The sequence below is a fragment of the Cavia porcellus genome, unplaced genomic scaffold (assembly GCF_034190915.1).
Source record: "Cavia porcellus strain 051 isolate PalLab524CR breed Dunkin Hartley unplaced genomic scaffold, mCavPor4.1 scaffold_22, whole genome shotgun sequence".
In the NCBI taxonomy this organism is placed as follows: Eukaryota; Metazoa; Chordata; class Mammalia; order Rodentia; family Caviidae; genus Cavia; species Cavia porcellus.
In genome coordinates this window covers 9,696,419-9,978,392 of record NW_026947505.1, presented here as the reverse complement: position 1 = coordinate 9,978,392, position 281,974 = coordinate 9,696,419, and the positions used below count along the sequence as shown (strand labels likewise).

General features: G+C 39.9%; 1 protein-coding gene across 4 annotated transcripts; it reads left to right on the top strand.

Moving 5' to 3' along the window:
• The first annotated feature begins 61,912 nt into the window (after nt 1-61,912).
• Nucleotides 61,913-245,744, top strand: Hivep2 (HIVEP zinc finger 2). 4 transcript variants are annotated; one of them, XM_063233397.1, is made up of 10 exons: nt 61,913-62,271; nt 166,559-166,671; nt 215,962-216,056; nt 220,379-220,423; nt 221,165-226,732; nt 227,689-227,843; nt 231,362-231,537; nt 236,476-236,577; nt 237,260-238,155; nt 243,273-245,744. In XM_063233397.1, exons 5-10 carry the CDS (start codon nt 221,546-221,548, stop codon nt 244,098-244,100), a joined length of 7,344 nt encoding a protein of 2,447 aa, XP_063089467.1. In that variant the 5' UTR covers nt 61,913-62,271; nt 166,559-166,671; nt 215,962-216,056; nt 220,379-220,423; nt 221,165-221,545; the 3' UTR covers nt 244,101-245,744. The 4 variants fall into 4 exon arrangements, with proteins under 4 accessions (XP_063089467.1, XP_063089468.1, XP_063089469.1 ...); XM_063233398.1 differs by lacking the exon at nt 61,913-62,271 and adding an exon at nt 62,596-62,733; XM_063233399.1 differs by lacking the exon at nt 61,913-62,271 and adding an exon at nt 62,964-63,101.
• Nucleotides 245,745-281,974: the final 36,230 nt, after the last annotated feature.

The window sequence follows — 281,974 nt, the reverse complement described above, 5'->3', positions numbered from 1 at the left end:
GAAAAGCCTGGGACGGATTCCACAGAAGCAGAGGTGTGGGCAGGTGTAACCTGCGAGACTTCCCATGGCAAAAGCGGTCACTGCAGCACAGTGTAGCTGCCTGCTGAGTTCATCATCTTTGGTGATTCTAATTTAACTTCAGCCCTACTGGGATGGAGCTAGAGGAGACTCCTTCCATCTCTACTTAAAAACAAAGCAAAATAAAACCACAGCAACCCTAAAATAGTTCAGTAACAAAGAACAAAGAGAAAAGATAGAGATTCATAAATGGATACAGCGTAACCTCAAAATTGTCGGAGCTCATTCTCTTTCTATCTCTCTGTCTCTGTCTCTCTGTCTCTCTGTCTCTCTCTCTCTCTCTGTCTCTCTCTCTCTCTCTCTCTCTCTCTCTCTCTCTCTCTCTCTCTCTCTCTCTCTCTCTCTCTCTCTCTCTCTCTGTTTTACTCTTCCCCTCCCTCTCTCGCCTGGGTAGGAAAATGAAGCAGTGTATTCTTTGCTGGTTTTATTTTCATAAAAGCCAGAAATTAGACCTAAGTAGCCATGTGGACCACTCTTCTAGAGTTATCATCCCAGTTACATATATTCATCATCTTTATTTTCATTCTTCTATAGAACAGATATGAAATGAAGTTTGAAGATTGGTTTAAAATTTAGGATAGTTATTTGAAAACCTGAGTTTGCCAAATGAAATTGCTGGCGTGATAGTCAGGTGTCTGGATTGCGCCTGGGTGTCTTGGTTTCCGGAAACCACAGTGGACCCTGTCCTCCGGTGTCTTCGGCCCTGCTCCAGTGTGGAGGAGATGCAGCTGCTCTTCTGCATTCCCCAGGGAGAGGAGGACCGACTGCAGCCAGGCCCAGCCCATCTTCAGTGAGGTTTCCCCAGCGTCACCAGGCTCTGAGCAGCCCTCTCGCTGGCCCGCACGCTTCGCTTCATTTTTGCCATGCAGCGAGCCCAGAATTTTCTGACTCAAATACTAGCTTCACGGTTCTGCTCATGATCTGTGTCTGAGTCATACCCACCAAGAGCAGCCCCACCAAGATCTCCCATGTCCGGTCTCACTCCTTCCCGGTCTGGCAACCCTTTCTGGTTCCAGTATTTGTTTGTAGGGTATGAAACACCAATGCGTGGCTGGTAAAACTGAAAGCCAACAATAAATTTTATTTTAAATCCAAAGTCTTGCTGAAAAAATAAGCTTCTATGTATCTGTTCCCAGTTTTCTACTACCAACTAGCACTCATCCAGTTTTCCAGGGTGATATTTTTGGATTGACTGAAAGAAGTAAAAAATAACTCATTTCATTTTCATTAACAAAGCATTGAACTATTTTCTAATAAAAGAAAATAGAGCTATATAGAGAAGTGCTTGGTTCTAAGACTGGGACAAAAACAGTACAGGATAAGTCCGGAATATTTGATGAAAATAAAGAGGTACTGAAAAAGATATTTCAGAAGAAATTTAGGGTCAATCTGAAAAGATTACTCATGGAAAAATTGAGATAATATGACTGAAAAATAAGTGAATAATGGTTACATTAGGTTAAAACACTTGAACAAAATAAGAAGCCACAAACTCATTCTAACATAAATAGATATTTGAGGAAACAAATGGAGGGGATTGACAGCCATTTCTCGCAGTAGAATTCCAGCTAACAAATATGGAAGGAAGAATAAAAATAAAAAGTCATCACTTGGCAAACAGCACAGTAATAATTGTTTTAGGCAAGAGTCATCAGTGGATGCTAAAATTACTGGGTGAAAATATTAGAAATGGGTTTCACATGCACTCAAAATATCTCTCAACAAATCATTTTTTGATTACAATAGGAAAATTGTAGCTTTACTGGGAAGGATGCTGGAAAACACTATCTTTATCATATACACAGAGAATTGAAGCTGACCTCACTAGGAACCAGACAAACAAGTTGCATGTGACTCCCGGGGAACACCCTTGAAAGGGCACAAGATCACTTCTGGGAACTCCAAAATAAATAACCTTAATGTAATCATTAAAATGTATCAGATTATCATAAATGTAGGACTATTTCCTGTAAGTTAATGACTAGTACTCTTCAAAAAAATGCTGAAGATACTGGGTGTGGTAGCATGATTTGTAATCCCAGAACTCTGGGAAGCTGAGGCAGGAGGACTGCAAGTTTGAGGTCAACTTGGGCTATTTAGCAACTTAGTGACACTGTATGAAAATAAAAGGAATCAAAAGATGGAGAGAGAGGGGCGGAAAGGAATGAAAAAAGGAGTTAAGATGTGGTATGTTCATGTACCTACTTCACATAAGGGATGCAGACATTATGGACTGTCAACATGTACTGATAAAATAAAATAAAATAAAATAGTCTGGGGATACAGCTCAATATGAAGGCCCTGGGCTCAGTCCCCAGGACTAAATGCAACAAAAAAATGTAAAAGACAAAAAGAGATTTGGGCCAGGCATGTTGGCCCAAACATATAATCTCAGCACTGGGGAGGCTGAAGCAAGAAGATCACCCTGAACTCAAGGCCAGACTGAGCACCACAGTGATTTCCAGGCCAGCCCGAGTTACACAGTAAGACCCTCTTCCCCCAAAATGTGAGAAGGATTGGGGAACTTCTCCAGACTAAGGATAAAAGAGACTGACGATAAATACAATATATTATCAAAATGACACGAGAAGGATAATTGAAAAACATTTGAGTGAGTTTTGATAACTTTACCAAGTCATTATTCTTTTCTGGATTCTGATAGTTTGGTTATGTGAGATGTTACTTTGGGGGCATGTAAGTGAAAGTATGCATATAGGTTCCTTATGCAACAAGTCTGAGATTATTATGAAAATGTAAAGTTAAAAAAAGTAAACATGTTGAAATGAGTAGAAAATTAATTTTCCATTTCACGTAGAACTTGGAGCATCTTTGGTGCAATAATCTTGCCAGACAGAAGCCTCATTTTTCAGATGAAGAAACAGACTAAGAAAGTCGAAGTCACTTGCTATGCGAGAGTTAGTAGATGCTGACCTCACTGCTGCTGATGGTCCAAATGTTTGCTTATCCCCAATATCCCAAATCTACACTCCAAAAAGATGGATTTAGGAGAGGAGATTTGAGAGGCAGGTTAGGTCCTGAAAGTGAAGCCCTCATGGTTGGGACTGCAGAGCATTCTCGAAGGAACTTGGGTGCACCTTCTACCATGAGCGGGCCAGAAGAAAGAGGCCATCTCTAAACCAGAGAGCAGGCCCTGACTGCAGCTTCCTGACCTGGACCTCCCGTCCTCCAGAACCGTGAGAGGTCCATTTATGCTGCTTACAAACTGCCCGCTTGTATAATTTTATTATGACACACTGAATGGACCGAGACAAGGTACTTAAGATTCTGAACACTTCAAAGAAAAGTGTCCTTTAGAATTCACTCATGTCAGTGAGGAACCCATGATTACTTTAAAAATCATCTTTCTTGAAAAGTAATTCACGTACGATAAAATGTTCAAGGATAAAGCTTGATGAAGTCTGATACAGCAAACCGCATCACAATCTGGATAGGCAGTAAGCTTTAGTTCTTAAAGTCTGTGCCCTCCCAGTCAGTTGCTTAGTCATACACCCTTACTCAACACCCACACAAGGAAGCAGAGGTTTATTTTGTTACACAGATTTGAATCCATAGTCAGCGGGCTCCAAGGTGGGGTGGTATGGGAGAGGAGAAAGTGCTCCTGGCATCATGGCAGGAAACAGAGAGAGATCAAAGGTGGAGGGAAGGAGATAGATTCTTCCAGGCCACTCCTGCGGTCACCACCTCCCCTGACCAGGCCTCGCCTTCCAGAACCATATTTAGGATCAAGTTCTCAGCAGACAAATCCACAGATGAGTACCACGATCCCATGACCTAGTTACCTCCCAAAATCACCGCCTATGAGAGCATGAGGATTTGGGGGACATCTAGGTATAAATCAAAAGGCCTTCCTTCTTTCAGCCCCAAGAACTCATGACTTGTTTTTGTCATTTGGATTAAATTTTCATTTTTAAAGTTCTCATATGATGGAATCATTTATGGTAACTTCTTCTGTTACTGGCTTCTCTTGCTCCAGATAACGTTTTTGAGATTTCTTCTTGTTGCATGTGTAATAGCTTGTTGCTTTTTATTATAGCTTTCCTTTGTATGTATTACCACAACATACCACAATTTTTGCATCCACTTACTTTCTGACAGGCACTTGATTTATTTATAATTTGGGCCATTATTAATAAAACTAAGTACTATAATTATAAACATTCATGTACAACTTTTTTGTAGACATGTGTTTTCATTTCTTTTGTGTAAATACTTTGGAATAGGATTGCTTTGTTGTATGGCAAGTGTGTGATAACTTAATAACTGTCCAATTGTTTTCCACAAAGATGTGCTACTTTACATTCCAACAGCATTGAGTGATTTCCAGTTACTCCACATTCTCACCCTCATGGAATTTAATCTATCTGGATACATATTTCATGTGTTTTCAGAAGAATCCTCATTCTGAAGTTTTTGCATGCAGTGGTCTATAAATGTATCAGGTTTGTTACTCTGTTGATCTGAATGATTTTTATTTAGTTTTCTTGTTACTCAGATGGATACTGATGTTTCCAACTATGTAATGGTGAAATCATTTATTTCTGGGTTTTTCTTTCGGTGTGAGTGTGTGTGAATTTTGCTTCTTATGTTTGGAAGCTCTGTTGTACATACACATTTAAGGTTTGCTTTAGTTGCTTTACTTTCATTGCTGAGATTTAAGAGAAGAAAGGAAAAGTTTATTTAGCTCACTGTTTGTGGAGGTTTCAGTCCATTATCAGTTGGCTCCAAGGGAGGGTGGCATGGCACCGGGACTACAGTTCAGGGAGGCAGAAGACAGAACGAGCACAATTGGAGGAAGAAGCCTCATTTTCTTGATTATACTGTAAGCAGGTTACCACCATCTAGGGCTTGTGTGACACTCACACCATCTCCCTGACCTCCTGTGGCAAAGGATGAGAATGTTTACAAAGTGAGGACCCTGGCTCTCTGCTGAGTGACTTCTCAAATGAACGCACTGTATCATCCATTACAAGTTGTTAAGGCATTTGGTAAATTGACCACTTGAGCCTTAGGAAATGCCCTTTTTATTCTTGGAGATGTTCCTTGCTTTAAACTATTTTTTATCTAATATTAAAAGAGACATTTTAGTTTTCTTATGTTTGGGGTTAGCATATCTTTATTGCTCCTGTGTTTTTATTCTTTTTTAAAAATACACTAAAGTAAATGTATTATTGACAGTTTATGATCAGGTCATATTTTAAAATTAGTCTTACAGTCTCTTCCTTTCATTGACTGTTTGACAGATCATTTGTGTTTAATGTAATAGCCAATATGGTGTGATTATACTTTGACATCTTATAATTCATGTTCTCCTTGACTTTGTGTCCCCCACTTTTCTCTTTCCCTGATTTCTTTTCTTTTTTTCTTTATCAGAAGTCAGACATGTGAAACTTATTGCCAAATTTTAAACCAGTTGTTCAGTGTCCTAGTTTTTTTGTGGTAAGAAGGTAAATTTGGGTGCTATTTCTCCATGTAGTTTAGGTATAACTGTCTACTATGTTTTGGACTGCTAAATTCAATGAAGTCTCACAAAGCTGCTCTTACCTAAACCTGTTTTGCCCCAGACAGACCTGAGTTTCAGGTCTGCTTCACTTTTATGATTCAGTTCTTTAGAAAAAGGGCCTAAATGGGAACTGAAAGTACACCAAACTAATACAATGAATAATAAATCAAACACGGAGGTGCTCTCACAGGCAAAGTGGTACTAAGGAAACATAAAGATACGCTGCATTTTGTTGCTCAGTAACCGAATTCTGTGCAGAAGGGAATGCTTGCTTATTGTCAAGTACATTTTATGACAGTATTGCACCCTTGGCAATAAAGGGAAAGAATTAACTAAACAAGAAATGACTCTGGACCACTTTTGGTTGTTAAGATTTCTAACATTAATAAAGTTATGTATAAAGGTAACAATAGCCAAGTTAAATAAACAACATAGTAATATTTTGTGCAAAAATGAGTACTTAATATTATGAGCCAGGTGTGGTGGCATCTGCCTTTAACCTCAGGTATGCAAGAGGTTGAGGCAGGAGGAGCACAAATTTGAGGCCAAACTGAAAGATGTAATGAGGCCTTGTCCTAAAATAAGAATAAAAAATTAAAAAGGACTAGAGATGTAGCTCAGAGGTAAAGTATTTCAGGGTTCAACCACTAGTACTTGCGTGTGTGTGCTTATTTCAATTTTGTACTTGAAACTTTAAAGATCTCCAGTATCTTGAAGATGATGACTGGTACACAGACCAGTCGTGTGCCAAGTGGCTGCATCCTACTTTTGGAGATGTGTCTTTGGACTTACCTGTGTTACATTTCTCCTCTCCTGCCACTTGGTAGGGCCATCTTCCTCCCTCCCCCGTGGGCTCCTACAGTTTTAATTACCCCACTCCTCCGGGAAGCTTTTCTTGATCCATTCAAACATAGTTTCTTTCTTCCTTCTCAGTACTTCCACAACAGTTAGCACTTCTAGTTATTGTTTGTGTAGTGAGGATCTCTCAGTGAAGGCTGGACATTTCACCTATTCATATCCTTATACCTGGATTGCAGGAACACAGTTGATGGATTCTGGTTAGATAATGAAAGTTTGCTGGTAATAGAAATGAATTAATGGATGAGAAGATTAACACAAAACAACTTAATAAAGAGACATGGAAGTCCACCCTTGGAATAAAATTTGAGGATTTGCCACATATAAATCTGCATGAAAAAAGAGCAGAATCAGTGTTGCCCTGTCAATCCTACATGTTTTTGAAAGAGATTTGTGGAATCAAATAATAATAGGAAGGTATAAAGAAAGGAAAGGTGTCAACGGAGGGAGGGAGCATTTATGTATGTCCTGGCCCTGCGTGGAATTACCTGGCAAACTAATAAATGTAGTATTTAAAAAATCAGGAATCCTTTCTGTGAAGGAAACCTGAGGAAAACATGGAAGTAAAGAACTTTGCCTTTATTATTACAGCAATAAAAAGTTAGTTAGACAAACTGTATGTAAACAAAGCAGAAGTTACAGTACAATAATTCTTTTGAAATTGCAATATTTAAGAACACTTACTATATATGGCATGACATGATCTAATAGGTGACATTCTTACACTTGAAAGCCCTGGTTTTACAAGTGATCTCTCTAGCACGTGGAGTCTCAGAAGATGCAACTCACAGAAGCAGAGAGTAGACTCATGGTTATCAGGGTCTGAGTGGAAGTTGAGGTGGGGGGAATTGGTGAAATGCTCATCACAGGATACAAAGTTTTAGTTAGGAGGAATAAAGAGATTTATTATACAATATGTTGACTGGGGCAAAAACAATGTATTGCATTCCTAAAAAAATCACTAAAAGAATAGATTTTAAGTGCTTTCAGCACACAAAAATGATAAGTATGTGAAGTGATGCTTATGTTCAGCCAGCTACATTTAATTATTTCCCAATGCATATGGGTATCAAAACATCATACATGTATGATAAAAATATACAATGTTTGTCAATTTAAAAATTAAATTAATGGAAAAGCAGAGAAGAGATTGTGAAAAATTAGGGCTACTTTGTACAAAAAAATATTGGTTTCCAAAGCAATGTTTTCTTACTCTATTCATATCCGTAGTTATTTCTCCTGTAAGCTGCCCACAGCTCAAAGGATAAAATTGCTATGCAGAAGTATAATAAAAGGCATTCTCAGGACACTAAGAAAGGCTCAAACTTCAATAAAAAAATCTCTATTCACCTATGTACTTAATGGCTATATGAGGATCCAATAGGCCTGGGAAAAAAAAGCCTAGTACCAGACAAAAGAAAGGAAGAAACATAAAATAAACACTTATAATAAGTGAGTTGAAAAAAAATTAATTCTTCAAGAGGAAATAGGAAGTATGGAACAAGCAGGGCTTTTGTTTTGTTTGTTTGTTTGTTTGTTTTTTTCCTTGGTGCAGGAGAAATTTTAGGCAGGTACCAGTGTTCTGCCTACACAGAAAAAAGATCTATTTCTACACTTTTAATGCCGAAGTATTCAGATATTTCCTAAAATATGAAAAAGGATGTTCATGACGGTTTTTGTTGTTGTTGAGACAGGATCTTGCTAAGTAGTCCAGCCTGGCCTTGAACTCACTATGTAACCCAGGCTGGCCTTGAACTCTCAGAGACTCTCCTCTTTAGCCTCCTGAGGCTAGGATTACAGGTGTGCGGCGCCATGCCCAACCGTAATGATTTAACTACTGTACGCTTTTAATTAATTTGCTGAACATACATGCCAAACCTTAAAGTCTATTAAACTTTATCAGAAAGTCTTAAATTATTGTATATACTTTTCTACCATGTCTAGAGTTTTACTCCCAACTCAAATATCATTTCATAGTTTCTAAGCAGATATACAAATATTTCCTAAAGTTACTTAAAATTACAGATATGGTAGAAAAAAATAAAGATCCTCATTCTTTTTTTTTTTTTTTTTTGTCTTTTTCATTTTTATCGGTACTGGGGATCGAACTCACAACTGCCTGCTTGCAAGGCAGGCGCTTATGCTGCTGAGCTAAAGCCCCAGCCCCTAAGATCCTCATTCTAATGACCTTGATATTGTAACTCACGTGCCAAGTTTTGTTTGTCTTTTTTAACATTTATAGATAGGAAGAAACTCGGTTATGGTACGAATATTTGTATCTGTATATGAGTGGATGACAGATTTACATTTCTGATTATAGAGATGGAGCTCAGTATCATGCAATTTTGCATTAAAAGCACTTAGGAAAATTTGCTATTCCTTAACCATTGATTGCCACACTTGTCGCATCGCCCAAAGTGAGGAGATGTATTTTGCTCTGAATGATGGTGTAAGATAGTGTTTCAGAATGTAATAGGACTTTGCTTGTGATGTTTTTGTTGTCACAGGGCAGCAGAGAAAAAGTGACAAGTCAAGGAAAGAGCCCTGGGAAGGAAAGGAAGCCACCTCTTGTGAAATAGAAAACATCTCACAGAAGCCTCATAGCCACAAAGTAGCTTGTGCACTACTCGGGGCAATTTACTTAATCCCTCTGATCTTCAAATCCAGTGTGTAAAATGCATGAGAGCCCTTTAGTGCTGAGATAACCACCCTCCAAAATATTACAGTTTCCATACTCTGAAGACAAGCACCTCTCAAGTGTGGAAGAACTGTACAATTCTCAAGTGTGTCCCAATGGTTGTTCCTCTGTTCACAAGAGAGTTCAATGGGATTAGCATGAAGGCACTGGGGTTATGAGGAATTTCAAGATGAATAAGAATAATATGAAATATTTATTAAGTACTTCTTTTATTCTGGACTACATTACTTTACATTCTTATGGCAACCCGATGTGTATATCACAATCATTATATGATTGTGTGCAGTCAGTTAAAAAGACAAGGTCACACCTGTGTGCCCGCAGTAGGTTACAAAGCAGCTTCTCTGGGCCTACTGCCGCAGAGCTGCAGCAGGTCTTTTCTCAAGGATTGGTAGACTTTGAGACTGAAAGAGTGAGGCCTAATGGGCTCCTCCGGCAAAATGCTCAGGAGTCTATGGGAAAGAAGGGAAGACTTCCTTGCTTAAGTAATATTTACTTTCATGTGGAAAGATATTATCAGAATAGTCTTACATCAAAATGTTTGAGTCAAAATAGTGTCTTCCATCTGAGTCATGGAATGCCTTGGTCCCTTTTCAGTCCTGGGACTTAGTACCCACACCCACAACTTAAAGGTGGACAGATTTTTGTTACTGTTCATGTGCGGCTCTCATTTCCAGACATCTCCGTCCGTGGCAGGCTGGCTCCAGAATGGATGTGGTGGAAGAGTCTAACGAGGAAAGCTGATTACATCATGACAGCCAGGAGGAAGAGCAGGAGAGGCACTTGGAAGAGAAATCTGCCTTTGCAGGTCGTGTCCCGGGCCCTGCCTCATAACGGCAAGCTGGGCTGCTCAGCTTATAGCTGGATAAATCCAATGGTGAGTCTAGCAACCCATGATCCAAATACCTTCCCCTCATGTGAAAATTTGAAGGAACATTTTAGATCTAAACCCTAACATGAAGGGAAACCAGATCAGACAGAATGAGAGACAATCTCTACAGAAAATAAGTTCAGTGTCTGAGACAAGAATTTGAGGACAGGATACAAAATCTTAGATGTTATGATTAACCACAAATCTTAGGTCTAGAAGGGAAATGTTTCTAAATGTCATTTAATAGACAAGTACAGAGCTGTTTGGCATCTTCTAGATAGTCAGCTGTACCTCTTTGTCTTTTAAAATGTTTTTTATTTAGAATACCTCTTCTCCTTACAGCAATTAATCTGTAATTAATATTCCATTTGTATGTTAATCCTGCCCACTCAATGTGTAACATGCTTGCTCCATGGAATTTTTCCTAACCTAACTTTACCAAGTCTTCCATGTTTCATTTTGGAAATACTTTTCAATGGAAAAAGATAATTTTAGATTTTAGGAAAATTTGAGAGACATTACTGAGAATCACTGTGAATTCTTTACTCAGCCTCTTTCAAGGTTAATATCTTAAATAACAGTGACATTGTTGAAACTAAGAAATTAACAATGGCACAATGCCTTTAAATAAATTAAAAATTTCATTTGAATTTAGCCAGTATTTTCCACTAATATCTTTTTCTGTGCCAGGATCCAATCCAAGATAACACACTGAAATTAATAACCATATGTTTAAGATTATATACTGATTTGTGGCTTATGTATCACCTTTCATCTTGCATTTGAATAATTTGTATGTATCTGTTTAATACTCTGTATTCCTCTTGAAGGTTGAATTCATGTTAAGTCTGATTTGTCTGGCTACTTTAAAGTGCCTTGCACTGACTGGAATACTTGGTGCATGTTCATTTAAATCATCATATACAAAATTAGTGATTGAAGAACTTCATTTCTTCATTCTCTCAACTTTTTTTTATCTCATTGCTCTTACATTGGCTAATTGCTAATGTAATTTGGTTCTGCATGTTTGAGGCCTGAGCTCAGTGTCTGGGACCCTTCTTTTTTCTTCTATGCTATAGGGAAGAGCACCATACCCATCTTGAGACATTAGATACCTCCAACATGTTAATGATTCTATAATTGTATCAGTAGCCCCAATCTCTGGTCTTATGTAATAACTATCATCATAACATGGAAACTCGTATGCCTATTAGCTTCTCAAAATCAACCGGAAACAAACAGCCTCTGATCTCCCCACCATTTCCCCAACTCAATAATACATCTGTTTTCCCAGGTCCAACAAGGTCTGCTTATCACTCTTCTACATCTCCCGTCTGGCCTCTCAGGAAGCCATAGCTCAGAGGAGTTTTAATGTGTTCAATGATTTCCCTGAAACCCACGGAATGGCAGAAGAACAGACTCAAATCATGGCTCCCCCACCCACCCATCGTCCCACAGCTGCCTTGGGCTTTAGAGGCCGCAGCACAAAATGAAACTGCTACACCTGAGTGCAGGTAAGACTCTCAGGGGGGGGGGCAGCTGCAGGTCTGTGCAAGTAGATGAACCAAGGCAAGAGGGCCGCGACACCACAAGGTGGGGGCAAGACAGGAGCCCACAGCCCCAGGCAAATATTTAAGCTACTTAAACTGGCAGGTCATGAAAAGCAGAGAACTGGTAACAGATAATCAAAAGGCACTGTGAGTAGAAATCTCAGTCAGGCTCTTTTCTTTACAGGACTTCCCTTAGCCACAGGGATGTGTTTCAAGGACCCCTGTCCATGCCAGAAACCATGACCACATTGAACTTTGTTCATACTGTGTCTTTCCCATACATACATACATACCTGTGATAAAATCTCAACTTACAAATTAGGCACAGCAAGACAAATACTCACAATTGTCTTTAGGGGTTATCAGGGATTGAATATACAATAGTAATTAATGATAAAATAGAACAATTATAATAACATATTTACTGCAATCAAAGTTTTGTAAGTGGTGTGACTCTCTCTGCCTCTCTTTTTCCTTCTCTCTCCCTCCCTTCTTCCTTCCCCCCACCAAGATACCTTATTGCACTGTACTCTCCCTTCTTGAGCTAATGTGAGATGATTCAGTGCTTACGTTATAGTACAGAAGGAAATGAATGATATAGACATTGGATTGTACTAGTAGGCAGTTATACAACTTCTTGGATCTCAGCAGCAAGGTAGCAATTAAGTGACTAAGGCACAGGTATTATACACCTGGTGGATACTCTGAAAAGTTTGATTCACATCCCAGGTAGAATGGAGCAGGAGCAGGATGAGGTAGGTTTTCATCACACTATTCAAAATGGCGTGCAGGCTAGGGATGCAGCTCAGTGGTAGAGCACTTGCCTGGCATGCACAAGGTCCTGGGTTCAACCTCCAATACTGAGAAAGAGAGAAAGGGGAAAGGGAAGGGGAAAAAAAGTAAAGAAAGAATGCCAAGTGGCAGTTTAGAACTTATAAATTATTTCTGGAATTTTCCATTTAATTTGTAGGATTGGAACTGACAGTACGTAACCGAAATCATAGGTGACAAAAATCCCACTGTGCCATGAGTGCCCTGAGACCACAGCAACAGAAGAGGAGAAGAGGTTCATGCTTTCGTTACTTGTACTTTGGAGCAACTGTAGATAAACAGCAGAGAAGTAAGCAAAGTCAAAAGAATTTTTCAAATGAAGATAAGTGCAATGAGGAAACTAGAAACATGAGGTAATAGAGACCAAGAAGACGAGAGGAGGTTGCTCTGAAGAGACACCATGTAAGTCGGGCCAGGAAGATTGATGGGATCACTTTCCCAATAGAATGGACAGCAGTGCAAACATAAAATGAAACAAAATGACTTGGAATAAAGCAGAAAACGGGCAAGAGCTGTGTGGCCAGAGGGCAGGGGCACAGTCTGGGAGGGGGTGGACTCAGAGGTGGGCAGGGCCAGATTTAGAAAGCATCCTATGCACTGGAAGGTGTCTGGGTCTTGTTCCGAGGCCGTGGGAACCGTGGGCCGTGAGGACAGGCAGGGCTGTATCTCACCACAGGGATACCTCGCACCTGGTACTCAACAGCTAATAGGAGTGGCGAACTGAGTGGGTGAGACAAACCTTAACACCAAATACTGACCAGAACAAAACTTTTAAATTTTATTTCAACAAAAGATGAATTGCCATTAATTTCTCTTAAAATACCATCCCGCCCCTTGCTTCAAACACATGTACCCACTCTCAGAAGCAGCTCTGGAAGTCTCTTCTATGTCTTTCCATGGCTGCCTTGATTCCCTGAGTCGATGCAAGATGTTTATCTTTCATGGTCATCTGACTTTGAGCAAAATCCAGCAGATTCACAGCACCAGATCTGATGGTAAGGGGGATGAGCACACACTGTGATGTTTTCATTCGACAGAACGGCTGTCGACATTTAGAATCTATTCAGGACATCAAGGCAGCCAGGGTGGCACAACTATAATTATTATTATTTAAATTTTTATTAGTGCAAGTTTTCATTACTTAATGATCACATGTATTGTGGGGAGTTGATGGATGTGTCAAGTACGTCTTGATTCTCTTTTTTAACCTCTTTCCCTCTCCTCCCACATCACTCCCACAATCTCTGGGTCTCTTTTCATTTTGCAAAATGTCTCTCTCCCTATTTCCTATTATCTGTCTCTTTTTTGCCTTTCAATTCATTTATATTTTGGGTTTCTCAGACAAAAGAAATCATGCTATTTTATTTTGGTTTGGTTTGTGCATCAGATTTATCTCATTTAACATTATTTTACCAGGAAAAGAATTATAAATGATAACCAATCATAGTCCTACCTCCCTTACCAAGGAAGCACTGAGTCTCAGCAGAGTTTCATCTTAATCTTTGTCTCAGTACAAAGGATCAGAACCTAAGAATGGCACTCTTTAGCTGTGGTGTTACCATCACTAATAATATTACTGCATGGCAGTAGTGTTACACACCTAAAATTGCACTCATTCAGGAGGCTGAGGCAGGAAAATTGCAAGTCCAAGGTTAGCCTGGACAATTTAATAAGATCCTGTCTTGATGTGTAGGTCAGTGCTCCCTGGGTTCAATCTCCAGTAACAGAAACACACACACACACACACACACACACACACACACACACACAAACACACACACACACACACACACACACACACACACAAAACACACACATACAGAGACGGAGAGACAGAGACAGAGAGAGAGAGAGAGAGAGAGAGAGAGAGAGAGACAGGGGAGATTGCTGTATGAGGCTAGTATTATTAGCTTTGTACATTTTGGTATATAAATAATCAACACATAATTCTTAAATGTATACACGAACGTAGCCAGCTAGCCTCAGGAAAAGAAACCCCACATCCCCTCTTCTACTAAGGAGTCTGAGCTCACTGTGGGAGCTACAGCATTCTAAAATAGCTACTTAGCTTCTCTTCCTCCCCAAGAGCTGCTCTCCACTAATGGCTTAGCCAATGTTAAAAGTTAAATCTATGCAGCTTAAATGCTAACCTGTGCATGTCACAGATTTGAATTCTTGGAGAAAAGAAATCTCCAAGGCAAATTCACACAGCAGAATTATTTTGCTGTCACTTTAAAAATGCTACTTCAGATTACTCAGATGTCAACGTCCCAGTTTTCTCTTTGGTTCGTAATTACCACTGGAATTGCATTGATAACAGAGCTTTAGCCAATTATGCCACTGAATGTTGTATTTTAAAAAATATTACAGTTGGCAATCTACTTGGCAAATCTCTTCTATAAAAATAAAGGAATTCTTTACATTGATTTGCCGGTCAGTCGGACAAAGAAAGCAAAGGCAATTTGGGTTTATTTCTTATTTAGCATTGGTCAGTTTCACACAAGAAGCTGGCAACAGAAGCCGGAACTTTCCCTTTTCCGAAGGTTGCCAAGTTGAGTTGCATTTATTTCCAGATAACCTTGAAAACATTTTATAATTTCCACCTGATAGGGTTTTCCTGAAAAATTTCGCCCTTAACTGCAGCCTTTCACTTATATAGTGTTCTCGATTCCGTTTTAGTAAAGGTTGGTCTCTTTCAACTCAGTGATGTTAATTTCAGCTTCTCTCATGGATCAGCATCTGCAGAGTCACCCAATTCTATAAAGCCTGTGACTCAGCAGAAGCATCACAATGGGACAGGCTTGTTTGGAATGTCCATTTAAAATGTGGCCCTCACTGCTCTAAGTTTTCTTCTAGAAACTTATGGCTCCTTCCCGAAGCTGTTCTTCAAAGGCCTGCCAAAGAGGAAGTGGATTTGTTTCCAGTGAGAGGGAGATATGTCTTCGGCACCAGCACCCTGGTCCTGCAGGAGTTGGGGGTAGAGTTCATCCTCGACTACGTGAAAACAATGCTTTGTTGAAAGTTGAGTCTGTATGAGTGCCCATGTGTGTACACACGTTACTATGAGGGCAGGCAAACGCTTTGATTTCATGCATTTACCAAAACTCAGTCATACAGTAGAGTGGGCTATAAGAAAATACCATTTATTGATCGTCCAAAGTTCTCCTAATGAAGCATCTTTGAAACAATAGGAAGATTGTTTCAGCAAACCCATTACTGACTGATTGGTCATTTTCAGGGCCAGCACTAATCTTTTTATTGAAGCCTGTTTAAAACAACTTATATGTCAATCTGCACATCTTAAATTTAATAATCTAAACAATCGCAGGTATTCCTTGCCCCTTAGCATCACATTCCACACTGCGGTGGTCACAGTAGATGCCTCCAACCACGTCTTCTGTGCTGTGTAAAGGTTACATGTCAGATTGATGTTTCTAGCAAAACATCAGAAAATCTTAAATCAATACCAAAAACATCATTGATTTTTAAAAAGCCAAACTAAAGTTTGTGGGAGAAAAATAAGTCAGCGTTTAATGGCTGGAACAGAGAGTGGAAACATCTGACAGAACAGTAGGAAACTTGGTTCTGTTTTGCACGCCTTGCCCTACTCCTGCCATCTGTCATGCATTTCTCATGAAATAAACAATTTTCAGAAATGCGCTGTCCAGGGAAAAGGCGTTTCACATTTTCTTAGTCTATCCATCCTAGGTGGGCTAAAGGTGCTGGCATTTAAGAGAATCATTTTTGCAGGTGATACTTTCATTCTCCTCGCTGGGGAGACACAGTCATTTGAATGTATTTATGGAGGACACGAGGTGGGGTGCACATTACCACAGAAGATGGAAGGGGAAATGGGGAGGGGGGTGAAGGGAAAGGAAGTGCTTGCCAAGAGCAAACACTGAATGTCCTGCCCTTTCGATTCCCCGAAATCAGAGTGGCTGAGAAGGGGGGGGGGGCGACTCCTCTCCACAGGGTCTCCTTCATACATTTTGAACTATCGCCACAATCTGGCAGTATTTTGATGCCAGAGGAAAGATGCCGCTCTCCTCATTATTTACAGTTGTCACACTATGTCTCGTTTGATTATACAAGCCCTTTCCAGCTCTTCCTTGTGTGAAAGTCAGCTTTTCTTAGTTATCTGTTCCTTGATAAGTCAAGAAATGTTTCCCAGAGCAGCCCAATGCCACCTGTGAATGTCACCACTGGGACTTGGTGTAATGTTTGCAGCATCAGATTTCCATTTCCATTTGATTTTGCTTTTCCTATTTGATGACTCTCCTTTAGGGTTTTTCCTTATTCTTTCTATCCTACAAATGCTATTTTTCTCATATTGAGGCGAAGTATTTTGTGACTTCAGCTGCCAAATACAGTCACAGTTCTAGTGTCTCTGTGTTCTTGGGCAGGTGACTACTCCTGTCTCTTCAAATCACACATTTGCTCCTCAATGTTGTGGCAAAGATTGAACGAGATACTATATTTACAGCAGCTGGTTCATATTAGGAAGTAATGTTTATTCCCACCCCACACTCCTATTCTCATTGTTCCTAGTCCTTTCTCCCTGGGCTTCTCCTCCTCCCCTATGTTCTCGGTCCTGCCTTTGTCCCTTGAATGGCTGGAACCAACAACTGACAAGACACAGGCACCATGGGTTAGGAGGACACCACTCTTCATCTATTTTTTTTCTTTTTTTTGTTCTTTTGAGACAGTGTTTCATTATATTTCGGGCTGGTCTTGAACTCACTATGTAAGTTACATAGTGCTCCTCCTGCTTCAGCCTCCTGGATGCATGCTGTACCACATCAGGCCATGGAAAGCAATTTTAACACTTCACAAAGTATATTTCATAGAGCAATGAAAATTAGCAGGAATTAAATTATCAGAATTATTTTGCCTTGTACTTGTGTTTTTTGAAATTGCGTTTTTTCTTGCTTACTTCCTTCATACTTCCCCAACTTCTCCCTTTGTAGTTTCTAGATCCCTTTCTACCTCTCTTAACAATTTTTCTTTCCTCCAAGTTATCTTTTAACCAGATAACCACTGAGATGATCAGGCAAAGCTGGAGATCTTGTGCTATGGTTTGGATTTTGAATGTCACCCAAAAGTCCATGAAAGGTTTGGCCCCCAAGTAATGCCATGAGAGGTGGTGAGCCTTTAGGAGGTGGTACTTTGTGGAAGTCCCAAGGTCACTGGGGTTGTGCCTTGATGGGGACTGTGAGGCTCTGGTCTTTTCCTTCTCACTCACTTGCCTGGCTGAGAAGGGATCAGTGATTTTCCTCATGAGTTTCTGCATGGCATGCTGTCTTTTCAGAGACCCAAAGTAAGGCAGCCACTTGGTTATGAACTGAAACCTCCAAAATCGTGAGCCGAAATAAACTTTCTCCTTGTAAGAGGGTGATTACCTCAGCTATTCTGCTATAGTAACAGGAAGCTAATAGTTCGTGTGTGTCTGACTGTTCTCCACCTTTGCTGGGGCTAACACTAGTCACCTGTTCTGTGGCAGTAGCTCTTTCATCCCAGTTCCACTAGCTTGGGGCCATGGTGTCTCAACCTACAGTGTCCTCTTAAATGTCATCATACTTGTTACTGCTGTTCAAGAATTTGCTGCTCAGTTGTTTTTAAAGCTAGTGTTGAAACAGTTTCAAGGCTTCCCTTACTGTAGAGCACTGTAATTTTCTCGTTCTCTGTCCTTTCTCTGGGACTCAGAAAATAATTCTGTAGTGGATCCATTATTTTGGATTCTCCTTGGCCAGTGGCAAAACGGGGGAAGCATGCGTAGATTTATCTGGAACTATAAAAGAGAAATTGGAGAAAATAGATTTGCTTGTGTCTTTGCCAATTTATAAGACACCAATGTGCCTAGCTCTCTATGACTTCAATTAGCTTTTGTCAAAATCATTATATTGTTTAAGGCTATTTGAGAGTGTCAATGTTGTTAGCTATTTTTTCACAAAAAGCAAGATAAACCATTTGCTAGCCAAGTGACAACACCCAAGTCAAGAACTCAAAGCAATGTTTCTCACCAGCTCTTTCATGAACACTGTCTAATGGTTTCCATGTTGCTTGCTGTGACTATCACAAGGTTTGGTGAGTTATTTGTTCACATTCCTAACAGGTGCGAATGCCTATGTTGACGTCTGTCTTAGTTTGGCATGATCCCCAGAGCTTCTGCACTAGGACAGGCTACTTGACCCATTTCTGACTAGCTTTCCAATGCCTTCTTCATAATGTGTTTGGTCAGGTTGCTCTCCCTGTAATTAGTCCTGCAAAATTTTAGTCTATTCCACAAGTCATGGAAAGACTTGATTTCCTAAAGCAGAGTTTGATGTCCTGCTCCAAAACTTGAACACTCTGTTTTCAGGATCAATGGCAAGACTTTCAATGGGAGCAACATGAGCCAATGAAAGAGCATGCTAGCCACAGAGCAGTGGCTAGATGGGGGCCCTACAGTCACCTGGCTTTGTGTCCACAGTTCCAGGCAAGGCTTATGCTTTATAATCACAGCATCTTTGTCCTCTCTTTTTTCAAGGGCTCTTTCTAATTCAAATGATCTACTTTCCTCTCATCTTTCTCCCTAATCTCAGAGTCCTAGATTACTGAAACCCTACCTATCGTTTTAAAAATTCATAAAATTTCCCTATCCCATAAAGCCTTCAAGGCTGTGTGTGTGTGTGTGTGTGTGTGTGTGTGTGTTACTTACTGGTGATTGAGCCTACAGGCTTGTGCGTGCTACGTAAGAACTGTGACTCTGAACTACATTTTCAGCCCCTCAAAACATCTCTTAAAAATGATTTATTTCTTTATTTGTAATTATTTTTTAATTTATGTTATAGGTGGAAGATTCTTTAAAGCTTTTCATGTGCCAGTACCAGGGAAGTTAATATGTTATCTTGCAGTTAAAATATTTTCTCATTATTTCCAGGGTCCCTGTCAATTATAAACTCCTTGCTTCCTTATCTGTAGGGCTTGTTTCATTTTCTCCTAATACCCTGATCAGGATATCCTGACATGGCCATTAAAATTGTGCTTAAGTAGATTGAAGTATTGGGTTCACCTTGGGCAGGTGAGACGTGGGAGTAGAACGCAGGACATGGTAAGTGAGAAATGTGTGATAACTGAATGAATATGTTAAAATGATACAATTCAGTCTTGTTACCTTGTTCTATTCTCCACTTTCTCACTAGCATGACCATTCACGGGTCACACTACTCCCTTTGACGGTCTTACCCCTGCTCCTAAGTATGGAGATCTTGAAGGGGCTTGTTTAGGTTCCTCTTTGCCTCTGTGACCTTCCTCCTACCCTTTTCACACTAAGCTTCTTTCTCCCTTTGAAGATGCCTTACCTTGTCTGGATCTTTCTAAATGCTGTGGCCTCTGCAGGAAGTAATGTTCTGCCCTTCTGCCACTAGCATCGCCCAGCGAATGCCACCTTGTCCTTCAAATCGCAGCTTGTTCTGGGAAGCACTCCTGATCACCCAAGATGGAGCGGATGCCCTTCCAAGAGTCTTTCTCCTGTATGAGTCTGCTGTTGCTCATTTATCAGCATGAGTCCTGACTAGCTTAGCTCTGGGTGACAGCACTGTGTCTGTCTAATACACCAATTGCATCCTGGCATATTCCAGGTCATTAAAATTTTATTTTATGCAAATGAGTGAATACATCTACTTTGGTAGGTCAGTACCTATCAGTCATACATGAATGTATGGGATATAGATTTCATATATGTGACATATATGTATATGCAGTGTTGGCTCCAGTGGTACCTAACCGCTGATTTTTAACCTCAACATGTGTCCTCAACTAAGTTAGCTGGAAGCTCATCTCATTTATATTCTGTCTTGGGAAAACTTTACTTATCTGTGTCTAATATGTTCCTGGTTCCTTTCTGAATTCCTCCTTCAGAATTATTTTTCATACTGTTCTCTTCCACATGCAGTTCCTCACTGTGATGCGGTGCACTATACTTTGGGCGCAGGGCCTCCATTTTGTATGTTATCTCAAGCAAATCTTGCTTTTGAATATGTTATGATTTAAAATAAACTATGAAATCAAGTTCCAGTTGTGTTGGTATTTTACTTTGATAAATTGTCTGGGGAGGTCTGGGGAATCGCTAACATCCTCAGAAGCAAGAAACATGGGGAAACTTGACCTTGGTTACCACAGCTTTGTTCTAGATCAGTGGTCTTGGTAGATCTGTGAAGGAAGATTTTCTATTGTCAGCATATATACAATAAAATAAAAGCAGCACAAAGTATCTTAAAATGGAAATAAGTATTTACTTGTGGCAATGCCCAATGCTTCCCTCTGTCTTTTTAAGCTATGTCGATGGCAGAGAAACCTAAGGAAGCCTCATGTATTAACTGCTTTATCTTTCAGCTGCTGGATGACACCTTTAAAAAATGCTCGGACAAGCATCTGGTGTTCAGGACAAGCCTGCAGCTCTAGGATCTGGCCCACATATTAGTGAGATGTGGTGCCCGAAATGTTTCCATATTCTTTAACATACTCATGGTCCGATGTATGACTTGGTCATCTACCTGCTAACCACTGCGCCACCCTGCTGTTCTCGGTGCCCCTGCTCAGCTGGCTGCCTGCCGATAGTTCTTCTATAGGCTCCTGGCATGTCTCCGGTCAGCTAGGGTGATAAACTAGAAAAGACAGTAAGATTATTTGCTCTTTATTGGATGAAGGATCCTTTCTTAGAAGAGTTCTTCTGAATCTGCATAGTTTCCCTGGCTCTTGCTCCAGAAGGACCAGTTTGGGCTGCTATTAGAATTATGATTTCTGTCATCAAGAGAACAGTGGGATGTTAAAAAGTTGGGCCAGTATCATTATTCCACCATTGAAAACAGGCGGTGGTTGAACTCACCCTACGTCACTTGAGAGATGCACCCTGCCAGATATCTGTGAAACCTTATGATCCTCTAGATGAGTCCTCTACTTGTCACATCCTCTTTTTAAAATAAATACTCTATAATCCTCCCTTATGATCCTGAAATAAAAGTGATGAGGAATATTATCTACATACACATATAATGCACAAACAAAGTTAAAGAGAAATAAGAGGAAAATTACTTATAAGGGCTTAGGATGAATCTCACCATACAAATGTTTAAGAATTAGTATTCCAGAAGACATAGGAGGGTAGTCAGATGGTTGTACCTATGCAACAAACCAACTTGTGACAATTACAGAGCCAGATGGTTGGAGATGTGTTTTTATTTGGAGGCTCAAATAGCATAAGTGGCGCTGCTGTCAGAATGTGATTTTCAAAACAAGTGTTTAAGTCTAAACAAAATGAAGTACGGTCTTAAACAGAAAGGTTGGGACGTGCAGTGTTGCTGTATAAGATGAAAGTTGCTTCTTAGGCCCAAGTAATATAAAGAGGTTTGTAACTTACGAGACCATCCCATGGGATGTCGAAAAGTTATATGGAATGCAAGCGAGTTCTTTATTGTCTGGCAGTGTCTTATGTTTTGCAGGACATCTGGCATTCCTGGAGCCAGTGCAGGGATCTAATCAAAGCCAGTGGTTTCTTTATCACAGAGACAATTAAAATATGTCCCCTTTCAATTTTTAAAAGCCACCAAGGGATGGTAGAGCTCTTATTGGGGACCACTGCCAGAATTATTCACCTGCTAAGAAATGTGGACAGGGAGAAAGAAGTAGTGAAGGTGGGGGTGGGTGTGAACGGGCACTTCTGGGTGCCTACCCCATTGCACTGTTCAAGAAGGGATTCTATGTGCTTTTTAACTTTGGCTCCACAGTTGACCCTACAGATAGGCAAGTTAGAGAGGTTGAATAACTCACTGAAGGTCAGATAGCTAGGAGGTGGGAAGATGAGGGACCTTGAGTGTGTAGCTAGTAGCATTCTTGGCTCTCGTGCTGTACAGAAAATTAGGAAATGGTCAATACGGCACAACAGCAGAGAGGCCCCTTCGTGGAAATTTCAAGGGGTTCCCAGCTGAGCCATGCCAAATGCATGAAAACCCAGGCCCAGCGGAGCATGCCAATCAGGCTATTCATAGGCTCCGGCTGAGGGAGGTCCCGTCCACTGCGGAGAAGCAGAGTCTGAGTCTTGGCCCAAGATCCAGCCTTGGAACAATGCAACTTTATGAGATTTTTCTTTCTTTCTTTGTTTCCAAAAAATCCCTCCCTTTCATTGTTTCCTCTTTTTGTAATAGAAATAATAGATGTGTATTGTAAAAGGGTCTTACAATGTAGAAATATATAAAACAAGAAATGAAAATTCTGCAGTCCCATCCCTTGAAAAATATAATTGCTGCTTATATCCTTTTGGACTTTTTCCTGAGTATAAACATACTAATTTTAAATGGGATCATGTTATAAATATGGTTTTTGACTTGCTGCTTTTATTTAGCAATATATTATAATTTCTTATCTGTGTCAGTATACAGAAAACTGTCTCTTATTTTTAATGGCTCTATTATGTAGACTTATTTGTCTGTTTTTGCACTAGGCTGATAAGGAAACAGACCACTGAAACATTTTTAAAAATAATTTTGCCATCATAAACGACACTATGACCACTGGGCATCTATCACTGAGCAGTGATACACATACATATGTGATATAAATTCCTAAATCCAATTTGCCAAATTCCCCTGTCAAGACTCTACTGTTCTACATTTGTACCAAGAGTACTTGGAAATGTCAACCCCTCACACCTCAGCAAACTAGTTATTAACTATTCTTTCTTTTCTGTTGGTTTGGGGAAATAATTCATGTTAATTATTTTTAAAATACAGGTACAGTACATGAAAAGATAATAATCTCTTGAAATCACACCCTTCAAAATTTTCCACTGAAATATTTGCCGCAGCACCACAGTGTGGCAGATAATGCTCCCACAAAAGACAGGTCCTCTGGGAGTTCATAAATGAGACTTACCAAAAGGATTTGGGCAAATTAATTTAATGGCATCATCTTGGATAGTAGTGGGCTCTAAATCCAATGGAATTTGGGACAAGGTGACAAGACACAGAGAAGAGGGTGGCATGAAAAAAAGGCACAGACAAGACGATGCAGCTACAACAAGCAACACCAGGGATGGTCAGGAGCCTTTAGAAGCCAGGACAGATGTGTGGACCGAGTTCTCTGAGCCTCCACAGGGAACCAGCCCTTCCGATACCTTAAGTGTCACAACTAAGCAACTGTGACCAAGTATATAAGAGATGTACTGTATTTCCTTAAATTCAAATTAGACTCCGTGGTCTAGTTCTGCTGGTGGTGGGGAATGATTAAATTAGAGTCTTGTGCTTCAAAAGTTCATGGGTTGGAAATTTAATCTCACGTGCTGATAAAGTTTGGAGCTGGAACCTTCAGCAGGTAACTGGGATTAGATGAATTTATGCTAGTGAGACCCACATGGCAGCATTAGGGAGAGAAAGAGGAAGACAGTCCCAAGCTACACACTTGCCTGGTTTAACCATGTGGTATATCCTCTGCTGTGTTATGATGCAATATGAGGGGGCCCTCGTTGGATGGTGGCCTGCTGTTGGACTTCCCACCCTCCAGAATTATAAATCAAATAAACTTGCATTCTTTATACAGTACCTAGCCTCAGGCATTTTGTTACAGCAAAAGAAAATGAAAGAAGATGCCCTATTAGGAGATACGATAAAACTTCTCTCCTACTGCAAGTCAAGCCATTTAGGGTTCCCAAGGGTTCTTAAAAATAGGGAAGTAGGGATATCCCTTCCACTTCTGTCCACAAGGGTACCATGCAGAGCATATTTTCAAGTCCTTTGGATTCTGATGACTACACTATTTCCAGGTTACACTTGGGAATTTTTTAAGAGCTGCAAACCTGGAGGTGGGGTTGAGTGTCTAGGGTGCTGTTGCAGAGCAGTGTAAGTTCCTGCTGGCCTTACAACCTCTTGAGCTTAAGATTTCTTCTTCTCCTGTGTAAATCAGGTCCTGTTTCTCTTTTCTGTCTCTCTTTCCACCACTTCCCACCTCTTTATGAAGTCATACATGATCATGCCTATCAATCTAGTTATACAGAAATGATAGGAACAGTCAGAGAGATTTTCCATGCCAAGCCTGGAATAATAAGAAAGAAACCAAAAGGTTTAAGTTGAAATAAAACTTAAAGTTACAGGAAAATCACATAAATTAATTGCTATAATTATTTCTTTTCAATTTGATTGATGGTTGATAAACTTGCTCTTTTTTATTCATCTGATATACATAAAGAGGCTTTTATCTTTTCTCATGGTCGATTGAGATATTTGTTACCTTCTACATTGATTATAAATATTTTTATTTAATTTTATTTGTCTTTTTCTTTTTTATCGGTACCAGGGATCGAACTCGCGACAGCCTGCTTGCAAGGCAGGTGCTTATGCTGCTGAGCTAAATCCCCAGCCCGATTGTAAATATTTTTAATCTTTGTGTATCTAATAGGTATTGGATTAATTTCCATGTTTTTTGTTTAACTATATTGATTAATTTCACATTATTAATATTCATCATTAAATCTATTTTCTGCATGACCTTTTCATTTTCTTTATCCATTTCCCAAGGAGTGCTTGATTTTTTATTACTGATGTGTCAGTTCTCTTCATATAAAAATATTAATCCTTTAAATGTATCACAAGTATTTTCTCTTAGTCTATTATTTACAGGCCAAGTTTTCTATAGTTCCTTAACTTTCTAATTTTTGCAATCCACTGTCAATATTCTGTTTTTTAATGTTTCTGTCTTTTAATGCTTAGGCCTTTTCCCTACAAATAAATATCTTCCTAATTTTATTTTAGTGCTGACTTACTTTATTCTTTGTAGTATTACGTATTTGAACTAGATACTTTGTGAATATGTGTATTTGCTTCGTGTGAGGAAAGAACATAATTTTTTCCCATACTGGCTATGGAGTTCTCTCAACACAATTTTTTAGTCAATGCATTGGTGGTCTGCTGGTTTGAATTGCTGCCTGTCTTAGTAACTGTCTCATTGCTGAGACAAAATACCTATTTCCCAAAGTTAGAGAAAGTAACATTCATTTAGTTCACAGTGTGTAGAGGTTTCAATCCATAGCTGGCTGTCTCCAAGGCAGGTGGCACATGGCAGAGGGGCAACAGTTCATGGCAGCACAAGACAGCAAAAGCCATCAAGGGCAGGAGGAAAAGGGCAGGCCTCTTCCTGTCCCTAACACTGTATGCAGAATACTCGCCCTAACGTGCCCACATACATAGAAATCACAGTCCTACCCCTAGCATTGGACAATGAATTAGTCACAAACTCTAGATTCAGCCTCCTCTGAAAATCTCACCCCCTCACGACTGCTTTGGAGGCTTTCGGAGTCATGTAAACACAAAGCATAAAACTGCTTATTTTACTCTAATTTATGTTCTAATTAATATTGTTGATGTATATAATTAGCTGTAGTGTTTCGTTTATTTCTAGCTATCTTATTGAACTTAAATAGTAGCAAATTATCAGTCATTTCTATTAATTTCATATATGTGTGTGTGTGTGTGTGTGTGTGTGTGTGTGTGAATAAGAGATTTGCAGCACGTGTTATAGTTTGTATCTGAAATGTCCCCTAAAGTCCAGGTGCTAAAGAAGGGTATATTGGCACCTTGGAACCTCTGTCTCTACTTTGTCCTCTCTCTCCCTCCTGGTCACTGTGAAATGAATTGCTTTGTTCACCATGTGCTCCCCACCAGGACATTCTGCTTTGCCACAAGACCAAAGCAACAGAGCCAAACAACCATGGTCTGAAATCTTTGAAATGAACCAGAAAATAATAGTTATTCTTTTCTGTTAATTATCTCAGGTATTATATCACAGCGATGGAAAAGCCCTTCTATGAACTTCAGTTCCATTTTATGTTTTTCTCTTCATGTGGGTTTTATATAGTATTAAATTCTGAATAGATATTTTGTAGTTCTTACTTTTGGGAGTAGAACAGACGGGTCAGAGTCAGTCTGTTTGTCACACTGCATGAGCAGGAGCTCTTGTTTATGTTTTCAGTGTTTTTGCTAAGCCATCCTCCCCCCTTTTAAAACATTTTGGAGTGAGTGCACATTTAAAATATTTACGAGAATTGTTGAGCTGCCCTCCTTAAACTTTAACCGATTTATATTTGTGCAAGAATATATGAGTGCTATTCCCTATACCCCACTGGAAAAGGATCACAACACATCAGAATTCAACTGAGCACAAACATAGATTCTGAAAGTAAATCAGATCGCCCTGGCAGGAGGTTGGCCTATTTTTCCCCGAGTGCCTTGTCTTGCTTTCTCTGTGCACCAACTATGGTCTTAAATTAGTGGTTATGCTGCTGGCACTTTCTCCACCTCCTATTGGGCCTCAGGCTTGGCTCTATCCTAGCCATTCCTCTTTTGTGTTTGATTTCCTAACTCACCGCCCTACTTGTGGGAGATGGGTCTTGCTGGGTCAATCAGATACTGACAAAGTGGAATAGAATATGCCAAGGATACGGTTGCCCAGGGACCAGAGTTGGAAGTCAAAGTCCACAGTTTGAAGTAGAAAATATGCTTGTATACATAATAGGAAGCCCAAGAAAAACCCTTGATCCAAGCCTTAAAACCCAGACACAGCCAGCTCACTCTTGAGATTGTCAGTGTGTCTCTGACTTGCACGCAAGAACAAGTCTAGATTTGACATAGTGGCTTTGGTCTCTGCAGTCTTCGGTATCCACGCTCCTTGTCTTTACAGCTGTCCACACCAAGAACCAAGATGAAAGGTCAGTCATTCTACTCAGCGGCTGGAAGCAGAGGCAAAAGCCTCTGATAGCTGCCTCTGGTGGCAGTTAGGTTTCTAGAAAACCTTACCAGTCCTCGTTCTTGGGGATTAAGAGCTGCAAATGAAAATATTTTTGAAACTATGACTATAATCTATTTTTACCAATAAATCGTATTTAACTTTATACAAAGCAAATGAATAAATTCAATGAATTGCAATAATTTGAGAATCATGCTCTAAAAAGTTACATGCAACTCTGCATATTTAGCAAAAGTAATATTTACACACATTACTTGTAATGTGCAAGTTGACACTTGTTCTTCTCAACAGTTGATCAAAGTTCAAGGAACTTGGTTTATACATATTTCTGGCATCTACACTTTTCAGCTGATACTTAGGGCTCATCAAGGCCCAGAGTCACCTGTATTCTTTTTATGTTTTAAGATTAGAACAAGGAACAACTGCCCTGCACAATCTAAATTGTGTTTGCTCATAATAAGCAAGAATTATATGGTATTTTTGTTTCCTCCTTTGTCTAGTCATGTGTTTACCAATCAGCAGGGCTCTGCAAGCAGTTTTCATGCTCCATGAACACAGCAGCATTCTTGATACCAAGTGCACAGTGGCAACCAGAAGTCACTGGCTCTCCTTAAGCAATGAGTCTTCTTGGGAAAAGTGTTATGTCTAGAGGCTGCCTCTAACCAAAAAGAGAGGAAGTTGAAAGTTAAAGGACTAAAACATCTATGACCCACAGATATGAACCTTGGCCTCCCAACAAATTCTGTAGAATTATTTCACTATTTTCAGGTGGATATGGGCTAACTTTCTCGAAATGCAATCTCCCAAACAGGAAATAAAACATTTATTCACACTTTAGTTGCTTAATTGTTTCTACGGTTTACACCTGGCTGAGATCAGCAGGTTTGAAATATTGTAAGTTTGACTGAAAGGAAGGCTGGGGGAAAAGTTGCTGATGCTTCTGAAATAGAGACTCTTGTGAGGAGATAAGGTAGAGCACTCAACTGAGCCACTGCCACGGTTTGGGTTTTGAATGCCCGCAGAAGACCCATACATTACAGGTTGGTCCCCGTTCTATAGTTCTACTGAGAGGGTTTGGAAATTTTAAGAGATGGGTCTAGCAGAGGAGGTTGGTCATTAGGGGTGAGCTGGCCAGTGGGATACTCAGATCCCAGCTCCTTCCTTCTCAGTCTTTTGCCTCTCTGCCTTCATGAGGTGAGTAGCTTCTTTCATCAAGCAATGGATCCAATGGATCATGGACTGTAACCTCCAAAATTTAACCCAAAATAAATCTTTCCTTTTTTAAAGCTGATTTATCTCAGGTAATATTACAGTAACAGAAAGTGTACTGAGTCTGTTGAGGGTATGAAGCCATCAGACTCCTCAGGGAATGGAGTTGAGGGATGAGGGTGAGGGAGGTCTGGGTGAGCACGAGGAAACGGTCAGGAGCACAAAGTCCGTGAGAGCCGAGACAGTGAGAGGAAATTATGGTCAGCAAAGAAAACTTTTATTTGCATCCTGTTTCTACCACCAGTTATCTTTTCTATTGTGAACTGATGAGTTACTTTACTTGTTTTGATTTAACTATCAACTGCCAAGGATTGGACTGGGAACTCTGAGCGGGAGGGAAGGGAAGGCTTGATCCCACCCAACAACTCTAGGCTAAGGTGATGGAGAAGACAATGAGGAAGGGTCCAATCAAAAAGTCCCACATTAATTAAGAAACTGTGTTAGTAGAGAGATGAATCATCAGACTTCTGCTGTGGAAATCATTGCTACTGTCTTCAGCTACTGGAGAGGAGTTTTTCTCTCATTCGATTTTTTCATTTGGCTAAATTTAAATTAAAATGCTATGTGTGTACACATATGCATATCTATATATATTTGTATTCAGTAATAAAATTGAATTGTACAATTACTTTTAACTTGATGGTAACCAGTTAGCAAGCAGTAGCTTGTCCCAGGTATTTTTGTATTTGTGACTGTGGTTGTGTTAGTACTTGGATTTTGGACATGTTTTCCACAGAAGGGGAGGCATTAGAAAAACTGATACTCAAGGGCCCGGGGATTTAGCCCAGTGGCAGAAGCGTTTGCCTGGTAAGCGCAAGGTCATGAGTTCAATCCCCAGTACCAAAAAAGAAAAAAAAAAAAAAAAAAAGGAAAAACTGATACTCAGTTATCTTCAATATCTTTTTTTATTGTCCTTGGTGTATATTTGCCAATACACAGTGCTTACGTTCATTGTGGAGAGTTGGTACATATCCATAACACATCTTAATTCTTTTTTCATCCCTCCCAATCTCCTCCTAGTTCACATCCTTCATCTCTCAGTCTCCTCCCTTTTACAAAAGCTCTATTTCCCTATTTTGTACTTTTATTTTGCTCTTCATCTAGATCTTAAGAGTTGTGATTTTTTTGGGGACTGAATGATAAGTCAAATTAAAAGAGCATTTTGACCTTTCAATCTTCACCACTATTCCCCACCCCATGAGAGGGATTAGCATGAGTCCTGCAGCAGAAGGAATGAGGCTCGGAGAGGTCAGTGATCAGGTTTCCCAATCTCCACTGCGGTGCCAACCTCTGGACTAAAAGTCTAGGCCTTTGCAAGAGGAGAGCTTTCTGCTGCACTCTCAGATCTCTGTCTTCCCATGCAACTTCCTCAGCACCCTCCTTGTGACTCTGATTGGGCTACCTGTCCACTGCTGTGACAGGGACCTCAGGGGCAGGCAGGCAGGCACCTAGTAGAGAAATCAAGGTGAACGTCCCAAAGAAGGCCACCGGGTTTCTAAGCTTCATTAACAGAACTGCTGATTTGAGAGGGCTAAGATAGAGCACCGGAGTCCTCAAGACTTGGCTGTTCACATATTCACCACGGCTTGGGCTGGCTCTTAGGTATGTTTGTTTGGGGAAAATACTGGTTTGCTTGTTTGTTTGGTCCCAGTACTGAGGACTGAAGCCAAGGCCTTTTCACTGAGCTCTATCTTCTCCCCACCACCCTCGTCTTTTGTTAAAATTTTGAGTAAAGGTCTTTCTAAGATTGAGCGAGGCTGAGCTCAAACTTGTCACTTTCCCGTCATCATCTCCTAAAGGGTTGGGATTACAGGCAGGCTGGCTCCATACCTCTCCTTTATAGCTTCTGTTTTGCTTCGAAGATGTATTAGACACACAAGCTTAATTATCACATGGTTTTCCCTATATGAAAAACCCAAAATATAAAGAGCAAAATAAAACACAGATAATGGGAAGTAGAGGTTTTTTTTTTTTTTCAAGTGAAAAGGGGATCAAGAGATGGAAGAGTAAGGAAAGGGGATGAAAAAAGAATAGAGATGTGTTATATACATGTGCCAACTCCCAACCAGGAATATAACCATTATGTGATGTAAATATGTACTAATACAAAATAAAAACTGTAAAAAAAATTTACAGAGCGCACACACACACACACAGAATCAAATGAAGTAAAATGTATGACCAAGGAGAACAGGAAAAAATGGATGAACTCAGTGTTACACATTGAAAACTAACGAGGATCTATGATATTTCTGCACTGTTACTTTTCTTATGCTTCTCAGGGTATGCTAAATTTTTGCAAAAAGTCAGGAGGTTTAGAAACCACACAGAGAAACATTCTTTGGAAAGGGGAACTCTTCAATGGTCTAAGATTACAGATCCTTGAAATGGAATGGTATGCAGTTGAGTTTTCCATTCACAGTTCCAGGAAAAAAATGGGATTTTTTTCCCATTAAGAATACTGTTATTTAGTTATTTTGAAGTATACGGTACATATGTGCTTTCCCCCCTCTAAAACCACTAGCTTTTTAAAGTAGTTCACATTTGAGTATTTCAAACCTTTATTGATTTTAGGTCAGACCTGGAGCTCAACTATGAAAAAAATTTCATTTCCAATACAGAACATAAGCGGAAGCATTCATCATATGGCTCATAAAATACTTAAATTTACTGTTTATTTCTTCAGTGACTCAGCAATTCATATTTAAAATAATAAAATCCACACAACAACTGCCAATAAATATTGGAAAGGCTGGACATTCTAGACCCAGTGAGGGAATTATTCTATCCTGGCAAAACTTTTTATAATATAAAATCTTTTTAGAAAAGGTAGAACTTTAAAACTTACAATCTTAATTAAAGAAAATGTAATTTAAAGCATTGTGTGTTGTCAATTTTCCTTTCTTTTTGCCCAAGTAAGTATGCCTGTTTGTTTTCCTATAAAATAAAGGAGATAATCACAGCCAAACCAAAAGTGGAGGCCTACTTTTGGTTGCAAATGAAAAATTTCCAAGTCAAATGACAAAAGGCAAAAACCAGAATATACTGACTCACGTAGGAAAAAGCCCACGGGCAGCCCGGCATCAGTGGGCTCTGGTTAAACAGTGTCATCAGGACTTACTGTAGTCACTGGCTAGCCTCAGTCCTGCTTGCTTCAGTTAGCTCCTTGTTCTGGAAGCTTCTTCTGTCAGGGCGGGATGGCCTTGATCAACTCCAGGCTTCCGTCCAAGTAGCTTCGGAAAGAGGCGGTCTATTTCTCAGCCATTAGAACAGCAGTGCAGTAATTGATTGGCAATGACTCCGATGAGCATGACTTGGACTTTGTGTTTATCTCCGAACCACAGCTGGCATGTGTTTCGTTGGCCAGGTCTGGGCAGTATGTCCACTCTATAAATTGGAGCTGGAATCGAGTTAGCTTTACCCACACAGTAGGAATTTGAGACTAAGTAGGGGCAATAGCTCCCCGTAGAAAATTCTCCATAGAAAATCTAGGTACTATTATAAAAAAAAGAAGGTTATATTATATACAATATGCATATATATATATATATATATATATATATATATACTCATGCTAATCAAATAAGAAAAAAATATATATATATGGTATTGTGTAAATATAAAGAATTTTCTTTTTGCCAGAGATTTGGAGTACTTCTTGAGAGATTACCATTCAATAATGATATTATTTTGTAACTTGACATGGTTGAGTTACATGTCTCTGGGAAGTCTACATTCTACTTTACCACAAAGCTTCCACTGTAGTCACAGCAGCGAATTTTTATGATGCTAGTGGCAAAAGAAAGGAGCTACTAAGTATTGTCTTCAGCAGAAGAGCCTGAATTCCTCTCAAAGAATTAAGTAAATCTTCCAAATAAGGAAGTTCTTTAAGTTCCTTAAGTAAAGCATCCAAATAACAAATTTCCTGAAGTGAGTAGAAAGAATGGTACAGTATTGGTTTGTAATTACAGTTTGTAATAAATGATCCTACTCTGAACAGCAAGACTGCATGAGAACATGAATATTGACTGTTTTTGTTGTGCATTTATTATTTATGTGCCTACCTGAAAACTAGCTCTCTGGTTTTCAAATGCTGTGGACTTTCTAGATGGCAAATAATCCTAAATTCTATTTTGGGGCTCAAATAGAACCTATATTTACCAGTCCCTTTGCACTGGGGTGAAATCACATGACTCTGGTCAATCAATGGACTGCGGGCAGAGGCGGTGTAAGCCAGTCCTAAGTCTGACCCTCAAAATACCTTGGTTGTTTCTTCAGCCCCATCCTCTAATATCGCACCTTCTGTCCTATCATCAAATGTGATGTTCTGCCTCTAAGATAGCAGTAAGACCGCAAGGGCATCAATCTCTGAGATAATAGGAAATCTATCCAAAGAAACAACCAGGCCCACTTGCAAATGTTACAAAAGCCAGAAGAATTTTATTGTACTGAGTCTCAGATTTTAGAGTTGTGTATTAAGTTCTGCCTGCTTATTAAAATAAATGAGTTTGAAAAAATAGTTTCACTGATAACAGTATGTCTCCATATTTTAAGGAATCTACAGAGAAATGCATGAATTGAAAATTGATTAGGGCTAGGGATTTAGCTGAACAGCATAAGTGCTTGCCTTGTAAGCATGGGATTGTGAGTTCCATCCCTGGTACCAAAAAAAAAAAGAAAGAAAGAAAATTGATTCAGCCCTCTCTAAACTTGAGAGGCAGCTCCTCTTATCTTTTCTGACCTCAGGGAATTAGTTGACAAATAATTAACAAATTTGAGGACATTCATGGACTATGGTGAATGAGAACTTGAAGTTAACAAGCAGCTAAGACCTCCTGTAAGTCGGCATCATGCGCAAGCTGACGGGAGAGAGCCAGATGCCAGCCCCTTCTGGTGTGCAGGCAGGGAGACAAGAAGAAGTGACGTCCCCCCACCCTACTCCCATAGGTGACTAGCTGATTCAGAGAAATGCAGGCTGTAATGATAGCTAATAAGGTTTAAAAAAAGCACAACTTAATGCTTGTAGTGTTTAGTGTTTCTCTGATTTGTCTTAAAGCCTGTAGTCTAATCATCTATTAAGAGGATAACAATATGCAATGTAGCATATATGGGGGAATCTCCTGAATGTGGTAGCCATTGTTAATTCCCTATTATCTTATTTCAAAATACTGTATCATTCTCATTGTTTAATTTGGTTGAGTTTTATTCTGTTTTATCTTGTTTGATTTTATTATATCTGTTGGCATGGACAGCTGTTTCAAAGATAACAAGATACATTATGCTAGCCATTTTGGATTTACTATTATTTTGCTCTGAAATCTTGTAGTGCTTTCATTGTTTTTTTTAATTGGTTCTATTCTGTTCTGTTTTGTTTGATTTTACTATATCTGAAGGTATAGGCAGCTATGTTGAAGATAGCAAGAGGCATTATGGTAACGATTGTGGATTTCCTATTATCTTGTTTTGAGATCTTGAGTCACTTACACTGTCTTGTTTCAATTGGATTTATCCTGATTTATTTTACTTGATTTTATTCTCTTTAAAATAAAAATTCTAGGGGGCTGGGGATTTAGTTAGCGGCATAAGCGCCTGCCTTGCAAGTGTGTGGTCGTGAGTTCGATCCCTGGTACCGATAAAAAAGAAAAAAGACAAAAAAAAAATTTTTAAAAATTCGCTTTTTAATTTATTCATTTTACTTATTTCATATAATTATTATATAAAAAGCTTATGTCCAAAGCTTACTATGTTCCTATATCCCTCAAGCACAACATATCCAAAATGAATCTGTCTTTCCCAACACAGCCCCTAATCTTCAGCTTCAATTCCCTGTTCCAAAGAGAATGTTACCATCTATGCTGTTAAAAGACCCCTTGTGATCAGATCCTTCGTTCCTGTTCCAGCTTGCCCCCCTTGAATTGCCCCCCAAAGCATAGAACCCAACCAATTATTTCTATGAATAAGCCTTATGTACCAGATCTATCCAAGGTGGTATTTTTGTTCAATTCTCAGGCCATGGAACATTAAAAGTAAGTTACATCTCCCTATCTAATGCTTCCCAGTTCTATCCCCTCTGCCAGACTAGTGACGGTTGAAAGGCCTAAGAAAAACATAAATAACATACCATATATGTTATAGATCGTTAAGTAAGTATGTTCCATCCCTCCATCTTACCAAATACAGTCACACTGAGCAGAAGTCAGACTTGAATTCTGATCCTCAGGTTTATAGCTACTTTGGAGAAGGGTAATAATGTGAGACGTGGCTCTCAGCAGCCTGTCTCTTGAGTCAGTCTATGTCCTTTTAAACAGCGGCCCTTAGCCTTTCCTCATCCCCAAAAGCACACAATTCACATGATCTGCACTTGGAAAAACAAATCCAGGCCATAGCTGCTTCATTTGGACAGGGGAGTCTCATTTTCTTGGAATTCACAATCTAGAAGCAGGGACTGCAGGCTTTGGGGGAGAAAATCCTCTGATGTGGAGAGGTTGTGTCCCAGGAAGTCTCTTGCCCAGATTAAATTCAATGTCTGTCCCTAACCAGGGCAATCACTATCCTGATTCATATTAATAATCTCTTTCCCTTTTTGTTTTTGTAGTTTATTTCATATCCCCCCAGTCCAAGGAATCCATCATTTAATTTTAATGCTTTGAACTTTATAAAAGTGATATCATGCTGAAAAAATTCTTTGGGAATTTATTTACTATGTCATTATGATTTATTTTTTTGTTTTGACTCTCTGTATTCCCAGTAGCCATCAATATTGTGGAATAAAACTGAAAAACATTCATCCTCAACAGCATATGATATTTTACTGTTCACATCATATAAGTTTAGGTAAGCATTTTCTTGACAGTGGACATTTACATTGTTCCTAAGTTTTTGCTATTTTTTAAAGCATCATTTTTGTAAGTATCCTTATATATTTCCCAGGCAAACATAAGTAAGGCCTTCCTTGGGGGGATTTTGTTATCTCATAAGTTACAGGCATGTTTTTATAGTCTAATTTTGTGGAGGACTTATCTTTCTTGTATTAACTTTTAATTTAGTTCTGGTTAGAGAATGTAACCTACGATTTGTGTAATACCTATTGAGAAATTACTGGGGCAAATTTATTTCTAGCAGTTCCAAAGGCTATGAATTCTATGTGTCTTCACATGAAGGAAAGGATAAAAGGGCAAGAAAGGCCTAAGCTAGTTCTCTCCAGTGCTTTTACAAGGCACTTGTTCATTAATGAGTCCAGAGTCCTCAGGATTTAATCACTTCCCCAAAGAGCTCACTTCTTAATACCACCACCATAGGGATTATGTTTCCATAGGAATCTTGGAGGGGGCACATTAAACCATAATGTACATGTTATCTAATTATTGTATGCAAACCTCTACACATGTCCATTAGTTGACAGTTCTTATGGTGTCATTGAGATTCTCTTTGTCCTTGCTCAGAATGATGGATTATTTTTAAAAATCATACACAAAACACTTCATTGTGATAGTAGAATTTAATTTATTTCATTTATATATTTTGAGGCTACTAAACTAGGTGGATCATATGTAGAATTATTATAACTTGTTGATCAATGGATTGGTGGAGATCCTTTCAGACTCTAACGATGCTTTTCATCTTAAAATCTGTTTTATCTGACACATTTAGTCAAACAAGATTTCTTTCGGTTATCATCTGTCTCATTTTGTTCCATGCTATTATTTTCAGTACAGTGTGACACATTTCATTACTATTACCAATTTTCACCCTCCCTTGTACCTTACAGCCAGCCCTTGTAATATGAGTTGGTTTAGTCAGTAGAATGTTGATGGGGAGGATGCATACAGTGGCTGTAGAACATGCTTTAGAAGTTAGAAATAGAGCACCCAACTATATGAGGCAAATATTAATAGACATGAAAAATCAAATAACCAATGACATAATTGTAATGGGGAACTTTAACATCCCTTTGTTCTGAAGAGATAGATCAACTAGGCAAAAATATCAACAAAGAAATAACAGAACTGAACCAAGCTTCTGAACAAATGGACTTAGTAGATATTCACAGTGTTCCAACCAGCATCAAAATACACATTCTTCTCAGCTGTACATGGGATGTTTTCTAAAATAGACCATACACCAGCCCACGGAACCTGCTTAAGTAAATGCAAAGGAATTGAAATTACCCCACGCATATTATCTGATCATAGTGTAGTGAAACTGGAAACTAATGACAAAAAACTTCAAAAACTCCATGAACACATGAAAATTAAGTAACACTCTCCTGAATAATCAATGGGTGCCAGATGAAATTTAAGAAGAAATTAAACAACACCTACAATCAAACAAAAATGCAAGTATAACTCACAGGAACCTGTGAGACTCAGTGAAATCAGTCCTCAGAGGGAAATTTATAGCAGTGAATTCTCACATCAGGAACACAGAACAAGCACAAATAAACAACCTGGTGCTGCACCTGAGGCTGCTAGAGAAAGAGGAGCAAGCCACGCCGCAGGCCCAAAGAAGGGAGAAAATGATAAAGATCAGAGCAGACGTTACCACAACTGAGACTAACAAAACAATACAAGGAATTAATGAATTGAAGAATCAGTGTTTTAAAAGATTAAATAAATTGATAAGCCCCTAGGCAACCATATCAAAAAACGGAAATAAAAAACTCAAATTCATGCAATAAGGAATAAAAAGAGTGAAATCACTACAGAGCCTGTGAAAATTCGGAAGATCATCAATAACTACTTGAAAATCTTTACTCTCATAGGATGGAAAGGAAGGATTTCTAGAAACATGTGAATCACCAAAGCTGGAGCAAGAAGATAGAAAACTTCTGAATAACCCAATACCAGTTAATGAAATTGAAAACATAATCAAAAACTTAACAACAAAGAAAAGCTCAGGCTCTAATAGATTTGTGGCTGAATTCTACAAGAAATTTAGAGAAGATTTAATGCCACTACTCTTCAAACTCTTTAATGAAATTGAAATGGAAGCAATTCTCCTTAACGCATTTCTGGAGGCATGTATTATCCTGATACCAAAGCTTAAGAACGTCTCAACCAAAAGGAAAACTAGAGATCCACTGTCTAATGAACATAAATGCAAAAATTCACAATAAAACATCACCAAACAGAATGCAGCAAATCATCAAGAAGTTGTATATCATGACTAAGTGGAACTCATTCCAGGAATGCAGGGAAGTTCAACATATGCAAATCGATAAATGTAATACACCATTTCAACAGAGCCAAAGACAAAAATCACATGATCAACTCCATAGATGCAGAAAAAGCTTTTGATAAAATCCAACACTTATTCCTGTACAAAAACAACAAACTCACCAAGAAAGAAATTAGGGAAACCACATCTTTCACAATAATATCCAAAATAAAAAAGGGATACTTTAAATAAATCTAACAAAGAAAGTAAAAGATCCATACATTAAAAATTACAGTGCTCTGAAAGAAGAAATCAAAGAGGCGCTCAGAAAATTGAAACGTTATTCCTTGTTTATGGATCGGAAGAACCTGCATCGTGAAAATGGCCATACTCCTGAAACTATTATACAGATTTAATGTAATCCTGATCAAAATACCTTTAGCATACCTCACATATCTGGAAAAAATTCCTAAAATTCATCTGGAACCAGAAGAGACCTAGAATAACAAAGACTATCCTGGGCAACAAAAGCAAGGAAGGAAGCATTACAATCTCTGGCTTTAAATTATACTACAAAGCTACTGTGATAAAATCAGCACGGTACTGGAAGAAAAACAGACCTGAGGAGCAATGGAACAGAATAAAAGATGCAAACATAGCTGCAAACAATACTCAGCCATCTTATCATTGACAAAGGGGCCAAAAGTTCACTGGAAGAAAGATAGCCTCTTTAATAAAACTGCTGGAAAAACTGGCTTCCCACATGCTGAAGACTAAAATCGGACCCACTGTAAGTCAAAATGGAGCAAAGATCTGAATGTTAAAACAGAAACACTAAATCTACTGGAAGATAAAGTAGTAGAAATCTTGAAGACATAGGGGTAGGCAGTGTTCATGAACAAAACCCAAACTGAACAGGAAATACTTCAAAGAATCAACTGGGATCTCATCTTATTAAAAAGATTTTGGATATCAAAAGAGATCACCAACAGATTGAAAAGAAAACCCATGAATTGCTAAAAACTTTTGGCCAATTCTCCTAAAGGACTGCTATCTAGAACATATAAAGAATTTTTTAAAAAGTAGGCCCCCTAAATTTAAAGACCCAATCCAAAAATGGGCATCTGAGATAAATAAATACTGCTCAATAAAGAAATACAAACAGGAAATAAATACATGAAAAAATGTCCAACATCATTGGGCATTCGAGAAATACAAATTAAAACACCATTGATATTCCGCCTCACCCCAGAAAGAATGGCTATCATCAAAATATCATCCAATAACAAATGCTGGCAGGCCTGTGGAGAAAAAGGAGTTCTCCACTGTTGGTGGGAGTGTATACCAGGCAAACGCTGTAGAAATTAGTGTGGATATTCCTCAAAAAAATAAGGATTTCAAGTCCCATTTGATGAGGCTGGGGATTTAGCCCAGGGGCACAAACACCTGCCTGGCAAGTTGAGGTCCCCAGTACCAAAAAAAAAAAAAAAAAAAAAAGGAAAAATAAAGAAAAGAAAAAAGAAGTTCCATTCAGCACAGCCATTCCCCTTCTGAGTATTTTTCCAGAAAAGCTGAAAACATCATACCACAATAATGTATGTGTACCCATTTTAATAGCAGCACAATTTGTAATAGTTAAATCTTGGAAACAACTCAAATGCCCATCAACCAAAGAATGGATAAAAAAGATATGATGTTTTTATGCAATGGAGCACTACTTAGCTATAAGGACAGATAAACTTGTGGCTATTATAGGTAAATGGATGCAACTAGAGATCATACTCATTAGCAAAATAAATTAGACTTGCATATATTAACACTGCATTGTCTCCCTAGTGTAAGAAACTGAAGGAGTAAATAAGATCCAAAAGGTACAACAGATATTGTGAAAGGGAAAGAAACTGCCCAAAAGGAAAGAGATGAAGGAAAGGAGAAAAGAAGAAAGGGGAAAGAAAAAAAAAAAATATATATATATACACACACAAGAAAGCTAAGATAAGCATGCTACTTATTCTATTAGTTCACTGAAATGAACAGTTAATGCTTATACTGTTTGATCATTCTTGCATGCCTATATCTGGTAATCTGAGAAACTATTTTGAAGATAGCAATATGCAAATTTAGCATTTGTTAACTTCCTGTCATCTTGTTTTGAAATTCTGTATTGCTTTTTTAAAATAAAATTTTAAAAAAGGTTGGAAATATTTTCCTGTGTTTCTGACTTTTGTTATAACAACAATAAAAAACCTGCCAGGGACAGCCACTGGCTCAAGGAAGACAGGAGACATCTGGAGCAGATCCAGGCTGAACTTACATTTTGGAGCAAGGCCCAGAGAGGCAAAATCCATTGTTCCAGAGCTGACCCACAGATACAAGAGCAAGGAGCGATTGCTGCCCGCAGCTGAGGTGATGTGGCTATTGTGCGGTAAAAGTAGATTTTCTTTTTATGAAAACTGTATCCCTGGATTTTAAACAGTTTCATCCGAAAGTCTGGTGGCTTTAAATTCACTTAGACTTATTGGCATTACTGGTATATTTTTATATATTGGTATCCACCAATAAATATCACAGAAATAAACAGAATATTATATTACTTTGGATTTTACCTCAAGCAATCCCTGAAATACGGACTTGATGAAAGTTGGGTACATGGATGATTTTATAGGAGAGGAGGAATTAACAAAGTGAAGCTGGAAAAAAAGTAAAGCTAAAGAATAAAATAGCAAAACGTAAAATATTTGTGTGGCCACTACTTCAGATAAAAACAACTTGCTCTGGATCATCCTTCTTAATGGAGATGTAAAAGGTACTTGCCATGTATATTGTTGCACATCAAGTGTCAGCAGCTGTATTAACCTGTTTTGGGAAAGGTACCACATACAATATAGCAGTTATGATTCAGACTATCACTGTTACATTTTCAGTGATCCAATGTACCATGCTCCACTTTTATCTGATAGACTGGAGGATGCCCTAAATAGCGGTAGGAGGGGAAATAATCATCCTGTAAGTCTGAGGACATTGCTAATATCGACCTACCACCAGAGTATGGTGCTGCTTCCAAGTGGCTGTTTTGGCTAGTGTGAGAGAAGACAGCAGCTTTCAGGGGCTTCCACTGTCTCACAGGCCTGGAAACCAGTAAGGGGTTCTGCCCGAAGGTAAGTGTATATGTCTTGGATCCATATTCACAGGCTGAGATAATTATTTAGGTTGAATCTGTGGATAGTTTTCAATAAGTGGTGCTAAAACAATTGGATGTTCATATGACAAAAAAGTGAATTTGGACTCAAATCTTAAATCTTATTGTATCGTAGACTATCATAAGTGGAAATATCTATAGCCTTGGATGAGACAAAGATTTCCTAAATGATACCTGAAACATTATTCATAAAAAAAGAATATATTAGACTTCATTTAAATTTAAAACTTTTTAAAAAGAGAAAGACATAAACTTCATCATATATCTGGTGCATAAGTTCTAGCAATAATATAAAAAGAACTCTCAAAACTCAAAAAAATGAAATAATTTTTGAAAAATGTTTAAAATCTCAGCAGACACTTCATTGGAGAATTATATGAATAGCAAAAAAGTATATGAAGTTTCTAAATTTCATTAATTAGAAAAATGCAAGTAAATACAAGGATGTAATTCTATTGCATGCCTATTTTATATATATAATATAAATTTTATTTTAAAGAGAATAGAATAAAATGAAACAGAACAAAGCAGATCAGAACAAAACAATGCAAGCAACACAGGATTTCAAAACAAGACCACAGGAAATCATCAGTGGCTACTGCAATGTCTCCTTTTCTCCCCGAAATAGTTGTCCATATCTTTATACACACAATGAATTCAAACAAAACGGTATAAAACTGATCAAAACAAAAGAATGAAAGCATTACCAGCCTTTAAAACCAAACAATAGGGAAATAAGCAACGGTCACCATAATGTCTCTTGTTCTCTTCAAGAAAGCTGCTCATACTTTCACACATACTGAAATCAAATAATAGAAAAGAGACTAAAACCAGTCAAAACAAAGAATAAAAGCATTATTGGACTGCAGAACAAGGTGACAGAGAATCAGCAATGGCTACCATATTATCTCATTTTCTTAAAAGTAGCTGTTTGTGCCCTTACACGTAATAAAACCAATTCTTGTAAATTCTTCAGGAGAAGTTCTAGGTGCCTATTTTAATGGAAAGTAAAAGGCTGACATTAGCAAGTGTTGACAAGTATGTGGTGGAATAGGAATTCTCATAAATTGCTGATAGAAATGTTGAGAAAACATTTAAGCTGTTCCTTAAAAAGTTAAACATACACGAACCATGTAATCCAGCCATTTCATTTCTATCTATTTACCCAAGAATAGTAAAAACCTATCTACTCATAAGCATGCATCTGAATGTTCATGGTGACTTTATTTGTAATAGTCAAAATTACAAGCAAATGTTATCAACAGGCCACTGGAAAAAATATAATTAACAACATAAAAGGTGAACTATTGATGCATGAATGTCACCAGGCTCCATAGAAAAGGCTTTACAACTTGCTAATATTCTACCTTTTCTAATGTATGGATTGTATCATTTCATGGCAAAGTGATTATCATTATGTGATAATTATACAGTCCACACCAGGACATGGCAATCTTTTAATGTCAGGGGCCAGATGGCAAATATTTTAGGCTTTGTAGGCCATATTGTCTTAGTCATAAAGTATAAAACTACGAACTTGTAGTACAAAAGCAATTATTGACAGTACGTAAATAAATGGATATAGCAGTGTTTCAACAAAACTTTATTTACAAAAACAGAATGCTTGGATTTGGCACACAGACCATTAAATCTGGGACCTTTTAGCTGCCTACCTAGTTCACTGATCTTGGGTTTCAAAGAAAACAACAATTTCTGTCACTGTCTCTGTAGTATCTAGTTGTTTCACTATTTATAGCTATCCAAGAATCTTCCAATGTCTGTGAGCAAGCTTCTTTATCTAACAGAATGCAAAAAACATCTATGAGAGGCATAATGTGTTGGATATAACTGCAAATTCTTTGTCATCTCCCCCTCTTCCTCTTTCATGCAAAAGTGAAATTTATTTCTTCTCCCCTTGAATCTGGGCTGAAACTTTAACTGGTAGGATACTGTGGAAGTGACATTGAAACTGTGTGGGACCTAAACCTTAAGAAGGACAAGGTAGCTCCTGATTTTGTGCTTTCATGTTTTCTGAGCCAGAAATCACATAACCCCCACAAGTGAACAGTGAGAGGTCTCGAGGCTGGATGGAGAGAAGCCTAGCGGGCCAGTGTCATGGCTTAATCTAGATGTCCTCCAGGAGCCTCCTTTGCCAGAGGTGGAGCGTGTGGAAGGTGCCTGGGTGATGGGAACACTACAGCTGACTTCCTGTGGGCAGGTGGGACTTGGGTAGAAGAGGTGTGTCACGAGGGCCATGACCTAGCAGGATGTACTGCAACCCCTGCCTCTTGTTTTATTTCTGCTTCCTGGCAGTCAGCATAAGGGCTTTACTTCTCCGGACCCTACCACCACACCTGCTAGCCTTGGAGCCACCTGTCCCTCCAACACAGCTTGAGCTGAAGACAGGAGCCAAACTTCTCTACCTCTAAGTTGTGGGCGGTGGGTAGTTTGTTCCAGGGCAAGGAACATGGTGGTGCACTTGAACGGCTGAGGCAGCTGGGAGTTAGAAGCCAGCCTAACCGGCATAGCTGAGTTCAAGAACAGCATAGGCTACATGGTGAGACTGTCAAACAATGAAATGAAGAACAAGAAAGAGAAAAGAAGAAAAAGAAAGAGGAGAAGGAGGAGAAAGAAAGAAAAGGAGTAGGAGAAGGAGGAGGAGGAGAAGGGAGGAACAGGAAGAGGAAGAGGAGGGAACAGGAGAAGGTACAGCGCGGTGAAAGTGAAGAGAGAAGCCAGAGGAAGCACCTGCTAAAAGGCCTTCCAGGGATGTGACCGAGTCACACACTCAAGGAACAGGATGTCACTCTGCATGGCTACCTCAGAGGATGATAGTGGGTGTTATGGCTTGTATCTAGATATCCCCACAAAGTGTCACGGGTTTAGAGGTGAGGCTTTTCAGAGGCAGCTGAATCTAGGGTGTATTCGTGTGGATTAAGGGTGTGGATAATTGAAGTAACTCCACCAGCGGGGAAGAAGTACAGACGGAGGAAAAGCTGATCCTCACAGAACTGCAGTTCATCAGCCACTTTCATGCTGTGCAACAATTCCAGGATCAGTGCTGCAGAGGGTACAGGAAGAAAGGAACTACATTGTTGGTGTGGACATAAACTAGTAAAGCCACTATAAAGATTCCTAAAACAAACTGAAATAGAAATGCTGTTTGATCCTGCTCCTGGGTATACTCCTGAAAGAATGAAAGATAACCTGCATTTTAGTTAATATCTCATTGCTGGAACAAATATCCAACACACCTACACATTAAAGGGGACAGGTTTGTTTGCATTCACCGTTTGTATAAGTTTCAGCGGTTCAGCCCATAGTCTGCTAGTTCCAAGGCAGGTATTAGGGCAGAGGAGGAGCTGTCCATGCCATGGCAGCAGGGAGCCACTTTTCTTTTTCCTTTTTATTATACACAAGCTATAAGCCTATTAGATGGTGCCGCCTACACCCAGGATGAGTCTTCCCTCCAGTAAGCCAGCCCATGAGCCATACCCAGAATGATGCTAAACCAATCAGTGGGCTAATTCAGTGTCACACCCCATGGTCCAGTCCCTCCCCGAAGTCCCACCTTGGAGAGCGTGAGGCTTTGGGGTGGCAGCTAGATGCACGCCATACCAGCCTGCTAAAGAGATACATGCATACATATGCTTACAGCAATTCAAGTCACAATAGCTAAACTATGAGAAAGGTCTAGATGTCAGTCAGCAGATAAATGGATAAAGAAAACTTCGAATGTATGCACAACGGAATATTATTCAGCTGTGAAGAAGTGTGAAATAATTTCATTTGGAGGAAAATGAATGAGATTGGAGACCATTGTGTTAATCAAAATATACCAGTCAGAAAATTATAGGAGAAAAACAACAAATAAATCAGTGAAATAAAGGTGAGATGACAGGAAAGCAGAAGGCAGAGTTTTAGAGATGGTAAGAAGACTAGAGGAGGGAAGGAGCAGTGGATATAGATGACCAAGATGTGTCGTACACCACCACCGCTTTCCCAAAACAAAGCTCACTGTTCTGCGTTACTAATACGCACTAAAAGAATTGCACATTTTAGTCTTGGGTTTTCCTTGCAGAGGAGATATTTTAAATCCAAATGCCACGCTTGTAGTAATGTTAAACGTGCATCTAACCTATGACAAAGCAAGTCTATTTTCAGGTATTTATTCAAGAGAAATAAAAACACATGTCCACACAAAGGCTTACACAAGAATGTTCAACGTAGCCTTATCCATAATCTTTCCAACTGGAAGGAACCCAAATGTCCATCAATAGGAGAAGGAATAAACAATTTGGGGTATGTTTATACAACGAAATTGCACACAGTGGTAAAAACAGAATAAACTACGAATATACAGAGCAACATGGTTGACCTTTGAAATCACGCTGCATAAAATAAGACAAAAGATTACTTACTGTATGATTCCACTTATATGAAGAACAGGCAAAATGTTTTATGGTGAAAAAGTCAGAAAATGGTTGTCCTGGGTTGGAGGAGAGGGTAAGGACAGAGAGGTGACAATGTCCTCTATTCCATTTAGGGAATGGCTACACGGGGTTATTCACACTTCAAACTCACACGTGGTATGTGCGCATTTTATTGAATGGGAACCTTTGGATTTTCAAAACTGTTAACAGGATATATTTTGCAGAACTCTAAAGCTAACAACATATTTGGTCTCCCTTCCCATCTCTTTTAAAGCTCTTCAATTCTTAAAACATTGTAAAAGGCAGTTGATCAACTATAAAATATCTTTTCAAAGGCATGGAAGAGAAACACAAATAAGACATTAAAAAGTTTATTCAAAATACTTTGAATAAATACTTCATTTTAACTGCAATTTGGCTAGAGAGAACTTTTCATATAAAAAGATGAGAAACTAATGATTGACTCTTCATTTGGATATATACAAACTAGCTCTTTAACCACCTACAAATACATTTATTAAAGAACTGAGAGGAAATACAGAAAAAAATTATGGAACATCAAAGAAAACTGGATGAGAAACTCAATTAGAAATTATTCTGACATCAAGAAATAAATTGTAACAGAAATATTTTTCAGATTATACAAAGAGTAAGCATGCATAAAGAAGAGCTAACTACCGAAGAAGGTCTTATTCTTTGATAACTCAATTAGTGAAGAAACGTGACAAGAACTCATTGGAAAAAAATTGATACGCAATTTTGACATTGGCAGAGATTAGAAATCAAACAATATGCTGTTAAAACAAGAGCAACAAGACTGATTGCAATGTCAAGCTGGCTAGTGAATAACATCACTTCAAAGAGTTTTTAAAATTATTCACAAAGAAATTTGCAGTGTTGTGAAATAATACAGCTACCTCACATATGAGAGAAAAATTCATTGCAATTTTCTGTATTTGACAAAAATCCTGAAAACTTACTTCTTATAACTGTGAATAAATTGGCAGACCAAAAACAAATTTTAAACAATTTGGCCAGAGAAATGGCTGGATTATCACTTTGCCTTCACAGGAAAATAATTAACAAAATTCTTGTAACACAGTCAACTGTATGCAACCAAAATGTAAGGAAGAATAGAATTAGAGATGTGGCTCAAACAATTGATTAATAGAAATATAGTCTACTCCTGATTTTTGCGATGTTTCTAGCATTAGTCAGAATTTTAAGACTGGTAAGTTGTGATTACTTTTCTCTCTGGAGTAAATATTTACTATCATTCTTAATTTTATCTTTGTTTTCTTAAAATACATCTTTAAAATTATATTAATGTAAGCCTTCATCTGAACCTTTCTTTAGGTTGTGTCTTGCTTATACAGTTGACAGGGGCTAGGATGATTTTTTTCTCTGGATCTGACAAAAAGTAGGAGCTTAAAAGTATACATGCAAAAAAAAAAAAGTATACATGCAATCACATTTAATGGGGGCAGGTGGCCTGGTGTATGGGAACAGAGAGAAATTCAGATATATACGAGTTACAAAATAGATTTTCTCCAAGTGAGAAATGTTAACTCTTGGAATATTGGTCTGGAAGATTTCAATTTTTAATAAGATTTATCCAATCCCTGCCTTTTATGGCTTCCATTCCCACTGGATACAGGTACCATTCAGCTAAACTTAAAAATTTTAAATTCTCTACATTCAAAATAAAAATCAAATGTAGTATACTATCAATAACATTCTTAAAATGACATCAAGTCAGGTTTTCTACTTTTATAACAAATAGGGGCGGGGATATTAAAATGAATAAGTAAGACTGGAACTTTTCTTGCATATTCAAGTACACCCTGAATGCAGTCATCTACCTTTCCTCAGCAAATAACAACAAAAGTAGTTCTATAATGCAATGAAAATTAGAAAATACTACAGTTCTCCGTTTGCCGTATGATCTGAAGTTGTTATTCTTCAAAATTCGAGACAGAAATGGGAGCAATCATAGGTCATAGGTTTGCTTACGACACGGCCTGTTTAGGCCTCACGGCCATTATCCCATCCAAACAGATGTGATCCTATTTTTAAAGACTTCTGGGAAAGGGAGATTCCCTAACCTCTCATAGCAACCAGTTCCGATGTTTAACAACACTTGCTGTCAGGGATTTGGGCTCTCTGAGCCTGGCTGGAGTGTTTCTACATGTTTTTACGTAATGATGTTTTTCTGAGTCCTCTTTTAATATTCAGTGTATTCCCTTGCTTTTCTTTTATTTTTTCCAGTTAATTTTTGCAGATTTTATTTTTTGCAAGTAAAAAATAGAATTTAATGTTTTCAAAAACTAAGCATAACATGTAGAATATTCTTTTACCTATAACACATATCCAAGACAGAAATGAATTTTAACTTGAATTTTATACAGTACACAGGCCTTTGACACTCTGTCCCTGCATCCATGTTTATTAGACATTTGTGAACTTGTGTGACTTGAGGATTTCTATTATTTTATTGAAATACATTATGCTGGGAGCATTAAACATACGATTTTGCTCTAGTCTATTCTTTTCTGATAGCTCTTCAAGTTGTCTACACTTTTCTTAAGGTGACAAATTCTGCGATAAGAAATTCTAAGAGATCTAAGCACTGCTGACTATTCAGAGCACACGCCTCTGTCTTTTCTGCCTTGATAATGTCTCTTAATTCATCTGTTTACCTAGGAAGCTGAACAATAATGCTTAAACATCTATCTGGGTACATCTGATATGAGAGGTGTGATTTGGTGGGCTCCAAGAAAATGTTTTTTGAAATAGTTCTTATTATTATGTGACTACCTAAAATCCCATCAATAGTGGTTCGTATAACTTGACCGACTTCTCTGTGAGCACCTTTGAAATAGACAAAGTTTCCAGGTATTCTACTTCCATCACTGAACTCTAAGAAACTGGCCCAAAATTTCCCATGTAAAGCATGGAGTACCTGGTTAAACACCCGGAAATGGAGATGTGAAGGGAGAAGATTGACCGTATTTCCCAGCTGGCCCTGGCATGTACTGCTTCAATTGTCCAAATATTTGTTTATAGCTTCTGCTTTCATTCTCAAATATATGGTCATCTTAGCAGTGTCCACTGAGGGGAGGGCAGGATTACATGGTGAAGCTATGGAGACCCCGGGGAATTGCTTTGGACCCTTAGGTCACTTGCACCTGTTAGCTGGGTGACCAGAGATGGATATTTAGCTTCACCCACTCTCAGCTGCCCACCACCAAGCATGGACTTATTTGTAGCTATCTTTTCAATGCACCTTGTAACGATGTAACAGTTATTGTTGATAACGCCTGTTTTGCCCAGGAGTGGCATACCTCCACTATTCAAGTACAAGTCCCAGATATTTTTCTATTCTAGAGTCATTTTCTGTTTCGTTATCTGCATTTATTTCTTCTTGTTTTCCTAAGGTTCATCTTTTTATGTTTTCTTTGATTCTTATTGTCTTACTGTTTAAAAATGTACCATAAGTTGGGTATCTTATGAACAACAGAGATTTATTTCTTACAGAAAGCTGGGTGGAAGGCCAAAATCAGGGTACCAATATTGATGGATTAGAGTGGGAGCTTTCTTCCAGATTGCAGGTGTATGTGTGTGTGTGTTTGTTAACGTGTGTGTGTGTTGAACCCAAGGCCTCACACTGAGCTCCTTCCCTACCTCTTTTTTATTTGTATTTTGAGACAGGGTGTCACTAAGCCCCTAACTTTCTCAGGGTGAACTTGAGTCTCTGGTCCTCCTTTTTCAGCCTCCCTGAGTGCTAGGAATTTAGGCAGGAGCCCCTGTGCCAGGCAGAGTGCTGCATTCTTGCTGAGTCCTCACACGGTGGAAAGGCACCCAGCTTGTAAAGAGTGAATCCCATTCCTGAGAAGACAACCCTCACGCCTAATTACTTTCTGAAGACTCCACTTTCAAATAACACTCCAGTGTATTGATGGTTTGGTTTCTTGCTAAGAATGTATCAGTATATGCCTGTGATATATAATCATTGCATCCATTTGGGGGAATTCCTGCATATATACTGTATCTTGATTAATTCTGACCTTTTCTCCTCCCTCCACCTCCCGCCCTCCCGCCTCCCAGGCCCATGCATGATTTTGGGAGGCACATTCAGTGCAGCACATCTGCCGAGAAAACTGACCAAACTTATAACCTGAACTGTTCTGCTTATCACTTGATTTTTCACCTTCATCTATGTTGCGGTTGACATTCTATGTGTATAAACCCAACCTCCCTCATGTATTATGAGTTTTCAGAAGAAAGCTCCTTTTTCTTTTTTCTTCTTCTTTTTGTGTGTGTGTGTGTGTGTGTGTGTGTGTGTGTGTGTCTTTTTCCTTTTTATCAGTACCAGGGATCGAACTCACGACTGCCTGCTTGCAAGGCAGGCACTTATGCCGCTGAGCTAAACCCCCAGCCCCCCTCCTTTTTTTTTTTCTAAAACCTAGCAAAAAATGGGAAATGTCAAGAGTTGCAAAGTAGATGTTGCTTCCTTAAGTTAAAACTTCAGCCCTCCATATCACCCTCAGCTTCATTCTCAAATTAATTTACCTGAAGCTGAAGGGTGCTAAAATTATTGCCACCTTATGATTGTGTGAAATGATTTAAAAGTGAGCCAAATATTCTTGAAAAGTGTAGGGATTGCATCCTGTAGGATTGAGACACAAAAATAACCTTGCTAGTGACCATTTTCTAGGAGTGCAAGCTAAGAAAATGAACCAGAAACTTCTGTCGGACTGAAGCCACATCTCCATGGTTCATCTGGTGCTTAGCCTTCTCACTGGGCCTGCCCATCAAGACCATCAGGAGAGTGTCTTTTGCCATCTACACTCTGAGTGAGGCCGACAGCGCCAGGGCAGTACAGAGGCCAAAGACCAGATGGTAATAATACATTTCAACTACTAAAAGTTAGGATCAGAAAGCTAAAGGTGAAAGTCTTATCTCATTTGTCAAATGATGTAAGTCATTATTAAATCAGGACAATCCAGTTATTTTTGGTTGCTATTTATAACGCACTCACCAGTTCATTTGACTTGGCTGGCTTATTTCATTGTGTGCTGCATTTCACATTTGTTAAAAGCATAGAGGGAGGGAAGGAAGGAGAGAGAGAGAAAGAGAGAGCGAGCTAGGAAATGACCTACACAATTGCAGTTCCAAGTAAATAAAAGAGTTCTTCATGTGCCAATTAAATGTTACCATGTTGGAGTTACCTGATGAAATTTTGTATCATTTAAAATAATTTGAAACAGGAGACTATGGGAAACTCTCCAGGTAACTTAATGAGCCTTGACAACATGTGTGGGATTTGGGACTTGTACTTTAGAATGAAAGTGAACACACATAAAAAAGAGAGGGTGGTGTCACTTCCTTTCTTCCTCCCTCCCTCCCTCCCTCCCTCCCTCCCTTCCTTCCTTCCTTCCTTCCTTTCCTCCTTTTTCAGTACTAAGGATTGAAGCCAGAGCGCTCTTCCTGAACTATCTATACCTCCAAAACTTTTTGTTCTTTACTTTTTACTTTTGAGGCAGGGTCTCACTAAGTTGCTAAATTGCACTAGTGGACTAGAACTTGCCGTTTTCCTGCCTTAGCCTTTCAGAGTGCTGGGATTATAGGTGTGTGACATCATACCTTGCTGAATTGATAACTCTCTTAAAACACTGATAGTAAAAGAGAAAATATTAGCAGACAAAGGCATCTTTACTGGGAAATCATAATGTATTTCTTACTGAGAGATACTGAGTTTAGTCTTGAAGGACATTCAAGGGATATAATCTTGATAACTCTAATACAGGATCTAGAAAGGGAGAAGGCCCAGTCAGTTTGAGACTGAGAACTGACCACATCATCAGCATGTGGGACCATCATCATCTTATTTGCCTTCATCACCATCATCACTGCCAACACTTCCTGTTGCCAGGCTCTGTTCTAAGAGTTTCTGCCAGTCTTAGTTCATTTTATTCTCTCAGAAATTCTACAAAATATGTACTCTTATGTTTTAAAGATGAGTTATGTTTACAATCATGTAGATAATAAGAATTATAGAACATCTGAGGAGTTGGCAAGAAACTTATAACTCACCTTGTCCCACTTTCAATTTATAGATGAGAATATTGTCGGGGCACATCATGGCGAAAGGGTGTGGCAGAGCAAAGCTGCTTGGTCCCTGGTGGCTGGGAAGCAGAGGACGAGACAGCACCCGAGAGGAAGGGAGACTAGGGACCGGGGAGATACCCAAATTCTCTCCTTCCCCACGAATCACCCACAGAAACACAGAAGGGTATTCTACTACTCCCCTGGGCAGCTCCTGAGCCAATCAAGTTGATAATCCACCTTCATTATGGAATTTAGTATTTCTAATCATATATTAATTTACTAGTATTTTTATAACAACATAATGGCTCACTTATGAAAGGGCAACTTCTAAAGGCACCCCTATTTGTTTGTAGTGTATCTTTCAATATATGTGGTGTAGTCAAAATATAGGATGAATATTTAAATTTAAAAATTGGCTACAGTGAAAGACCCATTGCTATTATGCCACTTAAAATGCCCTGGCTCATTTTGAACACACATCCCACCATGCTTGCTGCTTTCTGAAGCAGTTGCAGAAAGGGTGATCACAAATACAGTGACTGCTACAGCCAAGTGTCATCCAGTGGAGGGGCAGGGATATACACTGGCTTGGCCCTGGGACATTTCTGGCTCTTCCCCAAAATCAAAATGGCCATGAAAGTTAAATGCTTTGAATCAGTTCAGAACATGGAGGCAGCCTCAACTGCACAACTAAAGATGCAGAAAAGGGCTTCCAGAATTGCTCCAGAAAGAACTGCAAGAATAAAGGGGTGAGTGGGCTGGAAAGGAGGAGGGGTATTTGAAGGCAGTGCACGGCAATATGCCACACTGTGCTAAATCTTTCTAATTTAAGCATCCAGTGTATTATTTTATCTCACCTCACAAAAGATTGGGAATAACTTTCAAAATGAGAACCGTGCACAATATTTACTGAAAAAAAAAAAGATGTAGGCAAATATAGACAGAGATGAGATCCTACATTATCATTAATTTTTTCTAGTTAAATGTATGTGAAGCTGTTAGTGCTTTGATGAAGTCACCCAGTCAAATATCACATTTTTGGTGTAAAAGGGGAAAGGGAGACATTTAAGAACAAAGTAAATCTGGGAGTTGTTTCATTTATGTGAAGATGTGATTTGAACTTGCACGTACCTGGAAGAGAAAGGTACTGTTTATAGATATTCAGGAGGCTATTATTTTTACTCAGCTACTTTGATAATAAAATGGATGTTCCAAGACAAGCCTGGGGTGGTAACGGAGGGCTTCATTTATCTGAAATTAGCGGTGCCCATAGTGGGTTGGCAGGGCTGTAGGCAGCATTGTGTAGTTCCCAGATCTCCCTAATTAGCCACAGAAAAATGTGAAGAATAGCACCCACACTCTCCAAATCCTCCTCAGGATTTGCTACCTTAAAAACTGTTTTCTTTTGGTTGCACTTAAGATGTGTAATTATGCCTTCAGGAAGCTGTCTGCATCCTGGTCCCCTCCTCGCTGACCCGCCACCCAGTTGCCAGTCACATCCAGCAGTCACTACTTATTAAAGCACCAAAGGTCATTTCTGGGAAAAGTGCTTTATAAATTAGTTAGTGGAATACATCAGATATGGTACGTTTTGTTCCTCATGTCTGTCTCCTTCTACGAAAATGACCGGGTCCATGAAGGGATTCCTTGTGGCTCCCCACTCGCTCTGAGTCTTCCATCAGCTCTCAGAACCTTCTCCTCCTGTTCCTGCCTCCCCAGCCCAGCCACACAGCCTTTCAGTTCCTCCTCGCCATGAGCTGGCTTCTTCTCTTGGGCCTTTTGCACTTTCAGTTCTCTCTTTCTGGGGGCCTCTTTGCTGGCTTTTCATCAGTCAGTTCTTACCTAAATCAGCAGGGTAGTGTTAGCTCTACTCAGCCTTACTGATTTATTGCTTATTTTTTTCTTACCATTTGTCACAATTTGCAATTGCCTTATTGGTTAACTTGTCTGCTCTTGATTCCTTGTGGAGCCCAGAGGCCTCATCTGCCCTGTTTGACAATATAGTTCTTGCCCCTGGGCAGTTCTTAGTACATGGCACTCTCTCCATTGTTTACAAATACATAAATATATACATATGTCTTTATTTGAGAGCAGTCTATGGAGATAGAAAGTGGAATGCTGATTAGCTCGGCAGTGTGTTAACTGGGAAAGGCCAAAAGGAAGCTTTTGGAGTGTTAAAAACATTCTCCACCTTCATCAAATTAATGCTTACATGAATGCACATGTGAAAAAATGAATTAGTTGTGCACTTGTGTTTTATATACTGTGTATATGTAAATTTTTAAAAAACACTATGTTTTGGTTCATTAAGAGGTAATCCCCATACATGACATTTGGTGAGCTTTGTGCCCTGGTGCTTGGAGCAGGCATCTCTAGATGCTTGTAGGGGAAAATAAGCAATTTTGATTTTTGGAAAATAATATGACCCTGAGGGACAGATGTAAGATCAAGAATACAACACCTACACCCCCAAGTCCACATGTTGTTCTTTTAACTGAGGCCTATCTTAACGGTGGGCCCAAATTTGTCATTATGTAAGACTTTATTTAGGTAGGGGAGTCTCATACATTTTAGTGCCATACATCCCAGAAAAAATAAGAAGCCTAGAATAAAATATTAACTTAAAACTCAAGGGCATTTATTCAAAACAATATGACAGTCTCTTCTCATTCGTATTCAGGAGAAATGACTATCATTGTTTTATAACAATGATAGATAAAATCGGTGAGCATTAGGGAGCCATAGAACTTATCTACTCCCTGGAAAAGGTTTTGACATTCGTCAATATATGCAAGAGTGTTGATGAGAAATAAGATTCTAAGTAGTTCTTATATTAAAATCTTGTCTTAAAGGTACAAAGCAATTAACTTCCTAATATTGCTCCTTTCTGAGCTCCTCTATATCTAATATTTTCTAGTACCAGCTAAATTCTATCTGATGTAATAATGCTTTTAATCTGCATAAAATTTCTTCTCTTTTCTTTTTTGTTTTCAGTCCTGAGGATTGAACTCATGGACCTCACTCTTGCCAGGCAGAGGCTTGTGCCACTAAGCTAAATCCCTGGCCCTATTTTACATAAAATTTATAACTAAGTACATGAACTACAGTCCAAATTTAGTAATAACTATTTGATTTTGATTAGTTTTCTTCTCTTAGCTCAAAGTTCAAAGCTGTATAGAAAGGGTCAGGTCTACCAGCGATCAGACCATTAGGAGGGTGTCAATTCATTGTTCTCAGAAATCTCAAACGTATAGAGACTTAAATACTAATAAAGGACTTCCTTGGTAAGACAAGACAACTGTATTTCCCCCCAAAATGTCTTAAGACTGAGAAACAACTCTCATTTTTGACAATATAACATATCAAATTTATTTTTCAAAATTTGGAAAGGTATTTCTAGCTTCTACCCTTATCTAGTGCTATCTCTGGGTCTGTGTACAGATTTCTTTGATGCTAGATATTGATGTTTTGCCCTAATAAGAACTTGGAGGAATTTGATTTGCCCTTTTTATGTTCATTTCTTTCTCCTTCTTTTAGTGTCTCTGTTGTGACTTTAGTATTTCATATTTTATGACTGGATAGGAACTTCCTTGTTTGGAGATTCACAAAGGGTCCCCAGGCTAACTCAGGGTCAGAGCTGATGCTGTGTCCTTGGCTGACAGAGCAGCCACTTGCTCCTGCCTAAGAATCTTATGTCCAGGCTCTGGTCAGAGACATCCTCTGTGGCCAAAGATGTTGCTCCAGGGTTTGTCCCTCTGTCATAACATCTTTCTTTGCATGTTAGCTTCTAGTCAAAGCTTTGGCCCTCTCCATATCATCTCCCTGCAGTCTGCCCTGCAGATGTATCATCTCCATCTTATGGTTTGTTATGATAAATCACTTTAGTTCTAAATTGGCTGTCATTTTGGAGGAGCAACCTAATAATCTCAGATAGAAAATAATGACTAAGAGTATAGGCATCCAGCTCACAACTTAGTAGCTAATCGGGGGCAATTTCTGCTGGTAGAAAGCCTAAATTCACTCAGGGGAAGAAGTTCAGCTACACCTGACTCTGGAGTTAGAAGAGGGTGATGAAATAGAGTAAAATGGGGTGTGGTTCATAGGATGTCCCTAAATTCTTAATGTCATATCGTGTCAAGATTTTCCTATAACTAAAGTAGCATTGTAGAGATTAGTACTCCTAGGAAGAATCTTATTCCTACTTGTTGTTTCTTAATTGGATATTTGTTTGTTTGTTTGTCTGAGGCAGGGTTTCACCATATAGTTCAGACTGGTCTTGAACTCACTATGTAACCCAGGCTGGCCTCAAATTTATAGCAGTCCTCCTATCTCAGCCTCTCGAGCATTGGGCCTAGCCTCCTGAGTGCTGGGGCTTATTCTTTATTCTTTAAAGTTAGCCATGAGGGGCTGGGGATTTAGCTCAGCGGCATAAGCACCTGCCTTGGAAGCAGGCAGTCATGAGTTCGATCCCCGGTACCAATAAAAAGGAAAAAGACAAAAAAAAAAAAAAAAAAAAAAAAAGTTAGCCATGAATTATCCCTGAAGCTGCCTTCTTCAGAATAGACCTGATATGGGCACTCCTACAGGGTCGCTAGCAAATGGGAAATTGATTTTATCAGCGTGTCAGACTATGACATGTGCACTATCCTTCCACAAGCAGCGGACAGGAACGGTCTCAGGCTAAACCAGAAAATCATGAAAATTTGTTTGTGTCTGCTCACCCGTCTGCTTACGTCTCTCTCACCTTCCCTTCTCTATGCACCCCTGCATTCTGGGCTCCAGCACACATAATGCCCTTTCCACCTCCCTATTGCTACAGAGGGATCATTTACCAGGGGTTTTCTCTTCTATCATATTTTTGCACAGGTGAAATCCCTGGTCTTAAAAAGAGCTACAAGAAGATCTTTGAAAGAGAAAAAGGGATCAGCATGTCAAATCACATAAAATCAGAGGAAAATGGCAAAAAGTAGAGAGATGGGCTTGAGGAAATGAAGCTCAGTCCTGCAGTGCTTGCCTAGAACGCACAAGGCCCAGGGTTCACTTTCCAGCACTGAAACAAGAAGAAGAAGAAGAAGAAGAAGAAGAAGAAGAAGAAGAAGAAGAAGAGGAGGAGGAGGAGGAGGAGGAGGAGGAGGAGGAGGAGGAGGAGGAGGAGGAGGAGGAGGAGGAGGAAGAGGAAGAGGAAGAGGAAGAGGAAGAAGAAGAAGAAGAAGAAGAAGAAGAAGAAGAAGAAGAAGAAGAAGAAGAAGAAAGAGAGAGCAAAAAAGGAGTTGTCAGGCAACCTGCCAAGCCCAGTCTAATCTTAGGGGCAAAGTTGAAAGCAATGGAACTCCTCTGGAGAGCTTATTTACTTGGGACTTCCCAGTTCTAATTGTAAGAATACTCTTTGTGTGTGTGTGTGTGTGTGTGTGTGTGTGTGTGTGTGTGTGTGTATAGATAGATAGATAGGGATTGCTAAGATAGATAGATAGATGGATGGATAGACATACAGACAGATTTTTTTTTGAGGTTAGGATCTTGCTAAGTTGATAATTTTCCCACCTGACAATTTGTCCAGGCTGAGCTTCTAACGTTTCTATCTGTTCACTTCAGCTCCCCAGAGTGTTAGGATTACAGATATGCACCACTACGTCTGGCTAGGAATTCTGGTTTTATAAATCCAGGGGGCAGTCTAGACTTTTAATTAAGCATTTCCAGCAATGTTTCTCCAAGTGGAAAGATATTTAGGGAAATTCTGGCGTACATGACAATATGTGGCTAGTAAAATCTCCATCTTCTGGAGCCCTGAGGATGAGCACCTTAGCCTTTAATCCTATCAGATATCACCCTGAATCACACTATAGTTAACTGATTGGTCCTTTATTAACACCACCTTTTTTCAGTTCCCAGTCAAAGGCTGTCACAGCAGGACCAAGACACTGGTCTACATTAGATTGTTGTTACTTACAGTTTATCTATAACTCAACAACAGGTAGACTTTTTTCCCTCAAAAGCCTTTTCTTATTCTTCACACCACATGAATCATGACAGGGCTAAACTTTCCTGCATTTACCAATTAAAGCAGAGGAACAGTAAGTGGGTGATCCATCAGACAGGCACTTCTAGGTCATTGCTTTTTTGCTAAGATCTAAAGCTGAATGCCATTTTTTCACCAGAACCCAAAGCTGGTAACCCCTTTAGCATCTTATTTATAGTATTATAAATTTATCCAAGGAAATGGCATGCCAGTTGATTCATTTTGCACAATTTTCTACAGGAATTTATAACAGTGATTTATAGAGAATTTACAGCCATAAGGCATCAAACACATCATCTTAACCAACTCTGTAGTTAAAAAAAATAGGGAAATTGAGGTCAAGAGAGTTAGAGACATAAGATGTACCCCTGGCCCCAAGTGTGCACAACTCTTCTTTTGTATGTTAGCTTTTTGCAGGAGGAATCTTTCTTCCCCTTTCCAGATCCACTGCAGGGACACGATGGGGTTGTTTGAGCTACCTGGGAAGATCTTTTTCTACTGGGGTTGCTCAGGAAAACTGTAGTCTGGGACAGCTGCCCCCCTCCCATAGAATGTCTGAAAGGACAAAGGGAAGCAGAGAGGTAAAGAAAGTGGACAGATGGAGAAAAACATGGCCCCCAGGATCTTGCTGAGTTAGAAGTTAATTCCTGACCTCTGGCTGTTTGATTCATGAAATCCCTATCCCTTAAACTCACTGGGCATTTAGAACTGACTGAAAGAGGTTTCATTAGAACCATGACCATGTTTGTTTCTAGGATGTGCCATTACCTCATCCTTCTGCCTGGGTGTGTCAGTGTTCACACTCTGTGACTGCAGATCTTGAGCCTTAGAATACATGAGCTCCAGCCAAATTATCTGTTGTGAACACAGAGTCCTGCACTTGCTGAGCTTCCTATGTAGCAGGGCTGGCTGGTGAAGGCCCCAAATGTGCTTTTTGGAGAGGCAGTCTTACAGTGGCCTGGGTATTGTGGATTGTTCCCTGGCCGTCTCAATTTATTCTAGCCACACTGTTTGGCTTGAGGCCTACAAACAGTTCTAGGCTTGGAATTTTACCTCAGCTGTTGCTTCTTCCTTTCAAAGTTGGTCCTCCAGCTATGTCCATAGCTAAATCATTTCCTTCAGGACTTGGCAGAAATCTTCCTTCTCAACAATCCTATCCTGGCCTCCCTGTTTAATATGGCAACACAGCTATACTCCCTCACTCATATTTTTTTACCCTGAAAAAATTTTATGCTTCCCTACCCCCCCAACCCTTTATCTTTCCTAGTCCAGTACAACTTACCTGTTACGTGTGCAAGCTAGTCCATTCCTTTCCCTCTCTCCTTGTCCAACTGGAACACAAGCTCTTTGCAAGCAGGGTTCCTCCATCTGCTCTCAGATAGATCTCAAGTATTTTTTGCCTACAGCATACTCTCGATACATTTTGTTTTTGAATGAAAGTGATTTCATTCAAAGTGATTTTTCCAAAAACAGTGAAAAATGTCATACTGTCCTTTAGCCATTAATTATTTCCTTAAACCTTATAACCCAGATTACCAGATTTTCAGTCCCTTGGAAACCAAGAAGTGCTAAGGACACTGGACCTAAGGTTGCTGTTTGGTTGCTGATGTTCCCCATGGGTGTCCAGGCCTAGGGGAGAAGGAGACAGGCCCTGCTCAGACTCACTATCCAGGAGCATGGCCTGCACAATTTTCTATCAATGCCAGGTTTGTCCTTGGGGATTTTTGTGGGAAGGGAAATCTTTCTGCTACTCTTTTGCCTTTACACATAAGCAATGGGAGACTCACTAAGCATGTATGGTACACCTGGGGACAGACACAGAAAATATGTATCATGAGACAGAGACTCTCAGAGGGGAACTGCCTCCCCACCCCTGGAGAGAACTCCAAAACGGCAGGCCAAGAGGCTCCAATTTGGGAAGAAGCAGCTGCAGCAGACAGTGACAGCTGTCACAGTCCCACAGCCACTGGGCTCTGGAATGGCTGGTGTGGAATGGCTGGAATGGCTGCTTTGCTGGGGCAGTGGCGCCATGGCAACTTGAGTGCTTTCACCAAATTAGAGGCAGACAAGAAAGATGTATTTATTTAGTGATAGGGAGTCTTCCCACCTAGTTAAGCACACATTTATAGTTTTGTTTACTTCATCTTCAAACCAGTTCCAGGTCATCTTCTTTAGATCTTGACTGTTTTGAAGCAAAGTAACCACTTAAAAGTGTAAAAGGTTTTTGACTAGAGTTTTTCAGGTGTCTTCTTTGGTGTTGGGATGAGACCTTCAAACCTGATGTGCATTTGCTTAACAACAACAGCAACAACAAAGACAACGACAAAACAGTTTATTTTAGCAATCCAATTACCTGAATGTCATACTAGTCCTATTATACCACCAAATCAGGATTTTAAAGAGGCATTTAAAGTTTCAACTAACATTCATTCTAGTGAAGAAAACTGCTGCCTGCCTGTTTTTGTCCCTTGCTTTCTCTGGGAATTTAAGCAGCTGCTGTAGTACGCGTTGAAGGAAAATTGGATTCGTAAAGAAACTGCTTAATTTTCTCTATTAAGCAATTAAATAAAGTGGGCTCTGGGAGAACGTAGCAGGTGGGCACGAAAGTTAGAAAAAATTTGGAAAATCACATTTCGAGTTTTAAATGAATGTTTAAAATTTTAACCTCATACATGAAAAAGAAAGTGATTTTTCTTCCTATTAAGGGCTGCAAATGATATCAAGAAAGGGTGCAGCTTAAAGTACCTGTGCAATGACAGGAGGAAGACCCTGAATTTAAATGAGATCAATACTAAAAAGGTCATACTGCAACCTGTCCCCAAACATTTTGTTTTTTCTTTTAGGAAAATAAAACTAATAGAAAATGTCTTTCTGTTTTCTTTTGGAGAGTCGTGCTCACAACAAACGTCGCCATTGCACAGGAACCCCCCAAACACACTGATTATAGGTCGAAATGAAAAACAAAACAAAAAACGAAACTAGTGGCGCTGTTCCTGTAGTCACGAAAGGGGCTGTCCTTGCTTTTTAATGTATTCATTTTTAATTTAAAAAGAAGGGAATGTTTTACGTGTCTTGACATTTGTTCCCTTTCCGCGAAATACGAAACTAAAGACGCAAAACATTCCGCATTTATTGGTGAAATACCTGCTTAAAAAGCGAACCACAGCTAATGTCTTTGGCTCCGAATTCCAGAGACTAATTTCCACCCCTCCCACGGAGTCACCTGCTCAGGGGGAACCCCGGCCAGAAAGCCGGGTCGCGCCAGGTCAAATCTTGCGCTTCTCTTGTTTACTCCGCCCCGGGCAGGGCGGCGGCGCGGTCAGGGCGGGGGAGCTGCTGCGGCCCGCGGCGCCCCGGGCGCTCTGCTCGGCTCCCCGGGGCGCGGCTGCTCGGGCCCGGGAGGGGCGGCACGCGGTCCCCGCCCCACTGGGAGACCACCCGGAGGAGGACCTGCGAGGGCCTGGGCGATCTTGCAGCTACTCCTCGCGCTCTGGCACCTTGGCCTCTGGGGAACCTCCCCCCGAGGGTGTGCCAGAGTCCACACTGCAGGGTAACTGCCCGAAGGAGCCCCGGTGTCCCCGGGGTGTCGCCGGGCCGGGGAGGAAGCCGGAACCCCGACCCTGGGATTTTTCCCTCCCCCACGCCTCCCTGTCCGGGGGTGGGTGTGATTACATTCCTGTCCCTGCCGAGGAGACCGGAGCGCGCAGCTGGAGGTGGCAGCTCACCCCCAGGTCCCAGCGCGCCCCACCAGGAAGCCGGCAGCGACTCCCAGCGCGGCTGCCCAAGCCCATTTGAATACCGCGGCGAGCGAGGGCGGGCCGCGTCCTGCCGGCGGGTGCGCCCGGGGCGCCCCGGGGAGTGACCCTGGGCACAGCGCCGGGTGCAGTCAGAGTGCGCGAAAAGTTCGCGCTTCCGCCGGGGCGCCGAAAAAGGCTAGTGAAACACTTTGCAGAGCTCCAAAAGCGCAGCCAGGAGCTATCTGATTTTGTTTTTCTGATTAAAAAAATCTTGAGCTGGGGCGGAGGCGAGGAGAGGCCAAGGACCAGAAAGAACTACCTGGACGAAATTTCAGGACACCACTAATTATGTAATTCTGGTGGGCAGGAAGTCAGGGGAGGATTCTAGGGGAAGATGGGGGTGGGGTGGTAAGGAGGTTTCCACATCCTTAAAGGAAATTCGTAGGCTCTTCGGACGCCTTAGGGTTTCTGCTTGACAAGCAGGGGCCCGCTCCCCGGGGAGTTCCCGGTTCGCAGCGAGAGGAGCGCGGCGGCGGCGGCGGCGGCGAGGTTCCCGCGCCGGGCGGCCACGCCGGGGTCCACCCAGCCCTCGCGGCCGCCTCCCGCCCCGGTGGCCCGGCGCGCCGCACATCCCTCGGCGCTTGCCGGCTCCAGACTGGTTTTTCTGGTTCGGCCTCCCTCCCCGGGACTCGCTGGGGGATCCGATGACGTCGCTGACTGAGTCTCTCCCTCTTCCTCCCGCCCTCTCCCCGCCCGCCCTCGCCGCGCACTCCTCCTGGTAACTTCTGTTCGGGGAGGCGCTGCCAGGAATAACCCGGTGCGTCCACAACCCGGGCGGAGGGAGGCGGTCGCTGCGGCTCCCGCACGCAGACAGCTGCGGCCCTGGCCCCGCGGCTCCCTCATCCCCTGCCCGGGGCCCGTCTCCGCACAGTGTCCGAAAAATAAATAAAGGCGAGAGGAGCCTGGGGCTGGCGGTCGGGATCTCTTCCCTCCCTCCGCGCCCGCCCTCGCTCTGTCCTTAAGGAAATGCTACCAGACCCCCCCAAGCAGACACGCTCAGCCTTGGCGAGGAGCGGCCGCCGCGGCAGCGAGAGCAAGGGCACCGGGGGGGCTTCCTCCCTCCTCCTCTCCCTCCTCTTCCTCCTCCTCCTCCTTCGCAGCGGTGACTTTCCAGGTGAGCGGCCGGCGCGCCCGCGAGGATCCCCCTCGCCCGCTCGGGCTCGCCGCCGCGGCGCGCCCTCCGCCCGCGCGTGTCACCCGGCGGCGGCCGGCGCTGACAGCCGCCTGGGGGGCTCGCGGCCCGGAGGCGGGCGGGCTGCGTGCGGCGGGAGGCGGGCGGGCGGCGAGGGGGTGGAGAGCTGAAGAGCCGGGCGCCGCCGAGCGCTGTCTGTCCCCGGCGGAGGAGGGTCTCCGCGAAAACATCCTCGGTGACTGTGGCACAAGTATTTGCCAAGTTGTGAGTGCTGGCCACTGAAGCTCCCCAGAGCCCGGAGCAACTTGGAGGGTCTCTAGGTTCCCTAACAGTGCTCCTCTACGCCTCGACCCTGGGGTGCGGGGTGCAGCCTGGGGGTGCGCGGAGGGCGCTGCGGCCAGGGGCACGGCACGGCGGCGGGGATCTAGGTCCCTCCTCGGCTCGGTAAGTGGCCTCGGCGCTGTTTCGCCTGCCTGCTTCAGCGCGAGGAGCTTGTTTCACTTTACGCTGAATCGCCGCCGCCGAACTGCCTAGCCCCCTCCCCGGCGCGTGCACCCGACCCCTTCCCTGCGTGCAGAGGGTGAGGGTCGGAGGGGGCGGGGAGGGGAGGCCTCTGGAGGGGGGTCCGGCGCGCGGGGAAATCGGGGAATACCCTGGCCGGGGATCTATGCAGATGAGGGGAGGCTGCTTTGCGTAATGTCCTGGGGGGAGGGGGCCGCGGGAGCGCTGGAAGCAGGAATGCGCCTGGCTGCTAATGAGGGACGTGCACTGGCGCGCACGGCCGGGCCACCGCTGCGGCGGCCCGCGGTCAGGTAGCGGGGGAGGGGGCGCGGGCGGCGCGGGCGCGGGCGCGGGCCAGGAGCGGTGCGGGCGGCGGGCGGCGGCGGACGGCGCGAGGGCCGGGCCGCCGGCCTGCGGCCGAGCGAGCGCAGCGGAGGCGCCGGTGTGGGCATTTCTGTGGCTCCCTTCTCCTTCCGAGCGAGGAAGGAAGGAGGGCAGGAAGGAAGGAAGGAAGACAGGCAGCGGCGCGCGGAAGGAGGCGACTGTCTCGATGGAAGGGTCAGGCGGAGGCGCCCTCGCCTTGCGGGTGCACCGGCCGCACAGCCGCTCCGGCAGCCGCCGGCTGGACCCGGGCGCGCGGAGACGGGTGGGGGCGGCTTGCATGCGTGTTTTTCTGTGCGTCTGGCCGGGCAGCGGGAAGGGGCATGTGTGTTTGGGCTATGCACCGTAGGGAGCTGGGTTTGCGTCTTTATGTCTGTTCCCTGAAGTGGGTGGAACGTTGGCCCGTTCCGGGAATGTTCCATGACGTGGTGCAGCCACAGGAAGGGGGTTAACGAGGGGCTCTCTGCCGCGGCGGCTCTGCCGGCTGCTATCAAAGCAGATGTGCTGCTGCTGCTTCTCTCTCACCTCCCTCTGTCCCCCTCCCCCTTCTGCGCCTCTGGTACTCGTAGGGGTGAGAGGAAAACACTGCTCTGTGTGTATGTGTGTTCCTGTGTGCGTGTGTGTGTGTGCGCGCGCGTGTGTGTGGGGTGATGTGCGTGTGTGGTGTCTGTGGTCTTTAGCGGGGGGACTCCAGATCTGCTCTGCCACCCCAGCTGTTATTACGGAACGGTGCGCTTATACGCATGTGCCTCCCGCGTCCTGTCCCTCTTACATAACACATCCAGTGCAGCAGAGGACGCGAGGAAATGCGACCCCAACCCTCCGAGCCCAAATTGTGCGGGCGGAGAAGATCGGGAAGTGCCCACGGGTGTTGTCCTTCAGGGACGTGGCTCCCGGTGGGAAAAAGGCGGAGGGGAAAGGAGGATTTCATCCAAAGGCTCAGCCTGGCTCTTGACTCTCTTTGCCACTTGAAAGCATCTAACTAAAAAGGACTGCAGCGACTAGTCCGCCCTAACGGGAGAGCTTTTCCACGGGCAGCTGGGGTCCTTAACCTCGAGCTGTAGAGAACGGAGAGGGTCCTTATATAGGCGCTTGGGAGAGATCTGCAGTGCTGCGTGCTTGGTCTGGGGGCTGTTAGGAGAAAGGAGGAATCTGATAGTGGGTTTCGCTGGAAGCCTCAGGACACCTGTAATGGCTTAGAATTCACACAGGAAGCTGTGTGTGCAACTGACATTGCCAAGCCCTTATTCTCTGCACAGTTATGTAGGCCTAAAATGAACATAGAAAAGCTTGTTTCCGGTACTTTCATTATAATGGAAAATTTGAACTGATTTTTCTCCTTTCTTCTGCCATTTTAAAAATAACTTAGTTTATCTTCAAAAAATACTGATACTCTTCCAAATTCACAGGAGAGCTGTGTTTTCTAGCATATTCAGAGCCCTAGTCAAGGGCTATTGATTTTGCTTCTACATACAGTTGTTTCTTTTGCAGTGAATAATCAAGCCCAGAAATTATTTGAAATATTAATAAGATTGATTTTAATTAAATTTGCAAAGATCTGCCTTTCTAGAAGAAGGCCATTTAACTTTATTAGAAACATTTCCTCTGGTGATACAGTAATATTTGGTGACATTTGTCCTTGAGCAGATCAAATTGCTTTGAATATTTGCATAAAAATTCATATATGTGGTATATATTGGAGTATGTAAATGACTGCTTTAAACCTTGCAAGAGTGCCAAAGCAAAATTTTAACCAAGTGGAGTGTATAATGAGTAGACTGGTTTTGATTTTTAGGATATGAGCCAAATAGTTTGTCAAAATAGAGATGCTTTCTTGTGAGCAAAGTGGAGATCATTTTCTTAGAGAAAATTTCTGTGAAACCTTGAGGAGTCATAGTCCCAGATTAACAATGTGCATTTTAAAAATTTTTCAGCTGAAAGATATTTACCACTGTCTTACTTAATGACATTATGCCTCAAGTGTCATAATCCCATTTGACCACTAGGTTTGAAATATGCAATATATTTTTCATGGGCAGGAAAGTATTATATTACCAATGGTGTATGACTTGAAAGTTGTCTGATACAGATTTGCTTTGAGCACAGGTCAAATATAAAACAAAAATTCCTGGGGTTGGGGATTTAGCTCAGTGGCATAAGCGCCTGCCTTGCAAGCAGGCAGTCATGAGTTCAATCCCTGGTAGGGATAAAAACGAAAAAAAGACAAAGAAAAAAAATTAAAAAAAATATTCCTTACAGGTACCCGTGCATCTGTTATGGTGATTGTATCTGATGGGATTGAATTTAGTAGACACTAAAGTATATTTACATATGGGTAAAGATTAAATTGATGTAAGGTTGATTTGGGAACAGTTTGGGGAGTGACAGTATATAGTAATGGTATAGGTTTAAAATTTAGTTGATTCATTTTTAACTGGTTAAATTCTTGTGGAGATATTTGACAAAATACTGTTGAAGTAGATATTTCTGTGTTTCTATAAAACCTGGAATGTGAAAAATGTATTGTGTATAACATATTGCATAAGGAAATAATGCTGTTTGGGTACATGAAGATTAACCAGGAGGATCTTTTGATTGATCAGGCTCCTTTTTCATGAGGTGTGTTTATAGACGGTGTTGTTACTATGAAAACAAAACAGAAGACAGTGTATATGTAGGCGTGCCATGGGGAATAGTGATGCATGTGTATGCTTGAGCTTTTGGCATTTTGACACTGTTCAGAGAACCAGGGTGAATCTTTTGTGCTGATTTGGTTTAAAGTGAAGAATCTCACTAAAAATCTGCCATTTCATTTAAAAAGTGGGGCTGATTTCAGCAGCAACAACAAATAACAAGTATTGGCGTTAGTTTTCGATTTTTGCATTAACATTAGAATTTAGCTGCAGTTAATTTGAAAGCTTCAACATAGGGAAACTAGACTTAAAGACGTATAGAAAATATTGTTTGGCTCAGGTGAACATTTACTCCATTAAGGTGTGAAATACTTGATATGGTACCTTTTATAAGATGGGAAAGGTGCAAAGATCAACAGTTGTGGATTAAACACTGTTGACACTGTCCTGTCTGTTAAAAAGACCAAACCAGTTTTTACATTTTTAGTACCTATTCAACCTCAGTACCTATTTAGACTCTGTTGATCTATATGTTGGTGATGTAGGTGGAGAAATGGTTCACAGTTTAAATCTCCACCTGAAATTATTTGATCTGCTTCTCATTCATGAAATAATATGCAAATTCATCACGTATTTTGGCTAAATCATGGTGTGTAAGTGTTAGAACGTTTGCAGTGATATTATAAAAAGGCACGGAGGAAGTTTGCTAAGTCAACTTAGTGGACTTCATTTCCTAAGGAACTTGAAGCCATCCAGAGTTCCTGTGTTTGCTTTAACCACACAGGCATGTTCTTCACGGGAGTAAATCTGTAGTGAATATTCATGAGAGAGCACGGAGGGGTGAGGGAAAATAGCAGAAAATTCATGAAAAGAAGGTTTTGCTGATTTGAAGGAAATTAAACTGTAATGTTATGTTCTATTTGCTCTTGACATTTTATCACAGGTAAAACATTGCTCCCTATAATGCTATTTGTGGCATTGCTTGCAAAACAGAGCTTGTAAATCAGTATTTGTAGCTATGCAGTGGCTTTAATTTGAGAAAATATTTGAAGACTTCAATATTGTGACAGAAGTCCAAAATATTCATGTGAAAAAGGGCAATGTGTCTTCGCTGCGTTGTGTAATAATGTTTGGTTTTGCCGAGATGAGCCTTGGATACAAGTGGTTCATTGACATGGGCCTATACTGGCTTCACTAGAATGGAATCAGAACTGTTAGATATTTGGGTCAGTATAGTTCTGAACCAAAAATGTGTCAGTCTTAACATATGCTTCCGTGATCCACCATTTGAGGTACATAGGGTGATCAGAAAAATATGGTGAATGCTAAAGCTTTAAAAAAATTTTACAATAAGAGGCACATTTGTTATTAATCACCATCAAAATACTTCTTGTTTTGAACACACTGATCCCATTATTCCTGCTACTTTCTGAAGCAGTTCTGGAAATCTTCTCTTGTGAGTGTCTTTAGCTGAGCCCTCCTGACGTCGCTGCTGTCCTGAATTGATTCAAAATATTTACCTTTTATGATCGTTTTGACTTAGGGGAAGAGCCAGAAGTTGCACAGTGGCAAATCTGATAAATAAGGCAGATCAAGATACACCGTGATGTCTTTATTGGGACAAATTACCTTAAATGTTTGCTCAATGAAGGGCAATCAGAAATCATGAATGTTTAAATAAAAATTTATTTTTATGTATTTATTTATTTTTTTGGTCTTTTTCGTTTTTATTGGTACCAGGGATCGAACTCACGACCACGCACTTGCAAGGAAGGCGCTTATGCCGCTGAACTAAATCCTCAGGCCCTAAATAAAAATTTATTATAGTAAAAGACATTTCATTAATTTCCCTCAACATCCTCCCTCTTCCTTTGATCACACTTATCCCATCATTCTTGGCTTTGTGTCTTTTACTGTAATAAGTTTTTAAAAATTTAAGCATTCATCACGTTTTGATTATGCATTGTATACACTAAGACATGAGATCTGTTGTACAAGTATCCTTTAGATTTCCCATCAGTTTAAAGTTTAGGGTTCAACTATTTAAACCTGTTTAAAGAAAGGAAGAAAAAAAAAAGATGAAAGTGATATTCATGTGCCTGAGAGTGATTCTGGGCAGAAAGCAGGTGGGGGTCTGGCCCAAGGATGGTGGAATGTCCTGTTAGGAGTTAATCCGGGTTGAGTGTGGTGGCGAGTCCTGTAATCCCAGCACTGGAGAAGGTGAGGTGGGAGGATCACTCTGAGTTTAAGGCTAGCCTGGACTACATAGTGAGACCTTGTTTCAGAAAAACAAAAAACCAAAAACCTTAAAAGCCCCAAAGAGTTAATCTAGGTAAGCATCATGGTGCAAGTCTGCAATCCCCAGTGCTCTAGAAGGCTGAGACAGGACGATTGCAAGTTAGAACCCAGCCTGGAGATACAGGTCAGTCAAAGGTCCTGGGTTTAATCCACAGTACCATTAAGAAAAAAGATAATAATACAGTTAACTCAGGTCCACATTTTAGACTTGTCAGTCATACATATGAGTTCTGTTTTCAGAATACTAGGACAAGTATCCTGTCATTTTTGAGTAATACAGTTCATTCATCCAGTCATTCAAGTATCTTCTCTGGGTCATACTTGTCCCTTGTACCTTGTGACACCATGGATATAATGATGACTCAAATCACAAAAGGGGTTTATAATCTACTGGGCTTGACAGATATTACTCACACAGTGGACCATTATGCAATACCACATTTACTTTAAGTGCTATATATATATATCTCACCTATCTGGGAGCCAGGAGTAAAGTAGAAAGAAAGATGGGTAGGGAGGAGGAGAGTGTTGTAGCAACAAGGAGCAATGCAAAAGCCCTGAGGTGGGGGGATGTTTAGTGTTTGCAGGAGCTGAGAGCAGGGCAGCAGGGTTGGAGGGCAGATAACTAGCGAGGTGATTCTAGATAAGGAAGACTGTGTGGACAGGGCCTTGGAGGCAGGCTGACCACATGCACTGATTATCCAGTGTGTCATAAATGAGGAATATCCTGGTCAATCAAGACCTATCATGACCTTACTGTTAGCTGTGTTACAGCCTGATCTTTGGAGAGGGATTTGGAAGCAGGGGTGAGGCCTACAAGTTGGAGGAGGCTTAAGTATAACACATCTCTTCACAGTGCTTTCAAGTCCATTGGTTCTTACCCCATGGAAATTTTTAAAAATGCTGTTTGAGCTAATTTCACTTTGAGGGACTTACCTGAAGCTGTTAGCATTATCCTATATACATACATATATATGGAATATATATGCATATAATTTAAAAATTAAAAAAAAATTTACTTGGGACTTTGGTAGACTGAACTAGCCAGCATCATTGATTTGATGGACAGATATCTTACCCATACAGGGCCGCAGTGTGAAGTAGCCAGCCGATCTCTGGAACCCTGCGGAAGCTGGATCTGAACAACTAATGTCGCTAAACCTTGTGGGTTGCTAAACAACTAATGAGAGAGTGAGGCATTCAGTCCTCCACCTAATTTTTCTTCACAGTGTCAAATATCAAGATCTTTGTAGAAATTTAACATTTTTTTGCTATCCACATGGTTAGCAATCAGGGTAGCACAAAATACTCTTACAGAACACAGGAGAAACAGTTTAATGAAACCAATGCCCCTTTCCTTTATAGCTATATCATTTTATTAATTCAGGCCTGGTCTTATGCTTCATATAATGTAGGGAATTTCAGTGGTACAGCAGAGTCATTTTTAAGTAGGAGCACTAAGCTTGGGCTGTATAACCAGACTAAGTAATTGCAAGATAAAAGGACCATGTTCCCCAACTTCAAGAATGTTACAATCTAGTGAACACATCTACCTTAATGATGTAAACTAAACTTTGTTCCGATTTCAAGTGAGAATAGAGTGTAAGAGGAGGCTGTTTTCCCTCTGGCTGGACAGATGAGAGGGTTGCTATGGGAGAAAGTGATTTAGGATAGGGAGCCTGGAAAGCTGAGAGGAAATGCATTAGACCGAGGGAGGGGAGGGGTTCAGCAGAATGGACAAACCCAGGGATGTTGCCTTCCATGGAAGGGTAGAAGACAGGGACCCTGGAGAGGTACAGGGTTTCAGATCCTGTGAGACTTCAGGCCCCTGCTTAGGAAGCTGGACCTTTACTCAGATTGCTATGGAGTACATGTTGTAAAGAGATTAAGCATAGGGGATAGATATCTTGGTGGCCAGGAGGTGGTCTGCTTGCTGTGACCTCTGAAAGACAAGTAAGGGAAAGTGACTCTATTGCATGACAATATGCATTCTGTGGTCTCTTAATGGATGTTTTAAAAGTATCTGACAATATGAAAACTTCCTAATGTGATTAAAGCATTTTGTTAAGATAGGCAAGTTTGAGGAGCAGTTTAAGTAAAGCCCTTCTTATTTTAACCTACTGTAGTACTTACTACTCCAGATAATATTAAATCAAAGAGTGATAGCTGCTCAGCAAATACTAATGTAAAAACTCTTTCTATTTAAAATTACAGGGTATTTGTATTCTTAGGTGTAAATATATAAGGAACAGAGAAGTGATGCAATGAATAGTTCTTAATTGGTATCCAGTTGTGTCTGCCTGGTGATAGTACTGGCCAGATAGTGGGGTGCAGTATGTGTGAAATTCAGTGCTTTGTTTGGCAAGATTTATTTGGTGGTTTCATTTTCATTATCGAAATTCTTATTTGCATTGTGGCAGACTCACTAGTTTTCAGAAGCCTGGCAGAAAAGTGGGACTTTTGAAAAGTAGGCCATAGGTAAATGTAGACACATCTGCATTTGTATTTGCCCTGGGATCTGGAAGCTTGCTTGTGTGTAGAGGTGTGAATGCTCTCGCACATAAAAAAATCAGTGTGCCATACTTAAAATAATATAGCACACATTCTCATCTAGATAGTTGCAGAAACCATTCCTTTTAAAGTAGAGATTATGTCTGATTCATATAAAGAAAATTATAGGAAAGGTAATTTAAATTGTAAGTAGCTTTGTTCACTAAAATGCTAGATTCATCTGAAACGTGTTTTATTTCTTTTGGAAGCCAGACAACGAGTTAAATAGTGTACATATGAAACGCTAATTTGGCTTGTTAATTGGTGGCAATTAAATTGAGGTTATTTTATACTGCCTAATTGTCTGAAAATTGCATGTGTTGCCATGCCTGTGTAACATGAGGCAGTATCTGGAGGTGCAGTGAGTGGCGTGGGAAGGATGTCGGGCCTAGTCCAGTATTTGCAGCGAACTTTCTGGGAAAACTTGCAAGCAAGTCAGCTAGGCTCTCCGGCCCTCCTTTGGAAATGCAAGAGACTGGAGCAGATGGCTGCTGAAGCCTCTTCCAACTCATATTTTATCAGTTTCTAAATTCCACCTCGTAGTTAAAGTGAGTGCATTGTTGTTTTATTCTGTAATTATGGTATTATCAAGATGAACGAAACACTTATAAAAATCAGAACACTGCCAATTTAGCAAATCCGTTAGAAGGAGGGGAATTGAGGTTTAAAGAGCTGCAGTCCGGAATAGGCACTCTGGAATACCTTAGCTCCTGCAGCCACCCTGAGAGAATGTGGCCTTATCTTATCTTCCTGCTTATACCTAAGGAAACTGAGATTCTGAAAGGTTCCATGGTTTTTGTGAGGACACTGATAGTCACCATGGAGCAGGATTTGAACTTGGGACTGTTTCCCTGAAAGCCATTCTGGGCACCATAAGCAAGTGTAGTATTACAACAAAAGGAAACCAAGGCCAACTATTTTTATCGATTAGTATAATGTTCCCCACAGCAGTCTGTGGAAGTGCACCATTGAATTAAATGCTTAGCCTAGGGGTTAAGAGCTGCAATTTAAAGTCACAACAAGGTGAATTCCTGCTCTAGTTCCAGCCAGAAGGTAGTGTGGGAAAGTCACTTAACCTCGTCAAAGGTTACAAATAAGGGTAATACCTGTTTGAGGGTCACTGTGACATTTTTCTTTCCTTTTCTTTTTCCTTTTGGTACTGAGATCGAACTCACAACCTGGTGCTTGCCAGGCAAGTGCTTATCCCTGGCCCCTCATTGTGAAATTTTTATGAGTTCTGTGTATAGGTCTCAGTGCACACTTGTGGTAAATGCCTAATACGTGACAGCTATGGTTATCATTAAGACAGGATTAGACCAAAAGAAAAACACAAAAGAACTCCAATTGTTGTGACAGTTAAAACATTACTTAAACATTTTCCAATGGTCCATTAAACTCTTGTTTGAAGGGTTGGTTTTTAAAAAAATAATGTCACAATGTGCATGGTTTTCGACTGTTAAGAAATGGAAATACCAATTAAAATCTTGGTATTTTTTATTTCTAGCAGCCGGAGTGCTATACCAATGAAGTGAACTAAATTTTCTGGTTCTGGAGTTTTTGGTCTAAAAATAGCTCTCAGAGCCTGAATTACCCAACTTGAACTTCTGGGTAGGAGTCAGGCCCTGGAGCAGCAGTGTTCACTCCTGGGCCTTCAGCTGACTTCAGAGACACTGCGAGGGTGTTTGTAGACCCACTGGCTTTTAAAAAATGTTATTAAATCAACAGAGATTTCTGGTCTGGGCCAGATGCTGTTTTAGATGCTGGTGATTCATCAGTGGACACACTTTACGTAAAAAGAAGCACACTTACTCTCAAGGAGTTTGCATTCTGGTAGGACAATTTAGAAATGTTTTTTGGCAGTCAGTCACTGCCACTTTTCAGTGTTTTCAGGGCTCCCTACATCGGAAGTACAAAACCTGTACTGAAATGTTTCATATAAATGTGCGTATGTACAGAGTCCACCAAGAAATGTGTGCAAACTTCAAGGAAAGGAAAACCTTGTATAAGTGTTTTAATACTAAAGTTATTGAGACATCATGAGATTCTTACCAGAGGCTTTTGGACTTTGCAGTTGCAAGAGGTGCAGAAAGCTGGGGCTATAGCTCAAGCAGCCTAGTACCTTTGTGGTAAACACAAAGTCGTGAGTTTGATTCCTGGCATGGAAAAAAAGGAGTGCTCAAAGTGGTGACCGTTAACTTCCTGACATTATTTGTATAGTAAACTGCTACTTGGGTACCTGTGGTTATTGAGATTGCTGTACATGTATTTTCTTTCTTTCTTTCTTTCTTTTTTTTTTTTTTTTTGGTCTTTTTCCTTTTTATCGGTACTGGGAATCGAACTCACGACTGCCTGCTTTCAAGGCAGGCGCTTATGCCGCTGAGCTAAACCCCCAGCCCCTTGCATATGTATTTTCAACTTTTTCTCTAAGGGCCAGCAGTGTAGATTCTTACATATATGACATTCTCTAAGGTCCCCAGACCTGGTAACACCATCTGTTGAAAAAAAAAACGTTGTGCTATTTTTTTCCTGAAGTGTGCTTACATTTTTGGGTGCTCACTACTTAAAAAAATTCTTTGCTGTGAATCAGTATTACTACCCTTTGTCCCTATAAAATCTTGTCCTGGCATGGGGAAGGAAAAAAAATGGGTTTGAAAATGACACATTCTTTTATAAAGCCTTGTTATTCACTCTATTCATACGCTTGTTAAAGTTACTACAGATTACATTTGGAATTTGTATTTTTAAACTTTTTAAAGTGAATTCATTTTTTTAATCTGATGACTTTAACAAAATTTCTAGTAGTTTGGGTTGTTTGCCCTTTCACCAAAGTGAGTTGAATACAGTAGGACAGGCAGTGGACACACGGTACATGTATGGTGCATGCTTATATCATCATTTTCACAAAGTTTGCTACACAAATGGTGAGGAAAGTCACTTTGTTGCGCAGTGAGTTGGGCCGGGGTCTTTAGAGCCAAAGGAAGGAAACCCTCATTGGGAAAATCCTGGCTGTTCCTTGCCTCAGGGACCAGAGTCCATCCATATGCTTGCCCTAGAGCATCTTTTAGCATTTTCAATTTCATAAGAAGCCCCGCAGAAAACAAATTTCTCAGTTACACACTTAGCAGTTATAAACATCTCTTACACTGTGATCAAGGAATTCCAGGCCCTAAACTGTGTCTGTGTTCGTGAAGTGAACAGGTGGAGCCCTCCTGAGGCATTCAGTGATTGGAGAGAGACGTCTGTAGTTGAATTGGGGTTCGTGCACATAGCAAGTTTTCTTTGGCTATCTTCTGTTCAGGGCACTTTGAGAAGGAAAGCTGTGTGAAGGGGGCTGTTGCTCATGTGCGGGGTATGAGGATGGGTTATTCTTGGAAGAATTTGGTATCGAAGAGGGAATGTATTCCTTTCTTCCACTTCCACTTGCCCCATGGAGGCAAAGAGGAACAGAGGAGGGAAGACTGGGGGTAAAGTTGCGTCTTGTCACACAAAGCTGATGGTGAAATCCTCTGTCTTTATCATCTGACAGTGCCCCAAGGGTCAGTCATAATGGCTGGTCCAGCAGTTTGTGGATAGGTCATGGGGAGAGTTTAACTTTCAATTATCCATGGAACAATGATCAGATGTTTCTTTTTCTGTTGCCAATATATGGAGTGATTTTGATCTTCTACGTAAGGGGAAAATCCAGAGTTATAATCACTATTTGTTTTCTTGTGATTATTATAAATTAGTATTCATGTTGGGAGAAACACAAATTGTGGATAAAATGAAGATTTCAGATATCTGTCTTGATTTGGTGAGGATGTGCTCATTAAGGGATGTAGAGGCCACCAGAACGGTCAACTCTGAACCTTGACACCACTAGTTTATTGCTTGCCACATTATGGATTTTCAGAATGACTCAGGCCAAGCAACTGTGTCTCTGTTGTATTTCATTGTCTCTTCAAGTGTAAAAGAGAACCATAGCATGCTTTCCCTCCTGGGAACAGATCGGTAACACAAGGGAACAGGAGTGGCTATTTTTAGTGTGTGAAGCAATTCTAAATTTTGAGAATAATTCGGTTGTTGAAAAATCTTTGACACACAGCAATGTATTTGTGACAGGAGTTACTAGGTTACTACTGGTGCTGTTTATTATAGGCATATATAATTGTTTTCAGAGAGATAATGGTCAGCAAATCCACAGCTTGTTGCTTACAACCTGGATGGGTTTATTTTCTGTGCAGATCATTAAAACACATTTGTGATAAAATATCATGATAGTTACACATTATACCCGTAATCAAACACAACGAATCTAAAAAAGTATTCAAAAGACATTTGGTTTTGAATGTGTAATATGTTTATTTGTTCAAATGACCTTAGTAATGTTTGTGAAGAACTTGGTGCTCAAATTTAATCAAGTGTAGCCTTTAAAATGGGCCAAGTGTCTGAGAATATTCTAAGTGACCTTTTAAAATAAATCACCTGACGGTATTGAAAGATAATTGGATGCTAAGAATGGAGATTGGATTTTCTAGTGGATGAACTCCAAATTTGTTTAGTCATCAGTTGATTTTGGGCTGTGTTTGGTGAGAATTTGTTAATGTTAAATCGAACAGTGTCTGAAAAATGGCCACGATAGGTATTTAAAACTGATTTGGACAAAAGTACATTTTAGCAAATAATCCTATGAATTTATAGTAAGAGAAAAGTGTCCTGATCATAGTCTTTCTTATATTCTTATGGGTGGTATAGGATGGGAACAATGTGAAGGAAGCAGAAGACATTTGGAGATTAATAACAAAATTTCAGTGGCTTTCAAGCCTGCTATGATTACCCAAGCCATGTTTACAGCCATAAAAGTAAACATCGCCTCAGTATAAGGTTTGTGGTTGCTTTTGAGCCAACTGGTATTGCCTTAAATTTTATATGAATTTTTTATTATGTGCTTCACAGTTTGTGTGAATGAAACCACTGTTCTTATTGCTTTTCTTTTCTTTTTGTTCTTATTTCTATTTGACATGCAAATATTTCTAAAAACAGAGGCAGGGTGTGGGGGAAGGGTGAGAAGTAGGGTCCTGAGAACCTTTTGGAACATGCAGATGGCCTGCTGCTTTGTTGAGGGTCTTCCCTGGTTCTTTTTTCCAGGTGAGTCTGATCTTGGTTTTGAGCAGGGTGTGATTGTTTGAGCATTTCCTGAGACGTTTTACTTCTTCCTTTCTCTGTGATACAGTTTTGTAGCGCGAAGGCTATGACTTGCTTAGGGTGTCTCTTAAAGCATCTAATTAAAATTATGCTTGGGTGTTGGATCTGATGCATTGACTTCAGTTTGTCAGCTGGTGACAGGACACTTCGTGATGTGAAGTCTTTTTTAGAATTCTAGAATTAGATAAGACCATTGGTGGCATCATTTAATCGCCAACCGTGGGAGAAATCACTCAGGACAAATCACCCAGGACTGCCAGCATTCGTTCTCTACCTAAACACCTCTCTGTTAGGAAGGCCCGGTCCACTTGGACATGTCTGTTTATCAATCATTTAGCTCTCAACAGCTGTCCGCACAAGTTTACTCATCGTCTGGCACAACTTTGCAGTTACTTGGAGATCGCCATAGCATTCATCTTATCTATTTTTTGCCCACGCTAGGTATTCCTACTTCCTTCAATTAGATCTCCTAGGATATAGTGTTCACTTTTGTTTTTATTAATTCTTCAGGGATCAGCTTGTTCATGTCTGACATTTACCCCAGGAGGTTCATTTTATGAATGCTCAAAAATAAATTCTTTACCTGCAGTTACTCCTCAGAAGACAGCTCCTTACCAGCTGGTTAGGAAGTGGCTTAAGGAGAGGTCTGTGTGTGCTTGTTGAGGCTTTGTAGACAGTGTAACTACTGCACAACTGGAATGCATAATGGCACATGCAGCTTTATTTTAACCTTATGATTAGTGAGATTCTGGTATGTGGAAAATATATGGGAACGTAACATACAATGTAAATACAAATGGAAGGCAAAAGATAAAGAGTGTTATACTCTTCTTATCAAAATCTTTATAATTTACTATGACAAGGAAAAGAGTTACGGAAAAGAGCTGTTTAAAAGTGTGGGATGAAGAACCAAGAGGCATATTCAAGGCATAAAAAAAGATGTAAAGCTACTCTCTGGCTGGGGACTCAGGAGAGGATTTTTGGCAGAAGAGCATGGTTTACTAGGTTTGATGTTGCTGTACATAGATGCCATGTGTTTGTATATCAAAGTGTACAAACACACAATTACAGGAGAGTGTCAGGAGTGTTTTTAGGGAAGTGTCTGATTTGAAGGCAGCATGAAATACATGTTGAATGAATATTGATGGAAGAAAATGGAAAGCATTGTTTAAGCACTTGTTTCCCAGCTCATGTATTTTTTACTTTATAAGATGATAAGGTAATGGCAGATATACTGTACCAACATGAAGAGTGTGATCCCTGAATTTGGCAACTCTGTAGCTTTACAAAGCATTAAATGAAGGAAACAGATAAAAAATTTGTACATAAACTTTTTTTTCTTTTTTGAGACAGGGTCTTGCTATGCAGTTGAGGCTGGCCTTGAGCACATTTTATAGCCCAGGCTATTCTGGAATTTGTATTGATCCTCCTGCCTCAGCCTCTTGAGTGCTGGGATTACAGGCATGTGCCCCCACATCCAGCTACGTACATGAAAATTTCAATGCAGAAAATTGAATTGCTAGTATAAACAGCATGATATATAGGACCTGTGGGCTTTGACTTGGCATGTTACTTTTATTGTTTGCAGTGCTAGGGACTGAATCTCAGGAATGTGTGCTAGGCAAACACTTCACCCCCAGCCCTTTCTAAATTTTGAGACAGGGTCTCACTACGTTGCTCAGGTTGGTCTTGAACTTTTGGGATCCTCCTTTTGCCTCAGCCTCTCAGGTAGCTGAAGCTGCAAATGTGTATCTGCATGTCTGTCTGGCATATTGTTATATTACATACTGTGTCATAGAAACTGAACAACCTTAAAGATAGTGATTTAAAAAAAAAAAAGGAGCTGGGGTTTTAGCTCAGTGACATAAGCACCTGCCTGGCAAAGCGAATACTTCCCTGTTAGACATATTGTTCATATGGTGGCCAGTTATAGCTGCCTTTTCCTTCCTAACTTTTTACTGTGTAAATGACCAAACTTAGCTCAAATGATTGTCATTTTAATGTCAAGGAAATTAACATTTTTCAGTATATAATTTACTATTACTTACCAATGGGGAAATAGAATGTTGCAAGGTATTTCCATGCATGTATATTACTTTTAAATCTACAGTGTATTGTATAGTATACCAAGAGTTTCATTCCATCTTATTAACAGCTTTAAAAAATATTCTTGCTTGAGATTGATGTTACTTGTAGCATCTCTGAGAAAACTTTTAATTTGTCTGCATAGATTAGTTATTAGTATACTAATGAATTATCAGGAAGGTCGATATTTAAGCAGGCATCTATGTATAGAATGGGTGGACCTCTATACAGAAGTGATATGTTAGACACAAGCTAAGAGTTAATGATTATGTTACTAAAATAAAAAGTTACCTTTTTCTTAGTAATGTTGGAGTTCTTTTAATCATTACGGAATTTGTCATATTTTAGAGTTAGCTTTAGCTTTTGGGGATGTACACAGGACTTTGTGAGAGAGCAGGAGAGAATAAAATACTGTTTTAATAAAAGAAATTACACAGTTCATTGATTTTCAGTTTTGCTTTTATGCACGTGAAGACTGTGGTGACTCAGTAACCTGTGATTATAGGGCAGCCGAATACTTACTGTCATTTAACTTTTACCTGTTCTGAAATGTGAAGTGCAGATGGAGGTTGAGAGAGGAGGGCCGGTGGTTTTTAGGTGCTGAAGTATTGCATAAACCTGTTACCCTCTGAAGAATATGTTGACTTTCATCTGGAGCCCAAAAGGTCTAAGGTTTTTTTTTTTAGAGGAGAGACAATTCTCAAACCACCTGTAGGTTTTGGCAGCTGAGATCTCAGAAATATACAGCTCTATGTGCTGTGGTAACAATTTGTTGTTACTCTTGTGTTCTAACTACATACAGAAATGAAACCAATACTGCGTTAAACCAGCTAATGGGTTAACTTGGGTAACTTCAAGTCTGAATTTTTTCATTAAATGAAATGGTACTATATATTAGTAGGTTAGAATTATGTGCTGTTGGGCTGGGGATATAGCTCAGTAGCACAGTGCCAGCCTGGCAAGTGAAAGTCCTGAGTTCAATTCCTGGGGGGGGGGGGAGGGAGGGAGCGGAGAATTGTGTGCTCTTATAACATACTAAATCACAAAATTGGAGCATCTTAAGGTTTTTTTGTCTTCCATTTGTGAAGAAAAAGTGTAAAATATATTACTCTATAGAACATTCTTTTTTATTTTTTTGCATAATATAACAGATATTTGGAAATTGCTCCAGGAACCTGAGGAACTCAGTTTAGTGTACTGGTTTATATTTTCACTTTTGTATTTATTCACAAATGTATTTATTTTATTGCTATCATACTGGTCATTGTAGTTTCAGTCTATACTAAATTTATGATGGTACTGATTTCATTTAGCCTGCAGTTAGGATTAGAAAATAGAATAGTTTTTAGCCATCCTTTGTGTCCTTATGTGCCATAATTGGCAGTTAAATACAACTAGAGAGCATGAGCATGGAAGACAGTCTTCACTGAGCTTGGACAGTATTTGAACATTCCCTTGTAGTTTGTGGGATGTTAATCGTATACCATTGACCGATGATTTGAAGTAGTAAGTAAAATTATGCTCTAATGAAAAACAAGGTGCATTGCATAGATTTAATAGATAACAGGGATTAATATTGATGGAGGGACATGGAAGCCAGTAAAACAAGCAACTCAGGACAGACAACCCACTAGAACTGCACACATTGGAATCTCTTTTACAGTAAGAATTCCTCTGATACTATTTGGAAAACTCACAGAACTCACTTAAAATTGCTGTATCCAAGCAAGGAAGTACAGAAGATGGATGGATTATTTCTTAGATTCTTTCCAGAACTCACATGCAGGAACTGGTTATTATGAAGTAAAGGAGTGATTTTAGTTTGGAGTAAGCAGTTTGGGAATGGCTAGGATTTAGGATTCCTTTTCAGCAAGATTGAAAAGAGCTCAGGTTAGGATTTGCAACTCTGATTATCCTAAACTGAGTGGAGATTTCAGTTCTCTGAGCTTATTTCTTGATAAGTGAGGATAAACATAAACGAGAAGTAAATGGTAAGCTTTACTGTGTGAATATAAAACATTAAGTGATGAAATGTGTTTACCTCAAGTGTTTAGGAAATAAGATAACAGGTTATGAATTGGCAGGCTTGTGAATTTGTAGATTACAATGAAATGAACCTTGTAAGTATCAAAGGCCTAAATTTATTTGTAAAAAATAGCTGGGGGGCCAGTTTTACACTCACTGCAAACTGAGCAGGAGATATAATAAACTGTCACATCTAGGCCCTAACCACAGCCTTTCCACCATCAAACTCTTGCACCAGACTGACAAATTGTTAAAACCCAAGAAACTATACTGACTCATACTGATCACCCCAAGTCCGTAGTTTACCTCACATAAAACCATAAACATTTTAATTCATATCCCGTTGTGAAATATTGCTTAGCTTAAATGTTAGGGATGTTGGAACAATTTAACATCTCTGATGTTGGTTCACCATGAGGACAAAATCTATTATTTATCTTGTAATTAACAATCTATCTCCTTAAACTGAAACTGAGCTATTTCTGCTTGTCATAATTATACAACAGCTTGTGGCCTTTTTAAAAGCGCTATTTACTGTAAGTCAACAATTCTGTCGAATTATACATGGTTATAATCAGGTTTATGGTTTGAAACTAATTGGAAGGTCAGAAGTTCAGTATCAAGGAAACTTGAAGAAAAAAAAATCACCATTTAAAAATATGAGGGTATTTTTAAAGGTTTTGGTAAAACATTTTGTTGCTATTAGGATCTTAGGAGACTGTTCCTTTTTCGTTAGTTGAGAAGCGATACCTTTGCGTCCTAATAAAAGAAGTGTTTTAATAATGAAAACATCCTGAATATGCTTTTAGAGTCATCGAAGGGATTTTTTGGGGGGTTGGGGAGCGGGGGCTTGCTTTGACCTGATTGGCCCTATGCAATTTAGACAGCGTGACAGTTACTAAAGGAATCCACAATTGGAGAGGGGAAAACCATTCCAATGGCAGGGCCTGAACGCTGTTCACGTTTGATGATTTCGAAATAATGGTAATGGAAACAGGCCGCGGGAGATCGCGTTCGAAATCCCGCTGAGAAGCTGGCGCAGGGAAAGTGCTTCCTCCGGCCCCAGGAAGCGCGCGTCCTGCCCGGCCGCCCCGGAGGGAGCGGCGGCCGAGCGGGCCCGCGGTCCCGGCAGCTCCGCCCTGCGGCCGGGTGGCCTCAGGTGGCCGCGTCCCGAGTCGGGCGCGGGGAGCCCGGGCCGCGCACCCCAGCCCGCCTGAGCCGCCCTGCCCTGCCCGGCCCGGCCCGCGCCTGGACGTGGCCCCGGCCCTGACACCGCCGGAGAGCGAGTGCAGTGACGTCTCCGCCGGGCTCAGCTGCACAACAGGAAATGCCCTCGCCTCCCCCTTCCTGCCCGGAGAAAGTGGGGCTCGCCTCTCGCGGCGGCCGGCTGAGACCTAGTTTCGGGCCGCGGCGCCCCGGGCACCCGCAGAGCGCCCGGCGGTGCCGGGGCCGGCGTGGGAGGAGCTGGGGACCCGGCGGGGCGGGGCGCGTGGGGGCGCCCCGAGAGCCGGCGGAGTGCTGAATAATGCTGACCTCAGAGGGCCCGGCCGGTTTCTCTTCGCCTCGACACAGTCCATGTCTCTCTGCTCGCAGAGCCCTGACAGGAAGCCTGCCTGCACCCCGCAGCTAACTGCCACCTCCAGACTTTGTTGTGGAAACAGAGCTCTGAGTGCTGAGTGCAAACAACAAACCCGTGCGCCCAGGCGGGCGCGGGGCGCAGCGCTCACATTCACGGCTCCGGTCGTTCTTTAGGTAACATCGGTGACTTCTGTTTTGCGTTTTTTTATCTTTTAAAGCAAGTACTCATCGTTTTTCCAAGCGTAAAGACAGTCTGGCAGCCCTAAATTTATTATCCTGAAATTATAGTGTTTTTTTTTTTTTTTTTTGCTGCCTATTTTTTGTTGTAGGTAGGATTTTTCTTTTTTTCGCAAATTGAACACGAGTTAACCAAAGCATTTGAGTACGTGTTCATGGCTGCATTAATGATATTTCCACTTATGTTTCAGGATCAACGTTTTGTGCGAATAATCTGAAGTTTAGTGGGATGTGAGTCCCGTGTGCCTTCCACACTTGCCTGTGTGACATAGAGGACAGCGTGGGCTCCCAGGCTTCCTCCCTGGCTCTCCCTGGCGTTGTAAGGGTAGATTGTTCTCTGGGCCACGCAGCCAGAATGCCAGAGTTCACCGGGAGGTCTGCGAAAGGTTTCTTATATCAAAGACCAAGACACGGGGCAGACTTTTAACTAGATGAAAATATGATTTCGTCGTTCCTCGTAAACCTAGAAAAGTGTTTCACATTGGAATGTACGTTGTTTATGTGTTTACGCCTAGCTGAGTCATGAAGCAAACCACTGACTTGCGATTTTGTATTGCTTAAGTCTTTTCCTTCAAAAAAAAAAAAAAAAAAACAACTTCCCACATGACTACTCCATGTGTCTATAGTACAGTGTCATTTTTCTTGGGAAACTTCTTGCTGATTTATGTAATACGGAACTTTAAGGTCACTGACTAATTTGGAATAAGAGAAAATAGACTTTGAAATTATGCCTTTAGGGTAGCTTTTTTTTTTCCTTTGTTAAAATATACAATATCTTCTCTCTTTTTTTATGGGAGCCTCAGTTATTGTTATCCTCCCAAGTTATTTGACTATGAAATTCACAAAAGTTTCTGATGGTACAGATATCCTCAATGGCCTATTTAGGGAAATAAAATTGGAATTTACAATTGAGGTCCCCCCCCCCCCCCCCCCATAGGGCCTCATTGAGTTGCCCAGGCTAGGTTCCAACCTGTGATCTTTTTGCCTCAGCCTCCCAGACTGCTGGGGCAAGATTAATTTTATTTATGAAATTCTCTCGCCTTCCTTTCTCCCACTGTAAAATTAGACTGTTATATCTGATGTGGGATGGTTTATTCTTGTGCATATTTGTTCCATCCTTTGAGACTACTTATATGTGAGTCCACTGGGCCCTAGTTTGTCTAAGATTTAAGCGCTTCTAAACTGACCTGGGCCGTGTATAACATCGAACCACAAAACAACCATGTAACCACAAAAATAATTGTTTAGCTGTGTTCCTGTAGGATCGCCTTGTCCATGTTTCTTTTATCAATTATTCCCAGTTCTTGTGCAGCTTCTTGTTGGAGGTGCTTAGTAGGATCCTGAGACATAGTAATTGAAGCTCATAATCACCAGCGGATTAACATGCTGCCATGTAAAAGCCACTGCATGTGGAGACTGCCTGCAACCTGAATTTGTGTAACACCTGACCTAACCTTGTGGTCCCAATGTGTGTTTTGATTCTTGCATGCATTACAGATACACCTCTTTGGGGCTATATCCTACTTTTCATGTTGTAGAAAAATTTTGTGCCTTCCTGCTGACCAGAAGTACAGTTCTGATGAGACTGGGTTGAATAGTATCTTTTACATTTTATCTGAAAAGTTTGTATGTCTTAGAGGGAAATTCCAGAATAAATTGCAAGCCCTCATTCTACTTTGGAATTGTAATTTTGTTTTGGACTTTTTTTGAGACAGGATTTCACAGTGCAGTTCAGGCTGGCCTTAAACTCACTTTGTAGTCCATGCTGGCCTAAAATGCATCGATTCTCCTGCCTCAGCCTCCTTACAGGCTTGTGCCATCAGACCCGGCTGAGATTGTATTTGGAAGTATTTTTAAAAAGAACAAGCTGTTGACTGTCTGCACAAACAAGGGTAGTTTTCACTGGTCCTTGTCCTTCTGAATTTCAGGCCCCCAGAATGGTGGCCTGCTTGAAGCATTTGTTCCAGGCACAGGTACTGAGCAGTTTCTCTCCTGTTCCCAGTGCTGCTTCCTGTTCCTCAGCTGTATTTTGGAAGTCTCTGTTTTGGCAAGTGGTTTAAATTCAGCAAAAGTGAGACTCAATTAGAGTCTTAAAAATTGAAGTGTAAGCATACAGTAGGTGCACAGTAAACATGTATTCAGTTGAAACATTGAAAGAAGCACTTTTTTTTTTTTTTAGCAGTGCTGCAACCTTGAGGCTTTGTTTGCTGTTCTGATGATGTATAGCTCCTGCTTTCGAACTGATGAAAACAAATCATTGACCTATTGATTTACAAAAGAAGACATTTAGGGACACTTAAGAGCAGCCCACTTGAATTTGAATAATTTTAATTTGCACTTTACCTTGAAGCTCTAAGGAGTGGTTTAGGATCTACAGGTTATTTTTTCCTCCTAAAGCACTTTATCATAATGTCCATTGCCTAACAGGATCTTGGTGCGGTATTTGAGCATTTTTGATTTTTTTTCCCTCACAAATCTGGATTGGATCTAATTGAGATGGGTTAAAAGGCACCGACTCCACCCCCAGTGCTAACAGGGGTGCTAAGCTGGACTGCTGGGACTTGCACAGTGGCAGCGCACCAGGATCAGAAGAGCCCTGAGTTTGGCATGGTGCTCTTCTGTCTCTGTCTTGAAATTTCATATTTTTGAATAAGGGGCTTACATTTTTGTTTTGCATTAGGCTCTGCAAATCTTGGTGTTCAACAAATACAAATCTTGGTGTACAACAAATGGTGTTCAACAAAACAAAACGAGTGTTTTGCCTATGGAGCTTAGAAATTTATATTTATCTCCTGAAAGTCTTGATTTAACCGTGAAGTTTCTCTGTCTCAGTGATGTGAAACAGGCTGTTTAGGATCCCTCCGGGGAAGCTTCTCAGTTTGGATATTATTTGGTATTGTATATGAGCAGTCTTAAAAAAGGTGGGAAGGTGGTCTTCGAAAGACAGTCTCTGGGTTGGGTGGAGCTAAATAAAAATGCTCATAGCATGTAGGAGATTGCATGCTCATAGCATGTAGGAGATAACAAACTGGTAATCGTCACAGCTTTAACTTGCTACTTGATTCTTTCCTAATATCCTTAGTTATGCTTTGTTCATGTTTATTCAATCTCTATTAAGTATTTAATTATGAAATATTTCCCCTTGTTGCTACTCGAATTGCTTATAGTCAGTAAATTCGTTACTAATTATTAGTTTATTATTAAGAGACTGTTAGATATTGAGTGGATAAATAGAAAAGCATCTTTGTTTTCTGGAAGATAATATATATTTATGTATTCATGCATGTATGTTTTTTGGAAAAAAAATCTGTCTTTAAGGGTTATAAGTTGCATAAGTCCCATGGAGTTCTGTTGCTTAATCAGGTTTGTGACAAGTAAAGAGTGTGGCCAGGAGAGCGGGTGTCAGAGCTGGCCTGCTGAGGATCGAACGGTGCCTTGGTCACTTTCTGTTTGTGCAGCCTGGGGGCAATTGGTGGTGTTTTTTTTTAGCCTCAGTTTCCTCAGATATCAAAGAGCCATAACTCTTAAAACATTAAGAGGATTACATGAACTCAGGTGCTTGGCCTTTACTAACCACTTAGTAAATTGCTAAGTTGCTTAGCAAAAAGCAACTTAGGCTATTCTGGGTCTTACTATTTAAAAATTTAAAAAGGCAGCTTACCTGTTGTTTCCCTGTGCCATTCGTATTTATCGAACACGGAGAGCATAGCTGCTACCCTCTAAGACACCAGGGTCTAGTGAAGGAGCCCAGTGTAAGTCAGATGAGGATACTGCAGGATCAGAGCAAAAGGAAAGGGAAGCCGAGCATGCGCAGAAGACCTGCGAGGAGAGTGAAGGGAGCATTTCCTCAGGTGCCCCTGCAAGGACCTGGAGTCTTCCAGCCTGGCTGGGTGACACTTGGAAGACTCATGGGGAGTTTGGGACGTTCTGACTAGCACAGTGTGGGTGAAGTTAAGGAACAGGCGATCATGAAAACTGAGGATACAAGCTGGCATGGACTGGTGACACAGAGGGTCACGAAGAGTCACCTTTCAGAAGCCAGCGGAGTCAACAGTTTCCCTAAGGAGGCTGTGAGTATCAGTACTAAACACACCAGGGAGACTTCAGGTAATAAAAAGCACTGAAGGTGACTTAGGAGTGGGGGGTTGGCTTTTATTTTTGTCTGCTCTTTGCTATGTAGTGTAAATGGCTACTTAAATGTGACTCCTGGTAAATGTAGGGGAGGCATTTAAATCAAACTCCAACTTTTCTTGTCACATCAGTATCTGGTATAATTTGTAATTCATAATAGTGATTTTTAAAAATCAAGTACCAGTCACTTTTCTGGAACTTTTGTTTTAATTAATTTATCTTCCTATTCATCTCATAACTCAAGTTCTTTATCTTGTGAGGAAAGATTGTTAGTCACCTTAACATATAGATGAAATGCCTAAAGGTCACAGAGGTTAAATATCTTGCCTAAGGACACACAACTGGTATGTTTCAGGGTTTAAGTTTAAGTTCAGGCAATTGAATTCAAATTCTGGATTTCCCTTTTCCATGACTATGTGTCCTGGTTCCTTATCATAGCTCATTATATATTTGATGGATTTAATTGGTGAATGAAGGGTTGAATTAGGAAAAAAAGATGGCTTAATTATTTTTTAATTCAGGTTTAAAAAATTTTCCTCCTCTTGATGATAGCTCCCCCCCCAAGTTTATTCTTCTGTTACAATAAATAATCTGTCATGTAAAGAAATAAGGTTTGGCGTGTAAGATATATTGGGAATTTATTTCCTGATAGTTGGAGAATTGCCAACTGAGTTCTTCTGTTGTGGGTCATAGGGTGCATTAGTTACTTTCTCATTATTGGAACAAAATATCTGACCCAGCAGCTTAAAGGAGAAGAGGTTGATTTGTTGCAGTGTGTTCAGTCCATGGTGAGCTGGCTTTCAGGCAGGACTGGGGTGGTGTAAGGGCCTGGTGGAGGAAAACTGTTTACCACGTGGCAGCCAGGAAGGAGAGAGAGAAGGGAGCTGCCAGGAACAAGAATGAACCTTGCAGGCCATGACTCCTAACAGTATTGTCAAGTTTGAACTTGATGAATGTAGGGTTTCCTTCCAAAAACCCTATTCCTGAATAGGAGACTTTTGAGGGGCATTTTAGATCTAAGCCAGAAGGTCGGGGCTTGGTTGTTTGTGCGATACTGGAATGATGTACAGAAGGGAACTGCCCTGGAAGTCATTTGCTGGAATAGAATATGTGCAGAACTGGATCAAAATCAGGTCTTAGTGCCACGACCTCTGGAGGTCAAGTCCTGGGAAATACTAAGATAAAGTAACAAATGGGTCACCAATACATCAGAGGAGACATTCATCATACATCTGTGACATTCTTTTTGGTGGTAACTATGTGACCTTATGAGTCAGTTGTGCAAATCAGGGCCACAAGTTTTACCTCTGCAGATGGAATGGTTAAGAAGATGTTTGCTGGACATATAGGAAGATTGAGCTACTCACTTTCCTACTAGAGAAGTGTTTCAGAAAGTTTAAGGAGGTAAAACAGTCCTTAGGAAACTATGTTTTTTACCCATTGTAGAGTGTTTTTTTTTTTTTTTTTTTTTAAATCTCCTGTGGTTACATTGTTTGAGTGATTATTACAGAGATGCCTGTCTCCCTTGCTGGGAGTAGAGTCTACTTTTTATCGTCAGTGACCAATACAGAGTTATTATAGATTTATTTACAGTTTATTTGTATGACTAGAGCACGGTCACTCTGAATGTGTAAGAAACTGAATGATAACCATGACAAGGTATTGTTTTTTAACTAAGTAAACTTAAAAATATTTTAAAATGCTGTTTGCTAGTACTGCATAGTTAATGCAGCTTACGTTTTATTTCCTAAGTTTAAATAGATTTAACCTCTTCTAAACATGAATTTTATTTTAGAGGGCAAATAGGAGGATATTTATAAAACTGGGGGACTGGAATAGAAGGCTGATGAACTGTCCACAATGTGTACTGCTTAGGATGTTTCATGAGTAGCCGTGTGGTTCTGGGGGTTAAAAAGGCTCATACATGAGATTAGACCTAGATTTGTATATTAGATATTTATAGACAGTTCCTGCTTTGAGGTTTTGCTGGTAATATGCATTCTGGACCTACCCACTGAGAATCTAGGAGGATTCATTTTTTAATTTTTATTACACAGTTATGAATCAAATATTAAATGTAAAGCTCTGAAAGAAAACTACTGTTAAAAGAAAGAGATCAGAGATTATCTTATCCATTTCACATAAATAAAGAACATTCTCCAGAAATTTTTTTGGTAATTTTTCTTTTATTACTGTTACTTAGAATTTTGTCTCATGAAGAAAGAGAATTGAGGTGACTTTTTTTAGAAGTCTTTATAATTTTTGAGTGTTCTTTTTGCTTGTGTTTTTATAGACCAAAAATAAAAACACACACCAGAAACATTCTAGAATTAAGAAAGCCAGTCTGAGTGAATGAGAATGTCAATAGCTAGTTGGACTCACAGGATAGATAGATAAACTTGGAATTGATAATGACATTTAAATCAAAGCATGCTTTTAAAATAATCGAAATTGTATGACTTAGAAGTCATCTGTAGAGAATTATATGCTATGAGGAAATGCATGAATAAATTAACAATAAATGTTTATATTTGAAAAAGAATTATAGTAGGAGTGATTTAATCTGAGGCTTCATCACTGTTTTATATCATCACTGTTTTCTAAGTGGTCGGAACCTATGTTGTCACAGAATTTGCTTTGTATAGTTTGGTCGTGGGAAAATACATTTCTGTAATTTAAGCCTCTTTTATTCATTTACTTCACCTTGCATTTGTGTAATTATACAAACATGCTAGTTCTGTAACACTGACAGGCAGTTCTGTTGCGTGTCCATGGGTACGAAGTTGTAAGAGTGCTCTATTTTTACAGCTGTGCTTCGGGGTATCCTGTTCTGAGGAGGTCAGCTGGGCATGACCTCATGGGTGTGGGTCTCCGAGACAATTCTGAAAGAACTAGGGGCCGGCAGAGTTGAAGAGCCCGTGCTGAATGTCTGATGCTGCAGTGGGAGGCACTCAGTCTGTGAATGCTGTCCTCAGTTTCTCTTCTGTATTCAAAATGAATCCACAGATAGGGGACCCGGTAGAGTACGAGGTCCAGGAGGCACAGCTAGAAGGAAGAAGCCACTACATTCACCAAAAACGTCTGGGTGCTGTGGCAGTTTTAACCCTGAGCTTGTGTGGTAATAAAACTAGATTGGAAGATATGGAGGAGGTGGGAGCAAGCAGGCATTGAGAAGCAAAGGCACTGGGGCATTGCATTGCTGACCTTGCTTTGGTTAAAACTATAGGAAAACATGATTTTGAGAGTCTGTGTAAAGTTTATCTGTGATACAGATGTGATTGTTCCAGTATGTTGGTTAGCTTTGCTGTCTTTATTTTGGTCTTCCTTGTACCAAGGTTGGAGATAGCTGTTGAGTACAGATATCTTTAGAAGTTGTTGCAAAGATTCTTATTTAAGAAAGTAAGTTCTAAAATATTAGCATTTCCCCATTTTTTAAAAGAAAAGATGTATTCTTTTCTCTGTCATTGCTATTAAAGAGAATGTGATTTAGTGATTTGGAATTCACATGCATGCAGAGCTGTTAGCTGCTGTGGTGTGTGCAAGTCTTCCCTGGAAAGGCCTCACACATTTTGATTCTGCAGAGGTGGCTCTTGCTGTTCACTGCCAGCCACTGCATTGAGATCTGCACTTAGAAAATTTTCAGCAAAATTTTGTAATTGGACTGAAATGAGTGACTCATTTTTTTTGAGGTAATATTTGTTTTTATTTTTTTCTCTCTGAGCATTTTCTGTTTTTTCTATCAAGTCCTTTGATGATCCCAGAAAAGAATTAGTGATAAAGCTAATGATTGTTACACATGTGGAATTATTATTTAACTTTCATTTACTCATATTTGGACTATTGAGAGTAGAAAAGAAGTTATAAGCTAATCAGATTTGAAATTTTGAGTAAGTGACATAAATTAACAATTGTTTATGGCAGTAGCAATGCCATAGTGGAAGAAATGTATTTAGGTTCAGTTAAGTTACACTGAACTATGTCTTATAACATTTTATCTTATATCCATTGTGCTATAATAGTAACTGTAATGTGGTAATAACTTTTTTCAACACATTGTATATGATGTCGATTGCTATTAACTTATAAATACTTACTGAGTGTTACATGCCACACATTGATCTAACGGTTGGGGATAGAGCAGGAAGAATATAGGTCTGGGACACTCATCTGTAGGGCTCCATAATCACCCAGATACATGAAGTGCTCCAAACCCAGTGGCTGAGCACAACGGCGATCTCATGTCTTAGTGCTGGAGACTTGAAGGCTAAGGTCACAGGTCCCATAGGATTGGTTCCTGCTAAGGGCTGTGATGGAGGATTTGTCCCAAAGCTCCACTCCTCGCGCCTGGAGACAGCCCTCAATCCTTGGTACTCTTTGCCTCGTCATCATTGAATCTGTCACCATCTCACTGTGGCATTGTCACCCTGTGCTCCTGTCTTCCTATAAGGACATCACTCCTTTTGGATTTGGGCCCAGCTTCACTTTAGTGTGACATCATCTTAGCTAATGACAGGTGCTGTGATCTTTTTCTTCAAAATAAGTCACATTCTGAGGTTAGGACTTTTATCTTTTTGAGGGGATACAATTTAGTGCATAAGAGTAAAACTCGAATCGAATCCAGGATGATTTCTGTCTTGTAAAGCCTTCCAGGGGAGTAGAGACAATTGAGACATAATTCTCATTCTTACTTCTTTTTTTTTTTTTTTTTTTTGTCTTTTTGAGGCAGTGTCTCACTATGCATTTCAGGCTGGCCTTGAGCTCACTTTATTGCCTGGGCTGGTCTTGAACTCTCAGTGATCCTCCTGCCTCAGCCTCCTGAGTGCTGGGATTACAGGAGTGCACTACCACACCCGACTTCTTACATGCACTTTTACACCCAGTAGGCAGTATTATTTTTCTGTCTAATGAGGTCAAATCATGTGTTTGTGGTAGTTGAGATTCATTGATTTGAAGGAATGATAAGAAGTCCAAATGGGGGGGAATTACATTTCTTACAGGGGCTAAAATTTGACTTGGATCTTCATGGATGAAGTGGAGAATTTAAATTTGTGGAAAGTGGAAGTAGAGAGGCTGTTAGAGAAAAACTTGCACTGAGTCTTGAGCTGGAAACGTGTTCACAGCCTTTAAAAAAGTACGAATCTGATGTAAGACATTTAACATAAAACAATCATGTGCCTGTGAATTCCTCTTTACGGAAGGCGGGAGATTAGATGTTTGTGTGCGATGGGGAACCTTTAGCTACAGTAAACCTAGGTTGTACACTTAATCAACTTAGTCAGCAATTCACTGAGACCTTACTGTGTACCAGGCACCATGCCAAGGAGGGCTGGGAGTATGTCAGATTTTGAGCATGCATTTAACCTCACTGCCAATACCACTGCATTAAACATCTTTCTTTCATTAATTTCTTTTTTTCTTTGAGACGGGGTCTTATTGTATTTCTGAGGCTGGCCTCAAACTCCTGGAATCAAAAGATTTTCCTGTCTCAGCTTCTTGAGTAGCTGGGACTACAGGCATGAACTACCATTCCCAGTATCAGCCATCATTCTGACACATAATTTATGAGTAAAAATACAAAGATTTTCTTTAATGGCTTCCCATTTTCAGAGTTGTAACTTTGATAGGAGCAACTAGTAATTGAAGAGAGCCAACCCCTGCTCTAAATACTTTACTTAGGGCCAGGGATTTAGCTCAGTGGCACAAGTGCCTGCCTGGCAAGTGTAAAGTTGTGAGTTTGATCCTGGTATCAAACAGAACAAAACAAAACAACCCCAAAACCTAGATACTTTACTTAAATTAATTAATCTTTATCAAAACCCTATGATGTGATTTCCACTATATTTTGTTTTTCAGATGCCATTAGTTGTAATATAGGATTTGTATGCCTCTAAGAAAAAAATGTAGGACTTTCTGTTAATTGAAGAATGCCATTGACATTAAGACACATCCTGATTTTGTAAATGTTAGACTATGAAAAATGTGAAGACTATGCTCAGTTGGCTGAAAGCTTAAATTCAGCAGCATATGGTAACTATAGTTGATAGATCCCAAGGTCTCACATATGCTAGGTAAGCACTGTAGCATTGGGACCCATCCCTAGTCCAGTAATTACCTAGCATATGTGAGACCTTGGGTTCCATCCTTGGCACTGAAAAAAAAAAAAAGTAATATACAGAAGGAGACCCTAAAACTATGAAGGCAAAGAGCTCGCCTAGTGTCTAATTACTTTCTCCTTGCTGGGACATAGTACCCAGCACCCATAAACTAAGGAGCAGGAAGAGAGGGTTATTTTGGCTCACAGTTTATAAAGGTTTCAGTCCATAGTAGGCTGGCAGCATGGCAGGGGGTGCATTGCAGCAAGAAAGTAACTCATGGCAAGGCTGCAGGAATCAGGAGAGATCCAGAGGGCCTGGGAGGAGAGAGACAGACCCTTGCAGGCCACGCCCCCAGTGACCCCCTCCTCCCACCAGGCTTCACCTCCCAGTGTCACATTGGGTAACTATGAACTCATCAGTGGACTAATAATCCCCAATGACTGTCATGCTCCCACGGTCCAGGAACCTCCTCCAAAGTCCCACCGGTGAGCACACAAGGCCTTCAGGGACATCTAGAAGTAAACTATAACGCCTAGGTTCCCACAGTGAGGCATGGATCCACAGTGAAGCCCAGATTTTCATCCAGTGGGCTGGTGCCAGGACCCAGTGGTCCTCCATGGTGTCCGTCACCCATACTGTGACCAGACTGCACACATTTCAGGCCCAGGCTTCTCTTCCACATATCAAGAGCCTGCTATGTTTGGAGTGTGACCGGGTTTTGTGGTTCCAGCATGGTGGAGAAATGTGGTACCAATGTGCAACTTGTGACTGGTTAGAGGTCTGATCTGGGACATAGTAGGATCGGTCTTTTGGTTTGTCATCTGTCATCAATCTAAATCTTAGCCGGGACGGAGGGTCATGATGTTGAGCCGAGGGATGGGGTGAAAATGAGGATGCAACAAGAGTGGGTAACTTTTCTTGTGGAAAATGAAGCGTCTTCAGCCCAGCTTTAGGTTTCACTTCCTCTGGAGTCCACACTCTGCTCCCCACCCCCAAGCTTTATCTTGAATCTTTCAGTTGTCATCAGTACTACTGCTAGGTTTCATTTCCTGTAAAGTTCCCAAAAGTGGCCCTGTAGGTGTCTCTGGCTTCCCAGACTGTGGGAAGTGCTAGACCCTTAATGAAGTATGGGAAAGTGCTTTAACATTGCCCACATAAACAATAAGCCATGATCATCTCTCTCTTCCTGTTTAGTATTTTCCATCGTCATAGGGCCATCTAGTGTGTCTTGATTCATGGGATTTTCCCCTCAATACTATTTAGAAATATCAGCTATTGTTCGTATTTTAGATACTTTGAAACTATTCAAATGAAAACGTGAAGGAAATTTACTTTTTGAGTGGCCTGGAAGCATTTGTCAGAATGAAAACAGAAATTTTTGTTTGGAGGCCGAATCTTGAGATGTGAAAATGCTGTTGTAGCTACTTGAATAAGCATCAGATTGAAAAGTTCATTCTACGCTAAGCAGTCTGGTATCTACAGGTCACAGAGTGCTGATTTTGTCACAATGCGCTGGTGGATGAGGAGTCATTCTTTCTGGTGTCTGCTGTAGTGCAGGTACTAGCCCGTGCTTTTCTGATTTATGTTTACTAAGTGCATTTTTGTACCCAATTGTAAAATAATTTGATTGTTTCCTCCTTCTAAACCTGTAGTGCAAACAATATTTCCATTTAAGCGGTTGTTATAAGAGGAACACGAAACATTATCGTGCCTTAGAGTTTCCTTCTTTCTTCTTGTATGTCTACACTTTTACTCTCTGGGTGTTCCCCTTCATAATGGTTCTGCCTGGTAATCTTTCAATCAAGACTGTGCCCTACATGGGTGAGACTCAGTGTGATGTGGTAGTTTGGGGGGTCTGCGCTCCAGTATGACCCCTCTTACAGAGCTGACGGTAGAGGGAGACGGAGGTGAAGGCAAGATGAGAACACCCGTGGAAAGAAGATTTTTGTGTTAGAAGATGTGAGTTTCTTAGAGGCGCATGGAACAGGAGTTTGATTACTGTTAGCAGGTCTTTAAAACTACTTCTGAAAACAATAGTTACATATATTGGGATCTGTAGTTCTGTTTCTAGAAAGGCACGACATTCCAGTATGTTGTTCTTTAGTTCACTGTCTGCGATGATGGGTAAATCCTGTATCCAAGCTGGCCAGTGTGTGCTCTGGGGCACTTGAGATATAGCCAGGACAACTGCAGAACTTTAAATAGTCATGTGTGGCTATCATATTGGAAAACATAGACAAAACATGCGTGTCGCTATCCCCAGTGCAAAGATTGTAGAGGATTCTCTTGATCACAAATCATAGCGACTTTGATTGACTTACTTTTCAGTATGGTTTTCCATATATGCTTTCATGGAAGCATTCTTTCAAATACCAAAACACAGAAATGATGTACAGTCAGTCAAATTAGTGACTTCTCACCTCATGCATATGTGTATGCACACAAACATACACTTGCACGCACAAATGAACAAACAACCACAAATACACGTGCATTTACACATGCACACTTTTTTCCCCCTTGGCTTTTTGAAACAGATGAGGGGAGACGTGTGATGGGGTACTGTTCTGAAGGACAAGTAATGAAAGATCTCCACACTGGGGGCTGACAGGCCAAGCAAATAACAGTCCCTGGTAGAAGGGAAAAACCACCAGTGCCCCATCGTAAGAACTGGCCAAAGCCCTCACATTGTTTTTAGTCTCTTCATCTATAAACTTGGGATCTGTAACCAGAATAACAATACCTACTCTCTTTCTCTAAAGACAATGCATGTTTTTTAGAAACTTCACGATGTTTTTTCCAAACCAGTATCCATACTTTTTTTTTTTTTTAATAATCCTGCAGGGCATTTCTGTTTTTCTTCTGTGTTGACTGTGGTACCAGGAGACCTGACTATGTACATCCTTCCTTGATCTTATATGTCCTTTGGCAAGCTCCACGTCTTTAAGGCCCACTAGAAAATTTTTCCTTTTCAGTTCTTTTCCGGTGTTGTACTGGACCTCTTGTGTTCTGACGCCGAATGGTGTATTGCTCTGTTTTTGACCCTGCATCTCACTGTGTCTTCCTGTTTAGAGTGGGAGCTTAAAGGGTAGAGATGGGCGCTAGACTTTATTTTTTAGAACTTTAAAAAAATTTTTTACTTTATGCATTGTTTATTCATGAAAAAATACAACAAATTTTCATACCCATGATAACAACAGTTATTACATTGTATATTGTTATCTTTGAAGTAGTTATTCAACACAACACATAAATCAAAACGATTCTTACAAAAGAGAAGCAAATAATAACATAAACTTTCTTTGCAGTGAACTAAGATAAATTATTAATATAGATGAAACAAATTAGGATGTATATCAAAATATTTTTCAAAAAGCAGAGAATGTAATTTGGGAAGTATTTGAACTTCTCCCTACTTCCTATTTGTTGTTTTTCTATTTTGCTGTTTGTTTGTGTCTCTCTGTGTGTTTATATACATATATATATATATATATATATATATATATATATATAATATATATTTTCCTCATTTAAGAAGTAACATTTCATGTAACATTATGTTCTCAGGTTGCATCCATTTACCTATGAATGCCTCAAATTTTTGGGAGCTTTTTAAACTTCATTTTATGCAGTGCTTTGCAGAAAGGGACACTGAATGAACCTTGCACCATGATAGTTAACTTGAGGATGCAGGTCTTCTGGGGTCAGCCTGACATCTTCAGTAAGTGCTGTTTGTATATTTAGATCAGTCGTTTCAAGCTATATCATACACACCAAGCTCCCCGAGTACTTTAGAGAAACTCAGGTCCTGGGGCTCTCTACATGTGATTCAGTGGGTATGAGATGGGGTGCAGTAAACCGGAACTTTCGAAAACAAATTTTAGGTGGTTTTAGTGCAGGTGACCTTAAAGGGCTGCTCTTTGACAAATAGTGGACTGTAATACTAAGATACCATTTCCCACAACTCTGGTTGTTGAAGGCTTTTCTGGCAGTAAGGATATTGCTTTGGAAAAGAAGGCTTAAAAATTTAAAGAAAGGAGTTGTTAGAAGAGGTGGGGAATGTTGTGGGTAAAGTATTTGTTTAAATTAAATTTTTGAATGTATGCTAGAGTCAACAGGATGCTAAAATATGTGCTCTTAATGAGAAAGAAAGATTGGATAATGCCTAAAATTATATACTGCAGTTATATGAAACACTTGTTTAGCCCTCATTCAGAGCTTGTTTGTTGTTATTTAGGCTCAGGCATTTTATTTTATTTTGCATTTCTGTGGACTAAACCCAGACCCTAGCACCTGCTAGATAATGCTGTACTAGTGAGCTACACCCTCAGCCCTAGGTTTGGCTTTAATAACTCGATGACCTAATCATCTGGAAAAGATCAGGATACTGTATGGATTGCTTGTAGAAACAATGTCCTGGAGAAAGCATGGCACATTGGTTGCAAATTAATTGAAGAAGGAAATACTGTAGACAAAGTGCAAAAATCAGAGAAACGGGATCTTAGAAAGCAGAACAAAACTGTAAATGGGGACAGAGGGGCCTGAAGAATGCCGGGATAAGCAGATGCTGGGGACGTTCCCGAGCACATCCTCCTCCAGGTGACAGTAGTGATTTGTGGTTCCCTCTGCTTAGACTCTTTAAGTTCAGCAGGACTGAGACCATGCCTGCTCCATTTGCGGCTGTCCCCAGAGCTAATGCAGTATGAGACAGGAGAGTTTCTGTGAGGTTCTTCCAGTAAGTCAAACAAATAAATGGGTTTGTTGTCACAACCTGTGTTCATGATAATGAGAGGCAAGATTTTTGTTTGTTTTCATTTTAGACGTATGTAATCTCAAGTGATGTTTAGTATGTGAGGGTCTATTTATCGGGCTCAGTACATGGTTCATTCCCAGGTACTCTACTCTCCCCTGCCTTCTTCATTTCTGAGTTGTCTTAAAACCCATGGGTTATATATTAGGTTGTGAATGGCATATATGTGTAGTTACATGCTAATATTTTGAATATCAACCAATATACAGCCTACCAGGCCCATGTAAATAGCATATTTTAAAATCTTCAGAAATCTGTGTATATAAATTTGAAGACATCTCCATATAGCTAATGTTGAATCATATTTTATGTGGCTAATTACCCTTTAATTGACCGTAAGTTTTCCTAAAACATGGCATTTCTATTAAAAATAGGTTTCTTTTTCTTTCTTTCTTTTTTTTTTTTTTTTTTTTTTTTTGAGATGAGGGTCTTATTCTGTAGTTCAGGCTTGCCTTGAATTCACTATATAGCCCAGGTTTGCCTTGAATGCACAGCAATTCCGCCTGCCTCACCCTCCTAAGAAAAACAGATATTTTAACATGCATTCCAATTAAAATACATGTTATGTGCTAGGCAGACACGTGTTTTCCATATAGTAAAAAAAAGAAAAGCCAAAAAACTCTGTTCAGACACCTCTGGAATTACATACCTGCTTTTGAAGTACTTCAGATTTGTGCTTTTTAAACTTGCTATTTAGTAAACTTTTGTTAACAGAAAAAGAAATTTATTTTCATTTTTGTGATGAAGGTGTGTCACTGTGTTGCCCAGCTGGTGCAAATTCTTGGCTGAACTGATCTTCCTGCTCCAGCCTCCAAGATGCTGGGTTTTTAGCTCCTGCTCCGTGCTGGTTGAAAAATTATTTTTAATGCTGTAGTAAACTGTGCTAGATTGTTTTTTACTTTGCTTTACATTTGTGCTTTCAATTAGTTGTGCAGAGCATGGAATTTATTTTTCTCAGGGGAAGGAAGAGATGAGAGGACATATTTTTCCCCCCACAAGTAAAGATTTTGTTAGACAAAACTGTGAAATAGGGTAAAGTATGTCTTGGCAATAATGTGCTACCAATTAGTGTTACCATCAACCCATTGGGCATGAAGGCACCAAATCATCAACATTTAGCTGTCTCAGATTGCTATGTTGCATTTCAGTCAAAACTAAAGCATCAGACTTTTCTAGTTCTTGAGTCATTTGTCTTTCCTTCCCTGTCAGAAACTCCAGCCAACAATGATTTCAGTGGCTGCTTTGATTTTGGCAGTGGGCTAGGAACTGTATAGAAGGGAAGGTCATTCTTCTGCCATTTGTGTTTTTAATCTACCACTGGTAATAATATGCAATCATAGTGAACGCATCATAACAGAAGGCAGAAGATGCACAAAAAAGACATAAACTGAGTATAGTGAAAGTTCAGAGGAAATGGTTAAGGTCAGTTGCAGGGAGAAGGAAACCTTTTAAGAAAGATGAGGGCCTTGAGGAACGGTTAGCATCTTTGGAAGCATAGGTGGGGTTGGGAGATGGCCTTCCTGGTGAAGAAAATGTTACTAATAAAAGTAGGGTCGCCTCCTGTGGCTGTGCAAGGGTTGGTTATTGCTAAAGTATGGAGAGCACCCATCACCAGCTTAGTGATGTCAACATTGCCGTTTTTTTAATGCTGCACAGTGTCAGTGATGAAGGCCAAAGGGTAGAAATGTGTGGGGTATGATCAGAGAATCCCGTGCAGCCCAGCCTGCACTGCTAACTCCAGAACTTGAATGAAAAGAGTGAAGTTACTCTGCCCATTTCACTGGCTTGTTGAATTAAAAGGCCTTATGCCCTGCTGAGTTTGATTTTCTTAATTCCATTGTTAGGAGGAGTTGAGCAAGATGAGTTTGAACAAAGAAGTGACCTGAAATTTCCGAAGATGAATGGCTAGCTAGCAATATTTAGGGTGAAATGAATTGAGAAGTTACTGCATTGCCGTTATTTTCCAGATGGTTCTGATTCTTTAAGGTCTTCCAAGAGAAGTCAGAGTAACACATGGAACCAGCACTCTGTGGGAGTCAGTACACCCTCACTTGGATACCATATTCACTACTTTATACATTCTCATTTTCCTGGTTTTCCGTCTGGCTTTTTATTAATAAGCTTCCAACTTGCTTTCACCATTTCTGTCTTTTCTTGTCCCTTGCCCTGCGCTCTCTGCCTGCATTCATGCAGATGAATCTCTTTGGGTTGATCCTCGGCCCAGGCTCTCCCCAGTGATCTGTCCAGCGGACAGCTTGTTGATCACAGCTTGCTGATTCCAACTCCATAAATCAGCAACCAAAGAAAGAGGCTCGTTAATAGGCCATTGGAGCAGGAGAGGGGTAAAATAATGAGACAAATTACAGGGGCAAACATGCAAGTTAATTAATTATTAATGCATTCAAGGCTTATTGATAGTGCTATTGAGGAACCAGATTATCTTGGTTTCCTTATTCAGTCCTGCTTTTACTGCTTTGATCTTTCTCCTCTCAAATTCTCCAAAACGTTTTAAGATTTCTTCACAACAGCTGATTCTCTCCAGGGGCGACAGCAAGATGTCTGGTGATGTTAGGAAGTGACAACCCTGAGACAGCAGCAGTTGGTTTTATTTTTGGTGTTCGTCAGGTGTTTGTAAGTTGAGAACTGCCTGTATTCAAACAACACGATGTGGTAGTGCATACTGAGCTCCCATAGACATAGGGGAGGTGGTACAGTCAAAAGGATAAAAACTGAAGAGTCTTCTACCGCACCTTCTACAGTAAGGGTTAAAAAACCTGGTCTTGGAATAGTGGTTCAGAGAATGTAGTGTGGTGTGGAGGGCTCATGTGGCATTTGAGTCTTGCTTGAGTTTTGGCCATTGATGAATTCTCCTCCCGTGGACAGTCATCGCTTCATGGTAGGTATAGGGTGATGCACTGGGGAGATTTGTGTCTTGGAGCTGATGAGATTAGGGTAACTCATTTGTTCTTGTTAAGTTTTTAATTTATCACACAAGCAATAGTGTACCACAAATAGAAAAGACATGACTATGCCCTCACCTTCTGCAATGTATCAATTTGTTTTAAAGTTTTACTCTGGTGTTTGGTCAATACAAGTATTTGAAATAATTTATCATGATTTTGATATAATTAATTACTTTCAAAGTCTTCCTGTCATAAACATTTCCGTTTTCCCAATTTCTGTATTTTAATTTTAATGGCTAAATAATTTTGATCCAGTGTAGTGCTAACAATTTTCTAAAAATCCCCTTATTTCTGAATATTCTTTGTTTTCCTGTGGCATTATTTGTCAAAGGGCATGAATATTTTTTGTTATACATGGTCTCTATTTTTAGATTACTTTCCATTTTTTTATCAAAACCACAGCAAAGTAAAAATTTTCACTGTTTTAGTTTGTGTATTTAAAAAATTAGTGTTTGCTGTATTATTTGTTGTTCTGAATTGACTTGTTATATATTTTTAAAATTAATTTACTAACCAGTTTTGAAAGATATTTCGGTGAACTCTATATATCCTAAACATTAATTATTATTACTTATACTTAGTTTCATTTCTCAGTGTGGTTTAAATTTTTGTTTGTGATTTTTAAGTCTAAAAATTTAACTAGTTTCTGATTAGTTTTTCACGAATATCTTCAAAGTACTTAAAAGTTGCTATCATGTAGAGTGGTCTCTGACTATCATTAATAAGCTCCTATAATTATTAGTAGTCTTGTCACTTTTTGGTCTGTTGTCATCTGAATTGGATTCTCTTTGAATGGTATGTTCTGTAATCATGGAAGGTCCAAGCAGCCAAGGAATTGATCGTCAGTTTTTACCTGTAATATTTAGAGACTCTAATCACAGAATATTTAAAGGTTAAATGTAGATTGATAGCCTGAGAGTTTAAATAGTGGATGAAAACTATATTCAAGAACTTCTGAGTACAGTGAATCTCTGTGGTATATTAAAAACTGCATTCAAGCTGGATGTGGTGGCACATGCCTGTAATCCTAGGAGGGCGGGCAGAAGGATTGCAAGCTCAAGCCCTGCCTGGGCAGCTCAGTGATTTAGGGAGATCTGTGTTTAAAAAAGGGGGTGGAGGTAAGGGTAATGCTCAGGACAGGGGCTAGGTTTGATCCCCAGTAACTCCGTCTCTCTCTGTCTCTGTCTCTGTCTTTGTCTCTGTCTCTCTCTGTCTCTCTCTGTCTCTCTCTCTCTCTCTCTCTCTCTCTATATATATATATATATATATATATAGCTTTAAAAATGTTATGTGCTTGGAAGTTAGTTTTCACGTGTTATTAATAATTTAGGGCATAACTTTCCACGTGCTGTTGAGCATTTAGTACACTATTTGATTTAAATGTAAGTAGTAATAATGATTTTAAAAACGTGGTTTCAAGTCACCAGTCATTTGCAGAAATCATTTTAGCAGGGCCTTGATTATTTGCATTGTGTTTTGTTGTTAGTTTTCTCCTTCTGAGGCTCAGAAGGGAGACTAAACTGAGGATACTTTTAGAAATTATAATGTATTCTTTTTATTGGTTTAATCAGTCTTTTAAAATAATCCTTTTTAAATAACCTAAGTTACCTGATATATAGCTTATTGATAGATAGTTAATCAGTATACTTGTCATCTCTGATTTAGGGATGGGAATTCAGTATATCTTCCAGTATTTCATAGAAAGGAGAGAAAATTTAAAAAGCTAATGGAAGATTGCTTTCCTTTAAATGACTTTAGAAAATAAATTTTAATATAAAATATTACAAAATAAATGACAAGACAAAGTCATCTAAACAGTTATTGAGAAAATATGATTAACTTGATTTTAATAAATCAGAGAGGGAGAGAAGTCATGCTTCTTGTGTGCTTATGATCTGTCAGCCTACAGTTATTACAGGCCAGTATAGATGCAAATGGTGGGTTGTCCATGGTTACCTAACTGATAAATAATAGTGTGGAGATATTAAATTGAATGTCTGATCTACTTAGAATGGTGGAGAATGAATTTTGGGATGGATGAAAAGTAATGGATAATAAAGTATTCTTTTATGCTTTCAAACCTCAGTATTGGTAGAGATATTTTTATGTGTTTTCTTTTTCTTTTGAGGTTTTATAAAGCGCCATTAGTCTTTCACTCCCTTCATACAATCAATGGCATTGGGTCACCTGATTTTCACTGTCAAAGAGCATATGAGCTAATGTCCCCATGCAGTTAGGATTTAGATCTATGAACACTGGTAAGGAAATTTACTGGTTGTGCATGTTGTTTAGAATGAAACATCACATGCATCTCTGAAATCTGCACCAACCGCATTTTCTTTCTTTCTTTTTTTTTTTTCCTTTTTATCGGTACCAGGGATCGAACTCACGACTGCCTGCTTGCAAGGCAGGTGCTTATGCCGCTGAGCTAAATCCCCAGCCCCCCAACCACATTTTCTGATAGGCTTTATATGACTTTCCAAGTTTGGTCTTCTATAGTTCAGTGAAGCAACAGATTTCTAGGGAAATATGTAATACAAAGGAAAGATGCGTAACATGTAATCTTTTTTCTCTAGTGTTCTTTTCAAAATGTTAATACTAGGTTTATAGAAAAAATCTTTTAAGAAAAGTGCATTATAAGGATGGGTAAATTGTATTCGGGAGTGACTGATGGCAAGAAAATAGAATGTGACCCCCAAGTCACCTATGTAATTTCCTACATCATTTGCAGATACTTGTCAAATATACTACCTGGAAATCAGAATACATTGAGTGTGTAAGTCTAAAAACTAGGAGAAGTTCAGGTTTTGTATCAGTAGGGTTTCATATTGATGTTTAGTCTGCAGCGAGTGAGCTTGCTACACCTTGCTCAGCCCTGCCCCTTGTCCGCATGCTGCAAAGCCACCTGGCATTGCTTCCTTGCAGGTACAGCGAAATGACTGATCACTGCTAGGACACTTCCAGGGAAAAGGTCTTCAGAGATGCTTTACAAGAAGCAAATTGTTACTGACCTGTGCTTCAGTTCTGGGTATCTTTTAAGATATTGTTTTGTTTTAGTAATCATTAAGAGAAAAGTAAGTTCGACAAGAGAGATGAGTGATGTGGGCCCTAAGAAGGCATCCTTTGTGGTAACACTTTATTTAAAAATGAGTTCAGAGTACCACGTAGTGCTGATTTCACATTTTTGTTTTGTTTCATTAACCTTGACACTAGCTCTCAGTGTGTGTATGAGTGGGAAATACTTGTACCATTTGCCCTGAGATTGAGAGTCTGTAGAAGTGAAACCTCTGGTTGACATTGGTATGTAAGTGAAGTCCTATGTTTTATTTCACAATTTCTTGCATTTAATCTTGATGAGAAAACTCTTGAGCCTGTAAATGGTTCTTATTGTTGTTACTAAATGACATAGACGAGAGACAAAATAGTGGTTTAAAGTCTGCACTCATTCAAATGCAAGGGCAGATCTATTGAAAGCGTGCTTTATGGCTTGAAAAGCATTTGTTTTTAAATCATTGTCTGAAGTGTCTTCAGTGGATGATCACATCTGTTGGAGTACAATGGTGATGGGTGAGCAAGCCTGATGTTTTAAATCCTGTGTCTGGGTGATATGTTGTACAGTGGTAATCCCTTAAATCGTTTATAATTAAGAGAAAGACACTGGAGGAAAAAAAAATCTATTGCTACACTGTTCTTAGTTTTGTAACAAGTTTTGCAACAAGGGCTGTGTTAGGAATTCCAATGTACTTTATTTAGTAGTTGGTAGATGAGAGATTCTGCCCCCTCTACCCCTCTCCAACATCCTGTTTCAGTGCAGATTTTTATAATTTTCTTTATCAGTTCTCCACCTGTACTTTGGGCCCGTGGATGCTGTCACTCAGCCAAGAGCCTGGGGAATGCCTATCCACAAGCCACATGAGATATGTTGCCTGGGTGCTCCAAAGGGCATTATTGTATCCCTGAAATGGGGAGTAAATCTACTTAACGAGCTTCTAGAATCATCAGTAACAGGCGCTTGGTGCTAGTTATTATCAGAACATTTATGCTATTTGTGGTAAGAAAAATCTAAAGTATACCACATTTGAAGGTACTACTCTGAGATTTTATTGGTCAGCTTTCCTGTTGTTGTGACAAAATATCAGATACCTACAGTTTAAAGCAGGAGAATTTTAATTTTGCTTATGGTCGCATAGGTTTCAGTCCATGGTTTGCGGGATCCAAGGTTTAATATCATGGCATAAGGTATGGCTGCTCACTTCATGAAAAGGGAAGACAGTCCGAGAGAGATACAGCCTTCCCAGGCAAATCCCCAATGACATATTTCCTCCATCTGAGACCCACCTCCTAGCAGCACATTCTGCTACGAACATCAGCAATCATTTTTCAGGACCTGGGTTGTATAATCTATAGTTTCAGTGCTAGGAAACTGGGGCAGGAGGATCCCTAGGAATTCTCGGGCCAGCCTGAACTACTACATAGTGAGACCCAGTCTCCAAAAACAAAAACCAAACAAAATCAAGTAAACAAACAAATAGAAACAACATCAAAATAAAAGGCTAACTGTTATAGAGGTGTTCTGGAAACATTAAAATCAAAGAAGAAAAATTACTATCAAAATAGAATTACTAATGAAGAAGGCCATTTAGCAGATTTAAACAATTCAGTTTGTCTGAGAGATACATTGAGTATTAATTAGCTGCCTACTTTAAATATATTTACTATGGAATAAAGAGTAATGTGACATATAATAGCATAATATAGTATATCATTCTATACCCCTCTCATATTGTTTAGGGTTAGCAGTTTTGAAGAGCACTGACAAGTTTTGAGTTTCTTGGAGTTTGGTACAGCATGTATCACCCACCTGTTTGCCTCTCCCTCATCTACACGTTCACACTATCATATTTCAAACTGATAGATTAAACCTTGCGGCTGTAGGCCATTTTCATAGTCATGTTTTAACGCATGCACTGAGAGGAGAAGTCACACTACAAAACTTCTTGTCAGCAGATTGCTGAGTTTAGCTGAGCAACTATGACTCAAGAGTATGAGGACGTGTCTTTTACTGAGAGCCGATTTCCTGATAGGAAATTGGCATCATTTTCTTTAATTCTTTTGTGCTTTTTTTTTTTTTTCAGAAGTCAAATCATTTTCTTAGAAGATGCAAAGTCCAAAGGGAGAGACTGTGCAGATAGTGAGTTTGTGCTAATAAATCCCTTTCCTTCCTTTTAAAGCTTCTTTTATTTAATTCCAAATAGTTGGGTAGTAGTTGAGCTTTTAAATGAGATCCAAGAAGAACTTGTAGAAGTATATCTACACAGAATTGTTAATACAGTCTGAAGATCAGTTTGATTTTGGAAGCCTGTTTGAAAAGTAATTATCAAAGTAAAGCTAATATTTAGATTTGTCATATCAGAGAAAGCAGCCACTGGTTAGGAGATGTTTTATGCATTTCACAGTATATTTAGTAGATATAAATTGATTTATATTTTGTACTTCTCATAAACTCCCCTAGTGTGATCAGTCCATAAACACACTGTGTTAGAAAAGGCAGGCTCAGGAAAACCGCACAGATGATCATGTTCCCAAGTTCAGGCATGTGTGTGTTATGAAATAAAACATTGTTTTCCGGCAGCTTCCACCGTGGGACCCTCACAAGGAGGTGGTTAAAAATCAAACAAACAAACCTCCCCAATAGAGTTTTCATGCAGAACAAGGGAAAAAAAAGAGAGAATAGAAGGAAAAAGTGGAAACAAAGCTTTTGTAAATAAGCAGGGAAACCTGAGGTTGAAGGGAGGAGAAGGAGGGAATGAGAAAAAGAAGTGAAATATACCAGGGACAAGTGTACATTCCCTATGATGCATGTGATCGTTACGGATATGGAAAGTGTACCAATAAAAACCAGAACACAAATACAACTGCAAATCTGAAATTCCAGTGGAGTTAATATTATGCGATGGTTCTTACCTCTGCTGTTAGAAGTCTAAAGCAGTGTGATCTTCCTGCTAAGCTACAGAGGTTTCGACTCCATGGCAACACGAAGAATGGAGCCTGACAGTGGGTGTGTATACACAAATGCATTCAAAGCACGGGGTGGGAAGCGAGTTTGGGTGGGGGGACCCAGCCCCTAGGTCTGGTCCACGCGTTTTTATGTGTGGGTTATAATCAGGCCTTTGTGCAAGAGGCCTGGTAGGAGCGTTCAAAACACCATCTCACTCTAGGGAGAGCTGTGAAGCTGCGGCCAGGAGAGGCTGGTGACTGCTCAGGACTGTGCTGTGGGTCACCACTCTCCTGCCTTTTGCCGGAATGCCGTAGAGTGATTAGTGGACGAAGGGTTCCTACCCATGTTTTCCCTGCTTCTCCCTCTTCTCTCAGACATCAGCTTTCCCTTCTTACTATGCTTCATAGCTACCCTCAGCCCCAGCAGCCGTCTGATTCTTTCCTTAGTGTGTTCATTCAGAAGAGACCACTTCTCTTCCCAACTGTTATGGTCCATGTTTCTGTCCTGCATCTTAGAAGTCATAGAATAATCTGAAAAATGTTTATTTTTACTATGTTTCACGTTAATGGACCTATGAGATAAGTGGACTGCTTTGTTCTTTCTAGTTATTCTGAGACTAATCTTTAATAAATTTTATGTGACTTTTCTTTCACATAGAACTTGAGGTTGACTAATGATGATTGTCTCCACTAGGTTTAAGAATTAGACATGCAAAAAACATCCTATTTAATATAGATAGTTCTTGTATTCCAATATTTCCTTTTTTATTTGTTTGTTTGTTTTTGGTACTGGGGATCAAACTCACCACTTTGTGCTTGCCAGGCAGGTGCTTGTGCCACTGAGCTAAACCCCCAGGTGTGCTCCAATATTTCATCCCTGCCCAATATCACAAATGGCTCTGGTGGCAGAAGGAGAAGACTGATGTGACATGAGAGAGAGAGGAGAGACAGAGAGGGGGAGAGAGAGAGAGAGAGAGAGAGAGAGAGAGAGACAGAGAGAGAGAGACAGAGAGACAGAGAGAGACAGAGAGACAGAGAGATGAAGAGTTGGAGAGACATACACAGAGAGACGTAACCCTAAGTAAATATGGTGTCCCTGAGGACATTTACACCACAGTGAAATATTTTCAGTGAGCTACTCTAATAGAGTACGCAAATATAAATAACCTAGTCCAACCTAGTCATATTCCCCTGTTTCTGTTTGGACCATTCTCTTGGGGATTTATTTAAAAAATAAATTATCTGCCATTATACATATGTAATTGGTTTAATGAAACCATTATTCACTCATTAACTTACTGTTGTGTACTGGCCTGGGCATGTGAAAAAGATAGGCTGCCCCTGAGAGCTAATATGGAGTGAAGGCTGCACACTGCAGAAGATCCCGCTGTGGAACGCGTCTCTGAGAAGGACACTCTTAGCTCACTGTGACGTGAAAGCAGTGCCCCAGCTTTGCCAGAGGGACTTGATAGAGGAATAGATGCTTAAGTTACATCCTGCAAGGGGGAAGGGGACTCCAGGAAGAGAGAGACCTTTGCAGACCTCGAGATGCTTTTGTGAGCAGCAAATTAACACATGGCTGAGTTGCAGGGCAGGCAGCAGAGGAAGGATCAGGTCAAACAAGATATGCCTTCCTGGTGTGTTTGACCTCTGTCCTGTCTGGAATGAGGAAAGACATGTTCAGATTTGCATCTCATAAAGAGCTTGATAGAAGGATCATTAGAATGAATTAGAGGAAACCAAGGTTGGATTCAGGAGACATGATGTGCAGACAGTTACAGTCTTCGTCAAAAGAAAAATAAAATAAAGCCCTGGATTAATGCTGTGGTTTTGAGAATAATGTGTACAGGACGGATTGCCACGCTTGGGGAACACTGCCGAGTGACCAAGTTGGTATGACGGGTGAGGGAGAAAGAAAGCAAGGACGGTACTCAGGTGACAAGGTGGACAGTGAAGATGTGGCTCGGGAAGAGAAAGACGAGCAAGTCTTTGAGGGAAGCAGTGACCTACATTTTTAAACTTATGGTCACTAGTGCGGTCTGTGGAAAGATCTCTGGCTTTGAGATAGGAGAGACTTGAGTTTCAGTTTTACTTCTCCAACTTTTCACCAGTGTGTTTGTATGTATGTTACTTAATCTCTGGGATCTGTGGTTTCCTGGTCTGTGAAGTAGGAGTAATGCTTACTGACTTGCAGGCTGTTTGGGATAGGTGAAAGATAAAATCTATCTAAAGTTCCTGACTGAAAGCCAGTTCTCAAATAAAGGACAGATTATTATCACAGTAGACTCTAAGCTAATATCAAGACCTGGAGAATGGGGAGGCTGAAAGTGGAGACTTCAGAGTCAAGGCCATAAGTGACTATGAAATTAGTGGGACTGAGACCCCACATTCATTCATTCATTCATTCATTCATTCATTCATTCATTCATTCATTCACTTACTCTGGGTCATTTCCTCAGAGCAGGTGTTTTGTAGTCTCTGCTTGGGAAGTAGCGAGTCCAAGATAAAAAAGACTTAGTCTTAATTTCAAGAGTTCTAGAGTCTATAGGATGTGACAGAGAAAGCAAGAATGTTTTAAATAACTGGAGGACTGGAGGAAAATATATATCCAGGGTATTTAATATAATATACTCACAGAAATGGAGGTTTGATATGATTTACTCACAGAATGGGCAGGTGATGAGCTTCTACAAACTGAGCAGCAGATCTCTCAGAAGCCAGAACATTATGAGCGCTCCTTTTTCTACTCACAGTAGAACCCAAGGGTAACTACCACCCTAACTTATAATAACATGTATCTTTATTTTGCCTATTTTTGTACTGTATGGAGTCATATGCTCTGTTTTCCTTTGTGTCTAGCTTATTTCATTCAGCAGGGTATTAACATGTTAGTGTGACTAATTCATGTTGCATGTAACATTCATTCTCATAGCTGTGTTGAATTCCATTGCATGAATTTGCTTTATTCACTCTACTGTTGACGAATTGGCTTATATGTGGTTTTGGCTATAACAAGCAATGCTTCTGTGGGTACTATAGTACCTGTCTGTTGGTTTTAATCTGGGGTGGAGTTGCTGGGTCAAGGTGCTTGTGTGCGTTCAACTCTAGTAGTTTCTGTTTCATGCCTTCATCATGGGTGTGCAGTGTGTTCTAACAGCAATGCATGTGGGGCTCTAATTTACCCCCACAATGGGCTGCAGTGTTTTCATTTTTCTCATTTTGGTCATTCTAGGAGCCATTTCAAGGTCAAGCGTTGTAGACTTAATTTTTATTTATTGGTAATTAAGTTGAACCCCTTTTTATACAGTTTTAAAGCCACTGAACACTCTGCTTTAGAAGGTGCCTGTTGAAGTATTTTGCCACTTTTTCTTTTGGTCTTCTTGCTTGTTTCTGACATCAGTATTTAAAAATGAGAATCATTTCTGAAACCCTACCAAGCGCTTTTCTAGTCTTGGAATTCAAGAGGAGAACAATAATCATACTTCATGCCATCCTGAAGTTTGTAGTTTAAACTGGACCACTCTTTCAAAAAGAATGGCTGTACTTAGGAGGAGGGAGGTGATACACAGAGAGCATTTGTACAGCGCTGTGAGCCTGCTCATACCTGCTGGCAAGATAGAGCCTTTGAGGATGGCACGGCAGACAACGTAAAGGACAGATGGTAAAGGAGCAGAATCTCGGAGCGCCAGAGTGCTCCAATCTCTGGAGTAGTTTGACTGCAACAGGAGGTGTCCGACTAAGATTATAGGTCGACATTGCATTGAGGAAAAGTTTCCTCAAAAAGTTCTTCAGTTTATTTTATTGCGTGTGTGTGTGTGTGTGTGCGTGCGTGTGTGTGTGTAGAAGACTGAAAATGGGCACATGTGGAATTGCCTCTGGAGGAAGTGGGAGCCTGTGCTCAGCACAGCGCTCCTCTGGAGTGATAACAGTAACTCTCGGAGAGCTCAGCGGATAGCTCAGTCTTCACTGTTGTTGATTTCCCTCAGTCACTTGGAGTAGGGATGCAAGAATCGAAAAAGCGAAGTTTTAAACTTGAGGTGATTTTTAGATTTTAACTTTCATTTCTTTTATTTGAAAACCTAGGTGACAGATGAGTAGGGATGCTGGCAACAGAAAAGGGGAAGTGGTTTCCTGTGGGATCCAGGCGGTAGAGTGGAAGCAGCCTGGAGGGGGAGGGGGAGGGGAGGGGAGGGGGAGGGGAGAGGGGGGGAGAGGGAGGGGGGAGGGGGAGGAGAAGGAAGAGGGAGGAAGAAAATGGGATGAAAAGGAGCAAGAGCAGAGCTCTTGAGGGGCAGGAGTTGAGAACTAGCTGACTTCTGGGGTTGCAGTTCTAATAGACTATGAGGGTGAGGTCAGGTGATGTGACGAGATTGACCTTCCTAACCGTCATACTAACCTCAATAGTCTGAATTGTCTGTCAGGGCTTATGGAAAGTAATCAAACATTTAAGCAAATAGCCTGTCAGAATGGTCACATTTTAAGCCTTAGCTTATCTCCTGCACTTATTAATAAAGAATTTCTTTTCCCTTTTTCTTTTGCCTCATTTTCTTTGAGTTATTATTTTTTCCCCTTTAAGCAGATTCTTATAATAAAAATTGCTTTATTAAATGAAGTCTTGAACTTTTTCTGTAACATCAGCCATTAGTTGATTCAATAAAGTAGTTTTGGGTAATGAAGATTAACGGAGGGGCCCAAATGGTCGGTTTGAACACTAAAATAAAACACTGAAGGTAGTAATCTGTTGCTTTGGTAACCACAGCAGAAGGGGGTTGGTCTGCTTCATTTGGAGTCCTCATTTGATTCACTCCCTATTCTCCGGTTATTTCCTCAATTACACATTGAAACAGAGTGTCTTAAAAGTCTTTAAATTTAGTATGTAAAATGTACCGTTTTGTGTGACAGTCTCAGAAGTCTAGAGAGTAAGTTTCCCTTTCCTACACCAGTGTACCCTCATTGCTAAATGAAAAAGGTCTTCATAGATGGACCAACCAGAGGAATTACCAGATTGACAATCCTGTGATTTGTCTCAGTATGTAGAGAACTTACCTGGTGACTTGGTGAAACGTGTATGTGGGGGTCAGCCCTGAAGACAGTGATGAAGGTCGCCCCACTTCCGCTGTGTGAAGCCTGCTAGGGGTTTCGGGTTTTGTAAGATTGCTGTGGTATTAGGCACTGCCCTACATCATTTTGCTCAAGAAACAAAGTTACAAGAACAGGAAACCAGAAAATAAAAATGATGAGAAAGTAAGACTGAAGGAGGCAAGGAAAAAGAAAAAAATTTAAGTCTCTATAGACTTCTGCACTATAAAAAGGTAAATTTGAATAGATGCTAGATAGAATTTGACAGCTTTAGGAATGAAAAATAAATAAAAAATACAAAGTGCAGAAGATTACATGAAAAAATCAGTGGTGCTTCCCAGGAAGAGATAAACTGGTTATAAAATCAAAATTCAAGTATTAAAACATGGCTACAGCGTAAGTTTTATTTTTCCAGGAACCTTTTAAGTTGTCATGTAACAAGTGTGCTAGTTTTCACAAGCTTTGGTCACTGAGCAGGACTGCTATAAATTATTTTATTTTTCTCTTGAATGTCAAATCATGATATAGAATGATCAAGGCAGCCTTCAGTTTCCAAGATTCTACTTTTCCCCCTGGGATTATTTTGGAGAGTAAATGAAATTGGAGGTCAGTGTCTGGCATTTAACCCATGGGGACAGTGTGGAGGAACGTTTAAAGGCACCTTTCTGGACAGGAGCGTCCCTGGGTTCAAATTACTGCTCTGCCCCTCACTAGCTCCTTAGATGAGTTAACTTGATTCAGATTTTTCATCCCTAAACTAAGAATAGTAATAGTCTCTAGCCACAGAACTGTTACTCAGAACGTTAGTAAATGGAAAATGTTTGGACAGTGTTAAAGCACATTGTGGATGCTTAATAAATATATAATAAAAGTCATTCAACACCTACTTCTCGGTGCAGCAAGGTGCTCCAGGTGACAACATGATGAGAGAAACGTGAAGTCGGCCCTTTTGAGGACCCAAGCTTTGACAAAGTACATTGTGGACTTGATTTTTCTTGGCTAGAACTCATATTATACTGGAAAATAGCAGAGAAGTTCATAGAAACGATATTTTTAAGACAAGTGAAGGATAGCTCCTGTTGCATAGAAAGCAATGTTAATAATAAATCATGGTTCGGTATATAACAGCATAGCAGATCACTAAAGAAAAATGTTGATATTTTTCCAGAGCTACATGTAATATGATGGATGGAACATAGATATCAGAACATCTGGATATTCATTTGATAAGTACAATTTACTAGTTAGGGGATTCCAGGCAGTGGACTTAATCTACGTATGGTTTCTTCATGTGAGAAACAGTCTCAGAGTCCTCTTGCTAAATTGTCAGGAAAATTCATGAATCGTGTTTGTGAGGATGCTTTCTAAACTATGCTAATGCATTTATACAGATTTATCATGATTTGTATATTATAGATCTTACGCCAAGTACAGGCTCTAGTATCAAGTCTAATATAATGTTGTGGATTTCTGAAGACCTATGGCTCAGAAGTGAGCGCTCAGAATAGTGGGGATTTAAAAGGACTGCAGAAAACCTCATCACTCTCTTCTCTTAGAATTACCTCTAGCTTGATAATGGATGGTGAGCTTGTGGCAGAGATTAGACCAAAACTAAAAAAGTATATTTTCAAACCTGGCAGGTGAAATAGAATTGCAGAGGTCATGGTGCTGATCGAAGGGCCCAATTAACCAGTATGAGATAAACCTGAACCTGAATGTTGTTCCTGAAGCTCCCTGAGGGTTCTGGGTCTGTTTCTCAATGGAGAAGAAGTACAGCCTTCGAAGTCAGCCTTGAGCTAAGATCTCTGTTCTGTCTCTTTCTAGTTGTAATTTGGGCAATTTAGTAGACCCCTGTAGGTGGCTTTCCATTCTCTCATCTGCAAAGAGGAGTTTGGTCATGTGCAGCAACATTGTGAGTGCTGAACATGACGTCTGCTAAAGTGCTTTCTCAACAACTAGCTGTGACATGATTTTTCTGGTGATTCTGCACTGCCCTATTGACTTACATACCTGCAGAATAGAAATATTAATGCAGGTGATAACAACATTTGTTCTGCTGAGGGGATTCTTTGTGCCAGCCCTGGTCCAAGTACATTACATGTCTGATGAACTCCTTTAATCTCAAATATGACCTGATGCGGTAGGGTACTGTTGTTACCCCCCTGAAACCTAGGGAGACTAACTAACTCAACTATGGTCACCCAGCGGGTTTGCGGTGGAGCTGGTTTACAAACCTGGGGATTTATGGCTCCAGATCTCACTCTCTTTGTTACTGGATTATTCTTGTTCTTTCCCAGCCAATGTAGGGATGTGGGGTAAAGAATGAAAGGGCTAATTGTTTTAGGAATGGGATATTTGCTTTTGGAGTTGTCATCACTCCCATTGAGAGGACTGGAAGAGGCCTGCATTTATCCATCTTGTAACTTTTGGGTGTGTTTCAGAGCCTCACTGAGCTCTACTTTCCCTTTCTTTTCCCTCCACAATAAAATAATTACACTTCTCGTGACGGTAGCAAGCATTTATGTGGAGTGATAACTGTAGAACCGGATGCTGGCACCATCTCAGTCTCTAATCCCTATTCCCCACTCCCTACTTAAGTAGCAGGCTGACACTTTACATTTTAAGCCAACAGAGTTCCGTGTTATTCAGCATTCCCAAGTATTAAACCAATGATGTTATATCACAGGATGTGTGATTGATCTTTTTGAAAAGGCATTAAAATATGCACTCACAAATCTTCTCACTTATATACTAGAAGCTTTTATGGGCTGCATTTCATGAAGTTTGGTGTATGGCATCTGTCATGTCATTGATTTGCATCCCGGCTCTGGACATGTGTACTTAGAGCACAGGCCCTTTAAGAACCACTAGCCATCAGCAAAAATAACCTAGAGCAGCTCAGGTTACTGCCAGGCTCCAAAGACTCTTGAGGAGGTCAGGTTGCTTATTTCTCTGGCTCTGCAGCAAGGATGCAGGAAGAGCTTTCTCTGTGCCAATGGAGGGGCAATGTGTGATTTGTGCACACGTGTCCCTGCCTTGCACTAAGTGTTTTCAGCTCTGACCTCTTCCAGACTTGCCCTGTTTTTCAGCATGGAAAGGCTCTTGATCGACTCATTTAAAACTACTTACTAATTGTGACCCTGTTTGGGAACCTGGGTAACATTTTTCTACCAACCTTAGGTTTTGTACTATTTCTTTTAAAAACTAAAAATGAAAAGGATATAGAAAACCCACCTAAAGAAACAGGCATCTCCTGTCCCCAAAGTAAAGTGTGACAGCAGAGTGAGAAAGGTCAGGTGAGGACACACCCTGCTCCCTGAACCCCTGTGCCTGCACAGGCTGTCTAGGCTGGTTCTTCTTTTAGAGGAATGTTTTTACTGGCTGGGCATAGCAGAAGATCAAAGAATAAATGGGGCATAAATAGGGCTTAGTGCTTTCTCAAGATAAACAAACAAACACATAGAATGAACTTAATTAGGTCCAATTGTTCAATTGTGGAGAAACAATTGTGGAGAAACAGACGAGGCATTATAATATGTGAGAGAGGACAAAGACCTAGCAAGGACTTCACCATCTGGGGGCCGTTTCAGAGATGTTTCTTGCAAGCAAGTGGCAGAATAGAACTGTCACAGCTAAGTGGTGTCTGTATGACTCCAAGCTTCTCATTTTATGTGGAAGAAAGATCAGGGCCGGAGAATTGGGGGTTTACCTGAAGTTACTCACTGGCTGAAAGTAGGCCTATACTCATAGTCCCAAAACGTAGATCATTTTTCTCCATCCCGAAAAACATAGTCAAGCTCTCTCCTAGCCCTAACTTCCTTATCTATAAATGGGGGGTACTACATGGTATCCTGCTTTGTAGGATATCGCAAAGATATATGAGTGTAAGAACATTTTAAAAATTATATTATACATTAACTTAATATTAAATTATTTATATGCACATACATGTGATAAAACAGAGGCACAGTGCAATGCCTCATATTAAAATTCTTTTTGTGAGAGCACAGGAACAAAGTCTGGGTTTTCTTTTGGAAATGTGAAACACTGAAATTCCTTGCGTATAATGACAAGTGTTCTCGATGGCTTTGCTTACTGACTCTATTATTATTTTAACTTTCTGCAAAATGGAAATAATTAAATTCTCACCCTGCCTTGCAGTTGCTCTGAAGGTAATGTTGAGAATGTGGGTGTGAGTACTGTAAGAATTGACAAACGCAGAACTAAAGTGGGCTGGGGTGAATTTACAAATGGCGTTAAGGGCCCCTAACCTTGTCCATATGGCACCTGGGGTACAACTAGTATAAAACAAAATCACTATTCTCCTTGGTGTCTGCTAAAGGCTGTACACTAAGGGAATGACTGTAATGAACTAATGAGCCTTTTTATTGGAGTTTACGAAAGGAAGTGTAACCGTCCTTGTAATTATTTTAAAATTGATCTTTTTCTATAGACATTTACCTGAATTAGTAGGACATATGTATGATATTCTTCATAGTTATAGGACATTCTGTTGTAGAATAATATGGGAGGTAGAAATAAAATGTTATTTTTATAACTTTCTTAATTATATCATTTGCACTAATACTTATACATCTTTTTTTTCCCCCTTATTCAATTATTACAAATAATGAGGAGTTGTTTCTGGTACTACCTTTGCTTTTCAGATGGAGGGTCAGATGCTTTTCTCAGATCTCACAGAATGTAATGACAGAGTTGGAATTTGAAGCACACAGCTGCTATTTGGTCCCAAATTCTGTGTACTTGTCACTGCAGTCTACCTTTCTGTGTTTGGTAAGGTTCATTTCTTACAAAGAGTCATTCCTTTAGTGTGGACACTGCATTGTACAAGAAAGCACATAGTAAGACTGTTTCTACTCTCAGAGAGTTTACAGTTCTAGGAAGGATGCAAAGAAAGCACATTAATACATAAGGGTAAAAGAAGAGCTGTGCTGTATTCCTTTGTAAAGATGCACAGTTAGAGGAACTCATTAGAAGGAAGATACTGTGTAGGGAGCTCCAATCTTCTTGTACTTCTAAGTCTTTTTGGACAGAGAAGTGAAGCCCTTTCTGCTACTACTACTCTCAGAGTTAATGTACACAGGAGCAGGAACATCAGAAACTCAGGTTGGATGTTTTCAACCAAAAGGGCAGGGCTGGATGAAAAACCGAAGGCATAGACCTGGTAGACAATGGCGCAGGAATCCTTGTAACAGGACTGACTTGGGCAAAAGAAGCAAAGACAGGAACATAACAGGGATCCGTCATCTCAGGCTGAAGTAGGTCTGCATTTGCCCCTTACTGTCACTCCTTCAACTGGTCTGATGGAGTTAAGTTTACATTAATTAAGATGAAAATCAATTCCTCAGTCATATAGCCACATTTCAAGAGTCACCTGTAGCTACAGTGGCTACTGTATTGGAAGTACAGCCAGAGAGACAGATGTATTTATACAGCTGGTCATTTGAATGTTTGATGTGAGTGAAAATTATGCATCAGAAATCAGTATTAATCTGTTGTGTATTTCCCTCGGCATAATAATTAGTTGCTGTTTATTGAGCACCTTTCTTGATAGGTGCCAGATAGTATATTATAGTGGGCACACAATATTTGTGATTTCATTTTATCCTAATAATCATTTTGTAGATTGAGAAGCTAAGTTTCTTAGAGGCTATATAATTGCTACGCTAGGGCAATGACTTGATTTCACTTATTTGAAAGAGAAAGAATCTTCTGCTGGTACCATGTGTTCTTTTCATCTATGTAGTTGAGTGCATCAACAGTTGAGAATGTTTGGGCAGCCCCATCCTTCAGTTTGTGTTAGCTCCCTGGATAGACCAGGGACTCTGCCAGGAGCTGGAAGGGCAGTAGTATTCATTACAACCCGATCTCCCATCTCAGAAGGCTCATGCCCAAATAGGGATGCAGACCCAGAAATGAGTAATTATGGTAGCACGAGGTGATGGCTGCTACAAGACTTTGCTACAATGAGGAACCATCAGAAGGTTTTAAAGGCACGCATGCCAGTGTCAGGGTAATGTTTTATAAAATGTCCTTTGGTCATGTAGGGCATAGTTTGGGAGGAGAGGGAGAATTTAGAGAGTTATTGTGTTTACCCAAGAGAAGGAACCTGTTGAAAGCAAAATTAATGGTCATGCCACCAAAGTTAGAGAAAAGACAAAGAGGAAACTTGGGAAAGTGGGCTGGCCCTGGTCTGTAGACTTGGGAATGGAGGAATGGAGGAGGTGAAGCTGTCACTGTTTACCTTGAATGCCAAGAGAATGTTTAGTGCCCCTCACAGGAGATTAGGAAGGAGATGGTGGGTGTGTGTGTGTGTGTGTGTGTGTGTGTGCGCGCTTGTGCATGCTCAGGAGGACACATGCATGCAGTCACACACACACACCATTGCAGGGTGGGCAAAGGATAACATTAATTACTTAGTTAATTAGTGTGTAAAATATCCAATAAGCAACCTTCTTGCCAAATGAAAAAGGCTGCTATTAAACAATGAAACGTTTTAAGGATGTCATTTGAAAAGTTAAGAATGAAACAGAATCGCACCACAGAGCTGAGACTAAAAGAGAGAATTGGGGCTGAGGGCATAGCTCAGTGCTAGAGTAGAGAGGCCTGAGTTCAATACCAAGCACTGTAAAAGCGGAGAAAGAGGGATCACTAACCTGATACTCTAAATGTGCGTTATCTGTCCTTGGCTTTGCATTGCATAGTAAACTAGGGACACATTTTCCTGTTTTTTTCATATAGTTAAATCATGTAGAAAAATTATTACAGTGCTCTATTAGTGACATAGAGGATGAATTTAAATGTGGCTCCGAGAGACCTTGTTATTGAAAAAGGTTTTTTTTTTCCTATATTGGGCATATGTGCTTCTTCCTTTTTCCAATTCTATTGAGATAATTAAGTAATCAGGTTTTCAGTGTAATGACCAAGTGATTATAGTTTTTAGTGTTTCAAAAAATAAAAGCAGGTGCTCAGGGCCATTTTTTTCATTTTAAAGCAATGCTTTGTTTAAGCTCTCCACTGCAGCAGACAAGGCAGGAAATGCTATCGCATATTTACATAACCATAGTGATAGAATAATTTTGAATCTGAGGTAAAGCTATTCCAGTTTAAAAAAAAAACTAATCGTTTTGTCAATATGTAATAAATTTAATTGGTGTGGAATTACTAAAGCCAGGAATGCTGTGGAAATAACTTCTTAATGGCGCACAGTCTGTGATCTCTGGATAGATGTGTCTGTGCGATGGAAACGCTGTTTACACTGGAGACTGCCATGGGTTTAAAACTATCTGAGACCCCTGACTTTAGACTGGACCAGTGTGCACCACTCTGAAGACTGGCAAATGTATGGAGCAGGTTAGAGCCTGATTACTTTCTTGCTGAGTGCCTTGCCTAATTTGGAGCTACTTAAAAAACATGAGCTTCTGTTAAATTAGTGAAATCTTTTTGGTTTCTCAGTCAGTTAATGCTACAGACATTCTTCTTTGGCAAAGAAGAACATGTCTCATTTTATCTTTAAATTTTTTTCCCTGTTTGATAAATGTTTCTTTATTAGGAAAAAATCATGAAACCTTATGAAAGGAAACAGACTCTCTATTGAATTTGCGTTGCTATCTCACCTTTGATGTCAGAAATGCATGGTCCAGAGGTGGGTGACTGAGAAGGGCAGTGTTTATGTGTGGAATAATGGAGATACATGAAGAAGCTTTAGAGCTTCTTCAGCCCTATTCTACTAGGGGGCGCCAGGGAACATTTCCGGTTAGACTCTAAACTAGGCCACATACTGTTGACACATATGCACGAGAGAGAAACGTGAATGCTTTGTGAAATCTTAGTACTAAAAATAATTTTCACCTGTATTTATAGCAGTGCTATCACACTCGAGGAAATGACGGAGGACCTGGCAGGGTAGGAAGAAAATTGTCATCTTGTTCACTGTTGCTGAAGAACCACCCTCGATAGACTCCTCAAGAGTTTAGCCATGTTACTAAGAGGCTGTTTTGGTTTTTGGCTTTTGTTTTTCTTACCAGTTGTGTAGGCATTATGGTTAGTAGCATTAAGTACTGAGATAAACTCCAGCACAGGGAAATACTCTGGTGGATAATTAACTGGGTAGCAGCACAAAGCTGTCCATTCGTAGGAAGGGGCTGGTAAATAATCTAACAAGCAGGAAAAAGTTGGAGCACTGAGGCAGAATTCTGGGTTCTGTCAGAGCCGGTTTTTTGTTCACTGTGTCAGTGCATTTTCTTAAAGGAAACTGGGAAGAGAACATTTTTAGATATTCGAATAGAAAAATGTGCCAAAATACATCCTTTTCTGATCTGAAAGTTCTGTGAAGGACCCGCTTTGCAATGTAGCTGTGCATATGTCTGAGTGGGAGGCAAAAAAAAAAAAAAAAAAGGAACAGATGACTTAAACTGTTAAAATTGCTACACATGTAGAAAGGTTATTTTCTTTCTCTTAAAAAGAAAAAGCCATAACCTAGGACTTCAGTCTTGGTTAACATCTTTCTTGGCACTAGCACAATTAAAATATTTGCACATAACATTTGACTGATTGCTTCATTCATTTATTCATCGTTTGTCAATAATAATGCCTGCTGTGTCTAAGATTCCATATGTAGCAGGTAGACAGAAGACATGTGATAATCCTTTCTATAAGTGATTCAGCTACTTCAGGGAAAATATAGCTGTGAGTACAGTGGGCAAAATGTCAGCTTCTTTGGTGAAACTTACAATTAAGGTTTACTCAAAGCATGCTTTAAAAACAACTATAGATGCAGAACTGCAGTTTGGGTTATTTTTCTGACATTTATTTGGGAAGCAGCTGTGGCTATTATTTCTTTGGACTGACTATTAATGTTTGGGGACCATGTCTTAAAAAAAGGAATCATTACATGAAGAAGAACATGAGTGAATTAAAATATTATGTGGCATTTTATGAGATAGCTGGTGGCACTGCTTAATGCTCATAAAGTGGCGCTAAAATTTGCTAAACAGCTCGTTATGGAAGGAGCTTATTTATACCAGCTATTTGTGGTTATGTCTGTTAAGAAGTTTAAACTTCCACTCTCTCCAGCCACTTCACTGCAGCACGTTGACTTCAGGTCTCTTGTAAGAAAGCTAAATGTAGGCTGTTGAATAATCCCTGTGAGGGCCCTGTAACTATTTTTATGCCTGGATATGCGTCATCAGTGGGTATTTTCTCTAGTGACTCGCTTACATCAGGGCTCCTACCATACATTCTATCAGTGAGTGACTTATGATTGATGGGAACCACGGCTGTTGTTTAGCTTTATCTGTGACCTCAGCGAATGGACAACAGGAATTTCCGGGCTGTTAAATTCTCTGCATGCTTGAAGACAGGGGCCCACGCTGTTGATCAAGGCAGGTAGCAAGTGATATATTCAGCAGCTTTGACTGGGGAGGGACAGGACAAGAAAGGGGAGGGCGAAGGAGGGAGAAGGAGGGGGAATTCCTTCTGTGAACAGCCGCAAATCTGGCTCAGCCTGTTCTAGGTCCTCCTCTGGGGCTGTGTGTGGGGAAAGATGCATTTCCTGGATCTAGAAAGTGGACATTCAAAGTCCTGCCTTCAGTGCATGGACTAACTCCAAGGCATGGGTTGGAGAAGCACCAGGCTCTCTTTGATTACTTAAGGCTTTTGTTTTTCAAGTCAGCTGGGTTGAGCTTTGAGCAACTGAACTATTTGCATCCTGGATAAGTGTACAGATTTTTAAATTTAAAGGTGCCCAGCATTTACAGTGATGGGAATGTGGTGCTGTGTTTTGTCCAGCTCTGCTTGGCTATCTCTCTGGAGGTGTTTTACAGTTAATCTGCACCTTGTTGCAACATGCTTTAGAGAGGAGAACTTGTGTGTGTGTGTGTGTGTGTGTGTGTGTGTGTGTGTGTGGTGTATAAATGAATTAGAATGAATGCACAAAAATGTTTTATTTTCTTCCTTTTCCCCACCACTTTCTCAATGTATGAGAATACCGTTCCTGAACAGCGGTGAGATTACCACCAGCATTTTAACAGCTACATCTGTTTTGTTCCAAACTTTTCCTGAAGTCTTTCTTTCCACTGCTTTCTTTTCCTTGTCTTCTTCTTCTTTCCCTTCTCCCTGAGCCACTCTTGACCTCCTGCTGGGTACATGTGTAAATTTGGAACTCTGGGTTGCAGAATGCTTACAGGCTATCTTTTCAATGATTACTTTTTAAAAAATGACTATTAAGACAAAATTAAAATACTCGATTTAGTGTAATGCAATTATGTCATTTACTCAGGCAAAATTGGTGTTTTGATCCTAAAGTCTTAAGACTTTTCATTATGAAAAAATATTGATTTAACTTGCCAATTTTATTCTTTTTACTCTTCCACCCACAAATAGCACATAGACTCTTCTGTACCACCATACCATGATTACTTGGTTGTAACTGATTTTTTAATGGTTTATCTCATAGGACCCAAATCATATAGTTATTCCAGAGTTTAGTGCCCTCAAACACACTGTAGAGTGAAAAAGCTCTAGTGGAAAATCTTTTTAGTCTTGTGTGTTTTCTCTCATACTATTCCATTAAGTGGGCATGGACATTCATAATTATTTTTATAGCCTTCTTTTGAATCAGCTCTTCTAGTGGTAAAAACTTATCACCTGTCATGTCATTCTGTTTCAGTTTTAGGCACTTATAATTAAAAAGACTGAAGGAGAAGGAAAAATGAGTGTCACCATAATCCTCACCTACAGAAAAACTTTCCTTTTGAAAACTTGCTTCTTGAAAAAGCAAGATGACTCATGACAGGCAATTTATAATTTGAAATTTGTGAAAGATTGAAGTTTAGAACTGAGTTTTGAGTCATTAATAGCTAAATGAATTAAGCCTTCATAATGCATCCACTTAGAAAGCCGTTATTAAAGTACCTCGAGACCGGCTGTTTATGTTTATGTCATTGGCCCCCCAGGAGCTGCTCGTAACTGCTTTGCTTTCCTGAGTAACATGTGAGAAAGATACGTTTGGGGGTGAGCTACCATATTTCTATTCTTTTCTGTTCTGTATTGTGGGGGATGTTGTTAGAAGCAATAAAATTCTTCTCCCTTTATTTAAAATGTATGTATGTTTTTTGTGGAGGAGTGTAAGGGCAGAACCAAACATGTAGGAAGGTTATGTATTCTTCATTAGAAATATATTTCCCAGAAGATTATACTTTGTGTGGGAGGGAAATAACTGCTTGTCTGTTGATTTCATTGTGCTTATTCCTTATAAGAACTATTTGAGTTGAGGCAGGATAACCTTATTTTGATAATCTGATGACTACTTCTGTTTGGAGAAGAGAGTATAATTTCAAGGCTGCATGCTGACGGATAACAGTAATTGTTCTCTTTTTGGCAGAGCTTAGCATGGAATCTGCTTTGGTATTTTTATAACTACATGTGCAATTCTCCCCAAACCTTTCTCTCCGCCTCTTTCTTTCTCCATGTGCAAAATTTTTGTAATCTTTAAGTCTGAAACTCCAAAGGTATAAGATCTAATGATGTCAGTGTGTAGTGATGTGTGACCCAACTTAGAGCAAAATTTTGGCTTCAATTGAATTCATTTTGCTAAAGCAGATGCTACACTGTGAGCAGATTTTGCTGTATATTTGGTTTCTATGGAGACACTTTTATTTCTTATAGATGATTGGACTATTTGGATATAGTACGAGTGATTGGTATATCTACTTGGTTCAGAGACTAATGGAGTTTCCTGTTAATAAGTGATTCCTGGCTGGGGGTGTAGCTCACTGGTAGAGAGTGTGGAGGCCTTTTGCAGACCCCCCCCCCAAAATAATTTCACCAAGATTCCTGCCATGTTTACAGGGATTATGGGAGAAATGGAAATACAAAAAAAAAAAAAAAAAAAAAAAACAGCCCAAAACAAGATACTTCATTTTACTTTCTTATGGGCACATCACTTCAGTATTGCATAAGGGGGGAAAAAAGAAAGCGAAAGAGAGAGAAACTCTCAGAATTACCTACAGTGAGGATGGTACCTAACTCAGAGAATTAGAACAATTGAATGACCCACTTCTAAACTCCTTCAGGGAGGATAATGAATTATTTCATTTGGTAAATGCCTCTTCTACTTCTTGCTAGTGTCATTAGTGAGTAGATGCTGTTGAAGGACTTATGAGTTCTCCTTACTAATTCAAGATTAAGAAGCTCCATACTGTACGGTGATCACTGTGCAGATGAGGAATATGAGACCTAAGCAGATGGGTGTGTGTGTGTGTATATATATATATATATATATATATATATATATATATATATATGAAATTGCAGATTGTATTGACGGTGGCAGCTGTAGAACAAGCTCTGCTCATTGGAGCTTATCTACTGGCACTTAGCCACTGAAGGGCTCAGACCTCATGTGTCTGATGTCAGAAGCGGGCTCAGTGACTCTGGGCAGAGTCGTCCTGCAGCTCTGATAATGGGAACAAACCCTGATAACTCCTTTGGGCAAGGTTTACGGCTGTGACTGGGTGCTATTAATCTCCCTGTGACAGAGGCTGGCTGGCCGTGGCCGTCAGTGACTGATGTGTAGATCCACTGCGTGGTACTCAGATTTCTACAACAAGATGTCATCATTTGAGTCAGCAGGGTTAGGAGTTCAGGCCATGTGATGGCTTTCCGGAGGGACTTTGAAAGAGCAGTAGATTGGGAGCTCAGGGAAAGATCACTGGGTAAGTATAAAGCGTGGATATACATGTATGTTTAATAGGAATGTTTTAGTCTACTCTTTCCACTGGAAAGAAAAATTTTCTAGAAGAGAAAGAACTCTGTGGGTTTAATTGTCCTAAGAGCAGAACGCAGGTTCTGAGAGACCGTGTTTTCAAACACAGGAGGTCAAACATGGGCCCATTAATTTTTCCAAAGGCATTCTTTTCCCTCTTCTAAACTAGATGGCACTGCCTGACTGCCTCCAGACCGAAGCAGCCAGGAATGCCCACCAGTGACGAGTTGGGAGGGGTATTTGCAAAGCATCAAGACAGGCTGCTGATGGTCTACGCTCATCTCAGAATTTCCTTGCTGCAGAACTGCATCGAAAAGATTTCCCTTTCCAAAACTCTAGAGTTTTATAAAACTGGGCATCAAAAAATTCTTGACAATTTAAACAATGAATTGCCCACCTGTGCCTCATTTCCTCCAAAACTGCAGCCTGACTCCTTTGTGAACTAGGGAAGAACATACCCCAAATTAGTTCCTTTATTTACTGAGCTCAGTTTTCTGTGCATGTAGAGGTATTCATGAAGTTACGTGGAACGCCGTTAAAGAACTGGTCTTTCTGCAGAGGGAATACATTTAAGAAAGTCCAGGAGCACATAGTACCAACTAGGAGGAAGGATTGAAACCTCTCAACTGGGAAACTTAAGTTAAAAACTTTTGGCCTCAAGACACTCAAAGCTGGTGGAGGAGAAAATGATGGATGTCTCCGGCTTGATCCCAGCTGAGTCCTGGGACAGTCAGGATGACTTAGGTTTGAGCCCCATTAACGTAGGGGATTCCAAGATAAAGGAAAGGCTAGAACTGCTGGCGAGGAGACAGATGTCATTTTATAAGTACTGCGGCCAGGTAGGGGTAAAAGGAATCTGTGGAGGTGGCTCAAGTTGTGCCAGGCCAGTAGTGCCCAGTTGCGGGGTGGCAGGACTCAAAGCGGAGCCCATTTTCAGTCAAACAGAGGCAAAGCATTGGGCAAAATGGGCAGGTCCTGCTCGTGCAGGTCAGTTTTCCCCATGTGTAATGAAGTGCTGAAGCAAACCTTTCTCTTTTATGTGGAAGACCGTCTCAAAGGAAGGGCACCAGATGCCTTTAATGGTGTAAAACTCCCAGGCCACAACGAACCTGGACTTTTAAAGGACAGTAATGATCCCCGAGAAGAGAGGCCTCTTTGTCGCTAATGTAGGACACGTTGATGACTGTGTTTGGTGGCAAAGGCTTGCCTGTCAGTCCTACTTGGGGCTAGGCTGTCCCCACTGGGAGGGTCAGATTCCTCTCTGACCTTTGTTCTTTCTTACTGGAGTCTTTTTTTTTTTTTTTTTTAATAGTGAGGCCTCACTTCTTGGGTCCTTGTGGGAATCTTGGGAGGAGCATTGAGTTAAGGTCCTGGTGAGAATAACTGAAGTGGCTTGACATTCTCCTGTATCTGTGGTGAACTCACTTCTGCTGGAAAGAAAGGTGTAGAATATAAGAAAACTGAGCTTGAATTCTATGAAATAATCTTACTTTGGGGACAAATAGGATCTAATGGCGGAGACTAAAAACGTATAGTAACAGGGTGGGGGTAAATACAAGCAAAGAAAGTGCAGTAATAGGAGCGATGAATTCTCAAGTTTCCAAATATTAGCAGTTTCCTGTGTTCCAGTTATAGTGGGAGTGTTCCTGTGCTCAACTCTGTGGACACAGCAGTGAACTAGACACAGCCTTGTTCTTAAAGAATTCTTTGGAAATCAGCGACCATGGTCCTTGCTGGGGATGACATCTTAACCCAGAGGAACAGAGAAAGCAATCTGTGAGGCGAGCCATGTTTGGGAAGGAGCACAGGAGAGTCGGGTGGAGAGGAGGCAGGGGAAGGCTGGTGAGGTTGTTGTTAACGTGTCTGCCTGTGTGGACCATGAGTACTGAGGCAGCTGAACTTGGGTAGCTGGGAATGGTGGTGATCAACAGGCCAGCATTCAACCTGAGAGCAAGGAGCCACCACAGCAGCTGTGAAGAAGGGAAAAGCACGGAGAGACAGAAGGCTGGCACTGGCAGGTGGTGATCTGAACTTAGACAGAGGAGGAGAAAAGGTCCCAGGAGATAACGGCGTTCGATTTGGAATGTTGATGTCGGGATTGTAGAGAATGTTGAGGGGGTTTATTTTCATAGTGACTCATGGACTATTCGGCTGCAGTTTATTATTGTGCTCAAAGTTCATGTTCTTCCTCAAAAAACAAAAAACAAAAAACAAAAAACAACAACAACAACAAAAAAACGCTGTATATTTCAACTGCCACCAGCACAGCCAGGTTCTACTTCATCAGCATCAAGTCTACTGCCATCTCTCAGAGTGCATTCCTGACTCAGCTTCCTCATCCACACCCCACTGCGTGGCTTTCTTAAATACGATTTTTAATAAGTTACTGTGAAGATGTCTCGCTATCACTGCCTACCTGTTGCCTATAGTTTAAGGGTGTGTTCCTCCATAAAATAAGAAATTGCCATTGTCACAGACTTTACAACTTGCCAAGGATTTTCATACACAAAGTATCTGTGTTCTTACAAAGCTCATATGGGGAAGTATGTTGCACTCTTAACATTTATAAATCCCATCATGGAGGACCAGAAAATTTCAGTGGCATGCCCAGAGCCAGAAACAGATTTCAGGTCTTCTGAGTCTTAAGTCCAGGCTGCTTTTTACCTCCCAATGGCCTCTTCTTGCCTGAGGAGCCCCAACTCAATTCTTTCCCGAGGGGGTTACTGTAGTTAGAGAAGGCCCTTCAGTCCTCGCAGCATCACAGAGAGAGGCCTCTCAGCATCCTACAGTCACTCTTCTGTCACCGCTCAGAAGTTGTCATCTAGGGCTGTCAGCCGAGACACATTTCCTGGCTGATTTTCCCTTCGATTGGGAAAAGCCTGTCTCCTGCCAGGACATCTGGGGAGGCACAGAAAACACTCTGTACTTCCCTGATGTCATCCTCAGTGCCTGCTTGTCTCAGATGGAACTTGGAGAGGGCTGTCACTGCCTTCGCCCTGGTTTTTGGATGGCTTTTGACTGTTGCCGGGACCTATTGTCCCTCCCTCAGCTGCTTCCTCTGGAAGGTGTGCTTCAGAAACAGGCTCTGGGTTTTCACTCTGAGGAGCTCAGGGTCTGAACACTTATTTTACAGGGTATTCGTAGTTGTTCTATTAGTGGGCATCTAAATTCTTACCCGCTCAGACGTGAGTAGTTTTGGAAAATACTGTATACAGACGGGTGAGGAGTTATGCTTTGAAACCCATGTTAAAATCTGGAACATTTGTTAGCAGTTCAATGATTAATGAGTCTTGTGTTATCATGATTTTAGAGTACACTCTGTTTCCATCGTTTTCTCATTGTACTGAAGCCAATGTCATTTGGATTTTGACAGAGATTTTTGGAGACAGTTTACTGCATCAGAAGTTTAAATGGTATCAAAAATATGCTTGATGATTGTCTAGAATAACAGGAATTGACTCCATTCCTATAAAAATTGGTGAAGGAAGTAAGTGCATGAAGGTTAGTTAAATAATACAAGAGAGTTGCATTACCAATTGGGATTGTTGTTAAACCACACACGTATGAAATTCCAGCATCTGTTCAAAGACTGTCTCTTGGTTCCTTTGAGTTGGGTTTCCATGATGAAAAGGTACAGCTTTGTGATGATGAAAGCTAAAACAGGTTGTAATGCCTCGCATAAGCTCATGTTATAATCCGTAATCACTATTGTTCTTAATCCCTTTAGAAGTGTATATTTCTTTTGGGGACAGTAGAATAGTTCCTTTGGAGGCCGAGACACTTGCCTTTTCATTTTTCTAGTGCTGTCCTATGTTGGAATTAAAAAAAAATCCGTAAAGTTATGGGGGCAGAAGTAGAAAGACTCAAATGCCAAACTGGAGCTTTTCTTTTTATTTTCTGTAAATAAAGAGAGATATAATGATATGTAGCATGCTGTGTTGAAAGACAATTTGCATTGGGGCGGTAAGCCATTTTAGAGAAGAAAGACTATTCAAGTACTCTTGAATAGAAATGCTTCTGAAATGGAATTTAATTTCAGATTGTTGATGTTGCATTATTTACCTGTTAGGTAATTCAAAAAGTTTTCAATTTATCGAGGAATTCACTGGAAATATTGGTTTATATAATGACCATCGTTTCTTCTTTGGGTCTCTTTGCAGTTATCTGGTCAGTTAATAAAATCTGAATAAATGAAGTATGAAAAATAATCAGACATACAATTTAGTACATGTGTCAGATGACAAATAAATTTAAAAAATGGTGAAGTAGATAAGCTTATATTTTAAAACAATATTATCAGTAATAAAAGGAAATCTGCTCATAATACACAATAATAAAGACCAAAGATGGATAATATTAATACTTTGGTAGATGCTAATCTGCTTGTTTTAAAAAAAGAACTCATCTGACATATCCTGTGATAGAATTTTTCAAAAACGCTTAGCCTTTTTGTGTCTCACCACATTATTTTTTCCTGTCTTGTTGAATGACTTTTGGCATCAGGATTTGACATCATTTTAAACTTGCTCTTCTTTGTGGTTTTTAAATTTAATTTAATTTTTTATTTAAGAGAAAAAATGACAGAAAAGGAAAACAAAAAGCAAAAGAGAAAACACCAATATCAACCCAAAACAATAACAATATAGGCTTTCAAAACAAGACGATAGGAATTTAATAATGGTTTTTATATTATATATTGTTGTCTGAGAAGGGTTAGATTACCAGTCATAGCCATGCAAAATTGACATAGTCATATGAGTATTAACTGTTTTTTTCCCCAAGAACTAATAGAATTAGTAGTATAGTCATCTTAGCTATCTTACACACACAAATTTATGTCCTTTTCTCTATGTGATTTTTAAAAAAGCTTCCTGGTGGCCTCTATCTCCTCCCACTAACTTAGGCTGTCCTCCTGCACCTCGACCTTGAGCTTTTATCCTACCATCAAATGGAGTTTCCCATAACTCTTTCAGCACCTGTCTTTCCTGCTTGGAATTTCTCAGGAGGAATCTGTGCTGTCCACAGGACAAGAGACAGTTCAGAGTCCCAAAGCAGCACAGGAAGTAGAATCCAGAGGCCCACCTGCCTTTCATTTGCTTGGCCTCTATCCCACTTTGGCCACACATCTGTGTGACTTTACGCATGGTCCTGTGTCCTTCATTCCCTGTACATCCCGCCAAAGTCAGCAGTCATCCGTGTTTTTGTCTTACTTTGGGACGAGTGGGTTAGCGTGCCTGCCTTAATAAAGAAAATGCTCCTTTCTCCCAGATTCCAGGATCTGGGCCTTGCAGGGCTCTCTCCCACCTTTCAGCCTCAGTCTAGGTTGCTAGTCTCGTCCCGAATAGTGCAGTCTCCCAGGGTTCTGTCTTAAAACCCTTCATCTTTTGTCTCTAAAATTTCTGGCAGATACCACATAAGTGTATGGCTTAAATATCATTGATATGCTGATAAAAGTTTCAAAGTTTTAGCTCCAGGAATGAATCTGCCCCTGAATTCCCAACTTCTGTACTTCCCCTGCCTGTCTGATAGGAGTCCCAAAGTTAAAACCAGCTGGAGGGAAGCCTCTGTGTCTCCCTGCTCAGCTGTGCTCCCCATCAGACATTTCCCTCTCAGACATGGAACCTCTGTGGCCTCGTTGCTTAGGCCACAATTTCAGAATTCATGACTGATTCCACTCCTTTCCTCTAGCTCACATTCACTGTTTGTCCACAGTAAATGCTGCACATCATGTCTTCTTACAGTCTTCTCTGCCATCGCCTTAGTCTGAACTACGGGTCTGTGGCTTAGTCTGCTACAGTACTGTTAACTATCCTTCCTGACTCCACACTCCCCAGACTAGTTGGTAAGTATAAGTTACGTTACGTTTGCTAAAAACGCTCTGGTAGTTTGTTGTTATACTCAAAGTAGAATCCAGGCTGCTCTCCGTGGCCCATAGGGCGCTGCTTCTCTAAACTCCATAAGCCCTGAACCCCACTAGCCTCTGACCCTACTGTCTTCCCTTGAACTTGGTGAATTTTTTTGCTTTGCTCTTTGCACTTACTGTTTGTCCTTTTTACAGTGCCTATAACTAGTTTTCTTCTCAGGGATGATTGCTTCTCCCTTGCTCAAGACTCGGCTTAAATGTCATTTTGGGCAGGTTGTCTGTGGCCCAAGTTTGAGCAGATTTCTCCCTCTATTCCCAGTTCACCTTTTATCACACTATTTTCTTCAGAGAAATGACCAGAATCTGAAATGCGTGATTTAATGGTGGATAGTTTCTTTTTGGCCTGTCAGCACCACTGTGGACTCCTCAAGGTCACTAATAAGTTGTTTTCCCCAGGGTCCATTAGTGTGGAGAGCACGGGGAGGGCTCTTGAAGGCATCCGACTGGTGCTTCCTCAAGCCCGCTGTCCTTACCTGTAACAAAGGTGTCAGGGCAGGTGGCCTCTGACACTGGCCTGCTCAGCTTTAGCTTTTAGCGCATCCTTCATGCTCTGTAAATGGGCCATGTTTGGCTCTGCAGGTGATACTCACTCCCTTCCTTTTGCAGTGTCCTTCCTTCTGTTCCCTGCTGCCACATTGCAACCATTTTCCTCTTTCTCCTTTTGTCTGTATCTCTGGGAGAGGATTGCAATTCTTTTATGCAGATATGTCTTGCCTTTTCTCCTAGATGCTCTGAAACATGGGCTGTGAGTTATAATCTTAACTCTCGAATCTCCACGGCAGCTGTCACGGTTCTAGCATGTAGGACACGCTGAGTACATGATTTATACTTTAACAGGAAGGGCACAGGTGTCCTAGAAACACGAAGGCAAAAAAATTAGAATGCTATGGAACAAAAACAGATTTTTAAGAAACCAGCCACAAGGTATATCATTATTAAACCTAAACTGGAGGGAAAAAATTTCTAAAATTGGAAATTTAGACTTATGATGATACAGTGTTTTAAAAACATCTGCTGAATTTACTGAAAATGTCTTGCAAATTTTTGTTTTACTTGCTTTCATGTCAAATATATTGATGATAGTTGAAAACAGAAGTGTGGCCATTGCTTTTATTAGTGGCTAAAGGTAATGTTCGAGTTAGGTTTTTAATCTGGTTCAGTTTGTTCAGGTATTTGGAATTTAGAGAAGCTCTGTGAAAATATTCTGCCTACACATTTTGAATATCCTCTTCCTGCTTATCTTCAGAACAGCTTGATTCTTTTAATAGCAAATGGCTGAGTGGAGGGGAACCATTTGTAGTGGGTAAATTTAAGTACAGTGTGTCCTACTATTCCCAGCTGAAGTCATGCTAACTGCTCAGGGATCGCTGCTTTTTCTTTTTGATGTGGGTCAGTCCCCGGAGAACAAAGTCTCTGTAAAGGATGTTGTTCATTCCTCAGACCATTGGAGAGATACTGGGCAGTTTTAAAAGTTCAGGGACAAGGGAACACCTCCTCTTTCATTTTATAAATGTGTTGGTTTATTAGCATCCTTTTAGAGGTTCTCTAAAAGTTTCCGTGGGTCGGCATCAGAGGAGCTAGCATGGAGCAGAGTCACAGTCTTGCTTATTTATGTAATATGTGAACCCAATGCATGCTTAGTTTAGTGAGTTCACATAGTGAATTTCTCTCCACCCAGAGTGGCTAGAAAATGTGTGCTTGAAATTATGAGTAACCAGATTTTCCATCCATGACTTAACTCTTTTCAAATAATTTAGTTATATGTAGCAATTCAAAAATTTAATAGCCTGATAGCCACTTAAAGGCCCAAACATGTATAGAGTTACTGGTAAACAGCACTGTCATTGTGAATAATGGTGGTGACTGAATGAATGCTAAGTCTATCTCAGAGTTAGCTGTTTGAATAAATGTTTTTTTCGTTTTTCTTTTTATGCTTTTTAATTTCTTTTTATGCAGTCAAACCAGAGTCTTGTGCATGCTTAGGCAAGTGCTTCACCACTGAGCTTCATTCCTGGCCCTCATAGGTTGTTTGCAAAGTATCTTTCTGAAAAAAATAAAGATAAGGAAACTATCCACTTCCATAAATATTTTGTTGGATTTGGGACAATGGCTTTTTTTTTTTTTTTACCTCTAGTGAGTAGGTTTTAAAGATTTCTCACAAGGTTGCTATAGCTTCGTGTCAGGTGTGTGGAGGAGGGTGCTTGTTAGGTCCTCTATCTAGCGTTCAGGGCTGGCAAATCTGTTTTGTGTTCCTATGCAACAGTCTCTTTCTGGAGTCTCAGCTGTGTAGTATTTGTAAAAAGATTTGTTGTGTAATGCTTCAGAATTGGCACTGACATTTCTTTCTGTTAGGGGATATTGCTGGTATGGGTGGTATGCAAATTGTGTCATGTGGCTGCTCTCATGACCTTGTAGTTCATTTGGAGAATTAGCATCTATAGAGGTTGAGATTGGTAATACTGAAAACATGGAGAACCAGTGGATTTGGGGTGCCTCTAGCAAACATGGTAGGAACCCCTGGGATAATACTAGGAAAAATGTCAGATAGTAAATTTAGGAACTGGTAAGAAACTTACTACTGCATAAAATCTTACTTTGATCCTCAGTGTCAGCCATAAAAGCCTAACTGCTAGAGCAGGCAAAGGGTTAATTCTGACCTCCTGGTTTGGTAGGATGTACTTTTTCCTTTTGTTTTCAAGTAAAGGTATGAATGTCATTTGAATGAGGTGGATCCTGTGCTGTGTATGATTCTCTTTCTGGTGATCTTGCTGGTGAGATGCACTAATACCAATCTGTGTGCTTAAGCAGAAAAAGAAGATATTGATACATATTTTAAAGTTGAGTTTGGAAGGTTCCATATCACTGTCCATTTTGATCAGCTTTTGCCAGCAGTTCTCTCCCTCAGCCTTTGTTCTTGATTGATCATAACCATTTAGGAATATTGTTGCTTATGGATGTGATTTCAAGGACTCATTGTTCAGACATAGGACAGCCTTATGTTATTCAAGTCCAATGATACTTAGTCTAAAACAGGTTAGCTACTAAAATCTCAGTGCGTATTTAACCATTGTCACGTTCTCAAAGTATATACTTACTGGGTTAGAAATAATTTCCTAAACTGCTGGGGATCAGGAACATTGTTCCTGGATTCACAATGCCTCCATTGTTACCTGCTTGTGTATGTGAGAGACATCAGCTGATACCTACACACTGTCCAGCTACTCAATCAAACCACTTCCTGGGGTTTTCTCGGGTCATGGCAGTGATTCAGAATACCACAGTATTTTCTGAGGAGTGCCCTCCGCATGTTACTCATGGTCTAAATAACCAGGAGCTGTCAAGTTCAAAAAGAGCATTTTTGTTGCCAGTGCCGTTAAATCTATGATTCAGTTTTGTTCAATGTGCCATTTCACCTGGTTTAGGGTTGCTTGTCTGTGTGCCTTCACCCATATTTCTAAGAAATATTTATTTTATAGGAATGGACTAACCACCTAATTTCTACCCATTAACCAATCCATGCCTTCACTGACTGAGTCCACAATGCAAAGTGCTTTGATAAGACTGGAGAGACACAGAAAACCAGTGTGGCTACCTGCATGGGCTAGTAATGGCTGGGGAGAGAAGGGATAAAAATGACACCGGCCAAATATGTGGTGTTAGAGCAAATATACATCATTGTGCTTTTATACATATGGATTTATGTGATTTTTTTAGATTCTATTCACTTAATGTGTTCCATAAGGTATATTTTGTATTTTTAGGACTTTATTGATAATACAAAAATGCCGATTAGTGTTATTTTTATACAGTTTTAAAGAAAATATTTGAGAATTATTTTGAAAGGACAAGATAGATGGATACATCCTTCAGAACCTCCAGAATTCTAATTTTGGCCATGGAACAAGCACCTAGGACACTGGCTCTGTTCTGGTTTATTCTAACACTTGCTTTGCCTTTCCCTCCCAGTACCTGCACATCTCTTCTCCTAGAGAATGGATGTTCTAATCAAATGAAATAATGTTATATGGGAGCTTTCTGGAAGCTGGAAGGGGCTGCAAGGTGTGCTATTTTACCTTTGTTACCACTATTTTTATGAATTTAGTGCTTTGCAGCATCCCACCAAACATACCAGTAATTAATTTAAGCGATGCCAGACACGATGGTGAGAATCTCAGTGGAGATGCTTTCTTCTTGGGCTTAACAAAATTGACTTGCTGAAGACCCACTGTTGAGGAAAGTTTTGATTTCATGAATCCTGCTCAGTGTCAGGTGATGGGGAGGTACCAGGAGGAAGGGAAAAGAGTCAGTATATTTCTGTTTCATGGTCACTGCGCATTGCTTGGCTATCTGTCCACAGTAGGGCTCACTTTTATAAAACTCAGTGTTTGTATTTATGGTGTTTAAAAAAAGGGAGGCTCTTCTCCGTAGTGGAGAATGTAAGCTCCAGAATTAAATGGCTTTGCTTTTCATCCTGGTCCCCTCACTTCTAACAGGTGAAAATTGAGCCAGTTTGTAATCTCTGTCTCTCAGTTTGCATAACTGTAGAATGGGGCTGTTGCTACCTGGTAAGGCTCCTGTGAGCTTTGAAGAAAGCAATGCATTGGAAGTGCTTGGCACTCAATGTAAATAGCAAGAGGAAATGAAGTGCATGTTAAGGTGATGGAATGGATCTTCAGAGCCTCCAGATCATTGCCGTTTTTATTTGATGGAGTTGTGTTAACTGGGAAGCTCTGCCTGTTGAGAGGAAAAGCAGGGAGGGGAGATTGGAGAGTAGGAGGATGCTGGGGAAGGTCAGATACAAGTGAGGTTCTATTGTGTCTTCTGCAAAACAAACAAACAAAAGTGCTCTTGTCATTGTGAGGCATAATAGTTGACAAAGTTCTTTCCAAAACCTGCATCTCAGTGAATCCTCACAACAACCCCTAGTTTGCAGATGTGGAGACTGCTTCAGACACAAGCCCTGGCTCACAGGCAGGTGGCCTCTGAGTGATTTTGGCCACCATTCCCTTCAATCTGATGATGCACGCTGATCTTTCTTCTGCCTTATGAGAGTGTCCAAGTCTGTGACAATCTTTAGAATCCCAGAGGAGTGATGTGTCATGGACTGCTGCAGACTGAGATGTTTACAGGTGAGATCCCAGGATCTTCCTCCTGAGATACCAGAGAAGAAATCCATGGCCCTTCAGGATCAGCCTGGCCACCTCTACTAGATGCACGTCAGTGACCCTACTCCTGTGGCCTCAGACAGAAGCTTGTGTTTGATTTCTGTAAAGGGCCATTTTCGATCAGGATACTGGTGGAGAAATTACGTGTTGACTTTTCCTTTTTTTGCTAAGTTGAATACACGCTATACAATACTAGTAGTATCAGTGAGATGGTAACCCAGGCCTTTTTGGGTTTTTGTGTCAATAAACTTGAAGTTAGTAAGTGACTCAGGCATATAAAATCTATACCTTAGTTTGGTTTAACTGATGTCTTCTGCTTATGATTCAAACGTACATTATAAAATACAGGTGGTGATAAGATAATTTGATAGTTTTTTCCCTAGGCTCTATGATCATAAAAAAATTTAAAAGTTGGGTTGCTCTGTTTGTCAGGTTAAAAGTTAAGTGAATTAAGATATGGTAAAGTGATCAGAGAAAATTCAGTATCATACTTCAGAGTTAAAAAAAACTACTAAAAGCTTATAAAAACAGGATAAAATTTAAAATGGAGGAATTATTTCACAGATGTGAAGGGTTAAAAGTTAAACTGACTTTCATATTTCTTTTGAATATATTTTATAAAATATTCTGAATCAGAAATTTGCATATAGTTTATTAAATATTTATCAAATAAATGAGTTTTTATATGCAGTAAAATTTGTTTTATGCAGTACATTTTGATTAGTCATAAAACATAACACAGTCATACTACAGTACAGTTTTATTTGAGCTTCGTGTCATTTATTTGTCAGAGGAGGAGATAAGCGACCAGAAGGCATGATATTGCCAGTGATTTATTTGTTGTGTGCAATATCTAGTCAGGATCTCTCAACTTTGGCATTGTTGATGTTACGTTCTAAGTAATTCTTTACTATGGGGGAATTGTCACGCAATGAAAGATGTCCAACAGCCAGTACCCACTTGATAACAGTAGTATTCTTGTCTTCCCAGCTGTGATTATCAGAAGTGTTCCCAAACGTCGTCAAATGTCCTGAAATGAGCAGAAAGCATCCCTGATTAAGAATCATTGATTTAGAATTTCAAAATTATACTTAAATTTTCTACCTAACCTAAGTGTATATAAATTTGAATGAGTGTTTGGAAGCACACCAAAAAGGAGAAAATGCTGTATTTATAGAAATTTTAAAAAATGATTTGGTTTGAAATTTGGGTTGAGAATAAATGTTTTGTGATTTTCAGTTATCATGAAAAATCCAACTAAAAAGATTTGCAAACTATGTTGAATAATATTTTATCTTTCTTCCGCAGTAGGTATATCCTCCAATTCTGAATTAAATGAAAACAATAATTGATAGTATTTTTTTAAAAAGCCTCACATGGATGAAAATACCATTGTGGCTTGCCATGTATTGAATGTTTTTCTGATTAGAACATTTTATATATCCTTTATACATACATTGAGAAGTTTAATTGCCTTTACAAATGGGCATGTGTCTTGAGGAACAAGTATTTGTGCTAAAGAGTAGACGTCTTAGCATAAAGAAGTAAGTAGAGGCATGTGACTATTAAGTACTGTAGGAAAATAGACATTTCACTTAAGAATTAAGTGGCTGCTCTGTAAGCTATATTTTGCTAATGACCAAACATGTTTTTATACTGTGAACCTTGGTCTCAAGCTTCAGCCAATCAGAGGAAGGAATTTGTCTCTATGGTGGAAAGGAAGTATTTGTTCCGTTATTGTAGTTCATGGCCTCTTGCCATCTTTGATAAAGGATTGAATATTGTGCACCCAAAGTCTGCTACCCTCTTGACCCTTCATCAGTCATCAGCTGGCCTGTGAAGCTGGTGAACTGGAGCTCAGTAGGATAGCCATTGTTTAAGCATTGTGTAACTCTTGAAAACGGAAATTACTGACACAGCAGTCTTGCAAGGTGATGTCTGTCTAGTTTTAAGATTATAGGCATATGTTTCCTTTCTGTTGTAAATGTGAGCCAGATTAGAGGTGCAACATAGTAATATATGTCACTTGAAGTTGTGTTACTCAGCTGCATGACTGTGAGACTGTTGAAAACTTCCTTGTATTTGGTAAAATAAAAATATATACAAAGAAAAATTACCCCTGCTAGTGCAAAATTTCAAGAATTTCATATGTTTCTGTTGAGATTTTTTATTGTTTTCAAACCATTAGTATATTGTATGTTACTTCTTCTTTATGTTCGCATTAATTACTGTAAATATGTTTTCTAAGTAGCTGATGGTATACACAATTTCCTTCACCACATATCCTACTTTTTCTCCTGACTAGTTGAGGAAAACTTTAAAAGCGTTGTGTCCAGTGTCCACAGCTTTCTGTCATGTAATCTCTATATTTATACCACTTTCTTAAGCAAGTAGAGTAATAGATCAGTTGCAGCTGTTGCTGACCAAAGCTGTCACAGAAGTGGGTGGAGGAAAAGACAGAGATAATATGTTCAGGTTCTGTGTATCAAGAGCGTATCTGTTGCAGTCAATCTGTGAATAACAACTGGCTTGTAGAAGCCATACTTGTTTTATTTCTGACCAAATGTACCTTAGATTAGATGCCATAGTGATAAATACCACTGATATTTAAATAAAAACTGGTTGAATATATATGACTGTGTGACTTGTTTATTCATATCATCAATATGTATTGTTCATTAGCTTTGGGCACAGACTTTCTGTAGAGCTGTTATTATAAAAGTTGATTTTTAATAACCTACAAAGAAAAAAGGCAAATGAAAATACACAATAGCAAGAGAAGTAGAATATTTGTTAAGATGTGTTTATAAAGCAGTGATGCTTTCTAAGTGACTGTTTTGGACTGAAAGAAATAGTTACTCTAGGGTACGCATCTAGCTGCCTGTTGTAGGAATAATACTCTGCCACATTACCAGAGCAGCCTAGCCAGGAGTTGGTAATTTTCTGAGTAAGATTTCTTACAACCATCTGGTTTTGTCTTTCTTCGACTTCTTGTGGTCTCCAGGTTACCATGGGCAATAACTAAAAATGCCCATCAAAATATTATAGCTTGGTTTCTATTTTCTTTTTCATTTTTTTTTTTTTATAAAGACAGCTCAGGGAAAGGGACATTGTGTTTCATCCGTTAGAATGGATTATTACCCACCTCAGGCTTAGTGTCATTGCATGTTAACACTATTGGGGCAGAAAGAATGACCGTATGATATGGTCAAGTCAAATCAGCGATCGACCTACCTTAAACACCAAAAGGAAGCCCTTTCCCCAGCTTTGTATATTTACCCTGTTTCTAATAATTCTTATCATTAATGTCACAGTGCATGTTTTGTTTGGTATTACAATGGTATCTCACTGGAAGAATTTTCCAGACGAATTACTTGTGGGCTAAAAAGATTTAAAGACACATAGGTACTTTGATATGGATACACATTACTATAGGATTGTGAAATACTGAAGGAGTTAGTTCTTACCTAACTGCCTAAATTCCAGCAGAAATGGCATTTCAGGAGCTGTTTATTGATGAGAAATGACTGTATGATTGAGAGTTGGAGAAAAGGAGAAGGAAGAAATATAGCTGAGCAGGTAGATCCTGTGAGCCGAGGACCAGAATCAGTATTTATTAATGACTGACATCTACCGATCACTTTCTATTTCCACGTAAGAATGCTGTCTGTGTTAACTTAGTTCCCTGCCTGCTTTTGAGGTAGTGACTGATACAGTTTTCATTTTGGCCTTAAGGAAATGAGGTAAAGGAGACCTGAGTAACTTGTCTGAGGTTGTTGAGGTCATTAGAGGCAGGCCCATGGGTAGAGTCCTGAAGGGCTGATTTACAGCCAGCTTCCTAACCAGTGCACCATCCTGCTTATCTAATTTGATTTCCATCACAGCCCTGAAACTTTGCTTTTTCTTCATTTTGCAAATTTTATAACTGAAAAAAAAAATACCAAAAGTCTAGAGGGGTTTAGCTTTTCACGGTGACTCCTGCTGGCCGGTGACCAAGGAAGGTGAATCAACCTTTGACTGTCTCAAAAGCCTGGAATTTTTCACAGCAAGAAGGGGTGGTGGTGGGCAGACTCACGGGTGAGAGTGAGTGGACAAGTTTTACTCCCTCAGGAAACTGCTGTGGTTCCGAGAAGCCGGTGCTGAGGGTTAATACTCCCTCATCAGGCAGCCCAGGCATTGTTCAGGAAGCTGGGAAAGCCCCTGGTCCAAATCCATCTTGTAGGGATCCTCTGTCTTTGTCATCAGTATGGACTGTGGTTCACTTTATTTGGGGTACCTCATTCCATCGTATGGGGCTGTTCCTCTATTTATAAATCTTTTAGGTGTGCACATTAAAAAAGTAATGAAATTGCCATTATAATTTATAGTATACCTGAAGTCAACCACTTAATTAAACGTTGAGAGAAGAGAGGTGATAGGTTCATAAGCATTTATGAGGTATTACTGTATTAATTATGCAGAGATTTTGAATTCCGTTAAAGAGAAAAGAGTAGTAATACTCTACCTTCTCTGTCCTTAGTGTAAGAATTTGAGGCCCTTATTTGTTAGTTATCCTAATGCTCTCTATTGGTTAATTTTTAACAAAATTAGGACTTTTTTCTGACTTTCACTCAGCTTTTAAAAAACTGCTCCTGACATTAATGCACACCATCCCACATACTGACGAAGCAATTAGCAGAATAACAGGAAACATGGTTTCAATTCATGATTTACATACAGCAGTGCAGAGTCTATTTTGGACCTGCAAATGGCAGCCGAGTGGATGCCTCCATTCAGAGGACATTTGATTTTCCTAGAGTAATAGTGACTGTTGAGAGGCTTAGGGAATGAAAAGCAACAAAATACACAGGGTCAGATAAAAAGGCTGACACAAAACTTGCTGCTTAAAGAGTTTATTTTTCAGTTCATAGCTCTAGCACAGACAGACACAAGATAACTTTTATTATGTGAGAACTGATGATTTGATAGCTATTTTGGTGCTGGAGAAGGGCTTAATACTTAGGGCTTACTGGGGTCATAATTAAGCATCTTCCATATGGGTGACAGATTTTGTGAAGTGCATTTTCTCTTCATTGTGTTTAGTTTGTTTTTTTCAGGGGGGTGGGTTAACTGAAGACTGTAAATCTCAAAGACAATGCTTTCAAAAGAAAAGAAAAAAAGTCAATGGAGAGCAGAATAATGGCATTTAATAGAGAGATGTAATAGCAAGTATACAACCTGAAAAGTTACTAAGTACTCAGAAAATCTGAGAATGAAAGGAGTCACATGTAAATTCTAATTTGTTTTGCCCTTCTAAATGAGTATGCCATGTAGTTTTCTTGGATAATATTTATTCTTCTTCCTACTCAAAAGAGCTGAGGTGCATTAACCTTAATGTACCTGAGGTATGCATTAGAGATCGTGAAGGATCTATAACTTGGCCGTCAGTCTCTTTGGAAAGATTTATTGTAACTGAATCAGTGGTTAGCTCTGTAGTCAGGAAACACAGTTCTTTCTGCTGCTGTGGGAACGGTGTCCCTCTTCCTCCCTGTTTCTAGGTGACATTTTAAGTGCTTCATTGAAGGAATCTTGAGGCGCCTGTTGATCCATTCTTCTGGCCTGGTGGAGGTAGACGTGGGGTGAGCCGAGGGAGCCTGAAGGAAGTTAGGTTTTAGTTTCAGGCTGCAGGATTGAGGGGGGACAGGGAGGTAAAAGAGTGAAGTCCTCACCACAGCCTTTTTCTGGTCTGGCTTCTTACTGGGTGGCCTTTCTAAGTAAAGGGACAAAGGTCAATCAGGCAGGTTTAATTTGAAAATTGCTCACATACAAATACACCCTCTTTAATACAGCCTGTTTATTGTGGTATAAACATTTCTACACACTGGAATAAGAACTACATAAAGTAACCAAGAGTGAGATTTAAATGAGTATTTTGCATATAAGTGTTTTTAGGGACCCCTGTGGACTATAAATAGTCATTGAATCAGTGTTCACCAACATGTGAAATTTCCCAGAGGAAGAAGTTCGTCTTATTCCTGATGAGACCCCAACCCCTTTCCCAGAGATTGATAAAGGAAAGGGCCTCAGAATACATAATATACAATAATATGATTAGATGAATGTGGATGTGAAGTGCTGTATTGTGAAAACTATGATTGGATATTTTTTATTTACTTTAAATCTGGTGTAACATTTGCTATTGAATTTGATTTCTTTGAGGAAAGGCTTTCCTAAACTATTTCCTCTTTACTTCTGAGAACTCAAGTAAATCTCTGAAAGTATTCATAACCTGATATTTGCCTTGCACTGTTTTTAGATTTTTGCAGTACTGTTATTTTATGCATAGTAATATAATTGCCATTGATTTTTAGTTTTTAAAAATTAATTATAATTTCCTGAAAAATCTCAGGTTTTAAAATATAAACAGCCTCATGGGTTAAGGTCAGAAACATTTGACATAACAGAAAAAAGATATGGCTTGTATTCGGAATTTATATTTGCCTTATTCTTTCTTAAAATTGTGTTAGCTAAGCACACATTTCAATTGTTGTTCTGATACGGAGATTTCTATGATAGAAAAAGAAAATGCAGGGGCTGCAAAAAAATTCAGGAATAAAATATTAATTTGCTAGGCTCATGTGGCATCCTAAGTTTACTCATTTAAAATTTCTTGGAAGAAATGTTTAGTCCCAGTATAAAAATGTTAATTATTACAGAAAAAAATCTTAGTTATTACAGAAATCAATAGATCTCAAGCTATTTCCCCATCTTCCTGCAGCTGTCCAGAATGACCATCTGTTCTTGCAGGTGGACCAAATCCTCATCTCCAGGAAGGCCATTTCCCTATCTGGTCTGCTTGCTTACCATTTTTTCCTGAGGAGCCCACTTTGAAATGGAATCCCTTCCACACACTGAGTTGTATCTATTTATGATTTGACTGACAACTTAGAGTTTAGATGACATGAGATTGTTGAGAGGGAGAGAGCTAATTTTAAGGGGATTTAATCAATGACCTAGAAAGGAAGTTTTTTTTTTTTTTTTTTTTATATTACATTTGGGACACTTACACCTTCATTCTCATTGCTTTTTAGCAACAGCCTGATAGGAAAAAATGTGTATGTATATTAACAAGCCAACAGCATAAACAAAACCCTGTTGCAAGGTGCTATTTTATCTTATCCAAGGATATTTGCAAGCAATAATTACTTTGTGGCACTGATCATGCTGCTTATAGTTTATCCCTTGTTCCTGCGTTAGATCTAGTTTACTTGGGACAGGACATTGTTTTTCATGTATAAATACTGGGGCTTCCCTCTCCTTATGCACCTAGTTCATATGTCAGAGTCCCTTATTATGAGTGAATTGCTTCTTACACAGTAGTCATGAGTATTAATATTCTAATCAATCTGTCGATGTTGAATGGAGAAAGACTGGCTACTTCCTAAAAATGTGCAAGACAGTGATGAGATTTATTTACAAACATGCTGAAACAAAGAAGTTCATTATACTACCCGACATTTTCCTTTGTGAGTGGGGCAAGGCAATTGAGAATGCTGGTTGATTGCTTCATTTGTTTTTCTTTGGTATGCAGTTGTCTCCTGGTGTTTTTAAAGTTAGCTAATGTAGGCATGCTCTAAGTAGATTTTAACTTTGTTGGAAAGAGCCAAGTCTAATGGTGGTTAACTTTCTCTTTTTTTTTTCCCTAAATGAAACACATAGAAATTGAAGACTCTATCTCGTTATTAAAAAGTGTTTAATAAATAGAGTTAGAGTTAGAATAATAGAGAAGTTGCAGTAAGGAATAAAGCCTTCTTACTGTCAGGAGTAGAAAATTATAATCATGGATAGCTTTAGAGTTTTATAATATGAACATAGCAATAAAGTATGACATAAATCCTTAAATTTTTTAAACAGAAAATACTTTATGTTTATTTTCGTTACATTAGGAACTCATTCAAGTTTTATTCCATTGGTTCTTAAGATAAGTGGGAGTCATGTGAGATCAGTACATATGCATTTAAATATGATTGTGACCCAGAGGTTTTCTGATCCCTTTCTACAGTTTAGAAAAACGTAGGTCTGAAGAGGTAGACGCCTTTGTTGAATTTCTTTCTTACAAAAAGAAAAAAAAAAAAAAAGACTTAGAAAACAATGTTTGCATTTTCATTGCTGTGAAAACATTAATCAAAATGAAGATTTTAATTTGGCTTAGAAATCGTCCTCTTCATTGACTTTCAAAAGATATTATCTCAAGTTGTTGCTTAGCAGTACAGCATCAAACATTTCATATCCACCTTTCCTTTACAAAATCATTTCTATTTCTTCAGAATTATTTTCTGTTTTGATAAACTTATGCACATGAAATCTTACTGTCTTGTTTTTGAGTGGAAACTTCATTGGCTAAGTTCATTTCTTCTTAGTGGACAAAAGTATAATAGTGTAAAAGTTATAGACAGAAACCTGTGTTTCTAACAATGACTAGTTCCTTTTTTTATTGCGACAGTGTCTGTGTGGTCCAGCAATCACCAGTGTTCACTTAGCAACATTCATGAAGTGTTTATTGAACACATGTTAGGTATCAGGTGTGCTGAGTGCAACTTCCAGGGCCCTGGGTTTCTAAAAGGGCAGATACCAGCAAACTGTGGGACCCTAGGTGAGGGTTTTAGAAAGGTGACCGAGGCTGGGAGGTGAGATGAGGTGAGTTAAAGGAGGGTAAGTAAGGGCAGAGGGGGAGGGCATGCATTCTGCAGAACTACTCTACCAATCAAGCACCTGCTATTTTCTAGGCACCCTTTAAGGTACTCGTGACTTTGGGGTGAGCATAGCAGTGTTGCCTGCTCTGAACTTCTGTCCCGGTGGTAAGACCGATGTAGCATCCCTCCCAGCATCTGCCAGCTGTGTGAGGACGCCTGTGCGCTCCTTAGGTGGGGGAAGGACCTGGGAAGGAGAGAGTGGTTTTGGAGAGGGCACCCAAATGCAGAGAGAGTGCGTGCCTGAGCACTGTGTGCCTCCTGGGCCTGGCATCAGTGCACTTGAGAGTCCCCGAAGAAAACAGGAATAGTATTTCAAAATGAGAAAGAGGAGTGGCTTAGTAGAGAGATAAGAGATGTTCAGGAATCTGGATGATTTGTGTTACTTTAAGGCAGTCCGACTTGGTCTGTCAGGGGTGTGGCCCAGGTCTGGGCTGAGATCCCCTTTCTAGGGGGAACTGCCCCCTACTTTCCCCTTGCAGGGAACCTTGCAGAAACTGTACTCCTCTGGCCCCCCCTACCCCCACCGGCACCCCACTTCCAGCCCCGCCTGTGGCCCCTAACAGCCCACAGCCTGGCAATGTCTGGGGTCTCAGCAAAGGGTCAGCCCTAGCTTGGAAAGAACCAATCCCACCTGCAATTAAATTCAGAGTTTTAATATAAAAATGCCCATGATTAGGTGTTTACACCATCTAATCTTCAACAATTAAAGAGAAAACGGTGTGGGTGGGGTAAAAAATAGCAATACCCACACTCTGAAGTTTTTGAGAAAAACAGGAAACTCGTCTTTTTTAACCAGTGATGCCCAAAACTGGTTATTGCACAGAGGGTTGTTTTTCTAATGCATTGTGGTCAGCACAGCTGTGCCAGGGGCACATTTCTGCTCATTATGACAGGCGTCTGTGGATTTCTTCAGCTGACGAACCTATAGACAGCAGGCATAATTATCAGTGGGAACCTGCTCATTATGACTGGATGGTGCTTGGAGTCAATTTGCACAGGTTCTGAAAGCCTTCAAGAACAGACAAAAAGAGGGCTTTCGGTGAACAGTTATTTGCGGGAGTTGAGAATGACCCAGACCTCTGAGCCACGCAGTAGCTTATTTGCAGAACTGTTTCATTTCTTTTTTATATGTATTTTTTTTTTAAAGTTGACAGGACAACATTGAATGGCGAGACATAATATTTTTTAAATTCCTTCATTAACTCAGGCTGCATTTTGTAATAATTTAGGTATCTCTCTCTCTCTGTCTCTCTGTCTGTCTCTCTTTCTTTTGGCTATTTGCTGGAGGCTGGCTTGTGGCAATTAGATGACTTTGGAGGTAAAACTGAGGTCATAGAGCTGTTTCTTGTGCTCAGAATCTCCCAAATGAACTGTCACTGCTGTGTTTTTTCAACAGTGTAGGCAAAACAACCCCAGGAATGATAGTTCTGGTGATAGTTGGTTAGGGTTTTTTGTTCCTTTTTGGTAGCGTAGAATGCTTCAGAGCTGCACAGTAGCTCACGGAAGACCAGGCAACTACCAGAGGAGTCACTGAGGTTTCCCCTCCACTTCCTGCTTGTGGGTTCAGTGTCACCGGGGAGCCCCTCTAGGCCAGAACCCTCCCTGGCAGACCATTTCTTTGTGTCATCTTCTTCAAGATGAAAGGGACCATTAGACTTTGGAAGTTGAGTAATATAACCTAGATTCAGTGCTTATTGCATTTTCTGGTCGCCAAGACAAGCATTTGGTTTGTGCATCGAAGGCTTTACGCTTGTCTGTTTGTATCAGACTTTACAGTTGTCTCTTTAATAAGTAAATTACTCACGCTTCTCTGTTGTGAGGCTTGTTTTCAGTGCTTGATCCAGGCAGTGCGCCTGGGCTTAGCAATGCCCCCTCTCCAGCTGACTGCTGAGGCAGTTCCAAAAAAGGCAGTCGTTACTGCTATAGGTTTCGGTGGCACACTGTTGTGTTAGTTACTTGCTGTAAGAGGAGTGTCAGTCTTTTGCATGTGCCAGCACAAAAATATTATACAGAGAATCTTCAGTCTCTTGGTGACAGTAACACATGTCAAAGGAGATATTGTTGAATCTTTTGGGGTGGCTTGAGAAGAACGCTGGATATTAAAGAGGAGCCCCAGGTGGACCTGAGGGACAGGAAGTTCTCATTTTTAACTCCGTGCTATTCCGTAGTGAAAAAAGATAAGGTATCGATCCCTGGTACCGATTAAAACGAAAAAGACCAAAAAAAAAAAAAAAAAAAAAAAAAAGATAAGGTAGTGGTACCTACCATTTCTGCCTTACCAGGATGTGGTAAAAGGTAAAGGGATAATGGCTCTCAAGTACTCTCCAATGCAGATGACAGATATTTCTAAAAGTGTTCAACTTTTTTTGGAAAAAAACCCCAAAATGCCAACAAACAAAACCAGTAAACAAATATGCTTTATTAGAGTTTCTGAAATACTAACTCATTGAAATATGGTGCCTCAGCTGGGAAAACATAGCCCTGGGAAGTTGTGGTGTTGAAATGGCAGAAAAGTGAATTTTTATGACTGCCAATTCTCCTTATATATGCCTCCATTCTACTCTAGTCTAGAAAACTGACTAGAAATACCAGTTTTAAAAAATTTGCATGCTTGGTGGAGCCAGAGATTGTCTTTCACTTAAGCCAGATGTGAAGTGTAAAAAACTCAAGGGAGAGAGACAGTATCTTTCCCATAGCAGAGGGATGAATGGAACTGTGGGTCATTCAGTACGGCTGAGACTCTCCCAGAACAAATTCTTAAATCTACAACTAAAGGTTTCTCCGAATTGTATTGTTGCCTTCCCATTTTGTGTGTGTATGTTTGTGATTTTTATTCGGGAGACACAGTGAAAAACCACACTGTACCCATCTCCTGTGCTTTGGATAGCAAGAAGGTGGTGACCTGCAGTGTCTGTGCGGAAAGCTGTGGCCCAAGAGGCCAGTGTGTAACTAATACCTACGAAGATCGTGCCCGATTTCTTAAAATCAGCATTTCTAATCCTGGAGCCAAGTGGAGGCTGGGCGGTATTTAACTTGGGACCAACTTTTGTCTTTATTAAAAAATGTCTCCTGAAGGACTGCCGACTATTCGGGGCGCTCCTTCCCTGCCAGCCACAACTGCACACAAAATGGGAGCCCTCGCTGTGGAGGGTTTCTCAGGGTTGCGGTTATCTACTTAAAACAATCCTGGTGGGAACTGAAAGGGAAGTTGGTAATAACCAAGTCAAATTCTCTTTTTAGTTGAGGCCAGAGATGGCTAGGCAGAGGTGATGCTCTTTGTCTGGGTCACAGAGCCATTTGTGCCCCGATGCGCATCTCTGCTCCCTTTCTGTCTCCTGTACAGAGCCAAGGAAGACATTTCCCAGACAGAGTGTTGTAATCCTGGTTGGTGGTAAGCTCCACGGGAACTTGATGTGGGATGAAGAATAGAGCTGCTGTTTACACACATGCTGAAAAAGTAGCACGCGGTGCTGATGGCAGGGTTTGCCTTCACAGAGGAGGTGCCTGGTACTAGTCTGAAAAAACACAGTTCGATCTAGGTGATACCAAGTTAGTGCCATGCTGTCTCCGCCAGCCTACCAAAGTTTGGCTCTCATAATTTTCTATATAGTTAAAAAACAAATGTCTCACTTTGAAATTCTGAACAATGCTGCTTGTCATTTGTAGAATTTCTCTTAGTTGAATGTGACCTTCCAAGTGGAGTTTGGGTCATATGGTTACTCGTTAGTCTACAATATTTGAGTTATAATCACTTGCTTAAATACATCAGGAGCATAGTACCAAAACATTAGGACAGCACTTATAGTGGTGCACTTACAGGGTGACGTCAGCACAATCTGACATTTGACTGGATAATTCTTTTTTTTTTTTTGTGAGGAAACTATCCTGGGCTTTGTAAGATACTTACTGGCATCCCTAGCCTCTACCCTGGTAGATGACGATAGCACAGCTCTTCTGCCTCCCAGCCTTGGGAACCAGAAATAACCCCAGCTGTTGCTCAATGTCCCTTTGGAGGTCAATAGTATATCTGAAGATTGCAACATCTACCACCTGAAACAGACTTTTATTAACACAAAGCTTGAATATAAGAGACCAGGGTTAAGAAATTAAGGCATGGAAGGCTGAAATTACTAAATAGTAAATATCCTAGTCTGTGACAGTGAGTGCCAACGCCAGCCACAGGACTTCTCTCTGCTGCCTTGTGGTTAGGAGTCCCCTTGCTTGTTCTGCCTGCAACTCTAAGGCCCACCCCCTCTTCAAGGACTGCCTGCATTTCTTTTTTTTTTTTTTTTTTTTTTTTTTTTTTTTTTTAATTTTTATTTAAGGAGAAAAGAAAAGAAAAAAAAAAACAGTGAAGGGTACAAGTTATACAGATTTACAGAAGAAAAAAATGCGCAGTAGGAAATCACTAGTTAATAGATTACATATTGCCATCTTAGAAATAATTGTTCAAGTCACAGAATTAAAGTTTGTAGAGTGGACATTCCAGCAATGATACTGCAAACAGTTCTGTTCAATGATCCATTAGAACTCTGTGATATCATTTTCTGTCTTATACATTTAAATATACATGCAGTTATATAGTTTAGAGCATTTTCTTTTCCTCTCTTTTGTACAGTGACTATTACACATTTTGGGTTTCATTGCTCCCACTGTTCTTATTGCTTTTTTGGAAGAGAGTAAAACCAAATGTGACATAACAGAACAGAATCGGTCAAGTCAAAAGGGTGGATATAATAGATAATATAAAAACATAATACAAGGTGATCAACAATGGTTACCCTAATGCCTCCCGCTATTTCTAATAGAATTGCCTATATCATTAGTTGTAATACTATTGAACAAAACCATAAAGGATAAAACCGACAAAACCAAAACATTGGAGATATTGTAGGTCTTCAAAAGTAGATAGAAGTCAACGAGAATGGGCGTTATAATGAATCTCATTATCTTCTCAGCTGATGCCTAAACTTTCGAACCTGATACTATTCAGCAAAACAGAATAGAGGAACCTCAGTCAAACACAAGATGGTGAGAGTAATACAGGGCTTCAAATCGAGAAAATAGAAAGTCAAAGTGGGTTACTATATTATATCCTGCTATATTTTTCCCTTTAATTAAATGGATAACAATAAAAAAGTATATAATGGAGTGGAGATTGAGAAAAAGAAAAAGAGGGCATAACAGCGAAACAGGGCAGATCAAGACATAACCTTTTAAGCAGAATAGTGTTTCACCACCAGATATTTCCGACTTAAAAATAGTTACCATATTGACTCCCTCCCTGAAGTCCTTGAGTACAACTTCATATACTGTAGCATTAAGTATATCAAAACAATGTAAAACCATTTAAGAGAATGACAGCATTATAGAGTATTTGGAATTGACTAACAGAAAATGAACAATGGTCTCTGTATAATCTCCTTGTCTTTAAAAGGTTTTTGCTTATACTAACATACATAACAAAATCCAATAAGATACAACCTGGTTAGACCATTGGAGACAGAAGAACAAAAGCTAGATGAGACTTCAAAACAAGATGGTACTGAATCAGCATTACCTATTAAGATGTCATTTTCTCAAAAATAGCTGTTCCTATCATCCAATCTTCTCTGTCTCATTTCTGTTGAGCTCTTTTTCTGTCAGTAGCTGTCAGTTTGTCTTCTTCATTTTGTTCTCTGCTCCATTCGTTGTGGCCTCCCTGCCACTATTTCTGGGTTCTTTGTATTTTTCTTTTTTTAGAATATCCTGCAATACTTTCTGTAGAGTTGAATTGGTGGTTGCAAATTCCCCCAGTTCCTCTTTATCCTGGAAGCACCTCGTTTTTCCATCAATTTCCAGGGACAGTTGTGCAGGATATCTCAATCTTGGCTGGAGATTATTATCTTTCAAAGCTTGAATTATTTCCCCCCATGCTCTTCGTGATTTGATGGTTTGTGAAGAGAAATCTGCTGTAATTCTGATGGGTGTTCCTTTGTAAGTGATCTGTTTCTTGTCTCTTACAGCTTTTAATATTCTGTTCTTGTATTGAATTTCTGGGATTTTTATTATTATATGCCTGGGTGTTTCTCTGTTAGGGTTGTAGGTAGCTGGGGTCCTGTATGCCTCATACAGCTGAGTATCTTTACCTTTTGCTAAATTAGGAAAATTCTCCTGGATTATTTCTGTGAGTAGCTTTTGTAATTCACTTGTTTGTGTCCCTACTTCTTCTTCTATGTTCTTAATCCTTAAGTGGTGGCTCCTCTTATCATCTTCTTGTCTTTGTATTATTGCTGTTTGTTTCTTTGTTATTTTTAAGAAGTTTTTCATTTCATTCTCCCATATTTCAAGTCTGCCCTCCAGTTCAGATAGTCTGTCCTTAGTTTCTTTCAAGCTGTTATGCCAGTCTTGTATAGACTTATTAATTTCTTGATAGTCCCTTTGAACCTGCTTCACATACTCAATGCTTTCTCTGTTTTCTCCATCAAGCAATTCTCCCCTCTTTTTCTGTTCTTCCATTCCACCATCTGTTTTTTCCTGGGTGGTGTTTAGCATTTCTCTAACTATTCTGCATACTTCTAGCTTCAGATCATTGATAACTTCATTCCTGAATTGGTCTATGAGGCTCTCAATATGGTGCTTAATGTATACTGGTGCGGCATCCATTATTGCCTGTTTCTCAGGATTGGGGGCCGAGGAGCTTTTTTTGTTGCTTCCCTTCCCCATATTTTTTGTTCCTTATAAAATGCAATCTTACAAAGGAGGCCCGGCTTCCCTGCCTGTCAGCCACAGCCTGATCAAATTGCGCTGGCTAGTTGTTCCCGCCCACCGCTGCGCACCAGGGAGTCGGAGGAGGCAGCCTACGCGGAAGTCAGTCGCTCCTCCGGGCCATCGTCCGGCTCTGGGATCTGGGTTAGGCTAGTCTAGCCTAGAGAGTCCGCCAGCAGCGTCACTCAGGCCAGGCACTTTTCTCCAATCCCGTCCGAGAGGGGAATGGCGCCCAGAGAGATCTCCGCTAGAGTCAAACTGTGGTGGGGGGTCAGATTCTCACTCACCTCGCCACCAGTCAGTTTTCGTGTACACCTCTGTCCGTCCTTTTTTTTTCGACTCCGTTCTCCCGTTCCCAGAGCTCGGCGCTCCCAGAGCTCGGCGCGTCTCTCCTTGCTGAGCCGCTGTGGAGATAGCCGGCCGCCGCACGGCGGGAAATCCAAACCGGTTTCCGATGGCGCGGAGTCGAGCCTCCACACCGAGATTTTTCTGTTCCTATTTTAGCGCCAGGACTGTATTCCAAGTTGGATTCTCTCAGCCCAGTTCGTTCCTGAGTCAGCAGAGCATATCTCTACTGATTCGTGTCTCCCTAGTCCGCATTATTTCTGGCCTCTGAGCCGAACCTTTCAGAGAGCCTCTGGTAGTTGCTGTTGTCTGTCCGCCATGTTCTCTGGTCTTCCCTGCATTTCTGAACTATTTATTTTTCCCTCTTTTTTTAAATGCTCTTCTGCCACCTCTGTGACTGCCAGTGACTGCACCAACCCTGCTGCCTCTGACAAAGTCCTGAGTTTGACTGTTTGTCAGCAATACCACGTAAGGTTGCAGGTTCTGTGGTACACATTACATTGCCGTAGATTAATTCTAAATAGAGTTATATAAGCTTTTCAAGGTTGGCTGCTAACTACTAATTTTGCCACTAGTTCTAGAAGGAAATTTATCCAAAATTTCAAATGGTAAGCTTAACAGTGAACTCTTGGCGCATGATTTATTTTCAGTAGGAACCATTAGAGGAGACGGAAGAACAGGTGTAATAGTCCAGCTGGCACCTGTTACAAGTGAGGCTTTCACTAAATCTGAAGAGGACCTTCTTGGAAGTAAGCCTGGAGATACCCCTCCACTGGGACTGCAGATCTGGATTCTAAATCTCAGGCTCAGAGGACTGGCTATGGTTTGCTTCTCCAATGTGGAAAAAAAAATGGCATATGGTAATTTCCTTGGGTTCTATTTTGACATGCTCTTGGATATAATTTTTACCAAATGCATTTAGTCTGCCAAGAGAGGACAGAAGAATACCTTAATCTATGGATTGAAATGCCAACTGGAAGAAGTTAGTAAAAAAAAAAAAAATGAACAAACCAAAAAACAAAACTGGAATTTTGGCAGGTTCTAGCAAGAAGAAGATAAACCATACATGCTGTACAAATATGCAATTAAAGAGGAGTTTAGATTAAGTATAAGATAAGCCTCCAGACACCTTACTCTTTGTTTCTATATCAGATTACAAATGTTTATGCCAGATCTGTCAAAGAAAGGAATCATTTTTATACTAGGAAAGACCCAACAGAAGGAACTGCTACTCCAAGACTTAAGAGGGTCTGCCAGTTCTGATACTCTTATATATTTGTTCTCTTGCCTTTGAAATTTTTCAGATTGCACAAATGGACATGTAAGATTGTCTGCTAAGTCTACCAAAGCTTGTGTATTGGTCAGTCTTCCTATTACTGGAAGAAAATAACCAATACTCACAATTTAAAGATGAAAGTTAATTTTTGCTCAGTTAGAAAGGTTTAAGTTGGTTGAAGGCAGGAGCATCATGGCAGGAGGCCCTGGGAACACAGCTGCTTAGTTCATGGTAATGGGAAAGCAGACCAGGGCAAGAATGGCAGGCAGGAAGGAGCCAGGGATCAGACATAGTCCCCAAAATCACACTGCCATGATCGTCCAGACACACCAAGAAGAGTGCTTCACTAATCCTCTGGTGACTTGCAAGCTCATGAAGGCTGCAGGTCATGAAAAGAGAAATATTTAGGCCTGAAATTAAAGAAACTGCTCAAAGGGAATTTTTATTGTTTGATCAGTCTTCCATGCCTGTATATGGTACCCTGAGCAATTTCTTTGACGATAACAATATACAATATTACAAGCATTGTTAGTTTCCTATCATCTTATTTTGAAATCCTGTATCACTGTTGTTTGTTGTTGTTGTCATTGTCATTTTGCTTTTGTTGTTAATTGTTTGCTTCTTGATTTCCTGTTTTTTTATATTTAAAATAAAAAAATAATAAATAGCATATTTATAAGAGTTTACCTTTCTCAGATACTGTTTTGTGGCTTCCTGATTACAGACCGTGCTTTTCCTTACGAGCTCTACACAATGAGTCTTTTTATTTTCCAACTTTTACTAGCCTTTAGTTCCATGAGGACAAGAACCATGACTTGCAGCAGTATACATTTGTTTGTTGAGTGTATAATTGAATAAGCAATTGTGGGGATTCATCTTGACCATTTTTTAAAGAAATGATACTTTTTGATAGAAAAATTAAAGATATTTCCAATAAAGAAGTTAAAACAAAATGTAAAAGGCTGTCATGTAGTGAAGTATTATTTCTCTTTCAGAAACTTGTGATTTTTTAAATTTAGAACAAGAAAATAGATTGCATTTTTTAGAAGTATCAAGGAAGCATGGCATGTAATGAAACATGGATATGTAATGCCATCGATTTTAACTTTACTTTAATATACACTTTTTAATGCCATGGTAAATTAGGACAATGAGCTGGGTAAAATGAGCTGTATAAGAAAGATTTTGATTTTGTTGCCAAATTTAGAGCAATGACCTTCATTTGCTACATGAAAGCTTTCCATCACTGCAGAAGGAACTGGTGACCCAGTGGGACCTCTTCCGCTGTAGGGTCAGTTAGCCACACCAGCTCAGTTTGTGAGTAATCAGGCCTGAGCAAATAACTTGCAGCTTTTTTGCTTGGATGCTGGTAGCCCATTTGCCAGGTCAAAATCATTATGTCTTGACCTGAAAAGTAAGTGCAAATGGCTGCAAGGTGTTTAGCTTTCTATAATCCAAGAATCTTCTCAAATTGCTATTATGTATTCATGTTTAAGAGCAGTGGTTTAGAGTTAGACTCAAAGGATTAAAAGAAGAAAATCTTAGCATTTACCAGGGGGCATGGATGAGTTCTTTAAAGTTTTGAGGCCGCCAGTCTTTGGGGAGGAGGAAGAGGTAATAATTGCACCTGCCTTCCAAAAGATTAAATGGGGAAACACACATAAATCACTTATCACAATGCCTGGAACACAAAGACTCAGTAAATGCTGGTTATTTTTATTTTTCTCAGATGATATTTCAAACTCTGCTACTATTTATAGACTTCATTTTCTTAATTTTTTTGAATAGGAAGGCCTAACTTTTAAGCTTTCGTATGGAAATCAGAGCAGCTGAAAGAGAATCTAGACTGCCAAAATGATCTCCTACATCTGATATGGCGCAAGTCACATTAGCTCTCGTGCAGGTTGCATGAATGTGTCTACATATTTAAAGAGCCCCACCCCCTGAGTCTCTCTAGACTCAGGATGGAGCACTCTGCCCTTGGTTAGGGGCAACTCTTATTTCCAGACCTTTCTCTGTCTCTGTCATTGCTATCTCTGTCTCTCTCATATCTGAAGACAGGGAAGCAAAGGGAGTTGGAAAACAGTAAATTAAACTTGTAACAGACATATGGACATATGGACCAGCTTCTGTTATTTTTATATTCTCCAGAAACTAACCTTGTAAGTCATTTTGTAAGCTCTAAAGAAGCACTCCGTGAATTTTTCATTACACCCATAAAGCTGGGTTTTCAGATACAGTCATGCAACAGAAACCACAGTCCTCTAATACTAACATTTTCGGCTGGTACATTCCTTGCTTACTATTTCCACAGGGTCCATTTCCTCCTCGGGCGGCAGCTCTAGGGCTCCAACCACAGTGGGGCAGGACCCCAGCCTGAGAAGGATACCTTGCGATTGGGGGCCCCCCAGTGTAGGATGGGCATGAATCTTTCAGGTGCTCCTCCAGAAATTCTCTCTGGTGAAATCACTGATTAACTTGTAATTGCTAGGTTTAGGAATTCCCTCCTAGCGAGAATACTGAATAAAATGTTTAAAAGTTCCTGCAACAGTGTAGTCTGGGTCGCCACTTCGTGGTAGGCATTTTCTTTCATCTTGCACAGTTTAAACTTGGTTTTGATATTTTCCAGTGGAAGCTATGATTAATGCACTGATTTAAAATAATGGACTTATATGGGTATCTGTAAAGTTTTGTTCAGCTTGAAAATAATCTGATGAAAATGTACCTTTGCCTTTTAGTAGTTTTTGATTTAAAATGTTCCCTTAGTTTTGTGCAATTTCTGTTTCCTTTTACAGCAGAACAGCATAATTCTTTGATTAAAGACTCCCAAGTACATCAATCAATATTAGCGGTTAGTTAATTGTTGAGAATTTGAAGTTTCACTTTAACACAATCAAGCCATAATTATCTCTCCACTGTGGCCAAAATTTAATCCAGTAAAATTTTGTTAGGACTTTGTTATTTTTTACAGGTCTTTTTATGAAAGGTCTGTCAACTTGGAAAATTAAATGTTCAACTCTTTTCCATCTTGAAATTAAACAAATGACAGTGACTTTTCCAGCTACTTCTATTTTATGTGTCTGGGTTGTTCCAAAGTTTTGGCCACTTGCTTTAGTAATTTCACAGTAATTTAATAGTTTGAAATTCAGTGAAATAATTTAGATCTTGGACCCATTTGATCTGGTATGAATTTGTATTTGATGCTACCATTTAATTGTCTTCCACTTACTTCAGTGATGCTTTGGTTCCTTTTTTCTCTTTTTCTTTCCTTTTCACACCTGTCTTTGTAGCTTTTCCTGAAGTTCAGGCCTTTGGCCTCTGTCTGCGGTGTTTCCAACTGTATTACAGATGCCTGCTGTTAGAAATATCATCCTCCAAGTTAACAATGCTAATGGTCTTCCAAAATGGGTTTTTGGTATTTCGATTAGCTCCAGTGTCCACATGGACATTTCCGCCTGGATGTTTTTAAGGCAACTCAATCTTAGTTTTTTTCTAAACCTGAATGTTTTCTCTCAAACACATTTTCGCTGTGTGTACCTGACAAATATGTGCCAATGACTGAAGATCCAGGTGTCCCTACTCAGACACCCTTTGCTCCTGTTCCTCTCCCTCCTGTGGATCACACTGTCACTTTTTCTACAACATTTTTCATACTTCCTGTAAGCAGCTGTTCTTTGAAGTCAGAAGACATTTTTGTGTGTGTCTTCCGCCACAGCACAGTGCTGGTGTGTGATCACTGCTTGGTGACTGCAGACATTTAATAGATGACAGAATGAGTTGATTATGGAAGTCTGAATAGTAAGCAGTTTTATATCACCAAGTAGAAAAGTTTAAGTGGTTAGATATTAAAAATATACTATTATAAAAATAAAGCCATCAGCCATATTGATTAGGAATCCTCTGTAGGACTTGAAGGGGAGAGAATTTCTCTTTTTGGACTGAGGGCTGCAGAAGTGCTTTCAGTTGGTTGGGATGGAAACCCATTTGGAATGAAGGCAACAAGTACAGTTGTCTGAATAACTTTCCAGCTTTTCAAAACATTTGAATGGAGATAGTAGAGCCCAACTCTGCTTGGGAGAAGAGAAAGGTGCAATTCTTTCCTAGACTCAGTTCCTTTCCATTTAGTCTACCTTCTTTGGGTCTAGGTAAATCTGGATAAAGGGATGCTGTGTATGCTTCCATTTAAATAGGCAGAAAGTAGTGAAAAATGATTTTTCTTGCAAAGTTGATGCCGTTCTTTGTGAACTATGATCAGACCACAAGTGTGCGCTAGTCATGGCCAAAGTTCTCTCTAAATCTACCACTGTTAAATTCATCCCTTTGTGCCAGTAGCTTTACCATAGTGTATTGAAGTACAGTGGGAAAAGACTGGTCACTGGAATCGATATGTTATTAGAGTTACCTTCTAACTACATGGAATTGCCATGAGTTAATCCTTGTTAATTTAAAAAATAAGTGTTAGCAGTGAGGACTCAGCCGTGACTGCTTTGGATTTAAGATCAAGTTCTCCATGCTGTGAAGCTGAACTATTGCAGAATTATGTAATTTCTGGCATTCATAAAAATGAGAAACATGTTTCCTGAGGTCATCTCACATTGAGCAAAAATTTTAAATACATGAATATAAATTCCATTTGGCTTTTAAAAATACTACCAGACTTCACATAGATTAGTAGTTTTGGTATGTTTTGGAGTCTGATACTGCTTTGGTAGTGTTTGAATGAGGAACAACAAACAAAACATCCTGTTTTTATAATATTCAGCACAAATCCCAGTGGAATTAATACAGAAATAGCTAAGGTTCTTCCTATATCTGTGAACGGTTTTTTAAATTTCCATTATTTAAGGTTACTCTTCAAAGTCATTTTCCGAAATGTGACTAAAAAACAAAATTGCTTTGGGTCCTCTGGCCCCAAAAGCCTTCTCAGTGCCAGTTGCCTGGTTTTTATAAAGAGCTCAGAGATCACCAGAGACCCCCCCCACTAGTGCAGCAATCACCACTTTAAGTTGTACATGTGTGTGGTGAAACTCTTTATTTTGATTTTTTTTCTTTTATTTCATAGGTTCTTCTTATGGAGATTACTTTAAGTGTTTGCTTATGTCAAAATAAGTGAAAATTGAACAGAAAAGATATTTTAAAGGGTTATAATATGGCTTTAGGGTTGGTGAAGGAGCCAGTGTGCCAGTGTGATGATTCAAAAACTGAAAATAGCTCCACATTTTATGCAATCAAGGAAAATTCTGTACCTTGGCATTCCCCACACTGGATTAGCAAGGAGCTGGAAGTTCTACCACCCCCAGCATGCCATTATAGATGACACGCTGGGCTGTGACAAACGGCTGGCTTAGTGTAGCATGTGCTGCTCGAAGTATAACCCTGATATACTAGGTGGATTAGAGTCAAGTGACCTCAACTCACATTCATTTCCTCTGAGAGGAAAGCTAACAACCCCTGTCTGTTCTAATGAGCATTTATGCAGGGTGGCTTCTCCTGATGGAACCCGGCTGGTTCGTGGTAGAAGTGGCCTCTGCTTCTGAGTGCTGCTTGTTGTGCTCTGAATGGGCACCACAATGTTCCTCTCACATCTAGCAAGACCAGGAAAAGGGGATTGAGTTTTTTCTTTACTTACTTCTTTATTTCCCCGAGTTTGTTTCCTGTCTGTTTTTATTCAAAAAGTCATAGTCTACGGTGAGGTTAGAAGGTGGTGAGTAACGTCTCTGGGTAGACCCTGCTAGGTCCAAGAGCTGAGTCATGTTTGTGATTGAGAGCGTCAAGCCTCACCTAAGTCCTTCTTAACTGAAGTGGGGCCCTTCTCAATGCCTAATCAATAAAGCTGTCAGGTTATAATTAACATGTGATGCCACTCCAATTAAAAGAAATTGATGGCAAATATCTGAGAGGATAGTAGCCCAGGATCCACAGTGTTTGCATTTAAATAATTCTACTTACCCCTGAGACTTAGAGTCCTCCTAACATGAATGGTTGAATGCCACATCTCACTTAGCTATATTGTTTCCGGACAGTGACTCTGGCTAGGAAGCACCCAAGTGCATTGAGCTTGCATTGTAGTGCCTGCCTCTGCAGACAGAAGGCTGGAGAATGTATATTCCTTTCTTTTTTCTTTGCTCAAAGGAAACTGAATTGCAGCTCTGACAGGAGAGGGCAAAATCTGGGAGAAGACCTCCCCAGTGCTTGGAATTTACAGGCTGAGTCCCATTTGCTATTGTCCAGAGGCAACACACTCCCCTGCGGCTCCAGGGCGTCTTTGGCTGCCTGCCAGCCTCCCAGGGCCTTTGGCTTTGATGTGTGGTTCAGGCTGTCCTCAGGCCAGGCTGTTGTTGCTGTGGCCTGGGCTTCACTCACACTGGGTGCCAGGAGGGATGTCCTGTCTGCAGTGCTGCTGCAGCAGAGGGTGGCTGCCTTGCTGTCAACCACAAGTGGTTGTCCCCAGCTGCTCTGCTGAGTGGCTCCCTCTCCATGTCTGCAGAAGCAGGGTTTACCCCCAGCCTGTCACTGGGGGTGGGCCCCTCCGCCCCAGGGAAGACACCAGCCCTGCCAGGTCAGCTGTCAGTCTGAAAGGCCTCGCGGGCTCATCCGGAGCAGACCCAACAAGTTGAGCAGGCTGCTCTGGGAACACTGCATCGACCTTCATTTGATCTAATTCTAGCAGCCTGTTAGTGAGGACATTGGTTCTGGCTGGGGAGATCTTTCTCAATTGAATCCTCTTTCCATCATGGTTCCAGGCTCGCCATTGGAACGCTGGGCTGTTGCAAATGTAAAAATGTAACTCTAATATCTGGTGATTTCTTTTTGGTAAATCTGTAAACAGGTAGACACGTGAGGGCAGAGGGATGTCGTGGAGGACACTGAGGAAAGAGCACCGTCATATAACATATAACCAGTCAAAGGAGAGTTTCAGAGAAAGAGAGAGAGAGAGAGTCTTGTCATTGACATTCTGTTTCCAGAAGAGCCCATTCAATGAAAATTGCTTCAGAGAAACAAAAACAGAGCAAAGCTCATTCTAGTTTGTATGACACAGCACCTTACAGGGTTAGTAATAACATTTCCCGCAGAGGGGAATTTCTTGCTTCTATTCCGCCCTCTCCTCCACCATGTGTCTCTTTACCAGTTATTTCTTTCTTTGTATTAAATTTATAAAGGTCTAAGATTCTTTTTGTTAGCTTTAGTTTTCTTTTAAGGTAAATTCTTTTCATATTGAAAATACATTGCATCAATGCATTTTTTGGGCACCCTCTTGTAAAAACAGTGTTTTGGGGGGCCAGTGGAGGCAGCATGCAGGCCCCTTGACCCGTGACCTACTTAAGGGAGGACACCTGAAAGGGCTCAGCATAGCAAGGCAAGAGATTTGTAGAAGCCAGACTTCTGGTCTTATTAGGGCACATCTGTTTGCATTCTTCTTCCACACCTTACCTCCATTCGTGGGTAACACTTAATTGGCATCCTCATATTAATATCTTTTTCTTATCACTAGTGAGTGTTTGTGTATGTGTGTACCCGATTAGGGGCAGGGAGTAACTCCTTTGGTGCATCCTGAATACTAGGGTCTTCCTTTGCACTAGTGTCATGATATAGGTTATCTTGTAATGTTCAAAGTCCAGTAAAGGGAAGGATTTTTACCTTAACCTAGTCCCTAAATTCTGACTTCTCTATCGGGGACAGGAAGCACTTGGAAGTTTGGTAGGATCAGATTATATATGGGACAGGAGCTAAACTATGATCATGACATTTAATATTAATATGAAGTGTAACATTTTCACTTATTACAGATGTCATTTCTTAGTGCCACAGTAAGGTGATGAAGTAGTTTTTTCCAAAGACTAAATGATGAAATCGGAAATCAGTGAGATTCTGGCAAGGAATGTTAGAAGGTCTTGATTCTTGTTCAGATTCTGTCCGTCTTATAGCTGCAGGGACCCTCAACTTTGTGTAATTTTCTTCAGTAAAACAAAAGTTTCAATATTGAATTTTCATGTTTATATAGACTGTTAGAGTGCCCTGTTTATTTTTTGTGGACTCCATAGTGCCATAGAGCCAATATACTGTGGTTTTGCAGGAAAAACCCTCAAAGGAGGTTATTAAAATAAAAAAGCCTAAGATATAATTCATTAATTGTTTCATTCTCTTTCTAGATGTGTTTTCTTCCCATTGTCAGCCAGTGTGGGAGGAGAGGGAAGAATTATGCTGGAGTTGAAGGCGTTGTGTGGGCATGTGCCATCTAGAAGTATTTTGTAGAAGAGAAAAAATATTTTTGTAATAAAGGAGTCCAACACTCCAAGTAACAGATTATTAACTCTATTGCAGTAAAAAGTTATGATTCTACTGCTCTCAAAACTGTTAATCATTAAAAACATATGTTAATTAAAGGCATACATATGCATAAGTATATATAAAAATGGTAATTTTGTACTTCCAGGCTTAAGTCTAAAATGTCATTCATAACACTGTTGCTGCTGCCAATAAAGGAAATTTGCATAAAGACAAGACTACCCATTCTTTAATGTTTGGGAATAGTGTTATAATTCCCCAGCCTATAAATTTTAATCAAGGCTTGAGGTTCCCTTCCCCTGGTTAGAAGTGAATTCTGGTTAAAAGTTTCCCATGATAATATCTGGGTGGTAAGGCAGGTGTGTAGTACCTTTCTCTTATTGGAACCCTAGACCCTCTCTTCTATGTCCTGCTCTATCCCTACCCCATCCTCATAACCTTTGGTCTGTTCACCTCTAATGTGTTCTGTGAAACCATTTGCGATTCCTTTAGTCCTTACTGAATTCTTTTGTTCTCAGCTCCTGCTATTCTTAGAATCCTTACCGCACATTTAGCCTTTGATACTTACTTTTTTTGAAAATCACGTTTTTGTGTGTGAGTTCAAGGCTGATGGCATATACTTGATTATTTCCTGCAAGTAGCACAGCGTTAGGAACATAGCAAACATTTGTAGCTGGCTGACTGTTACTTCTGCTATTAGGAAACCATCTCTGTAAACTGAGTTTTGCTTCTCAAAATGTGACCCTCACACCAGCATCATCTGGTAACTTCTGGGCTCCTTCTAGACCCACAGAATCAGACCCTACATTTAAATGAGCTTGCCTGGTAACTCACTTGCCTGCTGAAATTTTAGAAAGCATAGTAGAGACCCTGGCAATGCTCAGGTTTCCATTTTTGGAAGTGCTTTATTGTGACTTATAGCAGAGAACTGCTTGCTGTTGCTAGAACTACGAATTGTTGTCTTCACAAAGAGAAGGTCACATGTAGATGTGGCCAGGGGCTGTGAATTATTTGGACTATATTTGTATTCCAAATAAGACAACTACTCGATTGAAATCACAAATATCTCTTTAAATGGCCTTAAAAAAACTTGTACTAAGGAACAGAAAGAATGATTTCCTTTTCCTTAGTTACTTTTCTTTCTTTCTTTCTTTCTTTTTTTTTTTTTTTCTTGCACTTGAAGTGCTTACACCCACTCAGCTTGCTATTTTGAACTCTGGGAAAGAAAATTTGTGGGCATCTTGCAGTCTTTCAGGAAACAGGGTTTAGATTAAATATTTGCCACATTTCCTACGTGTTGCTTTCTTCAGGAGAATGGAAAAACAACCTGTTCTGCGCGCTCTCACTCAGCTTGACACACAGTGTGACTGCTGGAGTGCGGACAGAAAACGAGGTTCATCCTTCCTGCTTCCTTTCACACAGACACTCGGGTTGTTCCCTTCGTTCCTGCTCTCTGCTTTCCCTTCCTTTTATCGTGTCTGGAGTTCTTCATGAGCCATATAGATTATCTGAAATAGAAGGTTCCTTGATAGCACCTAGATTCTGTAAATCAAGGATAACCACATACGGATTTAATTAACATTCACAACAAAATCTCGACTTTTCGGTCAAATTTAAAGTATTTTATTATAACTGTAAGTGATTTCTACTTTTCTACTTTTTTCTGTCGTTGAATCTGAACCTATTTCACAGATGGCAAAGAGAGAAAACACTGGGGTGGAGGGAAAGCGGGAGGGGTATTAGGTACTAGATCATCTGAGTCATTCAGCTATGTTTTAAATGAATTCAGGGCTTTGTTTTATAAGGAAATATGAAATGGTTAGATGGGAGACTGATGTTGTTTACATATAGTTTAATTTGTGTTTGTTTTGATTTGTCTTTTGCTGTACTGAGGATTGAACCCAAAGTCTCACACATGCTAGGCAAGTGCTTCACCATTGAGCTACCCTTTTAATTTTTATTTTTTCCCTTTTTATTTTTTAATTTTGAGACCGATCTCACTAAGTTGCCTAGCTGCCCTCAATCTGCGAGTCCCTTGCCTCAACTTCACAAGTAGAATTACAGGCATGTGCCTTTGAAACTGGTTTAATTTCATTTTCAGGAAGAAATTAAGATAGCTTATTTGAGATAGATTTTATAGTACCTGTCTTGTATTTAATGGATGTTTGCCCATATGAAAACATTGTTTGTGGGACCATTGTAAGAAATTAATGCAATTTAATTGCTGAATGTAAGGAATGAAACACTTTCCAAGCAAATGGTATGGAATTAGGCAAAGATTCAAAATCAGAGAACTTGTAGAATATCAATATTAATTAAATATGAAACTTAAAGTGTCATAAACAGAAAGATGCATTATAATACTGTATTTTCTTAAAATGGGAAGTCAAAATATTGTAAAGATACCTATGTATGATCTTACTTGATACATGGTGCTATATAAGACATATATATATACATATATATATATATATATATATATATATGTACACACACACACACACACATATATATATATATATATATATATATGATTTGGTGCAATTTTTTTTCTTGATACTGCAGGGAATCAAATCAGTGCAAATTTTTCAGACTCCAAATGGCTAAAAGTGTGGCTAAATATGGAGGGCAAAGAATGAATTTAATTAAAATCTGGAAAAAATAGGTGAGACTTTTGCAAATGTACAGTGCTCACGAGGAAATATCAAGGAGGCTTTGACACACGCACAAAAATAAATGAACAAGGAATGGAATGTAGTAGCCCTACTATGGATTTGAACATAATGAAACAATAGTAATTAAAGCTGCCTAGCTCATATGATAATGCGTATGAAGACTGCAAATAACACAGCGCCAGTCACTGCCTCTGGGGCTCATAGGGAAAATAGTGTAATACCGAGGAAACTTGCTTCTAGTTGCAGATCTTGGGTAAGTGAAGGACCTTCTGAGCCTCCGTTCTATTGTCAGTAAGAGGGGAGCGTTTGGGGACCACTGAGTGCTAGTCGTTCTGTAAAGACCTTGTGACTCACAAGTTTACTCCGCAGTGCCATTTGCTACCTAAGCAAACATACTGTGCTCAATGTTGCAATAGGCCAGTCAGCCACGCTGCTGCCTGGGGGTGTCCTGTAAACTCTGGGAAGCGCTGTTCCTGTGTGCTACCTCAGGTAAACCATTCAGCTAGAGAAAACCACACAAGCACTGTAGGCACCTCTGATTTATTATACACAAATAACCGAAACAGACCAATTGGTGGCAAGCACGATCAAATATTAGCTAATGATGGATTACTCCATTGTTTAGACCATGTGACTGGTTGAATAAAACATTAAGATATACTTGGATTTACTAATGGAGCAAACATACCCGCCGGCTGAGTTTTTTTTTTTTTTTTTTTTCCTTTCCTGTTGAGTTAAAGCAGGCAGTAGAAGCAAATGAAAGGCCAAGAAGTTTAGAGCCAATCGCCTTCATTGGTTATAAAATGGTTGTAGGTGTTGCATTACTAGAAATTTAGAAATTGTAGGGAATCTACCGTCAGTTGCATGTATCAGCCATTCTTAGGTGTCATTGTTCTTTTTTAATTATTATTAAGCTTATTGGTACCATTTAGATATATATAATAATCACATTCATCAGGAGGACATTGCACTTGTATATGATTCATCTTGATTCTTCCATTCCCCTTCCCTCCGTTCAGCCCTCTTTCTCTCCTTAAAGCTTTGTTTCCATTTTATCCTTCTTTTCTCTTTTTTTTCATTTCCTTTCCCTCTCCCTCCTCTCTAGTTCCCCTTTTCCCACTGAACAATTTCTATTTCAAAATATCTTTAATACATTTTGGTTATTTACATGTTCAGTTTCTTACACAAGAGAGACTATAAGATGTTTACACATTTGTCTGATTTGTATCACTTAAGAGTATGTTTTCAAGGTCCATCCATTTAGCCATAAGTGGCTCAAATTTATCCTTCGTTATGTCTAGGAAGTGCTCTGTAAAGTGAATGCTTATGAAGCAATGTTGTGTCATGGTTTGTATCCCTGATGCTCATTGGTTAAGCAGGCTACATATCTGTATCTTTTGTGCTAATCCATTGCAGTCATTTAAGTGAATGCCTCGTGTGGGTAGCTAATATATTATATTTTCTTCTTAATGATTTTTTTTAATCCCTTCACACTAAGGTACACTAAGGTACCCCCAATCCTTTGCCTTCTCTTGTTTTACTTTTCTTCGTGTTTTGAGACATTTTTATTTTTGTATATTTTGTTCTGGGATCTCACTGTATTACTGTGGTTGACCTCAAACTTGTGACTCTTTTCTTCCCAAGTATAAGAGGCAGAATTACAGGCATAAGCCAAGTCCAGTTTGTTCTTACCACCTTTGAGCTTTGGTATGAGTTAACCATGCCACCATTTTGCAAGCATTCTATCAACACTGAAGAGTGTGTAAGTCAGTTGAAATCACTAACCATTCACTCTGACCACCGTAGTTGGGCAGAAATGTGATCATACTTACTTACCGCTGTCTAGGTGTAATAAATACCTTTTAGTGTGTTGGCCTATACTAGGAAATTTCAGACTTCTTAGGAGGCAAGAATTCCGTAATTGAGGAAGACAGTATTCCACCTAAGAAATGAGCAAGAACTGAAAAAGGAGTGATAGGTTTAGACTTTGTACAGACTGGTTTTCCGTAGTATGTTGAAAACTCAGTGAGAGAGACTTTTTAATAATCTTTCAGTTGCTTTTATTTATATCACCAGGAGAAGCATCCCAGCTTACTGTTGGGAAATGACTAATCAAAAGGAAGGTTGTTGCACAGGGTACCAGTATCTACACCAACCAGCCCATCAGGCTGGTTCAGGAATGGTGCTGTGAGCCCAGCTACCACTGTTACTTGAGAAAATCATTGTAACTTTACCAAAAAAGTATCAGGAACATAAAGGAATATTTTTAGAGCTCAAATATTTAAGTGGAAAAACGTACGTGCTGCATCACTTTATATTTCATTGTTTAGATGACTGTATTTGCGGAGTCAGAATAATTTAAAACAACAGAAGAATGGGCAAGGGAGTGGCTCAGTGATAGTGCACTTGCCAGGCATGCCTGAGGCTGTGGTTTCATCCCCAGCACTGCAAAACAAACAAATAAAATAACCAACACATAGGACATTTGTCTTGTCATGCCAATGGAGAGAACCATGAAGAAGTCTTTTGAGGTGATACCTAAATGAGTCTCCTAGATAAACGCTTCTTAAGTAACCGTAAGGCTAGAATCTACACATAGGTTTCTTGGAAATTAAAACTATTTCCCATGACTACTGTAGATTTCTAAGTATACATAATTATTGCTATCTGTCTGATCCATTGCTAGCAACTTTTTTTTACTAAGTACTTTGTAGTACTGTACTACATGTGGATGACATATGCCTATCAACCTTTGTTTTTAATGTTGTCATTAGCCATCAGTTTATCTCGCTAATATGTGTAGTGGGATCTGGAGAGTGGCAGGTGATGACTAATTCTAAAATTGCATAATAAAAAAATCATGTATTTACAGCTTTGATATGGTTTTGAACTTTCACTTGAATATGGTTGTGTTTGCCATTCTGGGGCTTTAAAATATTAGTGTGTCCTAACATACTAAGTCTACTCCAAGGAGATCTGATTTGGAAGTAGCTGGAAGTTAATTTTCTGTTTTACTTTTTGTTCTGTATCTCTCCACCCAGCATTTATTTTAAACTTCCTCCAATTGAGATAGTGCTTATTTTCTCTCAAAACTTCTATTGAGTCTGACATTGTAATTTAATATTTGAACATCAGAAAAGATGTTTCTGGTGGTAAAATAATTAAACTATTAATGTTAATTAATATTGATATTTATATAACGTAATTAAGCTACTTGTGCTTGTTTACCAGAGTAAACACTTTATGGGGGAGAAAAAAATATGATGAGAATGATTTGGAAATTCACACGAGTGACTTTGCCCCAGGACTGCCTGACCACCATTATGTTGAAGTGATCTATCTAGGTTTCTGTCTCATAAGCCAGATGATGTGTAGGGAGGGCAAAAAGACATTCAAGAACTGCAATCTACACATTTTCATTGCAACGCTAAATTATAAAAATCAGTGAGAATTAATCCAGAGCATTATTTCCTGATTTCAGATTTTAATATCCAGAAATTATATAGCCATCATTTCCGTGTGACAATCAGTACTAAAAATAAACACTCTTCTCACACTTTGTTGTATTATTTTATTGTTTCTCTCTGCTTTAACATTTTTTTACCTCAAACTTTCAACTTTAATGTATTTGTGAAATGCTTTTTTTGTTTTACAATTTTAAGTAACAGTAATTTAGGATAAGGTACAGTAACAGTCTTGATTTGATTTTTTTTTCATTATTAGTGAGTAGATCATGTAAAGCTCCTCTGGATTAAATGCTATTTTTGTTTTTATTTGCCTCCTTAGGTGGAGTCTGTACATTTTTTAAAAGATGATGGTAATCAGATCTACTTGAAAAATTAAGTAAATTGATTTGATTGGAACACTGTTTTACCAATTGTTCAACATTCAGCCAAGAGGTAAGTTGAACCAAGTACTTTCTATGTGATTTGATGTCAAAATTGTGGGAAACATATGTCAAGCACAATATTAAGTAAGGTTACTGTGAAATTTTGATGGTAATGAGTGAAGTCCTCAAAACCTGTGATAGATATCTGAGATACTGTCTAACTGAAAACATTTTTAAGTCTTTAATGCATTATTTCTTTGGTTAATGGGGATTAGGGATTAAATTAGGCCTTTTGTACAGTAAGCATGAGCTCTACCACTGGCCAACTCCGTAGTTCCCTTGATTTTCTTGTCCTGATCTGTTGGTAATTTAAGAATATGAGATTTTATTTTGAATGAGAATTTTGTGTGAAATTTCATCTTGTCAGATTCAAATCTAAGGAATAATGAATTCTTTTTGAGTAAGTTGACATCTGTCTTTATTAAACTGTTCTCATGTTATGTACATTTTGCATTCTGTGATAAGAACCGACACCTTAAGAAAGACTTGTTTGACTTCAGTTTTTCTGTGGCCCTGGTTGCTGTGGAAAACTCCTGAGTTAGAAAACTCGGAACCAAGAGGAGTTTCGGCTGTTAGCAGATTATTGGTACTGCCAAGACAGAATTTAGTGGGAACAGGACTTTGGCTACTGTTAAAATGTCAGTATAGTAAAGCCTGCTCTGTCAAACAGATTTTTGGCATCAGAAGTCTAAATGATACTGATTTTAGAGGGTTAGGGTCCCCCTCCCCCCCGCAAACTCATGATTTAGTTAACCCTTTACACAGTAAAGGAAATCTGGAAAAAATTTTGTTTTCCTAATTTAGGTCTCAAGATTTGAGTTTCTAAAATTCTAATTTTTTTTCACGATTCTAAAACTATGTAGCTTGTTATTTAACTTTCCTACAAATAAACTGGAGCTATTTTAAAACCTGATGAGTAGTAAGAACAAGCGCAGAAAGTGTCTAATCATTAGGGAAGCCAGCTCCCAAGTCAAACCAGCCAGTGGTGTCTGTTTAGCTTTGAACATCTTAAGACTTGACCTTACAGATGGGCTTTCAGATACTGTGCTCTGTAGTCTATGCAGCACCTGTAGCTGTTCTTAGCTTTGGCTAAAACAATCTCACTTGTGACAACAGCCCTGGCACCAGATTTGTTAGTACTGCTTTGGAGCATCCAATGAGAGTAAAAATGTCAGACATATGAACTCCAGAGAACATTTTCATTTTTCTTCTAAAGTTCAAAATTCAATCTCATTTGTCAACAAAAATTTTTATCCTTATGGACACACAGTGTCACTTGGAAAACAATTTTGGACAATTAAAGGGATATAAGGCAGTGAAATGACAAATCTATCTGGAAGAGAGGTGTTTAAAAAGTTTTAAAAGCAACTCCTCAGTTTCTTCAGTACCTGTGTTAGATGCTAGAAAGTAAATGTTAATGCTCTGAATCACCAACTAAAATGTCATTGTCTGCCATGTTTGGTTTTCTGTCTGTTTACAGGTCTGAGTTTTTGCAGCTATTCCCTCAATAAGTTACAGAGTTAAAATGAGATCTAAATTAGTGGCATCTAGTTTAAATTATGTATAGGAGACCATTTTTTATTAAGCATCTCCTCAGAACAGGTATGGCTAGGATAGTGCATGCAGAAGGCCCTCTTGCTTGTTATATTGTGTGTTCTGGCCTCCTCTGGCCTGTTGGCTCACCCAAGACAATGTGCTTTGAAATACCTATTACTTTGAGGTAAATAAGAGCACTACTTAATTCATGAGGTTCTCTGAGGTTACACCCTTGCAGATAGCAGGTGCATACTAAATAATAGTGAGGATGGTGATGGTGATTAGTAATGGTAATAACTGTACTGCAATTATTGATTAAGCATGACAATCATATTTTAATAATCACATGACTGCTGGTTCTGTAAATGTGTTTAAACCAGCTAGATTTTTGGTAAGAAAGCATTTCATCTGGAATTGGTGAGCTTGTTTCAGAATGTGTATGGAATATATAACTGGCAACCTCTCCGTGATGTATCATTAAACCTGGTCTGACATTACTCTTAAGTGAGGATTTCCTTCCAACTAATCTCTCCTATCAAAAATTGGTAGTAAGTTAAAAAATAGTTTATAAACAAAGAAAATCCCCAACCATTAAAATATCTTCCTTTTTCTGGTAGTTTTTTGTAAAATATAGTAAATATGAATTATTTTATCATCATAATAGTACTGTTTGTCTTCAAGTAACTGATGATTTTGGCTGGTCTTGACATTATTTACATTAAGGCCATGTCAGCCGGAATCTGAGTCCTTAACCACTCAGGTTTGTAGTCTCAGATTCATAGTCTACCTTTGTATTGGATGTAATTGTTTAGGAATTATATAAGTGGCATTTCTTCTTAGGAAAGACAGTGAAAAACTTTCATATTTATTGAGCAAGTTCTGTGATTGAGGCCCTGGACTATAGGTGCAAAATCTTTTGAAAGTAAGAATTAAGAATCACATAGTTACTTGAAGATAGTGGATTTCAGGTTATTAATTAACTTTCTGTGAATTACATTGTTATTACAGTTGGAAATTTTTTGTGTGTTTTCATGTTTTTTTTCTTGTTATTATTTACACAAATTAGGAAAATGAAAGGGGAGAGCTTTTAATTAATTCTCTTTGGACACATTTTAGCTGGTCTTATAAAGATCTGAACAGTAAGCAAATGAGATCTGCTGGGTGTTATCTGTGAGGGTACTGTAACTTATCTGCTGTATCCTTCAGAATGCTTTCTTTCATAGAGGAACATTGTTACAGCTTTTCAGATGCTAATGGCTTTTTTCTCTGGGTACCTTGTTTTTTCCAGTAAATGAGGGGGTCTCTATATTTGTGTTGCAGTATCTATGAACTGGTGTAAAGCTGTGGACTCCAGACTTGTATTCAACTAGAACCATCTGCCTTTGGTGTTCAGACATTTCACTTACCTACACTTTCTTTCATTCCTGTGTTCAGTAACTCAATCTACTCATTTGTTCACTGGATTTTCAAAGTTTAATCAAATCAGTAGTATGAGCAAAGCACATTGTCCACAGCTGTCTGAAACCCTGACCGAAGGCAGTTTTCTTAGTGATTTCAGTGTTCACTTCCATCCTTCCTTCAGCTTGCAGGTTAGACTGGCTATGTGGAGGAATGCTTCATTTTCACTCTGCATACATACAAAACTAACAGTGTAACTGAGAGCTCATTCACCTTGCTTTTATAATATAGCGTACTAACATTTGGAGAATGGTTGACCATTTACAAATGGCGTCTGTGTATAATCTCATTGGGGAAAACAACTACTGTCCCGTAAGAACACACACTTTATTTTATATGGGGGAAGTAGAGGCCGGTGGAGGTGGCGGTGTTGTGGCTGAGCGATTTACTCAAAGCACAGCCCTCATGAGTCACGGAGCTAGAATTTAACGCTGGCTTCTCCACTTCAGATAGCATGTCACAGTCACTGTGTGCTCACCAGTCTAGTCGGTTGGTGGGATCCCAGTTTTGGAGCTTTGTGGATGTGGTCTCTGTATTCTGTTTAGAATGATTCATGTGGGGAAATAGAAGTCTTATTGAGCTTGAGGGGAAGAATCAGATGTTACAGCATTAAAGCTGTGGGATAAGAATGTGAATCTGCCAGATGTCTGTCTGATGATACCGACTGTTCATTTTATCCAGTCATTGTAATCTCCACCCATGCATTAAGAATGGCCTTTTGAATTCTGGCTCCCATGACAGCTACAGATTTTACCATAAATTCTTACAGTATTGGACAAAATTCTCCACTTAGAGATTTTCATTTCACATTCAAACTTGGTATCACATTGACATCTCATTCATGAATTCCCCAAAGACAAATTAACCTCCTCAGTCACATTTTCAGCATCATCTATTTTTATTATTGGCTAATGCACTTTACTTATGTGACAGTCTGGTTGATTCTTTATTTTAGGATGCTTGTCTTCATGTGTTTTCTCATCCACCCTCAGAATCTGCTTAACACTTTTAAACAATTGCCATTTTTATGTGCATTTTTGTGCTTGAACTATATAGTAATTTATGTGTGCTTCTCTTGTAATTTTGCATGCCACTGTCATTTGCTTGAGGGTAAAAGGAAGTATTTATTTCCTTGGCATCTTCTTTTGCCTCAGACACTGAGTGTGCTGGTGTACAGCTGTAATCCTAGCACTCTGGAAGCCTGAGGCAGGAAGATTCCAAGTTGGAACCAAGGCCAGGCAGCTCAGAGACTTAGAACCTGTCACAATAAAAAAGGCTAAGAATATAGTTTAGGATAAAGGGCCTGGGCCCAAATGTTCAATCCCTAGTAGCAATGAGAGGGGATTAAAAATATATAGATACTCAAGAAATATTTAGTGAACTTAATAAAAAATGAAAATATTTGGCCGTGAGTTTCCTTTTAAAATTTATTTGGGGCCTTCCTGAAAACTGATGACCTGGGCATAGATATAATTTTAATCACATTAATGAGATAAATCAGCAAGTCTGATATTGGTAAATATCCAGAGCAGAGACATGAGAACAAATTCTGATTTTTTAGTGAACTTTTTTAAACACACACACACACACACACACACACACACACACACACACACACACATGTTCCTAAATGAAAACAACATTTCCCCACCAAGCAAAATGGAACGAAACCCTCTGCCTTCCCAATAAGGATGTTTTATTCTCCTTTTCTTGGCTGCTATACAGCAACAAAAATAATTGTCCTCCAGAAAAACCTAATGAGATAAAACGAAGCCTGTGAACGTGCAGGACCCTGGGAGGGTCGAGTATAAACATGAGCCTTGACAGCAGGGCTGAGCCACGAGCCTGGCACCTGGCTGGGTCTGGGGGCCCCTGAACACTTTGGAGCAGCAGTGACACTGTTTGAGGCTTCTGCTGGGAAGGTGGCTCTGAGGGTGTTGGACGGTGTTGGGTGGAGGTGAGGGTGGGCCGGCTGGGCAAAGCAGCCCCTGCCAGCTTGGGATTCACTTACTTCAGTCAGCTCAAGAGCTGTCACCTCTTGTCATGCCCTGTCTGCCTCCTCCCACACTGGCATCACACAGGCTCCGCACAGAACGCTTGAGCCAACACTTTGTGCCCGTCCGTGGCAGGGAGTTCTTTCTGACTTGACTTCCTGTTGTCTTCTCCTTATTTCCTCTCATGTCAGGGTTTGTGGCTCTGTGCAGCTCACATTGTTTTCCCTAAGGTTCTCTTGACATCTCCACAGGTCACTGCCTCTGGTAATGGTCCTGGGACCTGTGTGCCCTAGGGCACTGTGCCCAGTCCTATCCTTTGGTGGAGATTTGCCAGCTGGACCCGGAGTCCCTTCCGATCCCCTGACTGCGTGGTCGGAGGCCAGACAGGTGCTGAGTGCCTGAGTTGGAGTGCTCGCCAGAGGCCTGGCAGGGCACAGACAATAGGAGGGAAAGTACAGGAGGACAGTGAAGGCCTGTCTGGGAACGGCCTGTGTGTGTGTGCACGTGGGGGTGTGTGTACTCACATGCGTGTGCTTGCTTGAGATGACACATGAGTGTGTGCACATGCTGGGAGTGGGAGGCAGAAGGCAGCTGTCAGTGATGACTCCAGGCTTTGAGCCTGGCTATTTAAATATTACTTTTAGTAGAAAAAAGGAGCTAAAGCAAGTCTGGTTTTGGTAGTAGCATGATGAATTTGTTGGTATACCAATTGCACTTATGACAAGTGTAGATAAAAAGCATATATTTTATTCTACCTTTTTCTTTTTTCGAGAGGGCTTATAGTTGGAAACAAATTCACTGGATAACTTGAGTTATCTTCCTTTTGTTTCTGTTCTTTCAGCGCCTTAGCTACTTTCCGAGAGCTTAGGGTGATTTCAGATTTTTCTTAACCTTAACTCGCCAGCCCCCACCTCGCAAATTCATCTCCCTAGGAACTTGTGTACTTGTCAGAGTACTCTCAACAGCCAGAAGTGTGCCTTTCAGCGTCCTAAAATAAAAACATGCAGGAAAAATAGCTATCTTTTCCTTTTGAGGAGCAGGATCATTGCCATCTCACGACTTGCTGAAATAGCACAGTGAAGGAACAGTTTTTGGCAGGCTGCAACATCTAGGGAATGCACAAACACACATTTTTCTTTTTCTATGATGTACAGGATGGAGACAGTCTAGTTTAGGGAAGCAGGGGAGTTTTAATTGAGCACTGAAATATTTGGAAATGCACTAGCTGTTTGACCCCAAAGCAATTCTTCCAATCAGTATTACTTCCAACAATACCAAACCTTAGGCTCTTCAGTTCGATGGTAACCAGTGAGTTGGCTGGTTCCACTGTAATCCACCCATCCCCATCCAAGGTGGCATTCATGAATTTCAGAAGAGATATTCTTGATTCTTTCAGTTTAAGAGTATGTAATAACCCTGTAATTATCATTTGTCTTTACCTGTTTATTAATGACTAAAGTAAACATGTACTAACTATAGAGCAGTGCTTATATTTTAGATCTTGTGCCATAAAAAGATTTCGATTAACAGAATGTTTTGTGCACTGCTAAATTATTCATGGACTATAACAGAGCTTGATTCTGTCATCAGCCTTAAGTGGAAATTTTGAGAACACCAATCATCACAAATGCCAACACTGTGTTGGCTTGAGCCTGTATCCTTCTTACATGGAACTTGAACTTTTTTGGCTATTTGTAAATGCTTTAGTTTGGTTAAATGCAGTGAATTTTATGGCAGTTCTGCTGTATGCCATTCAGTATTCTGGCGTTGTAGAGAGCTGTAGTGATGAGCAAGCTTGCATTTTGGACTTAAAGTGGTTTATAAATCCCAAAAGAGAGATAAGACTCCTAAATAGCCAGTTTGAGTATGAGAAAGCATATAGTAAGACCTTTAAAAATGTCTAAATAGGCCAAACAGGATGGTGCACTGCAATCTTGGCACTCAGGAGGTTGAGGCAGGAGGATTGCCATGAGTTCAAGGCCAGCCTAGGCTACATAGTGATTTCAGGACCAGCCTCTAGCAAGATCTTATCTAATAAATAAACAAACAAAACAGAACAAAAACCTAAATGTTTTGTAGATACAGGAGAGAAAGAAATATTCATTTTCTTATGGATGTGTTGGGATGAAGAGCTTGATAATCAGGTAATGTTTCCCAAGAAAAGAATTAAACATGGGCAGGATTTTGACAGGTCAGAGAATTACATTTGTGCAAAGAAATGGGGTGGGGTTGGGCATGGTGCACACACCTGTAACCTGTAATCCCAGCACTACAGAGGCTGAAGCAGGAGGATCAATTAAAATTCGAGGCCAGCTTGAGCTACAAAGTGAGTTCACAGCCATCCTGAACTGCACATCAAAACCCTGTCTCAAAAACAAACAAACAAACAAACAAACAAACAAACAAGAAATAGGGTGGGTGGATGTTGGTGTGATCCTGGGATGAGAGTAACAGGGCATGTTTGGGGCACAGCATTGGGGAGAGAGAGGAGGTATGAAAAGAGAAGGTGCTAGGAGAGTAGTCTAGAGTACAGGGGCCCTTTCTTGAATGTGATCAGCACATGACGTTGGTAAGCATTTACTCACTTTTGAGCTAAGAAGTAACATGATTGGGTTATATTTTTGAAAGATGAATCAACCCACTGCAAATAGCGTTGTAGAGAAGAACTGGAAACACTGGGGTAGGTCAGTTCAGAAGCCATTGTGATAGTCTGCAGTAAAATTCTGACCTAGGCTGGTTATAATAGGAATGCAAAAGCAAGAACAGGTGGGAGAGACCCTGTGTATGAGTTATCTACAGGTTTTGTGATTGGCTAACGTGGCGGAGAAACTAGAACAAGTTAAATTGGAATTCTCCCTCTTTTGTAAATTTGAATCAGCTAGCATTTATGAAAAACTGGCCACATGCAAGATGTTGTGTTAGGTTTTGAGATATGTCTTGAGAATAATGGAAATGATCCTGTTTGTGAGTAGCTGAACATTAAGCTGGGGAAAATCCAAAGTAAACCATAACCAGTGCAATTGTGTGAACTGAGCAAAGCATTATATGAGCACGGAAGAATATGGTATTAATTCTGCATTGGAAAAGGAAGGAGAAAGGACACTTGGGCTGGGCCTAGAAGTTCAGAGAGAAGATGCTGGAGTGCTTTAGCTGTCACAAAACCAAGGCAGGCTAAGAGAAGCTAAGGGAGAAGAGCTTGCTAGAGAAACAGTTCTTCCTGAGTGCCTACCGTGTGCCAGACCCTGAGCTGGGAGCTCTGATTTAAGGGTGATGTGTTCCCATGGTGTGAGATTGCAAAGCCATCATAAGGTTGTTACTACAAAAGGACCTATAGATTCTACATGGATCATAGGCAACTTTGAAGAGGTTTCTTCAGTGCAGAAGTACGAGTGAAAATGTTGCCAAAATTATTCCTTTTCTTGAAATATAATTAAATGCATCAGTGAACAAAAAAAAAGGCTGAGCTTTTTGCTTGTGATTTCTCCTTGTTGGGTAAAGTTTATATAAATCTCAGTGGATCTCTGTGTTCTGGCTGGTCTTTGAGCCATTGCTTGAGAATGTGCTCTTCCCAAGAAGATGTTACAAGCTTAACTACTACGTGAATGTTGGACTCTCAGGTTATTTTTTCCAAGGAAAAGCTTTCTACATTGGCTACCCACATCCCTCCTCTACCTGGCTTCCTTTTTCTCTCCTTCTCTTGGGCCTAGGCTGATGCTGGGGAGGCACTGGCCGTACCTCTGGCTTAGGTCAGGGAAGTAACCCTGCACAGGTCCCACATGGAAAAAGACTAATCTAGGGAAGTGCATGTGTGAGAACACACTCACATAGGCACACACACACACACACACACACACGGAGGCCAGGTCTTCTCCTGTCCTCAAGGATATTTATGTGCTAATAACAAGACAAAACACAGTCACACGCGGGCAGATTGTGTCAAGCCCACCTGAGGGAAAAGGGTGGCCATGCAGCTTTTGAATAGAAGGGGAAAGGATGCTGCTAAGAATTTAGTAGAAATCATAGCAGTCTGCTGAAGGACAATTCAGAAATTACTTTGAGATAAATAGCCTCTTCCTGCAGAATACAAAAGAGGTGAAATTTATATCATGGTTATGCTTAGTTGTTTTTTGTTGTGTGTCTTAAAGAAGTTATTATAGCCACCTGGGCACAATAATACCTTTTCCAAAGGTACCCATATTATATTACCGAGATAGTTAAATTGTAGCAAGCATGTATCCTGTAATTTGAAAGACATGGAAAAAAGATAGTGAAAAGGAATGGTAGAATGGAACAAGAAGCAGTTGCCCCTTAGTCCTACAAATGCACAAAAGTACATGAGCATAATATGGTGAGTGTGTTTACAATCATTGGTTCACTCATTTATCCTTTCACTTCTTTTTTCATTCTACAAACATTTATGGAGTTCCTATTTTATCCCAGGCTGGGAATTGGAAAACCCAGATGAATAAATAAAAGACTTTAAAATTTTAAAGAAGATATACTCTTTCTCCAAGTTTTCCCTCTTGGTAGGCAGACATCTAGCTTGAAAGTACATTTTTGAGGTGTATATTAAATGCTGATTTTTTTCTTCCATTGTTTATCTCCTGCTACTTTGAATCCTCATGTTCAACCTGTGAAGGTTCAGCCCAGCACTTGGAATGATGGAAATCCTCAGAGCTTCTGAATTGCGAGGCTTGTGTACAAGGCCTGTTACAGCCCCAAAATGGGTTTCCCTTTTCTTTTTTTTAAATTTTATTTAAGGAGAAAAAAAAAGCAGAGAAGGGTACAAGTTATACAGATTTACAGAAAAAAAAATAAACAGTAGGAAATCACTAGTTAATGGATTACATATTGTCATCTTAGAAATAATTGTTCAAGTCACAAAATTAAAGCTTGTAAAGTGGACATTCCAACAATGATACTGCTAACAGTTCTGTTCAATGATCCAATAAAACTCAGTGATATCATTTTCTATCTTATACACTTAAATATACACGCAGTTATATAGTTTAGAGCACTTTCTTTTCCTCTCTTTCGTACAATGACTATTACACGTTTTGGGTTTTATTGCTCCCTCGGTTCTTATTACTCTTTTGGAAGAGAGTAAAACCAAATGTGACATAACAGAACAGAATCGGTCAAATCAAAAGGGTGGACATAATAGATAATGTAAAAACATAATACAAGGTGATCAACAATGGTTACCATAATGCCTCCCACTATCTCTAATAGAATTGCCTATATCATTAGTTATAATAAAATTGAACAAGACAGTAAAGAACAAAACCAACAAAACCAAAACATTGGAGACATTGTAGGTCTTCAAAAGTAGATAAAAGTCAACGAGAATGGGCATCATAATGAATCTCATTATCTTCACAGCTATTGCCTAAACTTTGGGTTTCCCTTTTCTTGAGAGCTGAGCTGGCAAGGTGCTTAGTCAAGCTGCCTTCCCTATCTCAGCAGAAGCTCCAGGGTACACAGAGCAGTGTGCTTGTTGTATGCTCGTGTAAATATCTCCAGGAAACCCCAGTGTTGGAGCATCTGAGCAAGTACATTCAAGTCTGCTCAGCCAGCAACCAGCCCAGAAGTGTGGACACCAGGGAGACCTATGAAGTTAAACCTGTCTCCTAGGGTTTATTCTTCTTCTTCCTATTGCTTTTCTCATTTTATAATTTCCAGGTAGAGACTGTAGCTGACAAGATCGTGTTGGGCAGGAGTGATCCTGTGTGTATTTCACCTGGTGTGTGTTGTACGAGAAAACAGAGGCTGCAGCCTACAGACTTTCCCCTCACTTGCTTTGCAGCACAGATTCGTGAATATTTGAGGAGTGAACCACGCCAGGTTCATTTCTGTTTAAATAGAATTCTTTGTCATAGAACTCTTAATCTTGAGTTCTTTTGATTCTAAAGCTAATTAAAAATATTCGCATGATACATGCATAGTGACAATTTTCATTAGGACAAATATAAACTGAGTTTTGGTAGTCCATGAGCACAGTTTTTATAGCCACTGAAATATTTGTGTTAACCAGTATGTAAGGAGGGTATTAAGAATATTTTAAGACTCAAATTTGGAAGTTTTTTTTTTTTCTATAAAGGTATAATGTTTATGTGGCTTTTAAATAGTTCTTGAAAGAAAAAGCTAATTTCACTGTGACATTAATTTCTAAAGAAGATACAATTTGTGTTTGTGTTGTCTCCTAATATATACATATATCTTTCTGTAATCTGTGTTCCTGGAGGAGAAAGTGAGAACTGGAGTGACATTTGCGTCTACATATTCATTCATTCACCCCTTCATTCATTCTGGACAGGAACTGGTCCATTCTTTTGTTCTTAATTCTGATAGCTGCAAGATAGAGCAAGAGCTTTTAAATAGGTACTAAGGTGAGTCCTAAGAAACATGAAAGTTTAAAGTTAATATGTGGGTAGAAAATTGCACTCTGATTAGAAAGTATATAACAGCATCATTTTGATAAATTATTAATTAATTCATTACAAAATTCTCTTTGAACTTGCGGGTCAAAGGGATATAACCTTTTCAAAATACCTACAGCCATATGTGTATTTTAACGTATGCTGGGTGAACTTTTGCCAGCTGACAGGGACAAAACTCGAAAATAGGTTGGTTACTTAACCCACCTTTTCTACAAGGTATAGTAAAACTAGAGTTATTTAAAGCTGAGACTCTTAAAAGTTTGTTTTATTTTTTCATAAAGAAATATGCGCATGTAAAAAATCTGCCAAAATGAAAACTCATTAATCTATATAACTAATATGCATTAATAAGAATGTGGCAAAAAGAGTAAGCTTTTATTCTTCTGCTACCTAAATATATACATAACAGACATTTTTTTAAACTAAGAATTAAATAATAATACATTTATGGGACTAAATTGAGATATTGAAAAGGAATGTCTAATAAATTAGATACATTTATGTTTTTTGAAGATGTGTTCGATTATATATAGAATGTATGATATAAGATCATTTCTCAGGATTTTGTTTAGAATGCAGAGATAAAACTAATATACGAAGATAAATTTAATCATTTATTTAAAGACATTTATTATTTTAAATATTTATTAGAATTATAATAATTTTTATTTTATTTTACATGTGTATTGTTGATACATTCTGGGAATCGGATAAAATGTCAAATTAATATAATTCCACTTTAAGGTTGGCACTGTGAATTATTCTTCAGAATGGATTCAATTAGTTAACATTTTCTGCAGAACACATTTCAGATCTTTTTATCATGATAATATTATTACTCAACCCTTTCTATGTCTTATGGAATTGTTTGGAAATGTTCCATATTGTCTCTAGACTATTAAAATTAGACATGCTTGAGTTTATAGATTTAGTATTAATATATAAAATAATACGTGATGGTTCTTGATAATGCAATGGTTTCTAAGTTTTCTTTTGTAACATTTTCAAAGCCTTAACAAATGATTTCTGATTAGAACAATATTCATATCATGGCTAGAATGTGAGGCATTCACTAAAAGGGGAGGAAAAAGTGATTAACTGGAAAGACCATCTGTCGAGATGTCGGGAGTCCAAGGTTCTTGCTCTGGACAGCCCTCCGCTCTTTTCCTACTTGGCCTCTGGACTTCTGCAGTGTGTTTGTGTGTATCCATATACATTTGCTCATGCATACATACATATATTTGGATAAAACTTGACTTCCGTATACAGCTATAAAGGCTCTGAAACTTCTCTGTTTAGGACCAGAAAGGAAAAGATTCCATACTTACCTTTAAACAAAAATTGCTATGGATTATTGTGAGAGCCAGGCCTTCATACTGATGTATAAGAAACATTTTTCCTCTAAACTTCAAGGGGCAACTGTGTTGAAAACATTCACTGTACTCATGAGAACTGATTTTAAAAAATGTGCAAGATACACCCTCCAAGCTGAAGAACTAAATAATAAGCAAAAATGTGACAGGGTGCTTTTTTTGGGGCCTGAGTTGGTCATTTCCTTTGGACTCCTGTCGTTCTTCCTCCTACCAGATGCTAACTTTAGAAAGTCTGGTGGTGAAGTGTTATGGCAGCCAGGAACCTTGGAGATGGGGAAGAGACAGAGGAAGGAGCCACCAAACCAAGTCAGTGCTCTGCCCGCAAGGATTGTGTCCTTCTCAAACTGCAGACCCCTCCTCCCTCACTCCTTGGATGTGTCACCACCCCCGATAACCCCCTAGGTTTTGCATCTGCTGTCAGGGGCAGAGGATTCCCAGAAGGACAAAGACAGGCATACCTTTTACCGCCCTAGCCCCTTGGATCCATTGTGTCACACAGCTGCAGGTATTTCTGATAAACTTTCTGAGATTCTGGATGAGAGTAGAGGGTGGTGGGGAGAAACCAGGAGTGGAACTGCTTTCATGACAGTCTTAGAGGAGGACTGGTCAGCAGCTGAGCTTGGTAGGGCCCTCGAAGCCCACAGCCCACAGCCCGGGAAGCAGGTCATGGCCGCCAGTGGACTGAGTCTGTGAGGTAAGAGTTAAAGGAAGGCTAAAGGCGTTCTTAATTTGACCGGTGATGAAATCTTTATTTGTAAGGAACAGGAAGTTGCCAGGGATTTCATCTGACCTGCTAACATTATAAACTTGGTGAGAAAGAAACTTTTGGCTCCTTTTTATTGTTTTGAACAATAATTAAATCTTCATTAAATAGAGAATCTGAAGTATCCTGTGAGTGAATTTTACACAGGCCATGCTTGACAAGTTTGTTTACTTTTATTGTTGGTGGCCTTAAAATTTAAGCAGACTTTTTAGATTTTTTATTGCTTTTTTTTTTTTTTTTAAGAGGGGCTATTTTTCAAGTTTCTGAACTTCAAAAAAGAAGATACATAGACCATGGTCTTGGCTTATATTTATTCTCAACAACCTAAAAGATTTTAAAATAAAATGTAATTGTGTGCAGAGTATGCAAAATATCAAAATATTTTCATCAAAAATATAAATTAGAATAAGTAGAAAAATTCAAATGTCAAGCAATTTGAAAGTGATTTTCTAAAATATCCTAAGCTATAGCCGGGTTTGGTGGTTCACTTCTGAAACATGAGACCCAAGCAATCCCAGCATTCTAGGAGGCTGAGGAGGAAGAGTACAATTTAAAGCCAGCCTGGCAGTTTAGCAACTTAGTGAGACTCTGTCTCAAAATTTGAAAAAGGGCTGGGGATAGAATTCAGTGACAAGGCCCTGGGTTCTCTTCCCAGTACCAAAGAAAAAAAACAAAACCAATAAAATAAAATAAAATATCTGAAATTACATGTTAAAAATAAAAGCCTAGCAGCAATCTGTGTTATAAGGAATATATAAAACATTTTGAATCCAAAATTATTTAAATGGCTGGTACTTTCTGATGTAGTTTCAGAAAATTTAAGGCCTCAACTATTTTTATAGAAGTAAAGCTACTTAAAGACAATGCAAAATACTGACTTAGATGTCAATATAAACAGCAACATACTTTATGCTATTGACATCTTTACCAATTTAAGACTAGGCAGAATTGTTGAATTATGAAATGCTCTTCAGGTATCATTTTCAACTGTTACAGATAAGTGCATTAATTTATTAATAAATTCTAGAACCGTTGCTCAGCTTACTAAGACACAAGGAAAAGGATGCTCACACAGCCCTACTTCATGTTGCAAGGGTGTGTGGCTCTCAAGCTTTCTGAGAGCAGTGGTCAGGAGCTGTGTCTCTTCTTTACTGTAAGCATCAAGACTACTTAAATCCCCTGCTTTTGGAATGGTGTCTAATTGCACACCGTGTAACATCATAACCTGCAAACCTTCAGGGCATTCACACGCAGTTATTTTTTGATTGGTGTAAAGATACTGGGCAAAAGGCCCCCTGGGGAGCTGAAACAGTTGCAGTAGGGGTTTAGGGGTAAAGGACATCTGGATGCTAATGACAGAGGTGCTATGCATTTTTCAGTAAGTTTATTTGGCATGTGTTTGTGGTGTGTGGACTTCTGAAACATGAGACCCAAGGCAAGAATGCCTCTTGCCAGCTGTGTGAGCTCTTCTGGCTGCAGGGAATCTGGGCATTAGTATTCTCATGACACACACCATCTGCAGAGGCCCCAGAGGGGTTCCTTCCTGAGACACTAGGGGGAGCTGGCATAGGGAAGGAGAAATGCAGATGGTGCTGGGACTGGCTGGCAGATTGCCTGTGGGCTCTTTAAGCCTCCCTTGCTGGAATCCTAGAAATACGCCTTTGGTTGGGACTTAGTTGAAAGGGACTAGAGATCCCTGGTGAGCAGGTGGGGCTGGGACAGGAGCTGTGGCTAATTGGTGTTAATGCCACTGAATGTGGATTTGCCTGTAGGCTGGTCGGGTATGGTACTGTTGGAGTAATTCATTTCCAAGTCAATAAATGTTTCCTTTTTCACTTGGAAAGGGAGGAGGGAGACACTTTTTATCCTGTAAATTTCTTGTTCTCTATGGTTAGGAATAGTGTGAATATTTTCTGTGGAAGAAGCCAGGGACACCAGTCTGTTACTAGTTTTAGATTTATTTATTATTTACTTTGATTGGAAATCCTAACCACAAATGGACAGACTTTAGAGGGTTTGGTTGGGGGGGGAATGACCATTTTTACTGACCTCTAAGTGACCTTTAGCACTTCCCTCATTATTAATGTAAGTAACAAATGATAGTAGGTTTTTTTTTTTTTTGGCGGAGGTGGGGTGGGGTGTGTTCTGGGGCTCTAACTTATGACCTTACTCTGCCACCCAGGTGTTTACTCCGCTGAGTTAAATCCCTGCCCCCTACTTTTTTTTATGACAGTAGTTTTAACAGTATCTGTGGCATTACTACACATTGAGATTATGGGTAGTTTCATATCACTTTCCTGTTGCGACTAATACCTTGTAGTATTTTTACAATAATGATTGCTCAAAATGATGATGGATGATAGATTTGCACATATATTGCTCCTAATTGTTAACAAAGACATATTACTGTCCACAAATTTGCTTCATTTTTTGAGGTAACTATTTCATTATAATTTACAACCCAGTGTGTTTTATGTAACTTAAACCATTATTCTACAAAGGGATCCACGGGGTTATCGGACTGTAAACAGAGGTTACCGCAGCAAGAAGACCCGGAAACTCTGATGTGAGTGTAATTCCACATTTTAGTGCAGATTAAAACCTTAGAGGATGTGAGATACTCAAGGTCAGGGTGGAAAAGGAATTAAAAGTGGTGTCCTTCTGCACTTTGCAGAACCCAACCCTGACCTTGGTGCCAGGGAAATGAGTCTTCCTCTGGGAGTACTCTGACGGTGCTGAAGGTCAGGTCTGCTCCCTTCTTTGCATGTCCCTGGCCTGTGGTGGCTTCTTCCTCCTCCACTTCCCTGACCTGATAGTGATGGCGAGGTGTGGTCATCTTTAGCCGTGCTGGTCCTTAACATTCTGTTGTCCTATGACAGCTGAGAGGTGAACAATGGGTCAGTCCGCTGTTTCTGTCACAAAATACTTGAGATAAACGACTTATAAGGAGGAAGAGTTGATGTTGGGCTCATGGTCTCAGAAGTTTCAGTTCATAGCTGGTTGACTCCTGTTTTTGAGCCTGTGGTGGGCAGATCATCATGGTGGGGAGCGCACAGCGGGGCAAAGCTACTCACCTTGTAATGCGGTGAAGCACAAAAACAGAGGAAGGAGCCAGGACCCACTGCTCCCATGAACTGGTCTCTCCCGGTGTCTTGGCTTCCGTCCACTGGGCCTTCCTGCTAAAGGTTCCACCCTCCCAGTAGCACTCCATGCTGGTGACTTCAGTCTTTATAGCGTGGACATTGCGGGGCATTTATGATCCATGCCAGAGATCCTGCTTCATTCACTTCTAATGGTAGGATTTCAGACGGTGAGTATCGTCCCATTATTGAGAAATTTTCCTGTCAACTTAGTGTACATTATTAGATTAATCTAGGAATTATTGGCACATTATGTGCCTCTTAGATTTAGACTAATATATGCCTGAATACCAACAAAAATGCAGAATTAATGGCCAACGTTTGTGATTCACTTCCTCGTGGCATTTATAAACACTGTATGATCCCCTTAATGATTCTAGTGTTTTATTCCCATTTTACATATAAGAAAAATGAGGCATGGAGAGGTCAGATAACTCTCTGGATGTTGGTGATGTGTTTAATGCATGGCAGAGACAGGTCTGCAGGCAGATGCTCCAATTCCAGAGCCCATGATCTGACCAAGATGCTGTGTGTTCCCTTATACTTTAACGTCACGTTATCATTGCTGTCCAATACCTCTGGTGTTTTTTTTTTTTTTTTTTAAATTCTTCTTTGGTTTGGAGAACTATACATCTGTGATGAACTTTTGAATTTTGGGGGAATTTTGAAGAAATTTTTTACATAGTCCTAACTGGAATTTGTCTCCAGTCTCTTAGATCCGTTTCAGAAAGTTCTAGGTCGTTTGGTTCAATATCTGTTCAGATTTAATCCCTTGCTATATGTATTTAGGAAAAAACACATACTTTCCCAAACATGGGAAGTTGTGTAGTGTTGTAAAATGCTAGGTTTGGACTGACCCTGTCTCTGTTGCAAGGTTATGACAGTGTCTGGATCTTTGCTTTTGAAACCTTCTCATCAGTAATGTGGCCAAATACACTTTGAAATTTTACCCCTGAATTTTTAGGTTTTTTTTTTTTTTTTTTTTTTAAGTTTAGTGTTTCCTTTCTTGAATACTAGTTGTCATATTGCCAGCTAATTAAAAGTCTTGGTCTTGAGTGCTGGCTGAGAAACCAGGGTTGCAGTGACCAGTTCCCCCAGGTGCCCAGGTCCTGTTGTGTAGCAGTTTGGTGTGCTTGGTGGTTATGCAGGTGGGTTACCAGGTGTACTGTTTCAATGGCTTTCACCAGGCACACAGCACATTTAATGTGGCAGGACAGATGGTAGAGCCCAACCCCAAATGATGACAGAAAAGAGAAAGGGGGGAAAAAAAACACAACAAGAAGGGCATTTGATTTTGCAATTCACATTTGGGAAGTGAATTTTAGCTCCTGTGATTGACTAACCAATGCAGTGTTGCTATAAGCTTGACTCCATTCATGTCTGTTTGAACAGATCTAACTGAGTAATCGGCAGGAAGCAATCTTTTCCTTTATGGATGTTGTCCCAAACTTTGTGGGGTTGCCTCCAGATCTGGACAGGTTTGGGCCATTGGAAAACAAAACAAAACCCAAAACAAAACAAGACAAAAATCTGGGCCTCTCAGAGTAAGACATTCCACTCACTGTATGTACCAAAGAACACAGAAAAATTCCACATTTTGTTTTTGACCTGAAATATATATTTATGGCATATTACACAGAGAGAGACTGTGAAGGGTGAAGTAGTGGTGATAAGAACAATTAATCAGTCTTCATACAGCTGCTTCCTGACATTTCTGCAAATTGTTGTGGAAAAATTAATGAAGGTTAGATCAGTAATGGTTTCAAGCATGGCCAGTGGAAAGTATGACAGTGTTTCCATCAGCAATTAAATCGGGCTGCTTGCTTTTTTTCTATAGGGGAAGTGGTATGATGTGTGTTCTCCACAGGAAGTGGAAAGGGCTGCTGAAATGTGCACACCGCGGGTACGCAGGGGCACCCAGGAGTGCCCGCCGCTCACCCGATCGACACCACACACACACACGTCTTCTGCCAGGAAGGTTTGCTGTGCAACTTAGAGAAATACGATTTTTAAAAAGGCAGTGAGAATGCTGGGATTCTTTACAATCGCTGTTTCAGAAATGCAGATACACTGTGAATCTAAACTTCGGGAGCCAAAAAGTGGAACTTATGACAAACAGAAAGTGAAACTCACCTATTTAATTTTATTTTTGAAGCTGAAGGTAGTTTACTACGGGCCTCGTTCACATCCTGTGTAACCCTGTGGGATTTTCCCCAGTATTGGTTAAAAAATTTTCCCATAGGGTCACACAGGATGTGAATTAAAGTAAACACTTAACAGGCATGATGAAAAGGAAATTAGCTCTCTAAATGATCCTTTCACTGTTAACATCCTGAGTAGCTATTAGAAACCTGGGGAAGGGTCACTTCACTGTTTCATTTTCAAGTTATTACATTATTAACAGATCACATTAATCTTCCCTATTACATACCAAGTGCCTTCTCTTATGTATGATGCTCTTCACATGAGTGTATCTCCTTTTGAGAAACATTAAAACATCTAACAAAACTCTGTAAGTAAGTGATTTTTAGCATTTTTGAAAGTAAAGATTCATAGACCTGTGTAGGATTCATAAAAAGCTCTGACTATTTTCTCCAGAAAACTTGGTGAGGACACAACATTTTACATTTGATCTCCCCCATCATCTCTTTAAGTGATTTTAGATTTCAGGCATTTCTCAGTGGACTGAGTTTCAAAAGCTTTTTAGAGACAAATAAAACATTATAGCTATACCTATAAAATGTTAATTTATTGTAAGTAAAGATTTTATAAGAGATACATTTGAAGAAACTTTGAAGCAATAATGATTCTTAACTCCCTTCCACCTGCGCAGTGCTTCCTTGTCTTTGGTAGGCAGTGTGTTTTAGGTAGGATGTTCAAAGCCGTGTTTAAAACTGACTGTATGGTGCTCTAATGAATCACTTTAATTGTCCTGCCTCATTTTTACCTTCTCAAAAATGGTGGCAGCAAGCCTGTAATTCCAGTATTGTGGAGGCTGAGGCAGGAGGATCATTGTGAGTTTGAGACCAGCCTGGGCTAAAAAGCCTGAGCTGCATATGAGACCCTGTCTGAAAAGAAAGGAAGGAAGGAAGGAAGGAAGGAAGGAAGGAAGGAGTCAGCAATGAAATAGTAAGTTACTTTATTGAATTTTTTTTTTTGTACCAGGAACTGAACTCAGGACCTTTCACTTACCAGGCAGTTGATTGATATTTATACTCCTTCTTCTTCCCTTGAGAGAATCTTTAAATACATTTTCTTACAATACTCAATGCAGAGACCACTAGACCAGGGATTTAGCTCAGTGGTATAAATGCCTACCTAGCAAGCGCGAGGTCATGAGTTAGAACCCCGGTACCCCCACCCACAAATGCAGAGACCACCACCCATGTACCTCCTCTACTGCTTTGTAAATTTCTCTACTCTTAAAGTTGTGTTATCATTCGTGATTTGCATCTCCTTGTGTAAATTTTGAATATCTTGTGCTTATTGGTGGTGCTTTATTTACCTCTATGTAGCTTATCTGGCATAATGGAAAAGACACACAGACACTTCCTGTTTATTAAATTAGTAGTGGTAAGCTTATGCTTATTAGAAATGAAATAATTTATATTTGGGCTTGTAAGTGCCACTGAATGGTGATAGCTAGTCATCTCAAACTGGTCAGAAGTTTAGCATCCAGGTGAGGTGAAATTAGTGAGAGAACAGAGCCTAGATCTTTGTAATTTTGACTAGAATACCCTAAACCTGAGACACAGTAATTTTCAGGCAGGTTTTTTGAAGGATGTTATTAAAGTTCTAAAATGTATAGACCTACTGTCTTCATGTTGGAAGAAAATTTAGATCCCTACAGCTTGGGTTTTGTATCTCATTTTTAGATTTGGAGTCAAAGCCTGGCTTGAAGGACATATGAGTGGCTTGCTTTGACTCGTTCTCAGGCTTCCTGTGCCCTGCCTAGTGCTGTTTATCCTGCACTGAACAAAATGCAACCCATCCTCAAGGAGCTATCATTCCGCTCCCGTTCATCCATCATCCCCCTGCTCCTTTCCCCTTCTTCCCTGGTTCTCTCTCTCTTCCTCTCCGTTACTCCCCTTCTCCTCTTCCCTTTTGTCTCTGCCCCCACCCTTCTCTCCTGCTTCTCCTCCTTATCTTTTTCCTCTTCCTCGTCCGTGCCCCCTCCCCGAAGCAGTTACAAGTATTTTTATAGGGAAATTAAATAAAAATTTATGTAGAACTAGGCTGTCTTCTTACTTGAACAACCTAATGCCAATAAGTTTTACCCCACTGTGTCAGGATTAATGGTTCCCGAGTAGTAAATTATGATTAAGACCTCTGAACATAAAGAGTGACTTTGAACCAGGGGAGAATTGGAGGAAGGAGGTGTGTAGCTGGCTGTGGGAGGTGTTGGAGCAAAAATACCATGGGAAGAATGTCAGTGTGCCAGTGAGAGGACACAGTGCAGAGGGAGGGGATGGCGTCTGGGGGTCAGGGTGGCTCTTTGACACACGGGAAGGAGCTTCATCTTAGTGAGCAGCATATTGGGGAACCCTGAGTAGAAATGGGGAGGAAGTGATATGCAGTGGGGGCAGATGGTGGACGGGACTTGAGAAGTAAGGCTGAAGATCCAGAGAGATGCCGGAGGTATTGCGGAGAAGTGAGGAAGTTGTCAGAGACAGGGTGTGTCTGTAGAGGCTTATGCCCATACGCACAGTTAAGGAGGCATACTGAAGGAAAGAATGCATACTAGAAATGGGCTGGATTTGGAGAAAAGAGCTTACCAAGAAATTTTTGCTTACCAAGACATTGGCTGTGAACTTTTATCTCTCATGAGATGCATAACCTGTCCTTTGCTCGCGCACTCCAAGCTTTGTTTCCGCCTGCCATGAATTGTCATCCTCTTGTTTAACGTCTGCCAGCAGCGCACACATTTATTTCACAGCATTAGCTCATGGCAGTCTCTCTTTACTGCATCTGTACTGTAGTCTTAGAAATGCAGCAGTACCTAATTGATCTTCACATTTATAAATTTCCATCTACACGCCTCCTTGTCTTGCCAGGGAGCTTCCAATTATATGTAGACTGGGATAATAACAAAAAAGCCACCCCATCAAACCAAACCAAACAAAAAAGCTTTTCTGCCATCTAATACAAAGTCACAATGCCATGAACTTAATGTATTTGCAAGAAATTTAAGGGAATATTGAATTTTGGTATGTCATTAAAACTTTACTAGATGAGACAAAAGTGAGGAAGTATAAGATACAATTCTTAAAATACAGATAATCAAGTTAAATATTTTGTTCAGAAAATTAGCAATATAATGGGAATTTAGGGTTAGAGAAAGACTGTTTTGGAATTCTAAATTTTCTAGAATTAAACAAGATCATGTATGCAAAATACAACACCTAACAGACAGTGTTGCATAAGAATTTGTTAGAATCATAATTATTATTGTAGTCTGTGGACTAAGAGTCCCTTTCCTGAACTTCTTAAAGATTAATCTAGTGTTAGTGATGTTGGCTTCTTTTGTCATAAAGAAATCTGTTCCTAACATTTCAACTCCCTGAACTTATTCCTGTAAAAGGAATTAATGATCACTAACTGGCAACTCCAGTGGACATTTTCACATCTTATTAAACAGCAGTTTCTACTGCACTTGGACTTTCTCCTCCTTAAAGTCCCTGCTGGTTTCCTTGGACGCACTCACTCTGCCCTCGCGTTTCCCCTGCCGAAGTCATCCTCGCTTCTCCACCTCCATCATGGTTCCTGCCCCTCGATCAGACACTAAATGTGTGCAGTGCCGAGTTCTGTCATGGGACTGAGCTGTGCTGAGAAGTTAATTCTCCATGTAACTGTGTTGGGGATACAAGACCCTATGGGAAGGGCAAACGTCATGAGGACTCTGCCGTGGTAAAAGCATTAGTGCCATGACTGTGGAAGTGGATTCTTTATAAAAGGATGACTTTGGCTTTATCTTCTCCTTCTCTGTGCCTCTTTGAATCTCTGTGCCTTCCACTATGGGATGACACAGAAGAAAGCCTTTCCAGGTGTCAGGGCTTTGCTCTTCAACTTTCCAGTCTCCAGAGGTGTGAGCCAGTACCCTTTTGCTTTATAAAATACCCAGTCTGTGGCAGATTGCTTGAGCAGTGCAAAATGCACTAAGACAGCCTTCTTCACATCCTGTCTTCCTGTAAATAACTTGTGGGGGCTAAATGTTTTTATCCTCTGATTTCTATAGCTACTATCTTCTAGTAGAATCTCTAGTTCCCTGCTTCCAAATTTTCAGCTATTGTGCACATGCATGCAGTGCTCCACATAATGACATTTTGGCCCACAGTGTACCATGTGAGGGTGGTCCACAGGCTAGTATTGTCTAATGAGTTACACTCATGATGTTTGCACAAGGAGGCAGTCACGTGACAATGCACTTCTCAGAATGCCGTGACTGTTAAGTGACTCTACTAGCTATCCCAGCTTAAATGACTCAAGTAAACATCAAATTTGGTGTGTCCCCAAATCACACTTTATTTCAAGATCTATTCTTTCCCTCTGTGCACTGTGAACCCCCCACCTCTTAACAGTCATCTAAGGTAGAGCTTCAGAACCATCTTTCCCTTTTTCCTCATCTTTGAGCCACCTTGACACATGTAACTTTAGTGCTTTAAGATAGAGTAAAGTGGGCTACTTTACCATCCAGACACACTTTTCGGTTTCTGCTCCCTTCCTCTTGGCTCACTATTATGCCTCACAGAAGTTATATTAAAGTGGTACCTGTGTTTATTTGCCAACCTGCCGGAGTTTCTGTATGCTTCTGTACACTTACAGTTGCTATTTCCCCTTCCTGTAATGTCATTTTCTAATTTCTGTACTAGGTGAACTTCCGCAAGTACTTTGAGACCTAAAGGTTACCCCTGTTATGAAGCTGTTCATTCTGCCTCTCGCATCCCCTTCTCCACCCCACTCGCCCGTCTCCTTACTTTGTGCCTCTTGTGCTTTCTCTGCATTTGACCTTCCACTGGTGTGAAATATTTGCATTTATCTGATCCTACCCCCCAGACTTCTGGTGATTGTGTCTTACAAGCATTATGTTTCTAGGAACCAACCTAGACCTGCTAGGTAAATCAGGATTATAAAGAAAAGATTGTGAAGACAAGATGACTGTGAAGTCTATTTGGAAAATCTCTGAATTGATTATGAGGCATCCAGATATAAACGTTTCATGGTTTATAAATTATTTGAATGATTTAACAACATACTATTTTGTACTCCATGGGGGGCAAATTTAAGGAAAATTAATTAAATATGGGGGTCATCTACATATATTCATATTTATAGTAATAAAATATTGACCGTAGATGATATTTTCTAGAATCCACAGTATTCAGCAATTAAAATAGGAACTATGTATGAAACAGGAAATGGTTCAGTTAGAAATTAATCAGTAAAATAGAGAATATTAATCCTTGGAAAGAAGCCATACAATTATTAACAAAATAGCTTGCCCACGTGTTTTCTTTAAATTATTGCTATCTTTAGGTGGCTCTGTGTCAGTATAGGTGCAAATGTATTAAGTATGTATCATAAAGTCAAGATAATTATGGAAAATAGAAAAGTTATGAGTTTTATTAGTTTACATTTAAAGCCCTGTAGCAGAGGCAGGTCTTAGTACAGTGTCTATATCTATCAATAAAAAGAGCATGAAGTGAAACATCAGTAAGGACATATGACTCTACTAACTGAAAATAAACATTTTCTTTTTAGAGCATTAAATTCATCTCCTACTATATAGTGAGTTTCAGTTTGGGAAAATTGGCCTTGTTGAATTTCCAGATATTCTGTTAGTCTGTTTTTCATTGCTATAACAAAACTCCCAAGGCTGGATACTTTATAAAGAAAGGGATTTATTTGGAGACTGAAAGTCTAAACACTGTGCCACTGATTGTGGCAAGAACTTTCCAGGCTATATTACACCATGATAGATGCCATCACAGTGACAGTACGTGTGGAAGGAAGAGATAGGAGGCAGATGATATGAGTGAATTTCTTTTATGACAGCTCACTGTCTCAGGAACTAGTGGGGATCTCCAAAGAATCACATTAATCCCTTCCCAGGGCAGCATCCAGTGACTTAGTGTTAGTGCTACCTCTTAAAGGTCTCATCATCTTTCTCATCCTCACTGGGGACAATCTTTAGATCCTTATATCTGCACCACAGCAGGCTCACTTTTTGGAAGCTTGGACTTTGAGTAGCTCAAGGCATTCTGTTTCAATTGGGTCAGTTTCTACTGTTAGGTCTTTAGGTTCACTAATCTTTTCTTTTCCAATGCATAAATTGCCAATAATACCTAATTCTCTACTATATTTTTTGTCACAGATTGTGAGATTTTTGTCTCAGACTTTTCCTCTCTAGAAGTTCAATTTAGGCCATTTTGTGTCTTCCTTACTGCTATTATTTAACTTACTGATTATTGATTGTATTTTCTTAAACATATGGAATGCAATTAAAATAAAATTTAACATCTTTTTCTACTAGTAATTCTATCCTTTGTGTCATTTCTGGGGAAGTTCAGATCAATTATTTTTTCTCCTCTATATAGATTACATTTTTCTGCCTCTTTGCATACTTGGTAATTTTGGATTGAATACCAGAATTTTTCCTTGAAGAATGCCATAAACCTTTGCATTCCTAAGCATTTTTTGTGGGGCATAGCTACGGTACTTTGAAACACTTTCCACCCATAGGATTTTGCTTCTAAACTTCATTAGCAGCACCAGGGCAGCATTAGTCTTGGGTGAGTTTTCCCCACTATCGAGGCAGGACCCTTCAAAATAACTGTATCTAGTAATTGAAAAAATGTATGTCAACATTTACTTTTGCCAGTTCCAGAATCAATGCCTCACATCTTTCCTCTGCTTTTGCTGTTGGAAATAGGCACTGGTCTTGGCCTTCTGAATTGGGGCATCATTGTCTCTAATAGCATCAGGCAGTTCTTGCCCTGCCCACCGTCTTCTCACGTGCACGGATCACGCACAGTCAACCGAAGCCTTTACCCACCATCTTCAGCATTGTCTGTGGAGTGCTGTGCTCTCTGAACTTGCCTTGTGCCTCCTGCACACTGAGCTACATCCCTTCCATGCCAAGAGAGGTCTCCGCTTAAGTGTCCTCTTCTGTGCCACGGCCTCAAACTTTCTCTGGCAGTGAGCTGGGACAATTGTAGGATTTACCTCACTGACTTCCCTTCTCCCGGAGGTCACTGTCCTTTATCCCCAGGTGACCAGCTGTCTCAAGAACCATTGTCTTGTGTGTTTTCTACCTTTACACTTTTCAGGAAGGAGGATAAATCTCAGTCCTGCTACACCATGTTGGTCTGAGGCTGTGTCAGAGCCTATTTTGGTATTTATTTGCTCACCTATGGAATATTCATTACTTCAAGGCACTGTTAGAAATTGCTAACTAAAGTATGTAACTTAATGCACACACCTAACACGGGAATTTAAGTATGTGAAATCTGTGTTGCAAGAATCTTGTTAGGAAGTGTTTTCATATGTGATATATGTATCATTGGCTCTGCCTCTCCTAAACCATTTATCCATTTGTAAATACTCAAACTAAAATTATGTGATTTAAATTCAGTTGTCAAATTTTTAAGACTTTTAAATTGGTCATAAGTGATCATTTTGCTTTCACTAACCTCTCTGTGTCTGCAGTGGAAGGGAGCTGGCATTTGCTGCATTTTTAATGATTTCTCTTAGAGCGCTTCTGAGGTCACTCCATGGTGTGGAATCTCTCTTCTCTGTGTCTTTCTCTGTCTCTCTCTGTCTCAGTCCCCATCCCTCCCTCCTCCATCACACACACACATACACACCCTTCATGAAAACAAATGTCTTCCAGAGAATTTCCTGATGTGCTGTTCTTTGAATGTGATGACATTTGTTTACACAGAAAGCCAGACACTAGATTCTTCTCTGGAGACTGTGTCAGAAACAAATTTTCATTTTCCACATACCCTCTGTGTGGCACATGTATGTACCACTTATACCGACTAGCAGGCATGGAACTGAGGCAGAATTCCTGAGAGGCCCTGCTCTTATCGACCTACTTTAAATATTTAATGCTGAGAAAACATCCTCTTTCCTCTCCTTCTCACTGATTTTTAAAAAAAAAAATCTTCTCAGAACACCATGGAAAGGAAATATGATTGAAGACAAACTGTATAACCTTACCTCTTGAGCCACAGCTTACATTTTTTTATCAACTCAATATGTCCTCTGTTTGTTTCTTAATATTTTCATTACCAGTTGAATCAAGATTCTTACTGGCAGCATGACAATAATTTGTAGCCAATAATGGTCTATATCTGTATGATGTTTTTGAAATGAATTCTTCAGTTTGATTTTTAAAACTGACTTTAAAATTAAGTAACCATATTAATTGAAAAATATATGTCAATATTTACTTGTACCAGCTCTCTTGTGTATCATTATATAGCAATGAGCATTTGCCAGGCTCTGTTAGGAGCCTGATTATATAACCCGTGGTTCTCAGAGCAGACTGCAGGGTAGGTGCTGCTATCCCCTTGGGAGGTGTGAGGAAATCAGCCTGCGGAGAGAAAGAGATGTGGTTAAAATCACAGTCCTAGGGAGAAGTGGAACTGATACTCCAAAGTGAGGCTGAGGCCTCTTCGCCAGAAAGATGAGCAACATATCCTGGGTTTGGTAACAATGATTATTGTACTTAGTGGATTTTTAAAACTCAGACTGTTAGCAAACCATCTCTAAAATAAAATGTGTGATAAGAAGCTTTTATTAGGGGCCAAATACATGTGAGGTAGTGGTTTGTATTGATTGCTTTTGTCTCATTGCTGAGACAAAAATACCTGATGCCCAAAATGAAGGAAAGAAAGGTTTATTTAGCTCACAGTTTATACTAAGTTCTCAGTTCATACTCAGTTGGCTCTAAGGCAGGGTCGCATGGCTGAGTGGCAGCCATTCATGGTAGCTCAAGCAACAAGAGCTGAAAGGGTAAAAGAGACAAAGCATGCCTCCTTCCCTTCCTTATATTATATGCCAGTTCCACCCCTGGGTGGGTGCAGCATTCATAACACCAATCCCAGCACTAGACAATGAACCAATCACAAAGGCTAGCCTCAGCCCCCTCCATGACTATGTGAGACTCTGGGGAGCTATCCAAACACAAACCATAACATGTTCTAAGGATCACAGTTTGTGGAGGTGAGCAATGCAGAAGAGATGGTGCCAGAGCTGAGTTCTGAAAGAGGAATAGACTGGTAAAAGTTAACTTCAAACTAGAACCCACACCTTAGTCTGAGATGAAGCCAGGCCAGGTCTGTGTACCAACCATCCACACCTAGGATTTGTTCCTTAAATGTATTGAGCTAACCATTATGTGTGTTTGCTGTCTTCTGCCAAGTTTACCATATTACTCTTTTTGAAAAGTGTATCTTAAGCACATACTCGAGGAAAGATCTTATACTAGGATTTGTGTGGGATACAAAGACAAATATAGTTCAGTCTTCCATTTAATAAGAGTTGCCTTCAGATGTTCATGAAAGAAAGGGACTTACAGAGAGTCTTATAGTAGAACAGAAGTGTACTATGACACATTGGCAGGGAAATAATCACTGCCAGCGGAAAGCCTCATGATACCTGTTTATCTATAGCATTTATGATGTACCAGGTTCCATGAAAAGTTGACCCAGAAACTGGCTCTTATGTCTAAGTAGGTTGTAACAGATTATGATGGAGGTGGTAAGGAAGATGTAGCCTGAACAGAGGCCTAAGGGTGGAGAAGGTTGGTATGCTTGAGGATCATGACTCATCCATCTTTCTAGAGCCTAGGATATTGTAGTAAGTGTAGTGGAAGATTGTGCTGGATGGGTGGTAAAGAGTTGTAGAAAATCCTAAATGATAGGCTTGAGTTTTGGAACAAGGTTAAAAAAAAAAAAAAATGGGAGGAATCATTGAAAGTTTTTGAGCAGAAAAATAACCAAATCAGTGATGCAGATTTAGAAACTCTGCATGAGTGAGGGAATAGGCAGGCAGGAGGGAGGTACGCGTAAGCTGAGCTTCAGTGATCTGTTCACTTTGCCTAAGACTGAACTTCATGGGTTTTGGACCACTGGTCCGTGACTGTGTTCCTCACAGCAGCTTGCGTCTAACCTGTGGGCTTGTTGGCCTTAGGAGTAGCCTGTGTCCTGAGAGACACTTTGGCCTCTAGAGTTCTAGTCTTCCCGGTTTTGGCAAAGGTTGTGGCTCCTGAGATAGTTTCAGTTCATTCAAATTATGCCTGTGATACCACACTTTGTAATGTATGTGTTGCACACTGAAGAATTTCTTCTTTAGCAAACATAAGTTACAATGCTAGGACTTTTTGTTAGATTCATGAGTGTCCAGCCATGGCTATGAAATGTTGTTTCCTTGTAACAGCGTTTCTGTGGAAAAAGTACGATTGGTTCACATCTTTTCATGTACAAAGCCTTTTCCTGACTGTGTTCAGATGGTCAGACCCCTTGCCTGTTTCCTCTAATCCAGCCCTGTGAGGGGCACTACCTGTCAGGCATCTTGGTCTGGATACATTGCTTGGCTTCGATGCAAATTGAATTGGAGTATACGCAGGCCATGCAAACTGAGGTTCACATTTGATTAAGTTGGACCTGAAGGAAGAGTTAGCCTGAGCTGCTTTCCAGTCTTGCACTTCTGAGGTCGCTGATACAAAAACAACCAAGTAGCAGCCAAGTTGACTGCATGTGTGCGTACTGCTCGGTCTCTGACAGCTCTCGCTACCAGTACATCGCTCCATTTCTCTGAGTTTTCTTCCGGTCTGTTTCTTATACCACCGTCTTCTGGTTATTCCTTGATTAATCCAACAGATTTTTCTCATGCTTGTCACAGAGTTAGGGAGCTGTCATAGGATGTGCCCGATTCCAAATGCCAGCTCCTTACAGCCGGTGGGACTTTTGGACAGTTGCTTAAGTGCTACACGCCTTACCTGAGAAATGGAAGTAGTACGATTTAGCTTCCAGAAGTAATGATGACTAAATGAGACAAGTGTTTGCAAAAAGCTAAGCACAGTGTTACCACATGGCATATGTCCAGAAAGTTACGTATTTTTTGTGTCTTTCTTTTCTGGGAAAAAGTTCTAAGATCGAACAATTTATCTGTCATTGAAAGCCCCTTTCCAAAAAGAGTATTTTAAAACCACCTTTATGAGCCTGTCATAGTGCCTTTAATATAGTAAATATTCTGTAAGTATATATTTCTTTCAGGAAAGAGCTAAATATGATTTCTGTATTGGTAGGATTTGGGAATAAAAGAGGCCTTAAGTTCTGGTTTGCAAGGAAACTCCCAGCAGTGTCTACGTTCTCAACAAGCTCCTCCTCTTGAGGAGCAGTGGAAGATTCCTTCCTGTAAAACTCTGCCCTACTTGGCAAGCCCTGCAGAAGAGCGAAGGAAGGCTGGGTCTTCTTGGCTGTCTGCTTCTCTCTTTCCTCAGGAGGAAGAGCAAGCCCTGGATAAGGCTTCCTGTGCTGGGTGCAGGGAGGTCTGGCTTCTTAGCATTATGCTCTCACAGGCTGCTGGAATGTCCGGAGAGGGTGAGCAGACCAGATGCTCCTTAAGAAGGAAGTGTTCCTGTTGTAGAAAGCTCAGGCTTTCCCCTCCGTGTGGGGGCCAGCTAGGAGAAGTGAAGGGTCACACATCATGCACTGCTGGCTTTTGGCTCTCTAAGGACATCTGCTGGCCTTGCCAACCCATCTGCTTATTCCCCTGCTTACAGCTATCTCGTTTCTCAGCAACCTGGTGCCTATTTTGCATATTCTTCATGTTGAAGGGCAGATATGTAATGCAAATAGACATCCCATTAGTGCAGTGCTCAGGGATCTTGCTGACTATGTTTTTTGGTTTGGTTGTTTGTTTATTTTTGGACAAGGGTGGCCACGCTCTATGGAATCCAATTTTAAAGATGGCTGTTCTCCCATTCATTCCTTTAGAGTGTATAATTATGTAGCATTTTCCTGTGGGAATCTCTCCAAGTGGAAGTGGGATAGCCATATATGCAGGCAGAGATCCTTACTACACTGTCACGTTTCCTTGAAGGGTGTCAGTTTTGCCCCTCCCCTCTGACCAGGTATCAGGACTGTAGAGTACACACTGATGAGGTAGCTGAGTAGGTCAGTGTTTAACCTCTCACCTTTTTGCTTACTATCTTAAGCGAAGATCAGAAGGAGGAAATATGCTGTCCATTTGTTTCCCTAGGATAGAGCCAACCTCTCCAAATGTCTTCAGTGCTCAGTGTAGTTTCCTCTTCAGGCTGAATTCGCATTGAATTCGTTCTGTAATTGGCTCCCGCACACCACCCTCCTCTTCCCTTCACTCCTCCACGTCCCCTTTCTTCATCACCTACCTCGATGGCCCACGAAGGGATTAGTGTGAACCCTGATGTTCTAAACTTGATCTTGATGTCAGAGCGTGAATTTGTAGTTGCACATCCCTTCCAAGCCCCTCCCTCTGTAGGACCATGTACCTGCTTTAGCACTAGGGCCATTTTTGCTTCCGAAATTGAGTGGGGCTGGCCAGGCCATACCACTTCTAATATCTGTTTATAATTATTCACATGTCCTTTGAGTTCTTCACCACTAACACATGATTGTTGAAGCTGTGATTAAATTCTTCCAATTAAATTTTGCACATGTTAGATAAAAATAAACGCGTTGTGCTTCCGTGTGTAACTAAGGTTTGAAGTGGAGTTCGCTGCACTGGGCTGTTGTGCACCTGGTTTCAGAGTTCATAAAGTGATTGAAACCAATTGTGAAAATAAGTAAAAATAGCTTTTGATATTCACAGTTAAGGGCTTCTTCAGCACAAAAGTTGAGACCCTTATGGATTCAACAGGTTTAGATGAAAATGAGAAAGTTTGGTTTCATTCTCCCTACCCCTCATTCTCCTGCTTTTCAGGAAGCAGAGGTACTTTACGGGGGCAGTGTTGCCATACAGCATGTGCCAGAAAACAAAGTGACTTTGTTTCCAGTGACTCTGGGAATGTACATGTGGGAAAGTGGAATCATTTAATTATCCCTCCTCATTTTGCTTTGCCCTGATGTTTCGCTGCAGATCTGTGGGATGAAGGTAAATACTGAGTTCATTCACACTGTAAGCATCTGGGCTCCCTTGAGTTTAGGCAGGACATCTTCTCTTTGTGTTTCTAGGTGTGTGTGTGTGTGTGTGTGTGTGTGTGTGTGTGTGTGCGTGTGTGTGTTTTGTCTCAGTGCTGTTTGTAGCTGGGAAAGACACAGCAGTTTCTTCATAGTTAATCCTGTGTCTCTTTGCCCACGCATGTAGGTGAAATCTTTTTTTTTTTTACCCTTTTCTTCAACTAATTATATGCTTTGCCTGTGCAACTGTAATTATTTCACCGGCATCTGCAAAACATATGTCATATCTCTTTTAAAATATATTCAGAAAAATAAGCAGAAAGAAACCTTTAAGAGTTTATGTGGGGAAGCAAATTCCACTGGAAGAAGGAGATCCTCTGGGGTGGAGCAGGAAGATGACACTTTGTCACCTGTGTCTTCCAAGTGACACAGGTACTGATACCCCATTCTCCACTGGAGCTGACACTGGCATTATAATGAAACTTAGCCTATGACTATGTTTTCTATGATGCCTTCAAAAGACCATGCATCCATTCTTGGTATACTTAGTGACTTCACAAGACAGAAATTTCAAATGACATTTTCATCCCTATACTTACTTGATCAATCTTTTTTCCCCCTTTTTTGGGGGGAGAGAGTATCAGGATTAAACTTAGTTCCTATGCTTTGCCAGGCAGGCGCTGCACCACTGAGCTACATCCCCACCCCCACCCCCTTGATGGGTCTTTAAGCTTGGTTGATTGTTAAAGGAATGTAGGTACTCAAGCATCAGTATCAGAGTTTGTACATTACAAAGTCAAGATTAGCTACAGACTTGTAATAGTTAATTACCTTTAAGTATTATAAAAATGTAAAGTTCTAAACAAAATTGCCCAGGGAATATACTGTCACACTCTCTTTACCTTTTCTTTATATGTTGCTGAAGTTCTGCCTACATCGTGATTCTCCTCTCTGTGATATTCTGTTATTGGGGGGAGATATTTTCCAAACTTCATGCCTATGATTCTTTTCTTTTCTCTTTCAGGAATTTTGTTTTTCATCCATAGAACTGGGTTAGAGTATATTAAGGAAAGGACAACAGGCACTGTTCTGTGACACTGAGTCATGTCCCCAAACGTGCTTTGCATGTGGGACTTCCATGTTTCCCTTTATTCCTCCACAGCCACATCTTAGGTGTATTAAATCAGCATCTTTTAGTTTCTAGCATGAGTATTGCATGAGGTTGGCTATTAAATGCCTTTCCCGTCCTTCCCGAGCTCACAGTCAGCCTGAAGTTCCCGGGTCTTCTGCAGTTAGAGGAGCCATAGGCCAAGTTCTAGTGACTGGAATGTGGGCAGAAGTCCTCTGCACAACTTCCTGGCCTCATTCCCAAAATCCTCCCTGAGTGACCCTCCCTGATTCCTCTGCAGCTTGTGGCCTTGATGGTGCTTGGAATGCTTGCTGCAGATGGGAAGCCCTAAATCTGAAGGATCTCAAGTTGTTAATCACAACCCATAGTGGATGTGCATTTTGATTTTGTTAGAATACCACAGAGAACATTGACAAATGCAGACAGTCTGTCTGGGATGTGTAAGTGTGGCACAGTGTGTTAAAATCATTATCAGATGTCTGCCCTGTGGCATCACAGAAAGGGACATGGGAAATCTTTAGGAAGGGGATGCTCTTAGAATTAGTGATGAATAGGAATTAATCAGATGAATCCTGGGAGCAGTGACAGTTTGAACTTCAGTTGTGATGCAGGACCATAAGAAGACATCAATAAACCTTTGATGAGGAGGACCAGGGAGATAACATTCATATCTTTCAATTGTCTAATGATTTTCATTCATTTCAGTATTGTTTTGGGGTCTCTGTTGGGGAAACATTCTAAGGAGTGTGTGGCCAGGCAGTTTTGTGGCTGTGAGAACATGATCCTCTGTTCCTCCACAAACCGTGACACAGTGGTGCCACAGAGCAATGTAGCTCATGGACCATTGTTGCACCTGTGACCCGTTGCTGACGCAGCATCATTATGTAGCAGACAGCTGCATAGAGATTCAGACTGAGGCAGAAAGCTAGCAGGGCAGGAATGATTGTGTCATTTATGCATGAGAAACCAAGGCCCATTACATTTCGTGTGGTTTATCTAAAGATACGTATCCAGGAGAGCTAAAGTGGAGTGCTGGCTGAGAGGTGCCATGGATCAGTGCAAGCTTCAGGGGACGTAGAAAAGCAGAGAACTCACTTAGAATCCTGTCTTTGGCTTTTGTTGTCTCTGTAAACTTTGGCCTTACCTAATAGTTCTTAAGTGAGAATTCACTGAGGTAAAGTTTTTCAGGTGTGCTGTTGCATTAGTGGGTGGTTTACTTTTTGATGGCTGTGACATAATACCAGATACCTGCGACAGAAAAGAACAGTTTATTTTGGGTCACAGATTGTAGAGGTTCCAGTCTAGTCTGGTGCTCTAAGGCTGGACAGCATAACAAAGGAAGATGGCAGAGAAATAGTTGCTCACATCAAAGATGCAGCGGGGAGCTGAGATAAACCCTTCCAGGCCAGGCCCCCAGCAAGCCAGCTAGTTCCCCCCACCCCGTCCCATACTCCAGCCACCTTTCAGAAACCCCACCTATGAGCACAGGAGGCTTCGGGAAACATTTTAGTTATGAACTGTAACTGGTTTTTTTTTTTTTTTTTTCTTGTTTTAAATCCATGCTACTCAGTGTAAACTACTTTGACCACTTTTTTGGATGTGACCATGGCTGACCTCAGACTTCCTGAAACCCTGGGGAGTATCTTCTCCCTCTGTCATCTTTATAAACAGAGCAGAATGAAAGGGTAATCCAAGCCCCGCCCTCCGGGACGGGAGTACACTGGTGTTTCCCCTGGGCAGACTCCGAGGTTGTAGCAGTCCCCATGAGTACAGGAGGATGCCTCCTGGAAGATTACCCTGTTCAACTTACATCAGTGTTAGCTGCTAGTCTTGTGAAGAAATGCCATAATGTACTGATTAACATCAAGAAGCAACAAAAGATAAAGCTATGATTCTTCCATAGCTATTGTCTGGTATTAAATCCAACTCTCTTGGTTCATTTAGATTAGCCCAGAGGGAGACATCCCTAAAGAAGGAGGATGAATACAATTTTAGAAAATATAATTTGTCCCTAGAATTATTTTTGTGGCATTACCTTATTTTGTGGTTGTTGTTGCTGAGACAAAATGCCTTGCCTTCACCAAGTTAAAGGAGGAAAGGTATATTTAAGCCCACAGCTCGTAGAGGTTTGAGTCCATAGTCGGCTAGCTCCAAAGCAGGGTGGTGTGGCAGAAGTGCATCACGGAAGAGAAGCAGTGTGTGGCGGGCAGGCAGAAAGCAGCAGCAGCAGCTTGCCTTCTTTCTGTCCCCTTTAATTCCTCCAGGTTTCAAAGTCTATTGACTGGTGCCGTGTGCATTCAGCGTGGGCCTTGTATTATCCAAACCAGAACTATGCTACACCAGTGTAATTACCACATATCCGTAATCCACATTCACACAGCCTAAATCTGCATCCGTGCACCCTGTGTCCACCCGTCATGGAAGAGCTGAAAGGCCTCTCACATGCCCCATATGCACGTGAGTCTTTGAGAGGATATCTAGATATGATCCCTAACAGACATAAATACATGCCATCCACTTTGGGGGATTCCTCACCCAATTCCTTTTTAATTCTACTTATCATTCCTCAGAATATTGAAGGAAAGCTATCTCTGAGATCACTCATCAATTTAAAATCGTTCTCATCCAATAAGTACTTTATCACTGTAAGTAAAAAATGTGGGTTTTGTTATAAATTTTCATATATAAATTCACTTATGCTCCATTGTGCCTTTTTTGAGCATATGAACATATATAAAAATGGGCACTAGATACTTAGAAACTTAAGCTTGGAAGGAATGAAATGTTTCACAGGTTTGTCCCACCTCATTACCCTGAAATCTGCACTTTTCAGGGTAAAGGCAGAGGTGCTTAATAAGTGTTAATAATGTCTAATACCATGTCGTGGATGTTAATTGAATGTTGATAAGTACCTAAATTTGCAGTAATAGAGACACACTTCAGCAGCTGAATGTGGTGATGCTGTCTTCCTAGGTTTAATTCCTCAGATATTTGTGAGCAATTCAGATAGCTTTTTCACACCAGTCAAATGCGGACATTCCCAGTGGTTTTTTTGCTGCCACCCAGCTGTGCTGCAACCCAGACACTAAGTCTGAAGTAAGGAAAAATAATTTGCTGCTTTATTTAATTTATGGGAAATTTCTTGGGCAAAAAAAAAAAAAAAGGCTTTTAACATACAAAGAATAAGTAGCCTTTAGCAATTAGATCTAGTTTTAAAAAAATTATTACTCCTTGGCATTAAGTGATATGTATATGTGGGTTTTTTGGGCATCCATGAGCAAAGTGATGGCACATAATCAGTGATGCTGAGTGTCTGTCTTGGCCGTAGTGCTAACGTAGTGTTCCCTGCTACCTGGCGGAGTCACCGATTTTGCTAACTAGCTGGCTCTTAGCCCAGAAGGCTCTCTGCTTTCTAATATCTTTGCTGTCCTACCACTTTGAACTTTAATCAGTTTCATGTTGCATTAGTTGACATAACTGTGATGTTTAAAACTCCATATGTTTTGGGGAAAAATATTTTTCATGAGTGCTAATTTTTAAAATAGTTTATTGTCTTTGAAACTCCCTTTTACTCACCAAAAACTCTCTGAATTTTAATCTTTGTTCCCTAGGATCAAAGGAGTTGGTGAATAGCAGTGTGATAGTTCTTCCAGGCCAAGAAAATGCCTGATGACCTCCCTCACTCTTCTAGTGTTCCAGGCCTTTGTAGAGGAATGGTTCGTCCAGAAATTGATGAGCTTTGATTCCCTTGGGCTACATTTGCAATGAGAATGATGATTTCTTGCTGACAAGCCAAAACATGAGTCACATTTTATGGCTAGTCAGTCTGTCATTTAAAAAACCCAAAAAACCCCAAAACAGAAATTCTTGTAAAAGTGATGTTCCCTTTTGTAATTCTTACTTTATGAACTATATTATAAAGTTTACGTTTTCAATATTTTCATCACTTAATTATTTCTGCATGAGACAAAGTATATAGACACATTTCACATGTGTTTGTATACATGAAAAATCAAATAACTAGTTTCAGCTAATTACATACACTTGCTATTCTTAGAGCTGAAATAAAAATAAAATACCTCCTTTCCTAAATATGATGCTTATCTGCTTTATAGATATTCATGCTGGAATTTAACTCCCCTTCGTAAAGAAAAATGCCAACAATTTAGGATATTTTATAAGTACTAGATATTACACTCAATGATTTACTTGTGGAATTCCATGTAATACTCAAACCAAGAATAATGGCACCCATTTTTATGAAGAGGAAACATGGCAGGTGGGTCAGTAATTTAACAAAACTCTCACTGCTGGTACATAAAGTGCTAGGGTTAAGACCCTAGTGATTCCAGAGTCTCCGTGTTTTATCACCTTGACCTTACTTTCATGGGATAGCTTTTGACCCGGAAAAGTCAGGCATGAGCACTATTTTCACTTGGCAGTGTAACTTATGTATAAAATTGTAACCCCAGAGAAAAATTGTACAACCTCGGTATTCTGGGCTTTGGGCCTTCTTCATGGACATATGGGAGCCATAGGAGGGTGGCAACATCCAATCTGTTTTAACCAAAGTGTTTGACCAGATCATTCGTTTGATACCTCCGATGGCAACAGACAAGAACCTGGCCTGAAGTAACTAACGCAGGAAACAGAAACAATGCGTGCTGCAGATACCCGATAGTCCAGGGCCAGGGTACTTGCAGCTGGGGCTTATGGCGGGGGGTGGGTGGGTGGTGGGTGGTCTGCTTTCTATAGTCGGGTTTTTTTCCTTTGTCTCCTGATAGCAGATGTGCCATCACACTTGGGCCCCATCTTGGTGATGATGAAAGAGATTCTTGTTTAGAAAATTGGTAAATGCTTGTGATACACAGTAATTTCATTTGCTTAGGGTAATATATGTACAGTATATATGCATCACATCTTGATCGTTTTGATCCCCTTTCCTCTACCCTCATCCCTAGTCCCCTTCTTACTCTGATCCCCTATTTCCTCCCCGTTTCCTACCATTTCTCCTTTATTTCACTATTCATGTTTTGGGTTTCTCACTTTAAAAGAGATTATGTCATATGTAGTCTTCCATGTCCAGCTTATTTCACTTAAAATCATGGCATCAAGGTCTATCCATTTTGCTTCAAATGACTTGAATTCATTCTTCTTAATGGTTGAATACAGTTCCATTGTCTATCAGTCAATCAATCAATCAATCAATCAATTTATCTCACACATATATATATATAATTACATATACATCAAAACTTTTTATCCATTCATCTACATTGTTAGTCATTATAGAAATGTAAATCAAAATAATTCTGCAATTCCATCTTGCTCTAGTCAGAATAGCTATCATCAAGAACACAATAAACACCCTGCTGAGGGTGTGGGCAAAAAGGACCCTTCTTCATTGTTTGTGGGAATGTAAACTAGTATGACCAATCTGGAAATCAGTATAGATACAAAATAGACTAAAAAAACTAAAAAGGGAGATTCCATTTGGCCCTGCTGTCCCTCTCCTAGGTGTACTCCTGAAAGGGTTAAACCCATCATACTAAAGTAGTACATACACATCCATCCATCCATGTTTACAACAGTATACTTCACAGAAGAGACTTGTTTTATTAATAGTCCTGCTAGCAGTACATAATGTTTTTATTCCTTGTGTGGAGTTGGTGCACGGACAGAACATATTTTAATTCCTTTTTTATTAAAAAAAACCCTCTTCCTCCTCCCTCCATCTTTAATCCCATTACAGAAAGATCTGCTTTATTACTTCCTATGATCTATCTCTTGCTTCGCTCTTTATTTATAGTTTGGTTTTCTCCAATGAAGAAGCCATGTGATATTTAAGCGCGGGTCGTGTCTCCTCCTCTCACCACCCAGATGTGAAAGCGAGAGTGTAACTGGGCTTCTCAGCATGAAAACCTTCATGCACGCTTGACAGGCACCAACTGCTGTTACCTAGAAGCCCAACTTAGAAGTGTGACTGTGATTCTTTCTTGACATAAAGATATCATGTGAATGGCACAATGAAGGATTTTTTAGATATGTACTCTTTGGACACACCAAGCACATATATCCCCAAGGGAAAACTCTTATCCAAGAAGACTCCGTTTAGATTTTCATGATATTGGCAGACAATATTCACTAAATGACCAGTGCCCATGTTAACTTAATGTCCTAATTATTGTGTCCTTGAGGAAGGTATTTCTGATTAGTTACTTCTGATGAGTGACAACTATTTTCTTTATTCTATGGTAGGGAAAAGGTTTGCGATAATTTAGAAATAAGAATTTATTTTGATTTTATTATGAAGTATACTTAATATATCAGATTACATTAACTTGTAAAAATGAAATTTAATCAATTCCTTAAAAATTAAAATTAAAGCCAGACATGGTGGCTCACGCCTGTAATCCCAGCACTTGGGAAGCTGAGGCAGGAGGCTCATTGCAAGTTTGAGAACAGCCTGGGCTTAGTGAGCACAAGGTCAGCCTGAACTGCATAGTGAGGCCTTGTCTCAAAAAGACCAAAAATTAAATCAAAGTTAAAATTAAAATTAAAATTAAAATTTCCCACGAAAACTTTTAAGTGTTGAGTTGATGATAAAATGACTAATATAAATAATACAAGTTTGCCTATTGATGTATTCAGAAGGTTTTGGCTGACCTTGGTAGCTGTAAATTGGTCATGCTAGCCTACTATGTAAAAGGAATTGGACTGGTCACTGTGTTGTTGGAACTCGGGCTACTCTGTGAAGCAGGAGGTATTAGTTAGGACTTGGGCCTCTGAATTTATTCTAGTTTGATTTCTTCAGTCAGCAACAAAACTATTCTGTTCATTAGTGTCAATGGCAACAACAATATCTATTTGTGATTTAAACTATTTTGACTGTTATTTTGGTATGTAAAGTTGACAGGCCACTTTTCATGTCCTTTCAATTTTAGCTCACCAATAAAGTAGTATAAAAGTGGGGCCAGTACTTTTATTTATTCCTAGTTTACATATTAGGAAACTCAAATTTCAATTAAGAGAATAAGTCACCCAAGATGTCAACCAAATGTCCATCTGTGGTCCACGGATCTAGCCTTATGATGGCCAAAGTGCTAGCCACTAATGTTGTGACCTTTGGGAAATAGTACTGACAAATACTTCACCTTTCTCAGCTTCAATTTTTCATATTCTTCTTGCATTAAAAAGATACAAGGCTTACATGATAAACTTTGAATAGGTAAAGCATTACTTAATTTTATAGTCTCTGTTTTTATGGACTTGTGTTTTTGTTTACTTTCCTTTATTTTTGTTTATTTTGAATAGAATTCTGCTAATGAGAATTTGTTTTTGTTTTTAAAAAGTTTTGATATGGTGCTAGGGATCCAATCTAGGGTTTATGCTTGTTGGGCAAGTGCTGGACCAGTGAGCTGCTTCTCTGAAGGACTCTCAGTAAATTTGTTTCAAGCAAATTCCTTTCCCTTCAGTGATGGATAGGAAAACAATGAAAGTGAGTTTCCACAGACATCCAATGTAGTAGTTACTGAATATTGTGTGAACTGAAATAATTTGTGGACCTGCAAATTTTGGTTACATTCAAAGCTAAAACCAATGCACTTAAAAATCTATTTTTGATTGTTTTCTAGGTGAATAATTTGTGGTTGTGTTGTTTAAATTATGCATTTTAAATTATTTATATAGAAGTGTAAGATACAGAAATTAAGCTATTATGCCATATTGGATACTGGTAAGTGTTGCGTGAAACCCAAATTAGGAATTTCACACATAGTGTCTGCGTTTGGATTTACTTGAAAAGGATCAAGTTAAATTACCTGTAATTGGTTAATCAGAATGACATCAAAATGGTTTTTGGATTCTCTATTGTTTAAATTTTGAGTAACTCTTAGGATAGTTGATGCTTCTATCTTAAAAGGTGAAGTTGATTTGAGACTTGAGATGCTTTGTGATCAAATGGATTCAAAGCCTATAAAAGTAGCATGTATTTTGAGTCTGATTTTTTAACCACATAGTTGTTCAACAAATAAAAAAACCATCATCCCACCCCTCAGTGCCCTGCCCAAGATTTGAATGTAGGATCTGCCAGTGTGAGTTATCTGTGTCCAAGAATATGTCAAATACATTTGTATGTCTCCTATTGAGCTTTGACAGTTGCTGGAAATTTGACCATGTCTCAAAGATAATATAATTTGACCATATTATTTCCATATTATTCATATGCAATTTCTCAGAGAAGGAAAATAGTGTTTCTATTGAGTTGTGTTGCATTTGCAAAGCAAAAATCAATATCATTGAGGGTTTCCATTACTTTTCATGTACCTGGAACCAATTAGTTTTACCATTGTTCTGTCCAAATATGATTGAAATATACAAATAGGGTCAACTTGGGAAACAGTTCCTGGCTACTTTTATTATGTCTTTTATAATAGTCTCCATTATTGAAAAGTGTATGCAGGTTATTCAGTATGGGTTCAGACAATGGGAACAAACAGAAGTAGTGCTTAAAGAGAGAACTGATGCTAGTGATGGGAACACATGCTTAGAAAGCCTAGATACGGTACTTCCTATGAAAAGGTCAAATCTTAGCTTTCTAGCAACCAATTCAAAATGAGATGGTAAACAAGCTTTCAAAATGTAGTATCTATAAAAGTAGTGTTAAGTTCAAATGCACTGCACTCTCTGGATCTGAAAGGTGGCAGAAGTATTCACGAGCGGCCCCAGGGGTGATATTTTATATCTCGTGGTCCGTCCACGTCAGGGCAGAGGCAGAAGTTGATGCCTGTGTGGCCTTAGATGCCTTGAATTCTGGTCCAGAAGCCACTTTCTTTCTCTTGGTGATCTTTGTATTTGTGAACTTAAACTAAGTATTAACAGAATCAGCTTTGGAGGTCCTTATAAATGAAAACGACCAATTTATCAATGAGGAGGCAGGGAAACAGTGGGGAATTAGAAAGATCAAGTTAAATTAGTATCTTATTCCTTACAGCTTGGACAAGGAGATTTAAACGTAATGCAGTTGTGTGTGTGTGTGTGTGTGTGTGTGTGTGTGTGTGTGTGTGTGTGTATGTGTATGTGTGTGTGTGAAAGAGAGCTGCTGGATGTTTAAGCTTATTTTATTTTAGAATAGACATTTTTGTCTATTTAAGTGGGAATACAACTTTGTCTAACTTCTGTATCTATCACGATTTACCAAGAAAAATTTGTCTTTGTGTTAGGGAGCCTGGGGAAGTTCCAGAAGTTCTGAAACTAAAGTTGTTTTAGGTTTGGGATTTCTGGAACTCCAGTTAAGCCTGTCACCCTGTCCCTCTGGGCTTCTCTTTCCTCAGTTGTACTGGATATCGTACTTGATTTGCTAACAGCTTTTCCTTGCTCCTTGTTTAAAGGATTATGATGCACTATTTTGGTCAGTATTCAGAAAGAGCTTTTTCCAGGTACGGGACACACACCGTGCATCAGGGCGTTCATTTGTTATTCCATCTACACCTTGCTGCACATTCATTCTTCCGTCTGACGATATCCCCTGACCTCTTACTGTGCAGGCCACTCTCTGGTGTCCTTTGGGATATTCAGATAACCTTGGACTTTAACATGTTTCACATGTGGTTAATTTAATAAAACAAATAATCTATATTCCAGATATAAACTAATAGTTATATTTCTAAACCTGACATTTCTAAAGTTAGTACTAGTCAATTATAAGAGTATAAAAGAGTATTTTGCAGCTTTAGAAAAAAGAAAAAAAGACATAAATTTTTAAAATATGTCTTCGATCTGTTCAGAAACAGTGGCTTAGAGTTAATCAGGTTGATTAGCATGAAATATGGGGTATAATTCAAGTTTTTCGCTATGCTTTTACGGTTTGCATCTTGTTTCCATTGCTGTTGAATGCTCTTCCAGGAAGAGACAGATTTTCTTCAGACAAGGTCAACCTGTTTTATGAATGCTTATAAATACAATGTGTGCTTCACAATTTAACGTCTTCACTCTCTTCCTTTACCTATTTCACAATTGATATTAGTCCTAATGCTAATCTTGGCATGCTCAAGGGTAAAAGGAAATTTAAGGAGGGTTCATGTATGTATGCTAGGAGAAATCAAGTACTAAACCTAAGCACTGTAAAAGATAACATTTGAGAAAATGTATTGGTGTTTTGGCTTTGTTCTGTCCTAGGTCTCATCATAATGTACTCAAATAAGTTCCCTTTGGCTTTATCTTTATTCCTGCACATAGTTAACCAAAGAGTAAATATTTAAGATTGCTTGTTAATGAGTAGTTATTTATCTATCATCATAACATTAAGAATGGAACAGAGGGATTTCAAAGGATAGGAAAGGAAAAGAGAAGGTGTATCACAAGTGAGAAAACAAAAATTATTGTTAATTGTACAAAATATCATCCACAGGGCTGGGACTTAGCTCAGCAGTAGAGCACTTGCCTTGCATGCCATGAGACTGGGTTCTTTCTCCAGCATCAGCAAAAACGCAACGGTGTGCCATTTGTAGAAACCAAGTGTGGTGATACTTAGGTTAGCATTTACTCACTTTGAAAAAAATTAAAATTTTTGTTGAATTTATTTTTATTTTCTGGAAACAGTAACAAAAAATTCCAGAAGACATTTGTTTTTAGCTATGGTTATCTTTTGTCTTCTCAACTAAGTTAACTTTAAAGTATGGATTGTATAAATGTCTTTGCTCATTCAAAGGTCAAGAGCATTTATTCTTCAGGCTTCATTCTTTTGGTCATTCATTTTGTTACTGTTATAAAGTCAGATTAATAGACTTTCAGTAAGAGGGAGTAGTATAAGTAGTGGAAAATAAAGACTTGAAACCTTGAAGACCCAAGCTATCGACCAGAATCATCATAATGGAGTCTGAGTTTCTACAACAGACATTAGGCTTCTGCAGTTCCCTCCATTTTCATCTATTAGTTTCCTGGATGAATTCAGTGGTTTTGAAATTCTTTCGCAGTATCAAGTACTCCCTATATGAGTAAAAATAAGTTCAGAAATTAGATGGTGACAGAAGTTACAGCCACTTATTTGCCTCTAAAACACATTTGCCAGACACATGATTTATTTGATGTCCAAGTCATAACCATGATCTTGGAAAACATGACAGATGTTTAAGGACACATGTGGGGCGAGGTGGCACAGCCTGTATCAGAAAAGCACAGTCAAGGTGCAGACCGATGGCCGCAGGACAGTGTATGCTCCTGAATCACCAGAGAAGGATTGAATTGTGTTCACTTTACTGTAATTAACTAAAAGAGGATAATGTACTTTTGAGACCATAATCACCAGCAGATGTTAAAAATAATTGTCTTCATGCTCTTTACCTAAACATAGGTTGTATTAACGAGGACACCTAATTCTCTAAGCATCCAGGTGAACCCAAAATTCCATTACACTAAAAGAGTACATGCAATCGTAGAGAAATGGAATGACAGAGTGTGGCATTTTTATTTCATTTGACAAGTGCATTAATCTCTGCACTAATGTTGAAAGCTGCCTGGTTTGGCCTATTAGCATACATAATTTTTTAAAATAAAAACTTAGCTCGGTGGACTTACTGTATAAAGTCTTTCATAATTCTCTGTATGAGCTTCATCCTTGTAGTACGTTTATACTTATGTCAAAACACCTAAAGTACTTGTCTTTTCACAGCTCTGAGCTCATATATATCATGCTCATCTGTTCCTTTTTCACATTTGTAAACTTAAGTCTCTTTCTGGCATATAGGAAATCTTTAGTAAATACCTGGATTTGTCACAAAATAGAAAACCTAGCTAAGAAAGGAGATCTCCATGACAGCTACACATATGTAACTTGGTTTTTTTTGTGTTGTTTTTAATAGTTTTATTTTACACATTGTTTTATCTTTTGTGCTCTAGAATGGTAAACCAAAGGTAACTCTGGAATCTTTTTTTTTTTTTTTTTTTTTTGGTCTTTTTCCTTTTTTATCGGTACCGGGGATCGAACTCATGACTGCCTGCTTGCAAGACAGGTGCTTATGGCGCTGAGCTAAATCCCCAGCCCCCTGGAATCTTTTTTTTTAAATCAATAATGGACTGGGTCAAGCCCAGAGCTAGGCAGACTTTCTACCATAGCACCAGACTGTACGTTTATTTTTTAAGTTGACAAATAATAATTATGCACACTTATGGTATACAATGTGATGTTTCCATAACGTATACTTTGTCGTTTCTAGAGACTCTAACCAAAAGACTAATCAGGCTAGTTAGGAATCATGTGCTCGGCCACTTCTTGTGAAATCTCTAGAGGAACCCCTCTTCCCAGGCACCCTCTTGACTTTTCTAAACCTTCTGCATTTTCTTAGTAATAAATTGTCTTATGTTCCAAAATTATTACTTTTCCCTTCTACATAGATCATTCTAGTATTATTTTCTCCTTTACATTCAAATCCCAATGTTAACCTTTACCTTCATATTAAAACTATTCTAAAAATATAAGTATATAGTTACCAGGCTGGTCAATGTGTGTGTGTGTGTGTGTGTGTGTGTGTGTGTGTGTGTGTGTGTGTGTGAGAGAGAGTGAGAGACAGAGAGAGAGAGAAAGAGAGAGAGAGAGAGAGAGAGCGAGAGAGAGAGCGAGCGAGAGAGATTCCAGCCCTTGGCTACTTCGCCTGCCTTCTCTAACACTTCTGGACATCTTTCCTTGCCACTTTTTTTTTAAGTTTAGAAAAAAAAAGCAAAACAGAAAAAAGGGTAGAAATAATACAGAATTTCAAAAAAATAACAGTAAGAAATCACTAGTTGATAAATTACATATTGTTATCTTAAAAATAGTTCAAGTTACAAAATCAAAGCATAAAAATGAACAAACACTGACATCACAAACTATTCTGTTTGATGTAATAACAAAAAATTAGTAGTATGGTTATCTGTCTACACATTTAAACATGCTTGCAGTCATATGTGTATACCTACAAGTTGTTCTTTCCTTTCGAGCACTTTCTTTCCCTTGCGTTATTACAAAGTCTGTTCTAACCCGTCACTCGTGTTGCCCCAAAGTGGAACCGTGGACTATCAGAGTCTTTTTGTTTCTTTAATACAGAGAAAGATGTTTCTCTCCAGAAAGCTTGTGAAATGGATGGTAGTGTTTTGAACATGGATTTGTCTTCCATCTTCAGTCTTTAGCCACTATTTTTGAATCCTTTCTACTCCCTACTGTGAAATTAAAGTACATCTCTTTAGGGGATACAGTGCTCATTCTTCTAAACTTTTCACGCTTAGACTTTTAACTGATAAGTATAAGTGCATGGGTTCTTTCCAAGTCTTGTAGGTCTTTTTTGCACACTTTATGTAAATAATGATCATTTTTAATTGTGACAACTCTCATCCGCAGTGTAAAGGTTATCATCAGGAAAGTCTGTCATATGTCTACGCTGCATACAAACATTTTTTAACCTTATTTGTATGTGTGTGTGTGTTTTCTGAATAAAGAATACTAGTCCTGGGCTGCATGCAAAAACATAATCATAGTTAATACACACACACACACACACACGCACACACACACATAGGTATCAAAACTTTTAAAAATATTTTTATAATATCTTAAAATGAGCAAAAATAAAGGTGGGCTGTGGTTTGGACAAGTACAGTACTAGTATATGTTTGTTTAGCATCGAGGGGAAAAATAGTGATGGCTGATAGTAAGAGGTAAAAATGTTCCTTACCTTCTTGAAAAGTAAATCTAAGTGCTATATTAAACCAGTAAACCGTAACTTGATTTGGAACAGTAAACTACTATCTATTATTGGGTCAATTTTGCTTGGCTTAATAATAGTAACTTGTAAGCATGCATAGTAATGAGTAATGTTAGAGATTTTTTTTTCCTTCTAAGAGTAGAAAGACTGATAAACTGATGGAATAGAAACAGTGTTACAAACAAGAGGATGAGGATATAAACTACATCCAAGGGTCTCCTGTAAATTTGAAGACAGAGAAATCAGCCTGTACTCAGTGAGATGAAAGATAATTTTCACCTTATATTTAGAAATGCATTTTAAGTAGCCTGAGAATCTTGAACAAGATTTGTTAACACTAGTTCTGAAAAGTTGTTAGTTTTATTAAATAGTCAGGTTTCAAAGCCTAGTAATTTTCTGAGTCCAGTAACCTAAAAGTAAAGTTAGTGAAATGACATTCTGTCCTTTTGTTACATTGTCTCCCATGTGAACCACTGAATTCTAGGGAACTAACCATATCTTATCTCGTTACCAAGAGCTGTTTGAGGAAAGTGTTTTATTTTGAAAAAGAAGCTGGCACAAAACCTCACTTAAAATTAATGCAAAACCTTGTCTGAGATGGTGACTCCATATTTTCATTTTAATAGTAATGATAATAACCTCCTTCACAAAGGCCACTATTGATTCCAGTTTGCAAGAAAATGATTTGGAGAAAATCCTTGAAATCAATGTTGTAGCTTTCGTATTAATATCACTTAAATTTTTCTTTTAAAGTCACACTAGTTATCTGGAAATTTGTATTAGAAAAAGAGATCAAATTTCTGAATGCTCTTATTGGCTACCTTCTATCATCTTAAAATTTCAAATATATGTATGTGCATGTCACACAAGAGGTGTATTTCCCGTTTGCAATGGCTCTTGTCCCGGAAAGTAAGACTGGAAAAGCAAGGTCAGAGTAGGGAATGCTGCCTGTCACAGCTGGTAAGAGGGAGGATCTCGGTGCAGTTGGCAGCAATGACTTCCCATTGGCTCTGGCCTCCTGGGAATTAAGCTTTCCTTTTCCTTTCTCCCCTTAATGCAGAACTGTGGGGTTACCAGTCATAGGTGGTAACTGAATACTGCAAGACTTTGTTCTCTATAAATAGCTATATCTGGAGAATCTTCACCATTTATGTCTTGAGTGAATTTTGCTTGGAGTGTAAAATAGCTTAGTGATTTATTCTTTCTTTTCTGAGACACGCCATGTTCTACTTTAGCTTAGGTCATATTGCCAAGACTTATTTTTAAAACTTTTTTTTTAAAGAGAGATACTTGGTGTAAGATATAGGCATATAGATACAGTTAAATGTCTTATAGAGCATACTTTATCTTTTCCTTTTTGGAAACTACCACTGTTCTGTCAGTGGTGATCAATCATGTTCTTTAGCATTTGAACTTCCAATTTTGAGAAGAGTAGAGTTTGTTAGGTGTCCTTTTGAGCACCACAAATGGTTGATTTGAGGCAAGAAGACCAATGTTAAAAAAAGAAAATAAATCTAGTATTTGCTTAATAATACGCCCTTTGCAGTAACAGAATCTTATCTGACCACCCACATTCATCTGGTTGCTGATGCTTCAATTGCAGAAGCTATTTCTGCACCTTTTGTGTCTTTTGAGGAACGGAGTGGGCCTGCTTGCTTGTGATGATTCATGTCTTAAAGTGCATAGGGTGTCCTGAAGTCCTACTGCAGTGATGTGCAGAAAAGAGGGGAGAAATGAAGGCAAACTGCTTCCTTTCCATGCTTAGACTGCTTATACAAAGCAGTAGTGAGGGAAGGCACATCTTAAGTGCCATTCCTTGGTGCTTGTGTTCCTCTCACGAGAGGTTTGAAAGTAACTTGTTAGAAAGAAAGAACAATTTTTTAAAAATAATAAACATGCAGGAACCATCCCTGGATAATGTAGCAATATTTTCTACTTTATACTAGGAGCTAAACCACCTCAAAATGGTTGGTTGAACAATCTATTTGGAGTACATTGTTTGCTTTTTATGCATTTCTTTGGTTGAAATTTGGGTAGGTATTAATTCCGAGAAAGTCTCCTTCCTCATCACTTACCAGAGCCTCTGAGGACTCCAGATTTTACTTTGGTCAGTTTGGGATTCTTTGCTCAGAAATTAATTTTAGCACAGAGCATAACTGCTAAAAAAAGAATTTGCTGCAAGGTTATCTGAGAATCATACTATGAAGTTTAGTTGATGATTCTCCAAAAGAAGCTTTGTGGGACTCGCAGCTTGAAGGCAGAATAGCAGCCTGGACTACAGTGACATCTTTCCTAGTTCCAAGGCACTGGATTTTCCCTCTGTCATTATTTTCATAATGGCCTCTACCCTCAGTGTTGCAAATATGAGCACAAGTGTTTATTCGAAAGATTTGCACTTTGGTAGAAGAAGGGAAATTGTGTTCTTACATTTAAAAAAGGAAAATGCCTCTTGAGTGATACAGTCCCAGATTTTCTTTCCTAATGGCAGGAAGCTTCTGTGGGTAAAGAGTATGCATGCTATTAAATTCATGCTAAGCACCATTTAAGTCTTCTTCTTCCTCTTGCAGATTCCCAGAAGTGGTGCATGAGTTCCTGTGGAGAGAACTGGCATCTTAGGAAGCAAAGAAGGTTGTGATGCAGGTTACTGATATGAGGATAACAGGTCAATAACTAAAATCCATTATTTTCTTTTATTGTTTTTACATTTAACTGGCAAAGCAGTTTTGGCCTAACGTGAACTCATCAAATTAAAAAAGAAATGATGAAACTTCTATTTTAAGAAAAAAAATATTGTGAAAGCTTTCTTTTTTTCATAATAGGTCATTTTCAATCCCGACCTTTTTGAGATAACTCCATTCGAGAAAATTTCAGCAAAGGTTATTTCCATGGAAATTCTACTCAGTAAATCCTTACTAATCCTTATAGCAATAACTTTTGCTATATAATGAGAAAAGAAGCCCCTGGAAAAGTGAAGACAGACATAAAAAGTTGAAGAAAAATATGTCAGAATATTAAAAACCACATACTATAATCAAAACTAAGTTATAAATGTCTTTCCTAAGTATACAATTTCTACCAGTATCTACAATGGCATCTGCATCCCGGAGACCACATGGAAAAATACAATTTATTTTCATTAGGCTTTAAATAGCAAATTAGATTGTATGGATGTCAAATTAGAGGGTGATCATCCCAACAGTTTTACTTTTCTCTGGAATTTGTCAGAATATATATAACGTACAGTATTCTCCATAAAGTAGTGTAATACATAGTATTCTCTCATTGGCAACTTGTTCATTTTAGGAAGGACTGAGGTTGTTATGGGAATTTTTACTAAAAGAAGTATTTATAATGAATTTGGCTCTCAGGAGAGTTCTTTTTTAAAATCATCCTGTGGAAATAAGTCTGTATTCAGCTGGGCTCTGGCACTGGTCACGCTTTTCTGGTGAGTCTTTTTACCCTCACCTGGTACCCTGTGAGCTTGTGCTTCTGAAAAGCAATCAAAAGCATGGGTCATGGTCACTGGCCTAAAAGCAGTGGTGCTCTGACATGTTCCATGATTTTAAAGATACTTTATCAACTGATCCAAGGCATTTTCAAAGCAAACATATGGAAGTCACTTCTAAAATTCTATTTGATTATATTACCATGAGACGTATATTTTGTTTGTAAGTGGAGTATCATCTGATTCTCCAGAAGAAAGAACAAGTAACTGCTTTAATTTTAAGGAAATATCATGTTATTAAAATACTGGAAACAGAAGTAGTGTTCGTTTCTAGTCATTTCATTCCATTATGATATAGGATGTTATTATTTAATGCTCACTTGAGTTTTGCCGCCAATCAAGTAACGATTAATTTCCTGAGCTATTTTTTTTCCCCCAAGATACTGTTTTTCTATGCAAAAGATCCCAGAAGGACGACCTGGATACTGTAGATCTTTATTCATGTTCAGAGCAGCACTACCCGGCTGCCAATTCCACCTGGCTGTTACCCTGAGGAGACCTCAGAGGAGCTCTTTGCAGGGAGCTGTTTCCTGGCCTTCCCTTTTGGGGGTCTCAGGAAAGTATTTAACTGGGTACAAAGTTATTTGAGTGGGACTCTGAAGAGTGGCCAAAGGAGACAGCACATGTCTAGAAAACTGGCGTCTTTCCCACGTAGTTACCGTTTTCTTGTCTTTTGTGTCTGTTCCTGTTCCTTCATTACCCCTGAAATAGTCACTCAGAGAGGAATAGAGTATCTTTTTCCACACTTGCCCCTCTGACAAGCCTGCTAGCAACGCTGGTCTTTGCTGACTGAAGGATTCTCAGAAGCTCACCAGCAGCACCCACAGAAACTCCACTCACATCCTCTGAGGTTCATCTTCCCAACACTGAAAAACATTAGAGAAAATTTTAAATGCGAATGTGAAACCGTGTTTGGAATACTGTTCCTTTGTTGGCAGTGGGAGCCAAAATAACTTTGCGTGGTTTTGGTTACCATAAAAAGAAATCCCAGTGAATAAAAGTGATAACTAGCTATTTTCTTTTCTAGGAGGATTGCTCCTATATTCCATTTTAAACATATATATTGATTGGTAAAATGCTGGAATTTACTTTTAACATCCTATTAAAAGATTCTGAGAAACAAATAGAATTTCTTTGATCATAAAGAAATGATGTAGCCATAATTAACCACATTACTATAGATCTGTATGGTTCAAAGTAGATCTACATCAAGAAAGTTAAAAATTACAGAATATAGAATAGGACATTTGATGATGATGTGCAGTGCAAACAGTTTTCCTAGACTCACTGATTATTCAATGTAGATTTCCTTCTCTACCATTTACAATAGTATTTTTCAATCTATTAACATTTCCCTATATTTTGGTAATAAACATAAGCTCAACAATGTATGTCATTTTTGGAATAACTGTCACTTAGTACAGTGTCATTTTTTAAAAATTAAACTCTGGATTAAATTCCTAAAGCCTTATAGTTTGTACAATGAATTGCTTTTCCTCAGTTAAATTTTAATGCTCCCGAATCCTGTTTTGGTTTAAAGAGAAAGGTATACCATAGGCAGAAATGGATATATGACATGGTTCATTTCCACAGCAGATTTTCTTTTCAATTTGCAAAATAAAGCAGTGATAGACAAGCAGTTAATAGAAGTCCACGCTGGTAGTGGTTCATGAGTACAGTCAGTACATTTCCAAAGAGAGTTATCACTCCCTCCTTCTCTCTCCCACCTACATTTCTCTGTGTGACTCAGAAACCCGAAGAAGGGAAGTGGTTTTTACAGGTAGCCGTTAGTTGAAGCTCCCCAAGGAGAATGTGGAGAGACTAACACATCCTCGAGTATTTTTGAAATCCAAAAATGGTTCCTGCTCCCTCGCTTTGCCCTGCAGAGAAGTTTGGTGCTGTGCTTGGGGGAATGTGGGTCAGGGCTGTCCATGCTGTCGGGGTTTCCAGCTCAGCCACAAGAGGGCATCCTGAAGGACCCAGGACTGAGAAGGAGAGCCTGGGATTTCTGAACACATTCATAGTGGGGCATTCTGTATCTTAGAAAGCCCACTTGTCTCCTATATTCGAAGGAAGCGATTTTCCTGACAGAAGCTATTTGCATAATTGAATTACTGTGTTTTTAATAGAGATCCAATTTTGAATTTTGAATCTTAAAATCTTTCTGGGTAATTCTGTGATACCTCGGTTGTCAAAATCACTTTGTTCCAAATTAGTGTTTAAACACTGCAAAGTTGGAGAAGTGAACGTATTTTTCTCATACAAAATAATGGGAAACCAAATAATTGGTTCTGAGGCCCAAGATTACACTTTTAAATCCATTTTTCCAGGACATTAACACATGTCACAATGATTTCTTTCTTTAACCCTACTGTGGTTCTCGGTTTCGCTCTGAGCTTTACTGCTGGTGTCAGTAACTTTCTTTGGAGCCATGGTTGCAATATTTTACTCAAAGCACAAAGGAAAAAAAAAGCACCATGGTGAATGTTTTTCATGCACTCAGACAAGTGTATATGATGTTTGGGCAAGAGCGGTGCTTAGACAGAAGCCGCCTTTCCCGTCCATGGAGAGATGCTCGGCCCATACACTTTGTTTATAGACCTGCTCGGCCCATACACTTTGTTTACAGTCAGATGTTTGGTTCTGCCATCGAGCAAAGTTAGGAGCACAGCAGATCTTTTTACCACCTTAGCAGCTGGAGTAATGGAAAATTCAAGCTTGGAGCCATTGGACAACCAAAGTATCAGTGTAAATGCTGCTGGAATAGAAGATAATCCCATTTTAACCATAGCAAAACTGATTTTTTAAAAATAAAAAATAGACCTAACTTTTTCCAATTGGCCTCCTTGTCTTAAAAATTAAACTCAACAACAGTTTAACTTCATGTTCTAGGTAAGTTTTGTTCTGACCGTTAAATATCTGCTTTTGAATTTTATATAAGTAATTCTTCATCTGTTAGTCTAATATGAAAATAGTGTTGTTTTTGAATTTTATTTGCTACATCTATTATATCTTCAGTGAGTAAGATTTATGTCTAGTTGTGTGTGATGGTTTTAATTTATAACTGTCAAACATAAGCTAAATGACTGATTTATAAAGATATTACCTCATTGCTAAATGAAAGCACTGTAGTCTGTTTAATAATTTATTATTCCAGCCTTTTTGATACAAAATTCTGTTTTCTTAGTTCACTTGAAGTTTACATGTTATGCAAAATTTTGTATGTATTAATCAAGAGATAGGAAGTAATATGTATAATTTTCACTTGTGAGGCTTTTAATTTCATAAAAGTAATGATTTTCAAACTGAAGGAAAACAATTTGTAATGAGAGTTGATCATATTCTCACAAGGAGCTGCCTAATTAATGTACATAAATGCATACACATGTATATGTGTGTATATATATATATATATATATATATATGTATGTATGTATTTAACAGAACAGTTTATCTTAACTGATTTATTTTGTACATAGGAAGCGTCAAGACAATCATGCCCATGAGAACTGTCAACTATTCAGGTAGTCATTTGATTTTTAAACTCTCAATTTTGAAACTCTTAGTGATTGTTTTGTCTAAATGCACTCTTTTACCTTCCTGATGTTCTCTGATAATCTTTGATTCTTTTATCCTTGATCTAAACTCTGTTAATCACTATTTTTAACTATGAAATATACCTTTGTCTTATATTGTTATATAAAATATTTATATTAATATATTTGCTATAAAATATGTGCTTTGCTTGTCTTTTATGTTATTAATATTTTATATTACCATAGATTTCATATTATGTTTTATAAAAGTGTATAGTTTATGTTAAGCTATAAAATATATCTCTTTATACATGTGTAGTACATTTTAGTATACAAGCCATAAAACTTAGTTACAAATAGCTCTACATTTTTCAATGAGTGCTTTAAACAGTTTTATAATTTTACAAGTAACATTTATGAAGAGTTTTCCTTAAAACTTTTTTTGGTGCTGTGGCTTGAACCCAGGAATTCATGCATGCTAAGCACATGCTCTACGACTAAGCCAATACTCCCAGCCCAGAATTCAAACATGAAAGAGAGTTATCCTTATGACACACTGCTGTTTGAAATTAGTATCTTTTCACTGTAGAATTAACCTAATAGCTACAAAATTTTCTTGGACTGAAAATGATTTTTAATTTATCCTTCTTGAGGCTGATAATTTAGGATTGATTTTGGTTTCTTATTTGATGACTGTTATGACAATCTCTACGTTTTCTTTTCCTTCAGGTCATTTTATCTTAGTGAAATTGGCAATTAAACTTTGCTGTAGTTGATGGGCAAAATTTCTCTTATTCACCATCCCACTTTCATCCCAGTTGACGATATTCAAATGCCATAAGAAATCGTTGTAGATTTGCACTTAGTTTTCGGACGGACTTTTCAATGATGGAGAGAACTGTGTTGTAACCTGGTCCAAGGACATTTCCATCTAAGGCCCATTGACTACAGTGTGGGTGCAGAAGGTTCCAAAGAGAAGGGACAATCAGCAGGTTTGCAGACTCCCTGGAATATGGAAGCCACTGAGCTCTTGAAAGCACAGCTTTAGAGACACTTAATGGGTCTGCATGGCTTTCAGGCAAACTAGCACTTAAGACCTTGCATAACAAAATGGACACCGGGGACACAGCTCTAGGACAAAAAGCTACCTCAAGGTCTGGAGAAACTGATAACGCATCAGGTAGATGGAGGCAGGAACAACCAGCTGTTGTCAAGATGAGCACTTTCGGCAGTCAGGAAGGACCGCAGCAATCACAAATAGATCCTGAGCAAGTCGGAAACCCAGCATCAGCACAACTGTTTGCTTCTGGGAAGCTGCCCTCACCTGCCGAAGTGGTGCAGCCAGTCTCAGAGAAACAATACCCACTGCACCGTCCGAGTCCTTACCCATGCCAACATTCACTGTCTTTCCCTCAGCACTCATTGCCACAGGGGGTCATGCACAGCAGCAAGCCACACCAGAGCATAGAGGGCCCTCCCTGGCTATTCCCTGGCCCTTTGCCATCGGTTGCCTCTGAGGACTTATTTCCTTTTCCTATACATGGCCACAGTAGTGGTTATCCTAGAAAAAAGATTTCAAGTCTGAACCCTGCATATAGCCAATACTCCCAGAAAAGTATCGAACAGGCAGAAGATGCTCATAAGAAAGAGCACAAACCCAAAAAGCCCGGCAAGTACATTTGTCCTTACTGCAGCAGGGCATGTGCCAAACCAAGTGTTCTAAAAAAACACATCAGGTCCCATACTGGTGAGCGGCCATATCCATGTATACCGTGTGGTTTCTCTTTCAAGACAAAGAGCAATTTGTACAAGCACAGGAAGTCACATGCCCATGCAATTAAGGCAGGATTAGTACCTTTCACAGAATCGGCTGTATCTAAATTGGACCTGGAGGCTGGTTTTATTGATGTAGAGGCAGAAATACATTCAGATGGTGAACAGAGTACAGATACAGATGAGGAGAGCTCTTTATTTGCTGAAACTTCTGACAAAATGAGCCCCGGCCCACCCGTCCCATTGGATATCGCCAGCAGAGGAGGCTACCATGGGTCCTTGGAAGAATCTTTAGGCGGCCCAATGAAGGTGCCGATTTTGATCATCCCCAAAAGTGGGATTCCACTACCCAACGAAAGCTCTCAGTATATTGGCTCTGATATGCTACCAAATCCATCTTTAAATCCTAAGGCTGATGACTCTCACACCGTTAAACAGAAACTTGCACTAAGACTGTCAGAGAAAAAAGGACAAGATTCTGAGCCATCTCTCAATCTTCTGAGCCCGCACAGTAAAGGAAGCACTGATTCAGGTTACTTTTCTCGCTCAGAAAGTGCAGAGCAGCAGATAAGTCCTCCTAACACAAATGCAAAGTCTTATGAAGAAATCATCTTTGGCAAATACTGTCGACTTAGTCCAAGAAATGCACTCAGTGTTACACCCACGGGTCAGGAACGCGCCACCTTGGGGAGGAAGGGTATCATGGAACCATTACCTCACGTAAACACCAGATTGGAAGTCAAGATGTTTGAGGATCCTGTCTCACAGCTGATCCCCAGCAAGGGAGAAGTGGATCCCACTCAGACAAGCATTTTGAGGTCCACGAAATTCAACAGTGAGTTCAGGCAACCTCAGACTATTCCATCATCTGTCAGGAATGAAGGAAAACTTTATCCAGCAAATTTCCCAGGCAGCAACCCAATCCTTTTAGAAGCTCCTCTAGACTCTTCGCCCCTTATTAGAAGCAACTCAATGCCAACTTCTTCAGCAACGAATTTAACGCTCCCTCCTTCTCTGAGAGGAAGCCACTCATTTGATGAAAGGATGACAGGGTCCGATGACGTGTTCTACCCAGGTACCGTAGGCATGCCCCCTCAGCGAATGCTGAGGAGACAGGCGGCCTTTGAGCTGCCCTCGGTCCAGGAGGGGCACATGGAGGCCGAGCACCCTGGCAGGATGCCCAAGAGTCTTGCCAGCTCATCTATGAAGGAAAAGAAACTGATTCCTGGGGACAGGGTCGGCTATGACTATGATGTCTGTCAGAAACCCTATAAGAAGTGGGAGGACGCTGAAACACCAAAGCAAAGCTACAGGGACATTTCCTGTTTAAGTTCTTTGAAACATGGAGGAGAATATTTTATGGACCCTGCAGTGCCATTGCAGGGAGTGCCAACCTTGTTTGGAACTACGTGTGAGAACAGGAAACGTCGGAAAGAGAAGAGTGTGGGAGACGAGGAGGATACCCCCATGGTCTGCGGCGGCAGCAGTGCTTCCATGAGCATGATGGTTCCGGATTATGACCCCAAGCTGCCGATGCAAGAAGGAGCAAGAAGTGGATTTGCCCTGGCTGGACTTGAGAATACGTCTCATGGTCACTCTGAGCGCTGTGACCCAAGTCGACCCCAAATGCAGTCCGGAAGTCCGTCGCTGGGTTCGGAGGAGTCACCTTCCACCACTGACTCTGATAAGATGTCAGACTTGGGGGGTAGGAAACCTCCTGGAAATGTGATTTCTGTGATTCAGCACACAAACTCACTGAGCCGACCCAATTCATTTGAAAGGTCTGAGTCGGCTGAACTCATGGCTGGTACACATGAGAAAGTTCCCTCACCCTCTGAGACATGTGACAGTGAGATTTCCGAAGCCCCGGTGAGCCCAGAGTGGGCTCCCAGTGTGGAAAACGCAGAAAGTGGGGGGAAAATTTCTTTGTCCCCTCAGGTACAACAGCAGTCCTATCACGCGCAGCCTCGGCTGGTTCGCCAGCACAACATTCAGGTCCCTGAGATTCGTGTGACCGAGGAGCCCGATAAACCAGAGAAAGAGAAAGGAGCCCAGAGCAAAGAACCAGAGAAGCCTGTGGAGGAATTTCAGTGGCCCCAGAGAAGTGAGACCCTTTCTCAGCTCCCTGCTGAGAAGCTGCCGCCCAAAAAGAAGCGCCTGCGACTTGCAGATATGGAGCACTCCTCAGGGGAGTCCAGCTTCGAATCCACAGGCACAGGCCTCTCTCGCAGCCCCAGTCAAGAAAGCAACTTGTCCCACAGCTCCAGTTTCTCAATGTCTTTTGAAAGAGAAGAAACCATCAAGCTTACTGCGCCTCCTAAGCAGGATGAGTTTGGGAAGCACTCAGAGTTTTTGACTGTCCCTGCCGGTTCATACTCCCTGTCTGTTCCTGGCCATCACCACCAGAAAGAGATGAGACGCTGTTCCTCCGAGCAGATGCCTTGTCCTCAGCAGACAGAAGTTCCAGAAATTCGGAGCAAATCATTTGATTATGGGAATCTGTCCCATGCTCCCGTGGCAGGAGCACCAGCCTCAACATTGTCACCATCCCGGGAGAGGAAGAAATGCTTTCTTGTACGGCAAGCTTCCTTCAGTGGCTCCCCAGAAATTGCCCAGAGCGAGGCCGGTGTGGACCCAAGTGTGAAGCAGGAGCAAATGGAGCAGCTCCATGCGGGCCTCCGGGCCACGTGGTTCCATGGCCCGTCCTCTGTGCTTCCGCCTCTTCCGACAGACGACCCAGGGAAGCAAGGAGTGGGTCCTTGTACCCAGCTGAGTTCAGGGCCCCTCCATCTGGCCCAGCAGCAACAGATCATGCACATGGACAGTCAGGAATCTTTGAGAAATCCCTTGATGCAACCAACATCTTATTTAACAAGCAAACACTTACCTGAACAGCCACACCTATTCTCACATCAAGAGATGGTTCCATTTTCACCTATCCAGAATACTTTGTTTCAGTTTCAGTATCCTACTGTCTGTATGGTTCATTTGCCAGCCCAGCAGCCTCCCTGGTGGCAGGCACATTTCCCCCATCCCTTTGCTCAGCCCCCTCAGAAGAGTTATGGCAAACCTTCTTTCCAGGCGGAAATTCATTCTAGCTATCCTTTAGAGCACGTCTCTGAACACACTGGAAAGAAATCTGCTGATTATACACATGCAAAAGAGCAGACTTACCCTTGTTATTCAGGAACATCAGGGCTACACTCAAAGAACCTTCCTTCAAAATTCCCATTGGACCCAAGCAGCAAGTTGACTGAAACTCCCTCTGAGCAGATTCCTCAAGAAGATTTTGCCTCTGCGGATGCCGGGTCTTTGCAATCACTACCGGGAACAGTGGTTCCTGTTCGGATACAGACTCATGTTCCGTCCTATGGAAGTGTCATGTACACAAGCATTTCTCAGATACTTGGGCAGAACAGCCCCGCCATTGTCATATGCAAAGTTGATGAGAATATGACCCAAAAAACACTGGTAACTAATGCAGCCATGCAAGGGATAGGATTTAACATTGCCCAGGTCCTCGGGCAGCATGCAGGCTTGGAAAAATACCCGCTTTGGAAAGTACCTCAGACCTTGCCCCTTGGCTTAGAATCCTCCATCCCCTTATGTTTACCTTCCACTTCAGACAGTGTTGCGTCCCTTGGAGGCAGCAAGCGAATGCTGTCTCCAGCCAGCAGCCTGGAGCTCTTCATGGAAACAAAGCAGCAGAAGCGGGTCAAAGAAGAGAAGATGTATGGGCAGATCGTTGAGGAGCTCAGTGCTGTGGAGCTCACCAACTCAGACATTAAGAAAGACCTCTCCCGCCCTCAGAAGCCCCAGTTGGTTCGGCAAGGCTGTGCTTCTGAGCCAAAGGATGGCTTGCACTCCAGGTCATCTTCCTTCTCCTCTCTGTCACCCTCCTCATCTCAAGACCACCCCTCTGTCAGTGGAGCCTCCAGAGAGCCATTCCTGCCCAGCAAGGAGATGCTTTCTGGCTCCAGGGCACCCCCTCCAGGGCAGAAATCCAGTGGGCCTTCTGAAAGTAAAGAGTCCTCAGATGAATTAGACATCGATGAGACAGCATCAGACATGAGCATGAGTCCTCAGAGTTCTTCGCTGCCTGCGGGAGACAGTCAGCAGGAAGAGGATGGCAAGGGCCGGAAGCTGCCCGTTGGCATGCTGGTCCACATGGCCTCCAGTCCCAGCAGGAGCATGGCAAACTCCACTCTTCTTTTCACGGACATGGCCGATTTCCAGCAGATTCTGCAGTTCCCCAGTCTGCGAACAACAACTACTGTGAGTTGGTGCTTCTTGAATTATACAAAACCCAATTTTGTGCAGCAGGCCACCTTCAAATCATCGGTTTATGCTTCATGGTGCATTAGTTCCTGTAACCCAAACCCATCAGGATTGAACACCAAGACCACACTGGCACTTCTGAGGTCCAAGCAAAAAATCACCGCAGAAATTTATACTCTGGCTGCTATGCACAGGCCTGGAACCGGCAAGCTCACATCATCCAGTGCTTGGAAGCAGTTCACACAGGTAACCGACACTGTTTTAGAAAGCACTGTGTGGGTGGATACGATTGCTGAGCATGCTGCATGGTGAAGGATATAAGGCCTGAAACATGCTAGTAAAATTAGGATCAGAGTTAGGGAGTCCTCAGTAACACTGGTCTTACCTACAGGTAGGAAAACTACTGATTTGTACTTAGTTCTGAAGATTCTAGGAAAAAGTTCCCCCAAATTAAAGTATCCCCATTCAGGTGCCATGAAATTCTCCTACTGAGACGAGTTCAAGTATATGAGTTTCTCTTCCTTCTGACCTGAGTTAGTAACCTGACAGATCTACTTTTCTTTTGATATGAAAATTTCGGGAGATTGTGAAACAGGGCTGCAAAACAACAGAGAGTAGATGCTAAAAGGAAGCTGAGAAGGAAGGCATGAAGGGTGTCAGGATGAAGTAGGCAGATAGTAGAGGGCTGGTTCTCACTAACAGCCCTTTCCCTAAAATTTGTTTTCTATCTCTTCCAAAACTTACTTTTCCAAGTTACTGGCTTGTTTGTCCTACTTAAGCAATTAATGCCTTACATGTAAAATTAAGAAAATATAGACAAAGGGCGTTTTATAATTTATGCTAAGTTAATAATGGAAGAACTGGAGGTTTTAAGAAATATGCTTTCGTTTATGTGTTGCTCTTTTCCTTTCGATGACTATTTAGACTACGTCCTTCATCTGGATTGTCCTAATTGCGACTTCAAAAGAAGTCTTCATTAGTGTTGTAGGAAGTAAATGCTCACTGAGTACATGTAAACAAATGTCTATTCTGTGGAAGTTTTATTCTTCCCTAATGTCATCACTAATGTCCTCTATTTTCTGTAACTGGGGCCCATAGCCTTGTTGCATGGAGTTTAGGCTAATTTTTAGAGATGGATGGAAGAGTGGGTTTCTTTTTCCCAGAAAAAGCGGGTAAAATAATTTTCTCCTTTTGTCCTACAGATGAAACCGGATGGGTCCTTTTTATTTGGCAGCAAACTAGAAAGGAAACTAGTGGGAAATATCTTAAAGGAAAGAGGGAAAGGAGAGATTCATGGAGATAAAGATATTGGATCCAAACAAACTGAGCCAATCCGAATTAAAATCTTTGAAGGAGGGTAAGGAACCATAAGTACAAATGTAAAACATTCACCATATAAGTCAAAGTAAATGGTCCTGAATATCTGCAAGAAAAAAAAATAGTACAGTTGGAATGGAAATTTCAAGGAAGTTTCTTTTACAATATCATTTCTGAAGTCTGGCTGAGTAGTGTGTAGTGAGTTCATCTCTTTGCTTTCAGGACTTGATTTTAATGAAAATGTCACTGATGTGTGTGGTTCAGGTCTCTGCCTTAAATTTTCACACTATTAATTTCATATGAAATCCACTAAATTAAGTGGCTCTTGAGATCATTAAAGTTTGTTCATTCTTTAGTATTTTTTATAAGCCTCTATCTGTATTATTAGAGGGCAATAACACAGATTTGTTTTCCCATGCTTACAAATATTGTTTTCCCATGCTTATGAAAACTGAATCATGAAAACTCCTATGTAATCCTAAAAACTGGTTAATTTGTTTGTTTTCTTTCTTTCTTTTTTATTTATTTTATATATTTATTTTGTTACCTAAACTGCACATTTCCATTGTTCCATCAATATCCTCATTCTGTCCCACGGTCTAAGTCAAGGTGCCATACTGAGTTCAGTTGTCATATCTCCTTTGTCTCCTCCAGTCTATGACAGTTTCTCTGTGCTTCAGAATTTATTTTTAATGTGAAATTCTGAGCCCCTGAAAATCAGGTAACAGGCTTCAATCATTTTGTTATCTGTATCAGAAAAGAATTGCACACACGGCATGTCTACTTTTAGATTTTGGACGCACTGTGTCTTTAGTCTCAGGGAAGGAAAAACTCAGACCTGGCTATGCTTGTGTGCCCCCCGCCTTTTATTTGAACCCAGGACCTTTCCATTAAGCCACATCTTAGCCCATCCCTACCTTTTTAAGACAGGGTCTTACCATGCTGCATAGGCTGGTCTCAACACTGTGAATCTTCCTCCTTGCACTTCCCAGAGTACTAGGATCACAGGTGTGTAGCCCCAGACGTAGTCCAGGCTTATGCTTTCAATAAAAAGGGGAATAAATTAAAGCACATTAACCATGTTTTTGGGATTTACATATTTTCATGAGCATGAATTTATTCCAGTTGTAGTTGAAGGACAACGTGATGCTGTTTGTTTGACCACAGAACGTTGAGTATTTAGGGAGATGAAATATTGGACCAGTTTCTCATGCATTCTTTCCAGTTTGGATGTTGTGTACTTTACCACTAACACCGCAGCTGAATGAAGCCCATGAAGCTTATCTTAGTATTTTTGGACATCTCTCATCTTTTAACACAAACCAGAGAAATAAAGTTTGTATCTTTCCTCAGAAACTGAGAGGTCACTGGGGCTGAGTCACACCTCTTATATTCAGTGGCTTTCTTCGGAGCAGTACCCTTGTGCCTCTAATTTGCAAGGCCTTCATGGTTACTGTGTTCTTTGGGGGACCCCCATCTCTACTAACGAAGGACAGAAGTGAAAAAAGCATATGTGAACATTTTATTGCTGTGTTTTGATGATCCAAAAAGATTGTGGCTATATTTCATTTCTTCCTCTCTTTGTGATCCCATGTTATGGACTATGTCCCAGTCACTTCTTACGTGTGAACCAGCTTTTCTACCTGGTGGTGATCAGGCCTTCATTCCAAATGGATGTTCCCACCTCTTATTTGTAGGTTGCAAAATGATAAGTGAAAGTCTGATTGAATGTTTAAGTCCATATATTCCTTATATTAGCTAATTGATAGGTTTAATAATTTAAACATTTTTTTCTGTTTTTTCAATATCCATCAAATATTCTATCAAGTAGTTTCATGGGTCAACAGAGTTATAATATGGTAAAGATTGTATTTATATGGGTTTTTCTAATAGAGGACTGTTTATACAGAAGTTCACTGTTACTCATTTTGAAAGCAAGTTGATCAGCTAAGATACTGAAAATAAATCACATTATTTGAGTGTAAAATGTGTTTCTCATCAACTAGGGTGGTCGGCTATAATAAGCTTGAAGCATCCTTTCCTGAAGAAAATTAGCATTCTGCAAAAACTGTTTTACCGTTAACTGTATATTCCTTAAGCAGTTTATTCTGGTTTTAGCCAGAGAGTAGTTTCAGCCAGAAACTGAAAGGTGACTTCACGTCTCTCAGTTTTGTTCACTTCATTAAAAATGATAGTGTGAGATAAGCTCTCAACTAATTATAAAGAATAAGTCAAAGTGAAATTTCTCATAAAAGAATAATTTCAAGGATCAAAAGATGTGTACAATTGATTGTATTAACTCTCACTTTGATTGGTACTGACCAAAAAGTAGCAAATACTAAGATTAGATAGCATCCAGAATGAAGTTAGTACTTAAATATATGTGGGTGAAGTTTCACTGTTAAAAATCCTTCTATAGATTAGATGAGTAAAATTGAACTTTCAAAAATTTCCTTTGATATGTTGTTAAGACAAAATAGCGAAATTTGCAATTTTATTTGATTGTAAAAAGCTATATATCTAATTCTTTTGCAAAAGTCCATGGTGAATAAAGCATTTTGCAAGTCAATTTACCTTTGGAATAATGACTTCCTAAAAGGAATCTTGCCATAATGACATTAGACCCATAATTCTAACCTGGGTAGGATTTAAGAGCTAATGATATTCACTGAATTATTTAGTAGAATCCTGTTATACTCTATGATACATCATATGTCATTGTATTCTAAGCAAAATAAGATGGTAGAGCATTAGGTAGGTTTTGTTTCTTTATTTGTCAAAGGAAATATCTGAGACTTTGTTCATCTGTCCATTTGATTAAACTGCATGACCTCAAATATCCTTTCAGAGCTCTCTGTGAAATCCTTCTGGAAACAAATGCAAACTTTTTAAAAAATAGAATCTCTAGTTTTCATTATGCAATAGTACCTACCAGAAACAGTTGAAATTTAGATTCCACATTAGCACAAATTCATGGTCCTGGGAAGAGCAGATCAGATCTGCAGACAACAGTTGGTGAGCTGAGTCTGTGTAAAGTAGAAATTTCTGAGATGCTCTCGTGCCAGGATTGTAAAAATAGAGTAGAAACTCGCAACGAAGATTTCTATTATGAGCTATACTTATTTTAGCAAATGTAGAAGGGAATGCATGTGTACATGATTCTCATATGTTGGTATGGTTTTTGGCTGTCCCTTGATTGGAAGCAACATTAGAATCCCAAAGTAGTAAGGCAAGGCACAAGTTTGTAGTTCTTTATGGCTTAGGTGTGTCTGCTAGACCATCTTCACCCTAAGTCTATCAATGTACCCTGAATAGCAGAGCCAACTCCTTTGTGAATTCCATGTAGAATTACATTTTGTTTAAAGTGTGAATTGTGATTTAGTTCTTTTAGGGATTTACTGCACAAATTACATGAGCTTTATTGAAATTAAGTTGAATAATTGTTTGCAAAAAACTCTCATAAAAACTTGCCATGCAAATGATTAGTTTTGGGGTTGATATGTAGCATGCCAAGAGTTTGTGAAAACACAGTGAATGGACTCTCCCTTTTGTAAACAGGTATAAATCAAATGAAGATTATGTATATGTCAGAGGACGTGGACGTGGAAAGTATATTTGTGAAGAATGTGGGATCCGCTGTAAGAAGCCAAGCATGCTCAAAAAACATATCCGCACTCACACGGATGTTCGGCCTTATGTATGCAAGTTATGCAACTTTGCCTTCAAGACGAAAGGTAGATGTCTGATTTATTTGCTTTTTTGATAGGGAAACTACTTTTCTTATGGCAATGGAGGGCTCTGAATACTATTTTGTAACATCAGCTGTTGGATGGTTTTGTGAAAATACAACTCTGTGAAGTGTACTTTCTCCCTTGTATCAGTGATCCAAGAATGTATATGAGACTGTGAGGCTCCTTTTCTGGCTAATTAAGAGCTATAGACTTAGGGCCAGACCCCTTGTCTCCAAAGGAAGTGGCTAAGAATTGCCTGGATAGCTATTACTTCATGTTGCAAATGTTATGCGGTCTGGATAATAGTTGCACCAGTATTGATATCTGCAGGGACACCAATGCATGTAGTGGCAATCGAAAAGTAAAGCTTGGAAGAAGACATGTGCCCGTGGTCAGTTTCAAGATTATAAATAATGTAGAGATCCACAGACTCCCAGGTGGGCCCCTCCATCCACAGCTGCATTCATTATGCATAGGAATTTGATAGCTTCTGTTCTGTGTATTCATCAGCACAGAGACCACTTCTTACTTTAGGCCACAACTGTTAATCTCATAGAACTAGGGCTTGCCATGAAATGATATTCTATCATTTTTTAAAAAATCCTGTTTTTAGCAGGTAGACGGTATTTTTGTATAAAATCTACCTGCTAAAACAGGTAGAAAGTCACTTAGATATGGAAATGTTCATAAACGCAGTGGCTCACAATACAGACAATCAGAAACAAGAAGATGACTTTTTTGTACAGAAATATATTTTATATTAGAACTAATGGTTACTGTAAACACCCTTTCACCAGCTTCACATCATTTCCAGTGTCTTAACTTTAAATCTGCATGTCAAGTGGTCTGCTCCATTACTCAGATTTGTTTCCTATAAAATAAAAAATAAAATAAAATAAAATAAAATATTGTTTGGTCTAGAAATATATGCTTATTTTTTCTTGTAGCTCCAAATTCTAAATTGTATTTGTTGAACAGGGTACAGCTGTGGAGCCTTTCCATATATCTGTTTCTTCTTTATTAAAAAAAAAGTACTTATATAACAGATATGCCTCCTTTAAATCCAAAAAAGGGAGAGGGAGTATTCATTTGCTCTTCAAAAGACAAAAACATAACGTCCTTTAAACACCATCCACCTTTGCATAATGAAGCCTTTTATGTAGAACTTTCCTGAGAGATTCTCAAGAGATAAGAAAATAAAGATATTGATTTTAGGGCATAGTGCAAGCTCACTGGTCATTCCAAAGGATGTCTTCACTGGGCATATGAATTTGCTGCGGTATAGTTGTGTGAAAAACCAGATGAAGAACTGAGACATTTCTGGATATTTTTAAATTTGGCTCTGAACCATCATCCTGGAATCCTAGCAGCAATAATTATATTTGGTCCTTAATGGAATTTCTTTGCCACCTTTTGGGGAGGGCACAAATATCAGAGAATCTTAGAACAAGCAAAATATGCTGGGGAACTTCACCAGTCTTCAACTCTAGCTGAAAAGCTTGTTTGCCAAGCCCATGTCATGGACCAAACACAGCTGTGGTGCCCTCCTAGGACCCGTCCCGTCTTGCCTGTCCCACTCCCTATTGGGCTTTTCCTTTCTCTTTGTCCTATTTCACTACTTCAGAAGCTCACCATTTGGGCACAATAAAGCCAGTGTTTGCCTCTCTCAAACAAAACTGCTTCCTTAGAATGGGTGGAGATAAAAAATATAGGAAAAGAAAAACACATACTAAAACCTAAATACAGTGATCCTTTGGCATCTGTAGGGAGTTTCTTCTAAGAGCCCCTCGACACCAAAATCCAAGCATACTTAAGTCCCTTCTATAAAATGTTGCATTTTGTAAAACTCATATACATCCTCTTGTGCATTTTTAATCATGTCTACTTTAATTACAATACCTAGTACAATGTAAGTTGTTGTTCTGTTATATTATTTAGGGAATAGTGACAAGAAAAAAATCTGTACCTAATTAGTGAAAATGTGATTTTGTTATTTAAATATTTTTGATGTTCAGGTGGTTTATCCCACCAATGTGGAACCCTCAGATACCGAGACTGACTGTGAATGATCTTCCCATACTTAGCATTCTCACCTGTAGACGTGTGGTGTACTTGTATCCTGGGAGATTACATGATTTCCATTAATGTATAGATTTAAGAATTGATAAATCTATAACATTTTTGAACTCCTTAAAAGTTATGGCTTTAATTTTTGATAACTAAGAGCAGCAGGAGCCTGAAAATATTTCTGTTTGGTGGCCTCAAAGTAGGACCTAAAATTCATACATACATAAGCAGTAAGTACATGAAGTAATACAAGTGAAACAGTAAACAACAGTGTATGTGTACATGAGTGGTTCACCAGAAGAGATCCAGGAGCCAGTGCAGTTGGAAAGAGCCGGAAGAAACCTTTGACATCCACTTTGATGATATTTGCCATATTATCTTATTGTCTGTACCTTTTGATTGTGCTTTAGCAATATATCAACAAATGCTTTACTTTTTAAAGTTTATTTGTACAATTTAGAGATATACACAGTGATCACATTCATCTTAGGGAATTTGTACCTATACAGGACATACCCTGTTTTCTGTTTTTTTTCCCCCAGTTCCCATTCATCTCTTCAACCCGTCTTCCTTTCCACCTTTCTAAAGGTTGGTTTCCATTTCATCCTCCTTTAGTGGTTTTTGCTCCTTCCTTTCTTTTTCCCCTCATCCCTCCTTAGTTCCCCACTTTTGAATCATTTCTTCATATTTCACTATACCTATTATACACTTTGGTCCTTATTTACCCTTTCAGTTTCTCACACCAAAGGAACAGTGTGATATTTACACAGGTGTGTCCGATTCATTTCACTTGAGAGTATGATCTCAAGTGCATCCATTTACCTAGAAATGTTTCAAGTTTATCCTTCTTTATGGCTAAATAGTACTCCATTGTATTTTAAAAGCCACATCTCTTTTATAAAAAAATCACATATATTTATTATAAAAACCACATTTATTTATTATAAACTTTTTGTATAAAAACTTGCACTGTTCATTTGATGGGCATTTAAGTTATTTCCAAGATTTAACTATTACAAACTGTACTGCTATAAACATGGATATACCTGTATTGCTGTGGTATGATGTTTTTAATTCTTCTGGGAAGATACCCAGCATGGGTCAAATGGGACCTCTAATCTTAGTTTTTTGAGGAACCTCCACACTGATTTCCACAGTGGTTGTACCAGTCTACAGTCCAACCAGCAATAAAGAAGGGCTCCTTTTTTCCCATAGTCCCACTAGCACTTTTATTAGGTGATTTCTTGATAATTGCCATGCTTTCTAGAGTGAGATGTTATCTCTGCATTGTTTTAATTTACATCTCTTGAATGACCAATGATGTTGAACATTTTTTCACATATTTATTTGCCATTTGTATCTCTTCTTCTCAGAAGTCTGTATTTATCTCAGATTCCCATTTTTGAAGCAAAAACTCATTTGGAAGCAGAAGAGACCTAGAATAGCAAAAACAATTCTACGCATCAAAAGCAAAGCAGGAAGCATCACAATCCATGCCTTGAAATTATACTACAAAGCACTGTGATTGAAAAAAAAAAATCTTGGTACTAGCAACAAAACAAAACAAAACACCAAAAATCCCCAGATCCAAGGATCAGTGGAACAGATCAGAGGATGCAGAAACAACTCCAAACACACTGAGCTACCTTATCCCTGACAAAGGGTCCAAGCATGTTCACTGGAAGAAATTAGCTTCTTTAACAAATGGTGCTGGAAAAATTGGCTATCAACATACCAAAGAACTAAATTTAGAACCATGTCTCTCACCACACACTAAAGTCACAAATGGATCAAAGATCTAAATATTAAAACAGAAACACTAAATCTGCTGCACAAGAATAAACACTTGAAGATATAAATGTAGACAAAGATTTCATGAACAAAATCCCAATCACATAAGAAATACTACACAGAGTCAACAACTGGGATCTCACCTTATTATAAAGCTTCTGTACAGCAAAAGAAATTACCAATAGAGTGAAAAGCTTTATTTTTAAGAGCAAGATTCCTGAAATCTAAATGGAAGCTTAGTCTGCTGAGACAGTTTGTAAGGATATTTAGTTTATTATTAATGCAAGAAGCCAGAATTCTATGCTAGAATACTGGGTTAAGGGTGATTGGATCAATGCTTTCAAAATTCCTCATATTCCATATAGTAATTATATAAATCTACAAATAGAGATGTGTATGTACACACACATGTAGATATAAACATAATCGTGTAAATCATTACTTAACATATTTGGCATGAAAACTTTCCTTTTTCTTAAAATGGTAAAGTCTCAAGATTAAAAGGGAGCATTGTTTCTCCAGAATTCTAGAAATTACAGTCAGAAAGTTTGCTAAGATAGATCAAACACATAGATGCTAAGTAGTGGAAATGGTGTACCCTAAAGCTCAAATGTTTGTGGGTCTTTGAATTCAGTGACAAGGCTGAGTCTCACACTGGTTTATGTATGTTTTTTTTTTTCTTCTGACCAGTGAGGATCCTTGGGAATTTATGCCTCATCAGTACAGGGCCTGGGCTCCAGTGGGTGTGTTGAGAGCATTTCATCCTGAAATTTCCCAGCTGTATGTGTCAACTTGCGTTGCTCTATGTATGTGGAGTTCTGAGAGGCTGGCCCTTTTGATAAATATTAGGTCCCTTCTAGGGCAGAAATACCCGGGATCCTCAGCCCTTCCTCTCTTGAAAAGATGTGACTGTAATTCCACACATCTTTAAGATAAAGAATACCTGAGATTGGGGCAAAGCTCTCAGGGACTGATCTCTGCGGAAAGCACATTATTCTGTGTTACCCAGATTACTTCATTTCATGTTGTACTTGGAACATTTGATACATTTTGATAACCACCCTCACCTTGACTGTTTTCCAGGAAACTTAACAAAACATATGAAATCTAAAGCACATATGAAAAAATGCCTGGAGCTGGGAGTCTCGATGACATCAGTGGATGACACAGAAACTGAGGAAGCAGGTAAATTGTAACTCATTTGGCTGACTTTGTCACTGTGCTCACAGGAGCTTTGTGGCCCAGGTGGTAGAATAAGTTTGGATAATTTTTGAAAAACTTCACATTTTATCTCATTGCATAGTCAATATAGAAAGCAAATCAGATGTAATTGTGACGTAAGGAAAAGCGCTTTAGAGTAAAAAAAGAAAAAACAACTTCTACTTAGAACCTTGAAGGATATTTGCATTTGATTTTATGATTGTGACTTAAGTGTTAAGAAAATTTTGAGAAATTTGCAAAGCATTTTCAGGTGTCACTAATCTTATTAAGAGGAAATATAGTAGAAAAGTTTACATGTGAACCTGGAGGTACAGCTGTTGTTTTTCTTTTCCCCGTGGTAGCAGTGGCACCAATATTAGCCATTCTCATCCATGCAGGGTTTTCTATGAGTGGTCTGGTGTCTTAAGATATAAAGCCTACCGTGGAGTCCCTACTGTAGGCTGAAGACGAAACCAAATAGATACACAAAGAGATCAGCCAGTGCAAGACTGAGTGGTAGGAGCGTGAGTGGGAGGAGTTGAGAGACCCAAGCATTTCTGGGGGCCAGAGGGTTGAGGAAAGCCTTTGAGAAGAGACAGAGCCTCAGTAAGCTCCTAACGTTGACTTTCGTGTCTTGATCTCTGTAATCTTTGTTCGCTCATTTCAGAAAATATGGAAGATTTGCACAAAACGGCTGAAAAGCATAGCATGTCCAGCATTTCAACTGATCATCAGTTCTCAGATGCCGAGGAATCAGATGGCGAGGATGGAGACGATAATGATGATGATGATGAAGATGATGATGACTTTGATGATCAGGGAGATTTGACACCAAAAACAAGGTCAAGAAGCACCAGTCCTCAGCCTCCTAGATTCTCTTCCTTGCCCGTGAACGTCGGCGCTGTCCCCCACGGAGTCCCGTCAGACAGTTCCCTGGGACACTCTTCATTGATCAGCTACTTGGTTACTCTGCCGAGCATTCAGGTTACTCCGCTCATGACACCCAGTGACTCATGTGAAGATACCCAGATGACAGAATATCAGAGGCTGTTCCAGAGCAAAAGTACAGACTCAGAACCAGACAAAGACAGGTTAGACATACCTAGTGGCATGGATGAGGAGGGCGTGCTGTCTTCAGAGCCCAGCTCTTCCCCAAGGGACTTCTCCCCCTCAAGCCGCCATTCCTCACCAGGATATGATTCCTCACCCTGTCGAGACAATTCACCAAAGAGGTATCTGATACCCAAAAGAGATTTGTCACCCAGAAGACATTTATCACCTAGGAGAGATCTGTCACCCATGAGACACCTGTCACCCAGAAAGGAAGCCGCTTTGAGGAGAGAGATGTCTCAAAGAGATGTTTCTCCAAGAAGGCACTTGTCCCCAAGGAGGCCACTGTCTCCCGGCAAGGACATCACAGCAAGAAGAGACCTGTCTCCAAGAAGAGAGAGAAGATACATGACCACCATACGAACGCCATCTCCCAGAAGGGCTTTATATCCTAACCCGCCATTTTCCATGGGGCAGTATTTGCAAGCAGAGCCAATTATACTGGGGCCTCCTGTGAGTATAACTTGTTTCCCGTCCTGCTATGTAATTTGCAACACAATGGAGCCTCCCAATGTCGTGCTAGTGGCATTCATTATAACATGGTTGCCTCTCACAAGAAGGTGTTACTGTCACATGCTACTGTCAGTGGTGTGCCTGTGGCATTGCTCCAGTCGTATTATTGCATCAGAGCAGTGATGCATTTCCAGTTGCAACAGGTGATGCTGTGAGGCTTCAGAGCTTAACTAATGATAGACATAGGCTGAATGTGTGACCCCAAAAAGGTGAGGTCTATAGGATGTAGACACTGACTGGGGCAGTGATGCGTACTCTCCACATGTGAAGACTGATTCCATACTTTTTTTAATGCACTCATTACCTTGATGAATCACACTGTGTTTAGAAATCAATGATTTTGCTTTTTATATTATCATCACTACTGGGTACGCTTGCTGAGAGACACTGCGGTCCCACGAGAAGAGGAAGGCAGGAAAGCCCGGGGAGGGTGTGCAGAGGTCCCTGCCGTCTGCCTTAATCATCCCTGGAGGTAACAGCAGTAGCAGGCTTGGACTACATTTAAGCAGTGGGTTTAGCGCAAACCCTAGAAAAGGTCCTCTTCTGCCACATTCCATGGCACAGCACCGGCATGGGGTTGTAAAAGGTGAATAAGATGTGCCCTTAGCATACACAGAGGGAAGGAAGCTTTGGACATGCTTTCAGTGTGTTTCCTGGTTCAGTCACTGCTCTTCGTTGGGCTGTCTTTGCTCTGGCTCCAGCCTGTGTACCAACGCTGTCCTCCCCACGCAGCCCAGCGTAGCTGGCTCCAGGCTCCACCTTATCCCTGCACACTGCTCAGATCCCTCTCCTCCCTTGTGCTTCCCTGAATCAGAAGCTCCTGCTGCCAGCTTTAACCTTGAGGAAAGCTCCTTCCTGCGTTCCACTTCCTTTCCCCTGCACCCTCTTTTCACAAGCTGGATACCTACTTCACCTTGATTGTGTGAGTCCTGCAATGGCACGCATAGCAATTCAGAGTAAATTATCTGCCAAGCTAAGAATTAAGCAAGCTGACAAGAAGAGATGCATTCCTGCAGGTGTTGGCATGGCAAAGAGGGATCTTCTGCAGTTTATGCGCCACAGCAGGGACTGAGAGTCGTGAATCGCTCACATTGTGGGCAGCAGGTCAGGGGTGATGTCAGATACTTTCTCTGATGGAAAGTGGCCACGCAGGTGGGGTGTGTGGGAGCAGCCTCACCCTGGCACCTTTGCTGTTCTGTGCCAGCACTGGCTGGGGGTTCCCTGTGGGCTGTGTGACGTGGTGAAGTATATTCAGTGCACTGTCGTCAAAGGGAGCAAGTTTTGGGTACAAATGTGCCATTAGGAGAAAAGTATAGCAGTCCACAGTCAGCTTGGGCAAAGGAATCAAGGGAGCAGAGCAAAGGAAATCATCTAATTATTGGTTATATGATTAGAAGGTTGCTGGAAAAACTGGTTTTATCAGTTCCTGAGTTTGCAATTTTTTTATTAGTTTTGTTTCATGTTGTTTTTAATATACCACACCTGTACAATGTGGTGTAAAATACCAGCTCATCTATAAAATGATATAAAAATATCACCTTGGGGCTGAGGATTTAGCTCAGCGGCATAAGCGCCTGCCTTGCAAGCAGGCAGTCATGAGTTCGATCCCTGGTACCGATAAAATAGAAAAAGAACAAAAAAAAAAATCACTCACCTGTTGAATAATTGTTAAACTTTACCACTGATAAAGCATTTGGACTATGTGACCCCATTTAATTCTTTTTTTAAGTTAATTTTATTGGTACCCTTTAGATATACATAATAATCACATTCATCACAGGGAATTCATGCCTGTATGTAATATATCTTGATTTTTATTTTCTGCAATCTCATCCCTTCCCTTAAGCTCCTTTACTTTCCTTACTTATAAAACCTTCATTTCCATTTCTTTCCTTCTATTCTCACCCCCTCCCATTTGTTCCCTTTCCTATGTGAACATTTTTTTCCTTTTCTTCAAATTTATTGTACATTTTGGTCCTTATTTACCCTTTTGTTTTCTCATACCAGAGAAACAGGCAATATTTAAATATATGTGTCCAATCTATTTCATTAAAGAGTATATTCCCATGGGGCACCTGTTTACCTCGAAACACCTCAAGTTTATCTTTCTTTGTGGCAGAGTAATATGCTATTGTATCAAAAGAGAAAGCACAGCTTGCTTCTGTTTTCATGATGAGAGAACAGAAATCCTCCATCAGGAAATCCTCCATCAGACTCCCAATACACTGCCATTTCCGCTCTGAAGTCCTCTGGCTAGTTTTAAGACAAATAAATAGAATTAAAAGAGAAGATTCTTTATTCATTCATTCAGAAGATATTTTTGAGGATCTCTGCGTAGCTCGAGGATGAAATATTATGGTTTCTGGCCTTTTTTTTTTTTTTTAACCCAGTATGCCTGTATGTCCTTTTCCATTGTCAAAGTTGTGGTAGATTTGTACCAAAAAGAGAAAGAAAGGAGGACAAGTCTCTGTAGACTCAGCATTGTACCGAGTGAAACGCTCGCCATTCAGTGTCTGTCTTGAGGTCTGTGTGATCTTGGCGCTCTGACCTCCCTTCTGGGCTATCGCCGAAGGTCTGTCTGGCAGTACAGGAGTGGGCTGTGCAGAATTCTGTGCTTGGAAGAACGCCAGGCCTTTTAGCCATAAGGAATGCAGTGGGCTGACAGGATAGGTTTCAAACCAAGGCCACTTCCTCCCTGCAGTCCCCAGCCAGTGACGAGCTCAGACCAGTCACCTCTCCCTGTCTGCCTGTGCACGCAGCGCTTCCGCTGCCCCACTGTCCCCAAGGAAGCACTTGCCCCCTTTACCTCCTCCTCCAGCTTCCAGAGGACCCTATGGACACCCCATGGGAAAGATGAGTGGGGAAATGGATACACCTCTGAATAAAGATGTACATAGCATGTGCATAAGATACATGTGTCGAAATACATATGCATACAGACTTAGCATAATCTATAGTTGAATTCTGCATTCTTTTTTTCAGAGCAAGGTTTTACTTGCTAAGATTTAAGTAAGATTAGAGTTTGCCTACCACATTAAGACTCAAATTGTAAAGCAATAGGATTGGCTAACGGAGTAAAAACAATATAGAGAAAACTTACTTTGAGTCCATTTTGGAGGGTAGAACGGGAGGAAGCAGGATTTATTGGCATGATTGACAGCGAGAGGAGCCGTGGAAATCGCTACATGGCGGAAATTCTACTTTTATCTATACGTGCTTTTGTGGTGGGCATCCTTGTATTTCTGGTCAATGAAAGTCTGAATTTGAAAACTTTATTAACAAGATTTCACTGTACTTATAATGAATGTGTTCAAGTTTTAGAGGAAATTTCTTCACTCCCTTCCTCAGCCTGGAGTCAGGGATCTTACATCACTTCCTGGGGACTTCTGCTGACCTCTTCTATGGTTCCCCACAGATCCCCATTCTGATGAGGTGTTTGCCACGGGTATCACAAAATAGCAGCCAACAGAAAAATGAAAAAGTAACCAAGCCACAATTCATTTTCAACTTTAAATCTGTGATAACTGTGATTAAAAGAAACTTTATTTCTTTATCCTCAAAGATTGTTACTGTAGGTGTTAGAATTCTTCCACCTTAACTGGTGTTTAATGAAGGAGACATACAAAAGAGGTTATGTGTGTGTAACATTTTTTTTAAAGATGATTTTCATACTGTAAAACTCCCACCTTTCCTAGCATATGAGGTCCTGGTGATTACAGGGTAGGTGATTACACTGTTTCACCTGCACTTCAAAAATAAATCATTTGTTTCTAGCTTGAATAAGATATAGCTCAGAGCAGAGTAAATACCAAAATGTGGTTCAGAGAAGCAGAGCTAATGCATAATTTATAGTTTCTGAACCTGTCTCACAACCAGATAGAACTGGAATACTTCATGGTATGGAGCAGCAAACCTTAAGTTTTAGGACTGAAGCATTTTTGAAATGAATTAGAACACTTTTTTTTTCTCTACCTGGGATCACTACTACACTTGGTTGGTTTGTGTCTGTCATACATTCTTAAATATGAAACCTTTTAAAATAACAGTTCATTAGTAGAATGAATCACAGTAGTTAAAATCTGATAATCTCTTTAAAACCTGATAGTTGGGCACCTGCGTTGTATTTAATGGCATATACAAGTATAGAAAATAAATTGTTCATTTTCAGGATTGAGACCATAAAATCCGGAATGCTGGAACCCAGTTTTAAGTATCCTTAATTTATTAATTCCCGAGGACATTTAAATGAAAACAATAATGTCCATGGAGAATTAGGGTGCAATTATCTTTGACTACGCAGTTGAATATGAATTGTTAGCTGTTCCAAATATTTAATGTTAACAACTACTCAGTCGCGTAGTTTCCTTTCAAAAGCTATCACGGATGTGGAATGTGATGCCTCAATTTGTGATTTGAGGAAGAAGCTGATCTTCAACATTTCTTTCTTGAGCAGGAACCTGCTCCTTTAAACTAGTGCCTTACATACTGAGAACCAGTCTGTGGGCCCACCGCAATCTTGCCATCCTTTCTGTGGAATACATTTTTAAAATAACTTTTCAGGCTTTGCTACTCCGAGTATACCCACCATAAGAAAAATCTTAAAAATCAGCACCATATATAAATAGATGATAATGTTTTTATTTCTTTTTGAGTTTAAAACTTATCATCAGTATTTATTAATGGATTCTTTTTTTCTTGGTAATCTTTTTCTGGTGATTACTGATTATTTTTTCACCATCTCTTAGGAGGAAAACAAGTCTGAAACATGTTTCTGTACCATTTGGAAAATACACTGAATGCCTCATCCCCTTGTTGCTTCAAAATCAAATTTTTAATTTTTTTCATAATTAATAATTTTCCGTAGGCCATCACCCTCATTCCAGAATCAGAAACCACAGCTGAGGAATTGCTTTTGATTTGAAACAGGAAAAGTGGATGCAGGGTTCAGCTGTAAACCCACCTAGGCGGTGAACTGCGGGTTTTGCCTGTGAAGCTGCTTGACCTGAGGGTAGAGAGTGGCGGGTTCTCAATTGTGTGTGCTTTGTTTTCCTCTGCAGAATTTAAGAAGAGGATTACCTCAGGTTCCTTATTTCAGTCTCTATGGAGACCACGAAGGTGCTTACGGACATCAAGGCTCCAGCCTTTTCCCTGCGGGTCCCAACGACCATGTCTTCAGTCATCTTCCACTCCACTCTCAGCAGCAAGTGCGAGCTCCTATCCCCATGGTGCCAGTCGGTGGGATCCAGATGGTTCACTCTGTACCGCCGGCCCTTTCCGGCTTACATCCTCCACCCACGTCGCCGCCGCCGCCGGTGGAGAGCTCTGTGGAGAAGAAAGGGGCGCCCAGGGAGTCCTTTGGGAGGGATCCCTATGCTCTTCCTAGGCAGCATGAGAAACGCGCGCCTCACATCCTGCAGTCGTCTGGTCTACCTAGCACTCCCTCCTCGCCTCGGCTATTGATGAAACAGAGCACTTCCGAAGACAGCCTCAATGCAACAGAGAGGGAACAGGAGGAGAATATACAGACTTGCACAAAAGCCATTGCCTCTCTTCGGATTGCCACAGAAGAGGCGGCTCTGCTTGGAGCCGATCAGCCAGCACGGGGGCAGGAGCCCTCCCCGAAACCCTTGGAAAGTGCACATGTTAGCATTAGACACTTTAGTGGGCCTGAGCCAGCTCAGCCCTGTACCTCAGCTGCCCACCCTGACTTGCATGATGGTGAAAAGGACAATTTTGGTACAGCACAGACTGCATTAACTCACTCCACATTTTACAGCAAGAGTCACGTGGATGAGAAACAGTCGGACTTTCACAGCAGCAAGGAATTATCTTTAAGCACAGAGGAAGGCAAGGAATCTTCATTGGAAAAGAGTCAACTACATTGATCTGAGATGCATGGAGACTTTCATTTCCACATTTCCCCCTTTTTTGTTTTTGTTTTTGTTTTTCTAGAAATAGAGGTAATCAAGTTTATAGTATGCCTGTCCTAAGTTACAGTAGTTTGCTATTATATATACTTTTGTTATTTCCGAAAAATTAGGTAAATTAACAAGTCATCATGAGCCTGACCAAAACAAAAATTTGAAATTAACCTATTGGGTCTGGTACTTTTAAAATTGTACAGATGTTTGTGCCTTTTCTTTACTTTGCTTATATTCTTATAAGCATTTTTTAGCAGTAATCTGTACATATTTTAGAATTTGTGTATCTGCTTTGTAATAAATGTAATTTCTTTCCTTTTTTGGACACTTGGATCTAAATGATGTAAAGCAAAACAGCATCAATATATATGTGAGGTTGCACTAAAACATATTTTTATATGATAAAAACTGAACAGCTTTTATGTACAGCTCTGATTCTGTAATACTAATATTTATTTACTTTGTTTCATAAATTGTACATTTTTTCTTAATGTTGTGGATTGCTTTTCTATGTGAAGCATGGAATTTACTGTTGCATAACTAGAACAAAAATGTACATTGTAAACAAGATATTTAAATTAGAGTATCTTATTCTGCACTTATGCATTAGTGACAAAAGATAAAGGATGTATCAGTCAGTTCTTAACTCTTGTAAATTTTTTTGTCTCTTGTTTGCTGGATTGACTATAACTTAAGAGCTGATTGTGATTTTAAACTGATAGTACCGTAAAGCATTAAAGTAAACAATGTGCTATTGTGAGTTTTTTCAAAGCTTTATAAATCAGTTATAAATAATATTAAAAGTATTTGGTCTTATGTGAACATGTTGATCTATATACTCATCTAAAAATATGGGAAAACATTCCACCCCATGTAAATATGTACAAGTGCATCACTGGTACAATTTTATGTAACTCAGTTGGACACTAGGTTGCCACAGACCTATGGTAGGGTGTCTTTCAAAATTAAAGTGACAGATAACATGGGACTATAGAGCTTGGTTATCGGCCGGCCCGGTGGCTTGGCAGGCAGTGCTGTGCGCTGCCGGTAGAGAAGACCTGGGCTTAGAAATCTCCTTAGTTCTTGCTGCACAGGACAGTGAGTGGAGCTAAGGCTGCATGGAAGGGTCATGCTTGGACTCTGAGGGTTGGGTGTGGAAGTGGAGAAGAGGGCTGGAGACCTGCTCCCCAGCTCTTCCTGGGGGGAAGCCTGTCCATAAGGTAACGGGGTCAACGTCAGCAGTAGGGGAAGTCACCTTGCCCTTCTGTATAGGAGGGGAGTGTCATGCTCCTAGCCACCTGGGGGGTGGACAAGAAGAGCTTTCAAGGGAAAAGAATGTGTGGCAGGAGGAGGTCTTTTATATGTGGCATTCAGAATGGCTTTGGATGAGTGGTGAAGACGGGAAGAGTCTTGGTAGGTCCAGAAGAGCAGAGCAGAGGGGAGGGACACAGCAACAAGTGCACATGCATGCATGTGTGTGCACACACTCAACTGGGTTATCTTTGTGCTATATAGTGGATTATAATTCTGTGAAACCAAGTTTGTATATTGAATTACATTAAGGAGTGTTCTTTAAAAAGAGAAATAAATGTACGATTACATGCTTGAGGTGTCTAGTTCTTATGTGTTGGTTTATATTTCAACTTCCCAATTTTTTTTTCTAAAAGAATTTAGGTGCTACCAGAAAGCCATCTGTGCATGTAAGTGGCGGCAGCCACTGTGAGTCATGCTGAGTATGAGGGCTTTGAACGAAAGAGAAGATAGCCGTTGGCCTCCAGAGGTCATCTGATGAGAACAAACAATGGTCACTAAAGTGTAGGCTTTAAAAATCAGTTGGCCCTCCCCTAAGCCTGAGCACGGGCAGTGTATTGTATCTGGAAAGAGTCAAGAATAAAGCAAATTCTCGTTTTTCTTCTGCCTTTCTGTCAGTGTGCAGACGTCTGAAATTCCACTGAGGAAACCTCTTCTTTAGCTTTGTTGAGATGCCTGAAGCCAAAACTCAATTGAAACCTTCTATGAAATACCCAAAAATCATAGTTTTCTATTATAAAGGATAGAACATTTTTAGTAATGAAAGCAAAAGCTCACAAATGGTCAAAACTTCTCAGTATTTCCATTATACAAATCTCCAATTGATGTATTTACAACTTAGCTATTTTATTTTTATAAGGTATACTGTGTTTTTAAACTGTTTTACAAAGTGAATTAAAGGTCACCCCAACCTGCCAGCCTTGTGCCTGTCTCTTAGCAAGAAGAGTCCCTGAAGCGTTTGGATTATAAGTGGGGTGATACTGTGTCTTTTTCCTCATTGATGTGTGTATTTTTGTTTGCACTTGTGCATTATCCCTCTTTGCTTTCTCTACCTGATTCATCACACATGTGTTCATTTATTCTGTGAAGAGTTTTTGAGAGCCTACTATCAAGTAGTACAATAAGGAGCCCTTAGAGTGAGTCAGAGTGTGCCTGGCATTGAGCTCCAGTAAACTGGAGAGACATGCATGTGAGAACATGTAAATAATACAATGTCAGTGCTAAAATATTTGCACATTTGGCTTGTTTTGTAATCACAAAGGAGAAAATGATCATCCTGCTTAAGATGAGAAGAGGGAGACTTCAGCGATGTAGCCCTTGAATAAAACCTTGAAGCAATGTATTGACTCATTCAGCATACACCTGCACCGTGACACAGTTTTGTGTGCTGGATGCACAATGCTACAAAAAAAAGTCCTTTGCCTGCATAGAGTTTATATTCTAGTGTAGAGGGCGTTAAAAAAAAATGTAGAAGTAGGAAAGTGCATGTCAGTCAATCCAGGATTGTGAGGCAGTGAATGGTGAATAGCAAGGTGGTGCCAGCTCTGTAGCTATGTGGTGGGGATGATACATGTTAAACTACAAAGCCACAGCAGAGTCCGGTTTCCACATTCAGCCCACTACCTGGCTGTGCAGTCAGCGGGAAGGCAAGGAAAGATGACAGCAAGAACACGGCCTTGCTGTGGTATTGTCAGTATCATTGCAGAAAGAAAAAGTCCGCTCAGACAGTGCACAAGAGAGAAAATGAGTTCAGAGGAGAGAGAATGGGAACCGGGAGCCATTTAGAATTGTGAAATGACAACACTTTCATGGAAATAAAAGGCAGTGTCAGGACCAACCATTGAAGGGAACCTGGAGAAAGAAGCGGCAGTTTTGCTGAATGAAGAGGAACTGGTATGAGCTAGACTAGGCTGACTTGATGCTGCCAAGTTTTAACTTGGGCAATGGAATGAGAGTGGTGGCATTAACCTGCAAAAGAGAGGGATTGCACAAGATACAGGTAAAGAAATGAACTCCTCTTGGATGTCAGAATGAGAAATTCAGTCTCAGACAAGAAAGCCGAGAGATGTGTCTGCCAGTTCTCACTTAGTCCTGCTGGGACTGCTCAATTGGATGAAATCCTTCAGAATGTCCCAAGGTGTGGAAGAGAAAACAGAGGACCCCCAAAGATGGGCAACGACCGTAGAGCCAGCAACGTGTGCTTGAGACAACAGCACATCTGTGGCTGCACTAACATGATACGATTTTGTAGTCTTTTTGGAAAACAATTTCCATAAATTAGTTCGGCTACCTTCTAGAAAGCCAAACCTTAGGAACATATTGTGTGACTGAGTATGTGTATGTGTGTGTGTGTTAACAGGTTTTTTTATTAAGAAATTAGATATTAATAAACTAATTTGTCATTTATAAATACCCCAAAGCCTCTGGAGAAATAGGGAATTCATTGTAGAACCAGAGTTAAAAAGATACCTCCTGATTCTATTCAGATTTGCTTAAGTAACAATTTCCAATTATTTATGCTCATCTCACTTAGGTCAGCATTATAATCACAAGAGTTGCACAGTGAAATTTGCTAGGGTTGAATGCTCTAGAATAATAAAAGAAACACAAGACTTTTTGCCCTGGATAACTCAGGTTATTATTAGTTTAGACTATGTTGTTAAACATGGTGGTGTCTACTTTGTCACTGTATAGATTTTTTTCTCCAGGTGTTGTTTGCCACCATGTAGAACATAAATTCCCACTGATTTTTGAATGTAAAGAACTGTATACTTACCTGTACTCTATATGCAATAATAAACTAAGTATAGTCATGCAGTAGTACTAAGGAAAATGGCAGAAATAATTTTAAAATGTGCCTTAATATTAATAAGGAGAAGGTGCCAAGCTTTGATCTCCTAGGACTCTGTGGGTTGGTTTATGTAGACATACCTATTGCTTTACAAAAATGGGGGTCATCTTCAGAAATATCAAATCAACAGATTTTATCTTCTTTCTCCAATGTATATGTATTTCAAAGTTAGCAGTAGGTTGCTTTGTTACCTCAAACATAGAAATTTAATAAATATGGCTTGATGTGAATAAAATTTCATTTCCACAGAACAAAAATAGATATTAATTCATTACAATCATGTTGATAAAGAAAATATTTTAAAATGTAAAATGACTATTAAAATGCCTAAGGAGTTTTCAAATGATAGGAATGATCTGGTAATATTCTCCAAGGCAAAATGAAAAAAAAATAAGCAGTGTCATGAGTAAATAAAGGAGAAAAGTTAAAAAATTCCAGCACAACCTCTGCAATGGGAACAAAGCTTGGGAACAAAGAATAGTGTTGGTTTTGTATACTTAGCAGCAGAAGGCCTTCAGCAGGGTTGGAAGCGCTTTGCTCTGAGCACAGGCTCTGCCAGTCAAGGTGATGGGAATCTGTATGCTCGTAGGTATTGCTCATTTACAGCCGCATACCCAGCTCTGGAAAGGACAGGGGCTGTGTAAATTCATCTTGAATACTCTTAGGGAGAATCTGTCCTGAGTTCTAGTCTGATTGTAATTCAGCGATGCTCAGTTCTAGGAATACCCTGTCATGATTTGAGTGCAGTCATGGACTGTAAGTTTTTCATTGCACCATGTATAAAAAATGATATACATTCGTTGTACATTGTTTAGGGTTACAGCCCCTTTAATCAAGACAGCATCCCAAAACAAAAGTGTTTTTAGGTTACAGCGAGAAATGGAATGTGCTGGCCTTGTTTTGGTGTTGTTTTTGTTTTGTTTTCCTTGCAGTACTGAAGATCAAATCAAAGCTTTGTGCTTGCTGAGCAAGGACTGTACCACTGAACTATGGCCCTAGTTCACTGGGTTTGTTTTAAGCACTTTCATCTACTCACTCATTTAACAGTCATAAAACTAGGGAAGTCCTAGCACTGAGAGAGGCTGAGACAGGAGTTTGTGAGTTCAATTCCCATCCAGGCAACTTAAAGAAAAAAACAAAACAAAACAAAAAAAACCCCACAAGGCCTGGGAATGTAGCTCAATGGTAGAAAGTCCCCTGGATTGGATCTTCAGTACCAATTATGTAAGTAAATAAATAAATTACAGTGAGGAAAGGAATTGGGTTAAGCTGACACACTTGCTCTTAAATAGAAGCACAGGCAGATTTTAAAGATGCAGACTTCCTGCAATGATAAAGAATGTTCTGTATTTGCACTTTCCAATACAAAATAATTTCTAACCACCTGCAACTACTGGGCACTTTCGTATGTTGAGTGCAACAGAAATCTGGATTTTAAATTTCATTTAATTATACTTCATCTAAACTTTAGCAGCCACCTATGGCTGGTGGTTCCAGTACTGGGCAGCAGCCACAAGCACAACCTTTAGGAATCCTGCAGCTCATGTCTCTGTCTCACTCACTTGACAAACACTGAGACCCTTCATTAGACCAACTCTGTTAATGGTACTGGGAACAATAATGAAAAACAACAATGAAAAATGTCATCATAGAACCTGTGCTTAGTGCTTACCATTCAATATTCAGTTAAGGATTTTGGTGATGCATTCCTGTTAATGGCTCTGCTTTGATCACTCAAAGAATAGTAACCAAATTGCGCTTTTATGAAGAGATAGATGGAGCCATGTGCACTCTTTCCTTCTGCCTTAGGCCAAATGCATGTATTTCCCCTCAAGGCTTAAGACTTAACACACGGGACTGGGTTCCAACAGAGTGAGTTCCTGCCTCCACCTACTGCTTTTGCACAGGAAGCTGAGATGTGTGGAGGGAGCGCAGACCATGGCTTGGAAGTCCTGCCTTTCACAGGTAAGTGTGACCACAGGTAAGTAAACAGGAGGGAAACTAAAGAAAGGAGCCAGCCTAAGGGTTTGTATTGAAGTGGTCCTGCATCTGGGCCATCCACCTACCATTAATAACAGGGAAGGTGAAAGGGAGGTGTGGCTGGGTGGGGTTTTCTTCCTCTACCTGACTTGCCCTGTGGCTTGCTTAACCATCATTTCTCCAATTCCTATTTGGTGTGTTTGTTTTGGTTAGGTGCCAGGAGTTGAACTTAGAACCTTGTACTTGCCAGGCAGGCGCTTATACCACTGAGCTAAATTCCTGTCCCTCTATTCAATTTAAAGTGAACAGATTCATGGACAATCATACTGAGGTTTTTGCCTTCTATGGAGAAGCCCCCTTTCACCAAGGAACCCGGTTTTCTCCCCAGAGCCAATGACTGCTCTCCTCCTGAAAGCAGTGATTTGGTAATTCATGTGATACTGAATTACAGCTGCACAAAGAAGTTACATACAGCAACTACACCTTGTCAAAAATTTTACTGCTAAAGCTCTCTTAGAATTAAGGCCATCAGAAAATTATTCGGGTCACTGATTTTCCTAACACATTAAAATGGGTGCATAACTTGTCCTATACTCATGTGTGAGGGAGAAGTTCATTCATGACAAACCATGGATGCAAGGTATTACAGTTTAATATTCATACAGAAACCTATTTCATAAGGGATGGACAGCATCTTTCCTAACATATCAAGCCCAGCCACATTGTCAGACCTGGTTTAACAGAATTATACATTGAGCACTACAGAAAGGCAGCAGAGTCCCCAAACTGATGACATTAGCAACATTACAAATCCCACATGTAAACCTTGCTCATTAACACACCCCAGAATAACTCAAAAGGTAACATTCTTTATTGTTTATGTTAAAGATCAAATCTATTTAAATACTCAAATTTGGATACTCAAATATCCAATTTAAATATCCTAATATCCAAATATCTGTCTCCTTAACTTCCTTCCGCTGAGACTATCATTACCCACATAACTGGAAAGGTTACAGTCCAAATGACCAGAAATTTATGGTAAGATCTTGATATTCCTGCTGTGCAGTAACCTGACTTCTTATCCAGGAAAAACAGTGTGCACCCAAGAAACAAGGCAGGCGGGAAGAACACCACACTCCCTGTTCATTCCCCCATCAGTTGCACACAGTAACTCTTTAACACTTGTGGTGGCTTAACTGATGGTCAATTTGGAACACCCAATTGAGCTGGATCAGCATGGGGCCAGGTATGTAAGGTCCATCTGTGGAAGCCAGGCCCTCAGCAAATTTTTTGGGTCTCTAGTGCGTGGGTCTCCTGCACTTATTTGCATTTGACTTTTGGGGTGAATATTATAAAATTATCTTACAAATTATGTGTCCTCTATTAAATTTATTCCCTTACAAACCATGATTATAACAACACTGGACCACAACATGTCCAAATCTCCACCTAAATAAAATCACATTGTTTCTATGTAAATCTGAATCTGGGATATGCATCTGTCTTAGTTACTTTTTACTCATCGCTGAGACAAAATACCTGAAGCCCAAAGTTGGGAAAGGGAAGGTTTATTTCTTACAGTTTTTGGAGGTTTTAGTTCACACTTAGTTGGCTCCAAGACAGGCGGGCATGGCTGGGCCGCAGTTCATGGCGGCTGCAAACAGTAAGCCAGAACCAGCAAAGAGCGAGACACACCTTCTTCCTGCCATTACATCACATCCTGGCTCCACTCCTATGTGGATGGAGCACTGACACATCAATCCAAGCACTAGACCATGAACCATCACAAATTAACAATGGAAACTCATGAGACCTGGGGACCACAGACTTAAACTATGACAGCATCTCTAGCTGCTCCTATGACAGAAGATCTATGGCCACATTTACTGTGTTCTATACAGATAAGATAAGCATTTCAGGTACTTCGTATACATTGCTGTATTTCATTTACTTCTTACTGGCCTTGATGATAGGTATCATGATTTTGAATATCACTAAAGAATTGTAAGAAAGAAACATAAATTATATAACTTGCACATGATTACATAATCTCAAGCCCAGATCTGTCTGATTCCAGAATTGTCCTATTATTTCATTATTTGTTTGATATTAATTTATAGTTGTGAACTTTCAAGGGAAATTCATCGTTATTTCTTTCATTTACCCATTCAAAAATATTTATTGGCCAAACACCCTACTGGCAATGTTCAGCAGGCAAGACTGCATATGAGCTTGAAATTGCATGGAAAACCCAGCAAGGGTCAGAGATTTGAGACATCAATCTTAACAAGAAAGAAGTGTTCATCAGAGCTGAAAGTGTGTGTGTATGTCTAGGATGTCGAGAATGAGCAAATGAAAATAAAACATAAAAAGGGCCACAAGTCCTGGAGTTGCACTGGAAAGATCCTACTAGAAGAAAGAGCAGAATATTTTAGGGAGATTGTCACAAATTCTACACTGAAAAGTAAAGACCATGACGTGCAATGAGGAGGATAAGAACAGATAAAGCTGAGGGGTGAGCAAGGGTTAGCTATTGCCTGACCATGGAAATTACTTTTAGGAATTCAGATATTAATCTAAGTGCTGTTGGGAATTAGAGGTTACTAGGTGGGAAGGTGCAGCCAGATGTGCAGCTTAGCAAGCTGAAGGACTCTCCCCTGGATGACACCGTCCAATTTAAGAGCTGCATCTGCATGAGGCTGTGGAGCATGTGAAAAATTGGTCAGTGCCATCAATATAAAATAAATGCCAAATGCGAAGACATAAAACAGGGAGAGTGTCAAATATCTCTCTAATTTTTCACAGAGATACCATTTTGAAATATTATCTTGGATTTATTAGGTGAAATAAGATGATATTTAAATTAGTTTCTAATGTTTATTGTTATTGGTTTTATCAGAAACTTTGCACATGTACATGCAGTTCACAGTATCTGTTGAGCGGTGAAACTGAGAGAATAGATTTAGGGGATGAGAGGCCCGCTGAGGTCGACCAGGTAGCTGTTTCCATAGGGGAGGTCTGAAATACTGTGCTTCAGGCAGAAGCTGGACTTGACGTACATGGGGGAGGTAGAATGGAGGTCTGATGTCTCTTTGAAGAGACAGAGGCAGGTTTGGGTGTCTTGTGCTCAGTTTGGTGTTACAGCCAGCCAGTGGTGTGGGACATGGAAAAAGAGAGACACAGGGAATGCTTGGATCTGTGATTCTTCCTACTGTACTGATAAGAATACTATGCATAATTGAAAGTCTGTCATATGCCAGGCATAAACTATCTCATTGAACACACACACAGACACACAGACACACAGACACACACACACACACACACACACACACACACACACACACACATATATTAGTGGATAAAAATAAGATTATATGCCCACCTCTTTTCTCTTTTGTTGTTGTAAATCATATTTGTTCATATTTTATTAGGTCTAACACCCCTTCCTAATATGTTTTTTATAATGCCCTTTTCATATGATTGGTATATATGTATAATTTAACAATTTTCAATATGGTATCCTAATATGTAAGAGAGAAATGCCAGGAAAGAAATTTCTAATAAAATCTTATCTATTTAGTACTTATAAAATATTTTTGTGTAGTATATGTAATAAAAATTATTTTTATTACAGGTAAAGATTGTAGAAGAATATTTAGCTAAAGTTTTAGCTGCTTTCATTCCTATGTAGATCACAATGACTACATCAGTTACACACTCACATGTCGGTGTAATGATTGGAAATCCATGTACCATAGGTACAATTGTCATTAGGATATAATACTCTGAAATGACTAGAAAATTCTTGGAAAGTCCCAAATAAAACAAAATACAAGTTTTTCCCAATTTACATGGTATATGCCTTCCTAGACAAATTCAGTCTATAGTCAGTTCTTCTACATTGCTTGTTTTAAAAAGTTTCCCAATGGGGTTGATATACAGGGGAATGATTTGAACACAGCACATCTTATGCATGGCTTTTTTTTTTTACTAGTAGATCTAAATGAATGCAGTAAACAGCACTTAGCTAAAGCAGTCAGATGGGATTATACAAATGCACACGCGACACACTGAGACATCTGCAGGCGTCCTCATTTCCCCATGGGTGGGGTGTGCAGTGTCAGAGCTTCCCACCTGGATGCAGATGACCTTCCTCCAACCACAACAATAACTCAGACTGCTGATCTGCCAGTCAGTCACCCACGGCCACTCACAGACGTACACGCTCTGTTGACTTTAGTTCCCCTAGGCTTCTTCTCCATCTTATGTGTGTAAAACTGGGCTGTCATTTTAATGGCTTCTTCTGTTTCTCTGTACATTACTGAAAAATTTTCTGAGTGATGTGTCCCTAACTGGGTGTTTCTTGTAAACCCTGTGTCTTTTATTATATAATTTTGCATAGCACTGTGATTTTGTGGACCACTTATGTCTTCTTATGGAAGAAATAGCTTATCAAGCCATTATTATGGCCCCTCAATTTGTCTCTATAGAGTTAAGTTCTAGTTTCACATCAGAGCGAATGAGTTCTTCACTTCCATGAGTGGACTGTCTGGAGGGGAAACTCAGGTTGTATGAAGCATCCTAAAGCAGGGGTAATGGTGCACATCTTGTAATCCCAGCACTGGGAGGCAGAGGCAGGAGAATAGCAAATCTGAGCCCAGCCTGGGAAATTTAGAGACTTAGAGAAATCCTGTTTCAAAAGGAAGGAAGTATAGATGTAGCTCACTGGGAGGGCATTAAATCAAAGCAACTGTACTGTAAGAAAAAAACAAGAAAAACTATCCTACACATTGCTGGAACCCCAACTCCCCTGAAGGCTATTCACTCAACATCAGTGGCACCTACACCCACAGCACTGATCAAAAGACCTCCGTAGATTTCCAAAATGCCTTTGGGTAGGGAGTAGGGGATGACACTGACCAGCAAGTCTGTATGATTCCCATAGAAATATTCATCTCCAGACATTCATTTTCATTATAATAGAATCAAATATTCTGAATTTAAGGCTAAGAAAATATTTCAAAGCATTGGGGAGTCTCTATAAGCACATCCTGAATACAGTTGTTGACACTTAAACCCCACTATATTGTTAGGTTTTTGTTTTGTTTTGTTTTTGTACCAGGACTCCAAATCAGAACCTTGTGCTTACCAGTCCCTGTACCAGGCAGGTACATGGGCTGCTGAGTGTATAACCAGCCCTTATATTGTTTTAAGAGTGCCACTCTTTAACTTGATTTTGAAATAATGGTTACAGTAATTGCTTGTCTTTGCTATGCTAAACTATAAGATTATTATTTTCAAATCCAAGTAAGCCAGTTAGTGAGATTGCTAGTATTTCGCTTATACCAGTATAGCCCACACAGTCCAACTATTACTGTTTATTTAACTATAGGAGGTTAAAATATTTGTAAAATGTAAAATCGTGCAAACTTTGCTTTTACACACAAATAATTTTAAAAGTGACCTCCATGGAATGGGTTTGCAATTGCATACCTTCATTGCCTTCCTAATGCAGGTCTCTGCTTCTCCCTACACGACTTTACATTTATCCTGTCACTAGTTAAAATACATGATGTTGGATTTAATCCCACACCAATTTATGCAACTTGTGTGGATTATTGTAATTACAAATTTAAATGCTAACTACATCTATGAAATATAAATGCAAAAAAAGAGACAGCTTAGATTAAGGTCTGTTAAATTAAATGCAAGACTTAATGAAGATCAGTCGTTAAAATGGCCATTGAGTTATGTATGGGCAATTAAAAAATAAAATTTATAAAATAATTTTGCTCTCCAACTGGTTCTTAAATGCCTTTAAATTCCAATTCCTCTAAATATAAAATGAAATAAGGATTTAGGCAATGTGTTCTGCTTGAGTTGTATTTAAATTAGCTGAATGGGTCTTCAAACATACCCATCATCAAAGGAAAAATCGTGCATTATGCCTCACTGAAAGATGGTAAATGTGTGGGTATTAAAATTTCTTAAAATATTTAAAATAGTATATACCAATTTTCATGATCTTGCTACATTTAAAAATTAACCAACCAGTATTCTGACTGTATTGTTTAAGATGCTCTTGCTGTGCATTGCACTTCTAGAATTTGGGCTGGTAGAACCAAATCACCACAACTAATCATGGAATAGTCAGAATAAAATGCAAATTACATAGACATATGTCATCATTTGTTTTTATTCACAGCTTTGGGTAGGTCCAGTAAAAATGAATGTCATGAACATAACTTTTCTGTCCTGCCTTCCCTAAACAAACCAAACAAACAAACAACCAATATATCTAAAGAAAATTCCAACCTGAATAGTTAACTGTTTTCTCTTCTAACAACCTGTGCTTTTAGATTAATCATTTCCATTTATATGAGATGGATAAATTAATCAACTGTACCTTAATTTAAAAATGAAAACATCACCACAGAAATGTTTCTTTCACATTCTTTAACCATGAGTGAGAGCTCAGAATCCAAATAACTTATCTCGAAGCCAACCAGTTACTATAAACAATAATACAAACAGATCCTGGGTGGTGGGGAATGATGGCAAGAATGGGCAAGAATGGGACTGTGGAATGCTGATTTATTTCTTTCCAAATTTTCCAGGAAGATGTTTCTTCTTTTTTTTAGATGCACTATACAACATCCAGCACTTTGGACTGGGACATGTTTAAAACCAGTCATACCTATCATACGCTTTCTACAAAGTTCCAAGCACAGATCTTTTGCTGGTTCCATCATTGTTTTAGATAAGGTGTCAAAAGTCTTTAAGGGAGGGAGGGACCGAAAAGCGTGGGAAAACCTCAGAGCCACACTTTCTCCCCCTGCCATCCTGCTCTGTTCCATCAGCTTGCTGTGTGCTTCCAGATTCACAGGGCTATCATCTGTAGATGTGCTGATAAAGTGGTGGGTAGTGAGAGAGTGGGAAGAAATATGTTTAAAAGATACAAAACATTGGTCTTGCATTGTCTGTGCTCCTCCAGAGGATGGGCAAAGGCTCATAACTTTATTTTTAAATACATGTTTGCTTCACCAATGATCATATTCATTGTGTGGAGTTGGCACATGCACATAACACATCTTACTTTTTTTTAATCCTCTTTCCTTTCTCTCTCTCTTCCCTCCATGTCTTGGTCCCCTTTCCCTTTGCAATACATCTATCTCCTTGTTTCCTATTATCTATTTCTTTATTTTGCTCTTTAATTTTTTTATATTCTGTGTTTTTTATATAAAAGAAATTGTGATAGTTGAGTTTGTGTTTCTGATTTATTTCACTTAATATTATGGTCTCAAAGTGCATCTGTTTTCTTACAAGACTCAAATTTATCCTTTTCTATTGCAAAGTAATATTCTTGACACCATTGAATGAGCTCTTTTATCAATATTGGATATTACCAGGTTTTCAAAGGACATTCATTCAGAGTAGAGCTTTTGCTGCTGGTCTTTGTACTCATCTTTTAAACTAGAGATTAACACTGGGATGACAAAAGGAAGCACGCCAACCTCTTCACCCCGGTTCTCAGGGAATCCCTCCAGTGTGAGCAAGAAGAGGCTCAGGAACCAGACTCTGCCTATTCAAGTCTGATCCTGGCTACATTCTCGCTGGGTGGCACAGTTGGGGACTCACTGTTGGAGAACACTTTGGTGGCTTTGCACCAGCATTCTATTACCCACTCATGACGAGCATTCCAGATCAGTGGCTGTCTTTCCTGTGAGTGATGATTTAGGGTAGGGCTGGATCAACTAAGGCCTTTGGGACAGTCAATGAGCTAAGAACATGTTTTACATTTTTTAATGGCCACACTTTAAATAATAACATAAGTGTGCATGTAATATCCTCTTGGCTCCTCCAAGCTAAACTAGTTACTATTTGGAATTTTACATAGAGCCCACTGTTACTTGATTTAGGGAACTACACTCCATTCATTGTATACATCACCATCTTCACTGGAGATTTCAGAGTCCTCTTGTCATGTAGAGTATCCATGACGGCACAGGAGAGGTTTAACATGCCAGGCCTGAAGGGCTACATGTCATCTTCCCTATGTCCTGGTAGCCAGAAAGGGAGCCTGCCAAGTGGAACTCAGCCGCCTTCCAGGAAGCAAAGCCATGGGATAAATGAAGAGTTAAGTACTTGGTGCTCCTGAGATTTCTTAACAAGTCGGTGTCTCAACCTATGCAAAAGTGGGAAAATAGATTTCAAAGAGGCTTGAAGAGTTGGGACTGTGATGGTTTATAGCTAGATGTGCCCTTGAAAGCCTTAGGTGGCGATCTTAGGTGGTGCTTTGGGAAGGTAATGGGATAATTTGGTTTAGAGCTGACTTGCTGCTAGGAGCTAGGGTCTGGCAGGAAGAGGTGGGTACGGGGGCATGGCCTGGAAGGATTTATCTCCTTCCCAACTCCTTCCTGCATGCTCTCTACTTCTGGTCCAGCATGTGATGAGCAGCTATTCCTCGGCCAGACCTCTCTGCTGTGGTCTTGGAGCCTCAGGGCTATGCGCTAAAACCTTTATAAACTCTGATCCAAAATAAATCTGTGCATCTTTAAGTTGTATTGTGTCTTAGTGGGGAGGAAAATGACCAAGACATGTATAGAAAGTGATTAGAACAAAAGAACAGGGTCCGGAAGCAGGCAAATGCTCTAGAAGTGTTTGCCATCATTTTTCTCTGCTTGCAGGCTGGAAATCTAGTTATCCATCTTGATATCACTCGCCTTCCTTCGCATCCCCACATCCTGTCAGTGTACTCCCTAACAGTCCTCACGTGTCCCTGCTCTCTCTGTGTGCCACCGCATTAAAATACAGATTTGACTGAAAAGATGGTTGTTACAGATTCCAAAATGAGAGACAAGCGGTACCGGGGGGTCACACGGCTATGCAGAAGGCTTACTTAAGCGGCTCTGAGGGGGAAGCATGGGCAGGGTCTTGACGATGGTTTCGGTGTGAAGAAGTGAGAGGCAGGGCGAGCTGGTTTAGGAGTGGCCAGCGTGAATGGCTTTGGCAGGTGCTGCTGCCTCTGGGCTCTTCTGGCCATTGGCTCAGAGATGGTTAACGTGAGTAGCCAGCTAGAACCCTGTGGGGCAGTGGGCTAAGGAGAGAGCAGGGCCTTGGGCCTATGGCTCACATATACAGACAAGTTTGCAGGCCCTGAATGGCTGTCTCTGGGAATTGTGTTGTGTTGGCAATGGCAGGCTTCAGAGGTCAGATTTTACATTTAAAATAAAAACAAGGATGTGGCTAAGACAGCCCTTATCACTCAGCTGGCCTTCTTACTGTACTTCTTTCTCTTAGCATTGGGAATGTAGCTTTGGCCCTGCAGGCAGAACGCCCATGTTTGGTCATGTTACCAGCCACTTGCTTTAGTGGCAGCTCAGTTCCAGCAATGGCCTTATTCTTACACCAACTGGGCTTCTGCACCTACTTTGCCTTCTGCCTGAAGCTTTCCTTGTTCTGAACTGTCCTCCTTCTCTACTTGAGGCATGCTTCGGAATCTAGCCCAGATTCACTTCCACAGAAAAACCTGCATGACCCCCTGCATGATGTGATCAACTGCTTGGGTATAATGAGGCTGAGCTGATAAATACCTACCTCTGAGGTGTGGCTGTGTGAATTCGAATCTCAGTTCCATCATTTTCACCTGGTTGACTTTGAGTAAGTTATTTCGTCTCCTTAAAACTCATTTTCTTCTCCCATAGCACTAGGGTAACATTAGGAACATTTCCTGACCCCTGTTTGGAATTAAGTAAGATCATAATATATGTTCATCAGTTTCTAAGACTTAAAAATTTGGCATTAATAATATTTTTTATTAAGCCTCAGAATTCTTGGGACGTAGAGCTTTAATCAGCAACTAGCAATTAGGCTTCAAACTAAGAACTGTGTCACATCCTGATTAGAAGAAGGATTTTTAATCATTATCAGTCACTTCAAAAGGTTAATATAAACTAATCAATAATTTAGACACTGTTGGAGAAATGATGTTTCCTCACCATGGTGAACAAAGTGGGTTTTTGTCTTATCTATTATGATCTTTACTGTTATCTTTCTTTATTATCTAAAAGTTTTACATATTGGTGACATAATAGAGAAAAATAATTTAAAATAATATATGGAAACAAGTGTAACTGTATCATTAACTTGCTGTTAGTTTTTTTCTAGCTGTTTCCTCCAAACCTCATAAGTGGGGCTCATAACTGGGGCTTTGGGGAGATAACTAGATCATAGGTGTGTGACACTCATCACGGCATTAGCCAACTGATGGGTGCAACATTAGGAGGTGAAGCCTTGTGGGAGGAGGTTGTCACTGTGGCTGTGGCCTGGAAAGATCCATCTCCTTTGTCCTCCCTTGATGTCTTCTGCTTTTTGTCCTCCTGTGCCGTAAGAACACTTTCTTTGCCATGCCCCTCTGTCATGCCTTGACTCGGAGGCAGCCGATTATGGACTACAACGTCTACAAACTGTGAGCCAGAATAAATCATTCTCCTTTAAATACTGGGTGTGGGGTATTTTGTCCCAACAATGAGAAAGTAAGACATTTGCCTTCCTCCCTTTTTGCAGATGAAATTTCATTTTGATCTCTAAATTCTTTCCCATAAAGTCTGATTTTATTAAGGTAAATAGGAAGTAAAATGAGCATATTCATATATAAAAGCTGGATTAACCAACGTTTTCCATGGGTAGGTGTGGAGGGAGGATTGAACTGCAGAGAGTTATGAGGGAACTATCCTGTATTTTGATTGTGGTGGTGGCTGCACAACTGCATGCATCTGTCAGAATTCATAAAGTCTAATTTTGAATCAAGAAGTAGAGAGGAAAGGGAGGAGCCAGACTGGCTCCTTTTTTATACCATCATTTCTTAAGATCCCTCAATTCGTTCAGAGGATGATGTCTTCAATGACCTCACTGCCAAAGCCCACACCTGCCTAAACCCTCCACCATCTCCCACTAGCCTGCCACTCTGGAAGCCAAGCTTTCAACATATAGTATAGGCGTTTGGAAGGCCACTTAACCCATATCACACCACAGCAGGAGGTGGGGAGGACCAGCTGAGATGAGAAGTGGGCAGCTGGACCACTTACAGCAGAGCAGGCCAAGTGGAGTAAGCCTGCTTCATTCTTGGTGAATGGGATACATCTGGAGTACTTGTAGCAGCACAATGACAGCCTTTGGAAGAAATTTTGTTTTGAAATAGTTTTTTTTTTTTAATTTTTATTTAAGGAGAAAAGAAAAGAAAGAAAAAAAACAGTGAAGGGGTACAAGTTATACAGATTTACAGAAGAAAAAAATGCGCAGTAGGAAATCACTAGTTAATGGATTACATATTGCCATCTTAGAAATAACTGTTCAAGTCACAAAATTAAAGCTTGTAGAGTGGACATTCCAACAATGATACTGCAAACAGTTCTGTTCAATGATCCAATAAAACTCTGTGATATCATTTTCTATCTTATACATTTAAATATACATGCAGTTATATAGTTTAGAGCACTTTCTTTTCCTCTCTTTTGTACAGTGACTATTACACATTTTGGGTTTCATTGCTCCCACGGTTCTTATTGCTTTTTTGGAAGAGAGTAAAACCAAATTTGACATAACAGAACAGAATCGGTCAAGTCAAAAGGGTGGATATAATAGATAATATAAAAACATAATACAAGGTGATCAACAATGGTTACCATAATGCCTCCCGCTATTTCTAATAGAATTGCCTATATCATTAGTTGTAATACAATTGAACAAAACCGTAAAGAATAAAACCGACAAAACCAAAACATTGGAGATATTGTAGGTCTTCAAAAGTAGATAAAAGTCAACAAGAATGGGCGTTATAATGAATCTCATTATCTTCTCAGCTGATGCCTAAACTTTCGAACCTGATACTATCCAGCAAAACAGAATAGAGGAACCTCAGTCAAAAACAAGATGGTGAGAATAATACAGGGCTTCAAATTGAGATAATAGAAAGTCAAAGTGGGTTACTATATTATATCCTGCTATATTTTTCCCTTTAATTAAATGGATAAAAATAAAAAAGTAAATAATGGAGTGGAGATTGAGAAAAAAGAGGGCATAACAGCGAAACAGGGCAGATCAAAACATAACCATTTAAGCAGAATAGTGTTTCACCACCAGATATTTCCGACCCAAAAGTAGTTACCATATTGACTCCCTCCCTGAAGTCCTTGAGTACAACTTCATATACTGTAGCATTAAGTATATCAAAACAATGTAAAACCATTTAAGAGAATGACAGCATTATAGAGTATTTAGAATCGACTAACAGAAAATGAACAATGGTCTCTGTATAATCTCCTTGTCTTTAAAAGGTTTTTGCTTATACTATCGTACATAACAAAATCCAATAAGATACAACCTGTTTAGACCATTGGAGACAGAAGAACAAAAGCTAGATGAGACTTCAAAACAAGATGGTACTAAATCAGCATTACCTATTAAGATGTCATTTTCTCCAAAATAGCTGTTCCTATCATCCAATCTTCTCTGTCTCATTTCTGTTGAGCTCTTTTTCTGTCAGTAGCTGTCAGTTTGTCTTCTTCATTTTGTTCTCTGCTCCATTCGTTGTGGCCTCCCTGCCACTATTTCTGGGTTCTTTGTATTTTTCTTTTTTTAGAATATCCTGCAATACTTTCTGTAGGGTTGAATTGGTGGTTGCAAATTCCCCCAGTTCCTCTTTATCCTGGAAGCACCTCGTTTTTCCATCAATTTCCAGGGACAGTTGTGCAGGATATCTCAATCTTGGCTGGAGATTATTATCTTTCAAAGCTTGAATTATTTCCCCCCATGCTCTTCGTGATTTGATGGTTTGTGAAGAGAAATCTGCTGTAATTCTGATGAGTGTTCCCTTGTAAGTGATCTGTTTCTTGTCTCTTACAGCTTTTAATATTCTGTTCTTGTATTGAATTTCTGGAATTTTTATTATTATATGCCTGGGTGTTTCTCTGTTAGGGTTGTAGGTAGCTGGGGTCCTGTATGCCTCATACATCTGAGTATCTTTACCTTTTGCTAAATTAGGAAAATTCTCCTGGATTATTTCTGTGAGTAGCTTTTGTAGTTCACTTGTTTGTGTCCCTACTTCTTCTTTTATGTTCTTAATCCTTAAGTTATGGCTCCTCTTATCATCTTCTTGTCTTTGTATTATTGCTGTTTGTTTCTTTGTTATTTTTAAGAAGTTTTTCATTTCATTCTCCCATATTTCAAGTCTGCCCTCCAGTTCAGATAGTCTGTCCTTAGTTTCTTTCAGGAGCTGTTATGCCAGTCTTGGATAGACTTCTTAATTTCTTGATAGTCCCTTTGAACCTGCTTCACATACTCAATGCTTTCTCTGTTTTTCTCCATCAAGCAATTCTCTCCTCTTTTTCTGTTCTTCCATTCCACCATCTGTTTTTCCCTGGGTGGTGCTTAGCATTTCTCTAACTATTCTGCATACTTCTAGCTTCAGGTCATTGATAACTTCATTCCTGAATTGGTCTATGAGGCTCTCTATATGGCGCTTAATGTATATTGGTGCGGTGTCCACTATTGCCTGTTTCTCAGAATTGGGGGCCGAGGAGCCTTTCTTGTTGCTTCCCTTCCCCATATTTTCTGTTCCTTATAAAATGCAAGCTTCCATAGGAGGCCCGGCTTCCCTGCCTGTCAGCCACAGCCTGATCAAATTGCGCTGACTAGTTGTTCCCGCCCACCGCTGCGCACCAGGGAGTTGCGGAGGAGGCAGCCTACGCGGGAGTCAGTCGCTCCTCCGGGCCACCATCAGGCTCTGGGATCTGGGTTAGGCCAGCCTAGGGAGTCCGCCAGCAGCGTCACGCAGGCCAGGCACTTTTCACCAATCCCGTCCGAGAGGGAAATGTGTGGCTGGAGTCGCCACCGCGCCCTGCTCTTACAGGACTGCCCGAGCCCAGAAAGTCCTCCGCTGGAGTCAAACTGTGGTAGGGGGTCAGTTTCTCACTCACCTCGCCACCAGTCAGTTTTCGTGTACGCCTCCTTGTCCGTCCTGTTTTCGACTCCGTTCGCAGACTCCCGTTCCCAGAGCTCGGCGCGTCTCTCCTTGCTGAGCCGCTGTGGAGGCAGCCAGCCGCCGGGCAGCGGGAAACCCAAATCACAGTTTCCAATGGCGCGGGGTCGAGCCTCTACACCGAGTCTTTTCTGTTCCTATTTTAGTGCCAGGACTGTATTCTAAGTTGGTTTCTCTCAGCCCAGTTCGTTCCTGAGTCAGCAGAGCATATCTCTACTGGTTCGTGTCTCCTTAGTCCGCATCATTCCTGGCCTCTGAGCCGAGCTTTTTAGAGAGCCTTTCAGAGAGCCTCCGGTAGTTGCTGTTGTCTGTCCACCATGTTCTCCCCGTTTTGAAATAGTTTTAAACTTATGGAAATATTAGGTGAGGAGTACAAAGACTCTCTCTCTGTCTTTTACTCAGATTACTGTTGACGTTTTGTTCAATCCTGTCATTGTCTCTACCTCGTTCTCTAAAACATCTTTATCTTTACCATTTGAGAGGGAGTTCCACTCAGCCAGGCTCTTAATCGACAAATACATCAATGTGGAGTTCTTAATCTTAAGGTTATTTCTATATATGAGAATTAATTTTGTGTCAAATTTATTGGGTCACAGAATGACCAGATACTTGTTTAAACGTCCTGGGTGTTTCTGTGAAGGTATCTTTGGGTGAGATTTAAATTATTAAATGAATATAGGAATTTGTCTTTCTTAGTCTGTGTGATTCATGTTCAGCCAGCTGAAGAAATGGACTGAATGAAAATCCTGACTCTCCCTCAATCGAGAGAAATTCTTCTTTTCTGAAGGTCATTGAACTGTTAGTTCAGCTTTTCCCTGTGGACTCAAAATGGACCACTGACTCTTCCTCAGTCTGCCAGTCTTTGGAACTATGCTACCCATCAGGAATCCTGATTCACTGTGCAGATCTCAGGACTTGGCAATCTTCAGAATCACACGAGCCAATCCCTTTTAAATCAGTCTCTTCTCTACGTGTTTGCAGCCCTTGGGTTCTCTTTGTCTGAAGAATTCTGATGAATATGCCTTCCAGAGCTACAGAACAGTTATTAACTTAAGTGAAATTGAGCATTAATATTAGACTTTTATTTTAACTCTCATTTATATTCTGAGTTTATTAATGCTATTATAAAAACAATTTTTGTCTCAGCCAGCACAGGATGTGGTCTGCAGTACCACATTGTACGTAGCTTTTTTGTCTCTTTGGTACTTTTTCATCTGGAACAATTTCTCAGCCTTTAGTCACTGTTATGACAATTCACAGTGGTGAAGACTTTGGCGTCCTCCCTCTCATTCTCACCCTTTCCTTGACCCCGTTGTAATGGAATGATTCTCTTCTTGTGTTTGTCAAACATTTCCTCATGATTAGATTCAGGTTATGTGTTCCTGGCAGGACTAACATAGAAGTGGTGTTTGACCTTCCTGGGGTGGCCCTCTGCAGGTACATAGTGTCTGTTCCTCGTGTGTGGCACTCATTTTAATCCCCTGGCCAAGGGGTTGTCTGGCCTGTCCACCCTGTAGTTCCTATTTTCTCTTTGATGCTAATAAGTATCATACTAATGTCTTCATCCTTGGCAGATTTGGCTCCCTGGACTTAGCATCTATTAACTGTCCTGCCTAAACTAATCTGTACTGACAGACCCACAGATGATGCTTTCCTTTCTGCACTTGCTGCGTATTTTACAGCAGTCCACTATGGAAGGAGCCCTCCCTTCTTCCATCCTTTATTTCATTATTGTTTGTGTGCACTGTGCATTTTTTTGATTCTTATTTTTTAAGAGTTTATGATGAGTTACTGCCTTCAATGATTTTTTTTTTTCTTTCAACTGTTACCGAAGGAGCTCCTTCAAGCTGTAACCTGTATCTGTGTATGTGGGGGAGGGAATTTTTCTTTGATTGTTTGTGTAATGATTTTTTTCTCTGTCTTACTGTACTTCCTTTATCCCAGGCAGGAAAACAATCATTGCACAGTCCCATAGTTGGCATCAGAAGTTAAAATCTGAGTGTTGGGTGTTAGGACTTATAGTTTTTTTCAGCAGACATAGAAGAATGTATGTATGTGTATGTGTGTGTGTTCATAGCTGAACTGCATGAAGATACACATATATATGAAAACACAGTTAGAAATCATGAATCCACTTTGATATCTTCAGTTGCAGCCCATGTCTCAAGATTCCTTCCTGCCTTTAACAAAGCAATAGGATGTGGAAGTGTTCTCTGACCTTGTGTGATGGTACACACCTATAACTCCAGGACTCTAAGAGGCTGAGGCAAGAAGATGGCAAATTTGTTTCTAATTTATGGGAAATTAGAAACTTAATGATTTAGTGATATTCTGTCTCAAAATAAAAAGTGAATGTGGACAGAGGATGTAGCTCAGTGTGAAAATTCTGGGTTCAATTCCTTGTGCTGAAAAAAAGTAAAGTCCTGCAGGCCACCCTGAAGAGAAAGTTGCCTAGGGTGAGCCAGGTGACCCATTAGGAGACAATATAGCAGTTCAGGGAAGAAATAATGGGACTTGGAAGATGCTGATAATAAGAAGTTATAAGAAATGGTCTTTTATTTTAAAAGTGTAGGTTGTACTATAATAGGACAGGATCTGTTGTGTAAGAGAGAAAAATGATACATATGCCTAGAGGTTTAATCTGAGTAATGGGAATAATTCATTTGATAGAATTTCAGGGGATAGGAACTGATGTTTTCACAGAGCAGAAAGTTCTACTGACTTTTAGACAATCTCTACAGTGAGAGAGTGAGCACATTTGCAATGAGCAACGCAGTTCGCAATTCAGAGCCTATCAGTAGGCAGATATATTTACAGTGAAACTTCAAATACATCTTTGAAGCACCCCAGAGAAGTGTTTGGGATACAGAAATCACAGCGAGGAGGCTGTCCAATGGGAATATGTCAATGTTTCTGAATGAACAAGTTCTTGCAACTGAGTAAGAAAACCAACCTGCTTTCCAAGTGTTCCTACATTTTAAAGAATTCCCTAACATTGTTATGCATTAATGTATGTTCTAAAAAGACATGACAAAGAGAACAGGAATCACACTGCTCTCTAACAAGAGTTGTACAACATAGTGATCATGAGGAAGGTCAGAAATACTGTCCACCAAGAATATACTAGTCTCCGTGTGTCCTTCTGACCATATGCAAGCACAATTTCTGTCCAGCTGTCATCAGTGCATGCTTTATGATGCTATTTTGAGTCATTGGTTCTCCTGGAGAAGCTCATCATGACTAGTCTCCCCAGTGTGAGCTCAACAATTATCATTGAAGGAGCTCGGGACACTGTTGGTGAGAGTGGCTGTGGTTCACTTTGGGGAGCTCTAGTCCTTACATCAGGCGTCGCTTCCTGGCCCGGAAGGGGAAGATGTGTGCCCTTTAATCTCCAGGACAAACTCATCATGCTGGCTTCCTGGCATGTACTTAACTGTTCTTAACTTCAGAGGAGCTCGGGACCTTCATGTTGCTGAGGATGGCTGTGGTACTTTTCAGGACATTCCCGGTTGTTGTTGTGAGTGTGACTTCTTGGCTCCAGCGTAGAACCTTCAAGCTACCAGCACAGCTCCTTCACCCTGCTGGCATAGACTTTCTAGCTTCCACTGCTGACCTTGGGGCCTTCCATAAAAGAGATCCATAAGAGAGACAGACGTGAGCCCTTCTCATGGGCTCTAGACCTCCAGCTGGACTTGTGGGAGGCATTGCCATGGGTTCTAGATTTTCACCTGGACTCATGTAGGACTTTGCTGTGGGATTCAGGCCTGTGGCAGAATATTCTAAGTCTTTAGTGTTGTAGACAGATTTCGTGCACTTTTTGTGTTTAACGCTGGGTGACCATCATAAAATAATATAAATTCTGTGTCCTGATTCGAATTGTCCTCTGTACAACCCCTGACTATAATAGAAATGTTTTCACATTTGCACCCCCTTTTCTAATGTGAAACTCACCCCCAAATCCCCTATACTACTCCCCAACCCACACTGTATACCTTCACACATCCCCACGCAATAATTCTCTGAACTACAAGCTTCCAGAAGGCAAATGCCACAACTCTTACCACTGTATTTTCCCTTACTGATTGTATCTTACTTTGCTTCAGGGTGGGACTATGTTTCAAGTCACATAAAGAAAAATGATTAATAATTTATCCACTGATTCATTTGATCCTCTAACGAGCCCCTGAGCTGTCACATCAACACCCGCTTTCTTATGCAGACCTGCCAAACACAGTCTGATCTGCTTCATTCACCATATCCATTGCTACCAGTAGTGAAATACCACTGTAGCCACTAGGTGTGTACCAGAAACAAGCTTACCCACACAACAGCCTATGTCAAGTCCACCAAGGAATCTCAGCTTCTCCTAGTGGACAGTTTCCATGGGTGACACCTTAGGGACAGACAGCTTCTTGGCTAGGGCTGCCATGCTCTGTGTTAGTGCAGAACTCCAATGGTCTTCTAAAAACTGAACCATGCAGAACCTTTCTTATCTCCGAGCGCACAGGGGCCTGAGGGAACACCATTTCCTGCATTACGTGAATAAGAAATACACCGAACATGATTTATTTAAGATGTTGCATGCTATAGTTTGTGCTTCATTAACTCCCCAGACGGTCTGCATGGCTGTTGATTTCTGCTGTCTGGAGCATTAAGGTCTATAGTGTACTCTCCAAGATGTAAATCAAGGTTCTCTAGGTATGGAATAGACGCTGATGTGCTGACCTTGGACCACAGCAGAAGCAGATTGGGAGCTGCTGATATGAAGAGGAAGTCGAGGGAAAGGAAACAACACAGAACTCGCAGTCAATTGTTTTAAAACGGCAAAGTCTGTGGGAATGTGATTTCACGCTCCTTTTTCCCATTACAGCTTTGTTCTCTGCCTACTCTCTTCATTTCCCTGTTCCCTTGGGGGTGGTATGTTTAAAACCTTATGAGGAGAGGAATTTTAACATGAACTCAGAGGGAAAGCTATTCAGCAGATTAAAAACTAAACCTCAAAATCAAAAATATCATATGTGTAGGAATAAAAAAACTAAGGCTCTCACACTAGGAGAAGGGTCTGCAACTTGCGACTTGGATCTGTTTTTCTCAGCATGTTTTCAGCAATTTCCTGGTAGCAGTTCGAAAGCGAGGTGTTACCTGGAGCACTGCCAAATCAGTCTTCGACGATTTGTTGCAATGACTGTAGGTCACAGTCTGAAATGTTGGCAGGTGTTCTGGGCTTGCCCTCACTCACGAAGCCCCAGTTAATCCAGTTTGCTATAATTGTTTTCAGTTTATTTCTTGAAGATTCTTTTATATACTTCTTGAACCAGAAAATTTAGCTAGCCTGAGCTTACACACTCAACTCCCCACAGGGTGTCAATTGCCAAGGACTGCGGGAATTTTTAAAGCGCTCTTTATATCTCCATCTATTCTCAAAAGACTTTTCCGAGGATTGGAAGAAATGAAAAGAAAGGTATAGGTACCCATTTATTGGGAAGAGTTGCCTGAACCGAATGTAGTAATTTATAACTGTATATTTGGGGGAGTTGGTAAAGCCCAGTACCATAGACTGGGTCACTTAAACAACAGACATTTATTTCTTATAGCTCTGCATGTTGGGAAGTCCAAGGTCAAGGTCCCAGCAGATTTAGTTTCTGATGAGATTTCTCTTCCTGTCTATAGAGGGCCACCCACCTTCTCACATAGCAGAATAAGAGCCCTGATCTCCCTTTGTCTTCATATAAGAGCACCAATCTCATCTCCACCCATAAAACCTCATCTAATCTAGCTCCCAAGGGTCTCATCTCCAAATACCAGTACTTTAAGCGTTACACCTGCAACTTACGATTTCTGTGGGGGAAGGGGAACATAAGTTCAAATCACTGTACACATTTTGGAAGGAGCTTTGTTGAGGTTTGGCTCAAATAACTTGACAAAATAAGTGTGTGTCATTTGGGAAGGCAGCCACTAAGTACTGATAATGTCAACAAGTTCACAAACACAAGAATATTGCATTGTTCTTGTCTGACAAGGTGTTGGAAACCTGCCTGCCAGCCTGGGTGCTCACTTAAAGCTTGATAGCTTTTCCTGCAGAAGATGTTTTTGACTCATTCCAGGGACCATTCAACTCCCGAGACTCCTATATGTGTTGCATTTACCTATGTGTCAGGAATGAAAACCCAGGAGAAAAGGATGCTCGTGGCTACACACGCTCTAACTGCCTCACTGTACTGCCCTTTAGTGATGGGCATTGCCTTCCTGGCTACACTAGGCTATCTCATTTGCTTCTTGTAACCAAGACAATGCCCTCCTACCCAAGCTCCCAATAGCCCACTGTCACCATCCAGAGTGTGGCTGGAGAATAGGAACAAAACTTTCACAAAAGATACAGTTTCTCGAACATTCCTGATATTCCTGAGGTGTCTGTGTAGTGTTATCCTAGTTACTTTAGATGTTCATTGTAACAGTTTACTGTGATTTTCCACAAATTGCCAAATAAACATTGAGTTAGCAATTTCATCTCCACCCTGTTTTATGGAGCTGCCCACCCAACTCTCCATGCTACTACTGACTACTTACTGCAAGTCACAAGGCTGTCTGTCCTGTTATGCTTGCTCATCTTCTACAATCAATTGTTATTTAAGCAAATGCTGACATTTATGTATAGGTTTTGTCCGATTACAGCGTTGTCATGTATGGGGTAGAATTAAAGAAGTTATGTTACACATCTTTTTGAAAATGTTTATTTTTATTACTACCCAGATTGTAACCCATTCTCTTCTCTGAGGTCTTCTGCTGAGAGTGACTAAATTTAAAAGTGACAACGCATGAAAGTAGAATCATGGTAAATCTCACAAAAACACGTAAGTGTCAAAAATAACCTAGAAAGCACAAAAATTTTCCTCTTGTTTCATCTTAATGGAGGAGCACAATGTACTATCCCATCCTTATTCCTATACTGTAGTCTAACCAGTGTTTCTTGTTTTTACATATGACAGTGACTTTTTTCAGGAAAAAAAATAAATTCATGGACTTGAAGAAAATGTTGACTGAAGCACGTGTTATAAAAACTTAAAGCAATGGTTAATGCCACAATGTTTTAAAGTGCATCTTGATTTTTACAAGTGATAAAATTATCTGGATATATTTACAAATGGTGGTGTACATGAGTGAGATATCTACTCAGGGTGCAGGCAAAGATTGAGATTGTAATAGGGCTGGGGGTGGAGCTCAGTAGTAGAGCATTGCCTGGCAGGAGCAAGGCCTTGGGTTTGACCTTAACACCTCCAAAAACAAATACAAAAACAAAAATGGAAAACACACAGTAGCCACTTGATAAAAAGATGAATAGGTTATTACTATATCAATATCTGTCCCAGTTAGACAAATTATTTATCTTTACCTTGAAAATAATATCTATAAAACATTTAAATTATCCCCCAAATCCTGAAGTTTTATCTTCCTATCCATTCAGATGTTTTTTTTCTGACGACCTAGAGCACACCCCTTATAACCCCTGAAACATTTAATACAATATTCCCTAATGGAAAACTTTTCAGTTTGCTTTCCGTAAGTTGTTCAGTGATGAGCATCTCTGAAGCAGCAATATCTAAAATGATGGTTCTCAGATTTGCTCTTTGCTCTGGAGTCTTTCAAACTGTTGTTGGTCAGAAGCCCACAAGTAAGTCACATTCTTGGGAGGGGGTGCACTTGTCAAGAAAATGTCCTGTAGTGTTCTGCTCACTTCTGCCTTCAAAGTCTCCGAAGGACAGCAGTGAAGTCCTGATGCTCCCAGGAATGCAATTGGAAAAACATTGACCACCATACTAGGAACTTGGACAGTTCTACTCAACTCTGGTTCAATGATCTTTGGCCAATCACTTATCTGGTTCTCGATTTCCCGTAAGTAAGAAGGTGAAACCATATCTGTTCAGACTTTTTCTGTTATAAGTTCTGAATTCCTGCACATAAGCTTTGATACTCTTTCTTTCAGCCCTGTTTCCATTTTGTAAGAGGCTGACTAGCTCTTCAAATAGGGCCTGTCCTCATTGGGATGGCATCTGCATAGGTCCCTGTGAAAGGTGCCCATATAGGAAGCTGTGAACAATTGCACTGATCAGTAGCTTTTGCAGTGGGAAGTGCCTGAGCAGGAGCCTAAATTCTTAGAATGGAGCCCACAGAAGCCAGAAGGAGACCACATCAGAAATTTTCCTCAAGGTCATGATTGGAAGCTAATGGTGGAGATCTTGTGTCTGACCTGGGGTTGGCTTTCAAAGTCTGCAGCACTTCCACCCCTTCTCCCGGTTCCTCCTGCATCCAAATCTTTCCTCATGTAAAGAGAACATTTCCTGTCTCTTGTGAACAATCATGAGGATAGGCTAGAAAGGATAGGAGGAAGGCTAGAAAGCTCCATCCTTAAGAGGAACTGTTTGGTCTCCATTATTGATTGGAATGAAGATAATTTCAATATGCCAATCAGTACTTTAAGAAATTTTCACCTGTATTATCTTTATAACACTCACTGTAACTCTTTACATGCTGTATTTGCTACTTTTGTCTTCATTTGATGAAGAAACTGAGCTATGCAGAGGCCAAATAGGTTCCCGAAAGTTTACAATGTTAGCAAGTGGCAAAACTTTAACCAAATCCAGTCCTGCTGTATTTGCTGACTTAGGAAGCTGCCATGATCTCTTTACCTTGTATGCGGGTCTAGAATGCTCTGTTTTTTCTTGGACTCTGGTTAGCAATAAATGCTTCTAATTCTTAGCCCTTGAAATGCATTGTTGGATGAATGAACTGCAGAAGTTAAAAATGTGAGCCCCGAAGTCACATTTCCTATGTAAAATCCTGGCATGATCACATATTAGCTGTACAGTTTGGATGGATTATTTCCTTACTCTCTGCCTCAGTTTCTCATCAGTAAAAAGAAGTTAAGAACACTTAACTGAAGTGATGATTTGATGATAAAATTGGATCAGATAAACTGTGACACCCTGTTATAACAGTGTCAAGATATGTCATGTGCACCTGATAAATATTGGGTCTTATTAGTTTCCCTGTTTATAAAAAACATATTGTACTGTATCTCATGGTATCTACTTGTAAGGCCCATTCCTGTGGGGACTGGCAAAGGTAGTCATGTGACAACAGATGTCTACCCAAATACTTTGTGGATGATGACGATGTTATTTTGGAAATTTATGCCTGAATTGGTCCTATGACGCCACATGCACTCTGTTGTGCTACCAGGATCAGAAACAAAAATAAAATTGGACTCCTGGTATCACATCTTTTCTTTACATGTACCCAGAAGTTGGGGTAGGGGATTTCGGAAAGACTCCTGCTTATTATACCCTATTGCATACTTCTATGAAAAATGAACTCTCTGGATTCCAACAGATTCCCTATATATCAGGAAACTAGTTTAGTTTAGAAGCCTTTTTGAACTACTGTACAGCCCAAAGTATTCAATAGCAGCTCTAAACACTGTATTTTGAAATTTGTAGGATTATTTTATTCAGAAAAACTCTTTTCCAGATATTCATGAAAGAAAAAAATTCTTTAACCACATTATCATAGCTCTTTTTGTTAATAGAAATAACAGGAACACCATACAATAAACAAAATCTTTTTTACATTTATTTTCATTGATATTCATGACAACCCTGTAAAGAAAGTAAAATAAATCCATCAGAGAGCTAACTCACTTTTTTTCCTTAACATTTTCAAGATACAAATCTTTAGTTTAGGTTCTTTCTTTTAAAAAAGCAATGGTGGGACCATCAACACTTTACTGAATCCTCTTACTTTTGGATGCTTGAGTTTGAAACTTTTCCTCTCCTTTCCAATGCCATTGTAATCCTTCTAGTTAAACCAGCTATCATTTGCTTTTACATGTCTTACAACAGCTTTGGGTAGGGCTCTGGCTTGGGTCAAATCCAACTGTCACTCATTGTCAAAACCTAAAGGTTCAGATTCAGTTTTATGACTTCTAAAAAGTTTCCTAAATTCTATTAGAATTAGTGTTGTCACTCAGTTTTGTTGGCTTTTCTTTGAGATAATATACATAATAATATACCGTAAGAATATCTGTGAACATCCTGTCTTCGTAACTACTGGAAAAGCCTTTGAAGCCGAGAGCTCCTATTAATCATGTGTACAACTGCTCAGCTCCTAATTTAGCCTGTCCACTTAGCCATATCGCACCACTGAAAGAATGAAAAGGCTCTTCGAGTGATGCACACTAACACAGTTTATTAAACTTAGTGTCAGGTACTCTTACATACTACTAGAAATATGTTTAAAATGACAGTTATTAAAAGTTGTTTTTGCTTGTGTATTTTTCACTAAGATCATTTTATCCATCTAATCAACAGAAACTCTCCTTCCCTTATAACTTCAAGCTGGCTTCCATGAAAATCTATTGATGAAGCAAATATAGAATTCAAAATGTTTTAGAAGTATTTAGAAAGAGTAAGTAAGTTGAATTTGACTTGAGGCAATCTCATTCACGGGCATTCTCAAATTAAGCAAGTAGGGGGCTGGAGATTTAGCTCAGCAGCATAAGCGCCTGCCTTGCAAGCAGGCAGTCCTGAGTTTGATCCCTGGTATCGATAAAAAGGAAAAAGAAAAAAAACAAAAAACAAAAAAACAAATTAAGCAAGCTGTGGTTAACTTGAAAAGTTCCCAAAAGTCATACTTGGAGAGAACTGAGTTTTGAAAAATGGGGTTAATAATGACAGATAATGGAATTCCAGTTTGCTTTGTTGAAGAGAGGCCTCTCTTTTAAAGCTATCTTTTAGAAAGCATTGGTTATTGCTTTTAAGTTGTATATACAAAATTTCAAAAGGAATTGTCTTTAACAAAAACAAAATGAAGCATTCATGATAATTGATAGAGAAACTTACCAAGAAGAAATCTTAAGGCTCTAATCTTTTCTTTGCATTTTCTATTTAATGACTAATAATTTACCTATTTGATATCTACAATTAAGAGGTCCCAAAAGTATCTTACATATAGCATGCCTGTTGCCAAATACAAAAGCAATACTAACAGCAGTAACCAAAATAAAAGACAACATAAAAAGGAATATATATATATATATATATATATATATATATATATGTTATGGATTAAAAATTGGTGGTCAACTTAATGCCAACTGTGTTACATCATCATGCTGCTGAGTGTAGATGTTTCACCTAAGGAAGTTGCCAGCATAAATAGAGATGTGGAGAAGGAGAAAAAAGGCGTTGAGGTGCGTTGAGGCATTGTGGGTTCTCCTACAAGTTGCTGTTTGAGCCGTTGGTTCTCCTGGAGAAGCTCTGGTCCTCACAGCAAGCCTTGCTTCCTGGCTCCGGAGAGGAAGACAGGTGCCTCTTGGTCTCCAGGATGAACTTGTCATGCTGGCTTCCTGGCATGTACCTGACTGTGCTTGTCATTGGAGTAGCTTGGGGCCTCCATGTCGCTGAGGATGGCTGTGGTGCTTTTCAGGATAGCCCTGGTCTTTGTTGTGAGTGGGACTTCTTGGCTCCAGTGAAGAACCCTCAATCTACCAGCACAGCTCCTTCACCCCGGTGGCATAGACTTACTAGCTTCTACTGCTGACCTTTGGGCCTTCCCACTGCAGATCCATAAAAAAGACAGGCATGAGGCCTTATTGTGGGCTCTAGACCTCCAGTTGGGCTCATGAGGGGCACTGTCATGAGCTCTGGGTCTTCATCTGGACTCTTGTGGGACATTGCTGTGGGATTCAGACCCTTGGTTAAATATTCTGTGTCTTTAGTGCTGTGGATAGATTTCTTGCACTTTCTTGTGTTAACTCTGGGTGACCATCATAAAAGTAATATTATAAACTTCATGTCCTGATTCTAATTGTTCTCTGCACAACCCCTGACTACATATATATATATATAGTTTTACTTTTACAGTCAAATATCTCATGAATCATTGTTAAGCTATTTAATGGTAGAAAGCAAAAAAATATAATTGTAGCTGAATTTTAGAAAAGAATAAACTAGCAAAAGTATTTGAGGAAAAAAAATGCCCAAAATCTCAAAGTTATTTTACACTTATGCCCACAAATCCATAGGTCCAAGAAGTTCAACAAAGCCCAAAGAGAACAAGCCTTAAAAAATCAAACCAAAGCAATCATCTGCTCAAATATGTGCTAAAAATTTTAAAGTAATTGAAATAAAAATATGTTTAAGAATAGCAAGTCTTCTCAGATTTACAAGCACAAAGACACAGGTGACACTGTCATAGCACTGAAAGAAAGAAAAAGCTCATCTAGAATTTGATACACAACAAAAATATCTTTCAAGTACAAAGCAAAACAAAAAATTCACAATGAAAATCCCAAGAATTTACTATCAGTATACCTGTACTGGAAAATGTTAAAATACAATTTTTCATGAAGTAACAAAATTCCAGAAAGATATTTAGATTTATAAGAAGGAATGAAGGTTACTAAAAAAATCTAGAATATGTAAGTAAAGGAAACTTATCTCCTTGTAATTGTTTAAAGCAAAAGGACTTATTACTGTGCGTACGATGCATGTAGAAGTCAGTTCTATGATAATAATACCAGAAAGGGCTGACAGTGGATGTGGAAATACAAAGTTCTTAAACTACTCGAAGAGAAGTCTAATATTTGCAAGTAGATGGTGATATTTTAGATATTTATGTTGTAAACCTCAAGCAAACCACAAATAACAAAACACAAGAAAATTCACACGAGCTCCTTTCAAAGGAGTTTCTAATCACCACATTTACAGTAATTTTGATATCAATAAGCATAATAAAGGTAGTGGCTTTAAAATATGTAGCAGACCATAGTGATCTGATACATGGGGTTTGGGGGAGTTTTACTTTTTTTTTTTTTTTTTTTTGTCTTTTTCGTTTTTATCGGTACCAGGGATCGAACTCACAACTGCCTGCTTACAAGGGCAGGCGCTTATGCCGCTGAGCTAAATCCCCAGCCCCACTTATTTTGATTTCCGCAAAGAAGTGCCTATTCATACACGTGGAAGGAAAGAAGGAAACCTCAAGGAGTAAATGAGAGTGAATGAATGACCCACACAAGGACAACTAACGGGTTAGAAAGATTTTTGAAAGGTTAAAAGATTTTTGAAAAAGTAAATTTCATGAATTTTCAAAATCTCACTCTGCTGAAAATTATTTATTCATCACAAACATACGTTTCTTTTAAATGAAGAGATCTGACAGAAACCAGCATAAATGAACAATCAGATTTAGTATAACAAGGGCACAAACTGGCATTATGTGCCACTGGGTGAGATGCAGTGAGAAGCACAGATCAGCTTTAGTTTTTATTCTGGCCGCCCTTTTTAGAACCAAATCTTGTCATAAGGAATAATAGGGTACATTCAAAATGTGGGTTATTCCTCAGTAACCATGACAAGTTATGGAAAAAATGCTAGTATCAGGAAACAACAGTATGCAAAAATTTGAAAACATACACAGGGTTGCTGATGATGCGGATTAAAGTGAGGGCCTTGCATGTACTAGGCAAGTGCTCTAGCACTGAGCTACTCCTGCAGCCCAAGTTGTTAATAAGAGAAATAAAACAGAGCCAGCCCCTTCATATGCCCCCACACAGGGCATCTTGATTGAGAAGCTGAGCCTAAGTTTAAACTTACCCACAGTCAAAAGCTAGTGAAAAGCAGAAACAGGATACCAAGTGATGGTGCTCATCTCCAAAGCCTGGACACCCAGCTTCTTTTCAATATTCATGAATTTCCACAAGAACCCAAATCTAGCTTGTTGAGAGGTAGAGGGGGCCAGGTGTGGTGGCACACATGTGTAATCCCAGCCCCTGGGAGGTTGAAACAGGAGGATCGCTGTGAGTTCAAGGCCAGCTTGGGATAGATAGTTCAGGGACAACCTGAGATACAAAGCGAGATCCTGCCTAGGGAAAAAAATAACAAAAAATGTAGAGAAGCATTCGGAATAGCAGTCTTCCTGAAACCCATGTTTACAATTCACTCTTCATTTCTTTGGTTGACCACAAGACAACAAGTGTCACAAATTTCTGAGAGTTTATCTCAGACCCCAAAGAGACCAATAAGTTATTGTAATGAGAAATTACATGTAAATAGAGGGATTCTTTAAACTCCAAGGTAGATCTAAAATATGGCTTTGATACAGGCACTTACGTTTTAGAGACCAGGAAGGAAGAGAGTTAATGTGGAGCAGAGCAAACATTAACAGGAGGAGCAGAACATTTAACAGGAACAAAATGTGTCTGCAACCCCTGTCTCCGTATTTAGCTCAGCTGCCATCCGTCACTCACAGAGGAAGGCATGAAAAGCATCAAGTCCGCGCTGAAGGGTGGAAAATGTGAGTGGCATCGCTGGTAGCAAGGTTGAAAGTGGGAGGCAGAGAGGAGCTATATATTCTACCTGAACTCGGGTGTACTGGTGCCAGCTTCAAAACTGGATTGGAGGATAAGAGCTAAAATTCTAACATAAGCCGGAGCTTTTTGACATGTGAGTGAATGAAATGAGATGTGTGAATATGCACAGACCCGGTCCTTCTGCTCCTGCCAGGAAGCTCCCTGCCTGCAGAGTCTCGGATACCCAGGAATACACCTCCCGAACCAGGAGGCGCCTGGGCTTCCCCGCTGGGCCCTAGGGGATGTCAGCCTCCTCTCTGACCAGTGTTTTAGATCGTGTGTGATGGGGCATTTTTGGGCAGCAAGGGGTAGCCAGGGTTGGCTGTCAGGAACATTTTCAGAACCTCGCAGGAGTGTGTCTTGAGACATGTTTGTTCCTTGTTACCTCTTGGTAGTCGCCTGCCATTTCAGCGTTACTGCAGGAGCTCAGGGAAGCTGGAGCTGGCGTGCTGTGAGCTCTGCCTGGAGGGGCTTCATTTGGATGCGATCTTCCTTTGGGAATTCATTTCCTAAGGAGTCCAAATCAGAAGCCAAGTTGTCTGATGCAAAATCATCCCAGTTCTCCAAGATCTGGGTGTTCAGAGTGATTCTGACAAGAAGCAAGTGCAGGAAGCATAAATGTAGCATATGGAGAACAAAGGCTCTGTGTGCTTCGGAAATGAGAACATTCAATTCTTACGTGTGTAACAACGGATCCAAATGTTAATAGTTGTGTTTCTTCCTGAAATTTTTAGTGCCACAATTCTTCTTTCATATACTGCTTCTCTAATGCAATTATTCCTTTCTTAAGGCATTGTACACAGCCTTTTAAAAAATTTTGTGTATGTTGCCGTGAAACTCTCTTTAAATAGTTTCCTTTGTGTTCCAATTGTTTTTCTATACAGAGTTCTAGCTACAGTGATGCCAGCCGCACCGATGCCTATGAGAGACCATTTTGCTTGGAAACATGGAAATGAACGCTTGCCCTTGGTCTCATACATAAGAGAGGTGAAGGGGAGACCAGACTTCACGACTTCTGACTCCTGGAATTATTATCATCCCCATTGCCTCTTCACCACACACACACACACACACACACACACACACACACGCACACGCACACGCACACACACGCACACTAGCCTTTGCGAGCCTTCTGGTAAATAACGGGAAAGGCACTGAGGATTTCATAATGTTCCAGGAGGAGGATCATTTCCAGTTCTGCCACCTCCCTCAAAATACAGCCTCCCTTCCTGGGCAAAATCACAGGCTGACAGGGCACCTCTTGGGATTGTGGGGTACAACAGGTTCACCAGAAGGCTGAAGAGAACCACTCTGAACCAAGGCAGGCTGCCACGACAAAAATTGCTTTGACCCAGCACTGTTAACAGTGCAGGACTCTGGGCAGAGTGGAGCTGGTGATAGGAGCCTGGCGGGCTGAAGGCAAGGGCCACCTAGAGGGGGTGCAAGGGCGCAGCGTGGGAACGCTGAGGCTGGCAGAGCTCCAGAATCGGAGCATTCCCTGAGCTGGCCGGAGCCTCAGGAGCGTCTTTGGGCTGCTGGTGCTGCCCTGAGGAGCCACAGTTTTGGAAAAATGGAAGGGGTATAAATGAGATTCAGCTGAGCAGGGAAATCTTTTACTAGAGATGTCTTTTAGAGGTAGACAGAGGCTGTGAGAAGTTCCAGTAGGGATCTGGGAGAGTTACTCTGTTTACTGAAACTGGAGACTGGTGTGCACATACTCATGCAAGGTTCAAGAGTTGGTAAATGGAAGGGAAAGGTAGCAGTTCGCAGGACTGGTGAGGACTGGGTAGCTGCATTTCAGGTAGGCTTCCTAAAGCAAGTTATTTTAATTGTGTGTGTGTGTGTGTGTGTGTGTGTGTGTGTATTACTGAAGATTCATTTAGAGTATTCACACTGAGGTCACTAAGTTGCTGAAGCTGAGTTTGTAAGAATTTGGAATCCTCCTGCCTCAGCCTCCCCCGACTCGGATTATGGCCATGTTCCTCCACACTCAGCTTCAGAAGTATATTTTCAATAGGGCAGAACAAACTCAATATCTTAACACTGAGCCACACTGCCAGCCCCCTTTTTTATTTTCTATTTTGAGATAGAGTCTTGCTAAAATGCTAATTTGCCCAGGCTGGGCTCAAATTTTCAATCCTTCTGCTTCAACTTTCCAGAGAGCCTGGTTCAGAAGCAATTCTGAGGCAGGCTAGGTCGAGCAAATGGGTGTGAACTATCAATAATAGAAATCCTGGAAATGTACAAAAAACAGTTCCTAAAGCCCGGAGCCTGGGGCCAATCACAGAACGCTATCTTTAATCTTCTCGCGAGAACTCAAGCAGGTTTTTGATAGGCCAACCTAGACCAGACCTCAGCCTGAAGAGCGGAGGATACAAAAGATGGCCGCCATTGTGCTTTGGTCGCTGAGCTCTCTTTCACAGAGGTCTCTCCTGCTCTCATCCTGCAATATACATCCTTTTCCTATTTTAAATGGTCTACACTCTGCAGATCATGTTTCTTTTCCTACCATTAATAATTTTTAAAGTCTCTACATTTGTACTTTTGTCCAATTCTTTGTTCAGGACCAGAAAAATCTAAAAAGAATCTCTAGAAGGAATCCCCAGCACCCCAAAAACCAGTACCAGTTTTCTACTGAGAGAGAAAAAAGCACTGGCAATCAGGACTTAAAGGGTGGGGCCTCACAGTCCTCTTTGGGGATTTTCTGGTGACATGTTTCACTCAGCTTTGAGGAGATTTGGTTGGACCATGAGTAATCTTCCCTTTCTTCTCATCCTTTCCCCATATTTTGAGTTCTTTTGATCTTTCTGACTCAGTGGTTCTTGACCCTGGCCATGTACTAAAATCGTTTGAAATATTAAACAATTACAAATATCAAGATCTTTTCTACAGAAATTCTTATTAATTCCTCCAGAATGACCTTGGTCATTAGTACTTTTAATGCTTCCCAGGTAATTCTGACATACAAACAGATTTCAAACTCAAGAGAACCCATCTCAGCTCAGTCTTCAGGCTCATGTGAGAGATATATGGACAGTGGATTCTGTCTGAATTCAGCCTTTCCAGCTGATTTCAGCAGCTTCCTTAACTAGGGCTTTCTTGACTCTGTGTGGTGCACACTCTTCTCAGAAGTCTGATTACATCTCTATGAATAAATATCAAATATGGAAGCAGCTCTGAATTCTCCAGTGTACAAGGTGCATCTCTATCATGATGTTCCAATGAAAAATGTGTTTTAAGGGCCA

Coding starts and splice junctions, on each gene's coding strand:
- Hivep2 (XM_063233397.1), top strand. CDS start 221,546: ATGGACACCGGGGACACAGCTCTAGGACAAAAAGCTACCTCAAGGTCT. Junction 226,733..227,688: donor CTTGGAAGCAGTTCACACAG/GTAACCGACACT, acceptor TTTGTCCTACAG/ATGAAACCGGATGGGTCCTT. Junction 238,156..243,272: donor CAATTATACTGGGGCCTCCT/GTGAGTATAACT, acceptor TTTCCTCTGCAG/AATTTAAGAAGAGGATTACC.